The sequence below is a fragment of the Camelus ferus genome, chromosome 5, assembly GCF_009834535.1.
Source record: "Camelus ferus isolate YT-003-E chromosome 5, BCGSAC_Cfer_1.0, whole genome shotgun sequence".
Classification (NCBI taxonomy): Eukaryota; Metazoa; Chordata; class Mammalia; order Artiodactyla; family Camelidae; genus Camelus; species Camelus ferus.
The window spans coordinates 32,691,489-32,979,846 of NC_045700.1; the positions used below are offsets into that span (position 1 = coordinate 32,691,489).

The following is a 288,358-nucleotide window of genomic DNA, read 5'->3' on the forward strand; positions in this document are numbered from 1 at the left end:
AGCCTCCTACATTTCATCCCTGGAACTGTGTGAGCTTTGATGAGATACCAATCAGAGTTACTGCTAATTTATAACTAATTTACCACATTTAGGGAAAGAAAAATAAAAACAAAGTCAATCAGTTGTATTGACTGTAATCTTAGTGTCCCTAAAATCATATAGATCACTTGAAATTTCAATAGAAATTGAATTGAATTGAACTGGTCACCCTAATCAATATCTGGTATGGTGGGCAGAGACACAGTGTATTATTCCCTGAGCATCTTGGTTGGGTTAGACAAATGTCGACTTCCATTCAGTCTCACCATATAACTCTAGTTTAATTTATATCTAGTGGAAGATATTAAATAAACATGGCAGATATTTTTTGCCTGACTAGCATAGGTTTAATTTTAATTAAGGGTTTGATTTTAATTTTCTCTCAGAATAATTCCTTGATTTAGTATGCTCCCTTGGAAGAAATTCATTCCTGAACTATCTGAGTATTCAGTACACTTACTGGCAGATGACTTGGCAAAAACCAAGAGGAAAACAATACTGATGATAAGAAAGCAAGTTAGCCAAGCTCCATCTCAAAGTAGTTTAAAAAAATTCTGAGCTGCCAGATCACTATTCCAAGTACTTGCTTTAATTAGTGTTAGAATTCATGCCTATTCAGTGCAGTACAAATAACTAGATCAGAGTTTGAAAATAATAAATGACCTAATGCATTTTGGTGTACGTATATTCATACACATTCCCAGAAAGTTTGAGATGTGAAAATTATGCTCTTTGAGAGGGAATAAAGAGACTACAATAATTATTTTAGATGTTCTCATTCTCATTTATAAATGATTTAAAAATAAATACACAAGTGATAACAGGATACAGAAAATAGATAAAATACTCAGGTAATTTTTAATGCATTAGGAGGACCACTTCTGTATTTATCTACAAATGAGGCACTCAGGTCATAGAGTAATTTCAGTTGAGTCTAGAAGAGGAAACTAATTATAATGGAGAAAATTCAGTGACTCTAGTCTGCACCAGGCCTCCATCTGGATGGTTTGAACAGTTGGTTTCATGCTGTGGTTTGACTGTTGTTAATTCTTTTCAGGAAAACAGGTAACTCCTTATTTGCGAAACTGTAGAAGCATTTTTGTCCATATTCATCTTTCAGATAGAAGTGACACCTATGCCAGTGAAGACATATTTGTTATTGAAGACATCAGATTCTCTTCCAGAACTATGATACAGGGAAACACATTCCTCAGGTAATAATGGGCAGTTACATCCTACAGAAAGTTTTAGATACACGCCCACTGACTCCTTACTTAATCTGCATCCCTTTTACATCCAATACAATGGCAGCCTCTAATATAAAATATGCAGTACAGTTGCTGAGTGCTATTTGCCTGATAAAGTCTAATTAAACTGACTCTTTTGATCTCCCAGTGTTGAGTGAGAAATACATGGGCTTGCTTATCTTTGAATAATAATTAAGTTGTGCATTCTAATAACCCTACTAGTCAGAAGTAATATGAGCAAGAGAAGTAAGAAATATTCCTTTGCTCATGGCTGTGGGATTCATGGACGCGTGCTTCTTCAAAGCCAGCAGTGCAGAGGGAGATAGGTGCTACATTTTTCTGTATCACATATATGCAACGGTCCAAATCCCATCGTTCCCACATTCTTTCAATTTAAGCAAGCCACAGGTCCTGTCCACATGCAAGGGTAGGGATCACATAAAGGCATTCATAGCAGGGTTTCATATAAGGGACTTTTTTTTCCCATCTGCCTTGAAGACTATGACAATTTGGAATAGATTTCAACAAGCTGAACAGATAAATCACCCAAATTTTACATCAGCAGGAAATTGTCAGAATCGGTCCTCTGCTGCTCTCTCCATCTTTAAAAAAATTTTCAAATGTGTAGGACTCCACACAAACCTCTAAGTAGCTCATCGGTTACCCTTTTATTGAGTCCTACAAGTTTCAAGATTTCTAAAATGACCTGAAGAAAAGATGTGTACCTCTGAGTCAGATGTTACCCATGATGTTAAGTGAAACTTTTATGGGGGAAAAAAATCTATGTAGCAGTAACTGGAAGGGGTAATTTTCTATTTATCCTTAAATTACTATTTCTTTTCCTGATGTTAATTATGAATAGGTACCTCTTCTGTCTACTTACTTATATACTCAATTTTTATTCTACCCTTTTTTTTTTCTGTTTTTAGAATCCTTATCCCCAAATAATCTAACTTAGCCTTTAAAATACATTAAATTGTAATATTTGAACAAAATTATTTTTAAAAAGTAAAACATAAAAGCCTGCCCAAAATGAAACAGACAAATTAATCAGAAATATTACTTAAAAGGTCATACATTGTGTTTCAGTTGGGCTGGGAATTTGGGTTGACTTTCTAAGCAAAATATATGAGGGAAATTTATTTCATTTTTATACAGAAAAACTGACTGGAAAACATGGCTTTATGTATTAAAATTGAAGCTATCTATATCCATAGTCAGTATTTCTATTCCTCTATATAAACACTAGAGAAACTCAGGCACATTTAAACCAGGATACACGTAAAAGAATATTTACAATACCCCTGTCCATAATACTGAAAAAATAATAAGACCCAAATGTCCTTCAATAGTAGAAAGGAAAAATAAAGTGTGGAAAATCTATACAATCCACATCCTATAAAGTAATGAAAATAAAGATCTAGACTACAGGTAATACTGTGGGTTAACCTTGCAAGCGTAATAATATAAAAGAGAAAAATTTTCAAAAATTAACTTCTCATTTGCATTTTTGCAAAGGAAAACTTAACAGCTACCTTAAATGATGTCACCAGTCAAATCGTAGCTGCTACGAAGTCCTGTAATAATGAGGCCTGTGCAGCTTTATTCCGTAGCGCCTCTAGATGTAGTAAGACGGAGCAACCATCACCACCATTACAAAAAAACCTTCCAAGATAAAATTTGAAAATTTCAACACACTTATTTGGGTAACCATTTATAAAACTCAGCAAGAAACGTGATATAGCATTACCTATGAAAATGGTCAATTAAGAAGATGGCAATTTTTTTTTTAGTTTTTTTTGGGGGGAGGTAATTAAGTGTATTTATTTATTTTTAGAGGAGGTACTGGGGATTGAACCCAGGATCTCCTGCATGCTAAGTGTCCCCTCTAACACTGTCAGCTATACCCTCCCCCCTTGAAGATGGCACTTTTTGTACACATTCATAGACTAAATAATATCCAGTTTCCCAAAAGCAAAGTGTCACTAATTTACTATGATTTTATTTTTTATTTTCTAAGTGAGGGAATAATTTATCAAAGAATTATTATTTTGGATAATTTGGGCTTTTCATTTCCCCTTAAAATCTCTTCCTACAGAAGTAACTCCAGTATGAGGGTTAGCCTAAGCAGACAGGTGCACTCAATCATTGAATTCACCAACTATTTTCAAACAGCAAGCACTTTTAAAATTGACTTTACAAATATATCTACTTGTGGTAAGGTCAAAGCACAATGAAGTTTTGAGAGTACATATAACAGCAATGTTTATTTCACTAGCTTTTTTTTTTTAAAGCAAAACAATCTTTGACTTTGGCCTTGAAAAATCTTCATTTTTCTGGGTTATAAACAAGGTAACTTCTTTTTTGGTGTGTATATTCAAACTATGTTGACTAGAATTGTTGAAAAAATAGGCCATATCCATATTTCAGCTTCTGAGATCAGTTTTTAATTCAATTATAGAAAAGTTAATTTGCGAAGTTCAATAAAAAACCAACTCCTATGGAATATATTTAAGATGGTGTACTTTATGCTGCACCTCAAAATCAGTAAGATTTTTAGACAAACCTGATTGCAGACTAGTAATAATCCTTAACAATTTTGACATTTGCATTTGTAAACCTATTTGATGAAATGATAATAGTATCACTAAATTGCTGGTACAGTTGTACCCAGTTCTCCAGGGAATGAAGTTTTCAGCAGTACAGCAGAGTCAAAGCACAGAACTGAAGATGACAAAAATGAGTGGGTATATGTAAGCAACATTCCAATAATGTGGGAGGGAAAGTGGTTTGTTATTCAGCTGAAATGGAAAACATGTGAAAAGAAGTCATATTAAGAAGTGAAGTGATGTGGTCACAGGGACCAGAGGCTGCAATTGCCTCTGAGAATTAAAGCCTTGGGAGGATCCAGCGTTTGCCTGTATGTTTTGGACTCATAGCTTGAATAATGAAACAGGTGAAAGGATAATCCTTTTTTTCAAAAGATGATTTTTTTGATTTCACAGTATTACATAGAAAAGAGAATTATAATAAAGTGAAGCAGTAAGACAGAGAAAGAGACAGATTACATATTTGAAATGGACTTCCCTGGTGACTGCAGGATGGCAGGCAAATACTAATAAACTTCTGAAATTATGAGTCTTCTCTGGCTCATTAGCTTCTGTTGAAGCTTTTTAAAGAACAGGTAGTAAGTTTTTTGTTCTGGTTTCAAGAAACCAAATGCCACCAAGTATTCTCTGAATCTGTAGTAAATCATCACCATTTACGATAGTCATCTTTCTTACTATTTTTTTTATTGAGTCCTTACTATGTGCCTGGCAAAGTGACAACTCTTTTATGTTCATTTTATTCTTTTTTAACCGTCATAAGCACTCAGTGGGATAAATGTAATTATTAATTTCATATTAAAGATAATAATATTGGCACACAGAGGCATTAAGTAAATTGACCGATGCTCTTCTAATGCAGGAAAGTTCATGCTCAATGAATGAAATAACTATATTTCCAAAACAACTATATATTTTAGCAGACAAAACATCAAAAACAAACAAAACTATTTTACAGAGTCTATATTGTATTGTTGTAAATATAAGAGCTAAATAAAACGAATAGCTAAAGGGTAAGATTTGTAGATGTGGTAATTGCTATACAGAAGAAGGTAGGAAGGATGACAGGAAGGTGGGGCACAGGAAGGACTTACTAAGGTAGCAACATTTGAATGAAGACCTGAAGGAGGTCCCAGAAGTTCTATGAGAAGAAAACACCCAGAACGTGGGCATATTCTCAAAAAGACTAATTCAAAAAATAAATCACATGTATACATTGCTTATAGGCATTTCATGGGACTTAATGTGGTTCAAGGGAGTCGTTCATTCTTCTTTCAAATGTATTAGCAGTGTTATTAAGAAGCTGGAAGTCTTTATGGTTATCATAAGATTGAGAAGTTGTTCTGTTTAGTTTGGACATTTGCACTGAAGATAGGCTTCATTTAGCAGATATTCATCAGCGTTTAACAGTTATCTCAGACCTGTGGAGTGGGTTTTCTCCCCCCACTGAAAAATATTTGAATGTGTCAAAATATTAGTTATTCCACAACTTTGAATGAGTGCATTTTTAAAAAAAAGTTAGCAATAATAAAGACTCAAGGAGAAAACCAAAGACACAGTATTAGAAACAGATATGACTGAGAAACTGATTAAAATATGCGACTATTTACCAAGAAAAATTATTCTGCTTACATTATTTAAAATTATGAGCTAATCAAAATAAAAACATCTTTATTTTACTGTAATGTATACAGGAGTATGTAATTTTGTTTTTGAAGTATTTATTTTAAATAGTCCACCCATTTTTAAAGTTTACCAAAATAATACATCATACTGATTGTATAGTAGATAATTATTTAAAATAATATAATTTTAATTATTTAAATGACAACATTCACTAAAAATATGTTCCAGACTTGCTAATGACATTACAGGCTATAAAGATCTGATTTCAGTAGCCACTTGCACCTGTATTATATCCAAGCTAAACTTGACAACTTCCTAATCTTGTGAAGGCTCTGCAGGCTTCCAGTTTCTTAAGGATATTGTTAATAGAGCTAGAAAAAGAATGTATAACCCATTTTTGCACAGAATGGTTATACCTGACTGTATTTTAGATAGATTTATTTGTATATGTATTGCAATAAAATATATTTAAATGGGGTTTTGCAAAAATTGCCTGTAAATTGAATGGAGTACAAGCCAACTAAATAAAAAAGAAAGACCTAGCAATTTCTAGAATTATCACAATATGTAGTCAGTGAAAGGGATTATTGGTTGGAGTAGAGAACTAGAACAAGAACAATTGGAAAAGATATGTGATTGGTTAAAAATTAAAAAAAATAAAACTTGGTTTCAAAAGTATTTCTATATACACCAATTTTGGATTGTCATTTTTTCCCTTCAGTTAATTAAATCAAAATTGATTATTCTCACTCACCAATATTCATACAGTGCAAATAAAAATGCAATGGAATGTCACAGCTAGAGGGAACAAGACTGTAAAATTGATTAAATTCTGAAGGCAGACCTTAAAAATAGCTTTAGTGAATAATGTATTACATTTTGTTACAGAGGGCAATTTAAACACATTCTGGCATAATTAATACCTTCATAGCGCAGGAATTGCTTGGCAGGTCTCCTAACTTCATTGTGGTTAAAACTGCAAACCCTAAAATAATGGACCTTGCCAACCAATTCTATTGTATGACTGCACAGTAAATAAAATTCAATTCTATGTTTTTACTAAGAGATTTGGGTCAAGGATGCAAGTAGATTTATGATGAAAATGCTACTCCAAATAAACCTGGGGTAGCTAAATTATTAACAGGCAAAACAGACTTTAAGGAACATGACTTTTCCAAAGATGATGAAAGGCATTAATCGTGGAAATATAAAACACTTTTCAGCCACAATGACCTAAAGACACAAACATATGTTACATAAAGAAAAATTAATAAATTAAAAGAAGATATCAACAAATTCACAATTATAATGGGATAGTTTGATGCACTTCTTTGATTAAAAAAATTGACAAAATTTATTCAGGATATTGGAAAAGTAAGATTTATAACAAATGCAATGACTTTATATAGGACACTGCTGCAAAAAAAAAAGAAGAAAAAGAAAAGAAAGCATGATATTCATACTAAGTACAGCTGGACTGTTCACAAAAACTTATCATATACTGAGTCATGAAACAAGTCAACAGTCAACAGATTTCAAATTACTAAAATCAAAGAATTTGCAGTCTGATCATAGGACAAATTAGCTGTTAATCTATACGACAAAAATAACTAGAATTTTTTATATATTTAAAAATTATGAAAGTACTTTCATTTGTCCATGGTTCAAAAAAGAAATTATAATGAGGTTCAGATAACATTTGAAAGAAATGGCAACAGAAATATTATGCATCAAAAGTTGTAGAATGCAGTTAAAGCAAAGGGAATTTAATATCTTAAATGCAAGGAAACAGTGGAAAAGAAAAGTAAACAAAATTAATGAGCTAAGAATATCTCTCAAGAAGTTAGCCAGTAAAGAAGAGCAAAATAAACCTAAAGAAAATAAGATGAATAAAATAAGAGATAATAGCAAGAATTACTGAATCACAAAGCAAATTAAAAAATAGTGATGTTAGCAAATTTAAAAGTCTGATCAAGAAAAAAAAAGCCACCAGAAAAACATCAGGAATAAAAAGGCAAGTATCACCACAGCTGCTGCAGTTAATAAAAAGATAAGAAAAGGATATTATACAACATTTTGTTGATACCTTTGAAGATTTAGATTAAATGGAAAGTTTTTCCTAGGAAATATTCCAGTTACCAAAGCTGACATAGGAATGTATAGAAGATGTGAATCTACCATTATTATAGAAAATGAATCGGTAAATGAAAATCTTACGACAAATAAATCACCATGCATGGATAATTTCTCTAGTAAACTCTATCACAGCCATGAAACAAATTATTTAAACGTTAAACAATTTCAGAGAATAGAGAATGAGACCCTCCAAATTATTTTATGTAATCAGCACAATCTTAATAACTTCATCTAAAAAACACATTTTCAACTTTGCCACTATTTTAATGAAAGAAAATTTCCATCTGTCCCCAGAAGTGACATCCTTATGATTAGGAGAGAGCAGGCAAAAATCTTGTGTTTCATTTTTAGTTGTCCCTTTCAATTGACCAGAGCAACAGCTTTTACAGACAGTCTCTGTTGCAACTTAGAAACAGACTGGGTTCATAAGCGTATTTCCACTCTGGACACCACAAAAGGAAGGTAGGGACCTGTCAAATTGTGGTCACTGAGCTGATGCTGGTTTTAAGGTTACCTTCTCTCTATATCTTTAACTATGGGCCCCTGATAAATAAATACACTACCTAGTGGTAAAGAGTGATTAGTTGCCAAAGACCAAATGCTACCTAACACATTTCCTTTTTAGTAGGATAACCCAAAGCAATGAAAATAGTAATTTAAAAACCATTACTGTATGTGGGTAGACCTCTCGATATTACATGGAGATACAGCTTAAGAAATATATTAAATTGCATAAACAGAACTGAAAATAAAACAGAAATAGTGATTAGAGCATTTTACTACATTGCTTTGGATAAATGGCAAAAATCAGATGTAAATTTATTGTAATTAAATAGCTTTAATAACCGCATGTTTGTCTTTATAAATTTATGTAACTTTCATTAGATGTATTTATTCTGTATAATTGCTTACGGTCATAATTATTACATACAAATATATGCTATAAACTAGTAACATGACTTTATAAAAAATTCTCATCCTTTTCTCTGTGTGTATGTTTGTGTGAGTCTGTGTGTGGCAAATAACAGTAACATGTGAGCAATGGAAACAGTAAAGAGAATACTTCTTAGTCATTTTGGGTACCAGACTTGCAGACCTCAGCATTTGTGGGACAAGAGTTTGGGGACAGGAGTATGGGTTTCAGGTGATAGACTTGTTGAGTCAAGAAGACAAATCAACAGCCACATGGCTCACAAATGCCCACCAATGAGGAGGCCAAAGAACTTAATTAGAGGCCAGAACTGGTAGCTCAAAACAGCCATGAAAATATCAACCATCAGAATTTTGTTTATGTTTTAAGGAGAACTTCTCTCTGCTTCTGAATAACACAGAAAATCTAAATCAAATCAAAGACTCAAGCAGATAATTTGGGGTTTTTATGTGGTTTTGCACATTCCTTTGCGGATAACCTTCCCTGAATGGTAAGAGTGCCACAGGTGTATCCTATGCTGGCTGAAGTTTTAGAAGCTCAGCCCTCTAGTACTGACAGGCCAAATCCAGGCTGTGCTCAATGCAGAAGTGAGATAAATGCTAATCCCCTCACGATTTCGCATCTGGTGATCTGAGAGCTGTTTATGCCTTGTGCCTGGTGTAAAAACAGCTTTTTATTTTCAGCCTGGAGTCTCTCTCTCCTTAAGCCTCAGGCACAAGTTTATTGTTCCTGCTGGGGAATTACTATCCAAGGCAGGCACCAAGCTATCTTCAGCACAGAAGTCTTTCTGCTAATTTTTTTTTCAGGTTTAAAAAAAATACCTTTTTCAAATAACTCCTGGTGGACTCACCAAATGTTCATCAGACAAGCCTAGAAACAAGCTGAGTCAAAATCCTGTGACACTACATTCAATTATAAAGTGAAATAGTGGAGTGGTTGGGAAAGATCTCTGAAGCAACACTGCCTGGCCTTGAAGGCTTGCTTCTTCATTACTTTCTCTAAGATCCTGAGCAAGTTATAAAACATCTCTGTCTCAATTTCCTCATCTATAAAATAGAGATTAATCATAGCACCTATCATTTAATTGAGTTAACCTATGTAAACGTAAAGTTCTTAGCAATTTTCCAAGAATACAAAGTGTTAGATAATATTAAGTATTATAAATATTATGTATTAAATAATGTTAAGTGGTGAATACTAGAAAATACTGTTTCTTTAGCGCAGTAATATAATTTAGTCACTAATGGTGACTGTGTTTCTCTTCTTCTGCTTTAACTCTCTGTGGATATTTCACACTAATGGAGTAGAAGTTAAGGGCATCTATAGAAAAAAATGGAATATATGTATTGAGCTTTTCCCTCAGATCCCTGGATATTGAAAACAATCACGTGGGTTGAATAAGCAACGAGCTAGCCATTAGTACGTGTAGTTAGGATGTGAGTGGTAGCTCAGGGCTTTTATGCACTCAGATACTCAACAAATATTTATTGAGCTCCTAATATGTGCTATGACTAAGCTAGTATCTAGGAACACAGTGATAACCATAACTAATCCCAATTCTCAAAAAAGTACATTGTTTATTAGATAGGCATGCAAATTAAAAATTATAAAGGTACTACAAATAATGAGTATAATGTACCAGATGAGGTGGGAAAATAATCAAAGGTGACGTTAGGTTGATTTATAAGAGTAAAATAGAAAGTCACAGAACAGGTAACATTAATCTAAGAACGCAAAGAAGAGTAAGATTTTTCTGGTAAATGAATTGGGTTGAGTATTTCCGAGAAAAGAACAGCAAACACAACGAAGGTGCTGCAAATGTGAATTGTGCTTTGGAGACTGCAAATAATTATAAAATCCCTCAGCATAAAGTTTGGGGATGGTGGTGTGGGCACGTGGGCAGATTGACAAAGGCCGTTCACGCCATGTAGTAAACATGAAAATGTCTCTTTCAGGTGATGACAACCATTAAAGAATTTTGAACAAGGACATAATAATGTGAGGTACAGGATGAGTCTCCCTGACAGAGGTGATGACTAGAAGGATGCAGGTACCAGGATCCAGGGAAGCACTATTGGGTGTTCAGGCAAAGTATGAGGATGAGCTCCTTGGCTAGATGGAAGCTAGTGGGATAGAAGAGGAGGGATTTAAGAGGGATCATGATTGTCTGGATGCTATGAATGTGGGAAAATGAGGAAAGAACCACTTCTGTGTTTCTAGCTAGATGTGTTGAGCAGATGGTAAAACTGACATAAAGTTCTAACTTTACTTCCCTTTTAGCCAGCAATACGGATGACCTTTACTCTAAAAGGTCACCTCAAAAATGCATATGAATGACCTACACAAGGAGGCCTGTTACCCACCATTTCTATGTCAGAACACATTGATACAGTTTATCATGTTTATTATCACATTGGAATATATCTTGATAGCAGAACCTTGGAAATTTAAACCATATGGGCACATTTAGGATTTAGGTCTGGAAGACGGAAGTGTGAGAGCCCTGCTTCATTTAGTGGCAGACTTTACTGGGGGAGTGGAAGGTCAGACAGGCTAGAGACTATATGAATAGACACACACACACACACTGAAAAGTTAGAAAACAAGTGATAGAAGGGATAAGTAAACTAAAACTCGTAAAAAACCAAATGAGTCAAAATGACGGAAAATTTTCATCCTTTGTGGGTCTGTGCTGATTATTTACGCATGTGAATAGTAGACAATACACACTAGTAGTAAGAAAATGTATACTTAAAAAGCATTATATAGTTTAATATTACATAATATTAATACAAAAATAATGCATTATAACATATACTATACATAATGTAAGAAATATATGGTAAATAATAGTAAGCAAAGAGACTCATAGCATTTAGACATGTTCATATGAATTAGCTACAACTGGCATCAACGTATTAACCAACAGCATCGCATCTACACTAGGTCATCATCAAAGAGAAATACAAGAAGGTTAAGGCTGATTTCTCTCCTGTGAATCTCAATGCACAATCTTTTTTTTCCATTCACTTGTCGTATATACGGTTTTAAATATTTTCCTTTTGCTGTTTTTAATATACAGTTCAGCTTTTTTCTCGATACCTTAAAAGTAGTTCAGGAAATTATTAACATGTTGGTGTAAATTTGGCTACACACATGAAATTCAATTCAGAAACATTTATCAAACCCTGGTTTGTAAGGATCTAGGATATTAATAATTATATACAAGAATGGGTGATAAAAATCAAACTTTGGTTTTTTGGACACATTGATTGATCTTATAAAAATATTATACAAGTAGGGAGTTGAATTGTATAAAATTTATATGAGCTATTTTACTCTTATAAACATGATTATGGTAATTCCTGCACCTGACTTAAAGTGGTTTTAGGAACTTGAGGCATTTATTTTGTTATTGGTTCCAGCAAACATTTGCAGAGAAACAGTTGTGTGTTAGATAATAGGGCACAGAGTTAAGACATGGTTTCTGTGCTAAGGGGATCTACAGTTTAGTGGGCAGATATAGGTAATGCACTACACAATAATAATTCAGCTTTTTAGGTGAAATTATCTGTAAGGACCAACTTTATGACAGTCACTCTAAATAATGGTTATTTATTAGCTATTTTGTGTCAGGTACTATATATGACATTATCACTAATTATCACAAAAACCCTGTAAGGCAGGTTTTCTTTTGTCTGTCATGGATAAAGTAAAGGAAGATTAAAGAGGTAATGGCTTGTTAATGTCATAGCTTGTAAAAGGATTGTTTGACTCAGGACTACAACTGCAGGGCCAGCCAACTGTGTTTACAGCTTCATAAGCTACTTGCCACTCTTTATTCCATGAAACTGTTTTTTGAAGCATAGTAGTATAAAGGCAACTTATATGTTTTAAATTACTTTTCTAGGATTATCTAAGTATTAATACAAACACAATCATAATCTAAATAATTTATATGTAATTGATTCACTAAAACAGCTATGTCCATTCAAAATAAAGAATAACAAACTCTAAATTTTTTATCAATAAAATGTCTACTACATTTGAGGAACCAAAGGCTTTGTCGCGATATTTTCTGAAGCTAGTGTGCTTCTTTTGGTGCCTTTCTGTCCTCACTGGGATTTGCTGAGCTACAGTAAATCTGTCCCTTCCAAAATCTCTTGGCTTTCATAAAATACCTCCTGTGTAATGTGGAGCAAAGCAGGACATAAGCCCTACAGCTACATGTAGGCAGTTCTAGGAGGAATGAATTGGGACATGGCCAATGTAAACTGGCAGCTGAATCATTTGGCACTAAAATTAAACTCATCAGAATTATGTTCCCAAAACTATAGGCTGAAAATATGTAACACATTGCTAATTTGAGACAGTAACACACAGATGATTTTTGTTATATTAATTTATCTGAAGCAATGCAATCATTTGTTGTTTGCAGAATGCAACCTTACCATAAACTACATTGACTACCCCATTTTTGGCTTGGATTCCTTCTTAGGTGTTTAAACAGTGCAAATTCCTTCATTCCATCTTTCTGCTTCTCTCTGTTATTCAAACTTGAAAACAAAATTTTCACCACTTGAATACTTGTGGTCTCTATCATGATAATAGCTAGCAGTTTTGCACTGGGCTTGTCAAAGTGAGTTTTCTGGCCAGTGACTGTTCCTCAGGGTCAGCTAATATTGGATACAAGGAAACATTCACATACTTTTAATCGGAAGGTTCAATAACATACTGGATAGCAATTTTACAATATATTTTAAAAAATTAAAACATACTTATCCCCTAAGCAACTTTCTCTTAGGAATACACTTCACAAAAAAATATGGAAGAAAACATGAATAAATGTGGAGAAGAATATTCATCAAATAAATATTGATATTAGTAATAGTAGTTGGGAAAAATAAATATTTATTAAAAATAGAGTGGTTTTTGTTAATATAAATGATACTGTTAATACTTTTAATAATGCCTCATACAAATTAGCCCTTTAAGCATAACATCTAAGTCTTACAATAACATCATAAAGGATCCAGGTGGCACATATCTTGGCAGTTCAATAAAATGTACACTTGTTCCATTTATACGTGAAATATGCACATATTTCTTCAATGAACAATGTTACTAGTGTGTTTTCAAGTGCGTAAGATAGAGTTTATTCACACAGTCAAGATGCAGAACATTTCCATCACCACGAGGATCCCTCAGGTTGCCCTTTTGGAGCTACCCCACATCCCTCTCTGTCCCCTTGGTCCCTGACTCCTGGTGACTACTAATCTGTTCTCCATTTCTAAAATTTTGTCATCACAAAAATGTTACATAAATAAAAATATTGAATATATAACCTTTGGGGATTAGATTCTTTCATTCAGAATTCTCAAGATTTATTCAAGTTGTTGCATGTATCGAAAGTTTCTTCCTTAATTGACACAACATTGTAAACTGACTATAACTCAATTAAAAAAATGCAAAAAAAAAAGTTTCCTCCTTTTTATCGTTAAATGGTACTCCATGTGTGAATGTAACACAGTTACATTAGTTACATGTTTAGTTTTTAAGAAGATGCTAAACTATGTTCCAGAGTGTTTGTATTCTTTTACCTTTCTATCAGTAGTGTATGAGTTATCTAGAATTTCTCACCAGCATTTGTCTTTGTCACTGTTTTTTTATTTTAGTCATCCTGATAGATTTGTAGTGATATCTCATCAAGGGTTTCATTTGCATTCTCCTAATGGCTAATGATGTCAAACATCTTTTTATGTTCTTTTTTGCCATCTTATATTCTCTTCAGTGAAATGTCTGTTCATGTTTCTTTCATAATTTTGTCTATTTTCTTTATGACATTTAGATTTACAACTTGAACATCTCATTTCCTCAATCAAAACAAAAGTATTAATCCAAACACAATCATATCTTAGTTTTCAGAACAGTTTAGGTCATTTTCCCATTTACTTGAAAATAGGTTGGAATCATAAAGATGGCAGAGGGATAATATGGGCTAGGAAATAAATGATAATACCCCCAGACCCAAGAAATACAGATTAGCTGAAATTTTTATTTAGATAGACAAAAAATTTACACCGTAGGGGATCAAATACCTAATTTTTGACACTAATATATAGTAGGATATTTCCACTGAACTCAGTCTTTATGATGCATTATTTTTGTAACTGTTAAATAATGTTTAATCAACTTAACCTTATTTCATACCTAGACTGATGAGAATTTTATCTGAAGGTACTGATAGATTATTGCATAATTTTTACATTAATTTTATTTTTAAGGTGTTTCACTATCAATTTCCAAATATGAAAGCTGATTCTTCAAAAACTTCTATTACTTGTTAAAATGCCAGAATTAGTTAACACGTGATATTCACATGTTAAGGCTGCTTTTGAATGAAAGATAATGCAGATCTTTTTTTTGGGGGGGGGGTATCTGCAGACCATTTTTGACCTTTTGTCACAGAAGTATAAATAAGACCAGTATGTAAACTGTTATATTTTTCATCTTGAATTCACTATTAAGGAGATTTCTAAAGGATCAGAGGCAATAATAATGGGCTTTGCATAGTATGAGTTTTTAATTTTGCATTTATAAAGTCTCTACAAACTTAGCTCAGTCCCTCCTGTCGTGCATTAACCTCCATGCCTCACCTACTCAGGGACATCACACTTGGACAAGAAGATATACAATTTTTTATTTGAAGTCTACAATGAAACATTAGGAACTAAATTAAATGAAACTTCTTATAATAATACAAAAACATGGAAGATTCAGCAATTTCTACCCTAAAATCTACAAAACGTTGTGGAGATAAATTAAAGAAGACCTAAGTAAATGCAAATATATGCCATGTTTGGGAACTGGAAGAAAAAAATATGTTTAGATATTGAATTCTCTCCAAAATGATCTATAGAATCAATTTAGTCTCAACCAATTTCCTGAATTATTTTGAGAAATTTGCCACTCAGTTATACAATTTATATGGAAAACCACCAGAATAGCCAAAGCAAAGTTAAAAACTAACAAATAAATTGGAGAACACACAGTATGATATTTCAAGACTTGCTGTAAATGAAGATATTTCAGAAAAGCAAAAGCTAAGAGAATTCAAGACAGTGTTGTTTTAGAAAAGGAAAGACATATATATCAGTCAAATACAACAGAGTCCAGAAATAGACCCACATATATAAATTTGTTGATTTTTGACAATGGGGTCAAATTAATTCAAAAGGGAAAAGAATTGCATTTTGAACAAACGATATTCTACTAAATGGACCACTATATGTGAATGTAAATAAATTTTTGCCTTTACTTCCCATTATGTACAAAATTAACTTGAATTAATAGATCTAAAGGTAAAACATAAAACTGTAATTATTTTAGATACAGCATAAGAGAAAATTTTTGTACTTTGAGTTGGGTAAATATTTTTTAAAGCAAAAAGAATATGAACCATAAAGAAAAAATAATATAATAAACTTTATCAAAATTTAAAATGTCTGCTCTTCAGAAGACACTATAAAAATAAAAATGTAAGCAATGATTTGGCATAATATACTTCAAAATACATATCTGATAAAGGACTTAGTCCAAACTATGTGAAGAACTCTTACAACTCAATAATAAAATTGAAAACACCCAAACAAATTATAGGGCTAAAGATGTGAACAAAACAGCATGTATGAATAGCAAGTGGACTCATGAGAAGATGCTCAGCATTGTATTAGAAGGAAATGCAAATGAAACTCATAATAAGATACTTCTACACACTTGCTGTATGTTTAAATTTAGAAAAACTAATAATTCCAAATCCTGGTGAGGGTGCAGAGTAACTGGAACTCTCCTACATTGTTTTGGGAACACAATATGGTACAGCACTTTGGAAAACAGTCTGGCAGTTTCTTGTATAGTTAACTATACACTTATCATATGAACCAACAATTCCACTGTTAAGTATTTACCCAAGAGAAATAAAAACATATACCTACATAAAGACCTGTACACAAATAGTTATGGCAGTTTTATTCATAATTATCCAAACTGGTAACAATCCAAATAACTATCAACATGCAAATGGATCAACAAATGTGATTTTTCTATACAATGAAATACTTCTCAGTAATCAAAAGGAATGAACTACTGATGGATGCAACAATATGGATTAGTCACTAAAGCATTATTCTAAAGGAAGAAAAACATTTATAAGGCTACATATTTTATGATGGCATTTATGTGACATTATGGAAAAGACAGAACTATAAAGTTAGAAACTAGATCAGTGATCTCCAGGGGCTTGGGATGGGTGGAGGGAATTGAGTACAAAGTACATAATGGAACTTTCAAGGTGATGAAAATGTATCTCGACTATGATGTGGTTTCAATACTATATTCATTTGGCAAAACGCATTGAACTACATGCTTAAAAAGAGGTGATATTTACCGTATGTAAATTATAATCCAAGAAATATGAATTAAAATGCATGAAATTAAAATAACCATTGTCCTTATAATATTTGGAAAGGTGTTTCTGATTACTACATTGGTATAGCCTTCCTTGTTGCTTATTTATGATTATGGCCACTCACCGGTGGTATTTCAGAGGGCAGAGATTTCTAAAATTAGATAGTGTATTTTCTACCCTCTGGGAGCTCACAGTATAACAGATGTTATTATGCCTGAAGACAGTTGATTATCGTCAAGGCTTAAAATAATATCATGAACAATCAGTGGTATAATAAATGTTGGGTGTGGTAATGCTATACATTTTTTTGTTATTTAAATCAATATTTGCATTTCATTGTTAGAACTCTTAAAATTAATTGTTCAATGCTTCCTAATTTTAGATTTCCGTTTCAATTTGTGCCATAAAAGAAGTAGAAAGCTTTCTAACAACCCTTACTCTAAAATTCAAAGAACAAAATGCTTATTTAAGAAATGGATATTCTGAAACCAAATTTACTTTAAAATTATTTTTCCATTTTGCATTAACCGACAGGCATACTATACAATAACATTCAGATCAGGTTGAGCAAATAAACAAGAGTGAACTACTTTTATTATAAAAGGGGAAGGTGAGATGTGCCTCTTCATTGAAAGACCTTATGAAGGCCTGGGGAATGTCCAAATCAGAAATAGACTCTACAAAAGCCCAAGAAAAAGGAAAGATCAGGAGATAAAACACACTTTGTGACTGTGCTTTATCAACTCAACCACACTGTACTGTTTTGGAATGATCTCCTCTCCTTTAATCAGGAAATTATTAAATTTCTATTGAGATACAGACTTTCTAATGAGATACAGGTTTGGGGAGTAGAAATTTTGGCAGGATTTATATCATTAAAGGTAGAAGCATCATCCTCATCCTCAGACTGGACTAGTCTATTTCTGGTGATGAAGCTACTGGAGAACAGTAAGCTGACACCAGGATTCATCCTCCCCGGGAGATAATTAGACATACCCATTGTGAGACTAATCAAATAAACTCTGAAGATTAAATCTGTTCAATCTAGGAAATATATACAAGTTTCAAGGCTTATGACAATTGAATACCATCTTCTAAACCCCTGGTTATCTCTCACTTTGCCCCAGAATACAAAATCTGCTCCATTTAAATTAAGCTGCTCATTAAATAGGCCCCAGTAATGTTCACTTTGCTGACTTACCTTGTTTCCTTTTTTTGTACTGCACTTGGCTTGTTCTTTCCAAATGCTTTGATTTTTGAAGCTTATTTGAGATTACAAATTCTCTCACATTTACATTGCCTTCACTTGAATCAGTTTCTTCTGTCCTATTACATTTGTATTTCATTTATATTTTATGTTTCATATTCATATTTCATTGCATTTCACCTCATATACTTATATTTCATAGTTCATGACATTTACCACTTATAATGATGTGTTATTGCTTGAGAATAGAGCTAATATTTTACATGCAATATTTATTCCTTGCAAATAAAGTTGCATATAATAGACCTTTTATATATCATTGTAGATTAAAGTAGAAACTATAAAACTTAATAGGTAAAGAGACATCAGTTATGAGATGCAGCATGACACTCAGAATATTTTTATTTTGATACTTTGAAAATTAATATTAACAATAATAATAAAATACAGAATAAAAAGTAACTGAATCCATGTATGCCCCATTAATATTTGTCAAATGTTAATATGTAACTTTGTTTCAGCTTTTTCATGAAAGTAGAACATTATGCATAAGTTTGAAATCTATTTTTTTCTCTCCACAATTCTATTGCCTTTTTGCTATTTATTTAGTAAGTATCCTTTTATATCACGAGTATTATAAAAATCAGTTAATTAATTCATAGAGTATTGTTTTTGGCTTTAGTATAAGTATACATAAATGAATATAAATGTGTGTATATATGTGTGTTTGTTTATCCTATCTGTACCTCAAGAAGTAGAATACACACACACACACATATGTGTATATATATACACACATGTATATATGTAAGAACAAGAAAGACATTGAGGGTATGTATGGTCCAGGAAATGGAGAAGTAGCAAAGTAAAAGATTAGAAGCAGCAGGAAAAAATGTTTTCCAAGAATTCCCTTGAATCATATGCATTCAACATGAAAGCAGCTGTTGAAGATGAAAAACTTCAAAACAAGATCAACAACGAGGACAAATAAAATTCTTGATAAGTGTAATGAAAGCATCAACTGGCTTGAAAAGAATCAGACCTCAGAGAAGGAAGAATGTGAACATTTGCAGAGCGAGAAAATCTGCAGTTTCATCATTACCAAACCCCCATAGTACAGGGAGCATAACAGGGGACCTCCCTGCTGGTGGAGCACTTCCACTAAAGAGATTGCCTCAACCTTAGCATAGATTTAACATTGTTCCACACAATTAAACATTGAAGGACCAAATTTGTAGCAAATCTGTAAGAAATAACATTGCATTTTTGAGCACTGTTTTCTAAGGGAAAAAAAACAATGTTTTAAATGAAACTGTATTTAAACTCGGCACCACAAAAATGTATACGTATATGTATATGTATGTGTGCATATTTTCTCCATGTTTCACTTTTTTTCACTATTTCAAAAATGCTGCACCTAACATCCTTTACAGCTCTCCTTGTGTACATGTTGTGTTTCCAAAAGGAGAATGACTACCAAAATTCCATTAGGTACATGCATTGCAAATATTTATCTCAGACTGTGGATTTCCTCTTAACTTTATGGGGTTAATTTTGTCCCATTTAAAAAAAAAAATCTTTCTGAATTGATGTCACAAAGATGCTTTCACATATTTTCTTATAAATGTCGCAATATTTTGCTTTTTATGTATAGGTATTTAACCCATCTGGAACTTATTTTTGAGTATGGTATGAGGTAGGTATCTAATTTATCATTCTCCATATGGAGAACCAGTTGTCCTAGCATCATTTATAGGAAGAGTGTGTCTTTTCCTTGCTGATGCATAGCACTTCTTCTGCCAAAACCACCTTCCAAAATATTCAGAGGTGTGTTTATGCCACACTGCCATGATGTTTTTTGTGTGTGTCTTTTACTAGTCTCTCTAATTTCTAGAATAACTATGTATTTGGCTAACACTACTCTGAAACCACATTGCTTTAATTAGTTAATACATTTTTAAATCTCATGGACAAATTCCTGTTATTTATTACTTTTCAAAATGGTCCTGGCTACTCTTGTATTTCTTTACATGCTTTTTAGATAGCTTGGTAAGTTCCATGTAAAATCCTGCTGGTATTTTTTTTTTTTTGGAGCTATGCTAAATTTATGAGTTTCTTTGGGGAGAATTATTATCTCCAAAATGTTGAATTTTTTGATAAAGTGTTTTATTTCTCATCCTTTACTGAAACTTTTTGCATGCCTTTTAATAATAATTAATTTATACTTTTAGATGTTGGACAATATTTGATTTCCTTATTTATAGATATGTTATAGTAGGACTTCTAAAATTATGTTAACTTGTTCCTGTTATGTGAAATACATAAATTTTTATATACATTTCATAGTTGATGACTTTGCTGAAGTTCCTCATGAATTTTCATGATTTTTTTGTTTTTAGATTTTCTGTTTAAAAATCTATCATCTATGAATAATTACAGTTTTGTTTTTTTTCCCCAATGCTTAAACCTCATTTCTTTCATGAATTAATTGCATTGACAAAAATATCCTCTTGATTCAGTTTTTAAAATGTACAATTCTTTGGATTAAGGAAGTAATTATTTATTTTTTCAAATTTATTTTTATAATGTAGTTTATAGTACTTTCGTATAACTATTGTCATTAGCTATGTCTTTTTTATCTCTGGCATTACTTTTTTAACTCTTTTTTTTTTTTTTGAAGAATGACATATAAACTAGTCATAAGTGTATGACTTGATAAATTTTTACATTTAGATACACCCAATTTTCTAAGTGGTTAAATCAATTTAAACTTATGCCAGAAATGCATGAGTCTTCTTGATGTTCTTCCTTGGCACACATCTGGTATCATTAGCCCGTTTAATTATAGCTTTTGTGGTAGAGTATAATTATTTCCTGGTTTTACTTTACATTTCCTTGATGACTAATGATTTTTTGTTGCACGTATTTTCACATGCATGTTGGGTAATTTTATGGATATATTTTATTTAAGTACATTTATTGTAAATCTGTGATTTTCCTTCTCATTCTCTTATTATCATTTGATGAACAGAGGTTATTTTAAAAATTTTTCTTTTATGGTTAATACTTCCTGTGTCTTGTTTAAAAAATCATTACTGTCCCAAGTAATGGGATAAATAAATGGATTTACTGCCCTAGGTTCTCTTCTTGCAGCTACTTGTTTTATCTTGAACATTTAGGTCTAAGATCCAACTCTAATTAACTTTTATGCATGATTTGAGATAACGGTCAAAGTTTTTTTTTTTTTTTCTTTTTCCAGTAATACAGTATTTATTATCTTCCCTCTGTCAGACCCTGAGCCAACCGCTTTCCCCAGGCTGCCTGGGGAGGTACAGGACAAGGAACAAACAGGGGAGACAAGACACAGGAGAAAGAACTATGGGAGGTGGAGATGGCTCCTTCACATGGCGAAGAGGTTGAGGAAGGCCACCATCAGGCAAAAGAGCCCCATGGCCTCTGAGAGGGCAAAGCCCAGAATGGCGTAGGAGAAGAAGCTGTTGCTTCAGAGAAGGGTTCCTGGCATAATCAATGATGAGGCTCCCAAATACAGTCCCAATTCCAGCCCCAGAGCCAGCCACCCCGACTGTAGCAGCTCCAGCTCCAATTAACTTGGCCGCTGTGTCGATGTCCCTTGAAACTGCACTGGTTTGGAAGCCACGGATAGGAATAAGTGAAGTGGTCAGAGGACGTGCGGCTGCCGAGCTGCTGTGGCTCTCATCTGTTAGTGTCTCTGGTTGCTTCAGCACCACTGCAGACAGTGATCAGCTCAATAGTGGAGAGGTTCTCCTGATCAAGGAGAGGGTAGAGACGAACTTGGCGCAAGTGTACATTTTTAGGGGATGAGGGGCTGTGGCAGAAGAGCTGTTCCCAGAGCACAGAAGACCTTCCCAGAGCACAGAAGGCCAAAGTTTTTTTTTAATAGATATTTAATTGGCTGAGTACCACTTTTTGGTAAAGACTATTGTTTCTCTACTAAATTATGGTACTGTTTTTGGTGATAAAACAAGTCACTGTATATGTTTGTGTCTATCTATAAACTATTGTGTTCCAATGATTTGTTTTTCTAAACTTAGGCCAAAAGCACCCTGTTTTAAATAAGAAATACTGAATAAATCTAGATGTTTATAAGCCTAAATTTTTATCATTGTTATTCTTATGTTTCTAAAATCATGTAGGGTTCTTGTTTTCTTAATCAGTCTTGCGGTAAGTTTTTCTCTTTCATGACTGTTTTCAAAGAAGTTTGTTTTTTCCATTTTGGGCTATTTCTTTTTTTTTGGTCTTCTTCTATGTTAATTACTTCTGTAATTATCATTATTTCTTTTCTTTTTGCTTTACATGTTGTACTTGTTTTCTACTGTTGCTATAACAAATTAGCACAAACTTAGTGGCTTAAACATTCACATTAACTTAGAGATGTGTAGGTCAGAAGCCTGGGTGAGCTTTACTGATTTCTCTGCTCCTGATCCCATAAGGCAAAAATCAAGGTGTTGGCTCCCTGTCTTCTTGTCTGAGGGAGAATCTTCTTCCAAGCTCATTCATGTCATTGGCACAATTCACTTCCTCGTGGCTGTAGAGCTGACATCCTTATTTCCTTGTTGTCTGACGAGGACCCTCTCTCAGCTCTCTAAAGCCATCTGCATTGATGTCATGTTGAGCCCCTCCATCCTCAAACCAGCAAGTCAAGTTGTTCCGGTGCTTCAAATATCCCTGACTTCCCCTTCTGACACATCTCTTTTTCTTTCAGAAAGTTCTCTACTTTTAGGAGCTTAGACACAAAAGAGCACATGTTGTACAATTTTGTACATGAAACATTCAAAAACCTAAATTTATGGCTATAAAAAAGAGATCAGTGGTTGCCAGGCCACAGGAGGGGGTTAGAATTAATTGGGCAAAGTGGAGAAAACATATTGAGGGTGATAGAAATCTCCTATATCTTGATTATGCTAGTGATTAAAAGGTGTATACATTTGACAAAGCTATTGAACTGTCCACTCAAAATGGGTTCGATTTGTATGACTCAATTTATACCTCAATAAAGTTAATTTCACAAAAATATGGTTCATTGTTGTTTAGGTGAGCAAGGTTAAGTCTGACCATTTGTTTCAGGAGAAGTCATAATATAATAGAAAAGAAAGCTAGCAGATCATTGTGTTCTAATTTTCTTTTATTCAGATGTAAGTCAGAAAACTTTTAAAATAAATGCTATGTAGCAGAATAAATTTTTTTTTCAGATTATAAAACAGAGGAACGTTCAGAAAAGAAATATTTAATGTCCTTCAGGGCCTTTGGCTGAGTCCTGGCAGAGTAAAGATACAAACATTCATTCTAGAAATTTGGAGCTCTGAGTTATAAATGTCTTTACTGGATTATGCAATTACTATGGCTTTCTACCTAAAGTTTATTCTTGGACTGTGTATTTGGAGTATGTCTTCTTCAGTTGTAATGACTTACATGTCAATAAATGCAAAACATTTAAAAATAATAATAGCCTCTGAGAAAGTCAATTTCAACTCCTTTTTGCATGTTCTGCAACATATTTTACATTTTGTGCTAACTGCAGTGTTGATTATCATGACCAACAGCAAATCCTCTCCCTGCAATAACTGAAATGTCATGTTCTAAGAAATAATCCTTAGAAAATTTTCTTTGATTTGATGCTTATAATGTTTAGATACCCTCTAAAATTTTTTTTCAATTTTTAATTTTAATTTAATTTTTAAAATTATGGTAGATTAATTATGCATAACTATATATAACATAAAGTATACCATTTAGAACATTTAAGTGTATACTTCAGTGACATTAAGTACATTCACATTGTTGTGCAACCATCACTAGCATCCATCTCCAGAACTTTTCATCTTCCCAAACTAAAACTTCACACCAAAAACAATAAAGCATCTATCTCCCTCCCCCAGCCCCTGGCCACCTCTGTTCTACTTATATCATCTCAGTGAATTTGGCTATTCTAGGAACCTTATACAGTGGAATCACACAATATTTATCCTTTTGTGACTGACATATCACACGGTATAATGTCTTAGTATTTAATGTCAACAGGATTTATTCATGTTGTAGAATGTATCAGAATGTCCATCCTTTTTCAGGCTGAAAATTTTCCATTATATGTATATATGTAGGCACCTTCGTGTGTGACCCAGACACTTCATTAACTGCTGCTCCTCTACTGGGTCTTGGAGCACGTGAATCTTTGCATGTGAACTTTGAGAGCAAGTCCTTCATTTCCTACAGCCCTCTGGCTCTCCCAGATGTAAGCTCTGCTGGTTTTCAAAGTCAGGCATCTCGGTTTCATCATCTTCCTGGGCTGGGAAGCCTGATGTAGGGTTCAGAGCCCTCACTCTTCAGGGAGGACCTCTGAGGCTATGCTGTTCCTCCCACCTGTGGCTCACAGCGCCAGGGGTGTGGGTCCCAGCCAGACCATGTTTTCACTGCTCCTAAGCATCTCAAAGTGGCTTTTTCATTTTATCCTTAGTTTTAAAAAATCTTTTCTGCTAGTCTTCAGGTTATTCTCAGAGATAGTCGCTCTCCATGTAGTTGTAATTTTGGTGTGTCTGTGGGAGGAGGCAAGCCTAGGGTTTTCCTACTCCACCATCTTTTAGCATAAATTTCTTTTTCCTTCTTCACAATTTCAGATAGAAGGTTTGTTCTTATTATAGATCTTAGCAACTTCAGTATATGATTATTTTCCTTTCCTTTTTTTAAGTAGAGAACTTTCACCTTTTCACTTTAACTGCTTTCTTTGGCATATCTGAATTGCCAGCAACACGAATCTTGTGGTTTGGGGTCATTAAGTAAAATAAGGGTTACTTGAACACAAGCACTGATACAGCAGAAGAGCTGATCTGATAACCTAGATGACTACTAAGTGACTAACGGGCAGGATACACTGGATGAAGGGATGATTCAGGTCCTGGGCTGGGGCAGCAGGACAGCACGAAACTTCATCATGATACTCAGAATGGACTGCAATTTAAAACTTATGGATTGCTTATTTCTGGAATTTTCCAATTAATATTTTCAGACCATAGTTGACTGTGGGTAATTGAAAACATGAAAGTAAAACCACAGATAAGGGAGGTGTACTGTATAACTCACATTTATCATATATATATATACACACACACAACACATACACACATACATACTACCTAATAAAGATAATGGTATTCTAAATCTGATTGTTTAAAATATTCGATACATAACCTACAAATGACCAGTGAATAATCATTATCTTTCTCCTCTAAGTGTGTATTTTTCTCTCAGTTGGTGATTCAGTGTATCTCATTTTCATCCATCTGTTAAATTACCCTTACTTATAATTAATGTCATCTCCAATCAAAGCCTCCTACACTTAAATAGAATAATGTATTTAAAAAGAAAACAGTTCTTTTTTAATAAATGGAAAACACTTCAAGTTAAAATTTGAAACAGTATACAAAACATCATTTCCTGGTAGCAGGTTGCATACAAATTATATGAAATGAATCAGAAGGGCTTGAGTCCTCTCCATGCTTAACAGGTTAGACAGTAACAGAGGTGCAGTAACCCTTTACAACCACGGTGTTAATGCTTGCTTCCAGCTCATATCTCTGCCTGGGGCAACTCAAAACTCTGTGATGGTGTGTAAGGTAGGGAGAGAAGTCCAAGAACAGGCTGCTTACATTCTTACACAAGATAGCAGGAATGTGACTTTCCTGCTGTTAGGTTTCCAATTTCTGGGATTTACTGTCTAGAAGTGATTTCCAGTTTACTAGTTATGAATGTGAATATATAACCACATCAGTTGTTATTTATTTCCTTCCTCTCTGCCAATCATGCTGCCACCCAAGACAAGGAAAATGATGTTATAAAGGGAAGAATCATTAGGGAAGAGGCATCATGCTAAGCAGTTTACCTTTATGATCTCATTCTGACCTGAGAAAACTGTGGCTTAAAAAGAATAAATGTTAGCATCATATCTAAATTAGGAGTTAAACAAATTTTGTTAGTTTGTCATAAAAAATCTAGTAAATATCAACCAAATATTCTAGGAAAGATTGTGATTAAGATCATGTATTTAAGACCACATTTTCCAACCCCAGTGTTCCTATCCTAAGGCAACATTCTAACAGTCTTTGTGTTTTACTTTCTTCTAGAGATTTCCTTCATGTTGTTTTATGTTAATTTTTTATTTTGTCAACTTCAGGCAATAGTTATTGACTGCATTTTATAAAGCTAATGATTTATCTCATTTTACCTCTTCTTATACTCTCATATTCTCAGTGTTTGACAGTTGTATTATTATCTTATTGGTACTGATTGCTTAAGCAACTTTAAATATTATAATTGCATTTTTATGTGTTTCAGTCATTTCACAGTATTTATTGGCACCCTAATTTTGAATATGAGAATAATAGTGTCTTTAAAATCTTTCTCTTTTCTTCTCCCTTTGCATATACTATATTCTTTTAAAATTTGCACTGTCAAGGTAATTAACATTATGTTGCATTCTTGATCACAATTAAATCTTTGTCTATATCTTAGCTCTGAAATTTGAGGATAATTTTAATCTTTTGATTAGGCAAATACTGTTCACCACAGAATGCTAGAGTTCAAATTCATTCTCAGGTCACTGTCCCTGGTTAGTGCAGTTAACCCGCATACAGACCTCAATTTACTGCCTATACCTGCTAATTATGGAACCTTGGTCCTCTCCTGCCTTCTCAAAGTTACTTGCCCCCCCACCTCTTTAGCATCCATGCAGCAGCTTCTGGTTTCTATCTTCGAGAAGTTTTCAAAATCTTATCCTATAGTAATTACTCTTTTCCATTCTGTTTGCGTTTATGAATTTATTCCTTTTGTGTTACACTTTTAGGAAGGTTTTGTGGCTGAAAGGAGGGCAGTGCATTTGCACAGTCCATCACCTTCAAAAGGAAGTCATGAAAATTGTAACCCTGCTTAGCTGTCTCCATGGTCCCAGCTTTTGCTCCCTAAATGAATATGGCAGTGCTGGATTCAACATCTCGACTCATTTTCAACTATATCTGGATGGCAGTGGATATTTTCCAGTACAACTCATAGGAAAACCAAAGAGGCTGGGTCAGGCCCCAAGGTGTCATGTAAACAGGTAAGATAGGTACTATGGTAAGTCTTCCTGGGATGCTGAACCAATCATTATACAGTATTCTTTCCCTCTGTTTCTTCTTAGTGCTCACCCTAGGGATGGGGCTTAATTCCCATTATCATTTTACACTTAACAGTAGTGTTGGGGATCCAATTATTGTTACCTTCCTACTTTATCTTGCTTAGGGAGACTAAGAACAAAAAACACGTACTATTTTACTCTTCAGATATGACTGACCAGTAGAGGCCTGTTACTTTTGTCTTGATTACAAGGCAAAATGTAAGCTCCCTATCCTTTATTAGCCTCCCAGGAAAAGAAAATAATCACAATCAGATTCCATAATTACTGTTTCTCAATGTAGGTAAACACTGAGGTGTCAGCTGCACAGGGTACTGCAATCCAAGAGGGGATGGTGTCTTGAAAGAAAAGTAAGCAGAAGGGAATGGAGAAACACCAGAGCAGGGCAGCTGACCTCTTCTGTTCTTGAAGGAAACTCAGATCCAAAAGGATAAGAGAAACTAAAAACAAAATAAAACTAGAGCTCCAAACAGGCTGGCTTTAGGCATTTAGAGGAGCCACTTCGATAGGTAAGAGTTCAGAGCTGGCAAAAGGAAATGGTGCCTTTCAACATTTGGGCAGCATTACCTAGAATCAAATTTAAGTTTGTGCTGATTACAAGGATGTCCCAATAAAGATGAAAACAAAAATCAGAATATGGTCCAGCACTAGGAAATAAGGTAAAGGAGAGAAGAAAAGAAATGGAAGTGCTCTTGCTCTTTGACTAGCAAACAGACTGAGATATCTGAACTAAGGAAGAAGAGAAACTTTGGGCAGAATCTAGTAACCCAAGGCAAATGTTCCCACCCTATCTTGGTTCTGTTAAGCTGTGGTGCTTTGTTCTAGTGCACAGGATGACAGACAGCTTCCAGACCCCACTGGCTCATGGCAACAGATTTTCTAGTACTCTGTAGTCCTAACTTCCCCTGGTTTATCCGGTTAGGCTGGGAGAGATGTGGACAGGTGATTTACCTTTTAGATTTACAAAGTCAAAAACTTACTTAAATGTGATTGTAAAATTCTTCTTTAAATTTTGTCTAAGTGCCTCATGCTACCATTTTACTTCAGTTCTTCCTTTTAACTTCTTTACTGAAAATTCAAAAATCAATCCTTGACTACACAGTGTTTCCCAGTGGGTATCCACAAGGACGAATCAGACAGCTCCCCCCTTCATGCTCCATGAACACTATATAAAGGTAGACGTCAAGGTGAATTTGGCACAACAATCCTCTTTCCTTGATCTTCTATTTTCTTACTTTTTTTCACATATCACATTAAGCACCACTCAAAAGCATTACCAGCAAATTTATGACATTAAAGAACAACTTGCTTCTTTAATGCTGTGAGAATCTATAAAATATAGAAAGCTAAAGCTAGAAATTCAGGATAATTTCAGTCTGATGAACATGCAAGACTCAGTCTTTAAGAACCAGATCAGTCTTAAAGTTTATCAAAAATCACTTGGATCCAATTCTTTTATTATCTGGTGTTATCATCCAACTTTTTAAGCATCTCCTAAAAGTGGACTTAATTATTGTAAGATGGGTTTATGAAATGTGAAGTGCCAGATGTAAGCTAAAACTGAAAAATTACATGAAGTCTGAATAGAACACATGCTATAGAACAAAAGCACATAATGTGATAACATATTTTTAAAAATATAACTTGTTTTCATTTAAATGTAGCAACATATGTTTATGAAAAATGGAAAATACAGAGAGAAAGAATATCAGAATGTTTAGAGCCAATAAGAGAGGTTTTTTGGTTGTTATTGTTCTATTTTTCTTGTTTGTTTGTTTTAAATCCATGGACATGCCCGGGGCAAGAACTTGCATTGTGAAATTTTGCAAAGGATTTCTCTTCTAGAAAGCAACCTACATCAGGACTAATGTTTAAGAACAGCTTGAGTTTTATAGGCAAAGGGTGGCAGAACTACTTTAATAAAGCTCACCCCTGCTGTTCTTGCTGATGGTACCTCCTGCAACGCATTAAACCTTCTCTGTGTGCCAAATAGCTGTAGTTTTAATCCATGACCATTAAAATATCAAGTTTTAAAAATCCTGGAGGCACGGAGCTTAAAACTAAGGAATACAACAAATGAATAACCATATTCCAAGGAGGAATCCAGTCATCTCTAAGATCGTCATATAATTACGTCTAATTGGTTGGCTTATGGACAAAAGCAAAAACCTGATTTCTGTCAAAGAGCATCTAAAAAACACATTTTTTTTCTGAACTGAGTTTTAATTTTTTGTTTTTATAAATATTCATGGTATGTACTTAAATTAGCATGAAATTCTCATATTTGTCCTATAGAAAACTGTCAGGAATTTATTTAAAAAGCAATAGAAACTACATTTTCCCAGTTAGAGAAAAAGTCAAAATTAGGGATAATGTGGGTTGACCTATGTGGATAGAGAATTCACATTTCAAAGCCACCCCAATATTTTAAATTTAATCATTCTAAACAGCATAGGATTTTTTTTTCTTAGATTTCAACTAATATGAATTTATTATCCATCACAAGTGACACTTTTTCTATTTGCACAGTCTCATTATAGACCAATAAACACTATCAGTTTGAACACTACATGTGTATGACTGCCCTTTTTTTTTTTTAAGAATTAGACAGACATTGCATTTCAATATAATAAAAATACTATTGATTATTTAACACTTAAAACGTTTGGTAACTAGACTTGTGGTAATCACTTTGTGGTGAATATAGATGTTGAATTTTAATGCTATAAACCTGAAGTTAATACAGCAAAAAAAAAAAAAAAAAAAAAAAGGTTTTAAATGATGATGGATCACACGTAATTCCGTGCCCTTTGATGGCTCCAAGTATAAATAGGCAATGAATCTTTACTTGAGTCAATATTCACAGTTACTTAGCACAAAAGGCTCTCGAGTACAAAATGTAATTCTTTGGTAATTTTAACTAAGAAATGGCAAATTCACAATTTATTGGTCATTTGGAATTGTTTCTAGTTCTGCTTTCTGAGGTATAGACAGGTTACGATATTGTGTTATAGTGTATGCTTTTATTTACCTGGAATACAATTCCTTCTAGCCTAAAGCTAATTCACTTTAATTCCTCATCCTGGGGTCCCATACTAATCAGAGATCAAAAAACAGCTTGAGCTGTTCTATCACCAGCTGCTCAAGGTGCTCTTGGCTCTCACTGTAACTCTGTGTTATGCAGGGGGGAGAAAGCAAATATGGATGAACTAAGCAAAAAATAAAAATATTAAATATAAAATAAAGATATGAACTCAGGTATTGCCTATAAATCTTGAATGATTATATTCTGACAGGTATGAGGAAGCACTGCATTTTCACAATCAGTTTTCACTGCTTAAATATCTAATTACACACATAATTGGGCACTTAATTGAGAAGTAGAAGAGATAGTATTACATAAATAATTTGCTTTGCTGAAATATCTGTATCAGAATCTTGTGCTTTATTTTTCTCTCCTTGATATTATAATTTGAAATTAAGCTACTATTTGCCTACAACTGGTTTTATAAAATTAAAGATAATTTGATATTTAACAAGAAGATATATGATAATACAGATGTATGTTTTATTAAGTTTAAGTAGATCTGTTTTTTGAACATAGGTGGCAGCCTACATCTTAATGATTTTATTTGTGATATCAAGTTCTACTTAAGGAACACAAGTCTCAGAGATCATGTTTTGGTTCTGTTACTGAGTCCCTAAGAAAAATTTGATGAGTCAGACATAAAGAAAATTCTATTTAAGAGTTTTTAACAAAAGGCAACTCTCACTAATTATTTGAAGGGAAAATTAATATAAAGTCAAGTGAATGAGTACAGGTCAATGTAAACAGAACTGAATCCTTGAATCAGGCTGCATGGGTTCTAATCCTGACTATACTACTTAACAGCGATGTGGGTTGGGACCAGTTACTTGCTCTGTGCTCATCTCTAAAACAGGGATAGAACAGTATCAGCTTTGTGGGTTATTTTGTGGATTAAATTTATCAATGTATATAAAAGATCTTAGAGTAATATTTGACATAAATTAGTATTATATGAGTGTTCCTTCTGGTTATTATTATTTATTTAAATAAACTATGTTTTCCATATTGCTATATGGGATGACCCCCTAGTTTATGTTCAGTGGGCTGACAATGGGTCTAACTGCAGATAATAGATCTGAACGTCTTTATTCAATGGATTAGTACGCCTACAATTTAATACCTAGCCTGACCCAAATGTTTTTGACACCTGTATGGCCCTTGCAGTTATTTAATTTTTATGATGCAATGCCAGGGAGAGAAACTTCTACCCAACTCAATCTTCTAAAGTATTAGGATCAGAGCTCTAATGTCTTTACAAAAAATGAGAAGTTTCAAATCTCATTCCTCCTTTCCTGCATGCCCTCTAATTTACCTATGCCTCTCCTTGTCGGTAAATACTGAGAATCTGTTATACTGATAACAGGCTTTCGCACACCTCTCTATTCTTTGATTGAACCCTCTGTGTTCTCTGTGCCATAATGAACTAAAAAATACACTTGTCATTGGAGTTATTATTTTATAACATATACATTTTATTCCCAAAAGAGGTATTTCAATGTATAAGAAGTTAGTATCTCTCTTGGGTAGACTGCCTATTTCTAATTCACTTAGCTCTTCCTCTGGGGTTTGATGTTGTTCCTTCATCTGGACCATATTCCTCTGCTGCCTCATTTTGTCTGTTGCTATTTGCATTTTTAGGTATATGGTAGGTTAGTTACCTTTCTGGAACTTCAGAAGCGGCCTTCTGTAGGAGACTCCTGTGTGTTCCAGCAGTGCACTTCCCTCTCGTCGCCCAAGCTCCAGGGATTCCTCCTAAGAGGGCTGCATGCGTCCCTCTGTTGTGATCAGCTGACTGTTGGGCCATCTGGCAGGCCTGGTTGCCAGGCCCTGCCTTGTGCGGATGCTGCTGATTGCCAGTTGGTGGGCTGGTCACAAGATGGCAGGCAGCAGCACCCCATGGGGCCCCAGGGCTAGTGCTGACTCACTGGTGGACAGAGTTAGGGTCCAGAAGACTCCAGAAGACTGCAGGACTATTGCTTCCTTACTGGTGGGTGAAGCCAGGTCCTGGGGTTAGTGGTGGACTATTGGCAGGCAGAGCCGCGTCCTGGAGTCTGGCTGCAGGGCCCAGGGATCCTCAAGCTGGTATCAGATCTCTGGTGGAGGGGAGCAATTCTTGACACAGTTGAGTATGGGGGTCCCGCTTGTCCCCAAGCTTGTGTTGTCCTGCCAGTGGGAAAGGCCCGGGCCGGCTGGTCCTGGGGCAGGGTCTGGCCTGCTGTGCCTGGGACCGCAGGCTGTGGAATCGTGGTGGGTGTCTTGCATCTGGTGTCCGCCCTGGTGAGTGAGGCTGTTCTACAGACCAGTGCAGGCTTCCTGGAGGGCAGAGCTGGGTCATGCCCACTGGAGGACAGAGCTGGGTCTTTGGCTCTCTGGTGGGCAGGGCCGAATGTTGAGGCGTGTCCAGAGGCAGCTGTGGGCTCCAGGAGACTTTAGACAGCCTGTCTGCTGATGGGTGGGGCTCGTGCCCAGCCCTGAGGTGTCCCGGCACTGGCGCCAAAGGCTGCTGGGCGGGGCCGGGTCTTGGCGCATGTCAGCTAGAGGGAGGGCGCCAAGACTGCAGCCGCCGAGTCGGCGCCGCCCAGAGACGCGCCGGAGGAATTCCGAAATGTGACTTTCGCCAGTTACTCTGTCCCCAGGGTGAGCCGCAGCCGCCTCCAGCCTCTGCGGGAGATTCTCCGAGACCACCAGGTAGTCTGGCCCAGGCTCCTAGCAAATGACTGCTTTAGCCCTGGGTTCCCCGTGCAAGTGAGATTTTGTGCGCGGCTGAGTGAAGTCTCCATTTCCCCCATTCCTGTGGGGCCCCTGCAGTTAAGCCCCAGGGGCCTTCAAAGCCAAGTGCCCTGAGGGCTCGTTTTCCTGTGCAGGACTCCCTGGGCTGGGGAGCCCAAATTCTCTCCCAGGAACCTATCCTGTGAGGGAACCTTTGCAGTATGAAAAAGTGCATAGCATCCCTAATCATCAGGGAAGTGCGAGTCAAAGCCACAGCATCACCTAACCCCTGTCAGAATGGCCATCATCAAAAAGAGCACGAATAACAAACGTTGGTGAGGATGTGAAGAAAAGGAAACCCTCCTACACTATTGGTGGGAATGTAAATTGGTGCAGCCCCTGTGGAAACTGGAGGTTACTCAAAAACCTAAAAATAGAACTATTATATGACCCAGCAATTCCACTTCTGGGTATTTATCCAAAAACAAAAACAAAAACATTAATTAAAAAAATACATACACCCTGATTTTCATAGCACAACTATTTACAATTGCTAAGATACGGAGGCAATCTAAGTGTCCATCAACAGATGAATGGATAAAGAAGATGATATATTTATACACAATGGAATACTATAGCCATAAAAAAAGAACAAAATTGTGCCATTTGCAGCAACATGGATGGACTTGGAGGGTGTTATGCTAAGTGCAGTAAGTCAGATAGAGAAAAACAAATACTGTATGGTATCACTTATATGTGGGATCTAAAAAATACAACAAACTAGTGAATATAACAAAAAAGAAGCAGATTGGCAAATATAGAGAACAAACTAGTGGTTTTCAACAGGGAGAGGGAGGAGGAGGAGAAACATATGGGCCAGGGAGCAAGAGGCACAAACTATTAGGTATAAAATAAGCTACAAGGATATATTGTACAACACAGGGAATATAGCCAATATTTTTAAATACATATAAATGGAGTATAGTCTTTAAAAACATTGTGCACCTGTAACTTATATTGTACAGCAACTATACTTCAGTAAAAAAGGAACTTAAAAAAGGCTGGCAATATTTTATACTATCATTATTTAGGAACATGAAAATTATTAAAAGGATTACTTTATATAAAACATAATCACTTATTTAAGTGCATTATTCCAAAGAGCAGTCTTAAGGAACAGCAATAATTTTCTTATAATGTCATAGTAATAACCATAACAATAAATAATTTAAAATATAGTATTGATAGAGAAAAGAGTTTGTACTCTAAAAATTATAATTTTGTAAGTGAATTGAAATGACCTTTATGTGGTTGAAAACAACATTGGATGGAATCATGAAAATTACAAGCCTTAAGGAAATTGAATGTCCCCTCACCCTGGCCAGTATTTCTTGGTTTGTTTTGTCTAGCTCTTCTGTTTCTATTCAATGAAGAAGCAAGTGGTAACAGTGTACCTTGAGACCCTGTTCTCTATTTGTCTGGGACCCAAGGTTTGAGAACTATTGACTTAGAGGTGAAAATTTTATCAGGTTCCAATTGCGTATGGACTAGGACCCCTATGGAAGTTTAGTTATAAAACAACAAATTCCAATGGCATCACAGTCTCTCTGCTCTTCCCATTATTGTTTCCCCTTTCAGTAAAATGCCTCTGTGTACTGTGAGAGTAAACCACTCCTCTCAAATTCAGGGTTTATTTAGTCATCAGAGTAACTAGCACCTCTATGATACTGGACGTATTATTGCTTCAAAAATTTGTCGAACTATTTTCTTATGGAATAATATTAAGGTAGAATTTTTTAAAGTATTTGTCATTATGGAGGCATTAAAAAAATCATTTTGAGACCTCAGTATAAGTTAGAAAAAACCTAAATTTCATTAGCCACAATATTGATAGACTTCACCCAGAGTCTGCACCTATGCATTTTGTCTTAAATTTTTAGTATTTACTTAACACTTTTCTGCATAATGGAGAAACCAAGGGCCAGAAGACATTTATAAGCAGGCAAGCAAGCTCATCCACAGCAAGGACAGGAAAACTTAAGAGTGTAGGCAACAGTGGGAAAGGCATGAAAATTATGCCACGAATGGGACACACTTTAATATAAGGCTTATTATAACTAGAAGACAGCAGTTCACATATTTATAACCTCCAGTGCATAGACTTGAGAACAAAAATATATGGAGATACGCAATATTCCTTTTGCTGGTTAGTTTATGAAAATTCAAATCAAGGAAGTTATTTAGAGGAAACATAGTCAATCACAAAATCATGTCACAGGGGAAAAAATCACAATTCATAAATTAGTGGCCCAGCAGGTGGAATCCACATCAGAGTATGTGGGTTTGAATCCTCGATCTGCTACCTGCTAGTTGGAAACCTCTGGGAAAATCATTTCACACCTCTGTGCCTCATTTTTCTTGTCTATGCAATGGTGATGATAATAGTAACAGTACTTTCCTCATAGGATCATTTGAAGATCAAATGAATTAAGATCTGTGAAGTGCTAAGATATCTGATTCTTGTAAGCATTCAATGGTTTGTTGTTATTAATGGGTGAAGAAAAAAATGAAAACTAGCTAATGAGAAGAGGAATGAATATATATAAGGCACTGGCACATTTTAAGTGACAATTAACATAATCAGAGCATATCCATTGTTTTGCTTCATTTAAAAATTGCCTTTAAAATAATAGATTCAGAATAATTTTAAAAATCCATGTATGATAGATTAAAGGTGAGGTTTTTGTTAATCGAGAAGACTACTTAGTTCAATTCTTAATGTATGTGCAGATAAGTTACTGAGAAATTTCTTATAAACGTATTTCAAGGTTTCTCAAATTTTAGAAAGTTTAGAAATATACCTTTCTTCTCCTGTATCCCTTAACCTTCTTACTAATTTTGTTTTCTTTGTTTCTCAGTTTATTTTTTGATTTTGAGCACACTTTAATCTCCTCCAAATTATTTCAACATCTCACACTAAGAAAAGTTATTTTTCCTACAGATTGCCCTCAAGATGTATTTTATATTATTTAATTATTGCCCAGGTACTTGCTTTTATTTTGTTTCAATCATAGGTGATATGAAAGTTAACTTTAGGTTATTATATAGTCCTTTCCAAAAGTATCAGGTAGATTGGACCTGCTGGGTTATGGCTCCTTGGTTTTTTGGTGGGAGCTCTATTTGCATCAATATTCATTAGTTTTCATACAGAATTACAAATTCCCTGAACAATTTTAATAAAAATTTTCCCTATTTTCTTTTATGATTTCACATTATGATCTGCATCATTTAAACCAAGTATAAATAAAGCCACTGTTCTGAACAAAGCAGACAAAGGAAGCAGTTGCCTAGCAACAGAAATCGCAGAACAGATCCTGAACTCCTACTCAGATGGAAGCTTCCTACCCCAGCTCGATGGTGAAAGCATTTCTTAGTACCCTTCTCTCACCGTGCATGCCCTTCACCCTGGGAGAAGAGGCACCTTTTGATCCTGCTGTTAAATCGAATTGGAAATTAACAGGCTTCACTAGAGTTTGTACCATTTTCTTTGAACTCCCTGAATTATTATGTTAAAGATGATGAATACGTTACATGCCTGACACACTCTTACTTTTGTTTTAGAGCTGAGTGACTGTGTACCTGAGAATTATTCTGAATGCTCATGGGATGACCATATGGGCTGAGATAGAGATTAAAAATGCATCTGAATCTGTGTGTGAACAAATCCAGAACAAGCACTGGGACAGCCTAGAAACCAAATCAGCTTGATACACCCTTATTGGAAGCGCTGTTGTATACAGCTCTGGGAATTGTATATGAGGATTTGTGAACCCATGCAAATTACAACTAATTTAGATTTTAATTCATATCACAATTCCCTGTGTTTGAGCATTGGAATCTTCGAAAATAATGACTGATTTCATTGTCTTGCCTTTTGTATGTGTTTTAAATTTCTCTGAAATTAATATATTAAGGAAGACCAGTATATTTTAAAATTATTTTAAAATTATTTTGAGGTTGTAGGTTAAGCTTTTTTTTTTCTTTATAGATGTAAGGTGTACAGAACTGGCTCAATCTTAATTTCTGTCTCTCTGTATATCATCTTTGGCCCTTGCCAGGCCTTCTGCAATTAAAATATTTACTTAGCTAGCAATATTTTTGAACAGTATATCTGGCTGTCTTTCATGAGTGTGAATCCTGGTCATTGATGTTCAATCCATGGGCCAATTCATGTATATTTTCAGAATGGATGAAGCTGGAATGCCCTCCTAAGTGAACAAACTAAATTAATTCAAGATCTGAGTACCAACCTGAGTGGAATATAATTGAAAAAGATCATTATAGATGTGGCATGAAGTGTCATGTGTAAGGGGAGAACATGTGAGACTACAGACAAAATAGAGAGACAACAAAACAGGAGCCAAGGTGCTCATGGAAACATGAGAGTATAAAGTGAAATGAAGGATGTGGTTGAGGACCTAGTCCATGGACCAAGTCTGTAATTTTTAGTGGGGGCCATCTACACAGGTATTGGGGGTAAATTGGTAGCTGAAGGTACTATGTTCCGGTTGTGCCAGGCATTGTGTTCCAGGCTTTGAGGATCAAATAAATAAATAAAACATGGTCATTGCTCTCAAGAGTTCATAATTAAATGGGGGAAGATGAGCATATAAATGAGTGATTCCTATAAAGTATGGCAAGCTCAAGAACAGAGATGTTCCCAAGGTGCATTGCAGAATGAAAGGGAGTGGGGCGGGATAACTGCAGAGGGGAGATGTACTCAGAGTGTAATTTGCTTAAATAGACAGCACTTTCTATCAGTTCCAGAATAGTTCAATTCAGCACGCAGGTAAGGGATTTCCAGGCATCTGTATACAGAGATTCAAAATTCCCTGCACAGCAGTGTCTATTTCCCAAAGACATGGCTTCCCACAGTTCCTGGAGTCCTATCAGTTTCCATCAGTTACGTACCCTTTCTCACCTCTCCATATCAGGAGTCCTTTAAGGCTTGCTTTCTCAGAGCAGTTGCCTTTCTTCCTCTTTAACATAAATGCCTATATTCTTTTCTCAAAGTTCTCTTTCATTTCCATAAAGTAGATTCTTTCTTTAAAGACCTACAGCAAGTGCACAAAAGTGACGCAGAATGTGAACCACATAGGGCCCTCCACTGAGTGCTTTTTCATTCTGTGATTGTTTTCGCAGTCTCAGACTTGCTGTGAAATGAAAACATGCATAAAGCTAGAGAGAAAAACCTAATAGGAACGGGCCAAAGTGCTAATTATCTATTTCCCTCTCACTTCTCTAATTTGTTGTGGTGAAACGCATGTGATCTGCATGGGGGTTCATGCAGGTAGCTGGCTCCTCTGGTAGATTGTTCCAAACTGCCTACATCAGTAAAATTCTCTGCTTATTTCATAGACTCATCCTGCTTGTACCTCCACTTTCTACATTGTCTAGGAATGCAGAATTTATTGGGATTGAATGTTTTCCTATTTTTAATTATTTCTTCTTTCCGTATGGCACATAACATTAGAAGGCACCAGGGGCTCCCTGAGTTGGATGGAGATTAAACTAAGACCAGTGACACCAGGAATTACTCATTTAGTCCTGAAGCAATATTCTTCCTTGAGGGCTAGCATGGCCAGAAGAAAAGGCACAGGAGACTGCAGACTTAAGATGGGTGTTTTGGCTCCATCATTTACTTACCATATGGCTTTGTTAGGTAGCTGAGGATCTCAGAACTCAAGTTCCTTTGCTGAAAAATTAGAGTAATACCTAGCTCTCAGTGTTGGTTTCAGGATTAGTTGAGATAAGCAGAACAGAAGTGTCTTGCACAGAAGCACTCGACACACACTGGACCCCTCTCTTTCATTTCCCTATTTCCCTGATGTTATCAGTCTTACTCCTTGACAGGACTTCGGTGGCATATCTATTAATTAACGTTACTGTGTGAATTTAAGCCCTGAATATTGTCACACTTCTGGCTGTAGTGAAAAACTACCTGCTGAAAGGTTTGCATCCCGTCCTTTTAAATTTTGTGTCGCCTAGTGCTGTTTTTGTATTGTGAACCTGAAGTTCCGAGTGCGTTCTCATTTCTCAGGCCCCACTTGCATAGCTGACATGTGGAGCTTTTTCAGGAATTTACAAATATCTTCGGCTTTTGCTATAAATTTACACGTAGTGACGTCTATGACAATTAAACTTGGCCTTCAGAATTCTCTCTGCTACATAGGGAGAGGTTGTTGATACCTGAGACGAAATACTTCATATACACTGATGAGAGAGCATCTATAGTTAGGGAATCAGTCCTCTCTAAAATTTTGACAGAGTCATTTCACTACATTTGTATTTATTCACTTGTTTATTCATTAACGCATTTATTACTTACTTATTCATCTGTTGTTCAATGAATGCTTATATTCCAAATGGCTTTGTGTTTGCCAGGTTTTATGTTGCTAGGCACAGACTGGAACTTTAGCTTTCCAGTCAGTAATAGTGTACTTAGTAAGATGCCTTACACATTATGATCACTCGGTTCTCCTGGAAATGATTCTCGAAAAAGAATTGCTATAATACATTTACTTTAGCATTTTCTGGCTCCCTGTGATCTGATGGATAAACCAGGAAAGAAGATGGGTTAGTGGATTTTATTAATATAAAGGCAATAGCTTTTACTTTTTTCTGTTGTATGTGCTGATCTTTTATTATTAGAGATTGGTCGGGTATATCACATCATACTCATGCCACATCTTTACCGACTCAGTATTCCTCTGACATTTTTCAGTAAATATCAAAGTTCAGTAATTGACTATAGAATGCAAAGGTCAGATTGCTTTGGGATCTGGAAGTACCCTCATACGAATTTTGCAGATGGTATCAGTAAATGCCAAAGGACAAAAAAGTCAGTAATTGACCATCTTAGGGCCAATATAATGTAATATAATATAACGACTCTCTCTCTCTCTCAAGAGAGGAAGCTTTTCACTGTTAAGTGAAACATTTTCAAAATATCAATTCCATTTCATTTTTTGAAAGGTGTCCTTATATATAGTCAGAATATAGTCAGAGAATAAATATCAGAATGCTGATGGATTTCTAACTTAGGCTGCATTTTTTTTCTTCAAGCTAGAGTGAAAGTTATATGCTGGACTTACCAGATAATCATCTAATTAAAATATCATTGGTATATTAAAGTTTAAATAATTAATAACAAATTTTACACACTTAATAGTGATGCTAGTAATTTGATTTCATTTTATAGAGGATGAAATTGAAATTTATGGAATTATAAAAGACTTTTCCTTTACAAACCCAGGGCTTGGAAACCTATGAATCCACAGTCACTTCATATTTGATTAGTTTCTATCTCCTTACGTGACTGATCTTTGTTGGGTCTACATAAATCTGTAGGTGGTCTTATAAACAATACATGAAAATAAGACCTGAATTCTGCTGATTGGCATCAACACCATTCATTGAGACATTTATGTTCTTGCTTTCAAATGCACACACAGCCCTTTCTCTACAGAATTGCTTCCCAAAGGGTGGTCTACAGGCTGTATCCATCAGAATCACCTAGGAAGTCTGACAAAATGAACCCAAACTACCTGGATAAAGCTCAGTGTGAGTAGCAACCTGGGACTCTATCGTTTTAACAAGCTTCCGTCACCGCTGTTATGTACACTAAAGTGTGGGAACAGCCACTAAATGATCGTGCCATTCCCCCAAGATGAGAATGTAATTCCAGGCGCTTTCAATTATTTGGAGAAGTTGTCTGGGCACGCAGAGCATCCAGCTGTGGAGAGTTGTGCAGCACGAATAATCCTCACAAGAACAGATGACACTTGATAGTAGGACACAGTACGGTCCTTTCAGAGAAAAAAGAAATCCACATAGAGCACAAAATGTGATGTCTCCCCAGGTTGAAACTGGGAAGCACATTCTTGGGAGAAGTGAATTTCTTTCCAGTGTGATCAGCCTTATTGTATGTAAAAAGGAGTATATATGTAAGTTTGAATCTAAAATCACAATCTGCTTTTTTAAAATGTGTTTTACTTCTCTTAAAAAGCCAGTAGTTAATGAATTGAGAAATCGTCCGTATGGTCTATATAATACAGCACTGTCCAATACAAAGATAGCATGAGGCGAAATGCGAGCCACGCATGAAATTTCCAATTTTTCTAGTAGCCACGTTAGAAAGAAGGAAAAATAAACAGGTGGTATAAATTTTAATGCTATATTTAGCCAGTATATAAAAATATAATTTCAACATACAATCAATATGCAAATCATTAATGGGATAGTTTACATCTTCTATATCATCTCAGGTTTTCAAAACCCGATGCATATTTTGCACTTGTCACATCTCAATTCGAACTAGCAGTACATCAGGTATTCCATAGTCTCATGTGGCTAGTGGCGATCACATTAGACAGTGCAAGTCCGATAGAAAGAGAAGGGTTTTGTTCAAGTCTTGTGATGACCACTTCTGGGCCTGGTGATGTCTGCCAAGTTATATAATTATTTAGAGCGGTGGTTGTCTCATCTGAACAAATGTAAATCGGGAATAATATATAATATATAATATATACCTTGCAAGACCACTATGTCAATTAGTCTACAAACACAAAGTACCAGTTATCTGTATCCATATATATATTGGTGTGCTGGTATTAGGAATGACTGAAAAAGGAAATTTCCATCATCTTCAAGTTTAATAAAAAGAGGAAGTTATGTTAAGATTGTCCAAGTCTTTAAGGGCAAAGAAATGTACTTTGCAGGGCACAGAGATAAAGGTTATGAGCCTAATAAGAGAATTACAAGTTTGGTTTTCTGTGCACGAAGGTCCTTTATTCTCACAGAGCATGGGGTATAAATGACACAACCGCTGTCTCTGCTGCACACCTTACACCCTCAACCTGGGCTTCTGCTCACGGAGGAACGTAAGAACAGCTAAGAAGAACTTGACTTTAGCAATTTGTTAGGCAGTTTAGTAATCCATCAGCACCCCAGATCTGTAAATGGAAACAGTTATATCTTAACAGATCACTTCACCTAGAAAAAACATTACCGAAAATGTCTTATATTTTGCCTACATAACACTGAGGAAGCTCACCAAATTACTTTAGAGTTCTAGAACAGTACGGGGAAGTGTTGGCATTCTAGAAGACGTATCTAGGAGGATTCCATTTCTTGACTTTAAAAGATGAGGCTGTTTCTGCGTACAGAGGTGTTGCTGTGCTTCAGTTTGTTCTAGGAATGTATGATTTATGGCACGGTTTGTGTCACAAAACGAAATGACAAAGGGATAAAAGGGATACTTGCCTTTTATTCAGATTTTTCATGTACGGAGAGAAGAATGGATTCTAATGTGTTTTATCTACATTTTTGTAGGGAATATATACAGCAAAGCAAAAACTCTTCAAAATGAAATAGTAAAGCAGGTTGAATAACTACTCATTTATTTATTTGTAAATTGTAAAGGGACAGATGAGTGGGGAGATACTGAGGGGTTTGGGTTTTCTTACTTTGATTAGGGGGAAAGTTTGCGAAGCTAAAGCTATAAATGACAAGTTTTCTTATGCTCCATCTACTGAAGTTCATGGCATTTATGTCTGAAAAATTTTCCTTATTGTTTTATTAATAATAAATAATAGTGCCGGCTAGTGTTTCTGTTTTTATTCAGAGACAGTCCAGGAGTTTGCATCTCTAATCCTTTCTTTCTAGGGTCTGAGCACACAGATGGCTAATAATTGAAATTATGTGTTCATGGCTTACAGTGTTTTTGCTTGTTTATTCAGTCTGCAGTGTTCCTTTTGGAGCTTTGCATGTCCAAAATAGTAAAGCAAATTAATGTGTCTTTTGTTTTCAGCAGAACAGTCTCCAGAGGTAATTGCCTTTAAGTTAATGATTGAGGTTATTCCTCCCACGCATGTCATATGCCATGGCTTGGCATGATTTTGTTTGCGCTTCTCAGAATATGAGACCCAGACAGCATGTACAATATTCACAGCAAGGGTTAGAGACACCTTGTTGAAAGCAAAACAAAAAGATGAAAATAGCAAAGCCCACATCCCACTTTTTCTTCACTTCTTTTTCTCATTAGCACAGATTATTTTCCAGAAATGGCTTCTTACCAGATGATTCTCTGGCAAACATCTTTTTAAAGTTCACTTTCTCTCTCTTGCGCTAGTTCTAATTTAGGGTGGTTGGAAGTGTTAATTATTAACACTGCCCTGTTCAGATACCTCAGCAAGCATCTTCTGAGAGTCAACAAAAATCTGATGCTACAGTGGGGTTTGTGTAAACAAAACAGTTCACCTTAAGGGACTGTCATCCTTAAGAAGCTTATAAAAATAAGAAATTAAAATTTAGGGGTTCATAAGAGCGATCCAAAAAGTATTTGAAGCAACATATATGATAAAGAGAAGAGAATGTAGCTTTAAAAGCCATAATATAGAGTTGTCGCTTGGTGTCTGTGGGGGATTTTTTCCAGGACCCCCGCAGATACTGAAATCCACAGATGCTTAAATCCCTTCTATAAAATAGCATAGTATTTGCATATAACCTATGCACATCCTTCCATATCATTTAAATCATCTTAAGATTATTTATAATACTGAATACGATATAAATGCTATGTAAATCATTGTAAATAAAATGTAAATGCTATGTAAATAGTTGCCATTATGTGGCAAATTCAAATTATGTTCTTTGGAACTTTCTGGAATTTTACTTTTCAAATATTTTTGATCAGCGGTTGGTTGAATCTGGTGATGTGGAACCCAAGGATAAGAAGGCTGGCTGTATCTGTAAAAATACCTTAAGTTTGCACAGAACCCAGACATTATTGTTAACAAATAGTAATGGCATTCTTACTATCCATGAAGCAGGGTGTTAAAATCTAAGAGCAGTAAGATATAGTCCCTAAATTCGTATAGCTCGAATCTGGTGGAGAGATGTTCACATGTGAATAATTTTAGTACAGTAGTCCCTCCTGTTCCACGTGGGATACTTTCCAAGACCCCCAGCAGATGCCTGAAACCACAGACAATACCACACCTTAAATTTACTATTTTTTTCTGTATATACCTACCCATAATAAAGCTTAATTTATAAATTAGGCACACTAGGAGATTAATAACAATAACTAATAATAAAATAGAATTATAACAATATTCTGTAATGTAAGTTATGTGAATGTGGTCTCTCTCTTTCTAAATACCTTATTGTGCTGTATTCACACTTGTGATTAATAGAAGATGGTAAAAATGCCTGTGTGGTAAGATGGAGTGAGATGAATGACATAGGCATTGTGATAGAGCATTAAACTGTTTTGACCTTCTGACAATACGTCATAAGGAGGAACATCTTGTTTAGGTAATCCTGGCTCATTGAGCCATGATAATGTCAGTGGTTGGATGTCAGGAGCTGACAGTGTTGATGGGTGGGGATCCCAGGTGAGATGGAGTCAGATGGTGCAAGATTTCATCACATTACTCAGAATGGCAGGCAATTTAAAACTGATTCATTGTTTATTTCTGGAATCTTCCATTTCATATTTTCAGACCTAGGCTGACTGTGGGTAAATGAAACTGAGAAAATCAAAACCATGGATAAGGGCTAAGGGGGTGGGGGTAGTACAATATGTAACAACTATTTAATAGAATCATATTTGTGATTCTTGGGAAGTCTAGAGGTGGGGTCATTTTTCCCTGACTGAGGAAAAGGGTTCAGGAAGAAGTGATACCTGAAATGAATCTGTAAGAATGAGTAAATGTTTGCTAAGTTGACAAAAGGAAGAAAAATATTCCAGGCAGAAGAGCCAGCAAAAGAGAACATGACTCACTCAGTGAAACGTGGGATGTTAAGGCATATATGGGAATATGTAAGGATGTTTATAGGAAATAGGTACAAGCCAGATCCTGAAAAGACTAGGTTTGCTTGGTATATTTAAAATTGTTTCTTTGTGGCTCATTTAAAATAGGAGATTGTTACAATTAACTTCCTTCTTTGAAAAAAACATGGTACCTGAAGGTTATATAGGCATGGAATGAGACTTGGATGGGGGTGTCCAGCTATAAAGCTATTGTAATAATCTAAGTAAGAGATGAGGTGAACACAAACTAATGAAGTGGAAGTAAAAATAGAAAAGAGATGGATTTTAGAGATACGTAGGAGTCAGAATTGACAAAATGATATCTGAATGGATATGGAAATGGAAAGAAACTAAGAAATTAGAGATAATTCCTATATTTGAAGATTGGGCAACTAGATTGATGGTCATTCCCCAAACCAAAAACCTAGTGTATAGGAACAGAGGCAGGTTAAAGATACAGGGTGGTTGCTATAGTTTATATCCTACTTGGTGTCTAAGTCTTATTGCATGAGGAAACAGGCATGCACTCGTAAGAATTCATAAGGGATCTTAGAACTAAAAACTTCTTAGGTCTAGGATTCATTCCTTTTATTCTCCTGTGTTATTCTATGGCATTGCTGAGCATACGTCTAAAGTAGTCTTGGTTCAAGGCTGCAGGTCTTTTCTTCCCCTGCTGATCTCCAGTGATTTATTGCAGGTTCAAGCTCTTTTTGATGGAATTGCAAAACAGTTGGACTGAGGTCAGATATTTCACTGAAGTAGTGAGAAAAATTGAATAATAGAAAATTAGAATCCAGCAGGTGATTTGACAGAATTATATAAGGTTGGTGGGACAATGAACATGGCAGTAATTTATTCCAGAGACCTTCTATAGGCTGCCAGAATCTATTACACTGTAGGGGTCAAGAATTAACTAGATTTTAATCTGCAAAACTCAAAGACTCAATTAGAGATTGGTAAAACCATTGGAACAGTGGATAGCCTAGTCATTGGGTCCAGTTGACTTGGAGGATGTTTTCCATAGCTCTTTCGCCCTTCTGGGTTGGGAATGAATTGCTGCCGGTGCATTATGTCTCTCTGAGTAGGAGAGTAAATTTTTTGAACTTACAATAATGGTGGAATCTCCAAATCTCTACAGAGAGTCAAGGTCAGAGAATTTTTGTAATTAAATTGTAACCCCGGAAGCATGCTATATAATATGCATTTTTTTCAAACAGAGCCTAGTGACAGTTGAATTAAGGATCCCATGGTTTTCTAGGATAAAGAGAAATAAACAAGTGTAGAATGATAGAAATGCTTTTCTAACACTGTTTAATGCATAAATCCATGTGCCTTTTTAAGGCAGTTTCTCGTCTCAAGGTGATCAGATGTTGCATGTGCTCAGGACAGATTTTTTTTGTCACTTTAGGCAAAATTAGGTATAAGCCAAGTTTATCTTTGGCATCCAAATTTGGATTTTCCCTGACTTTCTCCCCAGTCACACTGGCTGCCCTCCAACTCCAACCCCTCCAGACTCTCTGTATTATACTCCTTTCTTATTTTCTCCATCCTCAGTCTGCCAAAAATTTCTTTCAAGAAGGCACTGGATAAATTCTTTCACACTAGGGTTTATATTTTTGATGAGGCTTAAAATGTTAATTCTTTTTTGGGGGGATAGGGGAATAGTGATTAGCTTTTCCTTTAGCCATAGGAACAAAATGTTCCTAAGAGTGGAACTGCAAGGTGCCAACAAACAAAGCGATGGGGAGACCTCTGTCATCATCTTTCCTGGATCTGCCTGCCATCACCAAGCTCTTATTAACCGGCAGCTTTAAAAGACAGATGCTCTCTTTGCCTCTCTGCTTTTGCACCTAGAAAAAAAGTAAAGTATGCTAAAAACGACTCATATATCCAAACTGACATCCTCACTCCCTGCTCTTTATCGGTGACCTATGGGGATATGCCAGGAGATTGTCTACTGTTAGATTACTTCTCTCTCCTGTCATTTTGTTTTGTTTTGTTTTGCATTTCTTTTTTGCAGCAAGCCTAATGGCTAAACATGTTCTCCTTTCTGCTTTATATGTTCTACCACGTCCTATCACTTGGAATTCTTTTCCATTCTAAATCTGTTTTCTCGTCTCTCTGGGGCAGCATGCAACTCATAAGAATAACAATAACTAACAAGTGTGAGTTCTGAATAATAATCCCTTTGAAGCCTCATAGAGGGCCTTCCCAACCCTGTATATACCCATCTACAAAACCATAGAATTGTCTTTTTCTCTGGTTCAGTAAAAAGATCTTAGAGATGCTGAAAGCCATATTTAGAAAATGCAAAATTATTATTATATTTTTAAACTAAGATTTAGAACAGTTAAAAAAATAAAATAGAAACATTCTAAATGGTAAATTTTTAAAGGAGGAAGTAATTAAAACCTCCCTAAATAATAAAAATTAAAACATATATTCTTTTATTCCTACCTTTAAGAAATACATCAATCTAGGTTTAATGATTAAGTATCTATACACAGAAGTCTAAAATTTTTATGAAGACATCACCAGAGGAACATGAATATGAATAAGTATATATATTACTTAACCAAAAATAATACAAGCAATCATTAAACAGATGGATACTTCTATGCACTTTTTAGTTTCTAAAGATTTTTCATTACAAACTCATGTCACATGGATATTTTAAAAATACAGAAATATTTATTCAGAGTACATGAACTATCAGTGACAAAGGTTTTATTCTTCTCTAGCTATTTCTCCTTAGAGTCATTTTTTTTTCTTCAAAAAATCAGGTATGCAAGGAAGACAATGCACATGGTGAGTAGGAGGGACAGGACCAGTTCAGTCCAAACACAAAGTGTCCTCATTTAGCCCTCTTAGAAGTTGAAGTTAGCTTAGTTAGAGTAGTTATTTTCATCTTTAAATTGCATGCCCAAGAGACCTAACATAATTTGGCTAGAGGAATTTTAGAACCTTTTTATGCCAAGTTATTTTTCCTCTGTGATTGTCAATCCCAAATTCTCATTCAAAAATTCCAAAGAAATGACCCCTGAGAATTTAGCAAAACCTAATTTCTTTCCAAAGATCATTAGCAGCACATTTTGTGGACTTAATCAGGGAGATACCTCATTTGTAAAATGGCCCAGTGGGAATGGCCATCTTCCATCCTCCCTCATTCCCCTTACAATAACTGATTATGAGAAACCTCAGGACATGGAGGAGGGAGAAACCCCAACAAATAAAGATGACTGTGGATTTAACAGCAGAAACTGAATAGCTTTCTCCACTAGAGGGTCACTACCTTTGTGCAGTGAGGGTTGATGGTGGACACATCTAAACCTCTGGATTTGGATTTTGGATGCTCCAGACATTTCATAAAACAACATCTCATGCAACATAATCATGAAACAAAAACCTTTAACTGAATGTTCTCCATTACTTATGCAGTTTACTTTAAAAAAAAAAATGGATCGACGTTCTGTCTGCTGTGGTGGTTGTGTAAGGTATCAGCTGGAGATCTAATATCTTAAAAAAACAACTAATGGTTTGATTGTGCTGAAGAGTTTTTTTGTTGTTGTTGTTTTATTTTGCTCTGCTTGGATTTTAGGATCTGACTTTAATTTCAGATTGTGATTATTTTTCTTGGATCACTCTGGAAAGATCCATTTTACTAATTTTATCATAGCCTTCTCTTTCCTATACTAATTCTGTTCCTGTGGACTTAGTTTTTCAATTTGTCATTATTGATTAGTCTCTTTGATTTGGTTGCAACGTTTCTCAAAAGACAAGTGATTGCCTTTGTACATGTGGAGAGGGAAGTAAGTCATAAACTTTTGGAAAATGGAGTCTCTTTCTTAGGTTCTAAGGAGTCATGCTCTTTATCTGCCATAGCTTTTGATTATAGCAAAGCTCTCAGGTGATTATTTGAGAGAGGGTTTGGATGTGAGGCAGAGTACATTGGATGACTTGTCATGGGCGCTACTCTGAGTCTCAGGAGCTGGCTTCCATGCTTACTCTGGGAGCATCCTGTCAGAACTCCCACCTCAGAGAGCAGTGCTAACTCCTTTACCTGGATCCCTGTTCTTCAGTCTGCTGCTCCCAGAGCAGAGATGGTTATATTCAATTAATTTTATTTTTACCACATCTCCTGTTTGCTGGCCTTCATTTCCTCTATTCCTGGTTCTCTTGAGGGATCTGTTAGGACGGAAATGTGTTTTGTTATCGTTCATGTTTGCTTTCCTTCTTTTATTTTCTTTCTTCTTCTTTTATTTAAATGCCTCTGGCTCCTAGTTTCTGTTTAGGGTAGTATGTTCTGTTCTTTTGAGTAGATTTTGCTCTCAGTCTACAGTCATCTGCTGTGAGCCATCTAGAATATCCTCAACCCTCTTATTTTGATAGTGGTATTATGCACTCCTCCTGATTTTACTTTAAAAATATACTTACTGTGTAATTTCCCATGAATTTGAGGAGGAAGGATAGGTTACTGGAACTTTTCTCTTTCTCACTTTTAGATATATTCTTTTGAGGTGGGAAGCACCATGAAAAAGACCAGAATGACCCCTAGACAGGGCCAATACTCTCCCACCATCACCATCCAGTTCCCTGGCCCAGCGGCATTATCTCGCTTTTTGCCTCTGAAACAGCTTACTTCTAGGAAAGTGGAATTTACCCCTAAGATTCTATTGGTTCCCTGAGCTAACTCCTGATTGGTCCATTTCTACAAAGCCTGTTCCTAATTAGTCAACTTTTGTTATGCCTTATTTGCATATGATGTTGCTAAGTGTAGACTGGCAGCCCATAAAAGACTGTATAAACCTAAGATGGGGTCCAGAGCTCTATTGTTAACCCCTCTGGGCCCACTGGCATAATAAACCTGAGTTCACCAACCCTCCGAGTGCTGCTTTGTCTCTCGCCCAGATTCAGGTTGCTGTCACAACTGAACTGTAACACTGAGCTGTAACACACTTTGCTGCAACACTTTCTCCTTCTTTTTTAACCATCACTTATTCTACCTGCCATTTATCTCCACTGTGATTCTGAAGGTGTGTAAGATACAATGTTTGGTATTGTTTACCTTTCTGCCAAGTATTTGTTAATGTACCTTGAGAGTTGATATTTCAAACTTTTGTAACCAAATCACAGCTATTTCTATTACGTATCTTTTCTTCACATATAATTGTTTACCTTTGTTTTCCATTTAACCATATTTATGAATTTACTGCAAAAGACATATTTAACAACTTTTAGTAATCGTGGTTTGCATTTTTAACTTGTTTGAGAGTTCTTTTGCTTTGATGAAATGAAAATCCTGAGTTTCCTCTCTCCTCACCCTGAGAGATACATGTTCTTCTCTTAGTTAAGATATATTCTCTAAATCCTTGCATTTCTGCGAATGTCCAAGTATTATTTCCACACAAGAAAAACTAGTTGGGAGACGTGTTTCCGGGGGAGCGAATTCGGCGTCGGACTCGAAGCCGTCCGCGGGCTCGGGCGGCGGCTGCGGCGGCGCAGGGCAGCTTCGGGACATCCTGCCCGGGAGACGTCGGACCCTCCAGGCCCCGGGCAGCCCACAGGCAGCCCACGGGCAGTGACGCCGCCTCCAGGGCCAAGAGGCGTAAGAAGAAGAAGAAACACCGAAATGTGGCCTCGGTGGCGAATGGAGGCGGGAAGGCGTCAGAGGAGCCGGCCCCAGGGGAAGCCCCGTCAGCGCTGAGGCCTAGGCGGAGCAGCCGGAGTTGGGGCTGAAGGCGCGGAGCCCCAACCCTAAGCAGAAAGAGCAAGCTCTTGGGGCACTCCGAGCCCTGCGCAGCGGGAGAACCCCCCTACCCCGGAAGAGGCAACCTGATGCTCTCCTTGTTCAGAGACCTCAGGGCTCAGGTGGAAGCTGAGAGGTGCAAGGCCCCGCAGGCTCTCAGGACCGCAGACCGCTCAGCCCAGGTGAGGCCACCAGACGGAAGAGCTGGAAGGTCTGTAGGCCTCGTCCAGCGAGGGGAGCCGAGGACATCCTAGACACTCCTGATGAGTTCAGGTTCGATTTCTTTTAGCCTCTTCCCTATCCAGGACAGTCCCCCTCTGCAGGTGGTAGAGGGGTTTGTCTTGAGTGCAGAGCTTTTCCAGGGATGCTCTGTCAGACAGATGTGGGGTTGGTCTGTCCCTGGCCGGTCAGTGAGTCTTCTGTCATGGCTGTTGGGCAAATGTGAGACCTGCATGTTGGTACTGACTGTCAGATAAGCAAAAGAACCCACTTGTAGGTTTTCAGCTGAAATGACCCTCCTGCCAGAAAAGGGAGGTCCATTTAGAAAAGCTTCTGGAATAAAGTGAAGAGAGTGTTCAGCATGTAGAAAGACTTACCAGTCTTTCAGAGCAGACTAAGTAGGTGCTGGTAATGAGGATTAGTGGGGAAGCTACGTGCTTGTACGCTGGTGCTCACTCATGAAAGGACGTCCTGTGGGTGGTGTAGAGCTCTATCCCATTACATTATGTTGTCTTAATAAAACTATTTCTTATTTAAAAAATAAGAAAAACTAATTGGAAGGATATAAAATTGTATGTACATGGAACAAATATTTGAACTGATATTTCATTGTCTTCCAGCATTTCTTATTGACTGTGTGTGGCCTTACTCGCTATCTATCCATGCATGTGCTCTTTAAATTCCCTTCCTAGAAACATAGCTGAAAGTGGTAGAGGGAAGGTTGATGTGAGGTCTCCTAGCAAAATTTTCAAGTCTCAGTAGGCATTCATCTAATTTCCTTCTGTCCCTCTGAAGTGCTTTACCTGTACCTACTAGCTGGTACTTCATCACTCTGAAATCCTGGAGCACTTCAAGTTAATCAGGCTACCTCTCCATACACACCTACACACGCTTGCACACATACATGCCTTGTCATCCCTCACCGGCCCCCCACCCCACGCCACCTCAGGTATTAGAATAATTTAATCATCCTATACACAGAAATACTGACTTGGGTTTGGAATCTGGAAATCAATGCTCTGATCACCTAAGAGTTATAATCCTTAGCATCAAAGAATAGCCAGCCCTTCCTTGTCATATCTGTTGGATAACTTGTTTTTCTTAACTGAATCTGATATTTTGTACTTAGTGGAAAAACCTAGTACTTAGTATCAGTTCTAAATTTCAGTGAGTATTCTTTTTCCTTTTACCTTACAGGCTTTTCAAGGATAGGTATGAGATGTTTCATCATGGATGCTTGTGAGACACTACTTCCCTGTTCACTCCAATGACACCAGACTCTTAGCGGGTGAGCATTCCCCTTATACTGTTCTTCATACTATACTCTTGAATTGCCTCTGTATACTGTTAATGTCTCCTTAGGGCCAGCCCACAAGCAAAGCTAAAAGCTTGTCTTGAAGCTTATATTACTTTTTCAATTCTCTCAAAATCATCTGTTATTTTAAAAATATGTTTAAAGAAAAAAATTGCTGCCCTGGATGTCCAGACGAGCTCTCACAGTGGAACTGGGCAATCTTCAATGCCTTGGAGAAATGTAGTGGTCAGTTCCTGGTGCTAGGGGAAGCACAACATTTAAAAAATGATCCGCTGTATTTTTACTGACAGTAAGTCATCTAGTTCTGTTTGTACCAAAATTCAGCTTGATGCAAAGAACCCAGTCTCTAAGGACTAGTTTGCTTACCTCTTGTAAAGAACATTATGGCTTCTCTTATGTTACCTTAAATAAGTGATTAAAATGATAAAAATTATAAAACTCAAGTTTTTAAAATAACAACATAAAAAACAAGTAGTAGATGAAAGCATAGTCAAGTCAAACATAATATGTATATTTTACACTATATTTCTAAATTTATCAGAGAGCCTTATAAGAATTTCAATTTAAAAGAACAAATGTTAATGCAGTTAAATTAGTATAAATTATTGTGCTATTATTGCTTATGTAAGTATGGAAACTCAATTTTATTGAATAAAATATATAAATAATATAGAAAGAAATAATATCTAAGAATAGCCACACAAAAACATCACAATGACAGGGGCAACTAATTATAAAAATTTCAACAATCAGCAAACTATCTGAAACATAAACTCAATTCTTCCAAACATTATGCATTGTCTTTTTTTTCCCCTCATCAAGTAAATGTTTAAGCTTTTAAAAACCAGTTTCAGAGTGTGCAAGTCATCTTTTTATAGCATAACAGTCTGAATGGACATTAGTTTAAAAAAAATGGATAAGAACATCTTTCTCCAAGAAACACAGAGATAGATACCTCAAGCAAAACAATCCACTTAATCTTAGTTACTGGTGCCTTGTTACTACAAAAATACTAGAGAGTTCTGAGTGGTATAAAGGGAACTTGTGGACACAAAATTCTCTGAAGCCTCATTTAGTACCCAAGAATATTGTATTCAAGAAATATCCAAATACAAGAATATTGAGATCACTTAAATGGTTTGTAAAACATTCATAAGTATGCTGAAGGAGTCATTTTGGTAGCTAGAATGTAATATTATTTCAAAGCCCATGGTAGAGGCAATGATAAAGCAAATGCAGCTCAATCTAATATAGAAAGAAGTGGTTTTGAAATTGAATCGTGTTTAAGATATAATGGAGAGGTTAACAACTCAAGGTGGCATTTGAATCTGTCTTTATAAACTCAAATTCATATTCTGCACTAATCCTGTTTGGAAATATGTTGTTCACAGTGGACATTACCATGGTTAGTGCACTTCCAATGAACTGAGTTTTTAATTTTCTACGTATAAATTTTTAGTCATTAGGCATGCTGACTTTACATATTGCTTGCATATGAAAAGAAAACATGTCAAAACAGAATGGCTGGTCAATGTAAGAATTACGTTACTCTGTAAATTCATAAATGGGAATTTTATTTTTATATGTCAGCGTCAATCTCTAAAACAGTGCCTGGTATATAGTAGGTGTTCAATATATATTTTTAACTTTTCGTGTTTTTGTTTCTTTTTTTGTTGTTGTATAATATGCTATAGTTCTTCAGCTTAAGCTAAGAATCTTGAGTATCCTATGTTCAGGCCTTTGATATGACTCATTTTCTGAGTTGCAAAAGTAAAGGGGCTCATCTTAGGCAGTAATGAGTTCAAGTTAAATGCCATCTCGGGGAGCTATCTCTTGGTTGTTAGTGATCTTTTCTTAGCTGATACATCCCATTTTTTCATGGTAACAAGGACACCTGGACACAGTAAGTAGAGGGGGCATGGTTTAAAGGTGTTACATGAATATTCCTCTACAAGAAGTTTGTAACTCTTGCACAAATAGAAGATTCCTATCAATATGTTTATTAGATTAGCAAGAATTTTTTTAAAAAATTGAATATCCTTGCAACTTCTTAAATATCTTGAGATATAGAAACCCTCAAACTGCAAAAGTGAATCAAGCTTTTGACTAAAATAAACTAAATGCGCATAATTTACCCCTGCCCCCACCAATGTGAAAGAACACAGAAACGGACAAACTGCATGAGACAACAGTTCCCAGGGACTAAATATCAGACATGAAGGACAGTGGTCTGTAAGTGGTGGGAGCGGCCACTCTGAGCCCCTCGGTTGTGCTGGCTCCCCCTTTGAGTCACCAGACTGGAGCCCAGGGAGCAGTGACTCAGGCAAAACCCAGTAGCACCATTCACCATTTCTACCAAGCATTGCCTGTTCATACAAACCACAGATGATATCTCCTTTTCTTGGATTCAGTTATGTTTCCTTGCCTGAAATTATGCATTTAATTTTGACTTAAATATCTACATCTGCCAACATATAAATAGGAATAAGAATTTAAACACAACTTCCTGTGTGTTCCTCTAGGGATAGTGAATCGGACATGTGATCATAACAGAGGAAGTTACCCTAAAAGGGGGCAGTCTTTAATAACGTTATAGTCCTGAACCCAAAAGTTGTCCCCTGGCCTCCAAAAACCAGAGGAGTTTATATAATTTGTCATATTTCCCCTTTTCCTGCTGCTACATAATGTAAAATAGAGAAAAATCCAGTTCGGGTGCTAGCAGAGAGCAGCAGCAGCTAATTTGCAGAAGTGGAGGAGAGTTGAGGTTCCTGAACTTCCAGCATTAGTATCAAACTGTATGATAGTTAATGGGAAAAACAATACTATGTGATGTATTTTTGATGGACACTCAGTAACAAAGCCAAAGCCTTGAGCATTATACACAGATACTGAATTTTTCCCTTTTTTTTTCAATGTACTTGTGTAAAATACAGAAATGTGTCCAAAGCAGTCCACCAAGTAGGATGATCCAGACAAGATCAGAATGGAAGCATGAATGTTATTCATATCTGCATAAGAGTATTATAAGCCATTTCCAAACTAGGTGAGATTATTAGAAACCAGAATGAGTTTCATTTGTGTATAAATAGCTCAGATTAGCTGGCATTTGTATTCTGGGCATTTTTTTCCTCTCTGAGTCATGAGAGCTCAAGGAAGACAAGCAGTGGTGGCTACTGGTCTTTGATTCCATGTCTTGTCTCTCTTTCATCTCCCTACTCCTCATCTTAGGAAAGGTATGCTATACATGATCCTGGTATTCTCCCATGACTGCACACTGGAATTTTAAGCCAAAGAACAGAATGACAAAACTCATTCATTTATTTATCCAGGTCCTGTGTATATTTTGTGCTTCATCATGAGCGTGGTTAGTGGAGAACAGGGTGAAGATAACTAATATCTTAAACTTAATTCCTCAGAATATTCATCGCACCTTAAATGTGTCTATTTCTGTAAGTTTGCGAATCATTCTGACATAAATAGTCTCATTATAACAATGGTTAATGACAAATGTTCTGAGCCAGGTTTTGTGATTCGTACCAGGGATACAGTGGTGAGAAAATTGATGTGGTTCCCAGACTTGTGAACATGATAGTCCATAAGCAAACTGAAAAAATATGTACCTTCAAACTGTGATAAGGGATGTGAAGAAAAGGATAAGGTTCTAGGAGAGAGAATAATAAGAGGGAACTAACTGATCTTGAAGAATCATGGAAACCCACTCTTGAGGAGGTGGCAATAAAGATGAAACATGAAGGAACGAGACAAACCCGGACATATGAAAAGTTTGAAAAAGAGTTTCCAGATCAGAGTCATGTATCTAGTTAAGTAGCAAAGCTGAAATTTAGCAGAAAATTCTGAAAATGATAATTAGCATTTGTTTAGCTCTTTTCAAAGTGCTTTCATGTATATAATCTCATTTAGTAAGCACACTATGAGGCGGGAAACTTGGGATATGATTGATAGGTAGAAAATTTGCCATCCTCCTTTTGACTTAGATTCTATTATTAATTGTGAAAGAAAGAAATCTGAGGGTAGGTTAAAAACATTCTGAGTGACATATGAATTATTTGTAGGTAAAATATTCAATAAGATATTTCCCATTTGAACAATGCTGAGAATGAATGTGTCATCCAGATATTCAGAAGCATGTGATTATATGCTAATCATTTACCTTAATTGAGCCTACACTGTATTTAGAGCTCTGTGTGAGGTATTTTAAGAAGAAAAATGACTATGTGGAGAAATAAGCAAAGTTTTAAAACATTCTAAAAATCTTTCAGTAGGGACTTGGTATATACACAGAAGTGTATTTAAATATTTTTAAACAATGTATCTGTGTATACCAATGTGTATATATGTACATATATAATAGATAAAAATATATTTATGTATGTGTATATATATACATACACACACATATAGGCCATAAATATGTTTTAATTCATATAATCTGTACCAAATTACTATCCTTCTATTAAAAATGACAATACATGTTAGCTTACCTAAAGTATTGCTAATTAAGTTAACAGATCTTAGTTGAAACCATGACTAAAGAAACACCATTAAAATACATTAATATACTGGAACAACTGGATATCCACCTGCAAAAAATTATCTCAAAATGGATCAAAGACTTAAATGCAAAATTCAAAACTATAAACACTTAGACGATAACATAGGAGAAACCCTAGACAATCCTGAGTATGGTGATGCCTTTTTAGATACAACATCAAAGACATGATCCATGAAAAAAAAATAAGCTGATAAGCTGGACTTTATTAAAATTAAAAACTTCTGCTTTACCAAATACAGTGTCAAGAAAATGAGAAGACAAGCCATAGACTGGGAAAAATATTCATAAAAGATGTCTGATAAAGGATGGTTATCCAAAATACACAAAGAACTCTTAAAACTCAGTAATAAGAAAACAACCAACCTGATGGAAAAATGGGCTAAAGACTTTAAGAGACACTGCACCAAAGAAGATATACATATAGCAAATAAGCATATGAAAAGATGCTTCACATCATATGTCATCCGGGAATTGCAAACTAAAACAACAACAAGACACCACTACATGCCTATTAGAATAACTGAATCATGGAATGCTAAAAAAAGGAAAGGCTGGAAGGGATGTGAAACAACAGAAACTCTCATTCATTGTTGGTGGGAATGCAAAATGCTTCAACCCCTTTGGAAGATAGTTTGGCAGTTTCTTACAAAATTGAACATTTTCTTACCAGATGATTCAGCAAACTGATTCTTTGATATTTATTGAAATGAGTTGAAAACTTATGTCTACCCATAAACCTGCACATGGGTGTTTGTGGCATCTTTATTCATAATTTCCAGAACTTGAAAACAACCAGGATATCCTTCAATAGGTGAATGGATTAATATACCTTGGTATATCCAGACAATGGAATATTTATTATTCAGTGTTAGAAATATGCTACCAAACCATGCAAAGACATGGAGGAATTTTGAGTGTTTATTACTAAGTGACAGAAGTCAATCTGAAAAAGATATAAAAGACTACATGAGTCTAGCTGTATGACATTCTGGAAAAGGCAAAACAATAAAAAGATCAGGGGTTCCCAGGAGAGGTGGTGAAGAGATGAATAGCGGAGCACACAGAATTTTAGGGCAGTGAAAGTGCTCTGTGTAATATCATAATGATATATATGTCACCATCTAAACCCATAGAATGTTCAACACCAAGAGTGAGCCTTAAGGTAAACTATGGCCTTTGGGTCATTATGATGTGTCAATATAGATTCATCCTGGGTAAAAAATGTATCATGTTGGTCAATGAAGTTGATAATAAGGGAAGCTTTGCATGTGTGGGAAATCTTTGTGCCTTCCTCTTAATTTTTTGTAAACCCAAAACTTCTCTAAAAATAGATTATTGAATTTCAGAATCATCAGGCTGTGTACTTACCTAAAGTAAATTATTTATGTAATTAGATTTTCAAAATATTTATGAACATTCTGTGTGTTCTGTGTTCAAAGGTAGAAGGTTGCCTGAAACTATCCCTTATATTCCTTTTATTTCTCAGATGTCATCTGAATCTCCTTTCTATACTGATACGTGTATATTATGGTCTTTTCTCCACCCAGCAACCACAGTGGCACTTTTAAAACATACTGAACATGTGGATAAAATGGGTTTAAAGGATACCTGTACACAGACATGTAGAAATGCTAAGGACGATTGGTTAATTTCAGTTGTTGATATAATTTGTAATTTAAAAGCTCAAATTACTTTCCTGGCAGCCCCTTCCATGCAAAGCAAAAGCCAAACTATTTCAGGGACTGAAAACCACATATCTTGCTGCCTGACTACTCTTATTTCTTCTCCTGTCACTTCCCACTTGCACCATGCTGCTTACAGCCACACCGGCGTGCTGTTTGTGGGACACATGGAAAATGCTCCTATCTCAGGGTCTTTATATGTTCTGTTATCTCTGCCTTACTTGCTCCTTCATTTCCTTCAGCAATCTGGCCAAATAGCAACTTACCAGACAGAGTCTTCTTTCTTCAGCTCTTTAAAAATTGAGCCCTCACTCTCCCCACTTTCCTTATTCTCTTACTCAGTTTTACTCATCTTCATGATGTTCATCACCATCTGAGAAATACTTTTATTATTATTTTTACTCCTTCTATTATAGTATAAACCCACAAAGAATGTGTCTTTGTCTATTTTGTTTTGTGCTATAATCCTAGCCTAGGGGAAATTTGATGCTCAGTAAATATTTGCTGAATGATTGAATGAATGAAAATATTAAAACAGTGTGTTGTAAAGAGAAGTGTTTTTACTATCACAGTTGATACCTCTTTATATAAATAAGTTTTCTATGTAGGGGTAAAATTTTGCCAGCAGTTATTCCAATACTTTCCCCGTGAGGAACAGTGATAAGTCAGCATTCACAGGGCAGAAGCAAACTGATAATCAAGTAAAGAGGATTTTACCTGAAGTTTTCCTTTTGTGTAATTTGAGGTAATGGTGTTGAGTTTTGGAAATTTACTCAGTATTTTCCAGAGATGGGAATGGCTCAGCCTCTCTAATATGTGAAAATGAAATCTTAGTTGATACAAGTTAAATAGAAGACAAAGTGGACATGATGGATAATATTTCAAATGATACAGAATACACATAAGATACCAGCCTAGAGCAAAGATGAAACACTCATTTGGGAAGTTGGAGCTCTTTATTTAAACATCGTTCATCTCTTTTACCACGGAGAGGCAAACACTAAGGGATGCAGTAGGAAAAGCAACCTATTTTCAGAGACATACACACATTCATTTACTTTTTATCGTCTCAATAGGGGAAAAAAGTTCATAGATTATTAGATCAGTAAAAAACCTGCAAGGCATTAGCAGAAGAGGAAACTGATACCTAGAGGGAGAAGTAAGACCCGTGGCTGATGAGCGGAGGAGCCGGGGCAAACTGCTTCTGGTCACCAACTCCAGCTTCACTACTGTACCTTCATCTTCATCACGATGCAGAATAAAATCAGAAATCAATCAAAATAAATTTTTTAAGTGATAAAAAAGTAAAGGCAAGGACAAAGCAGTTTATTTCTAGCAGCAAACAGATAAACACAATAAATCACAGTAAACAGAATAATAAGAGTGGCTAGAAGGAATGGTGATAAATCCACATATTTAGAGATGCCAAAATGTTCTTGTTAGGGCAAGTATTTTGATCAAAATCATTTGGCATCAAGAGGTACTGCTTTTTAAGATTTCAGATGACCTCAGATCTTTCTTCTTATTTGGATAGGCTGGTTTGCTAAAAAAGGTTTGGGTTTTGTTTTCTTTTGTTCTGTTGTTTGTTTTCACTTTTATGCTTCACGTGTTTCTCCAAGCCATCCTGGCCATCAGAGTCCTATTTTTATATTATGTGTAAAATGCATACATGATAACTGATGTAAACATTCCCGTTAGAACTCACGTTTATGGAAATGCCTCCGGTTTTATTAGAGACAAAATTAAGAATTACAAGAATGTAAAGTCCACTTCTCAAAAGATCTTTTAACATTGGGGCAGATAATTGTCTTCTTGAGTGATTTTCATTGAATATTTACATTGATTCTAAGCAGAAAATTGTGGCTAGATGACCCTATAGGGCTAACCATCTCTTGTTTAAGAAGAGGGACCAGAGAACCAAATCCCTGTTTCTTCCTGTGCCAGCTGTTTGATCTCGGACGAGTTACTTAACCTCTTTGTAAATCAGTTTTCTTATTGGTGAAAATGGGGATAAAGATAACATCTACCTCCCAGGGTTTCTGTGAGGATTAACTGATTTAATAAACTGTAAAATGCTCAGAACATGCCTGGCACATGGTAAGTACCAAAACACTTCAGGGTGTTCCCAAGGACAAAGGCTTCCCTTGAGAACCCATCACATTACAGCTTCTCCTTCTGGCTGTCCTTTTCCCTTCCCTCTCCTTCCCTTCTGTAGGTGATGCTCCCCAGAATGCTCCTCATGAACCTCCTGCCTGCTAATCTCTGACTCAGTGTCTGCTTCTCAGGAAAGCCAACTGTGTCATCCTCTCTCAGTGATTTCTCTCTAGAGCCAAGAAGGATCGTTTACTTTTCAATTTTTTGACTATTAAACCAGGCTATAATTTCTAACATTGAAATTCAGTGATCTTCCCTCTCCCCTGCTCCACTTTCTGTTTCTTGATCAGCTCAAATTAGAGAGATACAGAGAATAAGAGAGGGACAATAGAAAAAAACCCAGGCAGAAGCCAGAGTTGTCCTGGAAAGACAAGATTTGGACATAGGACAAGTTTGTCTTTGCCACCTTATACCCTTTTCTTAGCTGTTTTCTCCCTGTTTCAACCCCTGCATCCCAGTTAAAATAAGTAAATAACCTGCTATAACTTGACTTCATGACTTCTCTTATAGTTTTGGAGTTTTTGTTTTAGAGATTCATGGGAATGGGCAGATGAGGCTTTGAGTATTACTCAAAAGTTTTGTCACTCCACTTTACCCCGAAACCTAGATTCTTTCTTACAACTAAGCAAGGGAACCAGAAAAGAGAGAGAAAATAGTCAGGGGTATAAGGAGAAGGAAGAGGAGGAGACAGACAGAGAGAGGGAAGATAGAAAAACTGGAAGAAGAATCTAGGCAAGAATTTGGAAGAAAAGATTCGGAGATATAACATGGAAGAGACAGGACAGGTGTTTGGAAGAGACACGGAAAGCACAGGAAATGTGTTCGGTGAGTAACCTTGTCTGTTTAATGTAAGAGGAGTTTGACTCTTTGGAGTCCTAGTTAATGGAAATTATTCAAAACAGATTCTCTGTTTTAACGTGCATGCAAGCCATGTGTGCTCACATTGGTATCTTTAAACAGTGGCCTGCAAAGTTCTCCAGCTTTTCATCCCTAGAGGAAGTGATGCTAAACGATCACTTCCCAGGACTGCAAATGAGGCTACAAGTGTGTCCCTTCTGATGTCTTATATGAATGTCAGCTTGGACCATAAAGGGTGTGTGTGTGTATAAATATATATATATATATATGTGAAACCAGTGGATCTAGCTGCATGGTTAAATGTTTTCCAAATCACTGTGCCAAATGAATATTGTTTTCTGGAAGTTATATCAAAATTTGCAAAATAATTCAGTAAGTGGGAAGAAAAGTGCATTATAGATTATACTATGGTTTAATACCTAGAGCCACAGTTCTAGGAACTACTTGTAAAATAAATCAAGATATTGGCTGGAGAAATATTTGAAGCATCATAGAATTTTTAAATAATTGCATTTAATCTGAATTATAAATATGAAATACTATAAAGTAAAGGAACATTCACGCACGTTTGAAAAAGAGAACGAAAACAGAAAAATTAAGTAGTTTAGGGGTAGGCACATTGATTATTGTTGGAGATAAACTACTGAACATAATTACATAGAAATCTAGAAAACACATAGACATTACCAGAAGCTGACATTTTGAAGTAGACATACATTTTAAAAGACTGACATCTATTAGAAGTTAGAATTATATATGATGAGTTAAATTTTATTTCAACAAAATTTTAGTGGCAAACAGGTTGAAAACTAAGGCCATAAATACTATGTTAAATTCAGAACAGGTCTTTTTTTAACTTTTTAATTTTTATTTTATTTTACTTTTTTACAGCTGAGAGTAGGAAGTAAAATTGTAGTTCACTCTTAATTATAGAGTTACAAAAGGAACACCGTAATTAGAGCTGTGAAAATTGTCTGGCAACAAATTTTCTTTGTAGTTTGAAGGAGTGAAAAATCCTATGGATGGTATTTGACATGGGTTTCATCAAAGTGCACCAAAGGGATACACTAACTTAATATTTCTCCAACACTCTGAATGTGACAACTACTAATTGTTATTTTAGTATGTGGTCACTGTTTGAAAATATTCAGGTTTGTATTATAAAAGGTTTACACTTTTCTTTCATGTCTAGAATTTTACACTTAGAAGATTAGAAGAATGGACAGGATATAAATACCAAAGTGAACACCAGAGTCAAAGCTTTTACCCCCTTTTTTTATATCACACCAAAAGTATTCTCTGCTTGTAGATGTTAAATGATTTGTAGCTTGTTATCATCCAGTTCAATTCCCTGAATTCAACAAAGATTTTATCTAAACTGTGAAAGACAGATGGCTATTTTGTGGTCTGAAAACCTTTAAGAACTTGCATGTTAGACTGTACCAGTGTTAATCATTTTTATAAGAAGATAGTTGATTCTCCCATCTTTTGTATTTACTGAGTCAACTAAGCAATGAGATAGCTTTAATTGATTTAAAATTTTTCATTTTAAAATTAAAATTTTTGATTCAGTCCCTCTAGTTTTGTTAATTGAAGCTTAAATATATGGGAGACATTTTTTTCAATATTTTCTCATAAAAAACTGACACAACTCATGGGAAGAAAGAATGAAAAAATAAGGAATTGACTAGATTGGTACGATGATAGTAAAATGGATTTCTTCTTTGATTTCTGTTGTTGTTTTATTTTGTAGTATGGGAGCAAATACTTTAAAGCAAAATTTAGAAAAAATACATTGAATACACAGACATGGAATATAAATGTATTTATGGGATCGTAGAGGGTATTTTATTCGATTCCCACTTCAAGTTCAGAATTCATTCCAGGTGCAATTTATGTCAGTCCTTAGAAGTAACCCTCTTCTACAAAGGAGGGCTGGAAGAATTATTGCTCAGAAGTTTATGATGCAATCAGGAGGATATAAATCCTGCTCTGGTTACTCACAATTCCTGAAAATGAACAGGCTTGCTTTTTTACTTTTTCATTGTTTAACAAGGAAAAATCAATTAAGATTCATTTGCTTCGTGTTAAATAAAATTAGCTCATGCTCCACTGGAAAGCATACATACCTATAAATTCTGTCTACCTGGTCTTATCCTAGTCAAAGGATATGTATGTATATTTTAAACGAAACATCATTGTTTTTATATACAAAAAGGCAAAGCAGAGAAGACTCTACCTATTAGAGGGAGGTGGCCAAGATGGTGGATGAGAAAGAAAATGAATGCAAAAGACAACAACTAACAAGTGCTGGCAAGGATGTGGCGAAAAGGGAACTGTCACGCACTGTCAGTGGGAATATAAACTGGTGCGGCCACTTTTTTCTTTTTAAAGATTTTGCTTTTATTTAAAATAAAATGCATTTATACAGTCTTTAAACCATAGATTATTGGACAATACTGATAACCTACCCTCCCTGGCACCCTTTTGGGCTATATGAGCTAGGAGTTTTCTATCACTGTGGAAAACAGTATGGCAATTCCTTAAAATATTAAAAATAGAACTGTCATATGATCTAGCAATTCCACTTCTGGGTATTTACCCAAAGAAAACAAAAACACTAATTCAAAAAGATACATGCATCCCCATGTTCATTGCAGCATTATTTAAAATAGCCAAGATATAAAGGCAACCTAAGTGTTCATTGATAGATGAATGAAGATATGATATGTGTGTGTGTGTGTGTGTGTGTGTGTGTGTGTGTGTGTGTGGACTATTACTCAGCCATAAAAAATGAAGTCTTATCATTTGCTACAACATGGACGAATCTGGAAGTATTATGCTAAACAAAATAAGACAGACAGAAACAAATACCATATGATCTCACTCAAATGTGAGATCTTAAAAAAAGAATACAAAAGAAAAACAGACACAGATAACAAATGGGTGGTTGTCAGGGGGGCAGTGCGAGATATAAGTGAAGGGGATTAAGAGGTACAAACCTCCACTTATAAAATAAATAAGCCATGGGAATGTAATACATAAATAGGGAATAAGGTCAATAATATTGTAATAACCTGTATGGGGACAGATAACTACTAAACTTATTGTGGTGATTATTTCACAGTGTATGCAGATGTCAAATCCCAGTGTGGTACAGCTGAAACTAACATTATAAGTCAACTGTATTTCAATACAAAAAGAAGGAAAAGATATCTATTAGAGAGTAACTATAAAAAGATGGATATACATATACACATATGTGTACAATACATAAACTATTCTATTGAAAATATGGCCCAAGATAGATTTTATAATTTATTTTATTTATATAGATACTTTATTTTATTTATATAAATATGGAGGCTTCTGGAGTAGAGAGAAACAAGATTCTGTTTCTCTGGGTGCTTGTTATACAGGAATTTTTAAAAACTTTTGACAAAACTTATCAAGCTTACAATTGTGACTTGTGCATTTTGCTGTACGTGTGTACATTTTAATAGTTCGTTTAAAAAATCTTAACAGTGTTCTACTTCTCTGCCTCTACATATTTCTATGTGATTGTAATGCAACCTCAAGTTATTTTCTAGAGTAGGTTCTTAAGCCTGCATGATTTCTTTGCTTATTTTGTGCCATTGCCTCTTTCTGCCTGTTTAATGGCAGCTACCTGGAAGCCATCTAAGAACATAGGATTGACTGGAAAAGCCACATTTTTAAATTTTTTTTCTTGCCACAAAGCTTTTCTATGACTGTTTCTTCAAGGGCTTTTGTTGCTCAAAGCTCCTTTTTTTTTTTTAGTCTCATTAGACTGTCCCATAAGAGCCTTTGTTCAAAAGCTTTTTCAGTCTTATTTTCAGCCACTTGGGCTGCAGGAACAGTTGGTTTTTCCAACCCTGGGAAATGCTTAAGGTCTGTATCCCCTCTGCTGTCCTCAATTTGTTTGCAGACCAGCTAGTTTATTCCCTCACCTCATTGCTTTCTGAAATACCTTGTTAAAAGCAAGGAGAAGCCAGCATTCTCCAACAGACTGACTCTTTTTCCATCCATTTCTCCTAGAACTACACACTCAGAAGGGACTTGGTAAGCCTAAGCTGCTGTTTTCCAAATGTTCTGCTATGATATAAAAAGGATTTTCAGCTTTCCTTTTGATTAAATGGGTTTCCTTCTTGCCCAGTAACTGATAGCTGAGTCAAAGTCATGACATATTTATCCATTTTCTCCCTATAACTTTAACATGGTCCTTTTAGATTTACATTTCTTATGTACGAGAGCACATCTTTTTCCTTTTATTTTTTTCCTAGTACTTAACATCAAAAGTTAAATAGAACATTTATTATTATAGTATTTTTGCATAATTATTTGAAGAATGGCATACAGAACCTTTACAGAGATATTTTTTTCCCTGTCTCAAGTCTTAATGTTAAATATTCCACCAGTCACAGTTTAGGTAGGAATGTGCAAAATGTTTAAAGAGAATTTATTCTACTTTTGGACAGTAGCAATAAAGAGCTTTTTGATATTTATTCTTAAAAACTTTTAGTTGTAAAAATACTCTATTTTTGTATTCAGCATTTAACAAAATAAATTAGTCACACATATTAGTTTATGTAAAAAGAGTTCAGATTTTTTTTAGATTTATCCACTTAGAAGACAAGGTGTATTTAGGCTGTGTTAGAAGAAAATCTATATAACATTTTAAGAGAAAATCGAATTAAGTCAATGGAGAAGATGATTTTGCAAAACTTATCCCACAGAAAAGTTTATCAAGCCTTTTTAAGTGAATGTCAGGATTAGTTGACAGAACAAAATATATAAAGGTGATTTTTTTTTTTCTCTTCCATTACTACAAATAGCCCCCCTACAATTACTGGGTAAAGTAAGCATGTACATAAAATTACATACATTTTATAATTGAGAAACCAAGATGGTTACTTTCTAAAGCTACTTTTGAAATGTTTCAAAATCAATTTTAATTCTCATTTTTCATGAAAAACAAATGAAATTAAAACTCATAAGGCAGCTTTAGTAATGTGTTTAATGCAGAGTTATTGAAATTCAGTGACTGTGGAATCTATTTAACTATTAATGACCTAGGCCTAGGGCATAGATAAGAAACAGAAATAATATAATGCTAAGAAAAGGGAACACATAAGAGAAATAGAAGTAAAACAAGGAGGAAAAAGAAGAGGGAGAACATTTTAAAAAGAAATTTAATGTTAGCTACCAAAAGTTTCAAACATTTCAGCAATATTTTGGATTAAAGATAACTTTTCAAAACCTGGCTTCCTCCTTCTGACTTGTGTTGGTCCCTTGGAAGCACCCTACTCTTCAGTGCCCAGAACTTCGCCTTTCACCCATGTGCTCATTTCCAGATCTGCTCTCAAGGAGGTATTTTATAGAAGTCAAGTGTACCTTGTGTGCATGAGGGCAAATGGGAATGCTCCAGGAATATCTGCATATCGTCTTTTGTCACTCATTCTGAACAAAAGCCTTCTACCAAAATAACCTTTCCAATTTAGAAAGGAGACCTAAAGAAACCTGAGGGCTTTGCCTGGTGACAAGACATTGCACTGTTAATGCCACTCTGACTACAAAATATCAGTGAGATTTTTAAGCTAAATATCATATGGGAATCACATACCTCTTAGATGTACATGATCTTTAATAAAAAGTATTTCATGGAAAGCTATAAATGAGGAGAAGCTCTTTTTAAAATACAAAGTTATATGTACTAAATAAAAGGGAAAGGTATTTCTAAAAATAAAACAAGTATAATTCACAAAGGTAACTTTTTTTAGTTTAAATAAGTTAATTTTTTTAAAAAGTCAACACTAAGTAAGTCTAAGTAGGCAAGAAGAAAGTATAATATCCCAAAGCTAATAACCATGGTTAAGGAAAGAAATACACAAGAAAAAAAATTTAATTTTTATTTATTTTTATTTCTAAAATTTTCAACTAGATTTCGAAAAAGTCATCATTTTTATACATGCAAGGCTGAAAGAAAAGGATTTTTAGGTGAGAGCAGTAGTTTCGAGTTTATTAAGGATCTCCAGTCCAAATAGGCTTAAATAATTAATTAATTTTGTTGTTTTATGAGGAGTAGATAATTAGGTTTATTTATTTATATTTGGAGGAGGTACTGAGGATTGAACCCAAGACCTCAAGCACACCCTCATGCATGCTAAACATGTGCTCTACCACTTGAGCTATACTCTCCCCTCCAATAGGTTTAATTTAAACAAGAGGCCATCCCACTATCTGTCGTCTCCCCCTGTAATGCTCAGAGAGGATATGCCAGGAGTCACAGCTAATGAGCAGTCCTGCTACATGACTCAAAAGGGCACTCTTGGACTGTGCCCTCATTAACTTCTAACTATAGCACTTGGGCCATTAAATCCCCCAGACTTCAGTTTTTCTCATGAAGATTTTAATAGCTACATTATTGGGTGTTTCTGAGAACCAAATAAATGACATCACTATACGTAGAATGTACTGGCTATAACCAAGCTCATAAACAAGTGAGACTCATAAGATGAACAGAAAACAACTTTGTTTTCTGTCTGTATCAACACAATATATCCTGATCCTTGAGTGAAATCTAGGAAAGGCTCCTGTCTTTTTTGGTCACTCTCAGATAATGGAAAAAAAAAATCCCCTTCAGAACTTCAAGATGAAAAGCTATTCTCATTTCCATAATTAAAATATGTGTTCCACATAATAGTCAAACTTTCAAAGCTTATTTTAATTTAGACTTTTCTTTCTCTCCTAGCTGAGACTTGCTAAAGGCAGGAACTTGAAATGGAAACATGGAAACAGGGGTGGGAGGTGGAGAAAGAACACAATAGGCTTCCTTTGTCTTTAATCTGCTTTAAAATCCTCTCTCACCTTCCATTAACTATTATTCTTCACTCTTCCATGGCCAAAGTGAAGGAACGGGCCAGGGTAAAGGGACATAAAAGGTCTTCCTTGCTGTGGTTAGCTGAGACATGCTCTGGGCATGGCAGGAATTTAGGGGCCATGGTTCATCCTTTGCTTGAGTCTCTCACTTTGTCCCTCTCTCTTCCTCCAGGTATTCAGACACCTAGTCCATATGACACACACATGTTTCACTTTCTGTTGATGGGAGAGCAGTCACCTCCCTTCCCAAGACTTCTTATAAAGTCTTCATGGCCTCTTGGAAACCCCCTTTATTAGGCCTTACCTTAGGAGGAAACACACTGACAACTCTCTCTGCTCAAACTCCCTCTTTTGTCTTCTTGATTTTTCCAAGATCTTTTATAGGCCAAAGCAGGGTAGTTAGCTGCAGCTCACCCCATTAGTTGTATAGCTTTGTAGAGATAATCTAGTCTCCCTTTGGAGGAAGGGAGCATGTTCTAGTTCCCTAATAAAGTTTAACAAAACTTAGTGACAGCAACAATTTATTATGATCTCTTAGGGTTTTGTGGTTTATTTGACTTAGCTAGAGGATTCTTGTTTAGGGTCTCTCATGGGTTTGTGTCAAGTAGAAGCTCAGGCTAGAGTTATCTGCAGGCTCCACTGGAAGGGACACGGAAGCTGCCAGGGCTGTTAGGGACCGTATCTGGGACTGGCACAGAATCTTGGGTGGTATTTTATTGGTTATAGCAATAACAGGGCCTGTTCAGACTTGGATCAAGGTCCTGGAGAGATGAACACCTTCTTTTAATGTGGGAGTGGCAAGGTAACCGTAGGAAAGAGCAAATGACACAGGAAATACTATAGCCAGTTTTTTAAAAATACAATCTGCCACAGAGTGCTTGCTGCCGGTATTCTTGGAGCAGTACTTGAAACTGAGAAATTTTTCATTTTAAATTCCTGATATGTAGGCATTCAGAGGAGGTTACCTCTTCTTCCTCACCATCCGCCCTTCCAATTATTCCTTTCATGGTGCTAAAATGATGTTTTTTTATCCTCTTAGTTACAAACCTTACGAGCATATCAAACAATGGAAGTCAAACTGTTTACAATATTTGAAACAAGTGTCTCATGAAACCTTATGCTGGAGGAAATCTTTCGGAATTGAAGAAAAGAGAATTTCATTTTCCTTTCCCCTCAGAGTTTATTGTAATTGAATTTAATTTCTAAAATTAACATATATTTTGGGGTCAGAGTTTTATAAATTCTGATACCTGCATAGGTCCATGTGGCCATGGCTCCCACACTCAGAATTCAGAGACTTCTGCAGCTTCTCCAAAAACTCTCTCAGGCTATCGCTTTGCAGTCATTTCCTCCCTCAACCCCTCAACGTTTGCAACCCCTAATTTTTTCTTCACCACTATAGTTTTCTCTTTCTCAGGATGTCAAATAAATGGAAACACATGGTGTACAAACTTTTGAGACTGACCTTTTTCCACTCAGCACAGTCCTGTTAAGATCTATCCAAGTTACTGCTCTACCTATATTCCATTACCTTTTATTACAGGAAAATAGTCCATCATATGAATGTACCATGGTTTATCCACTTGCTTGTAAAAGACATGTGTATGGTTTCCAGTTTTTGACGATTGTGAATAAAGCTGTTGTAAGCATGAATATACAGGTTTTGGTAAGAATTTAATTTTTCATTCCTTCTGAGTAAATTCCTATGACCTAGATCACTGGGTCGTGAAGTTTATATACCTTTAATTCTTAAAACACTGCCAATCTCCTTTCCAGGGTCCCTGTATCATTTTCATCCCCACTGGCAATAAATGAAAGTTCTTACTGCTTCTGCACCCGCACCAGCACTTGGCAATATGTATTTTAAATAATTCTATTGGGTAAATAGTAGTTTCTCATCATGGTTTGAATTTGCACTTCTTGAGTATCTAATGGTGATGAATATAATTTTAAATGCTGTAATACATTCACTTATGCTCCTGGTCAAGTGTGTGTTCAAGGATTTTATCCATTTTTTAATTGAATTGTTTATTCCCTTACTGTGGAGTTTTGAGTGTTTTTTATACATATGAGATACATATTCTTTGTCAGATGTGAAATTTGCAAATATTTTCTCCCAGTCTGTTGCTTACTCTTTTTATTCTATTGACAGCATATTTAGCAGAGCAATTTTTTTTTAACTTTGACCTTGTCTAAGAAATCCTCCCCTAAGCCCAAGGTATAAAGATATTACATTTTAATTTAAGATTTATGATTTATTTTGAGTTAATTTTTATTTAAAGTTTAAGTTGAGGTTCTTTTTGGGGGGCATTTATGCAGCTATTCAACTGTTCTAACATTATGTGTTGAAAAGACATCCTTTTTTCCGTTTATTTGCATTTGTACTTAAAAAAAGTATTGGCTATATTTGTTTAGGTCTGTTTCTGGACTCTATTCTGCTCTATTCATCTGCGTATCTAACCCTTTACCAATTCCACACTTTCATCTTTGCTATAGCTTTACAAGTAGTCCTAAATTCAGTTAGCAGGATACCTCTAACCGGAGCTTCCTTTATTAAAATTATTTTGGCCAGTCAATATCTTGTTCTAGTTCATTTGTCTTCCCATATAAATTTTCAAATGAGCTTGTCTACATCTGTCAAAATCCTGCTGGTAGGGAATTGATTATAATTGTGATAATCAGTGTGGAGAGAATTGACAGCTTTAACATGCTGAGTCGTTTGGTCCATTTCCAATTTTTCATTGTCAGCATAAGGAAATATAATTGATGTGTTGATGTGTGTGGACCTGTATCCTGCAACCTTGAATAACTTACTTATTAATTCTAGTTGCTTTTTTTAAAAGCTATCTTTAAAGCAGATTCAACAATTGGGGAAATTGGTTGGTTTCAAAATCAACAAAAATAAAAAAATCATCTTACTCACCAGCAAAATGTAAGTCAAAATTTATAGGAGAAAAAAAATCACTTTTATAAACTCACAAAAAAAATAAATATATAAGAATAAATGAAATATATGCAAAAATTTGGTGAAAAAAATTAAAATGTGATTGAAAAACATAGTGTCTGAATGACAAACATCAACATAGGAGAACACTCAGATCTTTAATGTAACCTAAAGATGTAATACCAAGCAAAACTCCAAAATTCATCTTCAGGAATAAAAATGTAACAATAACTACTATAAATTTGAAAAAAATAACAAAAGAAGATTTTCTCATCTATATATTAAAACATGGAAGAAATATACAGAAACCTAAGATTTTTTCTATTAATGCATAAATATGCATAGGGAACATTCAACTAAAAGAGAAAATGAGAAAAAAGGCTTACGTATAAATGGGAATTTTCTGTGTTATTTAAGCAAGTGGGGAAACATCTTTTGACTGTGTGTGTATTTTGTGTATACACACTCGTGTTTATTCACCATATACCTCTGTATCTGTATCTGTTTCTATATGTGTGTGTATATATATATATATAAAATTTTCTTTCCAGACTTGTTTATGATAGTGAATAATTAAAAACAAAGTTATTCAGTAAAGTAATAGTTAAATTAATGCTCTCATCTCTTTCATAAGAAATGCTTTACAGAATTTTAAAAATATAAATCTTTATGTGCTTATATTGAATAAAAAGAGCAAGTCAAAAATAAGTATATATAATACAAAATCATTTATATAAATACAAAATTATGTTTGTGTCTATAAATGCGCATTCAAAATACAATTCCACTTTTGTGGGGAAAATACATGTGAACTTAAGTAAAAGCATATATACACTATGTATTTTTATATATACATAGGTTACTTAAGGAGAGAGGTGAGGCTTGGGTTTATGTCATGTGAAAGGGAAAGAAAACAGACATTTACTTTTTCTCTCTGTAAATTTTTGCATTATTACAATGTTTTTTTACAATAAGCATGAATTCATAGAATAAAAGTTTAAGAAAAATGAAAAGGAATATCCTAAATTAAGCAACTAACAAGAAATTGTTAGTCCTCTTTTCCAGTTGTTTTAGTCTTAAATATAGATAGCTACGTAGATAGATAGGTAAGAGATAAGATAAATGGACATGCTTTCTTTTTTTAGAGTCTTCCTTTCAAGAAGGATTATACGAGCATTGTGTTTATTCATGTACATTATGATGGTAATTCCCATGAGATTTTTGTTAAAATTAATGCACTGTCATCTTGTCACAGCCAGATGATCAGTGTGAACCTGTGGCCTCTGTAACCACTGCATCACTAATAATTGTAGCCAGTAGAGTTGAGTCAGGATTAGCTGTCTTCATTTTAATTTTGCTTCTGAACTTTTATCATTATCTCTCATCATGTCAAGCAGGTGGAATGAATAACAGCTTCCATCTGTGAGATTCAGTGGCTTATGAAATTCTAAGACTGATTTAGAGTGATGCTATTGGCCTACATCCCATATGTTATTGTGTGGTTCATAATAATAACACTGGCTTATCATTTTTCATCCCCATACAAGATTTAATCTGATAAAATCATACTGCAGCTGTGCCATATGGACAATATAATTATACACACTTCCATTTTTAATTCCAATTTGCAACTGTGAATATTCTAAATTATGTACCCTTTTAATCTGCATGTATATCCCTCCCAAATATTAGTAAAGCTATGTTTAAGGTGCTTTTAATAGTGATAATGGATTCATAGCTTTAGTGATGTTTCACATGGGACTATCTGAATAAAGCTGGCATGATTTTGCTTTAGAGAGACTAACAACAGTTAGTAAGTTGATTGATCAAATTCTGGTTCCTGACATTTCGATCCATGATGTGAGCATGGGATGCTTATCATGTGAATCTCCTGGGGACTAAAAACAATACTCAACAATGCATCATTCTGGTGGAAAGGAAAATGAAGCATCAGAGGAATAGAAAAAAATCAATTAATTTTGGGCCCTTGGAGAGGATTAAACCCTAAATTCTTGGCAGGGAACTAATAAAGAGGAAAAGAACCATGCATTTTTGTCCCTGAATAACCATGTTCTGTTTATTTTTATTCAAATAATACGTAACTATGGATTTCTTCTTTTTCTCTTACTTCCATACTAACATGTTTGCACATACATGTAAAATGATGCATCTGCAAATGTAATTCATATGGACTTTTGGTGTACTCAGTCATGTCTACTAACATATTGATTTAAGTAGGTCATAGTAGAGTGAATATCACAAGACCCAAGTTTCTTCTTTTAGAATTTTAAAAATTAATTCCATCTTTGATCCTTACAGGTCATAAAGCCTATGAAAATTCTTTGGTTCTTACAGAGCTTGAGAAACTGGTTTCTTGTGCTTTTCCACTAGAGTTTTCTTTGAGGCTTTCATGTCTGGGTTCACAAAGTGTTCTGCCCAATTTCTTGCTTAAACAAGAATTTCTCAGATTTATTATGCAGCTGCATTGGTACTATACTTTAGAAAGAAAACAAAAGAGTAAAAAGTTGCAGTGGAAACATTTGTGTTTAAAAGTCTTTTGAAGTATTTCTTTCTAATAAAATGTGTGTAGTTTAAAGCTTCCTAATGATCACTTTTTCTCTTATGAATTGATCCATATTTTATTGCCGTAATACCACTGTCCTGACCAGTGCAGTGAAATTAATTTTCATATTATCCAGCCATTACCTTGGTCATATAGTTTCCGTATGTATGATAACCTACCTGAAATTTAATTTTTAGCTAATGATACTCTTTTATGTGTGAAAGAGATATGGCTTCCCTTTTTCTAACTTAAAAAAGTATGTATCAGTTTCAGTTAAAGGCACTATGATCTATAGCCTGTGCTTTAATTTCTTAAGTACTTGTGTATGTGGTTTACGTATGATTCATTTCCAAGGAGATTTTGAGAAAGCAATATGTTAAAATACATTGTGAGAAAAAAGACAAATTAAGAGGTTAACCAACATGGAATACATTTATAGAAAACAGGAGGAGTAAATGTTTCTAAACACTTGTAATAAATTGATAGCTACAACATGGCACTGAAATTTATTCTTACTTTTCTTGAAACAAAGGAAAAGAGAAAACATCTTGGATTGTAACCTTTCATCTGAAAGCATATGTCTACATCCAAAAAGACAAAATGTATCTGGATCAAAATTGAAAAAACAACGTACATTTAACAAGCATGTGATGAGACTCTGTTTTTAAGAGTTATGTGTGACCAAAGTATAGATCTGCCCCTCAAAATTAAGGCACATGAGGGAAGGCCAACATGAATGACAAAAACATAGACTTATTTGAAGGTCCTACATTCCCCTGAGTGGGGTGGGGTGGGTGAAGAATTTTGGAAATTACTGATCAGACCTACAGTACACCGATATTAAGTTTGAAAAGAAGAATAAAAACAAAACGTAATACTTCAAAAACTATTACAAGAATATAGATAAAAGTTATTCCAAACCCTGAGAACTCACACCAGGTGAAATGAAAAAGTACCCAACTATGGTAGTCAGACACAAGTTTTAAGGGCATTGAAGATTACTAAGAGAACAAAACACAGTAGTACCATTTAAAGACTATTTGGACCAGCCCCAAGGACATTCTTTAAATTCTCCAAACAAGAGAAACATTTTACTTTATAAGTTTAGTTGAAAAGGAGAATACAATTAGGAAGGATCTGTCTACAAAGTTTCTGAGCCATGTGGAATTGCATGAGTTGAGTAAAGGCAGAAAAGTGGCTGCAGATGTGGATCCAAGTGGTCAAACAGAGGTCTAGAATGTCTCCACAGCAGAGCCTGCTATGGTGTCAGTAGCTATTGGACTGCCATGCAGGTGACGCTTACAGAAGCTCCAGTATTAGAGGGTAGCAGCAGCATGTGCTGGAGAGTTTCTCTTTCCTGAACGTACTATATAAAGGGAGGTGGGCTTCTGGTACACATGTGTGTGATGAGAGTCCTAGGAATAAAATTCAAGGTCCCTGTGACTATGAAGTGTGGGAATAGGGAGATGAGAGAGAAACTTGAACCATATATGGCCATGATTTGCAGCATTTTGATTGTTCTCAGTGCATCTGCAGCCTGTAGGAAAAAAGTTAAACCAACTGTATAGAAGGCATTACACTGTGGAAGAAATAAATATTTACTTTAGTTAAGAAATATTTATTGAACAACTTATATGTACCAAGAACTGTGCTAGAAAAAACTTTTGTGCAAGTGAATAGAAGTTCTACACTTACAAGTCTCCATTTTGGAATATGAGACAGATAGGCAGATTTAAAAGAAAGTATAATTGCATGATTTAAAAATGTGATAAAGGAAATTAAGACAAAATGATTAGAAAAAAGGTGCAGTGATAAAAAATAATGATGTGGGAGATTATATTGGTTTGTCAGGTAGGAATGACAAAAAGGAATCATACGTATACAAGGAAAACATGTACATGTTTATGCAGGCAAGGTTCAGAAGAGGGGGACTGAGAAGAAAAGACAATACAATTTATTGAGACAACAGAATGTGTGAAGGCCTTAAAGCAGGCTGTATTGTGTATGAGGATCAGAAAGAAGACAAGTGGGGAAAGGACAGAAATGGAGTGGTGCAAAATGAAGTTGGATTATGAAAAAATGGCATCACAAAGTTCACTGTAAACAGGATCATTATCAATTTGTTCAACTGCAAAAGATATTGAAGAATTATTAGCATAAAAGTGACATAATCTGATTTATGTTTTAAAAATATGAGATTTGCAGAAAACAACAGCTAAGGCAGTGTAGTTCTCTTTCTTTTTTCAATCAATTAAATTCCACAATTAAAATAATACAGAGTAAATAAAAAAGCAAAAGCAAAGCACATGTACAGCATCAATTCTAAAACTAGATGGCCGATTATACCTAGAAACTCCAAAATACCAGCATGTGGGCATCAGATACTTACAACTCTGAGGTCCTCATAGTATCATCACCTGCCTGGGAAGATGAGAGACAAGAGGGAAAAGAGAGAGAAGGAGGAGGCACTGGACTTGTAAGAATGTTGAGAAAAGGAGCTCCCCCAATGACCAAGAGGTATACAATGAGCAGCTTGACACCTAAATCTGGGAGAGACTCAATTCAAGGTTGAATGCAAAGAACTGAGATGCCAAGACTGGAATCTGTTATTTCAAAGGAAATAATAGAAACTAAGAAAATGACAGAAGCTATGAAAGAATAGCATTCACTGGAATTTTTTATAACTTCAAAATGAAGATCTGGCGAGAAGAACATTTAAAAGGAGTGTTGATAGAACTAAAAGTTATAAATAAAACAAGAAACGTTTTAGAAAAGAAGACTAAACTAGAAGGAAGACAGATGTAATAAACATGATGGATCATACTACAGGAGAAACAGAAGGTGGAAAAGAGGAAACAGAAGGTGGAAAAGAAGAAGAAGAGGAAAGATTAAAACATCACTGAAACTTTAAGGTAGTTCTTGCTGTCTGATGGTGTAAGTTCTGTAATTTTCTTGTTCTTAGTCAAGAGTGCCATGAGTACTCTTGGTGCTCTCTATTTTCGTAGTAAATTTTCGAAAACTCTTGTTAATTTACGCAAAAACTGATGCTATAATGGATTTGCATTAAATCAGTAGATCAATTTAGGGAAAATAGCATCTTTACTCAATACATAAGGATTTAATTTAGATCTTTTTTGATTTTTCTCAAAAATATTTTATAATTTTCAGGATAGATATCTTATACATTTTTATTACATTTGTTTCCATTTATTTGAAATTTATAAATACTAATGTAAGTGGTGTCAAATTAAAAGCAACATTTCTATTTACTTGTTACTGCTGTATAAATATATACATAATATATATAATTTCAAAATAATGATGGATGTATGCTCAAACATATTGATTATATCAATTAATTCAGATATGCTTAATACCATCTAAATTCCCTATGTTAAAGTTTATTTGGAATGATCCAAGGCTAACTAATTTTTATTAAAAGCATTTTGATAACATTATGAAGATGCTTTATAAATAAATTTTGCTACGGACCTTGGAAGATTTTTACATCAAAAATTGTTAGCTCTTTGAATTTCACAGTCTAAGTTAGTTTTGTAGAGGTAATTTAAGTACATCATCTAAAAATACTTTAACAAGACTTTAGAGACTAATATGGACAGATTTGAAGGCATCATAGGAGGAAATCTTGTCAGTCAAAAGACTGTATATTAATCAGTAACATTCTAACATGTTCACTTTGTACTTTGAGCATAAAACTTTTATGCCTAGTACATTTATTATGAGGCAATATGGTGATTTAGCTCTTGACTGCAAGAGAGCCATTAAAATAATGTAATTAATTGAATGTTGGGAGAAAGGATAAGTCTCCAATTTTAATGAGATTATAATAATGTACTTCATGCTAGAATATCTATTTTTCATTTTTAATAAATATTTGAAAAGTTTCCAACATGGACAGTTCTTGATCTGTGTTGAATTAAAAGTTTTGAAAATAAATGAGATAAATTTCAGATATACATGAGCAGTTTCTTACTTTTTTTTGGTATTTGGAGTACCTAATAATTAGTGAGCATCGATTTACATTTAATGGATGGGACTAGTCAATTTACTGAATGAAAAGGATATCCCTTAAAGTTTTTGTTGATGAATATAACAAAATCCAGACTATTTTCTCAGATATCCAATTCCATTCATCACGTACACTTATTTAGATCACTGTCTAAATGTACAAATACATCACAATTAGCTATTAGTACCCATTAACAAACCTTTTATATCATATTAACTATCTACAAAAATAAAGATCATTTGGAAATAAAATTGCTAAGCACCTATTTTTTGCTCCATATAATACTGATTGATTAATGATTCATTGTTAACAATGTAATATCACAACTTCTTACTAATATTTCAAGAAGTATAATGATATAACCCATAATGAAGTGTATTAATAAAAATAGATTTGGAAATGATACTGTGTGGAAATTAGCATAAAATAATATTGAAACAGCTATTATTAACATTATTTAAAGGAAATAATGTACATAATGAGTGAGCACATGGAGACTACAAGACCAGAGATATAAATATTAAAAAATGGAATTATCAAATTCAAAATAGAGTTTTTATGGTAAAAGTTCCAATGAGCTTAACAGCATATGGGGGCATCAAAATGAAATCAAGTCAGTGAACCTGACATTTCCTAGTCATTATCAAATGAATATAGTTTTCAGTTTTATAAATTAAGGTTTACAAATCAATCAACCAATAAAAAAAATTAGGTCTATTATTTTTCTAGCACTAGGCCAATTTTAGTATACATATACATAAAAGAAAGTTTATCTCCTTAAAGTGCTAATAATTTCTTTGCATAAATAGTGATGAAATGTAGGAAGCAATTAGCAAATCACTAAGTACATGCATGTGATATTGTCAAAGTGCTTTAGAAAATCAGAAGAAGTCAACATCTGAATGGACTGTAGTTGTTAGACAAAAGTGTTTGGTAATCGGTACTTAGAAGATGGAAATTTTGAACTAATAATTAAACAAACACTCATAGCACTTACAGTATGCCAGGTCTTACTTTTAAATTTTCTCATGTATTATGTGATTTAATTTTCACACCAAACTTATGAGAAGGTAATATTATCTCCACTTTGCAGACGTGGAAAAATTCTCAAAACAGGTGACAGCCAAGGTGAGGAGAGTGGCAGCCTTAGGGTTCGAATGCAGACTGTCTGGATTGTGGGTGAATGCTCTGAAGTACTTGATTACACTGCTTCATTAGACTGAGTGTCAGAAAAAGATAATGGACACTTTGAGCGAAAGTATAGGAATGGGGATTTATCTGACACATTTGGAGGACAGCAGGGAGGTCACTCTGACTGTAATAAATGACTGAAGTTTGGACTTGCTGGGAAATGTTGGCTAGCCAGGATAAGATCAGACTATTGAAGGCCTTCTCTATTGTTTGGCAAAACTGCTGAGAGGCTTCTGTAGGCACAAATAGTTTCCAGTTCCTTCAATCACTTTCAATTGATTTCTAGGCTAAGATAGAAAATGGAAACTGCATTGCTTTAAGAGATGAATGATCCTTCTTAAGTGATGGACTCAGAGCTAAAAATATCAGCAGGCAAATTCAATTCACAATGTGCTGCTTCACATGACACAGAGCAGGCTATTAGCCCAATTGGTATTTTTAATGGAGTTGCCTCCTGTGACTCCAGTATTGCTTTTCAGAGGTCATTGCCTGAAGAATCTAAATTATTTGTTTTAAAGCTAGACTGAAAAAAATCTGCCTTTGAAAACCTAAACTTTTCGTAGAAAAGAGATGCTGTTATTGTGGTTGCTCTCCAGTCGCAGTAACTTAAGAGCTTTAATTTTGCTTCTGTGCCCTGAAACCAGCATGGGGAAAGCACTGCTAATACACATGACATTGATTTATTTCTAATAGGTATATTCCCTACTAGAGCCTAGCTTTTTGTCTGCTACCAATTACCTTTGATACACTGAAAACTTCACCTTCTATACAAGTATTATGTTTTTTGTGTATATGTGCATAGCCACAATAGTATATGTATGTGGCTTTACTACTAAAAAAAATAATCATCATCAACACTATTGATTTCTCAAGGAAATAATCATCTGATTTCATTTTTGAGAAGTTATAGTATGTAGCTTTGATTCACTAATTTGCCCAGAAACGCACTGTACTCAGCAGTAAACATTTGTATCAATGCCAATTATTTGAAATGTTGTGAGGAAAAAAAATCCAAGATTCTGGGGTTTTCTAATGGCTTCCGAATGCTATTTTGGACAAATTAGAAGGTAAATAATCTTTCAATAGACTGAGCTTTAAACTGATGAGAATAGTTAACAATAGTATCAGATAAAAATCTTGGTAAGAATTCACCTCCTCTTTCTAAGGTCAGAAAGGCTTCCTGCTCTATACTGTGAAACTAGGGTGATTTTAAGTTCTTAGCATAATGTCAGTCTTGGAATAGGAACAGAACAAATAATTATTGAATAAGTCTTTTGACAGGTAAAGAATATATGAAAAAGTAGATGGGTCTTCAGTTATACATACTCACATTGCTAATATGAAATCTTACCGGGTCTCAGGATCAGTAAAATTGTTTGTCTTACTATACTTAGGGACATAATGCTCTAGCTGCATCCAGTTATTGCTCAAAGCAACATTCATGATTTTACTCAAGGCCTTTGTGTAATTATTGCATAACCAAATTTCTTAAACACTTTATTTCAGGAAAATATCTTTTAATAAAACAGATACTTTTTTTAATTATAGCATAAGAATTGTATGCCCTCCTGTTTCCCTTTTTTGCTTTGACTCATAGCAATCATATTAACTTAAATAGTTGATACATTCGTTTTCCTGTGTCTATTTGTACATTTGCCATATAATTTATTATTTATATGTGTTTCTTTTATTATAGAATGATTTAGCCAGTGCTCACTGTGTTATATTATTTTAGGTCTAAGTTATTCAGTGTTTTATTCAAAAGCTCCTTGGGGCCATAGGTGGAAACTTGATCTACAAGAGATTCTGTATTATATAAGCAATTAATTTCAGTTATTTTATGATTAATTTTTTCCTACCTTATTCTGATTATACCTAAAATCTGGAGAAAAAGCAAGTCTATAATTATAAAACTTCTAGGGAGTGTTATGGTCATATTTTAAGTCATTTGTTTTAGTCATAAAATGTTTTGTATGATGACAATTAAATTCAGTAGTTAGTAGTAGTTAGTTGTCTTTTGAGAACCTAAATTTTGGTGGGTACTAGGAGAAAGCCCTTCTGATTCCAAAATAATTATGGTATTCTTTTAACAATAATAAGTAAACAAATGCACCCAATTCAATTAGACATCTTGGTTCACCTTTTTGAGTTATTTTGCAGGTATATGATGGCTACTCTTTGGTATGTATGCTGATGAAACTTCCCAGTCTTTCAGAAATACACCTTTGCTTACTTTTCTCAGTATTTCCAAGTCCTATATGAAAAAGTCTCTATGTCTTTGCCTTCAAACCTTTAGGAATTTCATTTATACTTGTGAAATGAATGCTGGGTTTCTACAGACAAGGATTTTTCCTTATATTTAAACTAGATTTTTTTTGAAGGTCCTAAAATTTGGCAATTCATAATAGGTGGCATAATAGGAGAATGACCCAGATTAAACAAAGACCTGTGTAACATGTTACTTTACTTCTCTTCATTCATTTTACTTTTAGTGAAAAGGTATGATATATCACACCAATGATTGAACTTGATAATTCGTAGATAATGCTGCTACATATGATTGTGATTTAAGGGGGATTTGAAAAGATTAATGAAGAGGAACCAAAATGGCTAGGAGTACTGTCTGACCCATAAATGATGCCAAATACATTTTTACCTACTGGCTAGTAGGCAGAGTAAATGAATCTAATTGATAATTATACTTATCCCATTATAATAAGGGCAACAATTACCAGAAATTCAACAGAGTTCCTTTTGCAAATGCCATTTCCTTTCAGAAGTTCATTGCTTCTTATTGCTGAGTAGTATTCCATTGCAAAGATGTATTTAGTTTGTATATCCACTCACGTGTTGGAGAACAACTGGATTGTTTCTAGGTTTTGGAAATTATGAATAAAATTAGTAAACATGTACATAAAATGTTTAATATGAACATGCATGTGTAGAATGCAAAAATAGAACTTCATTAAAGTGTTAATACATTTCTATATATTAATCACAAAATGCAAGGTGCTGGTTGATACTATTTTTTTCACAGTTTCTTCATATACAGGTTCTCTAAAAGGACCCTCTTTCACTTACATTTCCTTTACTCTTTACAACCGACTCCACTCCCAGCATCCCATTCCAGGGACAACTGGAAAACAAGGAGATCACATTTAGACTATTGACGACCACTGAAATGTTTTACCATCATATTTATATTCCTCACAATTCAGGAAATAACCAACATTGCCTCTGTGGATACTTGTGTGTGATGTGGAGAGCGTAGGGTGAAGATGAAGAAGGGAACAAGGTTGAGAAATAAATCTTTGCTAAAGTACATTGGAACAGATTCAGACCTCTGTTCTTCTAATTACTGATCATTCCAGATTTCTAAACCAAACAGAGGGAGCCATGACCTCACTCTGATTTCTCACTTTCCATAATGTTCTAGTTTTTAGGTTTGCTGCTATATAAATCCATGGTAATAATAATAATAAAAAAAAGACGAGGAGTAAATTCTCTAAGTACATTAGGGAAAAATTCCTTACATAAACCTTTTCCTTAAATAGTTCATCAAAATTAAAATTATTTTCCTCTGATTTCATTACACTAAGTTGATATATCATTTTTTAATGGGCTCCCACAAACATTTTCAGTTCCCAGAAAATCATTTTATCCCCTGTCCCTTTGACAGTATATACACCCAGGCACACATAACCACACACACAGAGTTGTTTGGGAGAAAATTGATGCCCGGAGCCTGAAGAGCCTCTTGTTGCTATTCTGGGTATTTCCTTCTGTCCCAGTATTAGTGCCAACTCAAATCCACTAGCAAATAATGCACTCTTTTGAGGCAGAGATTCTATTTTTGTTTTGATTTTTCTCAGTACATCTTTCACTAGTAATTGTGAAATATTTATAGCAGTACTTTGATTCAAATTAGCTGAGGGGGAAATACTTCTGCTAGGAACATTTCTGTATAGGCAACATCACTTTTCACCAAAAACCTTCCTGGAAGCTAAGTCATTATGTGAATTGCCATGAAAAGCACAGTGTGTTCTCTGAAGATTAATATGGTCATATTTCTGACTAAGGAGTTTATTATATTCAATAAAGAAACTTTGTTATTAATTAAAAAATAATATATACCAATTCTATTAAATTAACCATGCAACTTAATACAGACTTCAATATACTATAGACAACATATCATTCCCAAACATAAGCTTCTATTACATACTGTATGTAACTAAAATAATGTTATTTTATTACTCTGAGCTTAATAACTACTCAATAAATATCTATTAATAACATTAGAGAGGTTTAAAAATATTTTTTCCATCTGAAGATTTAGATAGAATTCCAAGGTGGTTTTGGTGAGATAAATTCTTCCTAGAATTCTGCCCAATTAAGTTAGAACTTAGACTTCATTTTCTGTAAGTACATTTACTTATGTACTTTGAATTTACATCTTAACAGCTCATTGATCTACTCACAGATTATACAGTCTTCACTCAGTGAATGTCAGCACTTAGCAAAAGATCATTTTTAATCCATTCTGACAGCTTTACTTTAAATTGGTATGTTTAAATAATTTACATTTGATATATTACTGATAAGATTTAAGTTTTATAATTTTATTTTTGTTTCCTTCTTCTCTTTCTCCTTTTGAGTTATTTTAACAATTCTGAACATTCCATTTTTATTTTACCTATTGCAGTTTTGACTATATCTTTGTGTATTTTTAATGGTATCTCTATGGATTAAATTGTAAATACTTAATTTTTTACATTCCAGTTAGAGTCAGTATTTATCTCTTCAAGTATAATGTAGAAATCTGAACCACCACACATGTACCTTTACCTTCTGATTATGTTATAGTTTCTTAGTTACTACATCTACAAGCATTGAAAAACTGATCAGACAGTATTTTACATTTCTCCTTTTAGCACTCAAGCGTATTTTAAATAACTCAAGAGAAGAACAATCCATTATATTTACCCAGATATATATCATTTGGATTATTTTTCTTTGTTCTTAATTTCCAAGTTTCTTTCTGGAATCATTTCCATTCTGTATGCAAAACTTTCTCTGGCAACTTAGAGTAGATCCACTGGCAAAAATGTTCCCTTAGTTTTCTTTTTTCAGAGCATGTCTTTATATCATTTCATTCATGAGGTTTAATTTCACTGGATATAGAGTTTTGCATTGGAAGTTCTTTTCTTTTTAGCACTTTATAAATATTATACCACTTCTTTCAGGCCTCCATAGTTTTGGATAAGAAATCTGCAATCATTCAAATTACTGTTTCTATAAAGCAGGTTTCTCAGTTTTGCACTTTTGACATTTTGTACCAGTAATTCTTTTTTATGTATGTATTTGTGTGTGTGTGTGTGTGTGTGTGTGTGTGTGTGTGTGGAGGGGAATGGGGGTGTGTGCATTGTATGATGTTAAATACCATCTCTACTCTCTACCAAATAGATGTTAGTGACTCTCCCCGACTCATCAAAATAACAAACAAATGTGTCTCCCAATACTGACACGTATGCCCCAGAGAGCAAGATTGATCCCTGTTGAAAAGTATGACTCCAGAGTGTCATTTCCTTTGGCGTTTTCAGGTTTTCTTTGTGTTAAGTATTTGCAAGTTTGATTATGTTGTATTTGGGCAAAGATTTCTGTTAGTTTTTCCTGTTTAGATAGAGCTGAGAGCTTAAATAATGTTTTCAGGTATTATTTCTTTAAGTGTATTTCAGAGCTACAGTCTTTTCCCTCTCCTTCTAGTGACGCGATGACACAAATGTTGGATCTTACATTTTTCTCTGTTGTCACTTGTGAATGAAAATATTACCTGCCGTATCAGTGAACAAGGATGTTGCAGCCTTCAAGCCATCACATTGCAGCCACCCCCAACAGTGAGCCAGTGAGCCCTAAGGGAAGTCAGGATGGAAAAAGGATACCCACTATCAAGCAGTCAGTCACTGCAGCCACCCCAACAGTGCACCTTGAGGAGACTCAGGAAGGGAAAGACTCAGCACCTAGGATGTTGGCCCTAGGTAGCTAAGGTGCATATCAAAGGAATGATTTTAAAGAATTCAGACTTCTGCATGTTCCCATACATGAAAAGCACTAAATTTCTTAAATTGAGATATCTGATTTTCTGTAATTAATGGTAACCTTTTGATGTTCTGACTACCTGGTCTTTGTTGCAAAAACTCCTATGTATCCTGGCTCCTCCCTGACCTCTTCAGAACAGTCCCTTAGAACTATCTGAGAGGCTGTCTCCTGGGCTTGAAGTCCTCAGAATTTCACCAAATAAAACATGATTCTCAACTTTCAGTTTGTGCACTTTTTTTCAGTCAACACCCTGAAACCCTGTTCATTTTGTTTTCAATAATTTTTTACTCTGATGTTGGTTCAGTTTGGATAATTTCTGTTGCTCAGTCGTCAACTTCACTGATCCCTTTCTCTGCCATCTCAATTTGACTACTGAGCCCGTCCTGTGAGGTTTTTACTTTGCTTTAGTTTTTATTGTAAATTCTAAAATTTTCATTTGGCTTTTCTTCACATGTTATATTTTTTGCTAAGTGATTTTAATCTTTTTTTTTCATTTCAAGGGTGCATCTTCTTTTTATAATTACTACTTTCAAATATTTTTCAGATAATTCCTGCATCTGTGTCATCTCTGCATTTATTGCCTTTTTCGCATAAAATTGAAAATTTCTTGGTTCTTTCTATGCAAAGAATTTTTGGATTCTATTCTGGAGAGCTTTAAATATTATTTTTAAGGAAATGTAAATCTTGATTAAATCTTAAGGAAAGTATTTATATTTTTATTAGATAAAGGCCGAGCGTTTTAACTTACCTTCTGTGGGCTAGGGTACCAAGGCCAGTTCAGTTTTCAAAGTCTTTGCTGTGTTATTAGGATCTGTCCCCATGGGTGCCTCTCAGTGACATTGATAGGCTGAGTGATGGCCCTCAAAGACATGAATGTCCTGTTCCCCAGGTATGTTATGTATGTTACCTTGTATGGCAAAAGGGATTTTGTGGATGTGTTAACATAAGGATCTAGAGAAGGGGGAAATATTCTTGATTTTCCAAATTGTCACTAAACACAAGCACAGGTGTCTTCCTAAGTGGGGGACAGAAGTAGATATGACTACAGAAATAAAAGATGTGATGATAAAAGCAAATGATTGGAATGATGTGTCCACCAGCCAGGGAATGCCAAGGAATGCATATACTCTCTAGAAGTTGCAAGGGTCAAGGAACAAATCTCCCCTGGAGTCTCTAGAGGAAACCAGCTCTACCAACACATTAATTTCAGTCCTATAAAATTCATTTTAGACTCTGACCATAAGAACCATAGAGAAAAATATTATGTTGTTGTAAACCACTAATTTTGTTATAGATTTGTTAAAATACAATAGGAAATTTGTACAATTACTGTACTGGAAACTGGTATTTGTTTATCTTCTAGCTCAACTTTTGAAATGCTTTGATTCGTTGACTATGGTCAGATCCATGCATGTTTAACTCAGAAGTGAGCCAGGACATTCACAGACAGCTTTACAGTGTTACTTTCAGATCTCTGAAATCTCTGGAATCTCCCTTATATTTGCTATTGCCTTTTAGTCTTCTGGTCCAAAAGGGTATGCTGAAGTTATCTTGTTACTCTGTTTGGTTCCAAAAGTGCATACATACCTCAGGCCAAGTAGCAAGTGGACAGAGAGAGAAAAAAGCAAATGGGTAAGGGGTGTTGCTCCTTACTCTCCGACTACAGCTCTACCACTTGGAGAGGAAGATTACCTTCCCTGGAATTTTGGCTGCTGTAGGCTCCCTTTGCTGCTGAGGCCATGGCCTCCACGGAATTATTTGGGAACCAGGACTGAAGAAAGTGAAGAAAAAAAGAAATGAGAAATTTTCACATTTTCTGAGTATTGTCTTCTTCTTAAACCAGAGGGGTGATTTTGGAACTATGTTTTTGCCCTGGTGATCACTTATAGATTTTAGAGTTTGTTGAGATAAGGTGGGGGTGGGGGTGGGGGTGGGGGTGGGGAGCCAAGGGATATAGTGGGAAAACAAATTGTAAACTCATCACCAGGTGAGTGATTCTTCAAATTGTGGTCTTCTTCCCTCATCTACCTCTTACTGTTTCTTTTTTAGAGTCCTCAGATTTGCTATTTAATGCATTCTATCCAGGTTTAACAGCTGCATTCAGTGAAAGAAACAGAGCAGAGTGTGCTCTTTCTGTGTCTGTGTACTTTTTCTCAATCCTAATATACATTTTTCTCTATATTCCATTTTTTGTAAGTTTTATGAGGAGCTTATATATTGATTTTGATTAATTTCATAACTTTACATACTGCCTTTTCTTTATATCTTTTATTTTGATTCTTTTCCTGTTTTACAAGTTTTTAGGTAAATGTAAACTTCCCTACTTTCATCATTTAATTTATATATTTCTTCCAGTTTCAGTGAGGTATAATTGGCATACAGCTCTGTATAAGTTTAAGGTGTACAGCATAATGATTTGCCTTACATATTATAAAATGATTGCCATAGTTAAGTTTAGTGAACATCCATCACTTCATATAGGTACAAAATTAATGAAGTTAAAAAAAGATTTTCCTTATGATAAGAATTCCTAGGATTTACTATATTAACAACTTTCCTGTATAGCATACAGCAGTGCCAATTATATTTATTGTGATGTACATTTTAATAAGAGATAACATAGTTTCTTCTAAATACAAATATTTTGGTGCTCATAATCTTTTAATTACCTTCTACATATTATTCTACTTTGATTTCTTCTTGGATTAAATGGTTATCTGTGTGTATTATCTAATGCCACATAGCTAAGAAACCTTGTTTATCTTAAAAATATTTATTTCTAATTGTATTTGTAATCAAGAGACAAGAATTACATTATATAGAATGTTTCTTGAGACCCAATGGATCTTAAACTTGTGATCTAAACAGGTGATTGTGAATTGTGGGAGGTGAATGATATCTATTTTGCTTTACTGTGAAGAGGTTGGATTGTGTTTAAAATTGGAATCTAAAGAATCCCAGTTAAATATATATCCCATTTCCTCTCTTGGAACAAGTCGAGTCCACAAAAGGCTGCAGTCACCATTGATGTACCTTTAATCTATCACAAGGTGCCTAAAAATAATTCACAGTTTTTTGAGAGAGGATGAGGAATTGATAAGACTTTCCAAATGCTTTATTGGAGCCATAAAAAAGCCCACATGAAGGTATCTGACTCTCTGAATGTTAGGAGTTCTGTTGCCTTCTTAAGACAAACCCATGGGAATTTTCCTGGAATTGTCTCTGTCTCCAACCTGGTTCTGGGTTTGGGGGCAATGGGAACCCTTCAGTGTCTCAGTCTACAAAGTCAAATCCAAGGTAGAATAATAAAAGCATTTCAAAAATCAACCATTTCAAAAAAATATTTACAAAAAAAGTATCTGTTAAATTCTCTATGTTGTTTATTCAATTAACTTTGTTTAGGGAAACACACCTGTATTATTAGGTTGCAGTTTATTTAAACAAATGTCATTTTAAACATGCCTGACGTTTTCTAAGTATAGACAACATATGAGATGGACTTTCAGTCACATTTGCATTTTACAATTTCCCAGTTACTAAACTAGATTTGATTCTAATTAGATCATATTTTAAAGCAAAGAAATTTTCTCAAAGACAATGTGCTCCTTTTCTGTACTTTTTTTCTGTTTATCTTACTCTAAATGGAAAATAAAAAGAACAGAATCCCAAAGTCATTATGAGCATATTTTACAGTATGAATAATAATTTCAAAATCAGCATTGTTATACTAAGGCTAAATATAATCCAGAAAGTGTACTAATGTTCATGTTTCTAGCTATTGGAGAATATTCATTATCAATGTGTTCTAGAATTTTTTCAAAGTTTGCTACTATTAATACATAGTGAGATTTTAATTTCATACCATGCCCCCTAGGAATCATCAGTTAAGGATTAAGAGCAAGTAGCACCATGCCTGACATATAGTAGAGGCATTAAGTAAATGTCAAACATACGTGAATCTGGATCAGTTAAATGGGGGGTTATATTGACATTAGCAAAAATAAGTTTAGAAATAACAGCTCATAAGCATATATGAAAACATCCTCTCCTCCCTATTTCTGTGTCACAATAGCCTTGATGGATACTGAGAGGAAAATTTGAGGTTATTTGCACTACAGCTGAGTTGTTATGTGAATTATTCTGCAGTTTCTCTGCTGATTTAAAAACAGATAAAAATAAACTTTGATAAAAATCAAGTTTATTTCCAGATAAGGACAGTTAGAATTACTTGTGCCCAGTTCAGGTGGAGAATCTGGCAAAAACAAATATGATATAGTGAGTTAGCAGGAAGGCCTGTTAAATTTTTAATTAACAGATATTTTATGTCACAGAACGATGATTTTAAAAAGTGAGCAAGAGATTTTTCAATATTTAGGTTTTCTGTAGGTTTTGATTTTCATGAAGCCACATAATTATTTATTTTGTATAAATTATAAGTATAAATTTTCCTTTTGATTAGTGTATTATTGCTAATGCTTTTAAGTTAGCATAAGTAAGGAATATTTTGTACCATGGAATAGTCCTGAAAAATTAGATTTAATTTACTTTACATAATTGCTATATTTATGAAATCTTTACAGCTAATTAAAATTCGATTAAATCATATTATGAATAGATTTGGATTGGTACTACAATACTTACGAGTGGGTCCACTTATTAAACAACTCCATTTAAAATGTCAATAGTCAATCCTTACTTTATAAGTTTAATTAGTTTGAATTAATTAGTTAATTAGAGTATAGTTACTACATGGACTTCAAAAGGATTCTTTTTAGAAGATTTCTACCTATTTTATGTAAGAATTAAGCGATTTGACTTTTAGTAGTGTAATTATCTTACTAATGTACAAAAAAGTAGTAACACTCCCAGAAAGAACTGGTATTCATAATGTACCTACTAAATTATTTCACTGTTACCTTAAATTAATTTTCAAAATGACTCTAGGGGATTTTTTCTAATTTCCAAAGGACAAAATCAGGGTTTAGAGAAAGCAAGTAATTGACCCAATATTAAACAACAGAGCCTGTGTTTCCATATTGGTCTGACTTAATGTTTTCCAAATATCATTTGGTAGAATATTTCATTGGTAGAGATAGGATTTTGTGCCCTTAAAAAGAAACATACTTTTTAAATGTCATGATTTTAAAAATTCTTTTGAAAGTGTTTATCTTCCATCTGACTTATTTATGATAGAGTTAAACTCTGTTGAATCTGAAATGCTGAACTGATATCTTAACTAGACACAGTTATAGTATTCTGTGGCATCTAAGAATAGTAGGTATAATAACTACTAATATTACTAAAAATAGGTTAAAAGTAACACACAGCTGACTTTAAGGCAATGTTGCTCAACTCCGGCTATGTTCTATATTTATGGTGGTGACTTTAAAAAATATACTCTTGACTTGGCCCAATCCAGAGCATTTACATTTGAAATCACTGAAAAAATAATCCAGCCATCAGAATTTTTAAAGTTGTCTTGATAATTCAATATGTTAGCCAAAATTGAGAACCACTACTTTTAAATTTGAGTCTAAGTAATATTGCCAGAATCTTACATGATTTGATAATATAAGCAACGAGTAATTTCTTCTTTTTATTTTGTTGGTAGCTTATTGCAACTTGATGCAGTTGTCATTTGTTTAATCTATTGGGTTAATAGAGTTCCCTGATGGGGAAAATGTTTCAAACTATGTTACTAATCCATCCAGTATATGACTTTCCAAATAAAAAATGGAATTTTCTTTTTTTAAAGCTACTTAAGTGACAATTCATTTCATTATGATTAAAGACAAATTTTTCAATTGTTTATTTCTAGATTTTTGTTTTAATAAATTTATAATATATATGTGACATAATGCAAATGTTTTATGTCATTTGCTATTTAAAAAACATAAATTTTAATGGGTAAGTTAGTGATCTATTGTTAAAAGTGAATATGTACTTACAAACAGAATTAAAAAAAAAATGTACGGGGAAGCAATCTCATTCTCCCTGCAGGGAAAATAATATTCTTTATGTGGAAAATACACAAATGAATTAGGAAAAACAAACATAATTGAAACAGAAAAAAATGATCAGATCAGATCTATGATAAATGGAGCTATATGATATTTGAAATGAGAATGTGAGTGGGAAAAAAAAAAAAACACACCGAAATCTTGAAATCTTATTAGCTTGCATGCACAATTTCCACAAATGCAGATAAAGCATATTTGGAATTCACATAATAAACCAATTTTATTTTTAATCTGTGCATTTAAAAAATTTCTAAATAGAGTTTAACTGCAGCTTTATAATACACTACGTAATATCTGTTCAGCTTACCACTAATAATATCTCAAGATGCAGTAAGAAATAAAATTTAAAACTTAATGATTTATAACTTCTGTTATTCTAATAATAGAACAGGATCCACAGATTCAATATTTATAATTATTTCAATGTATAAAATTCAATATCAACCTTAGTACTTCTGATTAACTGAATAAATTTTATAAATATAATTATTAAATGCTACATATTACTTAATCATCACACATTGCTAACATATTACTCCTGAGTTATTTCCTATATGTTAATTGCTGTTCATTATAATTGATTTATATATTTTTAATTTTCATGAATCTTCAAAAAAATGGGAAAAAAGTCAAATAAACTTATTTTCTTTATTAAAATAGTGACATTTAAGAGACATGAACTAAATATTCTATAAGAAATTGACTTTTAAAGAATTGACTGTTAAAGGGAGATTGACGTCATCATGGCAGAGTAAGAGTTTTCTATCATCTTCATCCAAAGAACACCCATTTAGACAATCCCCCATGGACAAGAGAGCATTTGGGGAGGTCCAGAAGTCTAGCAGAGAAGTTCTAGAATACAATTTTATTAAAACAAAAATACAGGACACTGGTAAAATCAAGTATATAATCAAATTCAGAATATTCTAATACTGTAGTATTAGATGTGTTAGTATGTGTTAGTATGGTGATGTGTTCACCATGTAACTATATTACAAAGGTTAAAGGATGAAAGTATTAAACATAACTACAGTTACAATAACTTGTTAATGGATACACGATATTAAAAGATATAAACGTAAAATGTTGAGGGGAGAGTAAACAGGTAAAGTGTTGTATGTGACTGAAGTTGTTATCAGTATAAAAGACTTGTATCTATAAGATGTTTTATGTAAACCACAAAGCAACCACTACAGAAGATACACAAAAGAAAAAGGGAAGTGAAACAAATCATGCACTTTAGAAAATTATCATTTCACAAAAGGCAGTAAGAGGAAGAAAGGAACAAAGGAACTACAAAGCAGCCAGTAATCAAATAATAAGATGACATTAGAAAGTCCTTTTGTATCAATAATTGCTTTGAATGTAAATGGATTAAAATCTCCAAAGGCAAAGAATGACTGGATGGATTAAGAAAATACCTGATGTTATACAGGTAGATGAAGATGATTTTTTTTTAACCACTAGATTCAGAGTAACCTGAGAGCCACTGGAAGCTTTGAATCAAGACTGCAAGTGAATTTTATAATACTAAATTTAAATATTATTAATTCTAGACCAATTTAAGACAGACCTGCATTTAATTAAGTCATGTAAACAAGTAGAGTTTACCAACATAAATAATTCTCTTGTTACAAATATTTTAAATGCAAAAAAAAAAAATTATGGGTCATTTTTTCTTTTTACCCAGAATGCCTGGTGTAGAAATAAATTTAACTGTAAATCTCACCAAAATGGAATATTGCTCAGTAAAGTTAGTCAATAAACTATCAAATAAATAGAAACTTCTATGTATGTCAGTGCCCATCAGCAAAATTTCACATGAACACACTTGAAGTTAAGCAAGTTAAGTTTATTACTTGTTGCAATGAGAGACAATACAACCATGGGGAAACATGGATATCTCAGTAAAGAGTGTTAGCCAAAAATTTTCACAGGCTTTAGAAATTGTTAGGTGACTTGGGAGTGTCTGAGGAGACAGGGGTTTGTTCTAGATTGAATACTGTGATAAATCAGAGGAAATTCCGTGAGTCAGCATCTCAAAAATTTTTTTCTGTAAGAAAGGGAGACCAGAATGAAGATAAAGTTGTAATTGGTACAGAAGTAAGCAATCACTCCTTTTATCCAAGAGAGGGGATTGTTTGGCATTTTGAGGGTAGTACAGCGACCTTGATTCTGTCTGTTCTTAGACAACATTGTGAAACCACCTAGTTTTGTCTCCTTAGGTCATAGTTTCTGAGTATCCTTTTCTGAGTTGGGTATATTGCAAGATTGCTTATGTCCAAATGGAGACCAAAATGGCCAGCTTGAACATCAGATCAGTTCCAGATACTAGATACTAATTTTACCTCTCATTAATAACAAGTCTTCTTTTCCTTTTCTTTTTTGTTGGTGGGGAGGTAATTAGGTTTATTTATTTATTTAATGGTGGTACTGGGGATTGAACCCAGGACCTGGTGCATGCTAAGCATGCCCTCTACCACTGAGCTATACCCTCCCAGTCAAGTCTTCATTTTCTTAACCCCATGGGGTGAGAACAACTAAGAAGGGTCATGTCACCTGCTGTCACAAATTACCCTTACAATTGCTGTCCATTAGACTCAAGTCACCAGTAACAGGCAGTAGTATCCATTGGTTTCTATCATTATGTATGTTACAGTGTATTGTTACGTGCTTTCTGTTTATTGGTAATTATTTTTCTTTAAAAAAGTAATTTTCATTTTGATTGTTAAACTTCTGAAAAATATAAGCAATGACTAATAAAACCAGCTCTTAATTCCACCAGGCAGAGAATTGTTAATATTTTCATGTGCATAGTGACTCAGAAATTAGTGGTGCCCAACTACAGAGTTTTTAACTTAGTTTGAAAGGGGATCCTCTAGAAAAAACTCCTGCTCATGATGAAGTGGTAGACTTATTGCTTTCTCCCATGTGTGTGTATATATATATACACACATACACATGCACACATAGTACAGAAATTTTCATCAAACTATATAGAGCTGAATAAATTTTCACCAAGTGAACATGCGCATGTAATCGCCGTTTAGATCAAGACATAATACAGCACATCCCAGGAGTCCTCCTCATGCCTCTTCTCAATCCCTCCATCACAACCTTCTAGCTCTTCGACAAATGTAACCCTAATCTGACTTCTAATGCTATAGACTTGTCTTCCTGATTTAATTTCACATAAATGTATTGTCTGTGAATAATGACTGTTTAATTTCTCATGAGCCAATCATTAAACTTTCATTTTTTTTTCCTCTTTGTCTTTTGTACTGAATGGGACCTCTGGTACAATGCAGAAGAGAACTGATGGCAGGCAGCCTGGTTTTGTTCTTAATTTCAGGGGAGGAAAGGATGTTTTTAATTGTTCACCACTAATTACAATGTTAATTGTGTTTCTATCTGTCGTCGTTTCCTTTCTGACTTAATAACTTTCTTCAATATTTACATTCCTGTCTATCTTCTAGTGATCATTTCTCTCAGGCGTTATTTGTCTGTCTTTTGCCTTCAGTTTTGAAGGATATTTTGATGAATATAGAAGTCTACTTTGCCAGTCATCGCTTTGAAGATGTTATTCCTCTGTCTTCTTTTTATCTGGCTGTTTAATTTTTTTCTTCTTCTTTTTCCTTTTGGCTGATTTCTTTTTCCTTTCTTTTCTTTTGGCTGCAGACTTGATTTTCTTCATGTTTACCCTGCTTCAAGTGCATAGCAAATCTTGAAACTATGGCTTGATATCTTTTATGAGTTTTTTAAAAATGCCCAAATATTGTTTCTTAATATATTTTTTGTGCCTCATGTGCTCTCTGCTCACCTTGGAGTCTAAGTTTGTGTATTTTATATGTTCATGCCTTGCTTTTTATATATTTTATATTTTTGATATTTTGTTTCATTTTGGTTACTTTATTCCTCAGTGTGTATAGTTTTCCATGACCTATTTTTTTCTTTGTGTAATATAATTTTAGTACTGAAGGATTTTCAGTTAAATCTATTGTGTTCTTAATTTTAATTTCTGTATTTTTAAGATCAGAGTTTCCATTTGATCTTTATAATTTTCATTTTTCTGCTGATAGTCTTCATATGTAATTTCTTGAATATTAATCACAACTATTTTAATGCTTATTTCTGTTAACTCCATTAATTGAGTCTCCAGTTAGGTCTCTGTTGTCTGGTTATTCTCCAAGGCATTGACCCATTCTTGTATTTTTGAATGCTTGGCTATTTTTTAATCACATATATTATGTATTTAAAAGCATGTAGAGACAATTTGAAGCTTTGCTGAAGTTAATTGTCCTCCGGAGGCTACTTACCTTTATTTTGTCAGACTTTAGTGTAGGGGCTGATTAATCCATTATGAAATCAGCTATCTGGTAAACCCATGACTCAGGGAAAGGGTCCCTCTTTCTTTGTGGGTTTTGAGTCCCAATTTTGCCCTTCAGTCCCATCAACTGCCAGTTCAGCTGTTGCTTTTTCCTTTGGATTCCTAGCATCTTAGTCACAGTTTGAATCAGCACATGTTTGAAGAGACAGCAAGACCAATGTAAGGCTCACCCTTATGGCTATCTTTGTCTTTTGGAATTATGGCCTGATAGTTCCTTCATAATTCTGTAACTGCAGTGGCTTGAATTTTTTTTTTTTTTTAATTTGCCATCTTTCATAGTCAGTTTCAATTAGAAAGTGCTCTGAAGCAAACTCTTCTACCATTGCTTCAAGCAATAATCTTTTGGACTCATACTTACTTTCTTCCTTCAGGGTCTTTAGTTTCAATAGATTCCACATTTAGTAAAATTTGATATGATAGTTAGCATTATAATAACAATAATAGAAGCCAGTCCCTTCTTAGAAATTCCACAAAAAAGCCCACACCTAAAATTAGTACATTAATATACAGTGCTCAGTGGGGTCCAAAGCTATAGAAATGGTGAGACAGAGGAGCAAAATCATCTGTTGCTTACATCTGAGTTATTATTGAACATCCAAGTGTCCGTGCCATAAGCCCAAAGATCTCTATAAAAACAAGGATATCAAGGAAAATTCTTTCCTGGAAAGGAGAAGATTAAAAAATACAGCTAGCATTTGTAAGCTAGTAAAGCCAAAGCCTTAAGTAAGATATAATTTTGCACTTATGTGTGTATGGAGAAGGCTGTTAGATAATAAAGATTAATATAAATATATATCTCTTCCCTCTAGAAGCTTATAATTTACATGGTGGATATAGAATAAAAGAAATGTTAATTACAAATATGGAACATTAAAAGAGAAAATCACTACGAAAATATAAGAGCAAGAATGATTCCTTAGTAGAGATGGATTTATAAGAGAAGGCTTTAAGGATTTGGTAGGATTTAAGTTCAATTTAAAACATTGGTAGGATTTAGTTTGAGATGAATAAGTTGTCATTTAACCATTGCTGGCACTTTAATACCAGAGTCTATAAGATAGTGGAAGTAAATTCATATTCTGAAGCTTTAATTTAGTCTCAAGTTGGTCTAATTTTAACTAAAAAGAGATGATGGGCATTAAGGACTTCTGCCCCAGAAAATGTGTTATATGTTCACTTCTCTCGCTCCTGCCCACTAAGTGCAAATAGACTCTCTGGAAATAATTCAAGAGCCAAACCAAGAGGAACTGTGAAAGGTGAAAGGAGGAGGCCAAAATATGTAAGGCACCTAAGAATAGAGGAATAATGTAGATGTAGGACATCTAATGAACCCCGCCCAGCAGAAAAATACAAATGACCCAGTCCCACATTATCTCAACCCCCAACCTAGTACAAGAAGGTGGCCAAGATAGACTCATTGTGTTTCTCTAGACTGAAAAAAATCCTCACCAACACCGAGTGATTCCAGCTTTACTAACTGGAGTAAGTCAGGAGTCCACTGATAAACATCCAGAGATAGAGCTGTCCTTTCCTCCTGAACTTGAGACATCCCTCACACAATGAGAGATAATGAGTGTCTGGGGATGAGACACTATCAAGGAGTAATCCCACCAAACACGCACATACTGGGAGGCTGAGCCCCACCACCAAGAATGATTTCACCACAGCAAGTAGCACAGCACAGGAAGCCTCGTGGTCCCCTGTGGTCTGAAGGACCAGGAAGCTCAGCCTGGGGCAACTCCTTCAGCTTGTTCAGGCAGCACCAGCAGATGGCAGAGGGATCCCCAGAGGCACCAGATAAACTAAGAAGACCAAAAAAGTGCTGCATGTATTTTTAAGATTAAATCATCATAGGGACAGCAACCCACAAAAGTAGATAAAGACCTGCATGCTAACCCTAAATGATATGGTTGCCTGCTAAAATAAAAGATTTAAATAGGACCCAGAATCTTCTATTAGCAAGCATGTCCAGGATACAATCAAAACTAACTCACTACATCAGGGAAACATAAATTGGACCAGAAAAGGCAATCAAATGATGCCAACACAAAATACTTTAATGTTGGGATTATCGGTAACTGTTTCTAAACAGTTATCATAAAACTGCTTCAATGAGTAACTATAAACTTTTTTAAAACAAAAAAGTTAGAAATCTCAGTGAAGAAATATGTTTTAAGGAAGAATCAAATGGAAATTATAGCACTGAAAAATACAGTAACCAAAATAAAAAACTTGATGGATGAACTCAGTAGTACAATGGAGTTGACAGAAGATAGAATGAGTAATGTTGGGGAGGGACTAATAGAATTTACCCAATCTGAGCAACAGGAAAAAACAGATTATCAAGGATCTGTGGAACAACAACAAAACATTCGATATTCATATCAGAGTCCTAGAATCAGAAGAGAAAAACAGGCTGAAAGAGTAATCAGAGAAATAATTGCTGAATACTTCCCCAAATTGATGAACAACATAAACATACTGATTCAAGAAGATGTGATAACTCCAAATATGATAAACCCAAAGAAATCCATGCCAAGACATATAATTAGACTTCTGAAAAATTAAAGATAAAGAAAAAAAATCTCGAAGCCAGCAATAAATGACAGTTACCTACAGAGGATCACCAATTCAAATGACAGATTTCTCATCTGAAATTATATATATCAGAAGAAAGTAGTACATCATATTACAAGTGTTGAAGGAAAAGGACTCTATGTATGTGTCTCAAATTCTGCATCTGGTGAAACTATCCCTCAGAAATAAAGGAGAAATAAAGGCATTCTCAGATTAAGGAAAACACAAATAATTTGTCTCCAGCAGATCTACCCTTAAAGAATAACTAAAAGAATTTCCGCAAACAGAAATGAGATTGATTAAAAAAAAAAAAAAAGAAATCTTGCAACATCAAAATGAGGAACAATAATAAGAGCAAAAATATAAATATGTACTGTAGACCATCTTTATCCTCAGGAGTTTTATAAGACATATTTCATGATTGAAACAAAAATAATAGTACCATGTAATAGCCAAGACAATGATGCTGAAAAGAGGAGAGGAAAGAACCTCAATGGCAGTCAGATTTCCAAACTTCACTTAAAGTTGTAGAAAAGTTGACACCAGTAGACTGTGATGGATCACATTTGTATTTTGTAATACTCAGAGAGACCATCAATAAAAATATAGAAAGAAACAATGAATTATTTAAGATGAAGTCCTTTTAAATTTTCATACAATCACAGGAAGGTAAGAGAGTAATGGAGGAATGAGAACCAGGAGAAATGAACAGAATCCAAATAATAAAATGGCAGACTTTGTAATAGCCAAAAACTGAAAATAACCCATATGTCTTTCAATGGGTGAATGATGGATTAATCAAACTTTGGTACACCCATGATATTTAATACTTCTTAGCAATCAAAAAAACAATAATAAATGGAAGAACTTAAGTTAAGACTTAAGAATCTCAAGGGAAATGTATTGAATCAAAAAAAGTCTATATCTAAGGATTACATCCTGTGTGATTCCATTTATATAGAGTTATTGAAATGACAAAATGATAGAAAAAGAGAACAGATTAGTGCTTGCTATGGGTTAGGACTGGAGAGGATGTGGAGGGAGATGGGTGTGGTTATAAAAACGCAAAGGATCCTTGTAGTAGAATTCTTCCGTATCTTAACTGTAATGCTGAATACATGATTTTACACATGTGGGAAAACTGCATGGAAGTAAATGCACACAAATACAAATGAATACAAGTAGAACTGAAGAAATCAGAATCAGATTGGTGAATTATATCAATGTCAATATCCTGGTTATGATATTGTTCTGTGGTTTTGAAAGATGTTACCATTAGGGGAAACTGATTAAAAGGTACACAGCATTCATTTGTAATATTTGTTACAACTGCATGTGAATATACAGTTATCTCAGAATAAAAAGTTTTAAAAATGATGAAAAATATGAGCAATTTATTTTTATCTTTAAAGAATGCAAACTTCATAAATGATTACTTTTGCTCCATACTTAAATGGGCACTTATACCTTATATTATTTTTTCCTTTTGATTAGCAAAGAATTGTGCTGTTATGCAAACTCAATGAGTCATTTCAAATGGGTATCAAATACAGTAAACACAGAAAAGTCAGATTTTCTGCATAATAGATCCATGGCACCTTGATCTTATTTATTGGCATCAAAATGATTAAAAGTTGGGTGTGTGGCTAAACTTATTGATTATAATGCCCTACATAAAAAACCCTTGGACAATAATTCTAGAAAAGACTGAGAGAATAATAAAATCTAAACTTTGGGGTTGATCATATTTCTCAAAATATTCACTGTCTCTTTATGAATCCTCTTGCTGCAGAAATATTATACACACACACACACACACACACACACAAATTGTAGAATTGAGACTTGGTCATCTGAATTGCTTTGCCAAATGGAATGTGAGTATAAAGAACATGTAACATGTACCGCTTAGGAATATTAAGAGCCATCTCATGGTCTGCTGCCTTTGTCATTTCCTAGTACCATCCTTCTAAGTTCCAAATGAAAAAGACATGCAACTGATTTATGATGGAATTGCCATAGTAGAGAGAGATAAATCTTTGTTGTTTTAATATTGCATCTTGTCATTTTTCTTAACCTAACATAACCTAGGGTGACTTCCTCATCTTAAGTACTGAGTTCATCATGGTGGTTATTTGGAAACTAAGGGCGGATTCAGGCTCATGAATTTAAGCACATCTCTGGAAGATATTTGTTACAAAAAATACATTTTCCAAGTATATTCAACTTGCAGTTGCAATAAATAAAATGTTTTAATTTAAATTGTATTTATTCTGAAAATAATTATAGCCATATTCATGGCTACCTCTTAATATTGAATATGTGTTAAAATTTTGGATATGGCAGTGGCAATTGGAATTTATTTACTAATATGAATTGAATGAACATACTTACATGTCTACTTTACAGTTTTTCATTTTCTCCTCTGTTGGATCTTTTTTTCCTATCTTTATGTTCTGTCTCTGACAGCTTCTCCATTTCTTCTTTTTGTTGTTTTAAACTACTATGGGCTGGGAAACCAATTGAATATAAAAGGCAATAATTTATGCCAATAATTATTTTGTCTGTGGAAACTCGTAACAGTCAACATCTCTTACACTTCAGTTCTTGGTTATGTTCCAGAACTTTGAAATTACTCCAAATATCTGCAACTTTATCATATATGTTAGGAATTTACATGCAAGCAATTGACTTTCTGTACATGTAATTATAGTAAGTTTTCTGATTAGCATCATTTATTTGAATATTTTCAGATGTGGAAAATTCTGAATCTACATATACAACCAAGGGACGTGTTCAAATCTTAGAATTTGAGATCAATTCCTTGAGGATTGGGATCCTTAAAAATTTTTTTTCATGTAAAAATGTTCATGCTTCAGTATAAATTATCAACATTTAACTTATGAATCTAATCTAATAGAGGAAATCATACTAAGTATCACATTAGCGGAGAAATGTATGTTAGGCTAAGCAAATTTAGATCTTTTGGTGTGAACTTTTAAACTAAAAGAATAAATGAACTATGGACAAGTAATCATTAAGATTTGATCAGAAAAGTTAACTAAAAATCCTATTGACATCCTTCTTTATTTCTTTGTCTTAAATTCATTTATTTTCAATAAGCATTATATGCATTTCTTTTTCAGTTACTTTATCTCCAATTCATATCTTTCTTTCTCATTCTGACACACTTTACACAATGCCATATATAAAGTCAATTCACCAACAGTACCTTCCTGCAAAGCTCTGGTGTCCAGTCTTTCCTTAGTAACAATATTTGCTTTGCTGTATATTTATGTGCACATCATTCAGCAAAGCTAAGCAGTGAATTTGGGAATTGACACTGTCATGATGACATCAATAAGAGAAGATGAGATGCTGAAAATTAATTTCAACTACTGCAGGCTTTGAAAGCATGATGTCTCTTTCATCCATTCGACAAGACTTAACTTAATAGCATTTTAATGTTTTTAAACCTAAGGTGAATGATAAAACTAAAGCTTGGATAAAATTTTAGGAGGAAAAATGGCAAGCACATTGAGTCACTTGTGTGACAGTATTCTGTGAAGTATAAATGTGCAAATGGAAAGTATTATTTGAATCCATATATAAATCTCTTGCCAAAAAATATACTTTCTTAATGAAAGAAGATGAGGGGAATTAAATACCATTTTAAACTGCTGAATTCATTGAATTCTCTTTATTATAATAAATTCAGATTCACAACTTGAACTTTCTAATCCTTCCCCTATGATTTTCCTGCTCAGAAGTCCCTTTGCAATAATCAACCAGAATTACCCAATTTTCCCCCCAAGATCTCTTCATCCATGTTTGCTCATCCTTAAGATACAGAATAATAAAGAAGTTCTGAGGGGTTAGAAATAGACTGTGTTAGGCTGTAAATAATAGATAAAATACTTTTACTGTGGCTTAATTCATGGAGAAGAAATTTTGAGATTTGTGAAAACATATTTTCTTTTCAGTGCATTGAATTTTAAACTTGACACACTTGTGTTGTTTCGTCTCCTTTTTTCCTCTCTCTACTGATTTTTAAATAAATCCTTTCCACTTTTTCAATTTTTTGATTTGTCTTTTAGGAAAACATCATATCATTATCAAAACTGTAATAAGTATGTATGATGCTGGAGCGAAAAGGTACATTTTTCCACAATAGGAATAATACGATTTGATTTCCTTTTCATTATGGATTATACTGATCAGTTCCCCTTCTCTACTCTTACTAGCTGTACTTGGGGTTAGAAATGGACATCCTATGCCTCTAGTTTTAATGATCATCAGAAACCTGACCTTTCAGACTAATTACATTAAAGCTTTACTTTAGTGAGAAGAGGACAAAACATAGGCTGCCATGGTGAGATTATGGGAACATTAATATTTAGTAAAACATGCTTCTTTATATAAAGTGTAATTTTCCCAAGTAAGAAAAATTGCTACCTAAGCAATCATTTTTTCTATTTTATTTAATGCATACATACTATTTATCTCTTTTAAGGAACAAATTTAAAGGCAAACATAAAGGGCAATTTCTACATACTTCCCAAGGAAGCATAAAATTATACTTCTAATTGTTTTACATATTCCTTGCATAATGATTATTTATAACTTAACTAAAGCATTATTCTTTTTCAAAATACTTTATGAAAGTGTAATCCACTGACTCTCAAAAAATCCATAGAAAAATTCAAAGATTTTCTCAAATGTCTCCTTTTAAACTGGCAACAATGCATGTCTATAGGGAGGGAAATTGGATGTCCCAGAGGTAGTGGGGGGGGGGGGACGACTTTCTTTTCATTATGTATCCTTTGATGCCTTTCTAATTTTGTACCAGGCACACACTGCCTATAAAATTTAAAAAAATAGTAAATAGTAATAATTAGGCTGGCCAACCCTGCAAAAGAAATTCCACTTTATGTAGTTTATAATAAACTAAGCAAAATGTTTAATTTTACTAATGAGTCAGAGAAGAAGGGGGAGAAGGATTCCTGGAGAGAAGTAGAACATGATGAATTGTGGTAGAAGAACCAGCGAGATGGTGAGAAGCTGGAATGGAGTTTAAAAGATGATCTCTGAAGTAGTCGGAGTGGTGGTGACATGATATTTTATAAACAAGGCTATTTAAGGTAAGTTGTTCCCAGTATCCTCCTCCCCGTCTGCCTGCCTTGTATCAGATAGTCTTTTTCTAACTGCAGATACTGTGACTTTACTAAGAAATAAAGTCCACTTCTGCTCTCAGATAGTGCCTCCAACATCTCCCTTTCTGCTCTGTTACCTTTGACTTGATTGGTTTGACCTGTATCAGGAATGTTAAGCTTGGTTAGCTGAGGCCACGTGATTATCCTTGAATCTAGGCTGGAGAGAGTTTACTGAAGTCTATGGCTTGAATATTGAAGATGCTACATCTAGATACTGGTCCCCCAAAACAGGAAGTGAAATGCTGTGCAAACAAAAATAGTGAAAATTTATTTTATTTAATAAATTTATATTATAAATAGCTGACTTGTCTAAAATGTATTTGGGGAAACTGTAGGGAATATGAGTTTGTTCCACTTGAGCTAATTGGCAGAAAAGAGAAGGGATACTTATATGTAAAATGAGAGAGGCTACCAATTTAGCAACCATTAGAACTCAGAACAACAACAAAAAAATCCAGAGGAAGTCTAACCCCATAAGAAAAAACCTGAGGATTTGGGCCACAAATTTGTCCCATGAACACAAAGTTTTTCTGTAGGACGGTGTGTAATATCACAGGACTGTATATCCTCGATAATCCAGGAGACATAATTAAAAAATTCATGAAACCCACAACTATAATAAAATTATGCTTAAGGATTCTACAGTAAGTTTAACATTCTTGGGGATGAATATTTGGGTTTAACTCTGTTAGATGTAGTTTTTCTTTTTTTTTTTTAATAGGTGGGTATGTACAAACAGCCTCAGGCAAATACATCACAGACCTGAGGGAAAAAACAAAAGAAAACAAACAAACAAAAAAACCTAGATCAAAGTGTAATCTTTTCCCAGAACACTCTCTACCTAGGTGAATATCTTGATGAGTAACTTTCTTTTCATGTAAGGAGAACAGGTATATTAGGTCTAGAGTCTAAGAAATGGACTTTAAATGTAGGATAATCTTCATAGCCTTTTCTGTCCTTCTCAAAATGCTCTTAAATAGCTTGTATTGCCCTTTTTTTTCTTTATAAAATGAATTAACTGTAGTGGAACTACTTCAAATAGGAAAAATTATTTTCTGATCAAGAAAGCAAGAGTAGTGAAGAAAGTTATAGTCATTTTAGTTAATCCTGAAAACTAGAAGTAGGGAAGGATAATTAAACCCTGTCCGTAATTGGAATCCTAGCATTTTATATTTGCTGTCTACAGTGGGTGGTCAGACTGCCATTGTGTGGATTCAGTTTCTACAGATTTGCAGTCAGTATGCAAGATGGGAAGCGATCAGGCCTCAAGAGTGACTTCTGGGTCTAAGATCACCGGCATATACCAGCTCTGTGACCTTTGGGAACTTCTTCTAATGTATTTTGAGTCTGTCTCTTTTCCTGTCAAATGGTGATTGCTCTAACTTTAACTGTTACGTAGGATGTGTGGTAGTATTATGTAGTCCTTTAAATTTTTTTCTTTTTATTTTAGAACAACTTAAGATTTACAAAAAAACTACGAAGTTATTACAAAGTCCCATATATAGCATGGAGGGGTGGTGGTAAATTTTCCTTTCCAATTGGATCCTCTGGGCTGGAAACAGTTTAACAAGTATCTTTGGCTGAGTCTACATTTCCATGGTAGATCACCCTGTACAAATGGTTTTGTAGACCCGATTTATAGCGATTTATGCACATTATGTCTTCAACAGCTGAGACTATCACTTCTACCTTCTCTGTCACTGGAAGAATCATGCAGGCTCTTTTTAGCAAATTGGATTCACGAAAACCTATAGATCATTTTGATTCAGCTGCATACATACAGGCTCAGCCTGAATCTGAAAGCTTTATTTCTTTAATTGGGCCTAAATCCCTTTTTTGTCACTTTTGCACCAGGAGAAATGCAGTGGAAATTCTAAGAGTCCAGAGAGAATGAGACTCTAATTAAAAATGATTTGAGAACCAAGCAAATCTATTAATTAAGTTGCCATAGATCAGATCCAACTGAATATCTGAAAAAGATTTTTATATTCACATCTTGTTAGTTGAGCTTTGGGGCAAACTGTATTCCCTAAAGATTTTGATGCAAGAATGTTTTCTTAACACTTTAATATTATTCTGTTTGTGGATGTAGTTATGTGAATAATATTTGTGGCATAGAATAATAATTTTGTGTATATTAGGAATTTATTTCCAGCAACTGAAAATTCTGGGCAAACCCAATTTTGATGCATAATTCATCTATATCAAGTCCACATAATGTGCAAATCAAAGTAGAGATACAGATAACCAGAAGTAGAGTGTAGAATGGCATAAATCCTATGAAGAGGGAAAAGAAAAACTGTTCAAAGTGAGTAACAGTTTTTCACTAGCTGGAGCATTAAGATAAGGTATCATGGCCGAGATAAATTGAGCTGGATTTGGGGCCGGATGATGGAGAATACTGGATGCCAGACTAAGGGGTCTGGAGGCTAACTTTTGTAAGTTTTAAGCAGAGTAGTGACGTGATCAGTACGATGCTTTTAGGAAGCACACAGGATAGGTTAAGAGGCCAATGGTCTATAGTAGTAAAGTCTCATCTAGGCAGGTGCAACTTCAAAGGACAGTATCTGAATTTGGGAATCCTTTTTGTTTCATTGATAGGATGATGATTCTAGCATTTGTGGGTAAGGGCCATAGATACAAGACATTCTGTCATGGGTAAGACAACTTCAAACAAGAAATGATGGTTTCATATTCCACACAACTTTCAAATGCTTTGATGGATAGTGTACATTAAAAACCTATTTAAAACCTATTTTTTTAAATGTAAATCCAAATAAAAATACTTCTGCCTGGCTTTAATGGCATTGAATTTTCTACAAATAAATATAATAAGGAAATTTAGGAGTGATTAGTAACCTGACTCATATGACTTTGTATTAATATTTGAAAATATTTATTTCTTATGGATTTAGTATTTATTCCAGTATATTGACTACAAATGATATATATCAACATTTCTTAGTTGTATATTTCAGGCTGAGTTTTAAAGATATGTTATAAATAAGTTATCAGCATAGCTAACCTGCCAACACTTTTTATTTTATGAAACAATGAAATGTTAAGTTGAACAGAATATTTCACAATGAAATATGCTGATAAAGTTAGCAAAATATACTTCCAAAATTTAGAGAAACTTTTGAAAACTCTATATTTTTATTTTAATGTTAAAAGAAAAATAACCTCATCATTAAATAAGGGAAAAGAGATTGTTTAAGATTAGGACAAATGAGTATAGCATATGCTAAGCTACATATTACTAAACAATTAAACTTATCAGCTATGAGAGGTTATAAGAATGAGAGAAGTCCAAATAATACATTTTCTCTTACCCCATTAAGAAATAATTCTGTTTCAAGAAAGACTGATGCAATAGCAAAATATGTGAAAAATCAATTGTATGATGAACTGCAATTAAGCGCATTTTCATTACAATCACGAGAACATCATGTGTCAGTATGATGCTTTCCTGCTCACATATCTTGTCTCCATAAAGTGAAAAGTATTAAAATTTATTTTCAAAAATATTGAGAATGGTCACCAAATGTCTGACAATACTTATGACTTACGTTATGGACAACGTATTTGACTTTCCAAATGTCACTGCGTGTACAAACTGATGGAGCACCAGCTGTGGCTGGTAAGCAGAATGGTAGCAGTCATAAAGGAGTCACAACTGGTTACCATTTATTGACATATCTTAGAAACCTGGATTCTTACATCAAGACCACAAATTGCAAATGTTCTTATTGTTATTGTTAATAAAATTAAGAGTAGCATATTAACAAAAGACGAATTCGTAAGTGGTAAAATGGCATGTGAAAAATATGTATGAACATTTTTCTCACACAAAAGGCAAATGACTATCCAAAGGAATTGCTTAAAAAAATAATTTTGCTATTTGAGATGATTGTAAGACATATAATAATACAAAATCAAAGATCAAAATTAGTATATTTTGATCTGATGTGACATGCCTTTCAGATACATTTTAAAATATGATTCTAAAACTGCAAAATGATGAAATCAGTATTAGAGAAGGGAATTAGTATAGAATTAGTATCATAACATTTAAAATTAACATTGCTTTCTTAGAATTATCACAATGTATTATTTTTACAGCAATTAAATAAAGATAGGATTAAAAATACTGCTTTTCCTTACATACTATTAAAGTATATGATGATTGATTTTTAAAATGTGTATGAAATTTCAGTACCTGATTACATGATCACAACATTTGAAGTATTGTATAACATGCTAATGAACATTTTTAGGAAGATATAATTAAGTTGTAAAAACAGTAAAGATTTTAAAGCTGAAGCCAGTTGGATTCATCAAATTACAAAATGTTTTAGGATCCATTAAGAGAAGAACACTCAGAAACATTTCCTAGGCAAAAAAAGAAAAAAACCATTATAAATAAAAAAAACACGTGCAATGAATTCATGTTACTGTAATATTTATGTAAATTCACATGCATATTTTCAGCATGTAGTAATAAGTATGATACTTTGAGAAAATTCTTTATGCAAACAATACCAGTATCTTATTTTATCTGTACCATGGGGTTTTGAGATGGCAACAAATAGTTAAGAATATCACTTTTTGTGACATTATTAGAAAGCTTTCTTTAACAATTCCAAGTATAGCTAGCAATCAGTTTGATTTTTGCTACTCAAGGGGAGGAAAACATGATGAAGTTCAGTTTAAAATGCTTTATTTTATAATGTGATAAAGCTTTCTTCCTGTAAATCCATCAAATGATCTTATATAATCCTTTAAGCAGCAACCTCTAGTATGAGTCTATTACTTACAATTCTTTCCTGAACACTAGGGAAATAAATTTGAAAGATCCTTATTCAGTGTATGAAACCTTATGAATTTATTTGGACTACTGCATTTGGACCACCTCATCCTTCAAGCAATTTACAGTACTAATTCTTGGATTAATAAATAAAAAGTGACTTTTCTAGTCTCAAAAAGCCTATCACCAGTAATAGCTCTCAATATTTTATTATAAATTTAAAAATACTTGATATATATGAGCATTAGAGGATATGGTTATAATATTACAGCAAGAATTAGGGTAAGTATTTAAATAGTAAAGGATTCATTGTTGTTATAATAGTTGAATAGCAAGTGCTCATTCATAATAAAATATGCTAAAAATTTAGAACATGCCATATGTTCTTTTTGTTAATTTTCTATGTACAAAAAGAATAAAGGTGGATTTTCAGCATCTTGTTATTTTTATATTTTTTCTTAATTATTTTCTAATTTAGAAATGTAACTTTAGTAACAAAGTAAATTGAAGCTAGCAGGAGATTCATGTTGTAGTATTTGTTCTGCTACTAACCCCATGTAGGATATATATGTGTGACTTTACTTCTGTAAGCTATAATTTTTTCATTGTAAAAAATGAGCTCTTAGACTGGATCATATCTACCATTCCTTCCATCTCTATTTTATGCTTCTGTAGCTGCATACTGGTTTGCTAAGCGAATCAGAGAATTATATAATATTCAGCAAGTAGGGTGTGCTAGTATACTACTGCTTTTTCTTATTTTGCAGTTATTCTACTATTATGATGATTTTCATACTCCATGATCATAATATTCATCTCCAGACCATTCTTAAAAACAGAACCTTAGTAAAACAGAATCCCTAGGGGAATGATCTGAGACTCTGCATTTTTAAAACTACCAAATGATTCTTATAATTATGCATGTTTGAAAAATACCGAGTTATGATATTGGACACCAGGAGGAATTATATGATACATTAGAAAATTTTTGCTTGTAAATGATGGAAAATCCAACTTAAATTGGTTTAAGCATCCTAAGAAAAGAAGCATTTATTGAATTACTTAATAGAAAAGCCCTGGAATAAAGTATTGTTTAGTCTCTAGAAAATCCAGGGCTCATATGATGTCACCAGGGTCTGATTTCTGTTTCTATGTGTGTACACTAGTGTGTTGCTTATGATTCTGCTTTCCTCTGTGTTTATTCATTCTCATACATGCACTGCACTTGAGAGCCCTAGTTGCAGTCTCCTGAATTTCCAGGCTTGTTTTCATACTGCTTTAGGGAACTGGAATAAACAAACATCTTTACTAGTCACTCCACAAAATCCCTAGATCAGTGCTGATTGCTTTTGATTGATGCACATTCCTGTCTGGGCAGAATGGAATGCAATGCTCTGTTGGCCAGGTCTGCATCACATACTCATCCCTGAAACATCTGCTTCACAGAAATATAACAGGATTAGATTGGAGTAGAGAATATTTCCTGAGGGAATATCAGGTGTTAACAGAAGAACTGATCTTGGGCAAGAAGACATTAACTATTCACTACATGTGGATAGATTGCTCAGAGACGTCTCCACTGTCCAGGGAAAGTCATGGATCAAAGTTTCTTCAGCCAGCTAAATAGGAATATGCCCTGTCCTATACTAGATGTCATCACCACTTCTCATCAATACATTTTTATTCAGTTAGGTCCAAGTTCAGTGAAAATCGTTCCCATCTCCTGTTTCTCCCCAGTGCTGCAGCTCTGATCCAAAAAGGAGGAGAAAGCGGGGGGGGGGGGGGGGGGGGGCGCGGAGGAAGGAGGAGGAGGAAGAAGAGAAGTGAAAGCACTTTGCTCAGTAAATCACTGGGAAAAATTTATATTATGCTGTCAAAGTTTTGCAAGTAAAAGGTAAAATGTAAAAACACATGCCTTTGTTGTTACACCCTAGAGTCCAGGAGCTTTAACTTCATTTTCCAAATTTATTTCAAAGGGTAAAAACCGTAAACTTTTTTATTTAAAATTTCAGTCATGTTTAATAATGGAAATTGAAAAAGGTAATATATTAAGATATTTACATTTCTGGACATCATTCTGCACACTAGTCTCTTCCTAACATTGAAAATATTCCTTTCTTTTGATTTCTAAATATAATCCATTTTCTAGGTAGAAACATTTAAAAGTGTTAATACTTTGAAGCACATAAAGACAACTTATTTATTATGTTAACCTGGCAAATAATCCATCCACCTCTTATTTTAACTAAGTTCATCATATATTGATAGCATTTTAATTTCTAGCTTGAAGAGGACCTGTGCAAGCAATTCTCTAAGTGACACGATAACAATATGTTTGGAGACTTCTGGATGTGGCTAGGATGGAGTAAGCAGAGGCCACCCTACCTCTCCATAGACCACAACTTGAAATGCTGGGCACAACTCATGAAGCAAATACCTGAGAGCCCTGAAAAGAAAATAAGAGAGGGTGGGTTAGGGAGGGAAATCAAAACTCAAGGAATGACCAATGCAGTAATGTTTTCTCGGTTACTTTTCTCTCTCCTATACTCTAGCTTAAAATCTAAGAATAATTCAGTGTTTGCCAGGGACTGGGGAAAGGGGATTTGATTAAAGAGGACAGTAGTAGGAAACTTTTTGTGGTGAGGAACTTGTTCGGTTATCCTCATTATAATGGTGGTTACATGACAACTATGTATTTGTCAAAAAGTACAGAACTGCACACTACAAACTTTAATATATCTGTATATAAATTAAATGTAAAATAAATATATTACTTGACAAGTTTTCCCCTGCTTGTTACATCATAAAGTCAGTAGACATATAGCATAGAGAAAAAATAATATTATATATCTGGTGAAGATTGCTCATTTATTTGGGTAATATTACATCAGTTACAGTCAAATTATTTTGTTTTTAATTCTTATTGAAGTGTGGTTGATTTGCAATGTGATTTCAGCAAAGTGATTCAGTCAAACATACATATATATATATTTTTTCAGATTCTTTTCTATTATATGTTATTACATATAGTTCCTTGTGCTATACAGTAGGTCCTTGTTGTTTGTCTGTTTTATACATAGTAATATGTGTTCATCTCTTAACTCCTAATTTATCCCTCCCTACCCTTTCCCCTTTGGTAATTAACATAGTTTGTTTTCTATGTCCCTGAGTCTGTTTTTGGTTAATTACAGTCAAATTCTCATTCAAGAAACTACTCATTCACTCCACTCCATCGCCACATGCAGAAAGGCTGCTTTTACTGATCTTTTACATAACACCTCTCAGTAAATCACAATTTCAATGTTTAATACTATTTGATGACAGTGCAACAATTTTTAAAAATCAAAATTTATTTTATAGCCACTTATAACACTTTCATTTAATATTTTTATTGTTATTTTTCATATATTTTATTGAAGTATAGTCAGTTTACAATGTTGTATCACTTTCCGGGGAACAGCATAATGCTTCAGTCATACATGAACATACAAAAAGAATATGAAAACAAATATAACACTTTTAAAACTTATCATCTAGAATATTTCAGTAAAGTTGCCCTTGAAATTTGGTATGTTTGTGTGTGTTTGACTCATGCTAGAAACTGGTTAAGTTATTTTCCCAACTAGCCCAATTAACAAAGATTCTGAGTCAGCAGGGCACAGGCATGTATCTTTTATGAAGTGCACAAATGAATGATGCACACCACAGTTTGGAAATGTTGTTTTAGTTAAAACTTATTCCTTAATTATGCAGACTGTGTTGTCTAATATTGATTCATCATAATATAATTTATATACAGTATTTTTATGATGGAATTAAGACAATGCACTAAGCTTTAATTATCAAACAGACAATTAATTCCAAGAAGAAAGATGAGTATCTATTAAGAAAAACCACTCTACCACACTCTTGTCCCAACCACCTTCTCCCAAAATCTCATTTATCTTTATCATTGAAGAATACAATACCACAATGAGCAGATAATTTGTCTCTGAATTACCATCACTGGCAGCTTGTTAAACTTGGTTTTAGGAAAATCTTTACAATAAATCTTTACAATAACTCTTTACATGTTTGTGAGAATTCAGATATTCCAACCTTTTATATCTTTATAAGCTTTTGTCTTCAGTAGTCACAAGGTAAATCCTCAGGGAATCATAGATTTCATCATGGAAAACTTAGGCAAGGAGGCTTCAGAAATCTGTGCGATCCCTACACAGTCTCAAAAGGAAAATTCCTAAAAACAATGAACTGTGTGCTTTAAATTACACTTTATTTTATAATTAAAATACCAAATGTAATAATAAACAGATAATTTCAGGAGCAATGGTGTGTAAATAGGTTAAAAAGCAAGGAAAAATGAAGTTGCATTTGAAAAGTAACCTGAGAGCAATCTCAGCGCTGTCATCCCTCCCAACTCAGAGATCTGGCCTTGTGCTGAGAGCTAATGCAAGTCTCAGAAAAGCACTGAAATGTCTCAACAAGTGGTACAATTCTGATTACTTTTTTACTTTTCCTTCATACACACACCTTCCATGTATGTTACTTTATTTGCATCAGTTTCTTTTCAGGTTACAGCAATACAATAAAAATGTTTTAAGTTGAGAAATATCAGCAAAGCATCAGATACAAAATTTCTCTATAGAATTAAAGTTAACTTATTTTAATAGAAAAACATGTGTTTTGGGGTTATCAATTTGGATTGTTATGGTTTATTGATTCCATCTTCCCCTTCAACTTCCTCTCCCTCTCGCTTTCACACATGCGCGCGCGCACGCGCACACACACACAATCTAAACTAATTGTTAAGTAGATATTCTTGGAAGTCTAGTTAACCCACATGAGACTGAATTTTTTAGAGCAAAAATAATTTCACTTAAAGAGCTCAAATCTAAGCTTTTCATGTTGCGTGACATACACTCGTATTTTTGAGGATTTTTAAAGTGTTCTCTAAAATTGACATACCGCTCTGCCTAGCTTTGCACTCATCTTTCAAGCACAGTGTGCTCTGGATTATTTTCTTTTATTTTTTCCGTTTCCTTTATATTATAAGTACAAGTATGACAACTTTCCTATAGCAATGGAATAATTTATTTTATTCAGTTGAGATTTCATTAGCCATTTTAGATACTTTAATTCTAGGAATAAAATACTTCAAAACTCTATTGTGATTATCATACCAATTCATTGAGCAAATACACCTGGAATAGCTTGTGACAAGTTATCTTTTGTTGCTTTGTCTTTAATATAAATGTATTTTTAAAGTGAGAATATTTTTCACTTGATTTTAAATTTGAAAGGCTTGTGAGGTACAATCTCTATCATATTTTTCATGTCAAATTCATGAGTTTTACTTATTAAGCATTTGATAAACATTTGTAAATTACTAGGAAATAATTTACTTATACTTGATATAACCCTTCTAATTCATTTTACAAAATATTTTCATCTCATAAAACATTGATGTAATCACAGCAATGAATTGGTCTTCATTATTGAATCTATTTCTGTTTCTTAAGGCAGATATTATTTTAGCAATCTATAAAGTTGACTCTAGTGTGAATGAAAAGATAAAAATCATTTTAGATACAAATATCATGTTAGATACAAATATAATTTTAAATAAAATAACTTTTTCAATATTTCAGCATGGGATAGACAAAGGCATTTTTTTTCTCTCTCTCCTTCATACACACAGAGACACTTACTATAGCTCTTTAAACTTACTGCCCACGCAACACCTGTCATTTCAATATGTATTTTGCAGTGCACAGAATTATTTAGTCGTGGTTTCTTGAAAATTCTACACATTGCAACCATTTATTAGAAATTGTAATTTGTCATTACTGCTCCATAGGCCTGCATCAAAAATGGATAAATTAAACCTAAATATAGCTTCCTTCATTTTTCAATTTGCCTAATAATTCATTTTTCTATGGAAATATGTATCCATCTGCAATATGATTATTAAATGGCTTCTTCAAATTACTAACCATCGACATACTGACTTTTTTAAAAAGCTTTTGAAAAATTTAAAATGTTAAAACAAATACAGTCCTCAGATATGTTTTTCTCCACTATATAATTTCATGACCACATACCAAGATTTTTGCAGGGAAAAAAAAGTAAAAATGGAACCTTAAGAAAAATGTCTGGATACATTTTAGCCAGCAACTTTTTCAGGTGTATTCATAACAGACTTACAATTTTTTTCATTCAAGACAGATTTTGTGTCATAAAATATATGTGCCTTACCACGATGCATGTTTGTGACATAAAACAATACAAATTTATGAACTGAAATGGGTCTTACCTGACAAAAATAAAGGGGTTAGCAGGGCTGTATTCCTTTCTACAGGTTTCTAGGTAGGAGCGTTTCTCACTTTTTCTAGCTTCTCGAGGCGGCCCACATTTCTTTGTGGTCCCCTTTCATCTTCAAACCAGCCACGTCTGGTTACATCCTTCTCACTTAGTATCGTGCTGAGTCTAGGGCAGTATCCTTCAAATTTTTATTGTGGTTGTTACTCATAAGCACACGCTATAGATTCAAATGTTGATAAAAAGTTGCCTGATTCTTTAATGCTGCACTTGGCCTATACTTAGAGCATGAGCATAATCTAGAAGGTAAGGACTGTGTACTTTTTTAAACAACACCTGAAAAATAATGCTTTGTGATGATGAATGGCAACATTATAGATAATTATGGTATTACTACCTTCGGTCCAAGTTACCTATCAAGAAGATTGGAATTTTAAATCTACTACAGTTTATTGCCTCATAGCATAATAATATTTCCATAAAAATTACAACGGTGAATCCTTTTGAATACAAAAGACTTGAACATGCATATTATACCAGTGCACAAAATATTGTGAATAATTTAGTAGATCCATGAACTTCCTGAAGTAAATCTGTGGATACTCTAGGAGTCTAGAAAACTCAATTAAGACTCTTTGAATTAGGGTAAGCAAACCAGCATCACACTATACTCCCATCTGGAAGGGATGCTGGGATACAGCTTTTAGGCAGGGAGCTATTTTCTTGGCAGGGCAATGACCTAAGGGTTACTTAATGCCTGTATGAACAGGGTGGCAGATTCTGTTCAGTTCTAGGTAAGGCATAGAGGTCTAAAGCCAGTGAGATTCAGGGAGAGTTAGAGTACTTGATTAAACTGCTGAAACAAAGAAGTTGGGCAGAACCAAAGCAGATCTAGGAATTTTGTTTGACAAAAGACAGTAGGCAATGAGAAGGATTACATTTTCAGAAAATAGAACTGGCAAGAATAAGCTGGGAAGAAATGAATTCTCCCTCCCATGACACCATTACTAAAGAAGTCCTACTCAAAACAAAGGCTGCAAACCAGTGCTTGTAGGTAAGTTATCAGCAGCAAAGAGATGAATACCATAATGAGGGTTTGGAAATTTTATAGTATAATGTTATGTCTGCTGAGTCCAATCATGGAAAATTTGCTTGTGTTTGTGTGCATCTTTTCAATTTTCAAGTTATATATTTTATTTTACAAAAATCTTGTTACACAAAACCAATACATTAGAAATTAATAATAATAAAAAAGAATTTCCACCAGATAGCTTGAGTAACGGCCATTCAAAAGGAACTGAGCAATTCTAGCCAGTAAATGTAGTCAAGGGAGTAGGACATGTTTTCTCTGTTGAAATTTCTCATAGGAGATTATTGGAAAAGTGAGAAATGCCTAGTAACTTCTACTTCAGGTGCAGAACAACAGAATTAATGTCCATTTAAATCCTCTGCCATACAGACCAAATGTTTCATTGACACTCCATTTGATTCTGAGTAGTAGGTTACATGCCTGCAATACTTCATCACTAGAAACAACTTGAAAAAACTATTTGGAGCATTAATTGACAGAAAATTATCTTCTCACATTTTTTTGCTTGGTATTTTACCCTAAATTTAAGAAGATTTCATTCTTATAGTATGGTTCACAATATTTTCCAAACAGAAGATCACCAGACAAAATACAGATATATTTTTCCAGGCTCAACTCCTGTGAATTCGCAAAGCAAATGGAAAAAGTTGCCAATTCATAGAAAATTGGATATTAATTCAATATGTTCAGCTTTGCTTCCCTAATTTTTGAACACTACCAGATTTTCAAATAGAAATTTTTAGGTATTTCTATTAATAAGTGAGACCATCAAATTGTTATCTCTCAAAAAAAAAAAACACATAATTTTAATCAGGAGCTTCATCATCAGAATTATTTTAGGTGACACATATTTTGTAAAGATAGAATGAAAATTTATTGAGAAGTTCTTGAAAGGCTGAGATCATTTGCAGTAGAGTAATTGGATTAAACTATAATCATCTTTCAGTTTTGAGTTTAAAATGGCATTGCTAACTTACTCCTAATTATAGCCCTTTAAACACATCGTTATGGCATTACAATAACTTTGACAAGAAATGATCCTCAAGTAGTTTTTCAGCTAAAAGTATATGGGTGAAATTAATGTGCACATGAATGATAAACTGACAAAATTAGCTGAAGCCACATATATTGAAGACAGTGGCTTTAAATGAGCACTATTAATTCAATGGTTGAAAATCACACATACACACACTTTAAAATGATAATATTGGATATTTAAGATTTCAAACCATTTTATTAGGTATTCAAATTCTGACTCTTTGTCCCCACCAAACATCATTTACCAGTGGAATCCAGAAAGATGTATAAAACTGAACACAGGCCAAAATAAAACTGAGAGACTGAATGTCTAATCAAAAGAGAAATGAATAGTAATTCAGAAAGTTTTCTTTTCCAGATTCTTGCTACTAATACTCCACATGATCTTAAGAACTCCAAGTCTTCATTCTTCCATCCTTTAAAGGGATGTTGAATCAGATAAAGTTTATTTTCTATTTCAGCTCTAAGGCTAAAGTTAGCTAACAGTAAGACCATATTTGTGATTATAAGATTTTCAAATGGTGCCACATTTTCAATAATTTGTTAATAGTTGATTAAGTTTATAGTATATTCTTTTTGTCTTCAGCATGCCAGGCAATGTTGTTGTGATGAGTGTGGATTTAATAATTTATCTATTAGCAATAAAAAATAAATATAAGAGCAAAAAAAAATTCACTCTGAAAACTCACATTCTTATTTGGTATCCAAATTACATAGGCTAACTAGCCATTACATTTAGAACTTTGTGTAAGTATTTGATCAATTGTTCTCAACTATTTTTTATTATAAATTAGTGTATTTACATGTTGTCATGCATTTGTAAAAATATAATAAGGGAAAAGATCTGCCAATTCCATTCATTTTTGCTTTTACATCTCTCCTAATTTACTCTAAATTTAGAACAGCTCTGTGAGCAATTTGCTGTCTGATTGAAGAATATCTTTTCAAAGTATAGCTGACTTTCTCTGCTTATTTCTACATATAAATCTCTATGTGAAGTATTCTTGAATTATCTCAGTTGCATTAGTTTTACAATTAACTAAAATTACTCCATTTAGTTTTTAATAGATTTTTTCCTCTGAAGACAATTACATAGAAATGCATGTAGACTTCAGAATTATTCAATGCATCTCTATATTGTGCCATTGTGCATTATCCATTTTTTCATTTGATCTTTACCATAATTTCACTATTTGGTCTCCCCTGCTGTAGTATCAAGAAGCTGTATTATCTCTCTTTGAAATATGAGTATGTACAAAAATGATATATAAAAAAAGCTAAAACTGAGATTAATTTGTTAATATAGTTTATATATAAATACATAAATGAATATATATACATACTTATATTCATAACCATATCAGAATTTAGAGTTTTCTTAATTCACTGTGAGCCAAACCATTGATCTTTAGAACATCTGAGGTGGGGAGAACTTGGAATCATTTTTGTGGCTAATATCTTTTGTTCATTTAGGGAATTCACACTGGCAAATATTTCAGGCTAGGCTAGAAGAATGCATTTTAATAAAATTGATAGCTTAAAAAATTTAAACACAGTATTATATTTTCTAAAATAAAAATTTTAAATGCCATTTAAGTGTCAGTTAATGCCTAGTTTTTAAGACACATTTCTAGAAACTGCATGTAATACTTAACATGACCTTCATTTTTCTTCATTTTCTACTCGTGTATATAGAATCCTTTGTTCCTCAAAAGGCCAGCTTCAATCAATTTGGTACAAAGTATAGTTTTGCCACGCTTTAAGAAGCAACTCAGTATATTATTCCATATAGGTTGTTAGCCAAAGGAACTATTTTCTTCAATGCTTGCCATTATTTTATGTTTTTCTCTAACTCCTCTGACTTCATTTAAATATTTTAAAGATTTTTCTTAACCTTTTTAATCATCTGCATGTCTAATTTAATGTATGTGCATGTCTAGTTTAATGTAATGTGTGAATTTTTAAAACAAGAAAGCTGACAATAAACCCTCTGAGGAAGATTTTATGTTTTGAACAAATTTCTCTCTTTCAAGAACTCGTGACTTGCTGGGGAATACTTTCCCCTAAGCAACATTTATAACTGCATTTGAATATATCATGTCACACAACATGAGCAGAAGTCTTCTTAGATGAATATAGTATCTCCTTTTGCCACTGATTTTTTTCTTCAATTTACCTATTGGTCATCACTCTTTGGAATAGCTATGAAATTACCAACAAAGAGAAGTTTTGCTGCCACTGTAGGAAGGAGAAACCAATACAACTTATTCTGCAGCATGAAGACTCGAAATCCAGCTCAGTCCACGATCTAAAGTCACTGTCCTCTAGCGGCTGCTTTTTAGCTATCTCCAGAGACCAGAGGCAGAAAGTGACATGACAAAGCTGGGGACTGGAGCTATAAATAATTAGAAAGCAACAGAAGTGTAAGCAAAATTCCTCAATGTAATTATTTAACTGTTGAAACAGAAAACAGCACCCAATACCTACCCTCCTCACAGTCCAATCCTCAATAAAGCTGTTGTATGTATATGTATGTATATAGACATCTCTCTCTTTCTCTTTCTATCGTGACTTTCAAAATCAGTGTAATGATCTAATAGGCCTCTGCATTTGACATCCATCTGTTTTTAGTTTTCTAACTGAAACAGACATTGTGTAGCAAAAGATTTTAAAGGTTTTATTAGCAAAGGGAAAGTACACCTCCAAGAACAGGAGGTGGGCTGATCCAAGGGCAGAAAAGCAGCAGTCTTTGTTTGCCCCTTCCTCTTATGCCCTCGCTTAGAAGTGGTTTCTTGATTATTGATGGCTCTTGTTCCTGGAGTACTTAGTCATGCTCATCTCCTTTTGCACAAGTCCTTTCCCATGATGCACGCAGAAGAACCCATGGTGGGAGGTCTAAACCACAATGCTAATTATATTACGATGAGCACTGGGTCACGTCCGGTTAAGTCCTTACTACCATGCGTCGTAGCTGTCGAGTTCTACTTGGTTCCTTGCTGGCACTCATTTAGAGGAAGTAAAGCCCCTTTATGCTGAAGGCGGGCATAACGTCATCTTCTGGACCATCCTCCCTTTCCTCTACCTTATCTGTCTGGTGCCCCCACTTATGTAACTACTTATCAGAAAATGATGTAACCAAAGGCATTTGGAGAGAATAGTTTTATGCTCTGAAGACGGACATGAGCAGTGTTGTTGGCAACAGCCCTAATAGAGCTTCATGGCTTCTCACTCTCAGGCCCCCTCCAGGTACCAGTGTTGCTTCTCCAGGCCCCTTGGGACCCGGCTGCACTTTATTTCTGCTGTTCTGCTTGATAGCAACACTGATGCCTGGTACAAAAGCAGGGGGATATTTGTGGGACTCAGGGAGGATACTTTTGTGAACCTTATAGTACTCTCTTTTAACAGTGTCTTTAATGTCTTAAATCAGTAATATTTGTGGTTTAATGTTTCATATATTTCAGATTTTACTTACTTATAGTTCCTCCCACCGTGGGGCTGGGTAAGAAGAAAAATCTGACAGATAGATACCAAGGTTTGTTCAGAATTAGTGTTTCTACCTGTAATTTTGTTGGTGTTACTGTTAAAGGGCTAAGTCTGTTGGGTCCAGGTCTTAATTGTCTTAGGTGGATTTTTTTTTTTTTTTTCCAGGAGAGACCTCAGTACTTCCTTCTATATGCAAGTAGACTATTGTCTGTCTACATAACTAATCCAATTGATGGCATGTTTATATACAGTTTTTCCTTGGTATTCTCAGGTTTCCCTTCTCAGATTCAACCAACTGTGAATGGAAAATATTTGGAAAAAAACTCCAGAAAGTTCCAAAAAGTAATTTGAATTTGCTGTGCACTGATAACTATTTACATAGCATTTCCATTGTATTAGACGCTCTAAGTAATCTAGAGATGATTTAAAGTCTATGTGGATTGCTTAGGTTATATGCAAACTCTTTGGCATTTAGTGTAAGGGACTTGAGCACCCACAGATTTTGGAATCCAAGAGGGATCTGGAGCTAATCCCTTGCAGATACCTACGGATGACTGTATGTTTAAAACTCTCCTATGCCCAGGATGAACTTTGTCTACTTGCAAATTAATCCCTTGAATCTTAGTTTACAAGTCATGCTCAAGCAAATCTAGATCTTAATTAATCTTAGAGAACACATATATGTGTGTGTATACATGCACTTGTATGTATATGTGTACATATAGTAGCTGATAATTTCCTCCTTGATTTATATGTTGTTATTTTAGGTTATACACTTGAATAGAACTATTTAGCCCTGAAAGTAAAAAATATGACTTCTAAAGCTTGGTTTCCTATTTTATGAGTAATTTTTATATATAGCACCAAAACACATATTACTATGTATTACAAAATACAGTTTCAAAATTTAAAATGTTTTGGTTCTGTTAGAATAATGATGAAGTCACTAAAAATAAAATAAGTTCTAAGTGTCATGTATCCTAAGGAATTTCAGATAATAAATACTCATTTTATAGGATTATTAAATATAGTCTGTATATCTTAACAAACAATAGAATAATTTATAAACCTCTAAAGAAATATGATCATAACACAGGGCATACTTAGAGATTATAATTAGAATTATCTTCGTTAATTAATCATTTTTCAATTTGGAAATATGGTCAGATGGGTGTTTTAGAAATAGCATTGTGACATTTTCTGCTTAATTGCATGGATCTGTGTGGTATTTAATTGGATTTTCAGGCATGACTTAAAAATTATAATGTCTACTATTTAAAATAATTGTTCTAACATTCCTTTAAGTATTTTTATTTAGTAGTTCAAATAATGATTAACTGCAGTTTGTATAAGGGAGAAAAAAACTCTAGGAAGAAAATATGAAATTAAATCATACATTTGATTCATAAGTTGTTTTGTTTTATAACACATCTCTACATGCTCATTTACTCAGAAATGGCCACACCGCACCCCCTTCATTTCTGTTTTGTCATTTCTTCTTCTAATCACACATTATGATTTTTTCTCCTGAGGAAGTAGTTGCCTTCTTTCAAAGACACTTCCCAATCAAATATCACCTCCTCCAAGAGCATTTCTGATGCAACTGGATGTCCAAATCCATACAAGATTGTACTTGTAAAACATTGTCACCTAACACAAAACTTTCCCACAGGCCTTTACATGTGATAAATTCAGGAGGGAATATGGTGTAATTGCTTGGGAATGTCAGTGTGGTTGCTGATCTCTTCATGTGGTAGCATGTTTTACTCCAAAACTTGTCATCAGGATGTTTATTTCTTCAACTTTGAAAAAACTTTTTTTTAACTACCAAAAAACTCTATAACTCGGGATATGTTTTATTAATCAATGAAAGGCCAATTGACAAAATCCTAATGATTTCAAGTGTTTTGCAAGATTCATAACCTTAGATCAACACTGTGTATTGAAAACTTGTTATTAGTCCTCGTAATTATGCCCTGAGGATATCAAAATTCTTTTAATGTGGGGAAAATAGGGCAGGTAAGCTTCACTCAGTCATAAGATAGTGTATATTTATATCCACTCAACACCCAATTCAACAAGACTACAGATGGATAGATGTTTAGTTAAATAAGGACAATTCGTTATTGTACCTTTGTTATTCTTTATGGCAACAAATGTTACAAATCTAATTTCATAAATGTATGAACTGTTTGTCTTATAAGTTAGCAATGAAACTTCTTTGCTATCAATTTCCATACAAAAGATACCTTCTTACAATCCTAGATCTATCTCTTCCCCTGAAAGAGAAAATGAAAACTCTTAACTCTTGATTCTGCCTCTGGTTAGATTTGCCTTCTGCTCATAGACTGGACCCCTCCGTGTGGTGCTAACTGTAGACGAGATTACAGAAGCAAAAGTTTCTGCCTAGGTTTTCCTCGAGCCTGTGCTCATTGGCACTGCGTAATGACGTACATAACTTTACAGGTTCATGACTCCAGCTTGCCTGTTTTTATCTGTGTCATCTGACTCTAGATTCCCAGAGTTTGCTTTTGACTACCAATACTCTGTCTCTGTCTATATCTACCCCTCTCTGTCTGTCTGTCTATCTATCTATCTATCTATCTATCTATCTATCTATCTATCTATCTATCTATTAGCTGTCCATCTATATCTAGCATTTTTCCTAAACCTTGGTTTTCAGTCTCTGATTAACATCTCCCTAGAACAGGTTGAAACTAAACCTGTCAATCTCAGTTTAGGACATTTTCTGGCTCATGCATATGCTTGGCTAGTCCCTTAGTAGTTGCTCAGCCTGTCAGAATGTTCATGAGGCCTCTGATTGGCTTCAGGCATTTCCAATATAATTTAATGTAAACTGCTATCATATATCATATGGTGTCTTATTTATGGTGTTATAATCTTTATACGTAGGTTCCAATTCGTTCATCCATTGTTAGTCACTGTGTTAGTAAAAAAAAAAATTGCATTGGTAAAAAAATAAATGAATAATTTTGTGCCTTAGGTTGCCTAGAGTTTGGAAGGGAGAAAAGATATATGCAATAATATTATGACGTGAAATGCTACACGGTAGTACCCAAGGACTACCTAGGAAAAATCCTGCGTTATCCACTTACTAGTAAATGACTTGAAATGTGTTCATCTACACATATTTACTGACACGTGATAATAATCCAATTAATATCTATGGCTACCACAGTTGTAGAAAGTCTCAATGCACAGTGGAATCCCAAAATGTGCGGAAATAAGGGCATGTTAACATAATTTGTTAGACTGAGATATCTTTTTATTATCTTTGTAACTAAAAGTTGTATTCTCAGTATGAACTATCTAGACTTTGATTTGTGGATTGCACCTTTTACTGAAACTGTCGTCCCACCTAGATTTACAGCATTACCTCATCCTTCTAAATTGTTTCCTTCATATTTACGCTTGAGTTATTCTCTCTAGCAACTCTTATGAATAGGATCAGATACCATTTTCCAGAGTAAAACTTTAAAATACTAAGGTATAAAATATCTTCTCATAGTACTTATAATCAAATCCATAATTAATAACTTGAAATATTATCTAGAAATGTCACCAAAATGATTTTCAGTAAAAAAGAAGTTATAATTAATAGATTGCAGATGAAAATTTAATTGAAGACTGACTTGTAACAAAATCAGAAAATCGTCCTGACAGGACTCAAGGAAGGAGGGAACCCCTCTGCCTGGCCTCCTTCAGAGGGAGCGCAGGGCTGCCAGGAGGATCCAGGTTGTGCACCTGCATAGGAACAGGGAGCTGGCCGCTGCCAGGGGCTCGCTTGCCACCTTGGGCTGTGAGCCATCCCCTTTCTCCTGTGCCCCGGGACAGGAGGTCTGAACCCTGCACTGGCCTGGCTTACAAGGGGAGGGAACAGCTGGCCCAGGGAGGTGGCCTCATGGTGGCCACATGACACACCCAGAACCAAGGAAACAGCATTTCACTCCCTGGTGTTCACAGTCCCAGGATGTCAGAGAGCTGGGCCCAGCAGGACTCCTGCCCTTCTCTTTGTCCCTCACACAAAGCAGGCTCATTCTAGGGGTTTAGCCTAGAACTCAGGGGTCACCCTGGGATCCCCTCTTTCCCTCCACACCCTGCCACCATGCCCTGTCCCCTCACCTGAACATCTCACTGACCCCCATGGCCTGGGCTTCCAGTGCCCCCAGTGCCCCACTGCTGCTGTCATAGTGGCAGCTGTGAATGGTCCCTCTGGTCCCTCCCTGCCCTGACACCTCCCAGGGTCCTCGGATTCAGCCCATCAACCTCCATTGGCTTCTCTCCAGCTCCCTCTTGACCCCAGGGTGACCCTCTTCCTCCCCTTCCCCAACAAGACCAGCTGGACACCTCTGAGAACTGGCCCCAGCTAGTCATTCATTGTCCCCTCTGGTAAGAATGAGTCCTTCCCCACCCCTCTACCTGCAAGGTTCCCTGTCTGCGCTGAAGCCATTTCCTACAGAGAGGCTCCCAGGTCCTTCAGCTTAGACACAAATGCTTCTCTGGGCAAGCTGATGGGGTTCCTGCTCCGTGGTGCCCCATCAGGTGGGGGCCTCACACCCTCTCTGGGCCTCAGTCCTCTGTCAAGTGGGAACCAGGCCTTGGGAAAGAGAAAATGGAGAACTACTTAAGACAGAACACAGCCCTTCCCAGGGGAAAGCAGCTTAATAAAAATAAAATTTAAAAAATCATAAAATTAAAGACAGAAAATTACTTTGTTGAATGATCTGATTAAAACTACTGAATTTACTTCTGAGTTCTTGGGAAATGCAGTTCATATTTAAGATTTATGTAGCTATGGCTCTGTAGTTTATGTAGACATGGTACTATCAAGTTAGAACATGGCATGTGCTATTAGTAGAATAATGGTTTAATCTTTTCCTTTTCTCTGATGAGAAATGCAGGATTTGAAAGGCAGTCAGGATAAAATCTACTATTAAAATCTCTAGCAAAAAAGAAAAAAAAGTGAGAAAAACAGTGTACTTCAAGCTAACGCTTCATTTTAATCATAAATCATTTGAAAATTGTTTATGTAATACTGTTTAGATTTCTTCAGCTTTGAATAAAAGCTCAGCCTTTTATAGTTTTCTACCTGCAAATCTTGTGAAGATCAATAATGCTCTTCTCACACTGAAAACTCAAAGGTCAATTTTTGGTTTTGCTTCTCTTTGTGTTCCACATTTAGGACACTGCTGACTGGCTCTACTGTAAACTCTCCTTTCGTGGTTTCCATGCTGATGTTCATCCTATCTATCTATCTATCTATCTATCTATCTATCTATCTATCTATCTATCTATCTACCATCATTGTACCAACATCATTTATCTATAAGACCCATCTCAATGGTAGTAAACATTTCACTACTTCCCTAACTTTATTTCCTGGAATTCCCCAGCATTTGGAAATATTTCTGTAATAGCAGTTACAATGAGGTTATTAATATTAATGCTGTATTGCATCTTTTTTATCTAACATAATGCCTGTCACATAAAAAATGTTTGTTGAAGGGATCAGTGGATAGATTAATGATTCAATCAGCTTACCTTACTCTGTGGCCCATAGGTGCTCTCTCTCTCTCTTTTTTGTTAAGTATTTTCTTTCTTTCTTTTTATTGAAGTATAGGCAATTACAGTGTGTCAATTTCTGGTGTACAGCACAACGTCCCAATCATGCATATATATGCATATATTCATTTTCATATACTTTTTCATTAACGGTTATCACAAGATATTGAATATAGTTCCCTGTGCTATACAGAAGAAATTTGCTTTTTATCTAATTTTATAGACAGTGGTTTATTAGGCTCTCTTAACCTCTGACTTTCAGCTAGGTATTGGCAGGCGAATAAGGGAAGACAAGAGAACATGAGCAGGATGTTTATTCCACCAAACTCTGCCCCATCCTGGTTTCCTTCTGTCAGGGTTGCTATGGTCTGAAGGTGTTTCCCCATAATGAAGAAGACTAAGTCTGTCTCAGGTATCATTTCCATGTAGTTGGGGTAAGAGATCATAGGCCATCTATATTTGCTATTCACCCTTACCCAGAGGAAAAGTAAACTTTCTAGTATCTTCATAACACAAGGTAATATTACAACTTGGAGCAAGGCTCCCACTGAAGTACGGCTGCTGCCTCCACAGAGCCTGGAAGCTAGAAATGCTATCTTCCTTGGTGATTACATTTCCAAGAGATGGCTTCAAGGTCCTTGAGAAAAACTGTTCTGGAATGTAAAACTGGTAAAAGGCTTTTTGAAAGATTTACACCTCAAAGGGGCAAAGAAAGACTTGTCAATTACCAATTTTCTAAAGTAAATGCTTTAAGAAAAAGGAGGTAATAGGCTTCTGTAGTTAGGTCATATGGATTCTGTAAAGGACTTCGTGGGAGGGAGATCAGGGGCTTAGAGACAGGAAGTAGCCTGTTTAGTGTTTAGTCAAGCTGAGGGAAACCTTAAGATTATCGTGCTGAGTATAATTTAGGAAGAAAGTACAAAGGCCCCTTAGAGAATGACTCATACAAATGTGATGTACGGGCAAATAAAAGAACCTCAGTAAGTCTGAAGCATATAATGGGAGAGCAAGAATTTTGAGAGATGAGTCCATAGCAGTTAGAACATGAAAAGTCTTACAAGGACACTGAAATATAATCTGGTTCAGCTAATTAAAAGGTAATTTAAAAAGTAATGGAAGCACAAATGTATGACATAGAAGCAAAACTAGAAAAAAAAAAAGATATATCTGAGTCTAAGAGCAAACAGCATTCATTAATAAATGTGAGTAAAAAATGCCAAAGGTGATGACTTAGAAACAGTCTAAGATGTAGCTCTTAGGGTAGAAATCCTAATAAAGTAGTAGAGAAAGGAATTAGATGTAAAGAGTTGAAGACGTGGTAAATAGAATTTAATAATATGAAGGAAGGCCATTTTATAAAACTTTCAGGAAGTCTGGCAGTAAAGAGAAGGAAATTGTGATTCTTCATTTTGAGCAAAGGTTTTAGAAATATTTCTGTGTTGGTCTGTATTAGGATAACTTCAGTGGCTTAGCTCTCTGGGATTTTTCCTTGTTGTTTACTCAACCTGGCTGATCCAAAGTTTGCTTGGTAGGAAAGGCAAATGTCTCATCAGGCATATGTTCACTTCATATGGGTTTATCCCATTCTCAGCCTCAATTGTGTGGACTAACCATCTCCGACCCATTTGTTATATATCTTGATGTTTGGCCAGCTTCATACCACTGGTTTAACTGGTTATATTTTCAGTATCTGTTCAGGTGTCTGAACTGATTGGGAACTTCCCAATCAACATTATAACTCAATCCTATCCAGAGGCAAACTTTATTTAGATCCTTTTATATTGCTCAAAGCTGCAGAATTGGTAACACACGCTAAAATTCAAGTCCACCACAAGAAATCTGGAAATACCATTTCCACTAAATTAACACTCACTGTGGGATTAAGTCATTCTAACACCTTGAATGGAATGGTGATTGACATATAAAAGGATCAAATTAGAGGCACAAAGAAAGTATTGAGTAGTGGGATATTAGAAAGTTTTTCTTCTGTTTTTTTTTTGGAGGGGGTGTTTCTCTTTTTTTTCTTTTTTCCCTAGGATATTAGAAAGTTAGTGGACCAGGGACTAGCAGAAGGGGAAAAGAACAGAGCAGTTAGGTAGGAGGTGGATTACATAGCAATGCAGGTGTGTACCTTGGACATTAGGGTCTTTAATGTGTTGGTGCTGTTCTGGAACCTTTGAGGGAAAATATGTAAATAAAAAAATGTATTACTCATAGAGAGTCACTAAAATAAATCATTATCTTTTTGTCTTCAGAATGTATTTTCTATTCACTGTGGATCTATGTTAAGGAAAAACATTGTAGTAAACTTGTGTGAGAAATATTACTTTAAAAGTTTATCTCAGAAAGCTATTTTTTTTCCTAGTTCTGCATGTTGATTTGCAGTCATTTTTCAAGAAATCATTATATTATATAATGATCTTATATATATATATATATATATAAAACATTATATATAATTTTATTTTGTTCCCAATCCATTATTAAATAAACATGCTGATATATTATTCCATTATAATGTATTAAAATTGATCAGAATATAATAATATAATATAACTACAAGCAGTGCAATTGAGTTTTTAGTCTGAAAAATACTATATTATCTAAGAATAATAGAGCTACTATGCTACTTATTGATAACTAAATGCATGGCCTTAGTTACTCATTTATAAGCCATTATTTTTTTTAAAGAAAGATTTATATGTTTCTTTGTAGGTATCAATTAAAGTATAGCCTGAGTGCTCTACAAACTTCCACATAGAATAAAATTACCTCCTTAAAATTATTATGTTATATGATATATAGTTGGGATAAGATTTAAAAGTCTTAAAAGGATGATGAACTTTTTCTGGATGATCATGTACTGTATTTTAGTCCTTATATTTGAAGTTTCTCACCTCGACTCTCTACTTTAATAGCCTTTAAATTGTCTAGCTTCATTACCGAAAACAGTAACAGCAACAAAAGGAAACTTGCTAGGTTAAAAAAGTTAAAAATAGATTTTTTTTTTTAGAAATTTATGCATATCCTGCTTAAAAATAGTATTAGTCAGGGTAGGGTAACTGAGAAAGAAAAGATCCCCCCAAATCTCCTGGGGTAACACAAGAAAATTTTCTTTCTCATTTGTGTGAAGTCCAATGCATTTGGTCGTTGTTAGACAGCTCCTGTGAACAACTCTTCCAAACTCTGACTCGGGTCTACCCTCCTTGTATTATGTTTGCCATTTTGTAGAGCCTAGGAGAGCAGAGAGGGAGAGAGAGTGTATTGAAGATTGTGTTTTCATCAGTTTTGTGAGAAGTATCTAGTTTTAATCACATATACTCCACCTGCCAGAATTTTGTCTCCTGAACCCAGGCTCAATCAGAGAGGCTGGGGAATATATTTAGGAATGTCCAGTATGCAGAGAAGAACCAGATAAATTGGTAAATACAATCAACCTTTCCCATAGTTAGAAAATATTTTTTTATTAATATTTTGTAAATGTAAATTGTTCTATATTGAGATCTATGATTGATGTAAAAAATATTGAAGTTATTATTATCTCTGTTACCAAATGAAGACCTTAGAGTAAAATAATTTAGCTACACTAATATTGCCAGTTAACTTAGACTTAAATCCATCAAGGCTCATGCTCTATTCTAAAGCACAGTATTTAAGTTCTGAAAAAAATACAGTGGAGACTAAAATGCAAGTGTAGATATTTTGGTCACCAGGAAAAGTTACATAGTCTGTATTTATATATAATTTATTATAATTTAAAATTATGTGGCATAAGTCCAACATAAATAAATGTTTTATAATATAAGAGAACAAAGAACTCAAATATTTTTTAAGTTTCCTTAAAGACAAAATTGATACACATTACTATACAAATCTGTCTTTATTCTACTTGATTTTTAACAGACTAATAGAATATTAAATGATGCATTTATTTTAAAAAATTCTTAAGGATAACACGTTCAATATTATTCAGTTCATCAATAATAGCTTTAATATTACTGTTCTCCTGAAATAAATTTCTCTTTGATTACTGCCCACTATTTAATCAAACTTTCAATGTTAGTAATATGTCGGTCCAAATGTTTCATGTTGAGCTATTATTACAACCGTGCTGTCTTTTCTCTTGCCCACTAAGCCCGTCAAAATGTAAATTGCTTTCTCTGACCAAAGCTACAGCAGGAGCACAGCCTGGCTCCTTTCTTGCACAAAACCACCAACAATTTGTTAACAGCTGCTCTTAGGGTCTGTACACGTAATGGAAACTTCAGAACCTTGCAGGACCCACAGTTTCTCTGTCTGCCGCCCAGGAATCATTTAACAGTAGGTGACACTTTTGGTAATGTATAATTAAAGGGCTTGTTTTAGCAAAATTACACACTGTGAAACATAATAAAAGGAGGTGGGGAAGGTAACATGCATGAGTGTACAATTTCGATTGTGGATGAGAATGTGAGCACAGCTGGGAGCTTGACAATTTTGGCTGTGGTTCCTGAGATCAGATTTAGAAAAACAAATCACTGTATGTTTCAACACTATCCAGGTGACAATTGAATAAAGAAGATGATTAAAAATATCTTTCCTTCTTTATTCTGCTCATTGAGACTGGGGAAGATTATAAAAGGTCCACAACACGACAAACAAAGGTCGTCAGTTAATTTGGATATCAGCAGCACCTTTCCAAGGTATTGATATTTGGTTTATAGGGGAATAAAATAAGGAAAGTGACTCTGACTTGCATTTTTCTGAACACTTATGCTTTGATTCAGACTGATGGGATTTAATAGATCTTTAAAACAGGACAGCTTTGGATCAATGAGGCAAGCATATTGGGTTGTATTTCTTTCAGCATCTACTTGTTAAGTATTCTTCATCATTTGCTACTAAAAGGAAAAGCAATTCTGTACTTTAGAAACTGATTTAAAAAATAAATTAGAAACTAAAGAGAAGAAATGTAATCTGTTCCATTCCTAACAGTTGTACATCCCATTACTCATTAATACCTTAACATGATTAAATGTGTTTCACATCTTCCAAAGAAGATGACTTCCTTCTGCATGTCTATTACCTTTGGCTACTTTTGCCTACATCTGAAATGTACATAAATGAAATCATCCTGTATGTACATATTTTGATCTAGCTTTTTTACTTAACATTATGTTAATGAGATTTATCAAAGTTTAGTTTGAATAATTGTATAAATACAATTATTTGTATTACAAATACAATTGTATTATAAATACACTTATTACAAAATCTACAAATAATTGTAGTTCATTCATTTTCATTGATGCAAAGCTTTCCATAATAATTCATATTAGTCTATGCCATTCTATATCTGATTAATAATGATAGGCATTTTAGTTACTGTAAGTAATGCTGACCTAAAGATTGTTTTACATGTATTTTGGTGAACATGTATAAGCATCTTGATAGATATATGTATAGATACAGAATTGCTAGTTTACAAAATATATGTATATTCAGCTTCCCTAATACTGCCAAACAATTTTCCAAAGGGAATGTACCAAGTTACACCCCTACCATCAGTATACAAGAGCTCCAGATCCTCAGCAGCACTTAGAAATATCAATATTTTGTTTTATTTTAGAAATTCTCATGAGTATAGAGTGGTAATTCATTATTGTTTTAATTTTCATTTTCCTGATGATGAATGAGGTTGGGCATCTTTTCATGTTATAAATCATTTATTTGAAGTACCTGCCCAAGTCTTCAGCTTTATTTTTTATTGGGTTGTCTACCTTGATACTGTTGGTCTGAAAGGCTTTTTGTAGTCTCAGTATTTGTCATTCATACATATATGTGTATATAACACACACATATACATTTACATATAATCTCCTTATGACTTGCCTTTTCAAACTCTTAATAGTGTATGTTGAGAGAGAGACTGAATTTCTTAATTTTAATAAAGTCCAATTTTTCAGTTTTTCTTGTTTTGGGTTAATTTTTATTGTGTCATACATATATACTGACTGTATATATATACATATATACATACATATATACAGCTGACTGTATATATGTGGTATGTGTGCCTCTGTACTCTACATTCTGTTCCACTGATCAGTTTATACATGTGCCAGTACTTCACTGTTGACTCACAATGGAATTTTGAGTTAAGTATCTGGTGTTGTAAGTCCTCCAGTGCCACAGCTGTCTTGATTGTTATTGACCATTCTTATTTTCATGTATATTCTAGAATCAGTATGCAGTTTCTGTAAGACAACCTACTGGGGATTTGCTTTGAATTACATTAAATTTATGGGTCTGTTTGCCAAAAATTATCTTTACGATGCTGTATTCAAATCCATGAATATAGTATGATCCTAATTAGTCTATAATTTCTCTCAAACATGTTTTGTAGGTATTTTTGTTTTGTTTTGTTTTTAGAGATCTTATACAACTTTAGTTTTATTTCTAGGTATTTGATGTCTTTATAGTTTTATAATTTATATCATTTTAGAATTTTAATTTTCAATTTGTTGCTGATATTTCTGTTCTTTTCAGTTTGTTTTCTCCCTTTGATTAACTTGTAAGATTAATTGATTTTGTTAAACTTTATACTCAACTTTATAATTTGTGTGTTCCTCTATTTTATATTTGTTTTCTACTTCTTTGTTTACTCTTCTTTCTAATAGTTTCTAATCTCCACATTTATTATGATAGATTTTCCCCTTTTATTTCTAACTTCTTGAAATAGATATTTCAATAAATCAATGTTTTTCAGCATTTTTCTTTTATACTTATTTAATTCTATAATTTTTTCTGTTTCAAATTAGTGATTTTAACTTCTCATGCTTTGGAATAAAAGAGAATGGTATTTTTTTTTAGTGGATGAGAATTTACACACCTACCCCCCAATCACAATACATTTGTATTTTATATGAGGCTCTAAACAGATTTTGAGAGGCCAAAATAATAATATGACAGTTGAAAATCAGTTCTAGAATATATCATATTAATTAAATTCTAACTAGTGCTACACAATACTCAGATTAGATGAGTAAGAATTTCAAAATTATATAATTTACCATCTTAATAAGATGTACACAGCTCTATGGAGAAAAATGAGGATTGTAAAAATATTATTTATCATATTTACATATGTTTATTATTTATTAATTTAATTTATATATTATATAAATAAAATATAATGTTAATTTTCCAATTATTGATTTTGATAAACATAAAATTATTGGAAAAGTATTAGACTAAAGTAAAATTAATGATAAATTTCAATTATTGGAAGAGCTCAAATAAATAATTTTACAATTGGTGAACTGTTAATCTACCATGCAAACTCTGTACTAAAATCTTTGTGTATAAAATCTTATTAAATTCTTGTAACTATTCTGTGAGATGAGTACTTTATCTTCCCCTTTTGAGACAGTTGAATTTCTGACCTGCTAAGGGACTCTCCCAGGATCACAGAGTAAACAGAAGGAGCAGCTAGGATTTAATACAGTTCTATCAGACATGGGAACACAGGATCTACCAACTCAGCTAAGTTTTTTTAAGAAAAACTTCTTTTTTGAACACCATAAAAACAGCAGGAAACTTTATTTCTGTTAAAGAATGAAACTCATGCCAATTTTAAGCTGACAGCTGGGCTTCTCAGAGCCTTTTTTAAATGGCACAGACCCCCCTTTTTTTTTTAAAGTGATATTTTTGTTTTTCTTAGATATTGATGGATGCAGTGTAATGAACAGTGGTTGTGAGACCTTCTGTGCAAACTAAAAGGAGATATTAATGCTGCAAATCTTTTTTTGTCACATATTTTAGTTGTGTGTCCTTATTCTTCTTAGAATATAAGCACTTATTTTACTATGATCTTCATCTTCCTCTTTTTAGAATTCTTATCAGTTTATAGACAGTAGTGCATAGGTATCCAAATATAGAATCTGAGGTTGCTTTCAAATCATAGGGGAGTCTGAGCCTAAGAGGCTGCAAATAATTAGACCAAATCCTCAGAAAAAAATTTTAATGTTAGATTGTATGAAGTTACTCATGAGTTAAAGATGAGTCTGAATCTTTACTCTCAAGGTTTTGTTTCCATGTTAAACACTTGGCACTAAATCCACAATGCATACGGGCTTTTTTTCTCTATGTTTCATTTATGGGCTTTTGGGTTTTTTTCTTCAGGTAAATATTCAGGCTTAAACCTCTTTTAGGAGTAGAATTTATCTAGCTGATGTGCAGTTGAAATATCCCTTTATTCTCCTTGTCATTCTTTTCCCTTGTCAAACTTTCTTCTTCTGGTTTGTTGTCCAGGAACCAAATACAATTTGTTTTCCACTTCTAAAGTATCTCTATACTTTTTATTATCTAGTATATTGCTTTTAGTGTAATCAGTACTTACAAGTCATTGGTGTTGGTATTTAAATAAAGTGTTAATCCAAATCACCTCTTGACAATAAACTAATGAAAACTTTTGGACTACTATGCTTACTATGCTGGAGAGCATATTACAAAGAGTGACTTTGTGTGTGATTTCCAGGAATGATGACAGGATAACAGGGGGTGGTAGGCCTTCGTATATCAGTTTCACCTGAATAAATATGAAGAGACTTAATTGATTTAACTGTCTATACTTACTAACATTTAAAAATTGTTGGGAATAGTGCAGCTTTCAGATACATGCATCCTTATGGAAATGCATTACTTTACATGATTATCCTCAATGATTTCCACCATGAATCCTCCATTTTCTATTAGTACAGCTTTTTCTACCTCACTATTCACTTAAAAGAAAAAAAAAACAACACACAGAGCAATGACTTTGAGAAAATATTCAGAAACAGCTCTCAGCAACTGCTAGCATTTATTGAATTCTGCGTTCTAGGAACTGGGCTGTGTACTTCATGTATCTTATCTCATTTAATTCTCTGCAGGACAAGAAGGTAACTCCATTAAGTCTGTTTTCCAGATGAGAAATCTGAGACTCAGAGTTTAATGAGGTTGCCTAAGGCTACAAAGATAGCAAATAGAGAAATCAAGAAATAGATCTATCTTTATTTGGACCCAACACACAGACTCTTTCTGTATTACCAAGCTATGGGGTTCAACAAGAGTGGGAGTCACTGAGTTGGAAGTTGAATACAAAGCAGTATGAATAAGCAGTCAATGTTCTTGAAGCATAGTACTCAAAGCCTTTTTCTACCCATTCCTAAAATGAATGATAACATGGATAGGAAATGAAAATAGATCTAGGAATGATTGTTCCGAAATTTATTATGTACAGTGGTATAATAACTATTATACACTCCTACGAAAGAGAAGAACAGTGTACTTGCCTTCCAGAATCTCCCAAGTAAGTTTGAGAGATGATGGTTTAAACAAATATACATTTCTTTAAACTTCAGGATCTTAATAATGTGCATTGTAAACACCCTAAAAAGAGAATCTAGTATGAATCATAATTGCAGAGGCTTCTGGTTGAATAATCATTTTCTTTTTTTTTTAATCAGCCATCTCTCAGGACTCATTTCTTCAGGATACATGAATATGTAATACATGATATTATGTTAAACATAAATATCCACTTCAGAAGAACAAGTACACTAAAACTATAGCTGTAAGATGACCATATTGTCACTGTTTAGAACTACATAAACTAAAAGAATAAGATCAAACAAAAACTGTACAAAAAATTAGGAAGTTTGGCTGAATTTAATTTAGGAAATCTCCTTAATTTATAGTCGATAGAGTCTTAACTGGTGCTCTCTGAACAGATTCACACATCCTTGATGCTTTTTCATGCCAACCTTCCCAACAACTTAAATACTCTTCACTAAAGCAATCTGCAGATTCTCTCAAGCTGAGATTTGCAAGGCATCAGGACAGGACTGATAGGGATTTGAGGGACAGAAAGGGGGACCGAAGCCTAAGTTCAGCCACATAGAAGTGGGCAGAAGTTTCTCAAGATAAGGGAAGCAAGTGTGTGGGCAGCATAAAGGAGAGAAAAGGGGAGGAGTCGCATGCTGTTTCTACACAACTGGGCAAACAAGGGGCAAGTCTAAGAAGTCTGCTGGAATAGTGGTCAGTGGCACAAAATGTATGAATAAATACGCTCCTGGTACTTGGAGAAAAAATACGGTGAAGAAAGAACCAAAAAAGGAAAGAACCCAGGCTATTTGAGGTCAAGACTCAGGGGTAGGGCACTAGAAACAACTTGATACCAATTCAGTGACTTCCTGAGAGTGGTGGGTCTCTTAATTTCTTTCTGTCCCGAATCAGCTCTTCTGAAGTCCTATCCAAATGGAGAACATTAAACACAGTGAGGCTGAGGAAGTGAGATTGGGGGAATAAAAGCAAATGGTTACAACAGTTCTTACTGTACCTGGGAGGATATCTCAAAATATTAGGGGCATGGAAGATGGCTAAAATGAAGGACTAAGTGGAAGAGAGAAACTCACATTATTCAAAACAGTATTATTAAGCTGTTGCTGTAAGCACAAAGTCCAATTGCTTTATTTTTTTTTCTGTGAATTTCTGAAAACTGTTCCCAAATTATTTTATATTTTCCCAGTTCTGAGAAAAACCATCATTAGATTTACATTAAAGAAACTTTCATTGAAAGCATCTACTAGCATTTCTCAATGATACTGAATTACACACTGGGGAAGTTACTGTACTCAGCATTTCTCCATTATTCTATTCACTTTTCACCTAAGATCACTGGAAAAAGTATGTTAAGTAGTAGATATAGACACTCTGAAAAAAAAAGTGAAGTTCTTATAAGCAAATATTACTTACTACTTTTAGAAGCCTAGTTTTTCAACTTAAGTAGCCTCATTATAAGTCTTTTCTCTCAACACAAATATTTTTGAGCTTCAGAATATGGCCAATGTTGTATTACATATATCTAAAAACAGTAATTTTTTTAATAGGACAATATTTTGGTTAAAACTATGATTCCTAGGCATGTGCAGAGATTAAGGAAAATATAATTCACTAAATAGCTCCGGGGAACAAATTAATCTGGTGTGATATTTTAGATATATAAGCTATATAAACAAAAAAGAAAATCTTTGCCTAAATTAAAATAGAAGAGGTTGTGTGTGACTATGTACATATGCTTGTATTTACTAAGAGATTAGCTGAAATAATCTTATTTTGATTGGTGGTTTTAGCTTCAGTGTATTTGTTAAAAGACTAAACCCAGTGACAATGGGAGCAGTGATAATTTCAATGACATTGGGAAATTTGGTTATGATGGATTTTATAAAGTAAATGCAAGTTTTATGGAGTACTTACTTGTGAAAACACTTTTCAAGTTGTATTTGCTGTAATGCACAATTAGTTAAGAATTCAAGCCAAAGCACTGACCTTGTGTATACAGCATATGTTGTAAATGGCTCTTGGCTGACTTTGCTGAACAAATTTATAAAGTTGTTGCAGTATATTTTCTTTGCCAAAAGAGGAAATAAATAATGCTTCTGTAGTGTTATTTTAGGGACATCATTTTAAAGTTAGTACCATTCCTAATGGAAAACCTTTTGCAATTCAACAGTGGCGGCACTTAGATAAGGCTAAAAATACCGAGTGAAAAGAATGAAGATGACTTTGTGAAGCATTTAAAAACATGAAAAATATATTTTTGGAACTAGCTTTATAAAATTTACTCTGTAGGGAAATGACCAGATGGCAAGAAGACGAAGGGATATAATTAAGGAATGTCATAAATTATTATGTGATATAAATGTTAGAGGCAATTTGCATAAATCAAGGATGTATCACCCTCTGACTTAAGTCAAGCTTCAGGATTATAAATTAACACAAGTCAAAACTAGATTATCATTAAAAATGCACTGAAATGGGTAAAGAAGGCAAAGTCTTTTCCTCCTTTTTTTTTCTTTTCCTTTTGGCTATCACAAAGAAACTCTTTTGAATTCTCTTCTCACTTAGTAAATGAAGGTGAGTCATATGTACATTAGTAGATATAATAGGTTTGAGCTGAAAAAAAGAAGCCAAGTCTAGGCAAGTCAATCATGTTTCAAAATATACAAAAGAATGCAAAATAAAGTACTAATAGCTACTCTATTTAATACACAGAAGTTGGATGTAGAGGAGTAGTTATAAAATCAGTTGAGAATATGCATATGAAAATTATTTCAGGAAAGAGCTATTAAAGATAGAAGTAGTAGGATAAGACTGGGTGACGTAGACCTTGGGAAGATGTATTCGTTAGGTCTCACATCAATTTTATTGAGAAATAATTACCCTACAATAAAATTCACAGATTTAAGCAACCCCATCTCAGTCAAAATATAGGACATTTCCTACCTTGGCAATTGATTCCACCACCTCCACCCCGCCACCCAGGCTGTCATTGATCTGATTTACACCATAACTTCGTTTTGCCTGTTCAAGAATTTCACATAAATGGAGCCATCCATTACACATTCTCCTATGTTTAGTTTCTTTTGCTCAACATAATGCTGGAGAGATTCACCCATGTGGTTGCAATATCCAGAGTTTGTTCATTTTTATTTCTGAGTTGATGTCTACTGTATAAATGTACTACATTTTTTGAAATCCGTTCTCTTATGGAGAGATATTTGTGTTGTTTCTAGTAAAATTTTCTTTTTACTAAGATAAATAAAACTTTCATGAACATTCATATAGAAGTCTGTCTGCAAGCATATGTTTTCATTTCTCTTGAGTAAATACCTAGGAATAAAATTACTGAGTTGCCTACCTAGTATTTACTCATGAGAAATGAAAACATATGTCCACACACACAAAAAAAAAGACAAAAAAAGAAAACCGTGCAAATGTTTATAGCAACTAGTTTATTTATATTTTAAGAATCTCCTTTGGGCTAGAGGATAAGATTGAGTATTAATGGATAAGGCAGATATTCTTTTATCCTTGTTAAGGGGTTCAGCGATTCCATAGTCAAAAACTCTATGTGGACAAATTAATTCTGGGGAGAGCAACGAGACTAATATGATGGAGGGATATCTGCCTGTCTCTGGGTTTTTAAGGTATTAACCTCAGATTTGAGACATGAAAACCCTGAGTGTCCCTGGAGTGGGGCTGGCAGAAGAAGCAATACGCTATCGTTATATTGATGTGGAGCTAAACAAGGCGTAATCAGCAGTGTAATCACCCTTTACTTTTCACAGAGTGGCCGCAGTAGCTCAGATATCAGCTTCGAGTCCTGAAGCAAAAGTGGGAACATGGGTGGTGTTGATCACTTGAGGACAGATCTGCCCAGGAAGTGGACATGTGCTGAGGGTCAGCATTGGCATACACAGCAAAGAGGGCGGGAATAAAGGAATCCATTCCCAGATCTGTACCTTGAGAAAGTCCCAGGAATAACTTGAGAAATGACTCTTTTTACAGAATACTAATATTAGGCGAGTTGGCTTTGGAGGCTTGCCTTCTAATAATATGGATATAAAAATTATGTATGTTTTAATTTGTTTTCACTGATTCAGGACAGCAGTAGATAGGAGTTTTGTTTTTATTAAATCAAATAATTCAGATGTTTAGGGCATATAGTGCATGATCCAATAAGTATTAACTGACCAATTCAGGACGTATTCTTATTGAATAATTCTAAGTTCATTAAGCTTTGGGAATGCTCAGAAAATTAGTGCTCAGACTCAGTTGGAGGCTTGGATAATTTATGAGGCTTTACACGCCAGATTCAAAGATTATTTCCTTCTCTTTATATACTCCAAATAAATATATTGTGATTGACCACTGATTACTGGAATTAATGTTCCTTCTGGAAAAGTCCAGAATATTTCTCCTGTTTTTCCAGATCCCAGGGAACCTTCCCACATTTCTCAATTAAGAATTCGAACTATAATGATTACTTATTATTTCAGTAAAATTAAAGTCAAAGTATTGCAAGACAGACATTAGTTATAAATTCTGAGTAGGTCTTAACCATGCTATTACACCCACAAGGTAACTGAGAATAAGAACTCCATTGCTGAGCGTATCTGAACTTGCATGCTAAATTATAGATGTAGAATGTAAAAAGAACATGGTTCCATCTTTTTTCTTTAAGCAGGTATAATTTAATTTTAATTTTGGCTTTTCTTCTGTCATATAAAGAGCACCATGCCTTAAAATGGTAGTGTCTACTCTGTAATTACAATTGGTACGTTTGAAATCACAAAACTATAACAAAGAGCATCCTTCTAAAAGCCTTTGTAGAGTATAGGTTATCACTGGCCAGGCAGGCTTACCGCCCACTCTCATCATGTAGCCACGAATAACTAAAAATGATCCTCTAATATGCAGCTGCTATAACAATGTGCACACGTGGGTACTTTTCACTCCTTGGTTTAAGAACTGGCCAGAAATCATTCCAGACAAAGCACCTTGTTTCCAATTGCTGCTTGCCAGGTGCAATTGCCTGCAGCTCTTATCAAGGTCCCTCTCTGTTATACTTGAAATACCCTTAAAACTTCCTCTTTTATCCATACATGTTCCTCTTCCACTCATGTTATGTAAGTTTTCTGAACATCAATCTTTCACATGATAATAAGAAAAGGCATTATTAGGCCATGATTTTCATTAACTCCTCACTAGGCATCACAAAATTTCCTATATTTAGTATAAATTATTAGCTACTTTGCCTTCTAAATAAGGAAGTTTTCATTTTACATCTCCATTCCTATTGAAAGTAGATGCCATATCAACTCTATGTATCTGATTCATTAATTACATTTCTGAGATAATATTTGTTCCTTGTTGTCCCAATTTCTGTTTTATGGGAGAATTTGAAGTTTCTAATAATACGTTGAAGGTGAAGGAAAAAAAAAATCTTAGTGTTCCAGATGTTACATATGGATCACACAAAACATTTTCTAGGCATCTGGAAACTAAGAGGAATAATAAGTATCGATGTCAGAGAAAAAGTCAGGTCCCTGGAGAAGAGGAGGACATGAGGAATATGATACTCCGGGATTTTCCTATACAGAGAAGTTATATATGTATTTGTATAGCTGTCTATACAATAATAAATAAAGAAAATTAGCTACAATACATTAAATTACTTCAGATACACCACCAATAGTACCACCTTGACAAAAATTTAAAAGACCAGGCAACTGACTTACAATAAATTATTTCACATTGGAAATAAAATTGTTATGAATGCTAGTAAACTTCTGAAAACTTGAGGGAAAAAAAAGAGTCTCGTTAACCTTAGCGTGGTGTGGAAGACTCTGTTGCCCACTCCAGATTCTGCCTTCTGCTTCACCTCCAACATCACTGAAATGAGCTCTTTCCCTTCGTGGCAAACGGTGTACATCATGTGGACACCTGGTGTTTCTCATGTCCCCACAGACTGACAGATGAAGTTACACTGCCCTAGAATGATCTTACCAGTCTCATCTACCTCAGATATTCTCAGTCCTAACACCATCTCTGAAGATCCCTTCATACAAGGCAGAGTAAATGTGCTCCTTCCCTCCCTAGTTTTGCTCTTACAACTCCCGAGGCAATAGTCTACAATAGAACTTCTCACATAGTTGGGTGACTGTCCATTGAGCTGTCCCTTTTAATAGCCTGAAAGAATTTTTCATGCAAAGGTGGATCTTATATGCATATTAATCTTTAATATCTCACATATTCCTGACACACTGTACATAATCAATAATTGTTAAATAATAGAATTATACCACCAACTTGCACAGGCTATGGGCACAGAAATAGAATTTATTTTTTAAAAATGGATGTTGTCTTCAGGGCTAGCAGTTCAAATTTATATTATCACACCAACCTTAGTTCAGTCTGAAGAACTTTCTGGTGTTAGTAGGATTCAAATATTTCTAAGCTATGAGCCATTTATTTAATATTACATAGGAAGGGAGTGCTATGATCTGATCTGTGATTAAGAAATGTTATTTAGCGACACTGAGGGAATGAGAGAAGTGGGGAGATTAGATCCTTTACAGTGGTGTTAAACTATCACAAACCCACATTTCAAAGAACTTGTGACACTTGATAACACATGACAGAGCTTGGTGATACTTTGAGAATATCTGTTCCTTTAGGAACCTGATGAAATGCACTGCTTTTTGACTTATCTTAATGGGCCTCCATAGTGTACTATTTAAAAATCTATATTTTAAGAAAATCAATTCCAAGTATAAGGTTTAAAATAAAGCTACAATATTTTACCAGTACTAGAGAATAAATAATATCAAATGGAATCAATATCTTTAAACTTACTGTCTTTTACCCCAGGAAGAAACAGACCCTTATATAGCTGAAATTTCACTTGAATATTTTTTGGCATAATTTGACCAGCTATTATAAAACCAAAAAAGCATGATTTTCAGGATTAAGCATAAGAAAATTTTCATGAGTCAATGTTCATTCGTTCATAAAATACTTAAGAAAAATAAAGGCATACCTTTGATTATAGCTGAGAAATTAAAATCCAACTCAGAATAAAGCTGGGGAAGTATAAACCTCCCCCCAAAAAAATCAAGGGCATAATTTAAAGTAGTTGAAAATAGATAAATGTATATATATTTAGAACAATAATCTACAAAAGGAAGATTTTAATATAAAGTTTAAAAGTACTCTCATTTTCTCCATAATCAGTGTATTTATTTTGCTTTCCAATAAGTACAAATTTGTTTGGCATATATAATGATAAAAAAAATTAAGGCAAATAAAATATATAAGTAAACCAATAGATTTTTCTGTTGTTTAAAAACTTGGGAAAACACCTGGAATATTTATATAAGATACAATTAAAACCAATTACTGAATAGTTAAGTGAGACTAACCCCAAATCATTATCCTCTATATCAAAAAGAAAAAATTCCTTAAGAGTGGAGACACTGTGAGGAGGGTATAGCTCTGTGGTAGAGCACATGTCTAGCATGCATGAGGTCTTAGGTTCAGTCCCTAGTACCTCCCTTAAAAATAAATAAAAATAAAGAAATAAACCTAAAGTGAAATTGAGACTGGTAAAAGGTACTTAATAAAATTACTTTAAAAAAAAAAAGAATGGAGACACTAATAATAAAAGAATTGCCTTATGTCAGATTTATAAGAGGCAGCTGAATGAGATGATGCAATGTCCTGTGTGTTGAACGAGTTAGCCCCAATCTGAAATCTGAGAAAAAGAGAAACCGCAATGGTATTAAAGCATTCAGAGTATAAGCATGTTATGTTATAAGGAATATCTCAAACCTAAGATCAAAGACAAAATGCTAAAAAAAGCAAAGCACAAGGGAAATTTGCATTACTAAGGTAGGCATATCATGACCAAGCCTGGAGACAAGAAGAAAAGAGCAAAGACGAAGGCAGCAGCCGCAGTCCTGGTGATGGAATGGTTACATACCACTAGGATTGGCCTTTTTAACTCTACACATCATAAGAAGAAATCTTGTCTGCAGCGGATTCCACGGAAGGAGCAGGAATGCTAAAAAAGTTTGGGCTTTTGCTCTTTCAAGTATTGCCACAGCAGGAAGGAGTGAGAAACACACAAATACATGGAGAAAAATATAACAAACTCTGGCAAATGGGTGAAAACCGCCACTGTGTTATACTTTTGTCGTCAAGTATTTCTGACTCCTCATCAACACCAGTGACAAACTGAAATTGTGCTGAAGTAATCATAGTTCAGGTATGCAAAAACATTCAGGCAGCCGCCAAGGACCTGGGTTCAGACATGTCCCTGCGCCACTAAGAACTTGAACTTTCTGTGAACTATACCAAACCTAAGGATACCAGCTGTTTTTTAAAACAACATGTGCAGTCTCTTCAATAACTGGTGCTGAGAAAACTGGACAGCTACATGCAACAGAATGAAATTAGAACATTTTACAACACCATATACAAAAATAAACTCAAAATAGATTAAAGATCTAAATGTAGGACCAAAAACCATAAAGCTTCTAGAGAAATACATGGCAGAACATTCTTTGGCATAAATAATAGCAATTTTTTTTTGGATTTGTCTCCAAAAACAAAGGAAATAAAAGCAAAAATAAACAAATGGGACCTAATTAAACTTAAAAGCTTTTGCACAGCAAAGGAAACCGTTGACAAAACAAAAAAGTGAACATACTGAATGGGAGAAAATATTTGCAAATGATGTGACCAATAAGAGGTTAATATCCAATATATATAAACAGCTTATAGAACTCAACATCAAAATAACCTGATTAAAAAATAGACAGAAGACCTGAATAGACATTGTTTCAAAGAAGGCATACAGATGGTCAACAGGCACATGAAAAGATGCTCACCATTGTTAATCATCAGAGAAATGCAAATTAAGACCACAATGAGATTTCACTTCATATCTGTCAGAATGGCCATTGTCAAAAAGAATACAAATAACACATACTGGTGAGGATGTGGAGAAAAGGGAACCCTTATGCATTGTTAGTGGGAATGTAAATTAGTGCAGCCATTGTGGAAAACAGTGTGGAGATTTGTTCAAAAACTAAAAATAAAACTGCCTTATGACCCAGAACTTCCACTCCTGAGTATATATTTGAAAAAAATGAAAACACTAATTTGAAAAGATAAATGCACCTCCGTGTTCATAGCAGCATTATTTGCAGTTGCCAAGATACAAAAGCAGCCTGTGTCCATCAACAGATGAATGGATAAAAAAGATGTGGTATACACACACACATACACACATATCTATACAATGGAAGCCATAAAAAAGAATGAAATTTTTTCATTTGCAAAAACATGAATGAATTTGGGTGGTTTTATACTAAGTGAAATAAGTCAGAGAAAGACAAATACTGTAGGATATCACTTATATGTGGAATCTAAAAAAAAATACAACAAACTAGTGAATATAACAACAACAACAAAAAGCAGACGCACAGATACAGAGAACAAACTAGTGGTTACCAGTGGGAGAGGGAAGGGGGAAGGGGCAAGATAAAGGGAGGGGATTTGAGGTACATACTTTTATGTATAAAATAAGCTACAAGGATATATTGTACAACCCAGGAAATATAGCCAATATTTTATAATAAATATAAAATGGAGTATAACCTTTAAAAATTGTGAATTACTATGTTGTACACCTATAACATATAATGTTGTATGTCAACTATATATCAAAAAAAAAACCCCACAAAAAATTGCCAACTGCATCCTTGATAAATCTCCCTCATTTTGTAGACAGGTGAGATAATTCAAGAGCTTCTTAAATCTGTGTCTCCTGAGCTGCAGTCCCAACAAACCCCAAATAAACATCCCTTTATTTCAATCAGATCTCTGTTTCTGAAATTTAGTTAATAGTACAAAAGGACCTGACCTTAGATTGTGATTCAGAAGTTCTACACTTCCCTTAGATGCGGGTTTCATTTACGTGTTTCAGCAAAACCAAAACTTTCGGGAAAAAAAAAAAGAATTAAAAAAAAAAAAAGGAAGGAACAGAAACTGTTAAAATATAGGAAAGACTAATAGACTTTTCTTACTTTTCTGATATATAGCTTTTCTTGTATAAAAACAAAAACAACAAAATGAACAATTACATTTCAAGCCTGATATAGATGTGTGTGTGTGTGTGTGTGTGTGTGTATATTTTAGCTAAGGTTTGAAATGCTTACTTGGGTCTGCCAGGTAAGACAACCTAAGGAGAAATGTCAAAGTTTCTGCCCTCTTGACTTCTTACCAGAACTTGTGGGCTCACTTGCTGATCTAACCATTGGATATGCTGAGCTATCTTCATAATGCCATCCTGCCACTCTCTTCCTCAAAAACTCTCATTTCCTACAAAATCCCTCAAAAATACACTTTCAGTTTCATTTTATTGCTATTTCCCTAAATTCCACTACACTGCAAACTCCTTGAGAGGACGAGGTATGATTTGATTTTGTATCCACGGAGTCTAACTAATACAGTTACATTTTTAAAATTTTAATGCAAATTACATTTTATATAGATAACTTGATGTGCCCTCCCTGAATTAGTGGTATATATCAATACAGGCATAAGGATATATAGATAGGCCTGAGCTGTTTTCTCGACGTGCCTTGCGTTTTCAAGCATCTTGAGTATTTACTTGGATCTGGGATGACTTTACCATCTCTGTCACTACATCTTCCCTCTTCCCTCCATCACTGTATCCAGTGTGAACATTCTATTCAGATTTAAAGCAAGTTTAATAATAATAACTGGTACTTACTGAATGTGTCCTATACACCTGTCACTTGGCATAATTATAGGTAATTCTAAACGTGAGCTTGCTATAAAAATGGAGTCTTATTATTACAATCACGGTAATCTATCTTCTATAGCAGTGAATCTTAATCTGTCTGGGATTATGGGACTCTGAGATCTAGATCTCCACAGCAGGAAAAAACAGTTATACTTATTTTCAATGTAATTTCTTCAGGACTTCCTCTTAAACAGAATTAGATTCCCCTATATAAACAAATCTTGAGGACAGAAATTTTGCTCCAAAAATTGAGAAGAAAATAATTTTACATTTAGAGAAACAGTAAAGTGTAATAAGTAAGTACACTATGAATGTTTTTCCCATGAATAGCTACAATACTGGAAATTGTGTTGAACATGAAATGTGCATAATTTTCCCTTGTCAACCACTTAAAATTGTCTAAAATAGAAGCAAATAACTGTTTTCTTGGTTTTTTTTTGGTTTTACTTCATTCTATTTCATTTATTTGTGGGCAGTTAACTTCAAGGCCATTCTAACACTAATTTTGTATATGCATTTTGTGAAAAAAAATTCAGGTGCCCCAGTTTCTAGATCCCAATGTTCTTCAATATTTCAGAAGCAGCATTTCAAGTCTCAGAGTTCTGGTCTGTCACTTCTCTGAAACTACTCTGGCCAAAGTTATGTACAACACCTTTGTTACTAAAGACAAAGGACACATTATTATTATTTTTTTTCCCATACTGCAACTTTTGAAAGTATATTGCCTGGTGCCTACTTCTACTCTCCAGAGATTATAGCTTTTAGCTTAAGGGGAACAGCTACCTTAGATTTTCCCCTACATTGCTTTAACTTGCTTTCTGACCTCTTAAATATCCTTGTTCATTGGTATTCCTTGAGCGCTCTTCTCTCTCTTTACCTACTCACCATGGTTGGCTTCATCCAGACCAGGTTTTCTGCTTATTTAAATGTTTATGACTCTATCTGGCATTTATTTCAGAATGGAAATTGGCTCTCAATGTCAACATCTAAGTTTATGGAATACAATTCTTTTCAATACTTGGTAGCGCTTGTCATTAGAGGTCGTATGTTACGAAAATGGTAATGTAAACGTGTGGAAAATAGATTGCTCAATATATAGGACAATTAGCAATCTATTAAAATAAATATAGACTTCTATCTCAGGCCATACATAAACATAAATCTTATATGAATTGAACATTAAAATATTAGAAGTTATGAGTGAGTCATATAAAAATAGATAAAAGCTAAGGTCATTTTTATTTTACAGGTAGTGAAAGAAGGAAGTTTAGTTTTTAAAACCTCATTAATAACATTGTTTACTTTTAGATTAATTGATTTAAGTTAGTAATTTTTTTTTTATGGAAGTACAGTCAGTTACAATGTGTCAATTTCTGGTGTACAGCATTATGGCCCAGTCATCCATATATGTACATATATACATGTTCATATACTTTGTCATTAAAGGTTATTATAAGATATTGAATATAGTTCCCTGTGCTATACAGAAGAAATTTGTTTTTTATCTTCTTATCTATTTTTATATATAGTGTTTAACATTTTTAAAGCACTGACACAAATAGAAAACTACTATTTACAGTACTGAAACATATTTGTAAATTTAAAAATCTAAATCCTAACTGCCTTTTTGTCACACCATATATTCTACCTTGTCATTCTCTCTTCCTCTGAATATGCTCTTCTTTCAAAATTGCATCATAAAAATGGACTTCTAATGACAGAAAACATTATGTGAAGCTGGATGATGCGTTTCATTTGTTATAGAATATGTTTTCACAGATAAATGCAAGTATTTGTTTATCTTTGAGTGTTTTCTCTCAGACCTCAATAGTGTAAAATATTCATCTGTTGGATACAGCAATACAGTATTATTAACTATAGTCACCATGTTATACATTAGATTCCCAGAACTTAATTATTTATAACTGAATGCTATTGCCTTTGACCAACATCTCCCCAATTCCCCAGCCCCCAGCCCCTAGAACCCACATTTCTACTCTTCTATAAATTTGACTTGTTCAAATTTCACATATAAATGACATCACACAGTTTTGTTTTTATGAGAGACAAAAATAATTTTATAAACACAAGATTAGAAATCACCAAGAACAACCCTACAACCTTGCCAATAAGCTCAGGGGCTCAAATAACTTTGACATCTGCTCAAATCATAAAGGTAGAAACTGAGAAAGGCTGTTAATAACCAGCTATCTTCTTTTGTACTTAGAATCCTTAAAATGTTACCATTTGGCTACGTATCGAAAATATTGCTGCTACTATTTACAAAGTATTATCTTTAGAGTTTAAAAAGTCACTATTGCCATAAAACACTTTGTGAAAGTAACTTATAGCATCTAATCACCAAATACCCCAGTTTAACAATTTAACTTTAAATATAATAGTGTAAACTGGTATTTGAATCATGGGTTTACACTATGGAGAAATAACAGCAACTTGTTTCTATTCCATTGATTTGATTTCCTATCTGAAAAATGGTTTCCTTTTTTTCTTTAAGGCTGATAGTAGAAACTTACACTCTCTATTGCTACTTGTGATCAAAATCAAAATTTTTTTCTGGCTCAGAGCTTAAACCTACATATATGCCATGGATATGAAATGTATGTTTAGGTGATTTTATGGTGTCTCTTTTTTCATACGGTCTTTCCATCACATGGTGGTGATGTCAAAAATTCAGAAATACAAAAATAAATGCCACAGATCAATAAAATAGTATTCCATAGGGATTTATTGTGCAAATAGGTGAAGTCTGCAAACTGAGAGCTTTCAAATTCAGAACTGATGTGCAGTTCACGGACATGACGTTACAGGATGGCTTATGAGATGAAAATGAAGAGGTTTTTTTAACCATTACAATGATTGGTTTTTACAGTAGGGGTTTCCAGGTGGCAGGGGATTGGTTGAAAGGGATTATCTCAAGTCTAAATGAGTAATTTAATAAATGCTTATCACTCATATTAGGTACAAATATAAAATATTAAAGCAATTAGCAAACTGACAAATTATAATACTTACTGTCTAATTCCTAAGGCTAATTTTAAAACAAACTTTTTTTGTTGTAAAAGCATTGAATCAGTATGTTAGAGTAACTAAACATTTAGATTGAAAATGAACATAATTGCTAATATTAATTAATAGGCAAATCAAAAATGGATATTTATCAGGGCATATGACTGTAAAGAAATGAATTTAGACATTTATTTCAACCTTTAACCTGTATGATATGTAAAATTTCTAGCTATATTTTAATTATCTAAGCAGTGATTTGTAAAGAAAATTAGGAAATTGCATGAAAACAAAAAAACCAGCAGAAATCAGCTATAATTAAATTTTTTTATATGTAGAGAAACTTTCCCAGCTAAAAATGATTAGATTCTGAAAGACTGTTGATAAGCTGATTTCTTCATAAACACAAAGTAAAACTATATAGCAACAGCTGACATACTATGGATATCCAAATTGATTAAATTTGTCTCTTTTTGTTTTTGTTTTTGTTTTGTTTTTTGCTTAGTTGAAAGCTAGTGAATAGAGAAACTTGAATATATATAGATCTAGAAATTCATTCCTTGCACCACTAATCTATTTTAAAATCATATAAGATAGTTATATTCACTAAAAGTTTATAATATTTATATTTATATATTTTACATACACAACTATATGTTTATGCATATATTTAAATATATATAACTATGTTTCCAAATTTTACAATAGAAATATTTCAAAAAACTTTAAAAGGAATTTAGTGATCAGGAAATACAAATTAACTTTGCTATTGTTCAAATATAATAATTAATTTTTACCCTACTCTATCATTACCTGTAGCTGTTATATGTAATGGGAAAGCATTTCCATATTACTTCTTACTTCTAAAGCAATATTTTTCCAGTGGTGTATGTAGCAGCTATTACCTTTAAAATCTTAGAAATGAAGATGATTCATAACAATCGCTGTCAGTTAGATTTATGTAAATTAATTATTTTAAAGAAAATGAAATGACCATCAGAAATTCCATAATACACTTGTATATTAACCACACTATTCCGGAAGCTCTAAGAAACCATTTCTCTGACCAAGTCCTCTATTTTCTTTTCTTTTCTTCTTCTTTTTTAATCTTTTAAAGACTCTGCCTCAGACAATCTGTTTCTCCTTTTCATTGACTCTCTCAACCTAGAGGATATTCAGTGAGTCTTATTTGCTGGCTCTATGATTACCTGGTCAGCATGCTACCCAATTAAGAATTGGACATTATTAAATATCCACATATCCTAATTTCTCCATAAGAGAAAAAGCACATTTTACTTAATGTGCATTAAAACTGTATCCAGATCAACCTTAGTACAAAATTTGTTTTTGTATTTGGAGGTGTGGATTATAGGCCGGTGACTCACCTCTTTTAAACCTAAGTTTGCAGAGCTGACAATATCTACCTATCAGAATTATTGCAAAGTTTAAAGATGTCTATGTGAAACTTCATCATTATCTATGTGCTATACAAAATTAAAAATTTTTAACTATAAGTAAGATGAAATCAGACATCTGTGTTCTAAAGAAATTCAATACATGCAAATCCAAACATATAAAACGTAAACTAGCAACCAAAATTTTATAAGCACTGCATTTTTCATTTTTTAAAAACAGTTCATATTATGAGAATGATAGGGCGTATTTTTTTGTTTTGCTTTTTAAGTTTTCATTTTATAACTGTAGAAGTGACAGCCAGAGATCAAGTTACTTATCAAGTTACTCACAAGTGTACTAAGTACACGTCTACCCTAAGTACAGGGGCTAGGACTATGATTTAAGCATTTGTAGCATTTCACAATTTCCTTTCACTTCACAAGAATTTACACAAATGTTCAGGTACAGGGTAATACTTAAATAAGTCAAAAATAAGGTTAAAGTCAATAGAACTGTTACCCTACTTTCTTCTTTCCAATCCCACCCTATCTTAAAAAAGGTAAAGAGACTTCCATGTCCAAGGAAATAAGAAAATAAACCATAACTTCAAAGCACAATGAAGGACATCTGCCGTACACTGTAAAATCTATACACACAGCAGGAAAGCGAATTAGAGGCAACTCACAGCACCCTCATCTCTGAAAGTGGCCCAGAACTAACTCGAAGTTCCTTATTTGATCTTGTCCTTAAAATGACAGGATCTAAGGGCCTGAGGAAAACCACAGGGAGGAGTGAGAATGTCCCCAAAGGCCCTAGTTTCATAATGCAGAAGAAAGAAAGTAGAATTGAAAAAGGAAACATGTAACATCACCTACGTATTCTGGAATTTAACTTCCTAAGCCAGAGTGTGGTGAAAGCTGAGGGAAGATGAGGGAGAGATGATAACATATAGCACAGAAGGAAAGGGGCAGATCTGGCAAAGAGTAGGTGTGCAGAGCAGAGCAGCAAAGGGAAGAGAAAACCTCAAGAGGCAAGTTTTAAAAATGTTAAAACAATAAGCCACGCCTGGCTAAAAGTAGTGAAACAACAAAAGCGAGAGATAAAATACCCGAGCACTTCCGGTGTACCAAGAGTGATGTGGCAGAAGAAAATATTTCTACTGCCACTGAGGAAGCACAAATTATTCAGGGTCCAGAAAATTCAAAATTTAGGCAAGGCAGAGTTCTCTGAAGAGGGGACTTCAAAAGGGTTTTTCCTCACTACTGTCTTAGGTCCACAGGCTTCAGATGCTCCAAAAGCAGCTTCATTCAGCACCTGTGTAGAGTGATTATCTGGCCAAAAGAGATGTAGGGACTCAGCAGAAAAAAGAGATACAGTTCACACAACATGCAGCCCAGGAAGTTCAGAGCACAGATTTTAAAGGAAAATGTACGTATTTATAGTGTGACATGGAGATGAAAGTTGGCCTCAAGTGATGCCTGGTAACATTATATCAAATTTTAAAACTTCCATGTAGAAAGCACGTAAAGTCGCTTCCCTGAGCAAGGATGCTGCATGCAGAGGTAGATTGTTTTTTTTCCAGATCTGAAATATTTAGATGCGTTATTAACCCTAGATATGCCAGATTTCCAAAAGGACTGAATCTAAGTTTTCTTTTTTCTCTCATACTTTCTTTCTCTCTTTGTTTCAAGATGCCTCTGAGTCTCTGCTTTGTTCTTGGGAAACAGTAATATGAGCCTGATTGTACAAAAGTCAGTCCTAGGATCTAAGAGTGTACTTTTGCTTTTTAATACAACTACTTTAGGTACTGGGATGTTTGCATTTTCTCAATTTCATGTGCTTAATGCTGTGTTAATGTTTTGAGTGGGGCACTTGAGAAATTTGGGGTTGATTTGACTGAATTTCAAAGGACCTGAAGAAATTAACACTTGTTTTGGTATAAGGCAGCTGAGGCTGCAGTTGCTAAAGGAACCCGGACTCTCCCTGGGCCTCAGGGTAGAACTTCATTTGTTGGAGATAAAAAAGACTAACAAATTGGCTAGGAGAAGAGTTGGTTTGTGATTCCTCTGAACTAAACTTTAATGAATTCGAACCTCCCTATTTTTTAAGTTATAAAATTCAAGGAAAATACAATTATATCAGCCTTGATTGCTCATTGAGATTTGAATAGTCAGAAGAGAATCACATTATTCATATGCAGAACATGTTACATGCCTGATTTATTGTGTGAAGTGCCTTTGAGTTCACCACATAGGTTCAAGTGAATTATATTGGACATGATTTGTATATTTTGAATGGAGAATAGAATATAAAGTTTTGATTTACAGTGCAGCATGGTGTTGGAGTTAACTATTTGGACCCATTTCAGAGCCTCTTCTAGTAAAAGTTAAATTGCTTACTTTGGATTTGGAAAACTCAGAGGAGCCATGGATAGTTGGAGAGGGTCTCGTGAAGGTGATACAGTACTACCCTTTCTTTTTCCCTGAAGAGTTAGACTGTTGGGGAGACTGTTAAAACAAGTAAGAGAAGAAAAAGCTGGAAAATATAAGGCTTATCCATCATTTATATTTATGTGTTCATGAAGAAACTTCCATTCCACTGTGATTAGAAGGGAACACTAAAAGGAAGATTATTTCTGATCTCTCAAACTTCTTTCCTCACTCCAGCGTCCACTGAGTAGGAATCACTTCCTAGTGGTGAACTGGAGGAAGCAACCTGAGCATGAGTAGTCCAACTGTGTCCTCTCTAATTCTTTGAGTCCCAGTATCCCTGCAGCAGGTGTGCACCTACTGCTACTCCATGTCCCTTACTGGCAGATACCTATATCAATACTGACATCCATATATAGCCTACTGGGTCTTTCTCTGCTGGGTGTGAGCCTGCAGGTTAGGGTGGGAAAGTTTAATGAAGCCGATACATTATTCTGTATATGTCAGATTACCTTATTCTTTAATTGTACAGAAGCCACATAAGTGTATTTCTTCTATTTTCAATGCCCAATACCCATTCTTCAACTTGCAAAGTTTTAGTTAGCCACTCAGACCAACTTACATGGCATCAGTCCTATAAAGACTTTTTCTAATTGTCTAGCAGAACTGGTTGCTCTGTTTTTGCTTATGGTAACAAGCCTCTGTTGTGTATCTTTCCAATTCCCTTCATTTGATCTATCTGCACGTCTGTTTCCAAGGAGTCTATGCTAAGAAGCTCAAAGACAGTACTTATCTAATTTTGTGCCCCATCCACATAGCATTTAACAAATCCTGATTCAGTAGCCTGACCACACCCCACTTTCACTTTTGATATGGCATGCAAACTTTCTCAGGTACACAGATTTATAGATTAAAATTTTAACCAAATCATAAGAACAAAGCTTTGGAAGAAAAATTCATTCTGGATTAATAGCCTTGTTGAGCCTCATTCTCTATGTACAGGAAGATTCTGAAATTTTTGAGCCTCAGTTTCTTTATCTCCACAAAGGAAATAATAATCCTTAATTAGCAACTTGACTAGTAGTTTTTGGAAACAAAAGGACGAATGTATATAAGGTGCCCCCACAGTGCCTGGCATATAGTAGTCACTCAGTGGACAGGAAGCATTATAAACCAAAATAAAAAGACTCTTGCTTTTTAAAGGGGATATTTCCACCTCTTCACATCAATTTACTGATTCTTTATTTAAAGATACACTTTTTTTCATTAATTCCTAATAAATAGACAGGCTAGCTAAATTTTCCCATTTGACGAATACCTTCTCACTTTCCCCCATTTACACTGAGGTGATTTCAAGAATTAGAGAATGATGCCAAGGTCTGTCAGCTCTATTCAGAAAGAAAATACATTTTTATTTGATTACATGAAATTCACAGGAAACTTGAAAGAAATATTAATATTATCCTACCAAAAACTATACGTTTAAAACTACAAGGTGACTTTCCAAAGAATAAAGTCTTGTGGTTGATAGAGAGGCAGGCAAGTCATTAAAAATCGTGTAATTAGCAGTTGTGACAAAAGCTTTGAAGAAGTATGGAGACACACAGACACGTTACAGTGATGTCTCTTCTAGAATGGGCTTCTTTGAGAAGGTAACATGTGAACTGAGATCTGAAGAATGACGAGCAATTGTTAATTGGCATTGGGAGGTAGTCAGCTTTGAAGAAGAAACACCAGCTTGTATAATGGCACAGGGCAGAAAGGAAACATGCTTGCTTGAAATTGTAATCAGAAGGTGTTGAGAACACAAGAGCTTGATGCTGCAGCTTCTTACAAAAGTTAACTTCATTAAGAACACATTAAAGAGTTTGGGGGAGATAAATTATATGATCTATTTTTTTTAAATAAATGATTACTGCATCCACACCATGGAAAATCAATTGGGCTGTTGGAAATATAGTAGGAGTAACGGAGGCGATGTGAGTAAGGAATCTATGTAATAGACAGGTGAGAGACGATAATGTCTTAGAATCAGATGATGGTGATGGAGAAAAATATCACACATTCAAAGATATCTAGGAAAAAAGACCAGTTAGATGTAGTTAATTGATATAGCATAGCAAGTCCTGAAGTCTAAAGTCATTTGTACATATTCTGAATCAAAAATAGATAAGATACATAGATAAACAAGGTCCTACTATATAGCACAGGGAATTATATCCACTACCTTGTAATGGCATATAGTGAAAAAGAATATATATATGTAAAAATGAATCACTATGCTATATACTAGAAATTAACACAACATATAAATTGACTCTACTTCAATAAAAGATAAAGGCAACCTACAAAATGAGAGAAATATTTGCAAATCATACATATAAAAAGGGGATAATTTCCAAAATATTCAAGGAACCCCCTACAACTCAATAACCAAAAACAGAAGAAAACAAAACCATCAAAAAAAAAAGAAGAAAAGAAAAAGCGTTAACCAAAGCTCAGTTTTCTCTAACATTTCAGCTCTCACTTACTGAATACTTTTTGCATTGTCCAGAGAACTAGCTGAAACAATTTCATAAAATATGGAGTATGCACAAGTAGACTTGTACAATTCATAAATTTGAGTCACTACTGAATTCAGTCCTCTGAACATTCATTTAACTAAAATTTCTGGCTAAGAACTATCTCATGTTACATTAGTATGGTCTTTCTCAATTCCTGTCCACATGAATAGGCAGTGTCTAATCTAACAAAATTAGGATTTATCACTACAGAAGACATTTCCTACACACACACACAGAGAACATATACACCTTGCTGGGTGGTTAGTTGATCTCTCTTACAAGCCCGGTGGCTCAGTCCTGCAGATAAACTTCATAGCAGTAAACACAGAGTTCAGAATTGTGTCACAGCAGAATGCTAGATTACCACACGTCATGGACACAGAGTTACTCATGAATAATTGTCCTTGCTTTGGTGTACAAGGCTCTACCTTTTCTGATTCCTAGCTCAGTGGGCTCTGCCTTTGCTCGGTTTGCTCTCGGTGCTGATTCTTGCCCATGTGCCTGACTTAGGGCCCCTGTGGAGACCACTCCCTCCGCTGAAAGCCCTCCTGCCAGACCCTCTATTGCTTCTCTGCCTGCTTTATTCAAATTCCTGCTCCATATCCCCCTCCATGTCTCTGCTCATACTATCTTTACTGGTTGCTATTACTTGATGCCCTCTCACCTTGCCTATTTTTCATTCATAGCATTCATCAATACCTGATATTACTTTGCATCTCAAAAATTTTGCTTGCTTACTGTGGTAGATTAAATAATGGTACTCTCCTATTGTGGGACACAAGGCGGGCCAGCGTGAGCAGGTGGTGAAAGAATTTACCAAAAAACCAAAGACCATGAGGATTTAAGAAATCAAAGGAGAGGTTTATAGCTACGCTGCTACAGACAACAGTGGGCCACACAGGCGGGAAGTGCCTGAGTGAGCGCCGAGGAAGGGCATGCAGGGTCTTTTATTGGGGGGAGGGAGCTGTGCACACAAGGATTAGGGGCTGCATGATCAATTCGTACACAGGTACCTGACTGGCTGCAAGATCTGTCAGGGACTTCTCTGAACAATATAAGTTACAACTTGGATGAGAGCAGGATATGAAGCCTGTCCGCCTAGGGTATTGTGAAACAGACTGTTTTCCTGGGGCAGTTAGTTTTGTTCAAGGGAAGATTATTTATTTTAGAAATGCATGTACGCAGCAGGTCCTGCAGTGAGGAGTCGGGGTTAAGGTGTCTCCAGGCACACAGAGAGCCCAGGTGTGGGGGTTTTCTAAATTTAAAGTGGCTTCAGAGACCACCAGGGGACTCCCACCTCCCACATCCTGAAGATGTCCTTGTCCCAACTTCCAGAAACTATCATTTTACATCATAAAAGGGACTTTGCAAAATGATTAAATTGAGGATTTTGAGATGACAAGATTATCCTGGATTATCCAGGTGAGCATTAAGTAATCACAAGGGTCCTTATAAAATGGAGGCAGGAGGATTGGAGGAGAAGATATGATAATGGAAGCAAGAGGTTGGAGGAAGGCAGGGAGGAGGTCATGCACTGAGTAATGCATGCAGATGCTGGAAGCTGAAATAGGCAAGGAAATAGATTCTCTTCTGAAGCCTCCAGAAAGAACCCAGTTCTACCTTGATTTTAGACTTCTGACCTCTAAAACTGAATGAGAATAAATTTGAGTTCTTTGAAGCCACCAGATTTATGGTAACTTGTGACAGAAGCCATAGGAAACTAAAACAGTTCCTCTCTACCTTCCCCACCAGAACGTAAACTTGAAGAAAGTAGGGACCTAATCTTTTTTTATTATTATATAATTATGTATAGAACACTGTGTGCTCAAGTTAGGTAATTAATGACCATTTCTAAAATAAATAAATTACACTAGGAAATAAAATGTATAAATACACTGAGCCTAATATACACACGTACTACCACAAACACTACAAACGCATACTCTCACACATCTGAAAAATACTACTCTACTCTTAGTTAATTCAATATATGCCTATGCATATATTTCAAAAATAGTTGATTAAACATTTTTTAGTTCTCACAAATGTACAAAAAATTCAGGTAAGGTAAGAAATAATTTAAGTGTAATAACTATACCCTAGTGCATTGGATGAACCATTTTAATCAAGGAGATGAACTTCTATATCAACATTTGGTACCTCCTGTTGCAATGCAATTGAGATGAAGGTAGCATGGCTGTTACAGTTTAAAGTGCATATTCTTTCTTGAAACAAAAACGAAAGAAAGAAAAGCATTTTTGCTACTCGGCTAGGTCTTTAGCACCAGGTTTTCCAGCAATAGTAAGGGTTTGACTTTTAGGGAGAAACGGTAAATAAACATAATTCAGCGCTGAGCAAGAAAACACATTATCTCACTATTACTGAATTTAAAGGCTGATTTTCAGCCCTTTGGGTGAGCAGGATTACCACTGCAGCCAGCCAGGAGCTCAACAGACTACTGTAGACTGCCCTGGCAGCCACCCACAGTGGTATCCTGGCAACCCTGGGTGTTTCATTCAAGCCAGAAGCCTTATAATAGTTCTACTTTGGACTTAAGAGTGAGATTGTGATGCACAATTTGTTTGGAATTAAAATAAAAAGGCCATAATCAAATGTAATTCAGACGCTTATATCAATAAGTGGTTTTATCTGGTTAGTTACACACTGCAGCTCCCTTTGTGCACTTGTTATATAAGGAGGATAATCTTCAGCCTCTTCCTTTGCCAAACAAATTCCTTACCTACACCGATGATGCGATTTCCTAGTCCTGCAATGTATTCAGCTATTAAAATAGAATAGCGAATGTTGGAAATTTACATAGAAGCCGATCAGCAGTGTTCATTTTTAGAATAGCTAGGATTCCAAACAGAGATGCTGCGGCGCTGCAATCTGCCATTTTTATGTTTGAAAAAAAGGCCTATTCATCCAAAGAATAGAAATGAGAAATCACAGAGCAATCATTTTCTTTAAAATTCCTGGTCAATATAATATTGTAATGTGTGCTTTATTTCATTCAAACAATGAACAATTAACATCCCTTTGTTTGTATGTTTAGTTATAACATTTTAAGCAAAGCTGGTGCAGCTAGACCTCAGGACATTTATTTTAAATACCTACGATATAGCAAACTACAATTTATCCAGCCAATATTGGCAAGAAACTAGAATCGTAGTATAGTTAATAAGCATTTGGGGAAACATAACATAACAATTGGGTCTTAAGCCTGATTTAGCATTTGGCTTGATTGAGGATATTTCCAACTTTATTCAAAATTACTTCTAAAATTGAAACCTATCTCAATTTAGAAAGTATCACATAACAACCAAATTACTTATAATTCTAGTAACCATTTTTATATTTAGTTCTATTTATCTCTTTTGAATTAAATGCTGGATTTAAATTCCCATGTAGTAAATGCTTTTCCAAATTCAATTTAAATATACACTTAAGATGTGGATTCATTTTGATTTTGTGTTTTCCTATTTGATTTTTCATAAAGCACATAGCTGTTTATAAGTTAATTAAGCATTAACCTTTTTATAAATTATATTCAAAGACATTTAGTATACTTTATTAATTTAAATATGCAGGTTGATAGCCATTCCATTTTATAGTTTATTAATCTGATAAAGAGTGATATCAGCAGGGAAGGTGGAGGAAGGAGCTTTGAAAATTCCCTTTTGAAAAAGCAATGAGAATACTGCCAAAATTTTTCAAAGTCATTTTTTTTTTCAGAACTTTGGGAGTAAACCAAAAGCTTGCAACAATTGGGGGGTGGGCACTTAATTAAGGAAAAAACAGTAAGAACAGTGAGATTTGTGGTGTTTTAACTTGCCCTGTTCCCATCACTCTCTTCCCAACTCCATAGTAGCCTTGAAAACTAACAATTCCACAGTCAACAGTGAAAACCAGCAGTCCATCAGTTACTTGAGGTGGCAGTATGGGGTTGGAGCTCCCCCCATAACCTTATTCCCAGAAAACTACCCTTAATTTACCTGAATGATAGTTTTCCTTAAAAATTCCACTTGTAAGGCTTGTCTTTATTTGATCTGACTCGGAGTTTGCCCAGTGCAAACAGCCTCTCGCCTGAGGGTGTTTGTTGAAAACAATTGGTAACAATAGTGTATCATAACTCCATTAGGCAGCAAAATGAGGTGGGGCAAATAACAAGGTGATGAAAATACTTAAAAGGAAAACCTGGAGAATAGATGACCATACAGGGCTTTGAAAAATTCTGTCATATTCTTGGAAATCTAGAAGTGCGTATAAACATGACTATACAGATGTTCACAAAAGACTGGAGAAGCCTTCTAAGCTTTACTTCTGGCTGATCTCCATAAATTAAAAAGGAAGGCTCGGACATGGTTGTGAACTGCCTCCCTATGCATTGAAAACATGCCCAAGTATGCACATGGAGTCTCAGCAAAGATTAGAATGCTTACTGATTCCAGAAATTTAAGAAAATCTTGTTCAATCATTATTTGACCACTAAGCTGACAGACCAGAGACTTCAGTACCCACAGAATATGTAGTCCACAAAAATTGTCCAGGAAAGTCATTAAACAAACAGCTGCAACAGCAGTGAAAACAACAACAAAAAACTCTAGGAAATCTAGTTCCTAAAGTTGCCATTTTATACTATTAAAGATGTTCAGTTTTCAACCAAAAAGTTATGAGACATGTAAACAAAAACAAACAAACAGGAATGTAAGGCCGATTTTAAAAAAAAGTCAACTAAAACTGTCTCTGAGGAAACTTTACTTATTAGACAAAGACTTTAAATCTAGTATTTTAAATATCTTCAAAGAACTAAAGGAAACTGTGCCTAAAGAACTAAAGGAGAGTCTGACAACTATGTCCCACCAAATAGAGAATATCAATAAAAAGAACATAATAATAAAAAACTAATGGCAGTTCTGTAGGTAATAAGTACTGAACTGAAATGAAAAATTCACTTGAGGGGTTCAAGACTATGTTTTATCTGTCATAAGAAAGAATTAGTAAACTGGAAATTAGATCAATTTTGAAAATCTAGTCTGAGGAATAAAAAGAAAAAAATAAAGAAAAATTAACAGAACCTCAGAAACCTGTGCGATAATATAAAGAAATCCACATTTACATAATGGGATTCTCAGGAGAGAATGAAAGAAAGGGAAAGAAAGACTATTTAAAGATAACGATGATTTAAAAAAACCAAAAATTGTTGAAAATATTAATCTACATTTCCAAGAAAAATCAGCCAACTTAAAGTAGGATACGCTCAAAGAAATACATATCCAAACACATTAGAATCAATCAATTGAAAGCTGAAGCTAAGAGAAAATCTTAAAGGTAGCAAGAGAGAAATGACTCATTATGTATGTGATATGCTCAATAATATTGACAGTTAATTTTTAATCAGAAACCATAGAGTCTTGAAGACATGCAGATTATATATTCAATGTACAATGAAAGAAAAACACTGTCTCAACTAAGAATTCTATATCCAGCAAAATTATCGTTCAAAAAATGAAGAGTGCTAAATTATTCTGAGATAAACAAAACTGAGAAAATGCATTGCCAGTAAAACTGCCCTACAAGAAATATTATGTAAGTATTTCAGTCTGAAATGATAGGACATTAGAATTAACAGGAAGAAATAAAGAGCAGCAGTAAAGATAGTAGTAACATAGATAAATATAAAAAATAACATGAATGAATATAAATGTATTCCTTGTCTGTAACACTTTTTCCTCCTATCTGATTTAAAAGACAACAGTAACAAACATATAAAGCAATAATTATAAATCTGTCTTGTTAATTATACAACGTATAAAGGTTGACAATAACAGTATGAAGGAAGGGAAGAAAACAGAGCTAAATAGGAGCGAAGTTTTTGTAAACTATTGCAATTAAGTTTGTGTTAATCTGAACTAGATTGTTAAAAAGTAGAATGTAATTTGTAAAACTTGGGACAACCAGTAAAAAATAATCAAATATTGTAAAAGAAAAGACAATGAAATTAAAACAGTTTACTAGAGAATATCTATTTAATACAAAGGAAAGTAGTAGGGAATAATAGGTAAACAAACAAAAAGAAGAGTTAGGACAAACGGAAAACAAGTGGCAAAATGACAGACAAAATCCCAGTGTATCTGCAATTATATTAAATGTAAATAGATGAAGCATTTCAATCAAAAGGCAGAGATTTGCTAAATGGATAAGAAACATGAACCAACTATAAGTGGAGACAAACCTAAGTTTCACAGACAGAGTATGAAAGTAAAAAAATGGAAAAATATATACCATGCCAATAATAACTAAAATGACTAAATAGAGCAGGTGTAGATATGTTAATTTAGACAAAGTGTACATTAATGGAAAGACTGATGCCAGAGACAAAAACAGTTTATAATGATAAAAACATCAATTTATCATGAAACTGTAATTATAAACATATAATCACCTAACAATAGAATCCCAAAATATATGCAGCAAATATAAATAGACTTGAGAGAAATACACATTTCAACAATAACAAATGTACACTTCCATAACTGAGCTTCAGTAATGGATTAAAAAGCTAGGCTGAAGATAAACAAAGAAACAAAAGATTTTAGCAATACTGTAAAACAAGACCTCACAGATATTTAAAGAATACACCATTCCACACAGCACAATATATATTCTTCTGAAGTGCACATGAAATCTTATCCAGGGTAGACCATATGTTAGGCCATAAAAGAGGTCTTCATAAATTTTTTAAAAATGGAAATCATACAAAATATCTTCTTAAGCCACAGTGGAATGAAACTAGAAATCAGTAACAGAAGGAAATCTGGAAAATTCATAGATCTGTGGAAATTAAACAGCACACTCCTAATTAATCAGCAGGTCAAAGAAGAAATCACAAGGGAAATTAGAGCATATTTTGAGATAAATGGAATAAAGACATAACATACCAAAACTTATGGGATGCTTAGTAGATCTATAGCTGTAAATAACTCTGCTTTAAAAAAGGAAAGATGGTAAATCAGTAATATAACCTTACACCTTAAGACACTAGAATTAGAAGAGCAAGCTAAATTCAAACAAGATAGAAGTAAGGAAATAAGATGAGACTGGAAATTAGTGAAATAAAGAACAGAAAAGCAATAGTGAAAATCAACAAAAGATAATGGAATAAAATTAAGAGTTCAGAACTATACAGAAGCGTTCATGGTCAATCAATTTTTGAAAAGGGTGTCAAGACCATTGAATGTTGATATTGATACTTAAATAACTGCTACTGAGACAAGCATTTATCTACATGTAAAAGATTGAAGATTGACTGATATACCTCACACCATGTATAAAAAATATCACAAAATGGATCCAAGAACTAAATGTAAGACTGTAGAACTCCTAGAAAGAAACACAAGTGTAAATCTTCAAGACCTTGGACTAGGGAATAGCTTCTCAAGTATGACACCAAAAACAAAAGAAAAAGAAGAAAAAAATCACAGTTTGGTTATAAATTAAACATAGAATTATCAAAAGGTACAGCCAAATCCACACCTAGGTATATATGTAAAAGAAGTGAGAACATGGCTCCATCCAGAAAAAATACATATTTTAATGCTTGTAGCATCACTATTGACTGTAGTCAAAAAGTGAGAACAACTCAAATTTCCATCAACTGATGAATGGAAAAAAAGTGGTATATCTACACAAAGAAATATTATTTAGCCATAAAACATGTCAGAACATGGATGAATTTTTATGCTATTGAAAGAATTCGGACACAAAAGGCTATATGTTATATAATTCTATTTACAAAATTTCCAGAATAGCAAATCATTAGAGTGAGTAAGGAGATTAATGGTGGCCAAGGGATGAGGGAAGGTGGAATTTATACTATTAATAGGTACAACGTTTATTTTTGGATTAATGAAAATAATCTGTAAGTATATAGGATGTAGTTGCACAACCTTGTGAATATACTGCAAATCACTGACTTTTGTGCTTTGAAGATTGAATTTTATGATATGTGAGTTGTATGTAAATTCCAAATAAACTGAGAAACTAACTTTGATTAAATCTTAAAATAATTAATGTATTATTTCTATAATATTAAAATTTAGTTTCAAAATTGAATAAGGAAAAAAAATGAAATTTCAGCTCAAAATTACATCCGTTAACCAAAAGAAGATAAATTCAAGGCAATACAACACTGATCAAGTTTTTATTTATCTTTAGAGATGCCACATTGCATTTTAGAAAGATAAATTTTAGAACCAGATAAAATTTGCTAGGCGTTATGTTTTGACACCTGGAAAAGTCATCTGATGTTACTATTTCTCAATTTCCTCACCTTTACAATCGGAATCTATACTACTTTGCAGAGTTATTTTTAGATATGAAGACAATACATTTAATGAGCTTAACATAAGGTGCAGTATAGAGGAAGTTAAAGAATTAGTTTATTTTATTATTATTATGATCTGTTTTAGTTTTTTTATCTCAATCATTAAGTCTCCTTTGACGATTAGAAATCATATTATTTGACCTTAACCATTTGTGATAGGTAAGTTCTATAACACAGTTGTTTAATACTTAATAATCAAGGGGGAATATACCATGTTTTCAATTTCACTATCACAGAATAAAAATGAGTGAAATGAAAAGCAATAAAAGTGTTCTGCTTTATATTTTAATAAAGATACTTCACACTAATAAATGAAAGTGGTTTGGGGCTCAGGGTATTTATTTGAAATACCCTATTAAAATCTAGTAACACTGTCTTGCATGTCTATCCCTGAGTTTACAGAAGTGCAAAATCATAATAGTTATTTGGTTCTCTATGTTAGAAGTAAGGATTTGGGACTCCAAAATAGATGTTGTAATGTTTATCTAAATGGCAATATCTACACTGTAGCTTCAATTTATGAGCAGGGATATGTTTTTCTCAAATATCAATAATATTTCCCCCAAACAGGTTAGTCAATAAATAGAGAACATAAAGATTACAATGATAAGTTCCTCCTGATTAAATAACTTTGTTTGTACTAATAGTGCATGCAAGCTGAATTAAGATTTCATTGATATTTCTAGATTTTCATGTGAAAATATGAGATAATTGGTGCACGTATGTAATATCTTTACTTGAAGATCATAGGACCTAAACATTCCATGTCAAGACTGTAGACAGCTGATGAATCTATAAAATTGTGTGAAAAATGTGGGCTTGGGCATTCTTCAGAGGGATAATTTATAATTTAACCAGATTATTAAAAAACTTGACACAATCAGTTTAATCCTCACATTAGTGAAACACAGTTCCTGAGTCTACAGTACACATTCATGACTGTGTTTACCTATATATCAGAAACTTCCAACAAACAACGGACATAAATTTAAGTAAAATGGAAATTTTTCCTTTCTGCTTATGTAACTTGCATTTTAATTTTTAGAGACAATTAAATTCAATAACTGTTCAGATTTAACAAAAGTATGTAAAGGATACTAATATTGACCCTTAACTTGTCCATTTGCTAATTCACACAGTTTTGTTCATAAATGAGATTCATTTATTTGATAAGTATTGAGACTACTGTATTCATAATAAATACATTCATTACACTAAACAAAATATTTATAACTTTTTACAAAGTTATGCCTTTTCAAATTCACTGTCAGCCAAAAGCCGTCTAATGTACATTCCCAGAGGGATGGCGTTAAGCAAAGCTGTGTTGCTGGAAAGTTAAGCTTATTAACATCATCCATTTTTATTTCAAATTAAGCTACACTGACTGCATTTGTTGAAAGATTAACTCATTGCAACTCTGGCAGTACCCTGTGTCTGATGGGAAAACACCATGTAAAACAGAAATGATCAAAGTTCTGAAGATGTGGCGGATCCCACTCTAATAGGGACACCTCAGTCAAACGTTCCTCAACGACGCTGTGCTGCTAATGAGGCTGTGGAAGGAAAGGAAATCCAAACTGTTACAAAAAGCTGCAGACAACCCCCACTTGAGTGCTAAGTGCAAATATGGGCTGCTCTGCACTGCAGAGAGTATCCATCACCAACAGACATCAAAGGCAAGTCGGATGAAAAACAAAAAATGCGCTCTGAGCCACTTTTGACACATAAAGCAGCATGAATGTTAACAACTTTTTAAACAGAACAGCTGAAGTGACATCAACAAGATGGGTAAATAAGTGTCCTTGTCTGTATCCCCCCTCAAAAACAATGATTTGGCATCCATCGACAGACAGAAGTGCACTTGCGGGAGCTGGGGCTTCCATCTAGGAGATGGTGGGACTCCAGGGCCATTGGAAAAAGAGGAGAGCCATTTTGAGAAGTCAGGCCTGCACGCAGGTAGCTGACTCACTCACTGAGGTCCCAACAGCAGACCCAGAAACAACCCCATAACCCCGAGGACTCTGGGGAAGCCCCGATGTGCTTTGGTTCTATCATCAGCACCACACACAGAGGGACCCAGGGGGAGTCTTGCCCACTGATGTGCCAGGCACTAGGCACTCATGCCTTGGTCATGGCTCTGGACCCTGAAGTGCCCATGAACTGGCTTCAGTCTCTTGGCCACAGGCTGGGAGCTGCTGGAAAACACTGAATTAGACAATTACCCATCTTGTGGAAACCCAGGAGTTTGCCAAAGAAGTTTTTGCATACCACTGAAGCCAAAACCACAAGATTGGATGCACTGGGGAGGTTAAGAAGAATAATTTGACTTTCCCTGTGTTACCCTCTCTGAAGGGGACACAGCTCAGTGCCAAAAAAGCCTTTCTCAACCTGCAATTGTGAGTGAGCGCCCAGCAGAAGTCCTGCCCACAAGCCACCACTGACTTCCCCACCTGGCCCAGGACACCCCTGTGTGTACCTCACACATTCCTACCCCCGACTCCACGACTGCCTCCCTGTGCACTCTTAACAGTGGTAAGAGCAAGCCTTTGCAGAAAGCTGGTGAGAGTATGCAGAGCTGGCCTGAATCTTCGGGCCTGGGTAAGAATGCCACTGGGAAAGTAAAAGAAGTTGTCAGCACATGGCCTGGTTATGCAAGATTGAGCCAAAACCCACAAGCTTAAGGATTCTGCCACAGAGACAGCAAGAAGTGTGGAGAAGGCATATCCACAGAAGGTCTGAGGAAGCCTCAGAATCCTTTGTAGGGCCGAAGGTAGGTATTTCTCTCCCAAAGAGAAATTTCTACCAAAGAGGTATTTCTCTCAGTTAGTAAAGACTCAAGGAGGAACATGAAAATTCAAGGAAATAATGACATCACAGAAGCATCCCAGCAGTCTTCTAATAACCAACCCCAAATATATGGAGAGCTGCCACTTTCCTGATAAAGAATTCAAAATTGATGTATTAAGGAAACTCAATGAACTATGAGAAAATACAGAAAGATAGTTCAATGGAATCAGGAAAACAACACATGAGCAAAACGAGAAGCTTAACAAAGTGATAGAAATAAGAAAAAAAAAGAATCAAAAGGAAATTCTGGAGCTAAAATTACAATGAGTGATATTTTTGAAATGCCACACAGAGCATCAACAGCAGAATTCATCAAACAGAAGACTGACCTAGTTTGAATGATAGGAAAAATATTTCCTGGGAGTTTTCTGTAAACTGCAATGAATGTGGGAGTAAATTAGGCAAAGCCATGGGTAAGTCAGCTGGTGATATTGTCAGGGAGAGAATTCGAGGTATAGGAAATAGCTAGATGGTGGTTAAAAAAATATTTTTCTGGATAGGAGTGGCAACTTGTAAATTTCTTTTCTACATGAATTTGTACTCTTCCATCATAAAAGCCCAATCTCCACAAAAGATAATTATTTAGCATATGGTTAGTGTAATAAGGCAGGGTCTGTCAGCTGCACAGCTTTACTATTTTTATCTTAATCTTCCTTTACATATGCAATTTATTTTCCTTAAAGTAGACATGTGCATTAAACCTGAAAAATTTAAAACTGAACTTCCACCATAGCAAATTAGATTTAAAATGCAATAACTGTCTGCTTTCCTCACACTATGTATCTGTTATTTCTAATTCTTTAACTGTGTTCTGCTTTTCTCTATTACATGCCAAATGTAGATTCAATTACAGGATTAAAAAAATTTTTTTTGAAAATGATACATTATTTTACATAATACAAGTCACTCCATTTCATTAATCTGCTTTATTTTCTTCAGGAAATTAGCATACTAATTTCTGTTTGTTGCTGCCTCCTCGACACTGGTAAACCCCACTAAAGCAGGGACCCTCCAGTCTTGTTCACCAGTATGCCTGTAGTATCACTGTAGACAGTTCTGGCTCAATAAACATCTGTTAAAAAAAATGGATAAGTGAGTCATATGTTGGCAAATATGGACACTGCATAAAAGATCTATAGTTGTTATTACTCTGGCTATATGGAGAGGGACAAATTTCATAAATATATACAAGCAGAATACTTTTTCTGCCCTTATGGAAACATACAAATAATTGTATTTTAAAATCTTATCTTCGCATTTAAATAAATGTTCATTTCTTTAAAGTATTATTTGGAAACATTTAAAAGGGCAAAAGCAGAAAAGGATAAAAGTAGCAAAATGAAGTCTATGGGATGCAAATACAGATTATATGATTATAAGAGAAAAAGACAGAAAACGTCTCTTTCCAGTTTTATTTTCTCCACAGGAAGAAAGTTGTTAGTGAAGTGACTGTTAAATTTATTTGTCCATTCCAGTCTGTTACTTCAGAGAAGCCAAGAATACTTTGATGTTTAATATCATGTCAGAGGAAAGTCATTATACTAAGAGATTCATACAAGATAAAAATGGACAATTTCAGCTTGTGTTAGAAAATGACTTTTATTGCATTGACATGTTCCATTTATTTTTATATTTTAAAATGACATGAACTCAAATTTAAAGCAAATCCCATGAAATAACTAGAAAAGTATTTTACTAGAAGTAATGGGAACAGTAAAATTTGGTGAATCTCTTAAAACAAACTCCAATTATACACATAGTTGGATCACAACCTTGCAAACCATTTGAATTGAAAACTTTTATATATATTCTTTTGTGTTTGTCTGAATAACTCTGAGGTCAAGTAATATGGCATAACATCTGAGCAATATCTTATTTTCCACTAATCTAATCATGAATGTAAATATATGGAGGTTCTTACCTTAGTAAAGTATATGGAAAAGATGCTAAATTCTGAGGGCTCCTGGATCTTTTTTGTGTTTATTTTTCTAGAATTATTTTGTATTTTTTCTGTTTTTTTCTTCTTTTGAGATTTTCCTAGAACATAAATTGGTAAAATCAATTTGTGTATTAAAAAATGCAATATAAATTAAGTTTTATTCAATCACATATTATTCACAGAAAATGAGTAAATTCATGATTTCGAACAAAACTGCCAAATTCCAAATAAAGATGATGTATTAAAATTTTCCCACTTTAGTTTATAATTAAACCCAAGCAAAAATGCCCATTATATTTACCAAAATGGTATGGTATTTTACTATGTTTAAAAAAATAATCAACTTAAATTTTTTACTCATAATATTTAGGAAAAAAATACAATTTCTATAAAACTCCTTATCATAAAGAATTATCTATGGAATATAATTTCTACAACACTGAACACTAACAAGTTGTGAATAGTTATTTATTTGCCTTACCATCTTTTCCTTGACAAGTTATGAACCAAGGCTAAAGTTTCTAACAAAATATCATCAAATGAATAAACTATTATATTTAGTAATATTTCAAAATACTCCTGGAAAATAAATTTTGGAATTCCATCTCTTATTTCTGGGCTACCCTATTTCAATTTAATGAGTGAATATACAAATAGTTTAGACAGATCCATGACTTCCGGGCAAATGCATAACTGATCTTTGTTTCATATGCAGTTCCTTGCTCTTTGTATCCCCTGTACTGAGAGATCAAATTTACAAAAACAATGTTACCTAAGTTGATTCTATTTATGAAGATGGATATCTGTACCCCTGCTAGGTAAGTGATGGTACATATCTGATTATTTTTGCACAGGAAGACGATTAGTTATAAATTCTGCCCCCAAATAAAGTTAAGTTATGTATTATGCATTTTGTTAAGCAATGAGGCTTCCTTCTAACACTCATTTACTTTCTTAAATTAGGACCGGGATTAACAGTCTTGAAGCAAAAGGAAAAAAGAAGTAAGTATATCCAAACACCCCCTCACTATCAACTCCTTTACGCTATAATATTTTCATAAATAAAAATTTGAACCAAAGTTTCAATAAGATTGCTTAACCTTTAATATTGTGTTAATTATAAACCGCTCTAGAACTCACGACTTTGTAATCGTGCTGTTTAGTCACCTAGGTGGAAACACTAAAAATAACATCTAAGGCAGTCCTTCTCTCAGGGGCGAGGATGGTTCCTGGGGGGCATTTGGCAATATCTGGAGACATTTTTGGTCCCTACTGAAGTTATTACTGTTATCTACTGGGTAAAAGCAAAGGATGCTCATAAACATCCCAAATAGGATGCTCCCCATAACAAATAATTTTCTGACTCAAAATGTCAGTGACACCAAATTGAGAAAGCTTGATCTAAATGTCTTGATCTGATTTTAAAATACGTCATTTTAAATGGACTAAATGGCCTTTAGATCAAGACATTCAGATCAACTTCAAAATTAGAAACATGTAGAGAAAAGCTGTATATTTGCTTTTGTACTTGGCAAAACTCACACTCAGGTATAGGAACATTTTCAATGTCAGAAAACTAGTGAATTAAAGCGATGATTTCCAGGAACATATATGAGTAACTATTTTCCTAACATCGATCATAAGGAATAGCCAAGAAGATACCTGAAAAGAACAGCCTTTCTATGCTCTCTGAGAAAATAAACAGAAGAGCTGAAGTGAAACAAATTTCCATACTTTCATCAATGTACTGGGCATTAGCATCTCAAAAACTTGGAGTATCTGGAGCATGTAGTGCTGATTGAACTAAACTAAAGGAAGATATCAGACATTGACAGAAACTGCCCTTCCAGAGACCAGAAGAGAGTTATTGGAAGTGTGTTGTAGAAAATCTGGGAAACCATAACTGTCTCTGTTATTGTAGATTAATGCTGGAGAGCCAGAGCCAGAGGGTGTGACACATTCAATATTCTAGCTTATCCATCACCCATCCCAATCTCCTTCCTCTGTAACTTCCTGTACTGCAGAAATTAGAAAGCAAAGAAATGTATTCCCTGAGTTCACAGCAGCTAGGGTTCTATGTGTGATTTAGATTTCTAACATCAGATAGATTCATATGAGTCCTGAATTGAATACTGAATTAAAATAAAGGATAGAGAAGAAAAATCAGAGAGAGACAGAAATAGAGAAGAGGATACAAGATCAAGGCATCCACTTGGCAGGACAGTGTGTACTGACTTTGGAGCCAACAGTCCTGGTGGTTTCTTCCTGATCGTCAGATTGCAGAGAGCAGGTAAAGTGATGGGAAACTCTGGCTGCTAGTTGGTGCAACAGGCTTCTCAATCTCAATTTCTGGAGTTGGCCAAGTAAACTGTATGAAGGTTAATATCCTCTGTGTTATCATGGTGTTATTTAAAATAGGCAAAATATGGAAACAACATAATGTTCCTCAAAAGTGGGTCACTTAGATAAATAAATGTCCATTAGTAGCATGTATTTAAATTCACTTATTAAAATATTGTAGATCTGTGTTCAGTGTCAAGATGTGGTGATACAGATATTGAGGCATTCATTTTTTAGCAAATGTTTACTGATTGCATACTGTATACTTGGTAACGTAAAAGATACTAACAGTGACAAAATAGAAATATTTCCTAAGATAAATTAGTATTTTGAAGTTCATAAGATTTCTTTAAATAAAAAATGTTGTGAAACAGTATGAACAACAATAATCTATCATTTGTAACATGCCTGCATTTGCTTATTTGTAGAAAAATTCCTAGCAGGTCATTTAGTAAATATTAACAGTGACTATTTCCAAAATATATGGATAAAAGCTACTACCTGATTTCTTCATATACTGCTTGATTTTTTTTTTGGCATCGCAGTTTTATTGTTTGTATAAGCAGAGGAAATAAATTATTTTCATTTTGAAGTGGAAGGATTTAGACATTTGTGATATAAATCCCCTTTATCTATAGTACACTATTTCTTCTCGGGTCCAACTTGTCTGATGTGTGAATGTACAGTCTTACATATATGTATTTGTTTCCTTATATGTGTGTCATATTTTATACATCTGTTATTGATAACGTTAATATAGTATGTCTTCTTAAGTTACAATAGAAATAAAAAGAATCAGCCAAATACATTTCTAAGTATGCTGTAAAAATGCCAATATACATTTCTTCCAAATGGCTATGAATTATTGAGCATTTATAATGGGTAAACACTTCAGATGAATTCCCTTAATTCATCCTCACCACAACCCAATACACTAGATCCAAAACCTAGCACCCCTTTACGTAATAGGAAACTATCACCCAGAGGAGCTAAGTGTATATGGCCTTACTCAGTGTCTATGGCCAGTAAATGATGGAGCTGTTGACTTGAAAAAACCCACAACATAAGAACTATGAGTTGAGTTTATTTAGTGTTTTGCTGAGAACTATAGCCGAGGAGACAGCTTCCCAGATAGCTCTGAGGACTGTTCTGAAGAGGTAGGGGAGGAACCAGGATATACATGAACTTCTTTGCTGGGAAAAACATGTAGTCAAGCACAGAAAGATTACTGCTAATCACAAAGAACAGAAAACCCTAGTTAATGATTTTAGTGCTTTTCTACATATGAGAAGATTTAAGAATCTAGGGTCATTTAAAATTTTCCTTAGATATGGGTTTTAACTCTCTAGGGGTCAATATAACCAAGGCCCATGTGCTTCCTGTTTTCCTCCGTCCTGAACTCCCCGCAGGCAGCGCTGTTGGTGGGCGACCACAGTGGCGGATGGCTTGATCCTTGTAGAGCTGGAATGGGAGGCAGCATGTTTTTCTCTGTGGGACATAGATTTGATTGAGTTTTCTAGAGCCTCAGAGTCCATGTTTTAAAATACTATATCATTTTATTTACTTATTATTTTATTTTTGGTACTTCAAATTCATCTTCCAAAGGATTGTTCTTTCATCCAACAACAACAACAGAAAATAAGGATTCTAAGTTCCTTACATCATTTTCAATGCTGATTATCTTAACATGATTTCAGTTTCAGGCTATGTGATAGTCTAGTGTAAGCTAGACAGTTTGCTTTTCTTTTTGTAATGCAGGTGCATGACTTAAGCTTTGGTTGCCCAGGCATTCACTTCAAAGAAGCATCCACTTCAAAGACAGCCATCTCCAGCATAAACACAACACCAGCCACAGGACTAGGTAAAGAGCCAGGCTGCTTTGGTTTAAAGATCTTGGCTTTTGATAACTGACCTTTGAACCATTTTTTTCTCTTCCTGTGTTTTAAATTCCCACACTTATGTCTTAATTTTACCAATAGCAAGCCCTTGAAATCCTAGGCCCCCAGTCTCCACCCCAATAAAAGCAGAACCTCAGACCCATTCTCCCTCTGTACCGGTGACCTCCCCTTGTGGCCCCAGGTGTGCTGTACAATATCCAGGACTTGTAAGTAATAAAAATGTTCCTTTCTCAAGTTTTCTCATGGTTATTGCTGAGCACATCTTGCAGTTATAAGAACCACAGGGGAACGTCCAGCCACAACACTGGTTATCGATAGGATGAGACCAGCACAAAACAAATGCGCTTTGTGAACTTCTATGTTTGTTTTCTCACAGCATGATAAAGAGGCATAAGCTCACTGGCTACATCTTCACTTGTGTTGAGTTTAGTGTGTTGAGTTAATTCACGTTAACTCCATGATCCTCAGTGAAATTCTGCTGCTTGCCATTCACAAAGCTGTGTAAACATATCTATTTTGTTCACCATTACTTTCTTCTGCCATAAAAATATCCTTGTTTTGGAATCTCTATATCACCACTTTGGTGGTAAAAATTTAGAAACAAATAAAGGAGCATATCACATTAGCTGCAGAAGGTTATTATATAACTTTGTGGCAGTATCTCGGTGTCCTTCAAAAGAATCCTTGTTAAGAACAATATGTGTGATGTGAATCTGAGGGAGAAATTAACATACATCCAGAATTGGTGTGGTAAAGATTTGTCTGTCCTTTCTCTACAACTTTGAATCAGCCTTCTTGTTTCTAATTGTCTGTTCAATTCTTAGGAAGTCATATCCTTTCAAAGAAAAAGTTCGTGATTGAAAGTTACCATCCTATTAACCGAGTGACTGATGTTAGATAATGGCATTGTGAAAGATAGCACCTACAAATAAGAGCCTTCTTATTTTCACCAGCTTAGCACTCTTTCTTAATAAAGCACCAAACTGTTACCTCCCAAATGTTATTATTCACACTTGGTTTTATAACTAAACACTGTATAATAAAAGAACAAAGGTGACAGTGGGATATGAAGAATCCTAGTGTTAAATGTGAATGTGGTTGTATTTTTTTCTTTGACTTTGCAGTAACATTAAAAATACTTGTACAGATCTAAGGCAACCAGATGAACTTAAAGCATAATATACAGAAAAATCATCTTTATGAATTCTGCCACCAACCAGAATATGCTTAATATAATTAATTAAGGTTTGCTCTGATTTCTAGACAGTGCAATTCAAATAATTTAAAAATCCATGTTAAACTATGCATTGTACTAAGTATTTAGGGTTCAAAATTGAAAAGAAGAAATCTGTCCTGAAAGTAGGAAATGCCATCTAACAGATGAGAGAGTCAATGCAATGAGCTGTAACCCTGTCTGCAAATACTTTATACAAACTGTGAGTAAAGGAATATCATAGAAGGTGCTATGCTTTATGAAAATTTATGGATCAGTAGGATTTTGTCAAACCAAGAAGGAAAAAAAGAGATTAATTCCAGAGAGAGAAAATAGTATAAAAGAAGCCAACATGATGAGACTGCATGGGGCGGTCACATAATAATTTGTGGTCCAGTACAGCTAACATGGACAGTGCATGGCAGTAAATGGCGGCAGATCAAACTAAAGGTAGATTAGAGATACATAATATAATGTAAGTTATCAGCTCTGTTTTAGAAAGATAATTCCAGCAGCATCTGGGGGCATGGGGCCAGGGTAGGAACAAAGACCAAAGATCATTTCTGAGTCTATTGCAGGAATCTACAGGAGAGATGATGAGCAAGCCTGAGCAAGGACAGTGGAGGCTGAATGCAGGTGGGGACAGAGGAAGATCCAGAAAAGTATAGAGGGAAGGTCAACATCAAGGTGGTCAGCTTTATGGGGACATTTAGGAAGGAGACAGGAAAACTTCAGCTTTAAAAACTGTGTAGTGCTTTATGAGAACTTCCATTCATTTCATTTTATAACATCTGTATTGGACAGTCAGCACCATGGCTGATCTGTAGGTAAAACAACTGAAACCCTGACATCGTGTAGTTTACCTAGTTCACCAAGAAGATTCTAATCTAAAAACAGTACCTTTTCCTGACTATTATTCTGATACTCTTTCCACAGAACAACAAGTAAATTTTTATATAGTCACAAAAAATTTTAGAAAATATCAGTTTTCCATTTGAAAATATGTCTGTCTACATCCACATTTACATCTGTTCTCTCTATCATCCATCTATTTATCAATCTTTAGCATAATCCTCAAGAATAGGAGAAATTATGATATAAAGTTCTGCAATAAATTTCCTCCAAGTAACAGTTTTATTATCTTTATATATGATATACTCACATTGGATCTCCTGATTGCTTCTGTGTGCTTTCTTCCCCAGTCTGGACAACCATGTTCAGAGACTTCTGGGAAGTCCTGACAAACATTCTGTATATCCTAGTTCCAGCATGAACGTCAGCCACTCTAAACTAAAATTACCCCAAGTACACCTCTTCTTCCACTTCTCATAGATTGTTCTCAAGCCACAAGGGACAGCTTAGATCCAGCCCACTAAAAATATAACATTTATTTCAATTATATCATTGTTATGGTTTGGAAATGCTTATAGGCATCGATCAGTGTATCTAAAATAATTTTAAACCTGGAATATAAAATGCCACTTTTAAGCTATTATATCACTATTGCAATATTAATAAAAATAAACTAGAATTTGTTGAGTATGTTCTAGTTGTCAGTGTCCCAAGTGCTTTCCATGCATTATGCCATTTAACCCTCACAATAATATTATTATTATTTTTATTACCATTATTATTATTGTGCAACTAGAGCCATGGAGGTTTGGAAATATTAAACAAATATGTCAAGGTCACAGAACTATTAGCTGTCAAAACTAGAACTCAAACCCAGTTCTGTTTGACCCTAAAGTTAATTGTCATGTTGTAATATTATTGTATAGCGAATATCCTCACTCAAAGTCCCTAGCATAGTGCTTAGTAAAACATAGGCACTAAAACTAGCCTTGATTGAATGTCAGAGTTGCTTAAGTAAGAAAATAAATAGATTGAAATAAACACAAAGATATTGAAAACAACAATGCAAGAAGTTTAATACAAGTGTGTTATTAATTGGGAGATGCATGTACAATAATTGATGTTTTAAATTAAAATCCTATGGGCATCCAAATGGGCATAATTTCTTCCTTCTCTCCTTTTCTTTACCCAAGAGCTCCTTGAAATGATATACTGGATTTTACACAGTTTTGAAGAGTAAGCTCATAATCATGATGGAAAACCAGACAATATGCAAGCAGTGGATTGCATATTTTAAGAAATTCTTGGGAAATAGAAGGTAGATATCGAAGGGAGGGGTTTTATTTACTGATAAGGAGCAGAGAACACTACAAGCAAAGCTACATCGTGAAAGAGTCTAGAGAAACTCTCAAATGATGGTGACTCATCAAAAGCAGGAGGGGAACTACAAAGGCACAGGGCCTTCTTTAGCATTTTTGAGAGCTTTTTGCTGAGATGCTGCCTGTGAGCAGTGTGGGCAGTCTTCACTTTCAACTTACCTCAAGCATATTCTGAAGAGAATGTGCTAAGAGCGAGCTCCCATTGCAACCATTAAGGACTGGAGATTTGCAGGAGCACAACTCCAGATCACCACTAGGACCACTGAGGAAGAAGCAGAAAGAGAAGAAACAGGTTGATTCTGGCTTCCATCCTGAAGCAGTGACTCTCTGAAGGAAGACTTCTGACATGCTGGGCTCTAGCTAGAGAAAGAAAATAGAGAAGCCCTGAAACTCTTGAGCCTACAGAGGATGGTCAGTTGCTGTAGCTGGAGTACATACTAACTATACACTCACCTGTCTTCAAATTCCTGCAGCTTTTTAAGCCACAATAACACAGTTTCACTGACAAGGAAATATCAATAATCAAATTCAATTAAAAAACAACACTGAAATGACAGATATTTGAGAAAATCAAAGGTTTCATGTAAAGGCAGGAATCCTTACAAAAGCACTACACCAAAGTATTCGATTTTAAGCAAAATATATATTCAGTATCTTCAATAAAAATGCACAGATAACACAAATAGAAAGTGTTTTAATTTCTAAAAAGAAATTTAAACAATATATTTAAAAAGAAACGAAGTAAACAAGACTGACTATTGAGTTAGTTAACTGGAAAGCACAGTCGAGTTTCTACCTGAATGCTGAACCAAGGGCAAAGTGGTAAAACTTGTAAGAAACTTAGGAAGATGTATCCACATCTTCCAAGATGCATCTAAGAGAAGTAGTAAAAGGAGAATATTGAAAGAATTAACAAAAGGAAATAATGACATGGCTGAATTAATTTCCCAGAGCTGTGGAAAGATAGTCTTCTTCAGATTGAAAGGGCTCACAGGGCTCTAATTAGAAAAGAAGGGCCTGTATTTTAGCGAGACAAATTTAGGCATATCCTTGTCAAGTTTCAGAGCTCCAGAAATAAATAGAAATAAAAACAACAACAGAAAATCTTTGGCATTAAGATTTTTTTTATCACTGCTAAAGACAATGACAACCTGAGAGGAAATTATTTTAAACTTATCATCTTATGCCAGGAAAAACTAGAATTTCAATATAAAAACTAAATAAAGATATTCTCTGAAAATCTCTGGTACAATTCAGGGATGATAAATTGAAGAAAATAGAAAACAAATCCAAAAAAAAAATGGGATATAAAACATAGTGTTGAGCAAAACATAATTATATATAAATAACTATCAAAATATACACTAATCAAATTGTGAAATAATATTGTAATACTATCTTGGGGACTAGACATGGGGAGAGAATAACATATAATGAGAAATTTATTAAAGCATTCTGATCTATCAGTTAAAATAGAATTTAAGACTTATGGGCAGAGCTATTAGGATTTACATTTACCAGAAATTAATGAATTAATGAGCTATTTTTCCACTTTGGCCCAAACAGTGAAGAGTTTGTCACTAGAGTTATTCAATTAAGTGTCTCTTATGTGCATAATAACATGCAAGGCTCACATTTTTTGGCCAAAACTTATAATTGACTTTCCTTTGGTTGGAATTGCAAACTGAAATAAATACTTCCTTGATGTTAACATGCACTAATAAATTTCTTGATTGCTTTGCCTCATGAGCTCCTAATAACCTTTTAATGTAGCAGTCAGATGTTTTGACTATCTTCTGAGACAAAAAAGAAAACAAATGATGAAAAATTTTTGCTTAAAGTGTTTTTATTTCTCTTCATCCAGTTTGTTAAAAGACATTCACATTTTCTCGGGAATAAAATTCTGCAGAAAACATTTCTTCTTTTATAATGTATATTAGATAATTATATATATATTTTATAATGATAAAACAAGGTACATAAAGTATCTGCCTATTTGATGCTACCATAATTTAAAAATATATTCTATATACTGGTTTATATTTAGGTAAGTTCTTGTTCTAGCAGGGATTTTAGGTAGAGATGGAGAGGTCAGAGCAAAAAGTCAGGGAAATACACACGTATTGGACTTGAAAAAAAATCTAGGAAAGTTATTGATAGCAAGATACACGTTCAATAGCTCTTTCTCCTCTGAGTGTCTCTGCAAGATACCAAGAATCTTCAAGCCCATGACTCTGTGAAAATGTGGCTGTCTTGCACCCAATCTGTCCTTATCATCCAGAGCATATAGAAATGTTCAAATGTATTTAAATGAATAAAGAAATAAATGTTTGCCTAAATGAGTAATGAATAAATTGATTGCCTGGAACACAGGAGAAAACATAACTTACGTTTAATCACATATGTGTATGTATATATACACACAATGAAACAATTATTTACAAGAGTCATTACATTTAATATACTAGTGTACTAAATATTGGAAGAGAACATTGAATAAGGCAGAAATCATCCTTGCCTTCAAGATGTAAACATATGAGAAAAAAATGAAAATGAAAAAAAGAATTAAAAATAAGCTAAATATTAGCATAAGTGAAGGCAGTTTAGCTACAAAGAGGGAATACAAAACCTGGAGAAATCTGAAGGATAAATAGAAGGATGGGGAAGGAGTAGAGTGTATAAATAATAGCTTAGAGAAATATAGCTGACCCTTGAGAAACATGGGTTTGAACTATGTGTGTACACTTATACGTGGATTTTTTTTCAACAGTCAATACTGCAGTACTGCACAATCCAAGGATGTTTGAATCAGTGGATGTGGAGCCACGGATTTGGGAGAAGTGCAGATACCGAGGGCCAATTCGGCATAAGTTATGCACAAATTTTTCACTGCACAGAGGGTCATCGCCCGTAAGCTCCATGTTGTTCAAGGGTAAACTGTATTTCAAATCATCATGATTTTCTCAGATGCACAAGGTAAGTTTTTGGACATCTTTTTTCTTAATGCCACAACTAAAAAGTCAAGCAGGAAGTTTAATTTGTATTGTTATAATGTGAATTGCATGTAACACAAATTTTAAAAAATTTCTTCTGACACTGCCCTAATTTTGACAATTTGCCTTATGTCTTGGATTATTGCAATGCTTTCTAATCTTACCTTTAACATAGAACTCTAACATAGAATTTTTTTAGCACATTGTTTTCATCAGTGATTGTTATTTTCTACAAGATCATGCTGATCACATAACACCTGTCTTTCAGATAGTGTTAGGGCTCCACACATTAACATCCTTACCATGGCAACCACAAGTGCTATTATGTGACACTGACTGATCTTTCTACTGTGTTTTTAAACCAACCTCTCCATGAAATCTCCATTACAATTACAGTAGAAAGAGAAACTATTGGTACTGACATAAAAACAGACACATGGATCAGTACAATAGAATAGAGAGAATGGAAATAGACTCATGCTTATATGGTCAATTCATCTATAACAAAGGAGGCAAGAATATACAAGGGGAAAATACAGCCTCTCAACAAACGTTACTGGGAAAACTGGACAGCTATATGCAAAAGAATCACCCTGGACCACCTGTAAGGCCTGAAATCATAAAACTCCTAAAAGAAAACATAATCTATACCCTCTTTGCCATAGGTCTTAGCAATATTTTTTGGATGTATCTCCTTAGGCAATAGAATCAAAAGCAGAAATAAACAAATGAGACTGCCTCAAACTGAAATCTTTTGTACAGAAAAGGAAGCAATCAACAAAAATGAATGGGAAAAGATATTTGCAAACGATATATACAACAAAGGGTTAATATCCAAAATATATGAAGAACTCTTACAACTCAACATCAGAAAAACAAACAAGCTGATTAAAAACTCAGCAGAGGATCTGAGTAGGTATTTTTCTAAATAAGGCATATAAATGGCTAACAGGCACATGAAAATGTGCTCAACATCACTGATCATTGGGAAAATGCAAATCAAAACCACAGTGAGATGCCACCTCACTCTTGTCACAATGTCAATTATCAAAAAGACAAAAAAAGACAACAAATGTGTTGGTAAGGCTGTGGAAAATGAGCAACCCTTGTGCACTGTTGGTGGGAATGTAAATTGGTACAGTCACTATGGAAAGCAATATGGAGGTTTCTCAAGAAATTAAAACTAGAACTGCCATATGATCCATTAATTTTACTTCAGACATTTACCTGAAGAAAAAAAAAATTGCTAATTCGAAAAGATAAGTGCACTTCAGTGTTCTCTGCAATGCTATTTGCAAAAGCCAACTAATGGAAACAATCTGAGTGTCCTGTCAATAGACAAATGAGTAAAGACGATGTGATGTATATATACTATGGAATAATACTCAGCCATCAAAAACCAATGAAGTCTTTCCATTTGCATCAACATGGATGGATCTAGAGAGTATTATGCTAAGTGAAATAAGTCGGACAAAGAAAGACAAAGACTGTATAATGTTACTTATATATGGAATCTGAAAAAACCAAAACATTCAAACAAAACAAAATGAAAAGCCTCATAGATACCGAGAATAAATGAGTGTTTGCCAGAAGTCCTGGGGAAATGAGAGGGTGGGCAAAATAGGTGAAGAGGATTAAGAGGTACAAACCTACAGTTATAATAAGTAAGTCATGGGGAATCAATATACAGCATAAGCAGTATGGTCAGTAATATTGTAATAACTTTGTATAGGGATAGATGGTTACTAGACTTATCATGGTGATCATTTCATAACGTGTGCAATGTCAAATCATTATGTAATGCACCTGAAATTAACATAATAGTATAAATCAACTATATATCAATAAAATCTCCTTTCCTTTTTATGCTATAACATCATGTTAATATCATTAGGATATTTATTTAGTTCTTCTTTACATTAAAATTATTTCATTCATTTGTTCAGTAAATATTGCTCTGTCTAGTGTGTTAGATGTTTCCTGTGTGCCCCCTACTGGCATATAAATTCTTTGAGAATAAGTTGTATGTTCTTTTATTATTTCATCAGTGTATAGAAAGGTATTTTGTGAGGCATATATGTAATATTCTATTTTATAATTTAAAAGTACAGCACCAGGAGATAATCTTTTAAAGAAGATTAGATAAGAAAATTATGTGTCTGTTATAAGAACAAATCCTAGGTTAAGTCACCTTTTTAAAAATATTCAGAAAAGCTCAGTGATGTTCACACATTGCTCTTTCTTAACCAGAGTCATCTAATGCATTATATTTAATTTTGTGTTTTGCAATTGAAAAGTCCTATTGGAAAAAAATAAAGTGTATGCAAAGACACGTAAACAGAATGATGAAGTTCTGAAACATTAGGTTATGGGAAAAGGGTTGGAAAATTAGAACAATGGAAAATATCTGTATCAGAGTGGGGAGAGGGGAAGGAGAGGATTATTATCATGAAATTTTGCATATCCATCCAGATAGCAGATCTAGAACTAACGCAAAATCTAAAATGGGAGATGTAGAGTCAGATTTTGATTTTAAAAAAATAGGGAGTTACTTGTGAAGAGAGAGAGAGTTCTGTGGGAGTGTTCCTGCAGAGACTGGATAAACGCTGAATGGGAACTCCTTAATTGGAATGCTGTAGTACAAGCAGGGCATTGAACTAGACGATTTCTAAGGCTCCTTTTCAAGTTATAAGCCAAGAAGACTTCACATATCTAGTCATATTCCAGTTTTCCATTTTTTTCTTCATTTTAGGATTTCATTGTTTTCACTGTAGCTAGAAAGAGTGGCATGTAAGTGAACATATTAAAGTATTAAACATTTGTACTAAGTAATGGTTTAGAAAGTAAAAGTATTTCTGAAGCATAGATTTTTCAGAGATTTCAAATATTATTTACAAATGTGTATACATTAACAAGTCGTCAGAAATTTCAGTGCCTACCCAACTTTCAAAAATTGTATAATCACTCATAATTGAAAGTCCACTTTGGTCTCACATAAAATTTTCTTAACATAAGTACAATTCTATTTGTGGAGAGTAAATATATTCAACACAATTAAATAATAAGTCTATGCATGAGCTCAAATACTTTATATATTTGATGTGTTTTGGGTATTTTTTCTACTCTTAGCCAAAACACTTATAACATTTATAAAATGCCAAGACAAGCTGTATTTTAAAAACACCATTATAAAACTATAAAGTTATTTTCATATGACATGTGACATTAATATGTTTAGTAAAGAAAACAAACATATGGCTCAAAGAGCAAAGAAAAATATAAGTAATATGAGAAAATGTGTAATAAAAGAAGAGTTAGTGGCACACGTTTGAAAAATCTATAGGAGGAGCAATTCACGCAGTCACTCTGCTAATTATCTTGGTTGTAATAGGGCCACATGACCACCTTGAGTCTCAATTTTCTCATCTCTGTAGAGAGGATATTGGTGCAGATCATCTAAAAGGTCCCTTTGAACTCTAAACATATAACGTTGTAAAATTCCTTATGTATTCACTATCGAATAAAGTGCTTTTCAGATGCTTTGGGAAGCAAGCAAGTTTTCTTGTAATGAAAAGAAAGGCTTTGGGATTATTTGTCAACTCCCAAATATCTAGCTTTGGAATTACCCATTTTCTTTATTTATCACTTGTCTTTTCATTGCACACTTTTCAGTCATTTTGCTGCTTATTAACACCAGAGGGTTTGTAGGGAATTGACCATGTGGGAAACTTAAAGCAGCAAATGTTGCTATTATATGATCCTTTTAAAAACATAAGAGAGAAAATGGATTAAAATGAAGCCTTTGAATTAACTATGCACTGAAGGAGTCTTCTCTTTACAGCAGATCATCAAGACTTTGCTACTAAGACTATGGAACATTTTGGTGAGAACTTTGTCCTTACATCTAATGATAATGTCAACAAAAAACACAGCTACATAACAATAATTACATAATTATTGAGATAGATTAAATTGTTAGAACCTTATCTAATAAGAATATTAGTATTGGTGCCTAAAGATGGTTGCGTACTTAAAGATTAATTGTAATTGAATCATTGAGGCTGCAACCAGGTATTCAAATTACAAAAGAATTCATTTTAAGAAAATTTGATTTAATCTGAATGTATGATAGTATTAAAAAATAGAGATATGCCACATAAATAACCAAGTTAATTAATGATTAATGTATTCATGAACTCAGTTAATATGTATAACACAGTTATATTTGGGTAGAGTAGTAATGAAACAACAATTAAAATATAATATTCTAATTTATATACATATATGTAGAAGAAGCTATAATATACACTTAAATAAATCCTTTCCTTTTATAAAGTAAAATTTGCAATGGCAAAACATTTTATGTTCATATAATTTGAATGACTGTTAGTTAATCACAATTAAAGAAATATAAAAATAACTACTGATTTTCCAAATGGACAGTCAAAAAAATGTTTACTCATTTTTGTGTGGCATATTAGCATATAAAATATGTGTAAAAATAGAAGACAGTCTTAAGAGTTCTTCCTTTGTTGTACAATGAGCATATAAACCGATGTCTAAAATAACATCTACATAGGTCTATTTGCTCTTTTTTTTTTACTATTTAACTGTAAATTTTCTTCATGAATGGACACTGATTTTTGTCAGGTACTTTTTCTTTATTGTGGTTTTGCAAAATTTCTTTTGCATTTTCTAAAAATAGCTACAAAAACATTTCACATCCAACATGCTTTCACTTTGACCTTACCAATTGGAAACTATTTCTCTAGTCCCTTGAATGTCAGCAGACTTCAGTACCACTTTGTTTAATGAAATATGGTGGTCATGATGCTATGGTGGCTGATTCAGGATGTAGCCATTTACTGGTCAACCAGTTTCTTCTACCTGACACTTGGAAGACAACCACCATATAATAAGTACAGCAACTCTAAACCTGCCATGCTGTGAGAAGTCAAACAACAAGGAGATGCCCTAGAGAATGAAAGGAACTATGCAGAGAGACAGGGCAAGGGCATCTGGGCATCAGACATGTGAGTGATGATGCCATCATGGCAGTGGATTTTCTAGCCAAGGCCACCTCAGCTGAATGTGCACTATTATTCTGCTTCTGTTGATAGCTTTCACTTTTAACATTTTTCAGAGTAGCAGCTAAACATTGAAGAGTATATTTAATGCTATAGTCTTTCTTTTCCTGAAAAATATATTAACATCACAACACATTATAAATGAATATATTGTTAGAATTAAGAAAATATGGTACCTATCCAGTTTCATAAGCTTCTCATCCTCCATTGACATGTGAAATAACCCTAAGAAATTAGAAAGCTTATCACTTTACATAACAAGTTGATATTTCACTATTCAACAAAATGATCTTTTAAATAAGTCCAAGGTCAAATTATTTCTTCAAGTGTAAGTAGTTAAGAATACTGTTTTTAGAGTCATAAAGACCAAGTTTGAAGTCCTGCATCTGACAAGTGTCTCGAAAGACATGTAAATAACCATCTTAGAAAAATTCCTCAACCATTCTTAGTATCATACATAAAATAAAGATAATAATATGTACTTTATACATTTGTGATGAAATTAAACGATCCCCCCCACCAAAATCAGCACAGTATGTAGTTGATACTAAAATTCAGTATATGTTAAATTATTAAGATCAAACTTTGATGGGATTTTTTGACAATTTTAAAATATATGTCCTGAAACTTCAAAAGGATCATTGTAATATAGAAGTTAATGGCTTCATTATTGTATCATGGGAAAAAAACAATAAAGAGATAATATAATCTGAACCCAGTAGACTATACGGACAGAATGATTAAACCTTGAAAGACTAACTCATCAACTCTTCCTCCAGAAATGATTTACAGTGAAAGGTATTCCTCTGTGTAGAAAAATTTCTGCCTATGTGTTTTTGGATGGATGCCTTGAGCAGCACTTTGCATTTTCTTTCTGCTAAGTGTGCAGTGTATCTGGTATCCTTTTCTGAGTGAGGATGAGTGGGGGTGAAGTGGAGGATGGGTCTGGTCTGTAGTGTGCTGTACTGCAGACGCAGAGGTTGGCTAGGAAATAAAGGAGCACACGAAAAATAAATCAATCCGAAAGAGTAAAGGCAAGTTCAGCAACCAGCAACTGGAAATAAGTTCTAAAAAAAGGAAGAGCTGGAAAAATCCCCTGAGGCAATGTTACAAGATCTAGATTTGGAGTAGAGAGCCTTTTCTAAAATGCCAGGGGAGGAGCTCTGGGTCAGAAAGAGGGCTGATAAGGGCCCTAAGCTAGTCAGACAAATTAAACATGTGTTAGTGTGAGTAAAAGGGTGTAAGAATTAGAACTTCAAGATATTGAGCAATGTTTCACTCATCACTTGACAAAAGAGAGACTTTAAAGAACAGGGAACAGTTGTAAAGCTAAACTTTGTGAGTCTAGTAAGGAACAGTCAAGGAGTCATATTTGTATCTTAAGGACAAACTTAAGAGAGAAAAAGTTGCCTGTTATTAGCTGAAAAGACCAAAAATAAGAAGAAAACATTGACCTTGCTTAGGTGTATTTACAATTTATAATAATTTATAGTAAGTTTGTGGTTTAAAAGAAGAGAGATTACTTTTGTGTAGGTTTTAAAATTTTAACTGTGTACCTCAATCTCCCCAAGCCTGTACTTATTCTCAGTTTCTAAATTAGAAAAGTCAACGAATGGGCTTCCTACTTTAACTCTACCTCTACTGCTCTTGTTAATGTAGATTCCAAACTTGCAACTTACATTGATTTAATTTAATTTAATTTTAGACAGCTCTATGAAAGTATAATTCATATACAAAAAAATGGACATGTTTAATGTATACAATTTGATGAGTTTGGAGATATGCAAACACACATGAAACCATCACCAAAACATATCCACCACCTCCAAAGGTATCCTTCTGTCTCTTTGGATTTTTGGTTTATGTTGTTGTTGTTGTGTGGTAAGACCTCTTAACATGAGATCTACCCTTTTAACAAATTTTCAGGTGTACAACACTGAGTTGTTAAGGATGGTCGTACCTTGGAGATTCTGCGGGTTCAGTTCCAGACCACCGCAGCAAAAATATCACAATAAAGTGAGTCAAATGAATATTTTGGTTTCCCAGTGCCTATAAAGTATGTTTACACTCTCCTGTAGGCTATTAAGTGTGTAATAGTCTATATTATATTATGTCTAAAAATACAATGTACAGTACCTTTGTTGAAAAAAATTTATTACCAAAAAATGCTAGCCATCCTCTGAGCCTTCAGTGAGTCATAATCTTCTTGCAGCAGTAACATCACTATCACTATCACAGATCCCCAAGACAAATATAATAATGAAAAAGTTTGAAATGTTGCAGGAATTACCAAAATGTGACACAGAGACATGAAGTGAGCAAGTGTTGTTGGGAAAATGGAGCCGATAGCCTTGCTTGAGGCAGGGTTGTTACCACCCTTCAATTTAAAAAGGGAAAACAAACACACAGTGCAAAGTGCAATAAAGTGGAGTGCAATAAAACAACGCAGTGCCTGTGTGACATTGTTGTACAATAGATCCCTGGAATTTATTCATCTTGAATAACTGAAATTTCATACCCATTAAACAACTCCCCATTTCCCTCTACTCCCAGGCCCCAGCAGCCATCATTCTACTCTTTATTTCTAAGACTTTGACAGTTTTTTGATACCTCATACGCTGAATCATGCAGAATTTGTCCTTTTGTGAGTGACATTTCACTTAGCATAATGTCCTTCAGTTTGATTCATGTTGTCCCATATGGCAGGAATTCCTTCTTTTTCGTTGCCAAATGATATTCCATTTTATGTAAATACCATATTTTGTTCATCAAGCAATGGAAATTTTCATTGTTTCCCTATCTTGGCTATTGTAAATAATACTGCAATGTACATGGGAGTGCAAATATTTATTCAAAATTCTGATATAAATTCTTTTGGTTAAATACCTAGGAGTAGAATTGCTGGATCATGTGGTGGTTCTATTTTTAATTTTTTTTAATTACTGTTTTCCACAGTGGTCACACTACTTAACTTTCGCACCTACAGTGTACAAGGGTTCCAGTGTCTCTGCATCCTGTTTATTGTTTGTTCATTTGTCTATAACAGCCATCCTGACAGGTGTAAGGTTATGTCTCATTGTGGTTTTGATTTGCATTTTTCTGATGATTAGTGATGTTGAGCATCTCTTCACATGCCAGTTGTCCATTTGTATATCTATTCAAGTTCCTTGTCCATTTTTAAGTCAAGCTGTTTGATTTTTTGTTATTGAGTTGTAGAAGTTTATGACATGTGGTTGATATTAACTCCTTCTCAGATATATTAATTATAGTAGCTACATATATCATGCCTCCCATTATGCCCTCCAGTGACTCCATTTTCCAGTCCACCCCTCACAGTCACTAGACTATTTTCCTTCCTCTTATAGGACTCCCAAAGATAATTTTTCCAATCAATTATGTTTTTAAAAGCCAAAGTAAGTTTCATTCTTGTTTGCTTCTATGTCATGTTTTGTTTATTTTGTTTTGATTTTCCCCAGACAATTTCTGCTGCAGGCATGATTGCACAGACCAGCCTGGGGCAAAGATAAATAATTTCTTGTGATAAAGGAGAAGGGAAATGCATTAAAACAGAATATAAATCAGTATCTCAGTAGTATCCGGCCTACATATTTGCTTTAGTTGCCTTTAAAGCAGGGGGACAACTTTGACTCAAATTAGCAGACTTTTCTTAGTCCCTAGTAGACTCTTGTGATCTAAGAACCCAGATCTTTCTTAACTTTTCATTTAATTGTTTATGTTTCTTCTCTAGGTCCATTTTTCACCTGCATTTGTATTACAAGTATTGTTAGATCAATGGTGAATTACCTCTGCATTTTCTGTACCTTTTTTTTTATCGTAAATCCTATTGGCTCTTTTTCTTTTAGTTTTTAGTAAATTCCTCAAGCTGAACTCCTACTTCACTGATTCAGTTTTGCTCCTTCCTCTATTTACAATCTTTTCCTAAATGTTTTTTTAAAAAATTTCAGCAACTGTAACTTTTAAAAAATTAATATTTTCTACAGGGTTTTTAAAAATAGATCCATTGACATCTTGAACCTTGTTAAGACTGTAAAAAGTATTTTCAAAGGCTTTCTCCTGTTTATCAGAATGTTTCTTTAAGAGGTGAACATTTATTTCTTTATCTTCATGTAAATTTCCTTCTTTAGAATGTTTATATATGCCTGACATTTTTCTCTTTTGGAAGAGAGTGTGCATTTTTTCCTTCATTATAATTAAGATTGTCCTGTTAGACTTTTTAATGGGTCCAGTTTAAAAATTTAGTCTTAGAGAAAGAGAGAAGAGGAAGAATTGTATTGTCTGCATTCTCGCATTGTTAATTGGGAACTCTGTTTCTCTGTGAAGCACAGACAGAAAATTCCTCCCAGAAGAGTGTGGCAGTGGAAGAACAGTTACTGCGGTGGGGATTAATTGTGATAGCTGGGAGTTAGCTAGGAGCAACACTGCTCTTTCCAGCTGGCATTTGTGATCTCGTAGAGAGCCTGTCCCAGCAACAACCTCTTTCACAGGTCTCTCTGTGTCTCTGCTAAGGTTTGATGAGAACTCATTGCAGCATTCCCCCTGGTGTTGACATTTACTCAACATCCTTCTGTCCTTGGAGTTGGTACGGGTCTCAGCACCTCCCTCCTGACCTTGTCACGGCCACCCTCACTTTCAGCAGCTGACTCTCTAACTTGAGGTATTTTTGTGTTTCCCGAGAAGAGTCTATTCAACTTATTCCCAGGTGAACTTTTCCATTGAACTGATCATCCCACAGACTTGGTGATATGTCCCTTTATCCAATCCTTTCTACATCATATTTTGCAAAACAATTTCATATATTGTGGCATTTCAGTGAGAATTTTAAAGGAGTGAAATAACTCAAATGTGTTGGTTCAAGTCATCAACCTGAAGTAGAGGACTTTTCTTCTATTCTAGAATAGCATGGCACCCATGAAAAGTAGAAAATTAGAGTTTGACAGCACTTTTGAATTTCTTTAGTGTGTTCTGTGAAATAATGAAGTGTCTGCACAGGCCTTTGAACCTTTGTAGGAAAATTCAACATAAATGCAAAGACCAGAGCTCTTCCTCAGATGGAAATGTTCTCTTACATAGTTTCATAATGATTTGGAGTTTTCAATAAACGGCAACATAGTCCAAAAAAGAAAAAAAGAAAAGAAAAGAAATTTATTCTTCCTTAGAATCCTGCCTCTGATTTACCTCTTTTTAGATTCAAATATAAAATAGAGGGCATATTTTAATTATTTATAAAATAATTTATGTATAGTTATTAAATTCAGCTCCATAAAGGAGTATACTTAAATGTAATATTTAATGTTCTTCATTCACAGCATAATTATTAATTATACTTAATTAAAATCCACATTTTAGCATACTAATTGGAAAGAAAATAACTATATACAACGTGTCATGTGCTTGAATGTCTTGTTCAAACCTTTAGTTGGATTGAATTGTCTGACTACCTAATATGCTTGTGTGGTCACCTTTGATAGTATATTTTTTTGAAGTTAGGACTTGGATTCTTTTTTAAAATGAGCAAGTTATTTGGTTACTCAAATATTAAATATCACCTGGCTTTTTAGATGGCATTTATACCTTTTTAAAACAAATCGTCTGTTGTTCTTGCTTTAGTGAGTTTATGCTGCAGCATCTTAAAATCTTTATTTCTCCCTCCTCCGCTCCTATCTCCTCCCTTTCTTCTCTCTCTTCTCTTTCTTTTGTCTTCTCTCCCTCTTTCTCTCCCTTTTTGTTGCTAGTGTCTAAGTCCATTGACAAATATCCTTCCTTGACTCTAATTCTCTTATCAGTACCCTTATGAAAACTGTATTTTCCACCAGGGTAATACAGAATAATCTTCCCATCTCATGACCCTTAATGTAATCACATCTGCATTGTCCCTTTTGCCATGAACGATAACACAGTCACAGGCTTCAGGAAGCTAGTAGGTGGACATCTTTGGGAGGCCATTATTCTGTCTGCCACAGAGATGCTTTATGAAACACCTGGTTGTACCTTAAATGTGTCATAAAACAAATAAAATTTGACGCATCACTACAATTAAAGGAGACTAAAGAGAGATAAAAACTAAATGTAGTGCCTGATTGTGGATTGCAGTTTGGATTAGAAAAATTTGCTCTAAGATCCTGTTGAGATGATGGACAGAATTTGAATAATTGAACTATGATTATGTAAGTGAATGTCTTTGTTCTGAGGAAATACACATTGAAATATTTAGGAGTAAAGAAGTATACTGCTGCAACTTATTCTCCAATGGAATAATAATAATAATAAAGAAAAATAGAGAAGATATGGCAAAATATCAGCATTTGGCTAATCTGTTAAAGGGATACAAGAGTTCTTTCTTTGTAAGAGTCTTGCTAATTTTTCTGTACACTTTTAAGTTATTTCTAAATAAAGCAATATTAAAGTATACTTCAAGAAGATCTCTTTGAATATGATCTTCTCAGCTAAGTTCTTCATCATCAGCACTTACATTAACAGAGTTACCGAGGAATGGTCTTCATGCTGTGTCAAATGAGGATAATAGGAAAACATAGTTGAGGCTCAGGTGAGAAGACGCTGGAGGCAAATGTTCAGTGTTGATCCCTAAATGAGCCTGCATTCAAGTACAATGGGATGGTAATACACAGAAGTTTAAAGTCAGTGGTAAATTAAAACTCCTTTTTGAGCTACAGAGTATTTCAGAAGATATTTTAGTTTGGGGATAACATGATGCAAGCAATAATTAAGACAGAAATGTTTGAGATGATTGGAAGCAAATAACCTTGGGATTTAGCAGCAAAATGAATTTACAACAAAACGTTATATGACTTCTCTGGCATTGTAATTTTGAGATGTTAGGGATTAAAACTGGGATATTAGCAGGTGGCCTGAAGAGGAAGAGATACAGAGTTATTGCAAAAAAGAAATCAATAGAACTTGATAACAAGTGAGATAGAGCAAGATAAAGATGAAACTAATATTATATTTGATTTTTTTTTTTTTTTAGTTTAGATGACTAAGCAAAGAAAGGAAACTTTTCAGGAAAATTGGCATGTGAAAATGATTAATCCAATATTTGGTATAAACAGTCTGGTTACACAGCAAATTAAACATTAAGAAATAACCAATAAGAAATTGTAGTTTTAGGAGTAGATCTCAGTAGACACAAAAAGAAGTTCAGTTGTAAAATTTAGTTATGGAAAGATGTCTGCTGATTCTAACATCCTACATTAACATTGGAGCTAGAGTTATTTGATGTTATGGAAACATGGAAAATCTAATATAGTAAGAAATCTATTTTAACTTCGTCTAGTTCCATACTCAGATAGCAATAAGCTGTCAGTTTATGCACTTGCAAATTTTCATTTCCTTTCAAGATAAAATGAATTTTGTATGTATAATTTATCTCTAATTTTATCACATTCTGTTATTTTAAGGCAATGCAACAGATTTATTTTTGTCAAGATATCATCATAATTTTAGAACCTGAGTGAAAATTAACTTCAAAATCTATAAAATCACATTGAAATTGTCTTGATTAATTCCTCCTCATACTTTTCAAAAATAGTCATTCACTCCCTCAAAATATGCAATATAAATTCTATGCTAATTGATTCTGCAAAACTGATAATTATCACTCAGTACTTAAATAGTCTGCAGATTTTTTTTTTCCTTTTTCACATTCCCAGGTGCTATAACCTTTTGAAGAATTCCCAATTGAAAACTCTTTCCCCTTTTTGATAGCCCCTCTATCTGTACTTCTATCTACTGCCAGTGGGCTGCATCCCATTGGATCCTATATTTGTGTATCATCCTTTAGGAAAATAGCCCTCATTATCATAGATAGTATTTATTGAGCATTTGCAATGCCCTCAATGTAGCATGAAGTAAGTGATCATTTAAACATATGAGGAAGCACAATAGATTAGTTTCCTATTACTCCTGGAACAAACCATTACAAATTAGTGCCTTGAAAAGTGCAAATTTATTTTCTTACAGATCTGGAAGTCAGAAGTCTTCTTAAAAACAAAAGGTGTTGGCAGGGCTGTGTTCCTTCCAGAGGCTTCATGGGAGAATATGCTTCCTCCCTTGTCTTTTGCAGCTTCCGAAGGCTGGCCGCCTTCCTTGCCCCTTCCTCCATCTTCAAAGCTCATTATTACAACCACTGCTTCCCTTGTCCCAACTCCTTCTTCTACCTTCTTACCCCCTCCCATAAGAGTTTTCTGATTATATTGGGCCCATCCAAATCCAGGATAATTTCCTCATCTTAAAATTCTTACTTAATCACACCTTCAAAGACGCTTTTGCCACGTAAGGTGATACACTTATAGGTTCTGGGGATTAGGAGATGGACATTTTGGGGAGGTAGTTATTCTGTTTACCACTCCTGATTCAAAGAGATAAATAACCTTCCGAGGTCACTCAGTGTGTTAGGTAGCAGAGGTCAGAATAGACCCAGAATTTTAGGACTCCAAAGGCAATCACTAAACCACTACACTGCATTGCTGTCCCAGATAGCCCTTGCATCCTCCATCCTTCTTAAGGCTCCTACCTACTTTAAATCCTAATTGAGTGCTAGGAAATACACATACTGCACATAGTAAAAACTGTGGAAATGAATCACCAGAAGGATATCCATGTCACTCCCTCAAAAATAACGTGGACACATATTACTTCTCTTTAAGCCTTGGTAAATTTTTTATAGTTTAAATTTTTCACTGTGATTGGTATCCACTTTGAAGTGATTGAATGAGAAGCCTTGAAGAATTGATGTAAGTACCAAAACAAACACAACAGACAACTCTAGAACTCCAGTCCAAAGGAGATCATATCTCATAATCATTGTTTATCTAATTATCATTTTGTCTATATATTTTCTTTGGGGGCCGTGAAAATTTTCATATGCTTAGCAGAATTTCAGATCTAGAAAACAAAAGCAAAAAAATAATATCAATTCAGAAAACAATGAAAAGTGCTACTTTGAAATGGGGATTTCCAAATAGCTTTTAAAACATATTCCTAGCCTCATAAAGTCTGGAAATAACATTTACTGGGCACTTACATTAGGAAGTAATCTGTGTATAGATAAAATACCTCATTTTATTCAGAAGTTTATAAAACCCAGATTCTTATTTCTCAGTTTCTAAGAGTTTATCCTTTTCCATATTTTGAATATTTCCACCTTTAATATGTCTTTCTGTAATTAAAAAAAAAAAATCAGTCCCTAAAATGAGTCTATGCAATCACATTGCATTTGACAAACATGAACTTACCGTTAATCAAAATGTTATCTAAGACTTCTGATTTGTTTTAGCTTATCCTCCTCTACCACCTTCCATTTTCACACCAGTTGTCAAAAGAGAACTTTAGTGTGGTGATGGCAAATCATTCCTTATGAGTAACTTATGCATGTAGGTGTAGTCTGGTATTCTGTGTCCTAATAATATCATTTCTCAACATGTTTTGTAAGCCCAGACCATATTTTTTGGCATAGCACTTAATTCAGATGGTTCCAGTTCTTCTTCCTTTTGCATAATTTTTTCATGGTAACTTAGAATAACAAATTCTTGGTACTCTTTTCCATTTTCTAATTATACTGCTAAGGTAGGTCATCGTAAACTGACATAGAAGGAAATGGAAGTTTCTTCATGGCTTCTCTTTTAAAAGATAAGAAATAAAAATCTCCTACAATTTCCTTTTAATATAATGCTATTTATCATTTTATCTGCAAGAGTAGGAAATAAGTTTAAAATATTATGTCAGGGGTTTGGCACAAATAATCTTGGATGCCCTTCATGTCATAGTAGCTCAACTCTGTTGCATTAGTAACAGTATAGAATTTGGTATATTTTCTCAATTAGGCTTATTGTATCAACACATCGGATGTAACATGCTGCTTTTCCTGCATATAACAGAAAAGGGAAACAATATGATATTCAGTTGGCTCACACTGAGCTCTTAGATCACACCTTCTAGAGTTAGATAAGCACATTTATTATTATGCTAGTGTCAGAAAGAGGACAAACAAGAAAACTGATTCTTCTATTGAAGAGACACTTCCAGGCTATTGTACAAGGCTTTTTATTAATCATACTTATTTTCTAGAGGAAGTTTGGAATAAGATAAGAAACACATGTTCAAATGCAGTGTAGTGACTTATTTGTCTGTTTCCTGATCTGGTTTTTAAAGGAAACAATATTAATCATTAGCAGAAGTTCTTACATTGCATTTAAGAGCGTTATCAGGACTAAGTAAATTGTATAATAGGCTTATGTGTTGCTAAAAAGAGTCCAATTAATTTTTCTAGCACATAATTTTCCCCTACATAGTATTTATTTATAAATTTCTTGTTTCTATTTAAATAATTGAAGTTTGTTTGAGCCACCATGTAATAGCTCTTGCCAAAAGATCAGTTGATAATTAAGTGGGAGGAATGTTTTATAAAGGTGTTTTATAAAAATTGTATGCTTAAATATAATATAGACAGTTATCATTTGGTGGCAGTTTGTATGTATCCAGCATTGTAATAAATGCTGATACTGACAATTACCTTTCAAAGTAGTGGTTTCTTCATTTCATAAATTCATAAACTGAAGCTCAAGAAATTTAACCTGAGTGGTCAAACTACAGAGGTTTACTTCATTGTGTCAATTTTTTTTGAGTAATATTTAAGAACCTAGCATTACTAAAGAGTGGTTATCATGATGAAAAAAATGGGCTCAAACTTTCATCATATAAAGACTAGTCAAAGGCTTCATAATATTTAGGGTGCCTAATAATGCCTGTCTTTCAATATTTTAAAGGCAGGTATATTTTAAAAGATCCTGATCTGTTCTGAATATGCCTAGGAGAAATTCACATTTTCAACAGATATTTACTGAATATTTTGTTTGCCACTATGCTAGATGCTGAGAAATACTACAGTGAACCATGAAGTTATGGTGCCCATCATGATCATTCCTGCAGTTCTGTTAGAGGAGAAAGACATTAAAGAGAGAAATTTACAAGTCGTTCTTAACTGTGGCATTGATTAATGGAGAAAACTTCCCATCAGTTGAAGCTACAGAGAAAGACAACATTTGTCCAAAAATAAGTAGTAGTGTTTAAAAAATAAAAGATTCCAAACATCTGTGATAGGTGTTGAGAGAACTCTGTCACCTGAGGTGTTCATGTACTGGTTAGATGCCATATATTCAAGGTTTGCAGATGTGACTTGAACACTAAACAGTTCCTTAGAATCTTGGGATCATTTGAGATTTTCTGTAGAATTGGTCTTACCTTTCTATGCAAAAATTTGCCATGTGTATTAAGGATACTCAAACCATGATAATGATTAAATATAGTAAGTAGTAGGACTGAATGAATAAGGTTATACATGTATTTATTAATGGTGTTTTTAGTTTGTAGTTGTTCAGTCACATATGCGATCTGGATAGTCTGGATATTCTCATTACAGCATTATCATCTCAAGGCTGTATTTTGGGGGCAGCTTCTGGGTACCGGGGAGGCAAGCAGAATGCACATTTCAGGACAGGAGAGAGAGTGAGGAGCCTCCAGTTGCCTGGTCCTGCTTGTGGGTCCAACCTGCAGCCCCATCTCTTGATGACCTCCTCCAATACTGCTCATCAAATGTATTCTACACGTTCACCTGCCTTGTTTAACAAAAGTCTGATCTCTGTCCTTGAACATATGTTTGATGATTTGTTTTGTAATGTAATGTTTTGGTACTTCTAGAGCGCTGAAGACATTGGTGACAGCATAGCTCTCTACTCCCAGTATTTCCTCCCCATATAATAAAAGTACAAGAAGTGAAAATTAAATTCTACCCCAAACCACATCCTCAACATAAATTAAAGGCAGATATTACCAAAACTTCAAAATACCTATGAATAAAAATATAAAAACCACTAAACCTGCATACGAAGTTTCACTTTTCCATTCTGGTCTTAACCTACCCTAATTCTTCATGACGAGCAAAGGCAAAGTGACAAAACCTGCAAGGAAGACAAAAGAAGGAAGTTAACAACTCTGTCCAAGTTCATCTTCAACCACTCCCAGCAACCTTGTTTGTCCTAAGTCTAAAATTACTAAAGATGACACCAACAAAAACAGGTCTGGTCAGAAAATTGCATGGACTACAGAGAGGAGACTCCAAAGGGCATGTGATTTAAAGAGAGAGATGAGATTGAAATGGGCATTCCTTGAAACAAATGCATAACTTCTGGGAAAGTTAAAAGTCAAAAAGAAAAACAGAAAAAGAAGCACCCATTGATAACTGACAGAAGGGAAAGAGAAACAAGAGCACTGTTATGGGTTGAATGTGTCCCACCAAAATTCATATGTTCAAATCCTAACCCTCAATGAGATAGTAAGAAGTGGGGCTTTGGGGAAGTAATTAGGTCATGAGTGTGGGGCCCTCATGAATGGAATTAGTGTCCTTGTAAAAGAGATCCTAGGGAGTGCTCTCTCTACCATGTAAGGTTACAAGGAGAATTTGGCTGTTTGCAACCTGTGAGAGGACCCTCACCACAACTCATCCATGCTCGCATCCTGATCTCATACTTCCAGCCTCCAGAACTATGAGCAATAAATATTTGTTGTTTAAGCCACCCATGCTCTGGTGTTTGTTATAGCAGCCTAAACTGGCTAAGACAGGGATAATTTAGGCAATCAAAAACTAGAGGAATAAAAAACTCACCACCTACCACAAAAACAAAAAGACAATTCTATTCCTCTTAATTACTTCCCAAAGGCTCTACTTTCTAATACTATCAACTGGGCATTAGGACTTCAACATCTAATATGAAAAACAAACATACAGACTGTCTAGCTATAAATATAGATATAGATATAGATATAGATATAGATATAGATATATATCATACATACATGCATTGGTGCAAAAAAAATTAGGAAAGTTTAACTAGAAACTAAAAAGTTTAGTTATAGGAGCTGGATGGGAAAAGCGTGGAAAGAAAAATTAGGACCTGAATGACAGGGATAAGGAGGAGGGGACACTACCATGACTACACATTGTATAGCTTTTACTCTTAGAGCCATATTAATGTTCATGTGTCCCTAATAAGTAAATAATTAAACCAGGATATGGTGATATGGTGAGAACCCCAAAATGGAATAGAAATGGTAAAAAATGAACCCAACTATATTACAAATGAAAAATGTAACATACTGGATAAAATGAGGAATGTTTAAGGTTAAAAAAGTTTGGATAAGTCTTTGACCCTGAAAGATTTATACATTCAAATTAGGCTTATCAGGTGCCTATGGTCAACAAAAGCAGTGATAATCTCTGGTATTCAAAAAAGCATTATACCATGTTTGTTACAGAGTAAATGCTCAACAAATGGAAGAATCAATGATGAATTTGAAATGTAAATGGTTATTCAATCCTCAATTTTAGACTGGCTTTCAAATGGGTATGATTTTACCCCCAAGGGACATTTGGCAGTGTCTGGAACGGTAGTTTTATAACAACTGCAGAGAGGGGACTTGCTGCTGCCATCTAGTGGATAAAAGCAAGGACTACTGCCAGTCATCCCTCAATGCATAGAGTAGTCCCTGTCTACAAAGAGTTATCCAGCCCAAGATACCAAAACTGCCGAGGCTGAGAAACTCTGTTTCAGAGCAGTGCAGTTGTAATAAATAATGATGAATTAATGAGAATCTGTACCTTGTGAATATGTAAATGAAACAAAATTAGTGTTCAAGATACTCCATAAATTAATATAAACAAATGCACATGTTATCACAAAAACTATTTATATAACATCTAGAGAGCAGTGGTAATTGCACTGATCTTGAATAAAGTGGAAAACAATTCCCTTTCTGTTGTCTCAGTCTTGTGGAGAAAATCACAGATATTAAGTCAGGTTTGCCCAACATTTGATCAGAGAACTATATGTTCTCCTTTTGGAAGTGAAAATATCTTTAAAAAACTCATCAAACACTGTAATTACTCTATTCTTTCTTTGTTCTGCACAAAAATTAGCCACAGCTTCCTGCAGAAGACAAGGATGCAGATGTTGCTTTTACACTCAGCCAGATGATTTCATTAAAACCAAATTGTAAACTCAAATATATGTTTCAATCTCTTCTCTCCCTTATGGCTGCAGCATTTTAAGGCCAGATTTTAAACTTTGTATAAAATATAGGCTAAGAGGAAATGTGCTTGAGATATCACATTAAAATCAATTCAAGGAAAATATTAGAATTTTAATTTTTTTAATCTTTTTTTTTTACATATTATACTATCAAGTATAATTCTCAAGTGGACTTTCTGGAGGTTCTAAGGACTTTATTGAATTTAGAGAGTTCAGCCTGCCACACTGTTTAAATCTCTTTCTCTACCAACAATGCTCAGTTCTTTTCCAGGCAGAAATATTTACCTCTCACCATCTTATTGTCTTAGTCAACCATGTGTATTGAGGGAATCACTGAATTCTTTACACTTAACAGTTCAATTTCAGTCTCTAATATCACATGTGATCTAGTACAGTTTATTTTGTCTCCCTTTCTAAGTGACATACAAGTCACTTACTGTTACAATTCATTTTTAAACATAAGTTCTGTTGCGAACTGCGAATTTCCAAATTTCTAAAGTAGTTTAATTGTGAGTGGGATAGTTTGAGAAACATTTAACTAGGCAATGGGTATGATTTGACTCAAATAGATTATTTAATTATTAATAAGCAAATATCCTGTGAGATAAGACAGGTGACTTTCAAAAAATCAACATTCAAAGAAAGTTTTTGCTTAACATAATTCCTAAAAGTCTGCCCAAGATCAATATACTTAAGCTAAGATTATATCTTATAGCATTTTAATTCTAAATAGGATTTTTAAAAAAGCATAGAAAAAATGGCCATTTTGACATGAGACTCTTAATCATAAAACCAGCAATAGAGCAATAGATTTTATTCATTTTTAAGGCAAAATTATATTTCATATTATGGATATACTACATTTTCTTTATACATTCTTCCATCAATAGACATTTAGCTTATTTCTATCTTAGCTATTGTGAACAGTGCGAACATGGAAGTACAGATATCTTTTTGAGATTCTGATTTCATATCTATTGGATATGTTCCCAGGAGTGGGATTATTGGATTATATGGTAGATGTACTTTTAATTTTTCAAGAAACTTTCATATTGTTTTCCAAAGATGCTGCATTTTATATCCCCACTAAGAATTCCAATTATTCCGTGTCCTTGCCAAAATGTAACAGCTTTTGTTTTTGTGACAATAATCAGTTTAAGAGGTATGAAGTTATATCTTACTGTGGATTTGATTTGCATTTCCCTGATAATTAGTGATTTTGAGCATCTCTTCATATATCTTTTTATATATTGTTATCCGTTTGAATATCTTCTTTAGAGAAATGTCTATTCAAGTCTTTTGTGCATTTCTAATGACCTAAGGAAATTCCTACACTCTTTATAGGCAACTAAGACATTCACAGTTAATTTCTAAAAATTGTTTTGCTCTACAATGGCATTTCTTCCGACCTTTTCACTATAATATTTCCTGATTCACAGAGTAAAAAATTTCTCCCTATGATGAAAAAATTAGTAAACTCAAGACTGACAATAAATTACTCAAGTTTCTCATTTCTTGGATCACATTACTTCTGTTCAGTAGGTATTTATTTAGTAAATACTATTTGCCCAGCATAGTCTTAAGGCTGAGGGAAAAAAGAATAAGGCACCTGGATTTATGCACAAATAAATAACACTGTAACATGATCTTTGCAATAGTAAAAGTAAATGTGTGTCACAGAACTAATACAGAACTTAAACTAAGGCATTCAGGCAGCTGTAATCATTAGGGAAGCATCAGAAAGGAAGAGATTCCTAAGCAGAATTTTGAAAGATCAGTGGGAGTGCCCAGATTTGCATTAATTAGGAATCCCAGGAAAACAAATTGCATGTGTCAGTTATCAGCATGTGGGTGACTCTGTTTTTGCCTCATTTAGTATCCACTGAGTAAAATGGACTTGGGAAGTACAACATTCTTCATAGATCAATATTCTATCAATCACCAAATCAGTTTTTCACCGGGACATAAGATCATTCTACTCCCAATTATCATCAATATCAACTTCTTCACTGGAAACAGAAATGATCTCTCAACTTTTTTTCTGTTCTCTGTGGGATCATTCTAGGACCCTATATAAGATATTAGAACTTTGTGATAAGAGGTGTTAAAAACCCTCAAACTACAGATCAAATATCCTCTTCCCAGTAGGTTCGGAAAATACCTGCTCTAATAGGAAATAAAGTGAACAGATACCTGAATACCATATTTGCTTCTTATTCTATAGTAAAGAATGTAGTTGAGATAAATACTGCCAATGACCTTTATATGTGCCTCTTCATAAGCCATCCAGATACTGGTTAGCTATGTACTTAATCAGTTAAGAATAGGTACCAAACAACAGATAGAAACTTTGAACAGGATTTATGCAAGGCCCTCTTTATTTGAATTTTTTGAGTTGATGTTAGAAGTAGGTAAAAATAAAATGATATAATTGTTCTTTTATAGATAAGAAATTATCAGACTGGGTCAAGAAATATCAGACTGGGTCCTTAGAAATCATAACCAGCTAATACACTGAAAAATATAGAGAAAGAGCTAGAAGAAGAGAAAAAAAGTTATATGGTATAAATTCTCAAAGTCACATCCAAGATTAATTTAGAGTAGGAGAGTTCTAAAATAAATATTGGTGAGCACACATACAAATCTTCAAAGCTGTCTTGGTTCAAAGCATATTTTCATGAAACTGTAAATTGTCTTACATAAAAGTGATTCTTGAAATGAGTGTAACCAATACATTCATGATTGAAAGGAAATAGGAGAGCAAGAAAGTTGAAAAAGAAGCTTATTAAAGTGTGCTTATTTTAGATTCATAACATTGAATAGTTACCACATTATTTATAATCATAAAATAGTTTATTGAAATCATACAATACAATAAAAATCACTTTGATTGAATAATGAGGCTAATGGAATAAAAGTACTAAAGTATAACCATAAATGACAAAATAAGGATAACGGTAGACAAGGAATACAAAATAAAAGTTCACAGATGATTATTTTGGATTGTTTTTCAGAAAAATTCCAACACTCTTTCCCTATCACTTTGAGTGAAGTTTAATTCCTCCTTGCATTCATGTTGGGCTTGGCCATGTAACTTTCTTTGGCTAATGGAAGATAACGATGTTGTTGTAACCAAAGTCTTGGCTTAGATCTGATGGTCTGTCATGGGAGTACTACGCTCCAGGTAGTCTGGGCCTCAGGAGGGGCCAGTAAAACAGACCATAAGCCCTGGAGCTGCTGGTTCAAGTAAGAGGCGATAAATATGAAACTTACCTGAATTTAGATCTACAGCCTGGAGCCCGAGGTCCAGAAACTAGAACCTAGAATCTAGTCTAACCCAACTGATTTGCAGCCTACCCTCACACCTAGGAGCATAAGAATAAATGATTGTTCTTCCAAATGAAAATAACCGGTCTCTTAAGAGCTAGATAGAAAAAGAACAAAGCTAGAAAGAAAGTAACGTATTGGGATGTCATGTACGAAATCATTTTGTTATGATTTATTATGTTTGTGTTATGCTCACCTTGACTGTACTACACTTGGTTGGTGAAAAGTCATACCTGAGTATAGTTGTTCATCCGTGTGCTATTTCCAGGAATCTTGAGTTGACCTGAACATAAAGAGAAGACCTGTAGGATACAAAGAGTTATGCAGAATAACTTACTGCTCTTCACCAATGAGCTCGAAGTTCGTAGACAGCAAGTCATCCTGACATTTTAAAGATCTTTAGGCCTGGTACTAATGTTTATGAACAACCAAGTTAAGAAAATACAAGCGTTTAGGGATGAGTGACAAAGAGAATAATAGCATGTCAGAAAGGAAAGTGTCAGTGGTTGATTTAGACTTGTACAACTGACTAAAAAATTCTACCGTTGGTCTGTGGTTTCCTTGCAATTCTGCTTTTTTCAGGCTTTGTGCTCTCACATAACACTGTTGGATGTGATGGTTAGTGAGGTGCCATATAAAATCCACTTTGTCAAGAAACAGTGTACTTTCTTCCTAAATTAATGAAAGATTTCCAGGTTACCTATGAAAAGGGAAATGTTGCATGGCAATCTTGCATTCAAGTCCAGAGAGACTTGCTTGTCTTCCACACATGTTGCCTTGTATTTTGAGTTACGTTCTATAATTAAATCCAGAGGGAATGAATTGTAATTCTTTCTGATAGCCCATCTTTCAATGTTTCCACGTAAAATCGGATGATGTCTTGGTATTATGAAGCTAATTGGTCTCTGTGGGAAACACAAAAGAGCGTTTTGAAGCAGTTGGGTTTCATTTGCCTATGAGTTCTGCTTGGTATATTATTAATATATGAAATAAAAATGTAGACGTCGAAGCATATGTAAAATCATGCCTAAAATCTAAGTAACAGATTCTGTTACATGAGGCCTGTTTAAGTCGGTTCTTTGGAACACAGATTGAACTTTGTCAGAAAAATAATGGTCTCTCTAAAGATTAGGATTCCAAAGACTGAAAAATAAAATAACTACACTCTAAAATGAATTTCAATTCTCTTTGGAATACGGCAGAGTGCATTAAACAAATTACAGAAAACAAATAAATCTTAATGTAGTTTATTTATAGATTATATGTTAACCGTATCAGCATGGAAAAAACAATCCAGAACTTCATACTGGCTTCCAGAAAATGAATTACCTGTACTCTAGTCCAGGCATAAAGAAAATGGACTCTAGTTTTGAGAAGAGCTAAATAACATAAACATGGTATAAATTTAAAATATATTCAAGAAAATGAAGTGTTCCACAGGGTAAAGTTGTGTGTGTTGAGGAATAAGAGTGAGATTTATGTTTAGGGTGGTCCGGTTCTAAGGCAGAATGTCATAAACCAGAGCGGCTGACAGTGGTGGTAAAATATATGTGTGTGTGTATGTAATTTATGATATATATATATAATATTTTACATAATACCTATATACTTGGCGGCAGTACAAGCTGATCACCAGTGCTGACAGCAAAACAGTGGTTGCAAAATGGAGCTCAAGAGCACATTTAAGCAAGGAAAAAACTATTGGGAGCCATGGAGTAGGCATTAAGTTGAGAGGCTATAAGAGTCAGGAAAGATGGCGTACCTCCAGGAGTATAAGATGGGGAAAAAACATCTGCTGAGAATTTTCTGTATGTAATGCCCTCTAATAAAGAGAGAATTAAGCTGGAATTTTTTCTTGTGTAAATTAATGGCTTACTCTTTGTAATTGAACATAGGTTAATCATCTTTGTAAAATCAGCCTGAAGATAATCTTAAATATATCTTTTTGTTTGTTTGTTTGTTCATTTGTTTTGATAGACTTTATTCTTTTAGAGCAGTTTCAGGTTCACAACAGAATTGAGCAGAAAATACAGAGTTCCCACATAGCCCTCCCCACCCACACATATACACTCCCCTATCCTCAACATCCCTCATCAGTGTGGCATATTTGGTATAATCGATGAACCAACATGGACACATTATTATCAACCAAAGTCCATAGTTTACATTAGGGTTCACTCTTGACGTTGTACATTCTATGGGTTTTGACAAATGCTAAATGATATGTAGCCACCACTATAGTATCATACAGAATAATTTCATTGCCCTAAAAATCCCTTGTGCTCCATCTATTCATTTCTCCCTCCCTCCATCTCCCCAAATCCCTGGAAACCATGATTGTTTTATTGTTTCTGTAGCTGTGCCTTTTCCAGAATGTCATTTGATTGGAATCATACAGTTTGTAGCCTTTTCAGACTGGCTTCTTTCACTTAGTAATATGTCTTTTAAGTTTCTTCCACGTCTTTCATGGCTTGATAGATATTTTTTTTTTACTACACACATATTTTTTAATTTACATATATATACTGTTCATTGTTTCTAAGAATGTTTAGAGCTTTAGCTTTTTAAACTTACACAGTTATCAAAGGAATAAAAGCAAGCACAAAATAAGAATTAACTCAAAAAGATACATACACTCTGCTATTAACAGCAACATTATTTGTAACTGCCAAGATATGGAAGCATCCTAAATGTACATCAATAGTTAAACAGATAATGAAGATGCAGCATATACATATATATATATATATATATATATATATATATATATATATATATATATATGTATAAATATAATGGAATACAACTCACGCATAAGAAAGAAAGCTATTTTTTTTTTGCCACTTCAAAAACCAGAATTTGATAACTGGCAGAGACATTTCCATTACATCAAAAACAACAAAATACCTAGAAATAAACTTAACCAAGGAGGTTACCTATACTCTGAAAGCTGAAATGACACAAAGAAATGGAAAGATTTCTTGTGGTCTTGGATTGGAAGAATCAATACTATCAAAATGGCCTCACTACCCAAAGCAATCCACAGATCCAACGCAACCCGCATCAAAATACTCATGACATTCCTCACAGAACTAGAACAAACAATTCCAAAATTTATAAGGACCTATAAAAAGACCCCAAATAACAAAGCAATCTTTTGTAGGTCTCTCTCTTTTTTTTTTTTCTCTTTCTTCTTTTCTCTTTCCTTATGGTTTGATGACTAGAGACGGTCCTTTAACATTTGTTGTAAAGCTGGTTTGGTGATGCTGAGATCTTTTAGCTTTTATCTATGTGTGAAGCTTTTGATTTCTCCATCAAGTCTGAATGAGAGCCTTGCTGGATAGAGTGTTCTTGGTTGTAAGTTTCCCCCTTGCATCACTTTCAATATAGCGCACCCCTCCCTTCTGGTGGGTAGAGTTTCTGCTGAAAAATCGGCTGATAACCTTATGGGAGTTCCCTTGTAAGTTATTTGTTGCTTTTCTCTGGCTAATTTTAATATTTTCTCCTTATCCTTAATTGTTCTTAATTTGATGATTATGTGCCTTGGTGTGTTCCTCTTTGGGTTGATTCTGTGCGGAACTCTCTGCACTTCGAGGACTTGGGTGACTGTTTCCTTTCCCAAGTTGGGGACATTTTCAGTTATTATCTCTCCAAAAATTTTCTCAGGTCCTTCCTCTCTCTCTTCTCTTTCTGGGACCCCTATAATGAGAATATTAGAGTGCTTCATGTTGTCTCAGAGTTCTCTTCAACTATCCTCATTCCTTTTCATTCTTTTTTCTTTTTCTGTTCTGAAGTAGTGATTTCCACTAATTTGTCTTTTAGCTCACTTGTCTGTTCTTCTGCCTCATTTAGTCTATTCTTGGTTCCTTCTAGTGTATTGTTCATTTCAGTGATTTTATTCTTCAACTCTGTTTGGGTATTCTTTATATTTTCCAAATCTTTGCTAAAAACTTCACTCTGTGCACCTATACTCCTCTTGAGTTCTCTGAAAATCTTGGCCATAATTACTTTAATCTCTTTCTCAGATAAATTACCTATCTCCTCATCACTTATTCCTTCTTCTGGGATTTTATCTTGTGCCTTGGCCTGGGAGATATTCCTTTGCTGCCTCATATTGTCTATCTTTCTATGTGTTTGTGGATTCCTTCCACATGTTTTGGGATTATTGTTTTCTTATTTCTAGTGTCTGCCCCTGGTGGATGAAGCTGGACTAGAGGCTTATGCAGGTTTCCTGGCAGGAGGAGCCAGTGCCTCCTCACTGCTAGGGGAAGCTTGGTCCTGGACCTCTGGTGGGTAGGGCTGTGTCTAGAGGCCTTTGTGGCTTAGGAAGTCTGCTGATGGGTGTGGCTGTGTTCCCACCCTGTATGTTGTTTGGCCTGAGGCTTCCCTACAGGCTGCTGGGTGGGGCTAGGTCTTGGTGCTAATGATCAAATCAAGGTGTCAGCCTCCAGGAAAGCTCATGTAGATTAACACCCCTGGAATGTCCACCACCAGCTTTTATGTCCCCTGGGTGAGCCACAGCCACCCCCCACATCCCCAGGAGACCCTCCACATCCAGCAGGCAGGTGTGGCCTACGTTCCTATGAAATCACTGCCTCTGCCTTTGAACCTGGTGCACGTGAGTTTCCGTGTATGCTTCTCAAGCAAATAGAGTCTCCATTTCCCCCAGTCCCGTGAGGCTCCCAGAGCCAAGCCCCAGCCTTCAAAATCAGATGTTCTGGGGTCTCCTTCTCATCCCAATGCCAGGACCTGGGCTGGGGAGCCTGACGTGGGGCTTAGAGCTCTCACTCCTCTGGGAGGGCCTCTGCAACTTAACAAATCTTCAGCTTGTGGGTCGCCCACCTGGGGGGTATGGGGCCCAATTATATCATGAACACGCCCTCCTACCATCCTGCTGTGGTTCCCTCTTTATGTTTCCAGTTGCAGAAGATCTTTTTTGCTAGGTTCCAGTCTTTTTTCAATGGCTGTTTAGCAGTCAGTTGTGGTTTCATTGTAGTCGTGAGGAGGAGCGAGCTTGTGGTCCTGCCACTCCACCGTCTTGACAGGAACTCTCCCAGAACTCAATCTTAAATATATCTTAAGGCCAATAGTTCAGCTGAATGAATTGACTAGCAGAAGTGTTTCCAATGTTTAATGCAGTGGTCAATCTAGTATGTCAAAAAGATTATACAGATCATCAATAAATATAAGATGAAAATTAATCTAATCATGAAAGAAAAGTGAACAGATTAAAAAACAAGCCAGTGTTCACCCCAGAATAAAATCAGCAAATATTCCTTGAGCCCGAGGTGTGGGTTGAATATACGTCAACTCTGCTACTTTGGTAAGCCATCCAACCAACCATGCTCTATGCACTCTGCACTCTTCCCTTTCTAGGGATGTTTGAAGTGGCCCTGCTTAGATATGCATCAGATAAGGAGAGCAGAGATCTCAGAGACTGGTGTTTGGCCAAGAAGAATTTTCAGCTGAAGACAGGGGTCTCAGTCCAGTGCTGAGAATGCACTGAATCCTGAGGGGATATCAAGTGTTTACTGGGAAAAGTTGAGTTCAGTTTTCACATCCAGGGTGCCATCTGAAAGCCTTGATGACAGCATCTAGAGTCAAAAAGTAATGAGTAACCTAAGAGCAGGACTTTATTAATCTATCTTATTCATCACTGTTTACCAAGAGACTGGCCCACAGCAGGTCCCCCACCAATCCTTGTTGACTGAATGATTAAATCCCAGGGGGCCACAAATAGGGAAAACGTTTTCAGATGTTTAAGACACAACTGGTATATATGTACATGTATGTGGGTATCATGTTATCATATATCATCTATTATATATTATACAAAGAACTTCTATAAATCAGCAAGCAAAAGACAAGCAACTCTATTAAAAATCTGCAAAATCTTGCAGACATAGTATATGGGAAGGAACAGTAATAAGTATATGAAGTTTTGCCTTACCTCTTTCAAAATAAGAGGAATGCAAAATAAAATCACAGTAAGACACCATTTCACATGTACACAGGCTAGGTAAGAATTTTAACATCGGAAAATGTCAAGTATTAGAAAAGAGGCAGAACAACCAGAGGCTGATGAACTGCCTGTGACAATGCAATATGGCCTAATAAGCCTAGAAAGCAATTTGGCGTTATCTAATAAACTTGAAGCTATGCAAAACACTTAGAAATCCTACTCCTGGGAATAGACTCTAGATAAGTTCTCGCTATTTATAAGCTGCAGGAGACCTCTTCAAAAATATCAATGGCCTTACATTAGCAGACACCTGGGAAGAGCATTATCATCCATTAAAAGAAGCATGGATTAAAGGTCTCTCTCATATTCATAGGCTAGAGTATGACACAGTGTTGAAAATGAGTACATTATGACAACATGAACTGATTTTAAAAACTTAATTATGATTGAGAAATACAATAGACAGTGTAATTTCATCGTAAACATATAAAATGAAACTATAGTTCAGGAATGAAAACATGTACAATTATGATGAAAAAGATTATAAGCACAAAGTTAAGATAGTGGTTTTCTTTTTTGGGAGGGGGAGGGAGGCAATTAGGTATTTATTTATTTATTTATTTATTATTTATTTGATGGAAGTACTGGGGATTGAACCCAGGACCTCGTGCATGCTAAGCACATGCTCTACCACTGAGCTATACCCTTCTCTCCAGGATAGTGGTTTTCAATCTGACAGAAAAAAAGGATTGACAAGGTAAAGAACACATGGGGACTTCAGAATTCTGATAGGTAATATATTATTTCTTAGCTTGGGTGATATTAACCAAATCACTACTCTATACTACTTACATTTGATAATCTTTTATGCCTACAAATAATTTTTAAAAAAAAGAACTTCTAATACTTTGGTCTCACACCTCAAAGGACTGTCTGTCATACACCCACATGGAGGCTGCCTACTACAGAATAAAGAGGAAAGATAAGTACCCATCTTTACCAGAATTCCTTACGGCTCCCTAGAGACATACTTTTAATGTTTTCTAAGGTTTTATAGGGATTGGAACCTTTCTTTCTCCATTTCTTAGTATAATTAATTCATCCGGATTAATCCTCCTTCAAAGGTATTTTTTAAATTTCTTTTCCTTCTTTTTGTTCTCCTAAGCACACAGGCTGGCATGACAAACAAACGTTCTCCTGGCCCTGGTCCATTCCCTTTATTTCTCTCTGATAACTCCTTGATGTTTTATTTTTCTTAGTTCCATGTTCATTCTGGTAATTACCACTCTCTTTAAATGTGGTTTATAAAAAAATTCATGCTCAAAGCAATTCAGTAGGTTTTCAGTAGAGGATAGCCTTTTCAACACATTCCCAGAGCAATTGACATCTATAGGCAAAAAGAAAGAAGGGGGGGGGGAGAAAAGAAAAGAAAAAAGAAAAGATTTCTATATAGAGCATAAACTATGAAAGTTTCAGGGAAAAAAATAGAAGGGAAGATATTTAAGATTTGGGGCTAGGCAAAAGGTTCTTAAACTTGGCACTACACACATGATCCATAAAAAGAAAAATTGATAAATGAAGCTTCATCAAACTTAAAAATTTTTGCTTTATGGAAGATCCTGTTCAGAAAACAAAAAGATAAGCTACAGTGTGAGAGAAAGCATTTACAACCTCATACTCAACCTAAGACTAGTGTGTAAAATATATAGAGTATTCTCAAAACTCAACAGTGAAAAGCAGATAATCCAGTTAAATGAAGAGCAAAGATCTGGAGAGCATCACTAAAGTAGATATTCAGGGGGCAAATCAACACATCAAAAAGTGAGCAACATTGTGAACCATTAGGAAAAAGAAAGCTAAAACCATACGATACCACACAACTATGAAAAGGACAGAAGTTTTTTTCAATGTAATAAAAATGACAAGACCAAATGTTGACAAGCTTGCCAAGAAACTCAATTGTTCATACATTCCAGTGGGAATGCGAATGGTTTAGTCACTTTGTTAAAGAGTCTGGTAGTTCCTTAGAAAGGAACTAAACATGTAGTTACCATAGGACCCAGCACTCCTGGCCATTTATCACTGAGAAACGAAGACTGGTTCACACTAAAACATTCACATGAGCATTTAGCAGCCTTATTCCTAGCAGCCCCAAGCTGGAAACAAGATAGCTTTCAATGAGTGAATGATTTAAAAAACATTTAACCATGGATAAACACACTGTGGTGCTGCCTTATCACGTAATACCTCTTAGCAATAAAAAGGAACATGCTATTGATACACACAACAACCTGGATGAATTCTGTTGAGTGAAGAAAGCTGATCCGAAAAGGTTATGTATTGTCTGATTCCATTTACAGAACTGAACAATCTACCACTGACAAAATTATAGAAATGGAAAACAGATAATAGTTACCAGGATTTACGGAAATCACTGGGGACAGGAGGGAAGTGGATGTGGCTATAAAACGGCAACGAGAGGAATCGTGGTGGTGCTAGAAATGTTCTGTGTCTTGACTCCATCAATGTCAGTATCCCGGTTATGATATTGTATTACAGTTTTGTGAGATGTTACCATTGGGGGAAATGGGATAAAGGAAACATGAAATTGCTCTGTACTATTTCTTACAACTGTATGTGAATCTGTATTTATCTAAGAAAGAAAAAAAAGCTTATTTTAAAAGTAAAAATTAATTTAAAAATAAAAGCACAAGTTTTTTAATTTAAAAAGTTTAATTAGAAAAAGCACATTAATGAGAGTCACTAAATTAACCCTAACAAAGTATAAACATGTGATATTAGAACACCTTATTGAAGTAATAGTTTCAACTCTTTATGCCTCTGAAGTATTAAAATATAACTTAATCAGCAAGTTACAAGGTAAAATTAGATTCACTTAATTTTATGTACTCATCATTACTTATCAATTATTCACTTATAATTAACAAGCTATTTAACTTAACTATTTAACTTAAGCTATTGAATTTAAGTGCCTTTGGTCAGTAATGTAATCTAACTTCTCATTTTCAGTGGGAAATCTAAGGCAGAGCTTCCTAAACTTTAGTAGGTGTAGGAGTGATTGGAGAGTTTTTTGACTCTCGGACTGCTGGGTCCCACCTACGGAAAATCTGATTCAGAAGCTTTGCCTGGGACTCTGCATTTCTAACAAGTCTGCAGGGCTTGCCGGTGCTGCTGGTGCAGGTGGTCCGGGTGTTGAGCTTCGGGCCATATCTGAGTAGTACTTTCCTTAAGGCCAAAGGAATTGTTTTCCTAAAAGCCACCCAATTCTCAATAGCCAAGCACTATTTCCAGTCAAATTACATTCGGTACCACCTCTCTATAATGGAATTTAGTGGTTGTTTCACTGTTATTTTTAAAATACTTATAATAAAAGATTTTTCATTTCCACTGGACGGTCTAATAAGCCATAAAATAGAATTCCTACTTCTATTGCTCATATCTTTCCATGAGCTCAACAGATTTCATTGAAAAATTACCGAAGTTGAATGCACCATTTTAATTTTAGTTTAAAAAGATAAAAGCATCTGAGGCTTTGTATAAGAAGTGTAAACTTGTCACAAGATGACTTTCAAACACAGCACATACATAACCACACAGAAGTGATCTCTTGCACAAAATCACCTTTAAACTGCACAGTAGCATTGCGTTATAGGTCTTACGTTTTTGAACTGTAAAAATAAAAAAGCAGCAGTATTTTTGCAGTATTGCTTAGAGGTAGATTTAAAACTTTAGATATACATGATAACATGGCCATCTAATGTGCGGTGCCAAGGAAGTTATATAGTTCATATTTAACACACCGTTGTTGCCCAGATTCTGCTATAAATCCAGAGGATAATCTTAGGTTACTGTATCCAAATATTGCTAAAAATAATAGGATAGTTTTTTTCTGAAGTGGAATAGTTTTTTGTGACATAATGAATCACAAACTACTGAGTCTGTTAAAACATAAGCTTTCTTTTTCTGATAGATCTAATTTTTCCTATTTCCCAGGAAACAAAGGGGGACAAAATTCATAATTTTTTTGGTGTGTTTCTTAAAACTAAAAGTTCATTCTCAATCAAAATATTTTAACACTAAACGCATTTTGTGATAGAATAAAGTGCATTTAAATTTTTTTTTCTTTTTAAAAAATAAACTAGAAAAATCATCAGAAAGAGAAGCAGATGGTTTGCAAAGATTGCTGCATTAAAATAAGAAAGGAATGGAGATCAAGGTTAAGTACCCAGAGGTATGCTAAAGAGCGCAAGACCAGCCGACAGTTAACAGTCATGGTCTGACTTAACACAAATAGATCAGAGTTTTATTGTTCACAAAATAAAAAATTCGAGATCTTTTAGGCGCCTTCCTGATTTAATCAATGTTTTTCTGAGGTGCAGTTCCTTTCCTCACGGAGGAGAAAAATTGTTTCCAGTTAAGAAAGTTCTTTCCAAGTAATGCTGAGCCCATAATCACATCTCTTTTCTCTGGGATTTCCCAAATGCATTACAAGGCACCCAGTTTAAAGCATTCTTTTCACTCTTCACAACCCCAAGTTTTACCAGTGCCTCAAGAGATGCAGGAAAAGCGAATGTGGGGTAGGAGGAGGGCCGTGTCCCAGGCTTCAGTACAGCCCCTGGGACGTGCCCCACCAAGTGTGGGTCCTTGGCTTCGCACAGGGAAGAATTCAAGAATGAGCCACAGTTGAGTAAAGGTAGATTTATTTAGAGAGATACATCGAAAAGGCAAGAGAAGGGCCACGAGGTGTGGGAGTTGGGTACACACTCCGTAGACAGAGCGCAGGCCGACTCCAAAGAGGGAGAGAGAGAGGGCAGCGGTGGCCCCGAGGCACCGTGTTGCCAGTTTTTATGGGCTCAGTGGCTTCATATGCTAATAAGTGGAAGGACCAGTGTAACTAGTCTGGGGAAGGAGCTGGGATTACCAGCAAGTTGGCCATTTCCCACTCTTTGACCTTTTGTGGCTAGCCTTGGGACGGTCATGGCGCCTGTGGGCATGTTATTCACCATGCTAATATATTACAATGGGCGTATAATGAAACTCTACTGGAAGTCAAATCTCCCTCCATCTTGAGCCTCAGGGCCTACTGGGGGTTGAATCTTCCACCATTTTGATGTTAATTGCTGTAGCATTTTTTGAATGGCTGTGCCCTGCCCCTTTCGTGTCTCACAAGTATCATAAAAACACATTTTCCCCACAATATTCAATCCCCGAAAGAGTCACCGCAATCTTAGGAAATAAAGTCTTCCAAGTACTCATCTTTCTTAGTATATATGTTCAGTAACATACGTAAAGATAAAAGCAGAGTATCTAAAATCGTATTGTATTTAAGGTTGCCTCAGTCACATAATAGATTTCCTGATTTTTGTAAGTAACTTTGTATAATAGAATGTCCTTATTCTTAAGATGCAAGTGGACGTATGTAGAAGTAAATTATCAGGGTATCTACAACTTACTCTCAATGGTTAAAAAAAATCTGATATAAAAATATTGGGCAAATGTTAACAATTGATGCACTGGAGTAAATGTTTTATAGGAGTCCTTTTTATTATTTTTGTCTTTCTTTTGATAAGTTTGAAGTTATGATAAATTTACAAAAAAAAAAGAAATATCATTATGTCCATAAAATAAATTATATTAATTTTAGATAAATATAGAGATTTAGTTTATTTACATTTTAGTGTATGTTTCAGGACCCCTAGTCTATATGTCTGTGTGGTGAGTAAACGGGTCCACTCCCACTTCAGAACTCTCAAACATCAGAAAATGTGTGACATAACAGTGAAACAATAATGACAATTCTTGTAAATTTAAGGCAAACCATATTTTTCAGCTTTCTAAAGGATAAAACTCAAGATTAATGTTTCAAAATAAATTCTGGTTAACTTCATCAAACTAAAAGGGATGTGGAGCAGAGCCTACAAATTGTATCATCTTGATTAGAGCTCCCCTTGGTGGCTTTATTTAGAATTTCACATGATACACACACACGTTTGTGGCTCCACAAATGCTTAACTTTACAAATAAAGTAGGAAGAAGACTTATTTCAGTACTTTGAAAGATACTGAAGTTCAGCTCCGTAAGTTTCTTTTCCAAAAATGCTAAAACCAGGCAGCTTAGTGTGAAATAATCAGATTCTTCCATTTAACCCAACCTGATCACAGTCTTTCACGTAAGATACAAAAACAAAACTTCTAATTGTTTTAAAGAGAGAACTGTCATTAAAAAAGTGTCTCTAAAAGCAAATGAACAAATATGGTAACACATTATAACTTATATTTCCTGCCTGTGTTTTCATAAAAAATATGCATTTGAGGGGCTGAAGTGAAAGTAGGACTCTTAACAACAGTATGTTTGCTTCCTCTTATTTCAGTAATTGATGTGAAACTAAATTTCTTATGTGTTAGCCACGCAAAAACACACAAGATAACAATGCCAATAAAAATGTATGGGAAAATGCTGAGTTTATATTTTGAATATACAAATCTTACATTTGAGTCAGAGAGTTTTTGACTATTTGATTTGTAAGCCAGAAGAAGGTGAAGCAGAAGCAGAAAAAGAAATGAAAAGATGGCACAGAATTAAATAGGATTTGAATTTGACATTGTGTGGAGTGTGTGTGTGTAGGGGTGAGAGGAGGGGGCAGTGGGTGAGGATTGACCCAGCTCTATTTTCTTACCCTGGAAACAGTTCTTCCCTTCTTAGGGGGAATTATTTGAAAACCCAGCTTCCAGATGTGTTTCAAATGAAAGATGGCATTGTCCCGCTTTCCTGGCCCCAGTGAACGGTGTGGGACCATTCACTATCGACCCAGTGGGATAGACACCAACAATTTGTCCCTCACAGTTCCCTCCTCCCCTCCTGGTTTCCACAGCCTAACATATTATGCCAGAGTTGGTCTGCATGTCCAACAGAACATGCAGAAGTCATTGCAGGCTGCATCGGAGATGAGGTTGTAAAAGTCACTGTGAGTCTCATCTTGGTCCCTCCCCTATCTGCTCTGTCTCTCTTGTCCTCTCACCACTCGCTCAAACAGAAGTCAGTTGCCATGTTGGGAGCAGCCCTATGGCAAGGTAGCATGGTAAGAAACGGAAGATTCATTTTTGTAATATCATTCCTGGGTGTACCTCCATATAGTATCAGTGTGAGGCATACTTTGACTTTCTTTGCCTCATGAAATCACACCTGTTGAAATCCTACTCATTTTTTCCAAGCTCAGATTAAAAGTCACCTCTGTATTGAAGCCTGCTTGAATCTGTGGACATATGTGACCTAAGAATTGTTCTGATCAATTTGATATTCTAACTGCTACAGTGGACTTGTGGCAGGACTGGGGTATTAGCTGAACACCTTCTTACCCTTCACATCATGCTCAGATGCCAAACAGAACCTAAAAGGGGAAGGGAGGTAACAAAAAAGAGTATTATTAAATCGTTTTCACATTCCCTATTTTTATTTCATCTTTTCTATCCATTCATACAAATATATTTAAGTCTATTTCAATGCATAAACCTACTAATACAGTTATTTTGACAATAGCAACTCATTATTTGGTCAAAAAAACAAGGAAAATGAAGTCTTATTTACAATGCCATTTCTGGGTACTGGGAATATGCTATCAGTTTGGGTGGCCATTCCTGTCCATTTTCACCTGCAGGAATCTCATATGTTGAAAACTACCTCTTTTCCAGCCTCAGACTAAGTGCCACCTATACTGTGAAGTCCCGCTGGATCCATAAAAATAAAACAGATTACTTTGCTGCAAGTTCGAACCTTTGTTTTGTGTTATAATGAGTTGTATACCTGTATGCCTTCCCTACTGTATACTGTGCTCCTGGAAGGCAGGAACAATCATTGCCCCCTTTATGAATTGTATTAGCAGATGGCTAAATTAGAGTGTCTTTTAATAAAAAAAAGTTCTAATGTCAGTAAAGAAATGATAGAATTAAAATATCACCATTTTATAACTCCATTCACAGTGAATTAATAAATCTTGGTGTTAAGCATCAACATTATAAATGGAGAAATTTCCAGTTTATTTCTCCTCTAATCTTGCCCAACAGGACCTATAATGATGACAAAAGGCCAAAACTTCTGTTTCATTAAACCTCTGGATCTAGTTGCTAATTTTCAGAAAATACAAAGGATGGAGAATCATACTGAAAACCACTCTAAGTGTGTAGCCAGCAAAATCCTGACTGTGGAAAACTCTCTAGGTCAAATAGCAGAGTCCTTTAAAAATAAATTGTTAAGACAAAGAAAAACATAGATGAGGGATACATAGAATAAGAATTTTTTTAAAATATTAATTTTAAATGGACATGATTAAGCTATATTTTCTAGGAATTCATATTTGTATAATAAAACACTTTTTTAAAACAAGGAAACAATTGTTACAATTGTCTATGGAAAGAAGGAAGGATTCATTATGGAACTGGATATTTAGAGGTGCTTCTGGGATGACTGGTAATAATCTGTTTCATGAGCTCATAGTTATTTGTCTTACAATAGTTCTTTAAGCTGTACATTTGTTTTGTGAATTTTTCTGTCTGGGATTTATTTTATAATAATGCAATTTTTACAAAAAAGAAAAAAGAACATCTATATATAAGAGACTCATGGATACAGAACCCATCTCTTTCATCAAACGTTAATTTAAAATTAAACTGTAGTATTACAAATTAAATTATTGAACTGTCTACAAATGAAGGACTAAAGGTGAATTTTAAAATTGCTTTGCTTGCTTCATTTTGGAGAAAAATGAAAACTAATCTGAAGTTAATAAAGTTAAAGTCTCTTCTTCTAGTTCTAACAACATATTTCTCTGAGGCTGGTTTCTCTATTCTTCTATGAAAATAAACTGCAAAAACTATTTATGTATATTTGCAGTGCATGTAGTATCGTCATCAATCTTACTTAGATTTGATAAGTTAACCAAAAAAGCAATCTCACTTGATACATGAAAAACGTTAAATATTGCTACAAGTGGTATTTATTCAAATTGTTTTATATAGATATTTAATTTGAGCAATTGCTATATCACTTTTATTTAGTTATATTCATAGAACAACAAAATTTAACATACAATATTCAGTATCAATCACCAGTACACAAGTTTTTGGAGAACAATAGGTATAGTTTTATAATTCTCTTGTATTTGCTCATGTAATAGATATTTCAATTATATTTCTTGAAATAAAATTTTATGTCTGTTGCATCTAATAACAAAAAGTTAGACTTGCACTTCATACCACCTGATTTTTTAAATTTTACCGTTAATGTATTTACTATATTTTAAGAGAATATTGCTCTGCAATGAGTTGGAAATTAGAAAGCCTAGTTTTTCATCATGGATAATTTAAGAAGTGTTGCCTTTCAACACTAATCAGAACACCATTCACTTAATCCATAATGAATGTATTTATAATTCAACTCACCAGATCTCATTGCTCAATGTTGCTTCCAAAATCTCCAAGTCTCCTTCTACTATATTTTAATTTTTATCATGTAACAGTACTTTACTTCAGAGTATATTTATCTAATACAAGTCAGTGGAATTTAGTTTAGTTCTACCAAATTCCTGCCATGTGAAACGTACTGAACTAGGCAATGAAGGGCAAAATGAATTATTAATAAATTGTCCCAGACTTTAAGTAGCTTAACACTCCAGTACAGAGAATAAGAAAACTATACAAACTGCTGTTATATAAATGCAAATAAGGTATATGAAAAGCACTTTACCACGTAGGGAGAAATCATATTTTGTTCAAGAGATCAGGAAAAAAAAATATTTTAACTGAAGAGAATTTTGAAAGACCTTGATGGAGAAAAAGTTGTAGAAAGAATATGAAGAAAAGATTTTCATATTTAATGGAGCACCTGGATGAATAGAAACAGAGACTTAATAGAAAATAATATTTGAAAGATACATTATGGAGGACTTTAAATCCTAGGGCTAAATAACTTATTTATACTTTCAAAAAACAATTTTATTGTTACACAAGTCCATGTCACAGGCTATGTGCCAGAAAACTATGGTAGACAGAGGGAGGAAGGGGAGGTGAGATTAAAATTACAAAGATAAATGAACCAAAAAATAGTGTTGAAAGATAATTGCAGTCATGGTAATAAATTCTGTGATATAGGGAATCATAAGTGTATGAGTATAAAGATGAAAAAAACTATTTTGCTGGAAGCTTTGATTTGGGTGTAGAAAAACTGTATTATAGGCCAAGGGGAGATCATTCATTTATTCCACCACATAGTTACCATTTACTAAACTCCTACTGCATTTTAGATATTTGACACAACTTTACATATAGATGGAAATATACAGAATATAATGTTTTGTGCCTGCCTTCCTTTACTTAATATCTTGTTTATGAGACTCGTCTATGCTATGGTGTATAGATGCAGTTTGCTTCCATTGGTGGATGGTATGTCTATACCATAATGTATTTATCCATTCTTTTTAATGAAGGGTGAGTTAAAGGGGCCTTGCACAGAGACCAGTTAAAAAAAAAAAAAAGCCAAAACCTCAGAATTAAGAGCTATGTCTAAATAAGCCCTTTCACGCTGATGTTAGTACGTGAAAAGGAGTGGAAGTGTATCAGTCGTACACAAAGCCCAGTAATATTTCGGAAACGTTCTGTTGCTAAAGAAATCACACAACTGACCTGTCGAAGTCTATGTCTGCGTGACCCCTGAAGCCACTCCTGGTTACCCAAACCGGCGCCAGCAGGAAGAGAGTCGGCACAGTGCTGGAGACACAAGAGCGTACTCCGTGGTGTGCTACAGATACAGCCACACAGAATGACGTACAAAGAGGTTTCTTCCTGAGAGTGAACTGGGGACTGTGAGACATAAATTTAAAGGTTTTTTTTCCCTATCCCTCTAAGGAACTTATTCTACTCTCAGGGCTGAGATTTCAGCCTGAGTTTCTGCACAGCAGGATTTTAATATGGATATGTAACAGTGACAACTATTTGTACCTTATTTTTTCCCTTTTTAAACTAGAACTTATAAAACATAGGCATACCTTGGAGATGCTATGAGTTTGGTTCTAGACCACTGCAACAAAGTGAATATTGCAATAAAATGAGTCACAGAATATTGCAATAAAATGGTTTCCCAGTGCATGCAAATACTATGTTTATACTATAATGTAGTCTATTAAGTGTGCAATAACGTATGTCTGAAATATGTATACACTTTAAGTAAAAAACACCCTATAGTTAAAAAAAAATGCTAACCATCATCTGAGCCTTCCACGAGTCATGATCTTCTTGCTGGTGGAGGGTATTGCTTCGATGTTGATGGCTGCTGACTGGTCAGCCTGGTGGTTGCTGAAGGCGGGGGTGGTTGTGCCAGTCTCTTAAAATAAGACAGCAATGGAGCTTGCATTGACAATCAGTTGACTGTTATTTTTATGAATGATTTCTCTGTTGCATGCAATTCCATTTGACAGGGCTTTACCCACAGTAGAACTTCTTTAGAAATCGAAGGAAATTCTCTCAAACCCTGCTGCTGCTTCATTAATTGAGTTCAAGTAGTATTCTAAATTCTTTGTTGTTATTTCAATAATCATCACAGCATTTTCATGAGAAACAGATTCCATCTCAAGAAACAATTTTCTTTGTTCATCCATAAGAAGCAACTCCTCCTCTGTTAAAGTTTTATCATGAGATTACAGGCACAGTCACATCTTCAGGTTCCATTTCTAATTCTGGTTCTCTTGCTTTTTCTGCCACATAAATTACTTGCTCCACTGAAGTCTTGAAACTTTCAGAGTCATCCATGAGGGTTAAAATCAACTGCTTTCGAATTCCTGTTAATTGTGTTATTTTTACCTCTTCCCATGAATCACAAATGTTCTTAATGGCATCTAGAATGGTGAATTCTTTCCAGAACATTTTCGATTTACATTGTCCAGATCCATCAGAGGAATCATTATCTATGGCAGCTGTAGTCTTATAAATGTATTTCTTAAATAATAAGACTTGAAATTCAGGCTTACTCTTTGGTCCATGGGCTGTAGAATGAATGTTGTATTAACAGGCATGAAAATAATGCTAATCACATAGTACTTCTCTATGAGAACTCTTGGCTGATGAGGAACATTGTCAATGAGCAGTAATGTTTTGAAACGAATCTTTTTATATGAGCAGTAGGTTGCCACACTGGGCTTAAAATATTCAGTAAGCCATATTGTCAACAGATGTGCTGTATTCCAGGCTGTTGTTCCATGTACAGAGCATAAGCAAAGTAGATTGAGTATAATTCTTAAGGGCCCTGGGATTATCAAAATGGTAAATGAGCATTGGCTTCAACTTAAAATCTCCAGCTGCATTGGGCCCTAATGAGAGAGTCAGCCTGTCCTTTGAAGCTCTGAACCAGACATTGACTTCTCCTCTCTATTTATGAAAGTCTAAGTCAGCATTTTCTTCCAGTTTAATGCTGCGTTGTCTACACTGAAAATCTATTGTTTAGAGTAGACACCTTTATTAATAATCAGAGCTAGAACTTCTGGAAAACTTACTGCCACTTGTACATCAGCACTTCCTGCTTCACTTTGCACTTTAATCTTATGTAGATGGCCTCTTTCCTGACACCTCATGAACCTACCTCTGCTAGCTTCAGACTTTTCTTCTGCAGCTTCCTTACCTCTCTCAGCCTTCACAGAACTGAATAGAGTTAGGGCCTGGCTCTGGACTAGGCATTGTCTTAATGGTGTGTTGTGGCTGGTTAGATCTTCTGTCCAGACCACTGAAACTTTCTGTATATAAGCAATAAAGCTATTTCCTTTTCTGTTATTTCTGTTTTCACTGAAGCAGCACTTTTAATTTCCTTCCGGTAATTTTCCTTTATCTTCACAACTCGGCTGTTTGGTGCAAGCGGACTAACTTGGGCCTCTCTTGGCCTTCAACAAGCTATCTTCATTAAGCTTAATTACTCTAGCTTTTGACTTAAAGTAAGATGCGTGTAACTCTTTCTTTTATTTGAACACTTAGGGACATTGTAGGATTATTAACCGGTCTATTTCAATATTGTGTCTTAGGGAATAGGGGGCCTAAAGAGAGGGAGAGAGACGAGGAAATGGCTGGATGGTGGAGCAGTCAGAAACACTTAGCAATTAAGTTTGTGGTCTTACGTGGGTTTGGTTTGTGGCATCTCAAAACAATTATGAAAAGAGCATCAAAGATTGCTGATCGCAGATCACCATAACAAATACAATAATAATGAAAACGTTTGAAATGTGAGAATCACCAAAATGTGACACAGAGAAACAAATCGAGCAAACGCTGTTGAAAAATGGTGCCGATAAGCTTGCTCAGAGTTGCCATAAACCTTCAATTTGTAAAAAACACAGTATCTGCAAAGTGCAATAAATGGAAAAGCAATGAAAGGGATATTCCTGCCCCTTTGTCACGCTTCTACTCCATCATTATAAATTCAGTTGGCTCAATATCGCATACAATTTTATTTGAGTTTATTGGTCACCAGACTATCAGAAATTGTGCTTTGGAGATGGAACTGAATGTAATTACTATATGGAAAACTGATACTCCCCTTTGGTTACTTGTGAATACTTTTTATGTACAGGCAAAGGGTGAGTATGGATAGTAAGTCAACGGAAGGGACATCATTTTGGTGACTGATAAGTTGTCCCATTTACATCCATTCTCTCTTTCACTGGAATTAGGCCTCCAGGGTTCATGGATTTCCAGTTTAAAAATATAATTCCCGGTAACTTTTGCAGCTAAGTATGAAATATTTACACTAACTGAAAAAAAAAACTTCCTAAAATCTACTATAATTGATACAGTGTGGTGCTGGTGTAAAGACTGCTGTGGATAACTAGGGAAAAACAGGGAATCCCAAAATAGATACACACATACATATTCTGTTGCTTTCCAAAAACAATGCAAAGAAAATTTAATGGTGAAAGAGTGCTTTTTTCAACAAATGATGCTGAAAAATTAAATACCTAAATGCCAAAATTAAAATTATCCATATATCACATCATATTAAAAAATATACTCAAATTGAATCATAAATCTAAACGTAAAATATAAAACTATAAAATATCTAAAAGAAGAGCAATGGAGAAAACCTTTGTGAGCTTGTGTTAGACAAAAAAATTCCTTAATGTAATTCTAAAAGCAAAACTTATTAAAGAAATATTTTATAAACTGTACCTCATCAAAATTTAAAAAAAAATTCATTGCATCACATATAATGTAGAAAATTTAGTACCTCTTCAAATATTTGAAGTCCTTCAAATAATCTTACATTTATTATAAATATCTTGTGTCCACTTCCTGCCACTGTAGAATTCCTAGTGACTGTTTTGAGTTACACCTGTTGCCAATCTTGTGTTCATTATTCACTTCACATGATCCCAGTATTTCTCTTAAAAATATGATATATTTTATAGGCAGGATATTTTGCTAAAGACTTGTTATAATATGTACAAATTGTAACTTTGTACAATTAAGCAACTATTATGAAATGAAATGGTACTTATTGTGCCTATTAAAGTTCATTGTCCATTTTTTCACCACAGAAAATTATTTATGAAACATAATTAAACCCATGCTCTGTCTATTGCCATATTCTTGATCCTCTTTCCCCCCACCTGGAACTTACTTCTCTTTACAAATTCATAATCATCAATTTTTTTTCTATTCAGAACAACTTGGATTTTAGCGATCACTTTCAAAAGTCTCATATTTCATTTTTTAAAGAACACAGAAAGCTTCCACATTAATTATGCCAATCTACTAATATGCACAAGACAGATTTTTTCCCCTTGCAAATCTCTTCCCAGTGTCCTTTAGCAAGGCATACATAGCACCAATAGAAGGAAAGGAAAATGAGTACTACGTATTAAGGCAGATTGTGTTCAGAAATATTATAATTAATATTAATTAATTAATATTAATAAATATAACAAATATATAACAGATGTATATATACTACCTTATATATATACACACTGATATATTATGTGTGTGTGTATATATATACTTGTCAGTAGAGGGCAGTATATAATCATATAGCTCTACTTTTTGGTAATTCAAGGACAAATACATGGAGAACATAAATTCCAAAGAAATAGATTAAAAATTCCATTCAGTTGTTAATTCATTCACCTGACACAACAAAGTAAAATACTGCAACTTAAGCAAGTGGAATAGAAGTGTACAGAAAGTAAGGCAGCGACACTTCTAATTGCATCTTACCCCAACACTTTTGCTATCTCTTGGCCTAAGTTTGTAATGTTTACTCTCCAGTTCCATAATCATCACCGTACACTTTGCCTTCCAATTTTTATTTTTTATTTAAAAATGCACATATATAAAATTCAAAAAGCATTAAGGGAACAGTCAGTGAATTATGGCAAAATTTTCACACCTATGTAACCCTTCCTGGATGTAAAGGATGCTATATATGTCACTGAAATTGTCTGTTTGGGAGTGAGCTATTCATTTCTTCTGTTGCTAAGAGTGTTGTCTCCTCACAACTCACAACTAAGTATGCCTTGGCCAAAAGTTGCTGCTTTTTTTAGGTTACACCGCCCCCCTGGGGCAGAAATTATCCAGTGATGGGTTGACAAGTGAGGACGATGGCTCAACACACTTGCCATGAACAAGATGAGCTCCAGCGCTCACCACTGGGTCAGCTGAGGCTCCTACATCTGTTTTGCAAAAATAGAAAGAAAAAAAAAAAAAGCTCTTTTCCTGTCCAACTCCACTTCTTTCACTCTTTTCTAAATATATTTCCCAGGAGTCCATGAATGCAAATTTCTACATCAGAACCTATTTCCAAAATAATCTGACCTAAGAAAGCTGGTAACAGACTTGATCCTAGAAAGCAGGACCTAAAATGGGGTTTTAGAGGTGGATCTTTCACTGGTCCCCTCACACTGGGGGCTCTAATCACTGGTGGTAGGTAGAATGCTGGCAGCTTGTGGGATATACCCTGGCAGCGGAATTTTTAAAACTTATACTGGTTATGAACTGGACTGGAATCCCAATCAAAATGAATGCATTGGTGGGTACACCAACACAAGTATTTGAGACATTAGGGGAAAATAGTAATTACAAAGACTATGAAATTGGCTGGGACTCGCCTAGCATTGAAAAAAACCAATGCAAGACTTCCGGTGATTAATCACCAATTTAAGGTGAAGTATGAAAGCCAGACGGTCTCTTTGGCAGCATATAAAGAGACTCATTTACTGCAGCAGGAGTGTAAAAAAAAAAGGTGATCATCAGGTCCAGTACTTAATTACAGTGTCAGCAGAGCTCGAGAGAAGGCTGATGGTCAGTGCCAGCAAGTCTGCTATGATAAGACCAGTGCCTTAACTGGGAAGGTGTGGAACTCTAGACTCAGGATAAAAAATCAGAGTCAATGTACTTGAAAAGTTAAACTGTCAAATTTCGCTGGACTCTCTGGGCTTGAAGAACTGACCCATTCCTTGTTAAAGGCCAGTGACCCTCCTTGCATGAGTATGGTGCAGAAGCTCAGTGTTAAAAGGATGAATGTAGACAAACTTCAGGATCCATCACCTTCTCCCATTCTGGACGTCAGACCAATCACTACAGTTAGGCTGACATAACCTAGCTGGAGGGAGGCTGGAATTGTTCAAGGGCCAAAGGAAGTTGCATACTTGCTGCAGAACCTAGTCACCTGCACCGGAAAGACACATGGGAATATGGAGCTGGAGTCTGATGGTGGTGTATGTGTGTGGGTGCGGGTTTGGGACATGAATTTGGAAAAGGAAAAAAATGATTAATATGGAAGGTGTATCTCATGATAAAACACTGATTTGTTAGTTTTTTATTTAAATATAATTGTCCTACAATATTATATTAGTTTCAGGTGTGCTACATAGTGATTTGACATTTGTATGCATTGTGAAATCATCACCATGGTAAGTCTAGTAACCATCCGTCCCCGTCTTACAATATTATTGCCCATATCCCTTATGCTTTATATTACATCCCTGTGGCATATTTATTTTGTAACTGAAGGTTTGTATCTCTTAATTCCTTTCATCTATTTCACCCCAACGCCCATCCACTACCCTTCTGGCAACCATCTGTTTGTTCTCTGTGTCTACGAGTCTGTTTTCATTTTGTTTGTTTGGTTTGGTTTGATTTTTAGATTCCACATATAAGTGAGATCATACAGAATTTTTCTTTCTCTGTCTGACTTATTTCACTTTGCATAATACTTTTTATATAAAAGATTTAATACCCTGACATGGATCACAGGAAATATTACTAACAAGTTGCTAAGATAGATGGTTCTTGGAAGCTTGGAAAAAAATAATTTCTGTGGGATAAAGAAATTCCAAAATTGTCATGAAAAACAGTGGAGAAACAAACAAAGGCTCAAATATATGGGCCAAGCTAGAAAATTAAACTGCCCCAGATAGTTTATTAACAAAGCAATAAAAATTTCACTGTTAGGAAGGACAGCAGAATTATTGAAAAGCTTACATTAAAGATTAAATTAAGTTTGTCTTTTCTCTGGGGCCAGGGCTGGCTGATGGCAAGAGACACTTTTGTGTGCTGATTTCTCTGACAACAATGGAAATAAAAGTAATTGGTGTCCAGTTCCAAGTGCTGTAAGCAAAGTCTGACCCACCAAGAGCTCTCTCTCCCCATCCCATTCCCTCTCTATATATAGTTGTTCAAACACTGTATTCCTAGGGTGAAAATAGAGGGGACACCAGCAATAGTACTGCTTAGTTATGACAAATAAAATAAATCAAGGATGAATATTAAGAAGTTTAAGGACATCTATCCCAATAAAATCATGCGTTCAGTATATGGAACTGAGCTAGTTCCCAGATGCAGGATGGCTGAATCTCTGGGAGGAAGGATCCTGCAAGACCACAGCAAATACTCCCACAGTAATGATGCCCACAGTCCTTCCCCCAAGAGGAACCTAAAGCCACTTAGGTTCAGGTACTGTATGCTGGGTAAAGGAGAGTACCCAGACTTTTCAAGGACTGTTGCACCAAGGTCCGAGATGATGCTGACAGTGGGCACTGAGTATCATCATATTCCCCCATGAGACTGAGTACCTCTGGGGGCCTTGGCTTAGTCAGGCTCACTGGATGTTCCTGTGGTGCATGGATCCACATGATGGTCATTTTCCCGGTTCATAAATATATCAAAATTAGACATACTCAATAGCTGGCAGAATACCCACATGGATCCTTTTGCCTGTGAGTTAAGAGCTATTGCGAGGAGGAGATCAACAGAGTGGAGTACGAGGATGCAAAGTTCACCTCCCTCCACGAACACACCAAAAATACATCTGGATGTGGAACAATTCTCACTGAAGACAATCCGGAGACTTTCAGAAAGACTCTTATACAATTAAGGCTGTATGAAAGACGCACATGGAGTCAGGTAGGACGGGGAGAGCAGTGGTCACATTGGGACCTATGCCCCTAGAAGGGGACACAGAAGAGGAGGGAGATTACACTGGTTTGAGGTCTTCCCTGGGGAGTGAGCAGTTCGAACCACATATTGGGCATCCCAGCCCTGGGGTCCAAAACTGAGAGGACAAAGGCCCTCAGTTAGTTTGCAAACAAGTGGGACTAACAGCAAGGCTGTAAGAAACCTAGATGATACTCTTAAAGAATGTGCACATACTCACTTCTGAAACAAGGCAGAGAAAGCAGATCGAAACTGGCAGCCTGTGCTCCAGACCACAGCTCTCCTGCTACAAGGTGCAGCTCCACGCTAGGGTGAAGGCGGCCATTGCCAAGGGGAGTGTGCAGTTGTGGAGGGTGGAGTCAGCTCAGACCCAGCACAGCATCCAAACAGGGTGAGCACAGCCACAACTGGCCTCTACGTGGGAGGCATTTCGGGAGTGGTCTTGATCTCCGACTAGTGCTGGGACCACCCCAGCACACACCCTGACCCATGGCAAGTGCCCACTCTGTCGCTTTTTCTCCATGAGGCAGCCACCCACAGGGGAAAGGCTGCCATTTCTGAGAGTGTGCATTTATTAGGGATGGAGCAGGCTGGGACCTGGCACTGCATCTGAGCTGGGCGAGGGCAGCCGCTACTGGCACTCGTGAAGGCGGCAGATTGGGAGCAATCTAGAGCTCCGACTGGTGACCAGAACTGCCCCAAATGCAAGTCAACATCACAATGAGATATCACCACACACCTGTCAGAGTGCCTATCACCAAAAAGACTATAAATAACAAATGCTGGCCAAGATGCAGAGAAAAGGGAACCGTAGTACACTGTTAGTCGGAATGTAAATTGCAGCAGCCACTGTGGATAACAGTATGGAGGTTCCTCAAAATACTAACAATAAAATTACCATATGATCCAGCAATCCCCTTCCTGGGTATATGTTTGAAAAAAATGAAAACACTAATTTGAAAAGGTACCTGCACCCTAGTGTTCATAGCAGCATTGTTTACAACAGCTCAGATATGAAAGCAGCCTGTCCATCAACAGATGAATGGATAAATGAGATGCAATATATATAATATACACAATGGAATATTACCCAGCCATAAAAAGAATGAAATTTTGCCATTTGCAGCAACATGGATGGACCTGGAGGGTGTTATGCTTAGTGAGATAAGTCAGACAGAGATAGACAAATACTGTCTGTTATCACCTGTATGTGGAATCTAAAAAATAAAATGAATGAATATAACAAAACAGAAACAGACTCAGATATGGAGAACAAACTAGTGGTTACCAGTGGGAAGGGGCACGACAGGGGTAGGAGATTAAGAGGTACAAACTATTATGTATGAAATAAATAAGCTACAAGGATACATTGTACAGCACAGGGAGGATAGCCAATATTCTCTGACAGATTTAAATGGAGTGTAGTCTATAAAAATATGTAATTGCTATGTTTTACATCTAAATCTAGTATTGTAATATTTATAACATTAGAGGAGAGAAAAGACAGTTTACTTCCAACTCTTATATCAATTTTCTATGTTCCTTTCGGACTGGAGATCTGACCACATCTATGGTATGAATGATACACACACACACACACACACACACATTTCTTACTGTCACTTTTCCTCTAAGGGTATTTCTTTATGTATGATTTTTAAATTTTATGTAATTTGATTTATCCGTTCTCTCATTTATGGTTTTTATATTTTGTGACATGAATAGCAAAGATTGTGCAACTCCAAGGATATACAAAAATCATAATTCAATTTCCTTCCTGGTTATTCTTTTATTTTCTTTTTACATTTAGAACTTTGACTCATAGATCATGATGTATGATGAATCATTCAAATGAAAAAAAAACAATATCCGATTTTACTCATAAAATTGAAAAAAAAAGTCTGACATTAAGAAGTATGGTGGCATTATAGAATAATAAAAATTCTTACAAATTTCTGGTCATACAGTCACTTTGGAAAACAGTTTGGTATTAACTATTAAAGTTAAAGAATATTTAACTCATAGATATATCACATAGAGGTCCTTACACATGTGTGATAGAGGATGCGTACCAGAATGCTAATAACAGCTTTGTTCATAATAGGAAGAGTTATTAACCAAAATTCTTGACAGGAAAGAAATAAATACTTGCATGTGTATACAGCAGAACAGTCATTTTATATACTTATTTATTTATTTAATAATATATATAGTTTAAAACAAGGGAAAACCGAATTATATACTGATTAAACGTGAGTATGTGTGTTTTAAAACCATAGAAAAAACAAGGGAATGAGTAACGCACCGTTCGGCACTGTGGTTACCTCACGGAGGGTGGGCGCTGTGCCCAGGCAGTGCGCCTGGGGGAGGCAGCTTTATCGTAGCGCTCTAGTTTGTAAACTGAATAATGCTGCCTCTTTTTCATTTTGTCCTATTATGTAACATGTACATATAGATAAACTGTACTTTTTGTATGTATGGTATCGTTCAAATAAGAAAGTTGGTAACATGAATAAAACCGAGACAAGAACTCCCTTAAATTTTTACACCATTCCATTAATTCTGACATTCTTATTTTATTTAAAATTCTAGCTATAAATATGCAATTCTACATCTTGAAAATGTTAAAAAGCCACTTGAAAATACGTACTTGTTCCTTTGTTGAAAATAAAATGCCTGCCAGATAAAATACATTTGATTTTCAGCTATATTGGTATTAAACATTTCCCTTTCGTACCAATATGTAAAGTTGTTCCAAATTTGCTTTCATGAACATGCCATTTGAGCTAATTACTTTATAGTAAATGCAGCTCTTAAATAATTGCTAAACCTTGGGAAATGCTTTCAATAATTGACTTGGTTTTCACAAGCAAAACTTGTGTTATTAAATTTAAATTAAATGCACATTTGAGACAACTTAAAGTGTTAACATATCAGCATTTTAATAGTGCAAATGAAATAACTTGTAGAATTAATACCAAAAATAATTCAAACATTGCATTCAGATTTTTTTACATATTTCCTTTCAACTGAAAAATTTGTAAATACTTTCCATATGCATTATGTCATCTGCAGTATCTGCCATGAATGTGTTTTCCTACCTATTGGCATAACCTAATTTTAAAATATTACATTTCCTAAGGTGCAGATTTCCAGTTTCTGTGACGTATAAAAAATGAGATGGAAAGATTATTTTATGGTGATATAAGTATAAATCAGTTAAGAAGTAGCAAAATACTGCAGACAGATTGATATATCTAAATGTTAAATTATTCATAATTAAAATTCGTTGGTAACTTTTCATAAAGTTTTTATTCAAGTTTATATAAATTTTATACAATCGGGAGGGAAAAATCACATTTCTCATCTCCTTTCAAATATTTTCTGTTGTTTTACCTCTTGTTTGTTCATCTATGAGAATTTTAAGCATTTAATTATTTTTTCTGCTTTCAAAAAGTATTTAAAAGATAGATTGGTGGATAAAATAAATAGATACACAGATAGAGGTAATTTCTTAAGCATGACACTTTCCCCTTGATCAATCTTTGTTCCTGCTACAGCTGAAAATCTTTATGAGTCTTGTATTCAGAATGGTTAAACTCTCTATTTTCAAGAAAATCTATATTTTACGAAAAATGCGGAAGGAGTAGTTACATTACATATCACACATCTAAATGCATACACATGTGGTGATTTTAAATATATTTTATTTTCTCCCACTGGAATCCTTCTTCCTTACCCAGTAAACTCAACCTGTCTTCTTTACTTAACCTCCAACAGGCCTCTAAGAAACCTACTCTTCTCAAAAATTAACCTAAAAATTACAATTATATAAGTATTTACGTATATAAAGAGAAATTCCACTCCTAAAATATTAGAGTACTCAGCCAACTCAGGAATCTATGGCAGGTATTTTAAGGCTGAAAAAAGTAAGATTTTTATCTAAATTGTAAGATTTGTGAGTGTGTGTATGTGTACACACATATATGCACATGCGTACGTGTATTCTCAGGTGCATACAGAGGTAAACATACTACACAGAACAATGGAGAAGTGCTGCGTGTTTCTGACCGTCAAAGAAGACAGAGGTTAAGATGCGGGTATTATTTAAGGACCCTGAGTTATGAAATCAAGACGCCCGATTCATATCCCATCTTGACCACTAGTTACTAGATTTTTGTTATCTGTAACTGTCCTCTCTTACACATGGGAGAGCACCCACCTCATAACTATATTAAGTCAACGCCAGTACATTGGACTTGGCAATATATTGATGCATGGAATAAATGTGAGAAAGACAAAAATGAGCGTCCAGCTGTGAGTCCTTTTCAGTGGTGTGACAAAAAGGAATGTGAATGATGTTTGACCTGCATATATGGGTAAATATGCTTGACTAGAACCAAGTCACTTCCAGGTAGGGAACTGTGCAAACATAAAGACATGCTCTCTTATTTGGACTCTTCCACTCTCTGACATTTTTACACCCTCCCCTATACTCAGTTATTTCTCCTTTCTCCCTACACTGAGTCATGATCACATCATTTCTCCCCAATGAGCTGCATCCATCTCTCTTCTCTCATCAAAACTTCCCTCTCCTGTTTTTGTAGGACTAGAACTTGGACGTCTTCAAACTTGAAAGAGGAGCCTCAGTTCAGAAATGTACACTAGATGGCTTCCTCAGTTCCTTCAATGAAGGGATGGCAATTCTGCCTAGACGGTTACATTGCAGGACAGTATAAATATAACCATAATATATTGATGAAGTGGCACGTATATTAATGGGCTAAATTATCAATGTAATGGTTATTTATTAATTTGCAGGATTATTTCTATTTTCATTTTCAAATGTAATTTTAAATCTACTTTGGAATCTCTCCACTTTCTCTCATCTCTGGTGCCTATGCATTCATTCAAATGAAAATAGTTGTGTCACAGATTCCCTGTTCTACAAAAAAAGGTGCTATTCTATGAAGATGTGTGCCTATTTTAAAGATTATTTTACAATTATATGTTTACAATTTTCCCATAGAAAATATAAGCTATTGATACACTGGATGAGTAAAGATAATCCAAAGAAAACAGAGGTACGCCATAGATTTTGAACTTTTTGGGGAACAAATTGACTGCTTGTGGACTATCAGGGTTTCCACGTGAAGTGGAAAATGGAAAGAAAATAAGCAGACAAGGCTTTGCTCTTCTCTTCTGCCTCTTCTTTATCCAGAAGCTTATCTGTCTGTTTTTGGCTCTTATAGAAAATTTTACTCGAGGAAAGTTTTTCAGCACTTTACTAATGTGAGAACACCGAGTTAGTGGGTTTTTAAAAAAATGCCTTTCAAGACTTAAATTTATTGTGCCTTGACCATCCTCTGGTCCCAGCTGCATCCCTGGTGCCTAGCACTACTCTTGGCCACAGGCAACAAGTGTTTGTGGACCACTAGCTCAGCAGTGGGACTCTGTTCCCCATCACTTGATCTGGTGCAGACTTTATCCTCCAAATCTTGTTGTGTTTTTATTGCTTTTTTAAAACATTTTTTCCTTTTGTTGTTATTTAGCACTCCCCCTTCAACCAGGATTTACATTTTTACCAGGTGACTCTTTTCTTTGGTTCTAATTGAATGCACTGTGAGTAAACACCTAAATCAAATAGGGTCAATGAGAGGCTCTTGCTTGGGTGAGAACTAAATCTGTAAGTGGGATTACATAACCTTGGTTATGGAAAATGTAGGAATACATTTACTACTAGGACACAGTGCTTATCATGACTGAAAGTGAAGGTTGTGTGAGTTCAGCAGGAAACAGCTCCAGGATGTTATTACCACCTTTGTCCAGCAGATGGCAGTAAAATATTTTATTTTTTAAAAGGCACCACATTTATTTTAAACATTTTTTATTGATTTATAATCATTTACAATGTTGTGTCAAATTCCAGTGTAGAGCACAATTTTTCAGTTATACATGAACATATATATATATTCATTGTCACATTTTTTTCTCTGTGAGCTACCATAAGATCTTGTATATATTTCCCTGTGCTATACAGTATAATCTTGTTTATCTATTCTACAATTTTGAAATCCCAGTCTATCCCTTCCCACCCTCTGCCCCCTTGGCAACCACAAGTTTGTATTCTATGTCTATGAGTCTATTTCTGTTTTGTATTTATTGTTTGTGTTTTCCTTTTTAGATTCCACGTATGAGCGATCTCATATGGTATTTTTCTTTCTCTTTCTGGCTTACTTCACTTAGAATGACATTCTCCAGGAGCATCCATGTTGCTGCAAATGGCGTTATGTTGTCAGTTTTTATGGCTGAGTAGTATTCCATTGTATAAATATACCACATCTTCTTTATCCAGTCATCTGTTGATGGACATATAGGCTGTTTCCATGTCTTGGCTATTGTAAATAATGCTGCTATGAGCATTGGGGTGCAGGTGTCATTTTGAAGTAGGGTTTAGGAGGGTTCCCTTTTCTCCACAGCCTCTCCAGCATTTGTCATTTGTGGATTTTTGAATAATGGAAAAAGGCACCACATTCTAATTAACCTAAGCTGTACAGGGCGGAACCCCACTGCCACACGCAGGATGGACCAGTTTTTTTTCAATACTGATAATTGTTTGCTAGGTGAATGGATGCGCTGCATGTCAATTAAAAACAACTGGAAAAAAATGTATAGGTGAAATAAAGTGAAGGATTCTAGATTTAGCATTAAGATGAGACTGTGGTGGCCTGAATGTTTAAAATCCTTGTTTCAGTCCATTTTCCACTGCCTGTGAAAATCTGAAATCATCCTACATCTATACCTTGGCAAAATCTGCTGAGAAGTGAGAAGCTGGCACATGTTGGCATGGATACCTAACATCCACACCATTTCCCTTTGACAAGTTATTAACAGAAATGTTTCACTGAATCTGATGGGCTTTGCTTTACTGAAGAAGTATTTCCTGCCAAAATATTTCTTTTCTGTCACAGGGCCAGTCGAAATGGTGGACTGGTGCTCTTACTTCAATCTCTCTTGCCTCCTCTATTCAATTAGATGGAAATTTCACACCCTGCACTTTTGAAAAAATTATTAAACGTTTACTAAGTGCTTATTTTGTTCTTTTCCTTCCCCATCCCCCCCACCCCTCTATCCCAATCCAACTCTTATTGTTTTAATCATCTCTCTTAAAGGATTCAGACCTGGCTTTTCTTTCTCTAGCGCTTCTGTTTTCCATCCATTTAGTCCACTGCAAATAAATTAATTTTTCTGATGTAGATCCTGTGACATTTGTGATTTGTCTCACCTGTTTATTTGGTGAGAGGGGGTTAGTTCTGGGGATATCATGACCCCCTAGTTTGCTGTAAATGTCCATAGGTTTTTAGCTTTTCTTTCTGTATACTCCTTTTTGCCCTCTGTGTGTGTGAGTGTGTCTGGATATGTCTCTGTGTGGGTGTATGTGTGTGGATGTGTCTGTGAATTCAGAAAATTTCCGGAACTATGCTATCACTGCTTCCATCCTCTCAGAATGCTCTCAATTATGTAGTATAATGTTTTTATAGCTACTGATATTTTATACCATCTATTGATATTTCTGTATCAATATCTACCTTTCATTATCAGTATATGCAATCAGAATATATAAACATTTGTATACAAAATAGCCATGTTAGTTATGATTGATAGTAATTGGAAATCGATAACTTTGTAGGTGATTTTTTACCTTCTCTCTTTATGAACCGAGTTTTTTTTAATAAATAGAGAGGTATAGCTACACACACACACACACACACATATATAAATTGGTGCCAATTTGAATTAAACTTTAGATAGACTCATCCAGAAGAAAACTTTGAGAAGTGGTTATCATTTCTGAGGTTAAGAAAATGACTTTCCTATGCTGAGTCAGTCACACAACAACAACAAAAAAGGAATAAGAAACTCAAGACAAAATGAAATGCTTTACAATAAAAGCGTGATACTATTACAAAACAAATAAAAACATAGTGCATAGTGCATTTCATTCAATTATTGATAGCTTAAGGATTCATTTGAACATAAGGCTTAGCATTTTCTCTTTTGAATGGCACACATTTAGTGACAAAGACCATGTTTCATTTTATTTTTTACAAGTCAGTGGTATTGCCGTATAAAATGATCAAATGATCTTTATATTATCTGTGCTTTATTCATTTTTAATTAGTATAATCAACCTATAAACACAAGTTATTGAAGGTTTGCACATACTTTTAGGCAAATAATAGATGCTGTAACTTTAAAGCCTAAAGTAATTGCGTGTCCAAAAATGGTCAAGAGGTGGAGTGAGTGGAAAAGGTGTGAGGCGTAGATGGACCAGTTCCTTGGCTAACATAGTGGCTGACATTCACGGACTAAAGATGCCAGTTCAGAAATGCATGTGTAAGTATTTTATGCATAGAGAAAAAGTAACAAATAGGGAAACGAAATGTCTGCAAAAGCAAAAGAGAGGAAGCAGTGCAAATATGCCTAATGCTACAGTCCTCTAAATAGGAAGCAATAAATCCTGTCTAACTTAGGTCTGTCCAGAAGTAGAGTTAAAAAATAGTATTTAGAATTTGATAAAAATCTACAGAAGAACTAAAAGCAGAAATAAATAAAATGTTAACCTTAGGGAATGAGAAAAGGTTTTTTTTCATTTTTTTATTTTACAGAATCCTGTATTATTATAATTTTTCAACACGGGCACATTATTTTTACAGTGAAAAAGAGAAATTTATTGAGGATTACCAGTTTTGAGTTCTAAAACATTATATGAAAGCATTTTATTATGAAGTATTTCATTTAAAATGTCCTTCCCATTCCATTCTGATACAGTTCAAAGGTATTTTTCACTTAGATTTTTTAAAAAAAACTATTTAAGGCAGCCTACTATAATTGTAAATGACTCATATGTTTTTATAGGTTATCTTGCCAAAATAAATCACTTCATAAATTACATCTTCTAGAAAACTGGGTGGTATCAAAACCTAAAAAGAATATGGAAAGGCTGAAAAGTAACAGGTAACACCGACGAAGAGTGGAAGAACAATTCCTGATAAAAATGCAAAGTGATGATTCAATAAAATTTTTAATCACAATTGAGCGAATGAAGGACAATTTGATGAATCTGTGTATGAGAGTATCTTACTAAAGTAATAGGAGAAATCGGGCATGGACTATGTGGGGCATCTGTACTTTCTTCAAATTTTTATGTAAATCTAAAACTTCTTAAATAAAAAGGTTATTTTTTAAAAGTCATTCAAAAACCAAATTGAGAGTGACATGACTTAACGTAGTTATTATATTTTTCAAAATGCTTTCCTTTCAAAAGAAATAACCTTCTCTCTACTCAGGAGACTGCATTGCAACTTTAAATAGTCAAGTCAGTTCACTAATCACATCTCTGAAATGCACTGAACTTCCCCTTGGTAAGCAAAGGATGGCCATATGTAAGGCACTAACCAGTTGAACCATTTTATGGCGATCCAACCAGTGTAGCCATCTTGAAATCAATGGCTGCTCCGGACACAACTGATTGGGTAGCAGTGATCAGGGTTGATGGTGAAAGTGTCAGCATTGATTGAATTGGCTGTGTTGCAGCTTAGTTTAGCTACCCTTGTGGTGAGTTTATTCCAGGTAGTAAATCTACAGAGGCTTTCTTATTGGCAACTAGATTTGAAGCACTACAACTAACATTGTCATTCCTATTAGCTACTTTAAATTATCCCTTTTTCTACACCCTTAAGGATGTTGTTTGCTAAACGCTACATGTTCTCCTGGAATAAAAAAATAATTTTCTGTTTAGACTGAATGGTCATTTTGATTAGAGCACTGGTGTTTACCTGTTTAAAGCAATTGTAGAAAACATGCACCCTGTTGTAGATCTTGCAGTCCTACCAGTCAAGGAACTAGTGTGACCTTCAAGAAAGAAAAAATGAAACGAAAAAGAAGGAAAAAATATTTTTATGAACATCTGAGGATTTTTAAGGTACTGGTGATTTTAAAATAATGTTCAAATTCTGTCACTTTCCTGTGCTTCCCCATCAATAAAATTTAGCCAATACCTGCCTCTCACCCAAAGTGACTTTTACAAGCTTTCCTGCCTCATATCTGCACATCTCAGCTAGTTCCATGTGAATTTGAAAAGCAGTGAAAGTACCTTTTTCCTTGAGTTTTGTGTCATGCTGATCCCACCCTGTTACAAAATCAGAACCTGGGAGGAGTAAGTAATGGTACAAGAATTAAAATTGTTTTCATCTCCCTAAAATTTAAGACAACAAAATCCTGAATTTTGCTAATGTCATAAAATTAACTAATCCTAGGAAAAGAGCATTCACAAAATAGTATAGTAGTTCTTAGTATCTAATAGTAACACACTGTAAAATATTAAATAAATCTTATTTGCTGTTCCTTTTTAAAAATTCTCCATTACCATGAAATGCAGCTCTAAGTCCCATGATACTGAAAGTCACACCTTCAAGTAATTTCTTCAGTCTCTACTAGATGGAGCCAAAGTATAAAAAATATGTCCATGTTAGACTGTGGTCTAAGGATTCTTAATCTGAAGCTAAAAACAGTTTTACTAGCATAATAAAGCAAAGGAAAATCCTGAGAAACTGAATGTTTAGTATTAAGGCCATTCACTCAGAATCATTTGGATTTGAATTGGATTTGAATTCATTCACATATTTTTTTCCTGAAAAATTCTGTACAGGTAAACCTTATGGAGCAGATTTTTTTCCTAGAATCTTTTATTGGCCAAATTTTGAACATTTTTCCATCTATAATGTATTTGAAAATTATTAGTACTGTATAACCTTTATTTGAAAATTATACAAACAATCCAGTTTACTCTTAATATTTTAAAATATATCATTTTCAGTTTTTTTGTAAAAAAATAAAAGAGGGAAAAGAAAATGACAGTGAAGGAAATAGTGACATGTGTTATAAAGCCAGAGTAGTTTGTAAGAGCATAAATAGTTAGAGACAAAGAAGAAATGTTAACATAATTAGTTGTAGCTATTCCTTGACATGTTTTTTTTAAATAAATCAATTGCCTATATCATGTCATTAAATTATTCCTGTCATGATTAGTTAACAATGTAGTCACCTTTTGCTTTTCAGACAATTATTTTTTGGTTTCTGAATGGCCAATTAAGTGAATCCAAAAAACAAAACCCAAAATATGAAATAAGTGTTTTCTGTTGCAATTTTTCTATTTAAGGAATAACCTTATCTCAACACAAGAAAGTCATAAATTTTTAATGTACAAAAACTGAAACTAACATACTTAAAAATTTTTTTTTCCTTAAAGGTAGAAGCCTAAGGGTTGAATCACAAAAAAATTTAATGTATTGGCACTTAGTTAATTAAATTTATTTATTTCATGTAAATGAAGAAACTTCCCTTGAGATATTCGGCAGATGACTGAGTCTCAGAATGATGATGGCAACGTACTTGCTTGATTAAGCATTTCACGTTTATGAAATGTATAAATGTATTGTGTCAGTTCTTTTAAGAAATCTTTTCCTCTGGTTATAGATTACCAACCTTTCAAGATGATGTAAAATAACAGGTGGTTGAATAATGAAAATTTTGTCCAGTAAACGCACTCCTTTTCCATCCTTGAAACCAAGTATGTTAGATGCATAATCCATTACTTCACTGGTTCTGCTGAATCCATTGAGTAGGTTGGTCATGTCTAGGCGCACCATTTACCGATAAGCTCCGCACATCACTTGAATCACATAAAGAGGGGAATGTTACATACAGGCTGTCTGTCTCACAAAATGCAACTAATCAGTATTACCACTCAAATAACAGTGGAGGTCAGCTTAAAAAAAAAAAAGCCCAGAAAGTTAAACATGTTTTGTAGCACTATGTTGAAAGAAATCTAGTTGTTTTATTGATTTTTCTACATTTTAATTGTTTAAATCAAGGTTGTGTTGTTGTAACCATAGATACATTTAGGTGAAGTAAATCATAAATGTCACAGTGATTAGTCACCACTTTAGTAAACAGGTAAAAGAGAGGCTGCGATTCTTCAAAATATTTCAATAAATAATTTGTATTGCGATTTTAGAAGGTGAACTTGATGGTAGTAAATATTTATAAAATATGCTAATAGACTAATAATCAGCCAATTTTTCAGTTTTTCATTCCTGTGAAATATTTGTAGACATAGATTGACATGTATCAAAGCAAAAAGAAATTCTAAGCTTAAAAAAAAGAAAGAAAATTAAGATTTATAAAAGCTGGAGGGTTTATTGGAATATCATTAATAATAACTTGATAACTTTTCTTCCAAGGAAACTAAAATTCTGTGCATAAATTATTTTATGATGTAAAAGTTGTAGGGATTTAAAGCTATCATTGTAGCTCACTAAAAATAAAGCCAGTAAGTTCGTAAGATTAATTTCCTAGTAAAATTATATATTTTTCCTAGAATCATTCAAGTTGAACCAGTATGGAAAAAAAGAGGGGAGGACAGGAGACAGCAGAAAGAAGGAAAAGAAAGAAAGAAAATTCGAGAAAGTAGCAGGCAGTATCTAAAGTATAAAAGCAGTCCCTTGGTTTTAATCAATGATTTAATGCAGATCTTTTTTAACAACACACAATTCGGTTTATAAATGTTTTCAAGAACAATATTCGTCCTGAAACAGAACAGGTATGCCCACAGCACTGCTTTTGTACCACACTGTAGATCTCCTTTTATAATAATTGATTTCATCTTTTTCTTTTTTAAATTGAAGTATAGTCAATTTACAATGTTGTCTGTAACACAGGGAATTGATTGTGTCTTTTAATTAGAATTGAGGACACTAATTTCCCCAGTTCTGCTCTCATTAGTGTTAAGTAGAGGTTACATGTGCTTTGTTTATTTTGTGTGTGTTGTTTTGTTTGTTGTTTTCATTTTTTTCGTACAACCTAGTGTGAAATTCTATACGTGATAAATACATTTGACTTACTGTCACCTGTTCTTTTACCAATACTGTTGATTCAGAATATGCACCTACGGGAATAAGCAGGTAAATAATCATAATATGCTAAAAATTATTTCTTTTTGTGATGTTTAAACAGAAGAAGAATTTACTGGTACTTTAACTCCCTATTTTATATTTCAGAAAGGAAGAGCAGTCAGTATCAGTTGAACTATTGTTATTGAAACATGACTTTTAATTTTTTTTACATACAAACTAGAGATATATGTAGGTTTCCATGGCAACAAGCAGCACCTTTTTGTGTTCTGTAAATCTTATGTATTACACAGTTGACAAAATTTTGGAATATCATCTGAAATTTAAGGGTTGGAATTTAAGATTGTTTTTTCTCCATGACAGGGAAAAACAAGTACAATATAATTACTCATTATTGAGTGGGGAGGAGGAGGGGTATGTACTGCATCTGTGTATCATAACCTGCTGCCTTTTTTGGTCATACGTCTGCATCCAGCACTTTAGGATGTAGTTGATATCAGAGTTTACAAGGAGCAATATTTTGAATGTTATACATTTTTATTCTCCATTGGGATATCTGAATACCTTTCCCTCCTCTCCCTCATGTCTATAGAAGATATGCTAAAGGATTCCAAATAATCTGTCAAAAAAAACCCAGTTTTTGTTGAATATCAAATAAAGAAGAGATCAAAGTCATTGAGTGCACCCCAAAGCTCAGTCAGTGGAGCAAGTTCACCTCTTCTTTTATTCCCAATCTTATAACCATCTTACCAGCGACTTAAGAATCCCAGAAGTCAGAAGTTGAAAAAGACATGACAGATAGGTTCATCCAACCTACCCATTTTTCAGATGAAATTGAGGCCCAAGAAGTCATCTTTTAAGTTCAAGCCTGTACAATTAACTAGTAGCCAAGATCCTAGAACCTATTCTTACTGATTTCAGTCCTTTCTCTCAAATAACTTTTATCCAAATTCCAGGTGAGCAATTACAATCAAAATACATATTACTGTAAATTCATATTTCTCCCTATAAAGTTGTAAGATGGTTTCAAGTTTTTTCAGGGTTGTGTGAGAAGTGATCATTGCTGTGGGCGACACGAATTATAATCTTGAAGAACTTCGACCTCCATTCTTCCGAAGACCTGGCTTTACCCTGGAAGCCAGGAGCTGAGAAGGGCAAAAGAGAAAAGAATTGCATTGCATGGTAGTTTGGTTAGCCATAGTTTTATGAAGACTAGTTTTGAAAAGCAAAGATTCAATAAAAGGGATGCTTTCAGTACAAATGACTGTAAAGATCTATCGGATGAGCAAATATCAGAGATTCTATAAACTCGGGTCACAGGCTGATGGAGACTCAGGATGCTTTACTCTTGAACATAACTCCCCCACGTAAAAAAAGGACGCTGTATAAAAAAGGCAAACATGAAAGTTAGTTTTGTTCTCTGTGTTACCTTGTATGGATAATTTATCGAACACTAAAATGGGTTCCGGGAGTGCTCCATTATTTCATAGAATATTAAGTTAAAGTACTATGTAATTAATAGCCGAACACTTGCTTTCTCACCGTACCCGGAATTTAGCTGCGGAAAGAGCAGTTCAAACTCTCACCGCTAGATGGCATTGTTACACTTGAATACAATTTAAATAATCCCATGACCAAATGAGCTGGTTAAATTAGTAGACAATTATCCCTGCTCTACTCCTCCTTTTATGTGATGAAACTGGTTACTTACAGCCTGCAGGATGAGTCCTATCGGATGCCCTGCTCAGTCAGGGCTGTTTTTTCACAAGCTCTCTCTTCCCAGCTTTCACCTCAATCTGTCATCCAGATTTGACACCGCATCGTTCCAACAGTACTCAGAAATGACATGTATATAATGTGGAATATTGTGCACATTTACAGCCGGGGCTCTTTCTCTTAAACATGGCTTGCTCTGTCTTGGCGTCGCTATTCTGCCCAGCTGGGTGTTTTTTACTTTCCACGTAAAAATGAGTTCCTAAACCAAAACTTGAATAATAGTAATTATTGTTACTGTTATGATGATGATTTTTTAAAAAGAAAAAACACAAAGAACAGCATAACTGATTTCTGTCGTTTTCTGTTAGCATTTCCAAGTTTCCGCTGAGCCGCCTTACAGGCTAATGAAGGCCACGAGACATGCAGGGCAATGCTAACACATGATATTTTTATGATTCAGTTCCATTAATGCTGCACATTATAAATCAAGTTAAGTGGCATTTCTATTCAAAGAGGTTCTTCTTTACTTATTTATTTATTTCCTTAAGATCAACAAGACCTATTCAATAAGCCTCGGAACCCATTTTCTTCCACGGAATAGACCCCAGCTTTGTTTTCCTGTTATCATAATCTAGCACTTTTCCTGTTCTAACTGAAAACCCACTAGGGAGGCGAATCATTCCATTATGCATGTGATCGCAAATCAATACCATACTATTTTTAAATGAATACAAATCTAAGATGTATTGTAAACGGTAACCAGCCCACACTTCGCTGATGCCACCCAAACATTCTGTGCATGATTACAGTACATCACATTTACATATTTCAGAAGAAGTAAGTACAATGCATTGTGGGTGGTGGTTTCTATTTACAAGAAGGGATGCTGGAAATACCTACCCACATCACAGAAGAATATTTTTGTTTTATTAAAGTAATAGGGAGCAGTTGTTCTGGCCGACTGCAATGCAGCTGTAGTATACTTCTTCAGATTAGGATTGCTACTTTGTTCTTTTTCTGGATACCCACCTGCCCCTCAGCTCACTTCCTTCTGGTGAATCTGGAACATTAACTCTTTACATCCCTACAGCAAAAACCTGAACACATACTTTCAGTTTCTACTAAGAGAACACAGAAATCAGAGAGTTGAGTGTACAAAAGATACAAGCCATCCAATTAATTCTATACTATAAACTATTAATTATCAAATACACATAAACATTAAAGCCGTTTTAAATTATAAACAAACTAGGATTACATATGAAAGCCCAATTTGGCTATGAATATATACCAAGCATTGAAGAAGTTCTGTTGGATTTACAATATGATGCAAACTTCCGTTAGACTGCTGTCACAACAAGCAAGAGGGAAGTGGGGAAAAATGACTGGCCTGGTCTAGGTCTTTAATCATCAGTTACCTGAAAGAAAGATAAATCCTATCCGTACAATTCTCAACAATCATAGTACTGAAATTTATAGTAATATGTTATGGAAATTTACAAGATTTTAGATAACCTTCTTGACAAAGTGCCTAGCATCAAGATCTTTAAGCTCAAACTTGAATATGTCTTTTTACATTATAAAGTGTTATTAATTTATTCAGAAAATCTGTTCATATGTTACACAGGCTCACTAAGATGTTAAAAGCAAGTCATTTTTATTCAAGCCAACATCTTTCAAAAATTCCTTTTTTTAAGCTTTCATTCATCTCAAATTCCTTTCAATGCATCTTAGAATCACAAAGGAAAATGCTTCTGATTCAGAATTTGTCTGTATTCAATTTATATTTCCTGAGAGAACGTATTTCACTAACAAAATTATGAATGAAAGAAGGAACTTTTTCAATATCATGTATTTTTATGGGTTCTTAACTTGAGTGTCACCTGATGAATTTTAATGTTGAAAACGAAACCTGGTTGTTATTCTACCAGTGTTCTGATGAACCCCTTCATTTAAATTGTACGTGCAGCAAATTAAAGTTTTTAGTTTTTTGACCAAAGTCAAAATGTCACTTCTTACTATGATTCATATAAACCATATTTTGATTACATTTTGTTTACAGAAAAAAAAGGCAATTTAGTCTCTGTAGAAAAAAATGGCTTGATCCACATTAAAACACTGGTCTGCTGAAGGACTGTTCTGTCCTGAATGTCCTGGAGCACTGATGCGGGTGTGATTTTAGCTCCTGCAATGTATATATTCAACAATGCATTTCTCACAAGAGTATCTCCCGAGCTCACTCACAGTATCCTCTCTCTCCACCACTGTTTCTGTCTTTTTCTCACAGAGACTGGCATCAGCTCTTTATTTCTTGAGCATCAGTTTTAAATTTATCCCTGAAGCTGCATCAAAACTTGTGAAAGAGCTGTTTATAACAGTCCCCTAAGGGAAAATAGAGCGCCTTCACGTGACATAGGACTTCATCTGAAAAAGTTTACATGTGAGATAATTTTCAGTATTGCTGTCAGTCAAACTTGGCTCCGCTCATTTTGTTCAGCACACTGACATGTTTTTAATCTTTTCAATGTGTTTCTACATAAGAAGCCAAAATAATTGAGAGACCAAACCACCACTTGAATTGTTTGATTATTAACTCCATGTTAACTTCTCATGCAGATTTTACAAATAAATCATTGACTATAAGTAATCCTATTAGAATCACAATAATAAACAGTGGTCATTTTGTTTGCAGTCAGTTGTTTACAATTCTGCTGTAAGATTGCCTTGATGTAAGACAGTATACTTAAAGACAAATTCAGAAGAAAGCAGATGGTTTTAGAAACTTAATTTTGTTAGCATGATTGTACATATTTTGAAAAGTATTATCTTATAAATAACAGGGGTTTAGGTACAAGCATTATTCAGTTTTATTTGTGCAAACTGCATTGATGTTTTTTCCATCAAAAAATGGGTTACAATGAAAATAGTCTTTAATTATTAGGCTTATAAATGCATTTCACTAAAAACCCTACAATGCATTAATAGTGTTATTGATTTTATAAAATGAGTTCATTTTGGGTTAACACAAGTCTCTCTCAAGGGGTAGATGATGAGAAGTGGTTCCTTTGTAGGCATAAATGTCAGCGGGCAGGATGGCATAGCAAAAGAAAAAGTGGGACACAAATCTGGTGACCTACCTCCTATCTCTGCCATTTTTATTAGCCATGTCACCTCTGCCAAGCTTTTAGCATCACGAATCCCCATTTTCCACCTCTGTAAATTGAGAATACCAAAACTTGCCTCGACTTTCCTATTGGGTAAGGGAATAATGAAAGTATTCAGATAACAAGAAATTATTATAAAATGCAAGGTGTTATTACACTGCACATCTTTCTGGTGGGATAAATACTTCTCATGAATATGGGAAGTTGAGTTTTGTCTGCTTTTAAAAGTTGGCAGTGTCTTAATAGTCAGGTGTACAATCTGCCAGTTCACAAGGGGTTCCTTCTCTTTTACACCAAAAATAATTTGACATTTTGGTGAAAATGGAAAGCACTTAGAATCTGAAGATCAAGTTGACAGTAATTAGAGAGATTTTACTAGCAGGGGACCTCACAAAGTTTCTTACAGAAATGTTTGTTAATATCATTGTATTTCTATATAAAGCTTGTATGTATCTTTATGAAGAAATAGATATTAATATGCAACATATAACACACATATATGGGTAAATGTCACATGTACACACACACACAAAATCATTCTGCCTCACTGAGATGGAGAAAACTGAAAATGACTGCTCTGGGATCAGATACTTAGTCTTCATTTTATTTAATTTTAAATATCAGATTTGAAATTAATCCAAAGACCACCATGGAACAGAAAAATGTGTGTGTCAACATCATCTTTGAAAACGAAACTTGCCAGGCACAAGCCCTATTTTAGTCCTCAATTCAATTTGATGCAGATAACGAGATTAATTTGCAGGCTTCATTTTAATATTGTCTTTATTTTTAAAAAGCCCATTGATGGTGTCAAAGATTTTGATTAGATAATTTGATCACATTTCTCAAGCCAGATACAAATTAAAGTTGGAGCTAAAACAGAAAATCTTACTGTTTACTATTCAGAACAATCTTCCTATTTCAGGAAATGGCAGAGCTCCAAAAGCCACATGTGTACAAATGAAAATTCATAACATGTTATTCAAACTCCTGTTGTATTTGTGCAATTTACTAATTAGATATGGTAAGTATCAGCACTGAAATATCATAGTAATAACATTAAAAAGGCCCCAAAAATCTACTTTTCTCAGTTTGCTTCTCTTTATGAATGATATAAAAGTCTTTTTTTGTAGCATAACTACTCTCTATATCAAATATAAAATAAAATCTTCTGAGTGTAGTGTATATTTTAACAGGATTCTCATTTTCTGTATGAGAAACAGAAAAACTCTGATGGAAGATACTTTAATTAAGATTGGTGATATCTGGAATAAAACAAGGTAATACCCACGTATACAAATTAATTTCTTCTTCAAATCATGTGTGTTATATTATAAAAATGCCAAGTCATTTGACTTCATTGGGCCCCAACATGGAAACTTAAAAAAGAATAATTTCTTCTCATAACTACCTCCTCATTTTTAAAAAAAAAAAGTCTTTTTCTCCCTTGTAGAATTCTTTGGAAAGTGATTCATCATACACATGTATTAGCTATACATAATTATATACTGATAAGATATTAAATTTCAGGTTAATGGTTTTAAAAATTAGAGAGGGTGTGTTTTTGTAATTTCTGACAGGTGAATAAACCCTGACTCTCCTATTACCACAATTACCTTCTTTAGGTACAATCCCCATTAATCCTCTGCTGGGTAGATAATTATGTTAATAAAAATAATATCTAATATTTACTGTGCCAGACATTGGAATAAACATTTCAGATAAACTTTATTATTTAACCTCTTCCTTTTGTCCAGAGGCCATAATTTCTGATAAGCCATTTTACAGACTTAGGAAACCAAGGCTAAGTGAAGTAAAATAACTTGCTCAAGCCTCGTATTCTAGTGGTGCTGAAATTTGAACCCACATACGTCTGATTTAGGAGCTTACCTTCTTACTCACCATGATGCATATACTGCCTGCTCATTTTAATCTCAGCTATTTCTCATTAACAGAAGAAATTGACTAGTGCTAGAGATCATACTTGTGCAAATATCTGTTAATGACGAAGATTTGCCAGTAAGGTTTTCAAGGTTGACACTGTTAGCAGTCACATATTTCTTGCTTTCCAATGCTAAATTAAGCATCTTGAATGTACAAATTTCAGGACACTGGAGTCAGAACACATTTTTCATGCCAACCTAAACAGAAAACACTTAATTCATTTTCAAAATGGATGAAAGGGAGTAAATGTAATGGGCGCCTACTGTCTCCCACAGGTTCCCATGGCAGCAGAGCAAGCTTGAGAGCCATCAGACAGTGAGAAAAAGGAGACACGAAGGGAGGTGCTGGATCTCTTACATGGAATCACATCAGAGAGAAAGCAGGGGCTCAGGCAGTATGATGTCTGGGAACTGAAGCAGAGGGATGGATTGGGGGAGAGCTGGGCTGGCTTCAGTAGCTCTTTCCAGCTTCCATAGTTCTCATTTCCTTGACCCTAGACTGATGATCTGGGGACATAGCTGTCCTCTGTCCTACAGTCTCTTCTCTCTTTCCTCAGCTTATTTCATTATCTTTTTTCTGGCTTCCTTCCCTACTAACTTCATACAGATGGAGACACTCTTGAAAGTGCCTGTGTATACGAGGGCACACATTCTTCTTTTCCATCTCACCATACCTTCTCATTGGACTCTGCTGCACAAACTGAGAAAATCTCCACCACACTGTTAGCATATCCTTATTTAAAAAAAAGAAAAACAGCTTTCAGAATTCTGAGAGACTATAGATTTATAGTAAGTATATGTAGACAAACTAAAGAAAAGGACATTATCTGTATTGATAAAAAATAAATGTTTTCTACAAATCTATTTGCAAACACACACAAATACACACCCATACACAAAGTCCTATAATTAAGATGCTAATCTTTATTCATCAGAATAATACAATCTCCTAACAGTTTTCAGCTTTGCTGAACCTTCCTCTGATTCCTCCAACAGCTTACTACTCAAAAGCCAAAGCTACTTAATGGCAGACAATTTTGCATCTTAGTTCTCATATCAGCTCAAAGGCTCACTGCCAACACAATGTCTTCAAACATGGACCTGCTTGGCTTGGCTTGGCTTTCCTTGATTTGTTAAACACAGCTCAGGAAGTCCAGGGCTAAGTAAACCAACTACATTAAGGGACAGGAATTTATTTCATACTTAGAGAATTGTGGGCTTATCAGTCTTTCCTTCTTTCATTCATCCACTCTTTCATACGTTTTTTGATTCTTTAATATTTTTCAGTTATATAGTAGTATATATCTAGTGTTGGACTCTAGGGTCATTCTCAGTCTTGAAGAAATTATACTTTTGTTCATTTTTCCCCTGAACAGCTTGTTTATAATAATGAGGGGTGCTAGCTAAAAATACTTTCTTGCCTCTCTCCCAGAGAGTCTAATACAATAGGGCTAAGATGGTACCAGCTAATCCTTATGAAAGGACGTGTTTGTAACACGATGGTGTCTTGGTAATAATGAGTTTTTGGCCAAGTTAATGCTGGCTGTAATGTTTTTAAAATAAATTTGTGAAAGAATTCCTGTATCAAAAATAGTCTGAATTACCATTTTTCTATTTCAAATAGAATGTATACAAAAGCAACACCATAATGCTGATCTAGGTGCTACATGGACAATCCCGACACCTGAGTTTGATACCTACACAATGACCTCAGGAAAATAAATACTTCTGTGTAGCAATGATTCCTTAACTACTAACTACTTGATTCGTGGCACAGAGTGTTTGGAGGAACATCCTGAATGCCAGGAGGAAAAGGTAGTAGACAAATATTCAATACATTTAAAATCATCAGTGAACTCATATTATCATTATTGTTTCTAGAATACCTGACATTGTTAGATTTTGCCTCAGTGACTCACAATGGTGGCAATGTACAAAAATCAACTTTTATCAAGAATGCACAATTCAAGACCCTTCCTAGGCCTGCCAAATCACATTCTCTAGTGGGTAAAGAGTAGAAATACTTTTTTTTTAAACAATGATTTTTGATGCTCTCATAACCCTGATCCCATTCCCAGTTAAAAACAATGTTCTCCTTGGGCAGGAAGCCATCGTGGTCCATGGTAGAGAAGTCCATGTTGACAAAATAAAACAGTTATGTTGAATGATGAGACAGTGAGAATAACTCTTACTTTCCATATGCATCATAATTCATAGTCATTTTCATAATATTGATGGAAAGAGAGCAAGTAAACGTGGTATGATCCACCCTCTGAGAGAAGAGCTCTGGTAGTGCAAAACAATGACTAATTAAAATATTGTGTAGTGTATTTTGAAATGTGTTAAGATACTTGTTTTTTAACAGATAACTTTTTGCTGAGTCATACACTAATAACTGTCATATTTAATATTATAATTAGTTTTGTCTCCCCCTGCCTTCTACCGTCTGGAAAGAAAAACAATTTTGGAGATGGTCCAATACGACCTTTTTTTTTTTTTTTTTTTAATGCTGTAGACCTATTACCACATTTTAGAATAAGAAAAATTCACCTTAAAAAAAGATCTGAATTATAATCACATTTTTATTTGTATGATCCACAGAAAGGAAAGTTTAGACTGGCAGTCTGGGATATCTTCCTTTTAATTGAATGCACATATAAACTAAAAGGGTATTTATATAGACTAATTTATGAAAACCTCATGTGAAATCTTATTCTTTCACATAATTTACAACCTGGATAATTCAGGGTTGATATAACCTTTATAAGGCTCAGCATTGTGGGGGCAATTAAATGTAGTATTCCATATATTTTCTAAGTGTGGGGCACAAAGTCTCTTTGTGTGTTAGCTCCCCCCACCAAAGGAGGGGGGAGGATAATATACTATCAAAAACTCTTCTGGTTTGGGAAAAGGAAAAACAGCCCTCTATAGCTATATGTTTGATGGTGGGGAAATGATACAGAGAGAGAGAGATGGGCTGTCCAACCAGATAGCTGGTCGTAGCCCAGGTAGCTTAACTTTAGAGCCATTAGCTAGAGCTGTTACACAAATGAAATTTGCTTTCCACATTCTTCTTCAGTGCCAGTCAGTTGGGTGTTTTTAATCATTGTGAATTTTCAGAATCTTTCTAAAACCATTACTCGGATGTGAGAGGTTAATCCCACCTCCTGACCTCACAGAGCTGTGGGCCAGACCCTGGAATTCTAAAAGGCAGTGAGGTCTCCTTCCTTCTGATTTAGTTTCACAGGCTCCTGGGACATCAATTTTTAAAGGCCTAGTCAACAGATCGCAGAAATCATTGAAGTTAAATTTTTACTGGGGAAAAACACATGACTTCACAAATACCTTTTCCTGTGAAAATATAAACTTAAATATCTTTAACTGGAGAGGAATGGCAAAGGGGGTGGAGCAGAACACTCGAAAGATTTTTGTACTGAGCATATGCAGCCCTAAGATTAAATAGTTTTCCTAATGGTTCTTTTGAATAATTGATATCAATTACTATTTCCAAGGGCATCCAAATTTATTAGAGGTAATTGGCCAGGGCTCTTACATGAAGAGCATCTGGGAGACGACTACGGACAACAGATGCAGGCACACTAAACTTCCAGAAAATCGTTCATTAGCTCCAGTTTTTGAGAATGAGTTCTGATGTATGGTAGGTTTCCAGCCTGTTTCTGAAGAGGCTACTAACCTTCTGTCAAGTTAGTCAGGATCTTTATCTTAGAAATTTAATATATGGGACTTATTTGGGGTTCAAAACTAAATTAGAGAAGATATACCTTGTCATAGGGGATAGAAGTTCTAGTTGTATTGGGTTTCTGGTCATTTATACAGAAATTGTTTTCAAGACAGTAGTTTGGGCTGCGTGTTCTCATTTCCTTCCCATTCCTGGGACCCTCTGGATTGCAAATCACAACATCTGAAAGAGTTCATGCCCTGAATGGTGGGTGCTGTCACGGTCTTGCCAGGATCAGAGTTGCAGGGTAGAGGAACAACACTTATAAATGCTATTCTTAGTAAAGCTTAAATTCTGTGTGTGTGTTTTGGATTTTCCTAGTTATGGTGAAATATTTGCTATACTCTGTTGGCATTTGTCAAGCAGCTGGTTGAGTTAGGGTTTCGGTCTGTGCTCCTGGACCAAAATAAAGCAAAATAACCTCCAGTGAGATCAAACACTCAACCTCAGCACCAGGCTCATCAGACTTGAAAACCAATTGAACTGACCCAGCGTTAGACCAAACCAGAGCCGGCTGAACCTGAAACTCCTGACAGTTCAGCTAATTAATCTAATCCTTGCTTACTCATTATAGTGGCTTGGGAATCTTCCAGAATTCGTGACAGTAGACTTCTCATCACTAAAACTAGGGGGCAAAAAAGTGATCCTCTTGAAATCTTACAAAATTTCAAGTTTACCTTGTACAAAACAATCACAGTACTGGAACCCTTCAAGGGATCTGAGCAGCCCGCTCATGAAGGTATGTTGAATTGATAACAGTGAATAACTGGTAAACCACTGAGGGTAGGCTGATTAATTTACCAAAATAATTACAGATGAGATACACAAATCGTAGGCAAAGGTATGAAGCTATAGATTGTAGTGACTAAGCAGGATTTAAAAAATAACTATAATTTCCAAGCGTAAACAGTAAATTTGACTCCATGGCCTTGCCCTCTTGCTCCTTGCTCCGAGTCTTCTCCACCAAATTCAATGGTAATGACATTCTTCCTCTGCACAGGCAAAAGGATTGGCATCATCTTTGACCCTTCTTTTTATCTCTTACACCAATCTGTTGGCAAATTGTGTCAGCTGTATTTTCAAAATACACCCCAAATCCAACCACTTCTAACCTTCTATCAACCATCTTTCTCCTAGAATATTCTACAATCTGCACCATATAGTCTGCACCATATAGCACAGCAACCAGAGTAACACCATTAACACATATGCCACATCAAATCACACATTTATTCAAAATTCTCCAAAAGCTTCTCATTTCCTTAAGAATAACACCCAAATTATTTGTCATGGACTGAAGGGGACTACCTTCACGATTTTTCCCTCCCACTGCCTACCACTGATGGTAGGCTAATTTTATCATTAGCCACCCCTTCCACCTATCACTCTTCTCATCCTCCTCACCGACTTCCTTGCTCTTCCTTGAGGAAGCCAATCATACTCTTTCCTCAGGAGTATGTATCTCATTTACACTGAAAGCTAGTTGTCTCCTTTGCAGTCGTATGCATTTGGAGGGGAGACCACGAGGAGGAGGTTCTCCTCACTATCTCCAGGGCAGAGGGCTATATGAAAGATAAGAGATGGGCTGTTGGGTTACCTGGGTGACAGCATACAGGAGAATTGTTGCTGCATTGAAACTGACCTGCATATCTACATCTTCAGGCAAAACATGAACAAAAGTTTCCCAGAGATGTGGGTCAGACAGGAAAGAGAGCTGAAGCAATAGTAAGCTTGGATCCTGTCCAATATGACTGCTCAGAGGAGCAAATGAGCTTCTGGAGAAAAACCGTAGATGGTTTCCAAATTCCAGGGGCAGAGGATAGAGAGATCTGCCATTAGAACAGAGTACATCCACCTCCAAGGCTATGAGGACTGTAAACAAAAGACTATTAGTCATTGAGAGAGGTCTCCATAAGAACCCTGCGTGGATAACCATGAAGTTACCCACAAAGGAAAATGTCATCTTCAAACATCTGCCAGGCCACCAGAGTGTACTTCCTCCCCTTTCCCTTCTCCCTTCTCTCCAGATGAATCATTTTATGGACATGGTGGGGAAAAGAGTGGGTGAAAAAAATGAGGGAAAAGTAAAGACTTTTCTCCTCACTCACTCATGTTATCAACTTCAACAGTCCCAAAATAGGAAATGGAGTTATGTTAACATTAATTTAGTTGAATATTTTATTGATTATATTGTTATAATTGACTGACTATTATTAATTACTAAACTGGAAATGTAAAGTGACCAAGCCATGAATTGCTAAAATTTTCTTGCAGGAAGGAGATAAATTTCCTCTTCAACAGAAGTTATAAAGAGACAGGAGACAAAACACTATGTCCAATAACAAGGTAATCCCATCTTCACAAGGCGGGCCAATAATCCCAATAAATTGGCTCTGCCTGTTAAATATTGCCCAAACATGCCCTCTTCCTAACACCCAATACAAGTGCTGGAGCCCTAGAACTTAACTTTGCTTATAGAACCTTACCATCCATATCAACCAAGTCTTCTGTAGAAGATAAGAAATTAACAGGCAGAAGGCAATCACAAATGTGTTTTTTCCAAATGTGCATTATCATGCAAATTTTCTAAATACATTAACATCACATTCTTAATTTTTACAGCTGGTCAGGATAGACAGTTTGTGTTCTTTACTCCTCAGTATGATTTAAGGAACCCCTGATGGTGCAGCTTTTGTAGGGTTTCCGTAGCTTTCCTGTAACTGATACCATTGTAATTGTTGCCATTATGACTCAAGTGACTCTAAGATCTCCCACTTCAGGCTTAGACTTACTCATTCACTATTATGAGCCTATGTCTTGTCTTGAACAACTTCAGCCAATGTGATAACTGCTCATTTTGCTTATTAACCCATTGGCATGAAAAATTGGAAATATCCTATTTGTAGAATTAGTTTCCTCTATAAAGAAACTTTCTTTGTATACCCAAAGCTTTTAACATGAAAAACCTAGTCATAAGCAAGAAACAAAACTTTCTGTGAGTCACTGGTCATCACAGTGGAAGATGCTTTCTCTGCTTACACTTCTTGCTTCCTTGAGTCGTTAATTTTGCATTGTAAAAATTATCACAGTATGTGGGTCACTGGTTCACAGCATATATTTCATACTTTAGGAGTTTACCTGTTGCTGAAACTGAATCTTTTATAGGTTGTAACAACATGAGTTTCTATTGCCAGCTACTTCTGAATGTTAAGTTAGGTTGTTGAGCCTGTGGAAAAATGCCAAGCACCCTACCACCACCTCTGCCTCGTTGATCCCACTGTTTTTGAAGATTGAGCAAGTTTCAGTGCACTTGCAGAAGGATGCTTATTAACCTCAACAGACAGGAGCAACTAATTACTAAGAGTTTCTGCCATGGTTGGGAATCTGTGATAAGTTTTCACAATTCTCTGGCCCTATTCCATGGGGTTCATTACAGTTTCTCCTTTGATTGCCGCTAATTATTAAATCTTGTTCTGCTCAAATCTTGGTTCTCCAGTCAAATCATTAGCCAATGTTCATGAAAAGGTTCCCTGCCTTTCCAGGAATGGCATTTAATTAACTGTCCCTCATATCATTTCAATTATGCATGGTGCCAAGCCTATAACATAGAGCCATCTCTATTTCCTTCCTCAATCTATGAGTTCTAGGAATCCTCATAAGGCCATGAGTGTATGTTGAGAAAAGCATGTGTCCAAGAGTACACATACTCAATTCATAAATTCACTTATATCTACAGGACCTGTTTGGGCCAGATGCCTTACAATCAAAATTCTACTTTATTATGGAGTGTTCCTGGACACATGAAAATCGTGGGTAAGTGGATCAGATAGAACCTTCTGCATGACAGAAGGCTCTATCCAGTCATATGGTTCCCTGGTATTTGATGATCAGAATTTTTGTTTGTTTGTTTGTTTGTTTCCTGGAGCCTGATAGCAAATCAAGAGCTAGTTTTGAAAGGAGAACCTATATTTGAAATTGAGGATATAGTTTTTATTCAGTATCTAAAGACCCCTGCTAGGAAGCTTTACCCAAGCTCCTTACCGTATCCTTATTTAAATGATGTGAAATGACAGAGCTACTTGTACTTCAGCCTTCAATAGCTGGAGAAACTTCCTCTTGGCCTCACTAAAAGCTAGGATTTTATTTTACCTGATAATTGTTAGGACATCATGTCCATATGGCTTTTGTCTCCAAAATCAAAGAGGAAGTATACTGTCTATTTCTTAGAACATGTAGATAAAAAAGGTAGCAAATTTCCCTTTTGTTATCTCAAATCATAGAACACTGTATTTTTGTTGGATTTATTTCCTATCTGTTGGCAGTTGTTTAAGGCATCTAAGGGTACCTGCTACTTCCTTCTGGGTTCTATAAGTGTGATTATAGAAATGTAAGAGTCTTATATTCTATGGAACATGGAGATGATTATGGTCACTGAGAACTTAATAGGTACACAGAAGCTGAGAACTGATATAACCCAGAGGAAAGTTGGTAATGGCATAACTTCCTTTACTGCCATGTAAAGTAAACTTTTTTTGATGTTCATTAGGTAATGAAATAAAAAAAAGAAAAAATTCATTTTTCCCCAAGTTAATACCTGTATACCAGGACAAAAATGCATTTACTCTTTAGTCCCCATAAGCAGAATAACAGTTATAGTTGGTACTATGACCTGATTAAGTTTCTAACGATGCATTGTCTAGGATCCATTCATCCTTTTCACTGCGGAAATAAATGTATCGGATTGGAATCACCAACCCTGAATCTTCCAGATTCTTGATGATGACAATAACTTCTACAACTCTGTGACTCCTCCTGGGAGATAATACTGCTATTGATCATGATTTTACTTTTTTAAAATTTATTATATTGGTAGAGAAGCAAATGTCTGAAAACTTCAGATTGTTGCTTCTAACTGTAAGAACCCTCATATCATGGGTTAGGGAACCAATGTAAAGATTCTGCCATTTGCTAAGGTTCTATATTCCGACTATTCACAAATAGTTAAGAAAAAATTAACGTGAAATTTGTGGACCCAATGAGCTTACCATAAGCAAATCTTGAGTAAAACTTCATTGACAGTTTACCACTAAAATCTTGATATACCACAGTTAACATCTGGCTTCCCAGAAATTAGAGTTAGCTCAAAGACAAAACTTTGAGTATTTCCCATCTTTAGTTCTAAGTTATCGATACTTTTTTAGGAAAATTAAGGGGAAGTTTGTAGAACATTATCATGTTATTTCAGAATCCTTTTTGAGGATACCCAACTGATCCATCATTTAAGATATTCTTGCTACTCAATTTGACTTAAGTCTTGAAACTGATCACTCTCTTTTGGATATAGTCATATTCCTACTGAAGTCAAGAAGTCCTTTTCTAGCCTACAGAAAGCATTCTAAAGTGGTTTTTTTTTTTTCAAAACTCATGTCTATCTAATCCCTGTTGTTGAAATATACAAGTTTTTTTTTAACACAGCCATAGAAAATACCTAGTTTTTAATCAGTGACATCTGAAAATTTAGATTTGAGCTTGCCTTTAACTTCTTTAAATTGTACAATGATGTGCATTCCTTGAATTTTAGAAGACTTTCATATGGTTCTAAGGCTTTGGAAACTTAAATCATTATCAGTCTAATAAGAACTTCTTTGTCTCACATATCTCTCCATCATTCCAACCTGGTAGGAGTCATAAAACACATTAGCTACTTGGAAAGAAAGACTGTTCTTCCACTTGGATTTTTTGTTTTATGTTCGGTTCCCTTAGTGCAGATAATGCATTCTTTTTCACTCCTCCCAAATTCTTCAAAAATTTGCTGATACTTTCAGTTCTCTCTATTACATTCTGTTTACCACTTTACGTGGACAGGACCTAACATATCCTTGTGTCCACTCTCATTCTCATGAAGCCAACATCTGGTCCATTGGAAACACACAAGTTTTTCTCCAATAAATCCTGGGAGTGTGGTCTACCACTTCTTTTTGGCTTGTCAGTCGTAAGTAGATAGCTCATCTTTTGCCTTTGACTTTTATTGTGAGGAATCATTTACCAGTCTACTCTGCAGCTTTCAATACCATAAGAGATTCCTTTTTGGCTATCTGAATAGTCTCATTGATTCTCTCTGATTATATTTGAGGAGATAGCTAGGCACATTCATCTTCTCCCCTTTGTGAGAGGGGAACTTAAGCTCACAGAAATTTCTTTTTAAAATTTTTCTTTACCAATTCTTCTTTAATATCCCCAGTGAAATTACAAAGCCTAAGAGCTTCTAACCCATGTCCCACACACTTCCTTTGAAACTCTTTCTGTCTAATATCTCACGTTGATGTCTTATTATTCCTGCCAAAGTTTCCACTTTAGCATCTTGTTACACTGTGAAGATAATTCAGATGCTGAGAAGCTAACAATGACAAATTTCTAACTTAATAACTTTAAATGTGCTCAGTTGACCATTTTTCTTTTAAAAAATGGCACAATGTGCTTGTGTTTTGAGCACGACAGATGAAAAGATGGCAATTGGAATTAACTGAGATTATGTCATGTGGAACATATTCTGCTAGGAGCCTTCACCTAAGAGAAGTGATGGATTTAGAAAGAAAAACAAAGTGTGTGTGTGTGTTGTGTGTGTGTGTGTGTGTGTGTGTGTGTGTGTGTGGCAGGGGTGAGGAGTAGTGTACTATTATTAGGGAAATTTTTTAAATGTCCTTCATTTAGTGAAAGAGAGTGCTTGCAGAGTGAAGAAATCTCCCATCACCACAAAATTTTTTATTTTTGCACTATCTTTTCCTCTGTCAGCTTTGTGTTATCACTACAATTGAATTAAACATTAAATGAGTGTTATGCATCAACCTGGTCAGTCTCTAAAATAATTCCTGAATATTCAACTTCAAGTCCTCTATTCAGCTGTCATTTTTAGCTTGTTTTCAGTATACTACCAATCTTTAGTAACTGCACTGATTTGAAGAAATTCCATGAGAGTGACTACAAAATCACTAGAAAAATTCCAGACGTATGGACTCCTCCAAACTCTAAGAATTCACCTCTCTTCATGTGTAAAACAAATACCTCAAATTGGGTAAATTCAAATTTCATTGACAGAAGAAAGAAATTCTGATAAATATACTTTTTTTTTGGTAGCAGATTCTACTGTTGAACAAGTGGGTTTTCATTTTATGTATGAAATGTTGTTTGCCACAAATATACCTCAGATCATATCTTGGATAAGCATAAGAACAGACTATTTTTAAGGCTCTATACTTTTTACATATTTATATCACAGATAAATTTTACTCAATAATTTAAGAACTTTTATTTATGCATCCCTCCCTATCTTTGGTTAGCTCTAATATGAAAGAATAGGTTCTTTATCTACATCTGCCTTGGCCTTGATTTTCAACCAGAAAATGAGTTACAACTGAATTCCAAAAAAGGTGTTGTCCTGTATTCTACTAATTTTAGAAAGTACACAGGACTAGTCTCAGAATGGAGTATGTGCAAACACCATATTATTTACAGCAAACTAAATATAATGCCTTGATTTGGCACTGCCTGCTTGATATTTCTCTTGAAAACTGTTACATATGTTTGTTTTGAGTTACTGCCAAAATAGCAAGATTGTTAAATATCTTTCATGTGCTTCTTGTTAAATTCAAGGAAAGAATTACAGATTACCTTAGTTTAAATTTTATACAATAGTCCCTTGGACACTAAGTCATTTGGAAGAATAAAATAATATTCAATTTATACAGAAAAAAAGTTACTCTTGTAAGCACAAAGGTATTACAATTGTAACATGCCAATATTCATTTTTATACCTAAACCAACTCTATGTGTAATAATCTGAGTCCTTGGTAAATGAATGTAGAATATAGTGAGATTATAATTATGTGAGGGCTGATTATCCAGGTTGTCAATTATTCAAGGCTTTTGCTTCCCTTTCTTCTTCGTCCTGCTGTCCACCTCTTGGACAGTTATTGCCTTGTTAGTATTTTTACTCTCTGCTTGTTAGTGAGATTGGCAGGGAAAGGAAAAGGTGTGAAAACTTAAATCAGTAGATATTATTACTTGCAAGAATTTCTCATAAAAATTGGTGGTGGAAGAGTTTGAAGCTAATTGCTAAAATTATGTTGGGGATATGTGTGTTTCACTTATGCTTGTTTATCTAGTTCTCCATATATCAGAGAGAGTTAAAAGTAAAATGCAAGCCTTTCAAAAGAGAGAAAATTATTTTTGACAGAGACTTTCTGAGAAAATTATTTTAGATGGAGGCTTTCTGAAGAACCTCACATAAAATAGCCAATCTAACAATTCAGATTTTTACACTCAGGCAATTATATTAGAAAACATTACAATTTGCTCCCTAATGAACTGGTCAAATGTATAATTAAACATTTACAAAATATGCCTGATGAATCTCTTTATTGGGAAAAAATATGTATCTGAAAGTCAGTATTTCATATTTTTATATTTTGCAAGCTTTACAGTATATAGCATACAAGTTTAGATCTAATTTATTTTATTTAAAAGTTTTATATTTCTCCTTTCAGCAAATCTGAGTTTATTTGAAAACATTATTCTATATCTATTTTTTAATTTTAATATTTTTGGGGGGTAATTAGGTTTATTTGTTCATTTTTAATGGAGGTACTGGGGATTGAACCCAGCACCTTGTGCATGCTAAGCACGTACTCTACCACTGAGCTATACCCTCCCCCATACTTATTTTTAAAAGATATAAAATTCACCTGATTTGAAACATGTTCCATTTGTTCACTCCAAGTTTTAAAACTTCATGTAAACATTCATTTTAAAATTATTTAGTCAAAGAAGATTTATTGAGCATTAACTCCATGCCCAACACACAGTTGACACTGGAGATAAAATGATGAGCAATTTATATATTATTTTGACCTCACAATACTCACAGTCCAACAGCAAAAGTAGTCATTCATCAAGAAGTCCCACAATCTCTTTTGTACTTCCCCCACCCTTCCCATTCAGGGTGAGGCTAACACAGAATCATGTAAAGGGCAGAAGGAATAATCAAAGCACTTAAACTTACTAGCCCTCTGCAATTTCAGACCAACTCCGAAATAGGGCTTCATGAGTGAGATTTTCCACCTTTTCCCACAGTCCATCATTTTTACCCTGGGGCTGATTTATTAGAATACATAAGACAATGTGGTGTTACAATAACATGATTTATAAAGCATCCATTTCAGAGACAGGGAAGGAAACAATAGATCAATAATAACCCAGAAAATCACCAAAATATATGCTTGATTTTTCCTATATTTATTTATAACCTGACCCCGTTCTCTTGTTTCTCTCTTCTGACTCTGCTGATGATCCCAATCATCACTACTACTTCCAAAGTTCTGATTTCTCTTCTGGAAGTTCCCAAAATACTGTCTCTTGCAATGCCCAGATTTGGTGTGAACACCGTGTCATTATACTACAGGAGACCTTTATTGTTTTTAGCTTCCACATCTTGCACTGCATAGCTTTTTTGTAGTGATGCCTTGTGAGAAAAATTCATCTTAGAAATCTCTGGTTCAAAGAGGTAAAGAACAACATTTTGCTTTCTGTTGTATCTCATAGCACCAGTTGACTGTTGATGATAAGCAAATCTTTTTTTTTTCTTTCCTTTTGTTTTACACAACCTCTTATGATAGGTGACCAGTGATCCAAACGGTGTTGTTCAAAACGATGAGACTTTGTCATGTTGTGTACCTGATGATGGTATCTTTGTATTGACCTTTGAACATGTTCTCTTAACTTTGTATGTATTAAGCCACTGAGAATCTGCATTGATTATAATACAACAAAATCTAGCCTATGCAACTTTTACATTTTCTTAAATGCCAGATTTTCTCCTCAAATATGTCTACTTATTTCGAAAGTAGAGTTAAAAAAAACCTCCCAAGTATAATGATAATCAGCAGGCAAGTAGCTCTAAGAAGCTAAAAGTAGGAAAAACAAGACTTTATCCTGTATATTATCTTCATCTAAGCTGTTTATGGAAGAAAAGCAAAATAGATTATTAATAATAACATTAATTAAACATGATATGCTGTGCAGAAAGAATTCTATGCCAAATGTATAGACATAGTTGGAAAAAAATTTGAAGGTTTTAATGAAGGGAACAGTTTTTTTTTTTTAAAAATTGCTATAATTATGCCCCCCTATTATACTGCTAAGGAGAGGTAAGAAGATTCTAGTGGATCCAATAGACAGATGTGCTTTCACATGGTTTTTGTCAAAATTAGGGCCATTATTAAGGCCATTGGTTTATTAGTTGAAGGAATATTCTGGGACACTAAATATTTTTCTTATATATAATTTCTAATGCAATAAAATGGAAGAATTAATGTTCCCCTGAGAGGATGACTCAGACAAATGACAGCATGCAGGAGAAAGACTTACCCTGTTTTCAGTCAAAAGGCTATCTTTTATATGCTTCTTGGACATGAGCACCTATCTTCTTGAATCATGTTTATGACACATCTTTTCCATAGCTGGAGATTTTCAAGCCAAAATGTGTTCAATCTATACATTTGGAACTTGACCATTCTCTCTCTACCTTCAACAGGAATTCCCTAACTGCTGATTAGAAATACACAGAAATTTCGGTCTTGTATACTGACAATATCCTCTTCATTAGTGTGGTCCCCTGGAAGCCCATTTCCTCAGTTAGGACACTGAATATGCTGAGACTCTAAGCCCAAACGACAAAGAAAAAGCACCTCTAGTTTGATCTGTGCAGAAGTATGTAATCACTACACACAGCAAGTCAGCAGATCTATGGTTCTCACTTCCTGTGACTGACCGTTTATGCTTAGCAGAGATCACTTTTTCACCATAAATTCTATTGACATTAAGTTACATAAATAAGCTTTATAAAACACCATTCATATTTCAAAGAGTCATATAAGACAGTGAAAAATTTTGCCAACTACAAAGAAAAGTGGAAACAGTGTCCACAAGACTGCACATTCTCACTTCTGACACCAACTTGTGAGAGTTTTGGTCACTGTTTAGTTAGAGCGAAGAGTCCACATAAGACTACTCTCTCTTCTGACACAAACTACAAGTTTGGAAGGCTCCCCAAAATACCCTTAGTCGTGATAATTTGCTATAACTCCTAGAACTCACTGAAAGATATTTATTCATGCTTATTGTTTATTAAAGAGAAAGGTACAGAATAAAATCAGCCAGGGGAAAAGATGCATAGGGCAGAGGACAAGGACATAGGAAATATGGAGCTTACATTGTCTCATTCTCATGGAGACCGAACACATCACTTTCCCAAAATCAGTATGTGACAATACACATTATTGTCAACCATGGAAGCTCATCCAAGTCTCGTTGTATAGAATTTTTATTGAGACTTTATTACATAAGTATGATTAATTGATTGCCCGTGTGTTTGATCTCACTCCCCAGGTCAACTGTGGTCAAGGACTCTACCATAAATCACATTGTTTCTACTGGACCAGCCCAAGACCACCAAGGGAACAAAGATTACCAACCAAGAGCTGAGGGCAAAGGCCAGATCTCATGTGGCAAGATAAAATTCTTTACTAGGTACATACACAGGTTATTTCTGAAAAGTCACTTGAGATAGTATCAAATCTTTGAAAGATAGTTCTCTGCCTTCTGTTTGTTTGTTTTTACCTTGTGTTTCTACTTTTTTCATCCTAGAGAACTGTGTCTCTCTAAGATAGTCTAAGAATTCTTAATCCATCCTTAAATTCTCTATCATATTAAAGACACTAGCTTTTTCCACACAATTTGCATTATAACTCTACTTCTAAAATTAAAGAGCAGCCAATTATTATAGTTATCACCAGCAAATTGACAGTTACTCTGACTTAACCTGCAATTGTGTGTGTATGTGTGTGTTGTCTTTGCCTAGTGAACATAAGATATTTACTAACTGTATACTTATATGGAAGCCATTTGAGATCAAATAATAAGAACATTAAACAAGTTATTGGGTCAAGCCTCATAGATTCAACGGTGATAAGAGCCTTCATTTTTGCTTTCCTTAAACATAAGGTAAAATTTATACATTCTTATATAATCAAATGATTAAATAGAGAAATATAGGTTACCTAATTTAGCATGCAAGTCTATTGTACGTACTCTCTAATTAATAACTTTTTAAAACTAAATTCCTTATAAGAACTACTAGTAAGCATTTGAAAAACAACTTTTAACTTGAACATATATACAACTAGACTGCTAAAAACATTGGTTATAATTCATTTTTTTAATTTTACATTTATTTCTTGAATTAGTCCAAAATCATGATGTGGAGGACAACAAAAGGAGAAAATATGCAAAATGACTATACGAACATACAATTAAAATTTAGATGACAGAGCAAAGTAAAGAAATACTACCTACATATCCTTAAAGCATCAAGCTTCTTACTCTAAGCTAAAGAATTGGACATATAAGTAAGACAAATAACTAGAATCATTTTATTTATCTTAATTAAAATATTTTTTCCTGACACTGTGAATGCTATTTCAAAATCTATTTCTCTAGTGCTTGCGTATCATTCAAAGAAATAGGTGGGGAAATTATTATCAGTCTTACCACACAGGGAAGATGTGACCTTTGAATTTTTAATTGAATTTTAAGAAAATAAATGATTTTACAATTTTCATGTCATTAAACAAAATAAATATGGAGAATTCTTTACTATGCTAAGCTTTTGGCAGAAACAGACAACAGACCAGAACAAACGAAGTTCCTTTCTTTTTAAAGTGTGGCATGTGGACAGTTTCTCTGTCTCTGTCTCTCTGTATCTCTCTCTATTTCTATCTCTTTCTCTTCATGATATAGGAGTCACTTATACGTCTTGAAGTTCTTCCATATAGAAAGGTACATATGTCTTACTACTGTTCATCACCACTATCCCTATTTTATTTTTATTTCTTTTAGCCCCTTCATTTCTTTTCAAGTAAGTTATTACACTTTTTATCACTATTTTGTAATTGGAAAACTTATCTCTAAAGTTTGTTCAGATATCTTTGGTTATTGTTGTTTGAAAGCAGGGAGGGAAGGATTGCATGTGTTAATAGCATTCGCTTGATTAGTGCATATTAAGTTAGTAAGATGCCATCAGCAAAAAATATAAAATAGTGCTTAAATTATACTTCCACTTTATATTACTTAATAGAATTGTTGTATTCTATTGTCATGGAGGCCAGGCACCAAAATATTAGTTAGTAGTTAAACAAACAGCATTAATAATGTTGTTACAGAGTACTAATTTGTGTCAGGCCTTTGTAAAACATCAGAAATGTTCCAGAGTAGCTGTTCTTTACTTTTGCATTTTATACCTTCCCATCATGAGGATCATAGAGATACTTATAAAGGTATGAAGAAAATAGATTTAAAAATACTGCTACATTTCTTCACAGTTTTTGATTATGTTAATGTGCTTTGTGAAAAATGGATAGAACGATTCTGGGATTTAGGATGTAGTGTTTTTCTAAGCTTATTTGACTATAGAACTTATGTCCCCAGGGCATCTAAAATTACTTTGTGAACCTACCAAGTAATTTATCATTGATCTACCAAGTTATTTACCATTTTTTTATTCCAATGACCTACACAATATTTTATCATTCCATCAGAGACACATACAAAAAATATTTTAGGATTTGCCCTTGGAACCATAAGTGTCTTAGCACATATAAGAACAATTTTATAGTAATGAAAAAGTGTAAATATTACAGAAGATCATTTATCATTGAATTTATGTGCCAATGGTGGGGTGGTGATATAATTTAATTATGTTCTATGAGTGCCATCAATTGAAGACATAATTTGTTGAACACATGAATGAAGAAAAATCTTTTCTTCAGAAAGCTGCAGAATTAACAAAACTTAGGAACTAGTGTGCATGAAATTGTTAAAATGAAACTGGCAGTGAGCAAAAAGGAATGCAACAGAGAAACCAGGACCTCTTTTCGAATGAGTAATAAATAACTCCATATCACATTCTAAGTGTGAAAAAATCTGCAGCAACTTTCCTTTCTCAAGTCAAGCAAAATTATGAAAATAAGGTGGAAATTATAAAGAACACAGTAAGTGTGAACAATAAACTATGGCATAGTGTGATATTAAAAGCAAACTTATAGCATCATATTTAATGGTGCAAAAATTGGAGCTTTTACATTAAGATCAAGAACAAGGCAACAATATCCCCTCCCACCATGTCTTTCAACATCAATTTGGTAGTACAAGCTAACAACATCAGAAAAGGAAAGGAAATAAAAGGTATTCAACTTGAGAAGGAAGAAATAAAAATATCTTTGTTCAAAAATGACATGATTATCTATGTAGGAAATTCAAAAGAATTGACAAACAAATCTGGAACTAATAAGCAGATTATGGCAAAGTAGGAGGATACAGGTTAATATATAAAGGTTAATTGTTTTTCTGTATACTAGCAATGAACAAGTGGAATTTGAAATTAAAAACACAATATCATTTACATTAGCATCCCCAAAATGTAATAATTAGGTATGATGTAACAAAATGTGTACAAGATCTACATAAGAAAAACTATAAAACTCTGATGAATAAAATCAAATAAGGACTAAATATTCCATTTTCATGGATAGGGAGACACAATATTGTCAAGATGTCAGTTCTTCCCAACATGATCTACAGATTCAATGCAGTCTTAATCAAAATTTCAGCAAATTATTCTGTGAGGCGCCAATGAACTGATTCCAAAGTTTATATGGAGGCGCAAAAGACATAGAATAACCAGCACAATGATGAAGGAGAAGAACAAAATTGGAGGTTGAGACTACTGGGCTTTAAGACTTATTAGAAAGCTACAGTCATCAAAAGAGTGTGGTATGGGCAAAAGAATGGACAAATAGGTCAATAGCACAGAATACAGAGCCCAGAAATAGACCCATGTGATATAGTCAACTGATCTTGGACCAAGGAGCAAAGGCAATACAATGGAGCAAAGATAATCTTTACAAAAATGATATTGGAACAACTGGACATCCATGTAACCAAAAAATGAATCTAGATGTCAACCTTATACCCTTTTCAAAAATTAACTCAAAATGGATCATACACTTAATGTAAAACTCTTATAAGATAACTTTTACAAGAGAAAATCTGGGACATCTTAGGGATGACTTTGACTTTTTAGAGACAATATTCTGTGAAAGAAATAATTGATAATTTTTTATTTCATTAAAATTGAAAACGTTTGGTCTGTGAAAGACAATGTCAGGAGAGTGAGAAGATAAGTCACAGGCTAGAATAACATATTTTCAGAGGTCACATCTGATAAAGGACAGTTATCCAAAGTATAACAGCCCTCAAAACTCAATAATAAGAACATGTGCAACCCTACTGAAAAGTGAGCTAAGACCTTATCTGGCACTTCACCAGAAAAAAACTTTAAAATGGCAATATGCATATAAAAATATTTCACATCATACATCATCAGGGAAATACAAATTTTAAAAATGAGATATTACTACACAGCTATTAGAATTGCCAAAATGCAGAATACTGACAACACCAAATGCTGACAAAGATGTACAACAACAGAAACTCTCGTTCATCGCTGGTAGGAATGCAAAATGGTACAGCTACTTTGGAAGACAGTACGGCACTTTCTCACAAAACTAAACATATTCTTATCCAATGATCCAGCAATCACACTCCCTGGTATGTACCCAAACATGCACTCACTGGTATTTACCCAAAAAGAGTTTAATGCATTTGTTCACACGAGAACCTGCATATGTATTCTTACAGCAGCTTTATTCATAATTGCCAAAACATGGAAACAACCCAATATCCTTCAGTAGTTGAGCAGAAAAATAAACTGTGGTACATCCAGACAATGGAATATTATTCAGTGCTAAAACGAAATGAGCAATTAAGCCATGAAAATACTTAGAGGAAACTTAAATGCATCTTACCAAGTAAAAGAAACTAATCTACCAAGGCTACATACTATACGATTCCAAGTATATGAGGCTCTGGAAAAGGCAACATTTTGGAGACAGTAAAAAGATCAGTCATTGCCAGAGTTTGGTGGTGGTTAAAAATAAGGGATAAATAGGTGTAGCACAGAGGATTTTTATGGCAATGAAAATACTCTGTATGATACTATAATGATGGATACATGCTATTATATATTTGTTCAAACCCACAGAATGTATAACAAGAGTGAACCCTGATGTGAACTACAGACTTCAGGTGATTACGATGTGTCAGGTCTATTGCAACAATTGTACCACTCTGGTGGGATGTTCATAATAAGACAGGCTGTGAATGTAGGTGGACAGGTAATATATGGGAAATTTTAAAAAGTAAAAAAGTATAAAACATAAATGCATAACATTTTATTTATTGCCTTAAGTTAAAGCACTCTTGAATATTATAGTAAATTTAGGAAGTTGCTTTATGTTAAATTGGTATGTAATTTATAGCTGATAAAGATGAGGAGGTTTCTTTTTTTAAGCCTCAAACGTCGAACCTTAGCTTCTAATATTTATTTGTAACATATTAACATGATTTTTATCACTTTGGCTTATTTTTTTCTTCTAGCATCATAATCTACCATTAAATATGAGAACTCTAGTCAATCTGTGAAAAATTGACACTGATGAAATGAAAAGAAAAAATAAACATACAAAGAATTTGTTTCAATTTGGGCAGGACCTTATTTATAATGTTTGTCCTGGAAAGCATAATTTAAAAAATTAATGTTTCAAATGCCTTAATTTCGAGGGAATTAATTTTTTGGTAGAAATTCTTACCTTTGTGTGGGCTTCAACAATTAGGCATGGATTTTTGTTTGTTTTCTTCTGAAATTTCATTGCAGTTATCTCTTTTTTTTTTTTTTAATTTCAAAAGACAGATGTTAACTTAGCTTTAAAGAACTCACCCTGTTTCCAATTTCCTTTGTTACTAAGCATTCCTGAGTGATTATGAATAATTTTAAGTCATGTTTCAGTGTATTGAGGCTCTGGGACTCAAATGTCAAATTAGAAAAACAAATGTGGGGCAAGCATCTTATCTTCCCTCGTGTCTTCAATAAAGTGTCCTAAAATTGAGAATTCTCAAATGTCTGAGTCAAGATCCATAAAATCTCGCAAAGACACAGATTTTTTTCAATGCTGATTGACATTTTTCACATATTGAAGGCAATTCCAAAATTTCCCATTAAAAAATAAGTGTATAATTTGGACATTCAAAATATTAACATAAACATTCAACTAACATTATTACCTCAATAGACAGTTGGCATCAGTTAGCATAAATAGTGGGTGAGAATGTAGGCAAAGGAGCAAGGTGATTTAATTAACAACCTCTAGACTTGAGGCATTTTACTACTATGCATTTGGTGTTGTAATAACTTTCTGAAAGAAACAAACCCACAGGAAATCATTTAGATGGATTTTATAGTCTTAACATTTAGAGATTTAGTAAAAACTTTGAAAATGTAAATTTAAAAAATGTATTAAAATCCACTGAGTGTAATTCTAATTACTGGAATTTTGACGATTGAGATTTATACATATTAAATATATACATGTTATATATGTGTATATTACTTACAAATATATAGGTATATCTGTATGCATCTGTGTGCCTTTGTGCCTGTCTATGTTATGTATTTACGTGTCTGTCTATCCCCTGTGTATCCCTATATCTATACCTGTCTAATTGTCTGCTTCTCTTGCTGTTAGTTTTGGTCAGCTCACTATGTTTAGTGTGTGAAATGTAACAGAAATGTTCACTGTACTTCTGAGAAGTGTCCTCAAAAGGGAAGTGTTATACTCTTCTCCTTTTCCTCATCATCCAGTTTGGAACCCTAAACTCATGTTTAGGGTTTGTACCAGCCATTTTGGACCACGGGGAAAAGTCCTGTGTCTTAGAGAAAATATAGGTGGCACAGGGCACAGTCAGTTCTTAGAGAAATTGTATCATCCTCTAGTCTGGGTGGAAAAGAGGGAAAGACACTGACGAAGTCTTGGGTCCCTGATGATTTGTGAAGGTTCCAAGTGTTTCTGGAACCTATCTAACTTCAGATTTAATTTGCATAAAAGGGAAATACATTCTGATCTTATTTAAGGGATTAACTGATTGTGTAAATGGTAAATTGTTGGATCCTCAGACTCCTATCTTCTTTCCAGAAAAACAAAAAAGGAGAAAGAGTCCTTGTACTTGAGAAATACACACTAATGAATGAAGTGATAGAAAGACAATATTTTGCTCAAAAATAAATCAGTGTGGATGGTGGGTTCATAGTATTGAGGGAAATATGGAAGGGTGGAGTAAGACTGACCTTGTGTTGACAGTTGCTGGAGCTGGGAGAAGAGTATAGATGGAACATAAGGGTTCATTAGACTATTCTTTCTACTGTTGTATACGTTAGAAAATTTTAGTAACACAAATGAGAAGATATACTTGAAGTATTCAGAGGTGAGGGGAAGTAGAGGGGAAAAAAGGAGAAACTGACAAAAGAGACAAGCTGAATGAGAGAAAAAGAGAAAGAGAGAGAGAACCAGAGGTAACATGCACAGAAACGGAAATTAAAGACGAAAGAAAAATGGCATCAGATTTCTCAAAAGGAGCACTATAGCTAGTTTACTATAAAGAAATAGTTTTAATATGATGGAAGAATTTTAACTGAGATTTTAAACTTAGTTAAGTTATTAATCAAGCATAACGGTAGAATTAGGTGATTTTTGAAATTGCAAGTTGAGCTCTTGTTCTTGGTAAGTACTAGGGAAAGTGCTTTAAGAAAATGAGAAGTAAACAGAGAGAGACACCAGATTCAAGAAACAGAAAAGCCAACACAGAGCAACGAAAAGGGAAGTGTCAAGATGATAACTCTGGTCTGGATTTAGAATTTCACCTGGCTAGATTAGAGGGGTTATCGAATGAGATATAGTTAGGAGAAAACATCAACTGATTGATTAGCCAATATCCTTGAGCTTTCACAAATTATGCTGAAATCATTTGAAAAATCTGATGGAGCATTTAAAAAAACAGACCTATAGAAAATTAAGCAAAATTTTAAAATGCTATTCTTAATCTAATAGAAATAAAAGGTTTGGAAAAGTGTATAATTCTCCATTGACATTGATATAAACACGTAAACATTGGCTTTACAGAACCCCAAGCTGTAATAAGAAGAATAAGAAGGAAAAATAGAATAAAATGGTGTAACTGTGAAAAGATAAAGGCAACAGATTATTTTTAAAATTGATAAATCAAGAAATGAATTTTAAGGTTGTTATTTACTAGTATAGAAAGAGCTGAAGGAGCAGAACTGGGCATGAGAAAGACATGGGGCAAAGTGCTGCTGTTGTTTCAATATAAACGTTTAAGTGCTGCTTGAGTTATTTGATAAAATTGTTAAAATACACATGATTCAAGTTATTTTTATCGATGAATATATATCTGTATCCAAATATAGCTAGATACGTTTATGTACATATATAAAATATATGTATATATAATATTCATATACACACATAACACACACATACACACACGTATACACACACATATACATGTATGCCAAAAAGTGTATTTTTCACTGTTGTAATTGCTATGGTGTGTTTTTGTTTTTGTTTTTAAATTTCTGTATTACCCAGAGAGGCTGGCCAGCTGCTCTTTGAATCTGCAGAAATGGAAGGTCATTCTTGTGCAGATCTTCTTTGTCATGCTCTGGGTCATTTGTATGACCCTTTCAGTTATGCAAATATGGGGCAAGAAGAAACTCATAGCCCTGGGATTAGGGTGTAACAAGATTTTTTTCCTATGTGATTTAGCAAAATCCACCTCTATGCAGAGCTCAGGGTTAGAGGATGAACCTATTTGCATAATGACCCTGGGGACATTCTGGCCAAGGTACCAAGCATGAAATTACAATGAGTCTCTGATATGAAAATTTTGTTGATGAGCCCAAGAATCTAGACAGGTAGTTTATCCTCAATACAAGAAACAATATAAGAGTATTTCGGCTGGAACTGATTTTAGCCCAGTTTATGGCTAATGCATTCTCTCCCAGATCACCCACCCAAGAGGAACAGTGGCTAAACTTAAGCTGAATTTACACGTAAGGTAAAATAAATTATAACTTTGGTGTTTAGCTTGGAATCACAATTTGGGATTGTAAGAACATATTATGCCAGCATTGGTGACAAATGTCACCCATTGATCTATGCAGGATAAGTGTCCCAAAGCTCCCTTATATGACTAGAAAAAAATAACAGCAGTGGTAAACCAATCAAGATCCTACTTCCGTCTTATTTGCCAATCAGATAATTGTTTCCCTCTGCTATGAATAAGCTGATAGAGTCTTTGCCTAATGTGAGGTGGTGGGGTCTTGAGACAGATTGTGGAATTACTGCTCTTAGGGAATTGTGGGCTGTAGAAATTAACTGAAAAAAGATCAAAAAGACATAACTACATCTGTAGCCCAAATTAGTAACACAGATCCCACTATTTACATATGTGAAAACACATGTTTATACATCCCTATGTCCTTATATCAATTTACCCTATGCCAAGTCAGCAACTAAGACGTAGAGCCACACCATGGATAGCATTACCATTCCAAGACTCTGAATCATCTCCCTCAATACCACTAACTCTCCTCTTTCTTCTACTCACAGTAGTCAATCTCTGAGGCTCTTTCTAATCTTTAAACCAGCAAACATTTTATGTAAAGAGTCAGATAGTAAATATTTTATGCTTTCCTATTATAAGGTGTCTGTTGCAATACTCAGTCAGCCACTGTGGCATGAAAGCAACCACGAATATTTGTAAACAACTAGGCATAGCTGCGTTCTAAGAAAATTTTAACAACAAAATTTATTACCCACGATCCAGTCAGGTCAGATTTTTTGTAGGACTCAGAATATTGTTTGGAAATTTCTCTTCCAAGCCTATAAGGGGCATATATTACTTTCAATCATAATCCTCTGGCTAGAAACCTCTCAGATGGCCTCAGTCCAATTGCAGGAGAGTTTGAGAAATGCACTCCTGCTGCACGCCCGAGAGTAGCAAACAGGCTTAGACAACATCTAGCCATTCGCTAATAAAAATACTAAATGTAGTCCAAACTGTTTCTCTTCACTGCAATGTCATTATTTCTGACGATAATTTGGGGTGCTAATACTTATTTAGAATGTTTAATATTCTCTAGTGTTTTTATACTTTGCTTATTAGCTTAATAATTTCAGACCAATTTCTCCCTAAGAAATGAGCATGAGCTTAAAGCAAGTTTGATTTGAATCTACATACGGTAATATGAACTCAAGAATACGACAAAACCAAAACAAAATCATGAGAATCCTGAGGATCTAAAACTAGATTTACAAAAATACAGGAAGATTATTGATGACTAAGCGCTTTTAGAGGAAGATGGAAAGTGAGGGTACCGACCAACACTTCTATTACCCAGAACAAAGATTCCAAGGTCTAAGAAAAATAAATAAATAAATAAATTTAAAAATAGAGATGATCTATTCTCCTTGTTGTGACCATTATTTTAATATTTAAGAGTATTCATTAAGCCATTCCACCTGGGGACCAGATTATTACATGAATTGATAGGAAAGCTTATACACTGTAGAGGAAAAGCCCTAATCCTCAGGCCACCTCTAACTTTTCTGTGCATATCTGAATCCTGTGCAGGCTCATTTGGATCAAAAGATGTTGCTGCTTATAAGAATGTGTGTTACATCTTGCACAGGGGCCCTCGATGTCTGCAAGATATTCTAGTTAGGCAGCTTCCCTCAAAAATAAAACATTGGGTGAGAGCTTCTCACCAAGCCCTCATTAAAAGGTAAACTTCCTTGGGCTGGGAGTCATGTCAATCACCGTTTACTTGCAAACCCAAAGCTGCCTTTGTCTCTGTTAGAAGCTGTTATCATCTTCAAAGCTGTATCAAAACAGTGTTTGTTCTGTGCTTTGATTTCACCCACATGGTGAATTCAAAGACAGGTCTACTTCAGAGTGGAGAGAGACGATTTCAGATGTTGTCTGAACGTTTGTCTTTCCATGTTTGTAAACGTGATTTAAGTGCCTGACAGCTAACAAAAATCCTTTAAACGTAGTGGAATTTTTTTTTTCATCGAAACTATTCCACCGTCTGTGTTTCAAAATGCTTATGGCTGAGATCTCATAATCTTAAATATAAAACCCCAAAAGGCTTGTAGAAAGGCAATATAATCTTAATTCACCTCAAAGAATTCATTTTCCTTTTTTCACCCTGATGCAGTCTAGTGAAAACAAACAAAAAAGCTCTTTTTGAATGACAATTTCTAAATACCTGGCACAAATAGCCAATTTTTCACTGGGAAAAGAAAAGTCATTAGGAAGATAATGTTACTTAAGGTTCATTTTGCATTGAGGATATTTGACACTATTCACCGGAGATAAACAGATGCATGTAATTTACATATGAAAACCTATCAGATAATGCAAAAATTTGTATGTGAAATGCTTCATTCACTGAATTAGCCTATGGTAATCTCATTATGTGAAAAAGAAAATGATTACTAAAAATGTCTAAATAAATATTAATGTGCTTATATTGTTTTTAAATAAATAAAATATTTAGAGAGAACAATATGTGGAGAGAACCATTTAAAGGTACAGTTGTTATTTTAGGTTTTATTTATCTGAAAAGCCAAGAAAGAAAACTTACCGAATTAAATTTGGTGATAAGCTGAAAAATATGATTTTAAAGCTTCCTCTTTTGTGGCACCATTTTAAATGATGGAAGAGAAGGAAAAATGATTAAAAATGAATACGATAATCCTTTCATATCTTGACTGAGTCAAAGCAATCGTGAAAATGGCCAAATTTTGATTATCTTTTTCCCCCTCCACTGAAGTCAGAATGGTATCAAGGTTGCGATAAATCATGTTTCTCTCTCAAACACTTTTCCCCCTTTCCTCCTAACTAGAATATATTTTAAAATGTTTTTAAAAATCAGGCAGCATGAAAACTGACATCGTTTTGAACACGTTAGGATCACAAGACATGCCTCCAAAAGAAAAGTAAATTTTGCCAATATTTTATCACTGATCACGTTCTTAATGAAAAGAGGTCACTGCCCTGGGGCAATCGACAATCCACTTGGGTGACAGAGCAAAGACGTGGGAAGCAAACTAGAACAGTAAATGGAAATCATTTTATACTTCCACATAGTAACACAGTTTGTGATAAACTATCGATACTCTTTTTTAGAGATGCTTACCAAAAGATAATCTCTGAGATTGGTTTTCTATAACTCAGGAAAGAGAAAAGTAAGAGCAAGAGAGCCAGAGCTGGAGAAGAGGTTGGGTAATCAATAGCAAACTCTTGCTAACAATCGACTTTGGCAGTAGGTTACAAGGGATTCATTTACTCCTTTTGATGTTTTTGCAATGTTTGAAACTTTCACATGCCAAAATATATTTTTAAGGACCGTATTTGTCATCTGTCAAATGTACTAAAGCGTAGTGAAGATATTTCTTGGGTTAATTTAAAGAAAAATATTCTTCATTCTCCTTCCATAAACATATCGAAAGAAGCCAAGTACATAACGTTTAGTATGTCGTATTTTTTATGATGGCCAATAAATTAGTGATGCTGATTAGAAGTACTGTTTCTTTTTTCTTTTTTTTTTTTCAAATCAACACTATACTGTCCCTCCAGTCTCCACTCAACTCCGGAGTAAAAATGGGTTCTAATGATGTGTGAATTAGCTAGGTTCCCACTATGTTCTTATTTTAATGCTGCCTTATCAATGTATGTGGGTAAGAGAGGAGGAAGGAACTCTTCCTTGGACAATCTCTTTGTATAGTAAAAGTTGCTTTCTTTCAATGTTAGCTAACAAAGACATTATTACTAGGAATACATTTATATATTTCAAATTGTTAACAATTTTGGTATGGATTTGTCATATCTGTTATATTATTGTGTGTGGAAGTACTATTTAAATTGGAAGATAGTACCTATTCTATGATTACTTTTCCGATCTAAACCTCTTCTCTGACCATAACTAGGTTATAGAAGAGTCAGAAATACCTCTTTGTTCCTAAATATTGACTCCTGTGAAATGTCATTAATCTGTACTAATTGGAGGAAGCTTAGTCTCAATTAAAGGAAAAAAAGTCTGAAAATATATTATTTCAGAAAGGAATCGAGTTCTATTATTTCAAGTACCTACATTAACTCACATTAAATTAACAAAGTGTTATCCAATACACATCCTTGACTTGATTTAATGGTTTGTAATTAGCATATCAATTGTGTGGAAATGGATCCTTCTACAGTGCTTGAGGGTGCTTAGAAAGTTTGTTCTACTAAGTATTTTCAAGGATCCTCTTGTAATCTTATTTACATTATTAATTTACTTCTATAAAAAGAAATACATTCTTCAAGGCAAAAATAACATTCCTGTCAGCCTCTGATCAAATAATGAATTCTGAATTGGTGAAATACAATTATTAAAGGTTTTCACTACCATTAACACCTTAATTATAATCTCATAGTTTTGCTAAAGTTTGATGTATTTTCTCCATCTGTCAAGGTGATTCTATTGATTGGAAGAAGGCTATCTCCTTTTTGTATCATGTTCTTTCTCATTATAGAGAGAGAACAGTTTCCTTGCAACTAACAACACATTATTTGAGAGATATTTCATAGTCATATGTGACTATGTGTGATCTCAAAGAGAAAACCGTATTTGAATTGAGCACTTGCAATGGATTTGTATTAGTACCTAGTACAGTGCCTGGAATATTAAATACACACACACACACACACACACACACACTAAAAAATTCATTTTTAGCTTCTGGACCAGTAAAAAACACATTCATTTTCCATCCTGCTTGCACAAGCTAATCCAGCTTTCAAAGTAGTATTTATTCTTTTCACTTCATTTTTGGACTTCATTCTATTTTTATGTGAAAAACTCAGATATTTTTCAAATATGAGCTAGAAGGCTAAAGGGAACCAAATCTCAACAATAGAGAGAAAGAGAAAGTAAAATTAGGATTCAAATTTGGAAGGAAGATCTTGGTTTATATCCGTTCTCCTTTGTAGTAAGGCAGGATTAACTTAATTATTTATGAGCCTTTCTTAATAAGCATCTAACATCAATCTTGGTGTTTCAATAATGACAGATACTAGCACTATTCTCTTGGTTTACATCTTTCACTGTTGAGAGAGTGTCCTAATTTTTGCATGTCTTTCCTACTTCATATTTCCTATTCTGCCTTTGTCTTCTTTCTATCATTTCAATACATATTTGTAAATAACTATCATATTTCCTTTTCTCATGTTCATTTGACTGAACATGCCTTGTTCTTTTAACCTTTCCTCATTTCCCAAACCTTTCATCAAATCTTTCCTATGAACCCAATTTGTTTCTATTCTTTCCCAAATGTGTCACTACTGTATACACTTACGTGTGTGCACACAATAATGAATGTTGCCCTAAGGTATGTACTGTTTTATTTAAGCTTTCATTCTAGTGAATGTGATTATGTGTATTCACATATTTATTATTCCTTTTAATTTCCTGTATTTTCCCTTGGTTTATTCTGAATTTTTTTTCCTGTTTGAAACATTTACACTTAGGTTAACAAATTTACTTATGGAAATATTGATGAATAAATAAATGTGTGAAATGAAGTGGATCCAAAGTTTATGTCATGTTTGCTCTTATGACCGTCTTAAAAGTAGGAAACATTAATTTCGGACAAAATACCTATATGTGGACTTTTCCCCTATTTTTGAATTTATATGTTAATAACTGGTAGAATTAGATGATCCTTATTTAGCTCTTCATACCCATAAAGCAGTTCTCAGCACTTTTTAATAATTCATTGAATGTTTTGCTTCAGGGCTGCTGTGTTCTCAAAATTACATAAATCATATGATTGAGAGGAGAGATGCAAGAATTTACAGTTTTTCTAAAGGAATTTTATATGCATATTGTGTAACACAAAGGTGTCATGAAAATATGATAAGATCAACATTTTCACTGAGTATGTAGTTAAATCAGAGAAAGATAAAAAAAAAAAAAAACCTGTCTACTTATTTTGTACTTTTTGCATTTATTTTGACTGCACACATCTGAGAATCAAGTTTGAGACAAGAACTGTACTTTGACCAAAACAAAATGTTCTAATTAAGGTCAATGGAGGACAGTGGAGTTATTATTGACACTTACTTTTATTTTAACACCTCCTCCCATAAAGATGAAAAAAGGAAAAAAGAAAGCGTTGATTTTTCAGAGTATGTTGCTTTTTTTCCTGGGATATACTTCAAAAATCTGAAATATCTTTCTTTAAGAAATATTGACTTCTTGAAAATGAAGGCAACCTACAATCATCCTTCCAATTGATTTATCAGAGAGAATCCTGGAATTACAAACACAATGAATAGGCACCTTGTAAATCAGTTCATAATCTGGGGTCCCTATGCATGCTGATGGCTCTAACATTCGTGTGGGAAAGCAGAATTCTTCAAAAAATCAAGCTTTTTTCTATCTTTAAGTGTCTCCTTAAATTCAGATTTTAAAAACTAAATTCCCTAAAATGATCTTTTTATCCATCTGTATTGTAACAATTCATATATACCTAGCATCAGAATATTTTATCAAGCAAAAGCTGTATTCAAGTATATGTGTTCAATAAGACAAAAAAATCACGATTCTCATACAAATATAAAATTAAACAAGTAAACTAAAAGTAAATACTTCAACATAATAAACTAAACTGTTAAAGGCAATTCAAAGATGTTCAGGATGATGTCTCTCTCTCTATCATCTATCTATTATATATACCCACACACACTATATACTGCATATAATATACATAATATATTGTCCATACACACATATATATCCACACGTATATAATTGGAAATGCTTAAATGAATTTGCTAAAAATGTAACATTGATTAATGTTTTAAGGTTTATTAAATGCATTGTTTCAGGTAATAATTTCTGCAAGGTAGAAGTCAATTGTATGTCTACTAGACAAAATTTATTTGCATTTCGATACAAAAGTCACTTGATTTACTATCAATTTTCTCCATCTTAATTTGTGGAGACAGTCCCATTGAGTTATAAATTGACCTAGTCAACAGAAAGATGATCAAATGTGCTCACCTCTATAGAATAGTGTACTAACTAGAGAAGTCAGTAGCTAATGCTAAGTACTCGACTGAAAGGACATCCAGTACCTTGTTTGTTTTCTTAGTTTGCCTACTTTCCTGGCAGCTGTAATACACATAATTAGATTGTGCAAAAGGATCTAGAGTTTAATGATCCCTACCCACCTCACCCTCCATACGACAGTTTTTTCATTTGAACTATAATTAGTTTAGCTAAAAATCTCAGGGCCAGAAATATTTTATATAATTCTATCTCATTGCTTTTGTCAATTTCTTTCATTTTTTTCTTTGCTGGTCTCACAATATAACCATGTTGATCAAACTACTCCTTACAAATATACTGAGTTTCATCTTATATGTCTTAATACATTTACTCACTTCTCCACCTACTGAATGATATTTTTGAATTGTGTTTTGCTTTGTTGAACCAGTTGACAGCATCATTTTGGAAGTCCTGGCAAGTTGAAATAACAAACCTTCCCATCCATCATCTTAAACTATCAATTAAATATTCTCTGGGATCAGACATTAGACCAATGACCAAAAATGTATCCCATAAATTTAAATACCATTATTCTTTTTCTTTCTATATTGCTAACCACTTTTCTCCTTTCACCATCCTCACTGCATTTAACTCCCAGAATTGTGACCTTTGTTCATCTATCTTTACAATTGGGAAAATGATCCAAGGTAATAGCTTAAACTTGATTAAATCAAACCTATATCTCCTGCTCTGGCTTGGGCTCCAGTCCCATTTTCTTACTTTCTTTACATCAAAACAAGTTTCTTAGAAGCTTGGAATCTTAAAACTGAATAAAACTAGGTCGAAATTAGCCCAAACTCTTAACAAATGAAAATTATTGACAGTAGTTATGGTAGACAAAATAATGTTCCCTGCTCAGAAAAAAAAAAAAAAAAAAAAAGTCTACATCCTAATCTCCAGAACCTTTGAATACATGACCTTATGTGACTAAAGGGTCAGTATGGATGTGATTAAATTAAGGATCTTGAGATGGGTAGATTATTCTGGATTATTCTGGTGGTCCCAATGTAATCACAATGATCTTGATAAGAGAGAGGAAGGAAAATCAGAAAAGAGGACTGAAAGAGAGGTGTGTATACGTGGGATCTGGTGCGTGCGTGTGTGTGTGTGTGTGTGTGTGTGTGTATGTGATGGAGAGAGAGATTTAAAGATGCTGCCTGCTGATGTTGAAGATGGAAGAAGGACATAGTCTAGGGAATGTTGGGACCTCTAGAAAGTGCAAAAGGCAAGTCTCCTCCTCAAGTCTCCAGAAAGAAAGCAGCCCTGACCACAGCGGCTGGATAAGCCACCAGATTTGTGGGAATTTGCTAGAGCAGCAACAGGAAACTAATACTATGGCCAAAAATTAGAGCCGTTATAGAAACAGGGAAAGTATCATTTTCTAAATCAGCCTTTTCCACAACTGAACGTCTGTATCTTCAGGAAATTTAAATTGAGCTAAATTCTCGTCTGGATAGTTTCCTGTTAGCTCAGGTGGCAGTGCTCTGCTTGTTCTCACCCCTTCACCCCTGGGTACCCCTGTGCCATGTTTTCTCCCTCTTCCAGTTAAAAGCGAAATGGAACAAAAATTTATTACCATGTTTGTTATTTTTGGGGGGTAAAAATCTGTCATCATGTTATACATGCCAGGTTTTTCTTTTCTCTCTGTCTCCCTCTCCACCAGGCTGGTACAAGCTCCCGCCTCAGGCTACAGTGACTGCAGTCGGCTCTGAACTCTGAATTCTGAACTCTTCTTCACGCCCCTAGTCTGAGGTCTTCTTAATTCAGCCTATATGCTGCTGCAAGTGAAACCTTTTAAAAATAACTAGTTTCAAGTCATTCCAAGCTTACGAGCCTGTTTTCCCCTATTGCTTGTCAGGTAGCAAGATTTTCATTCCTACGTCACTGGTTCCTTTGTAATGTCCTGCAGCGGGGCTGGCTTCATGGGCAGGTGTCCTGTGCTGAGCTCAGGGCCACATGCTTGGAAAGGCTCCACGCTTGCTTAATGCCCTGCTGTCACTATCTCAAAATTCTTAAAAACTTTTGTACAGAGGCCCACCATTTTCATTTTACATTGGAAATTATGTATAATACAGCAAATTATGTGGCTTGTTCTGTCCCTGAGTTTATCCACATTTTATTTTGTGATCTCATTCTTTCTCAAGATAGCCTTGTTTCTGGAAGGCAGATATTATTTTTGTCCCTTGAATTTACCATCTTTAGGCCAACTCCTGTTTCTTAACAGTTGCTATTTCTTTTTCTTGGAATGCCCTTTCTCTTCCATTTCATGCTTCTAGGCCCAGCTCAGGCCCTGCGATTGTGCCAAGAATACTGCATTGGACAAAATCTGTGTTCCTTAAATGTCATTTCTCCTTCTCACTCCGTGCCTTCTTCCTTTCCTTACTGGCAAGTTTGTCAATGAAATCTCATTCACTTCTTCAATTCTCACTAATATCCTCTGAATTTAATTTGCACTTTACTCTTTCATAATTACTCCTAAGCATTTTCTCCCTAGCAGTGTCATAACTGTGTAAGGGCCATAAGCTTGCCTTACCCTATTGTGTGTCTGCCTTGGAATAAGGATAGTACTGGAGGTGTGCAAATAATGTATATTTGCTAATACATTAAATTATCCACCAGTAGATTGTTCCTGTCAACTGAATACCTTGAGAATAGGGGAAGCTGCTTAAAAACTCTTCTGCTTAAAAAGAAGGCGAGTTAGTTCCAGAAAGGTCACTTACATGGTTACTCCCAGGAAGTTAATATTACTTTCTAATTTCTCCCACACTAAAAAGACTAAGTGGAGATACATCTTTTTTGAGCCAGTGTCATTGAAACACTTTTATTTGAAGCCCTAATATCACCAAATTTTCTTTTAAGTGAATTATATATATATATATATATATATATATATATATATATATATATACACACACACATACATTTGAATATGAGGAATGACATCTATCTGATTGCTAAATATAACAAAGTGAATTATAAGTTTATATAAAAATTATATATCAGATATATGTGTGTGTGTGTGTGTGTGTGTGTGTGTGTGTGTGTGTGTGTGTATGCACATACTGTACTTCTGTGCCCTGGCAACAAAGTGAGGTTGGATAGTTTTGGTTTTTTCCCCACTAGAATTAGAATTTTCTATAAATTCTAACAACATTTCCCCTCATGGGGACCACTGTACGTGTGAAGTGGGAGATTTTCATCTGTAATTTGACCTCTACTGTAGTTCACAGTAGTGGAGGGTCACTGGTTCAAGGGAGAATCAAACTTGAGAAGTTCTGCTTTGGGCAGAACTTACCCTGTAAAATAAAGTCTATAGAAAAGGAAGGCTGAAGGGGGACACGATGGAGAACACTAAGGAATTTCCAATTTTCTTTGGTGAATAGATTTTTCTTCTGATGCTAACCATTCCTACTGTAAAAGACCCCATCACATAAGTGAGATAGAGTAAAAAGGCCAGACGAGGCCATTTGGAACCCAGAAAATGAATATAAAGGGGCACAAAAGCTCTGGATGGCAAAACTGAAACTAAAAAGTTGGTCTGATACTTAGAACACCTCTGTGCTTTAAAGAACTTTCTAATGTTATTGCTTGAAAGAAGCGCCATTAACTGACACAAATATGCTCTCGTATGCATTGAGTTTTCCTTATTTTGAAAGCATATAGTTAAACTGATGTTAGAGTCAACTTGTTTGATTTATTTGTGATGAGTTGAAACATTTTCTGTGTAGTTTGCTTACCTTTTAATTTTTAACCCAACCATTAAAAGTGGCCTTTTATTCGTTGTCATAGCGATTTATCAATAATCAACTGCTAAAGACTTCCTAGAGAAGTTTTCATGTCATTAAAAACCCAGCAGTCTCAAAAGTTGGAAGTTTGTCTAGATAGTCAGGCAGACTTATAACCTAAACAGATGAGATCAGGAACGGGCTCAAACAACTGTCGAGCCTTTCGAGAGCCTGTACAGGCACTCTTGCCTACCGTTCAATTATGCATTCCCCAAATAGGGGGCAAATTACTTAGGAAAATTTTGAATTTCTTCAAGTCTCAAATGAGTGACTGATCGTATTCTTAAATCCAGGTATGTTTGTATCCAAAGATCAATTTTTTTCTTTCTTCCTTTTTCTTGAATTAACTGCATCTCCTATTTTTAAGAAATTCAAGTACAGCACTGTTAAACGCAAGCTGTAATTCTGAGTGCTGTCATGAGAAGGTGCTGAAGAGGAAGGGTGGCGTTTTTACAAGGCTTTAGCAAGAAAGGTTAACCAAAGCTAGTTTCAGAAACAGTTGGTTATATATAGAATAAAAAATCCTTGGACTGGGAAAGAATGGTTCCTTCATAACGCAGCCATTAATTGGCTAATTTGGTTTTAGCAAGACGAGTTGAGGAAAGTAGAATCATGAGCAAGACAGGATAGGGGCAAACAGCTGACAGTGTAAGAACTCACAAAGGCCAAGTATGTGGGGGAGTGGAGTTAGCACAGGCACCTTGGTGAATTATCTTATTGTAAGTAGGGAAAGCAATCCCTGATTTTGGTTTGCAGCGAGAACCCTAAGAGTCTGTTCAAAAAGAAATTCTTTCAGTGTGGTCACAGAAAGGCTCTACATTTCATTCTGTGCTTTGAAATAAGAACTTTTAAATTTGAACTTCTCTCTCTTTGAACTACCCAATGCCATCCCAAGTAACTCCCTGAAAACACAGTGCCAACATTCCTCATCTATTTCAAATTATTTTGTGGTAGTGCTCCCTTGTTACCTAGAGTTTCATCCCAAGTGGGCACTTGGTCTAAATTAAGAATCATGAGCTCCATTATTATCTCTTTGACTACCAAGGACTCCTAAATTTTCCATATCTCAATTCCTTTTAGCTACTTCAGCTTTTAAACCAACATCAAAAACTACACATTTCCCTGAGGTTCTCTTTCTTAACCCAACTCCCTGGTACCTCTTTACTGAAACAAGGAGATTTGCCAGTTTAGAAAATCAGCTTAAGTAAGTGTAACTACTACTGCTACAATCAAGAGGTAAAACATTTCCATCACTCCATAAGCTTGCCTCTTGCACCATCATAGACATTAACCTCTCCCTACTCCTTGGCCACTGGCAAATGCTGATCTGCTTACCATCATTGTAGCTTTGCATTTGCTAAAAATGCGTATGAAAGGTGTAGGGGATGAAAAATAATTTTCCCTCTACTCTTTCAAGTTCTTAGCTGAGGTTCTTGCAATAAAACACAGATTAAAAAGAGAAAAACAAATAAAAGTTATTAACATATATACTTCATATATGCATGGGAGATACCTAGGGGAAAAGTGAGTAATTCAAAGAGGTAGTTTTAGAATTTAGACTTAACTACCACTTTATAGAGAAAGAGGAGGAGGAATGTAGGTCTCTTAGGGGAAAGTAAATGATTTTTAGGATAAATGAATTCACTTCACCCTTAGAAGAATTCACCAATAAAGACCTTTTGATCTAAAGTTTTTTTGATAGGAAAGTTAACTATAAACCCAATTTCTTAAATAAATACAGGACTAGTTCTGGTTATCTACATCCTCTTGAATAAGTTTTAGTAGTTGTAGTCAGTTAAGAAATTAGCCCATTTTGTCTAATTTTAAAAATTTATTAGTATAAAGTTTTTGACATTATTACTTTATTACCCTTTTAATATCTTTAGGATCTGTAGTGATGGTCCTTTTCCTATTCTTGTTAATGGTAAATTGTTTACTCTGTTTATACTTGATTATCCTAGTAAGTAGTTGATTAATTTTATTTACCTTCTCAGATAATCAGCTTTTGATTTCATTAATTTTCTCTGTTTTTTTTCTGTGTTCTATTTCTGTTATTTGTTATTGTCTTCCTTCTTCTCGTTTTGGGATTTAATTTGTTCTTATTCTAGTTTTTTTAGATGTAAGTTTATATAGTATGTAACTTCTGATATTCTAATTTTGATCTCTAATAGTTTGTTTTTGGGCTATTTATATACTTGTTACTTTCCTCATTATGTTAATGATTTCCTCTAGTTTTTTGAAAGCAACACTGTGGTACTCTGAACTAGATCTTGAAACAGAAAGAGGACATTAATAGAAAAACTGATGAAGCCCAAGTAAAGTCTGAATGTCAGTTAATGCTAATGTAAAAATGTCAGTTTCTTAGTTTTTACAAATGTGCCATGGTAATGTAACTGGTAACAATGGAGAAAATTGAATGGGAGATATATGAGAAACTCTGCACTATGCAATTTGTCTATAAATTTAAAACTATTCAAAATGAAAAATTTATGTAAAAAATCTTTGATTTACTTCAGTCTAGTTTTTGTTTGTTTGCTTTCACCCCATTTCTCTGCCCATATCCTCAGCACAAAACTCTCAGTGGATGAGCACTGACACCATCTCCCTCCTTTCTCTTAAAGACCCTCTAACATGGCTTTCATGCTCACTAATTCAACAAAATTCCCCTTTTCAAGATGACCAATGACATCACAATGCTAGTTTCGAGGTGAGTCTTCAGTCTTTATTTTACTTCACCCCTCAGCACTTCCTGACTATCCCATCCCTCAGACTCTCGTGACTTTCTTCCTCTATAATCGACTGCTCTTGCCCAGGTTCTGTCATTGGTTCTTTCTCTTCTTCCCAACACTAGATCACTGGAGTGTCCCTGCACTTACCCTTGTGTTGTCTCTCTTTTCCATCTCAACTCTTCCTTTCAGTGATCACCTCCAGTCTCACTGATTTAACATGACCTTTACTCTGAAGATACCCATGTTGATTTTTCCTGCTTAGACATTGCTCTAGAATGTCTAGAAACTCTAAAGCCTTCTGATTTGATTTCTCCATATGGACAATTCAAGCGCATGTAAACTTAACATGTCTAAAAGCAAACTCAAAATCCTCATCTTCTGTAAACCAGCTGTAACAGTCTTCCTGACCCAGTATGATGTGCCTCTTTCCATCCACTTGCTCCAGCCAAATATCTTGGAGACACCCTTCATTCGTTTATTTAACAACCCATATCAAGTTCAGACAGAAATCCTATAGCCTCTAACTTCAAAAGATAGCCTTAGTTCAATCATTTTTCACTCCATGCATTGCTAAACTTGAGTCTCAGTCCCCAAGCAATTTTCCTCCTGGATTATCCCAGTAGTCTACTACATAGTAGTCCATGCTCCTTCCCATCTCCCTCGAGTAAAGAATCTCTTTTTCACAGAGTGGCCAGCATGACTCTCATTTTACTCAGAATAAACTAATCATTTCAAAGACCCACAGGCTCTACATCACACAGTTTCCCAATAATTTCTAACTTCATCTATAGTTCTGTCTTTCACACTCGTTGCTTTGCTATTTTGCCAATAAGTACAGTCACCTCTCAGACACATTGCATTGAATATTTTCTCTTTCTGAAATGCTCTTTTTCTAAACATCTGTACAGCTGTATTAATGGCCTCTCTTAAAACTGTTTCTTCTCAGTGGGGACCTCACTGACCATCTTATTTGAAGTTGTAGCACCCACATCCTTATTACTTCCCATCATCCTTATTTTACTTACTTTATATAGAAATTATTACTTCACATTTTTGTATAATCTATTTATTTATTAAGTTTACTATTTGTCTCATGAAGACAGAAATTTTCTAATTTGTTTACAACACACAGAAGACAATAAATATTTGTTGAGTGGATGAATGGGTTGACTTATGATGACGGCATAACAACCCTGAGTATTTTGGAGGCATGTTATCTATTTCCATATTTAAACTGATATGACATCTATGTTGAGAATTGAGAATAATTCCTACAGGGAGCCTCTGCAGGAGGGTGAAATTCTGTGCCTTCTATTACAAAGCAATCGTTTTCTGGTAGCCTAGGCGCATGTATGTATTTTTCATCAGCTGAAAACATGAAATAGATTTACTGAGTACCCAACTGTGTAAAGCACTCTATTTCCTTCTACTCAAATATTATAAAATAAAAAATTTGTGCCCCAATTAATTTTATTGGAATGCGTTTTGAATGAAACTGAATTTGCCCCTTTTCAAGTTTAACCCAGTATAAGACAGTTCTATTTATCAAGGATATTTTTATAGTAGAGACCAATTAAACCTGACAGCTTATTCACAATGGTTTTTTGTGTGATAGCAGCTCAGACATATCACATTAAGAAGACAATATAATACAGACTGTGGTACTAAGAACTATTTGATTTTGGAATATTTGCTGCTTATCTGTATTTCCCTTTTCATTATTGTACTTTATATTGACAGGTCTTAAAGGACAAAAAGATGAGAAATGCTGCTTTATTTAATTTCAGGAAATATTTTAATAGCTTGCTACTACAATAACTGAGAAGTAAATGGTTGGATAGAGGTGTCAAGTCTTACCCTTAGTCTTTCAGGGGTTTTGGTAAAGAGGAAAAAGGGAAGTATAGCCGTCAGATATTATTAACCAGTACTTAAAAATACCTATCTATTTCAGCCATTGTTCCAATGATTTTTACAAATAATAACCCCTTTAATCACTTTAATAACCCTATGAGTTAGGTACTATTATCTTTATTTTGCAAATGAGGAATGTGAAGCAGAGGTTAGTAACTTGCCCATGGATATAAAGAAAGCAGATAGTGGAGCAAGGTTTGAACCGAGGCAATCTGGCTCTAGAGTTTGTGTCCTTAATTCTATACACTTTCCCCCTCCTACCTTGCTTAGCCTTGTTTAACATGTATCTCCTCATTTTCTCCTTTACCGAGGGCAATGTGAGTCCCCATAGCTCTTTTCAGAGGGTTTTGAGAATTGATGGTACACTTCCTAAGCTGGGACACTGCAGCAGACTGTGAGTGCATTACTATTTTATGAGGTTCTCTCTGGACTGCACATTCCTTGAGGGGGAGGAACTTGGGGTTGTTATCACTGTAACCACAGCATCTATTGTAGGTACTTGGTGTGCAGAAGAAGCTCAATAAACAGATTCTTGGTGTAATAAATAACATTTACATAAGATCCTATTCTACTTAAATAACTCTTGTAGTAGTCAGATAAGTTAGACTACATTATGGTAGCAAATAGGTCTTGAACCCTATGGATTTAAGATAATGAAGGCATAAATCATTTGTGGACTTTTTAATGATGGCTGGAAAGGGTGTGGAGAAAAGGGAACCCTCCTACACTGTAGGTGGGAATGTAGTTTGGTACAGCCATTATGGAAAACAGTATGGAGATTCCTCAAAAGACTAAAAATAGACTTACCTTATGATCCAGCAATCCCACTCCTGGGCATATATCCAGAGAGAACCTTAATTCAAAAAGACGCATGCACCCCAATGTTCATAGCAGCACTATTTACAATAGCCAAGACATGGAAACAACCTAAACGCCCATTGACAGATGACTGGATAAAGAAGTAGTGGTATATTTTTACAATAGAATACTACTCAGCCATAAAAAGAGAACAAAATAATACCATTTAAAGCAACATCAATCGACCTGGAGATTGTTATTCTGAGTGAACTAAGCCAGAAAGAGAAAGAAAAATACCATATGCTATCACTTACATGTGGAATCTAAAAAAAAAAAAGGACAAATGAAGTTATTTACAAAAGAGAAACCGACTCACAGACTTAGAAAACAAACTTACAGTTACCAGAGGGGAAAGGGAGTGGGAAGGGATAAATTGGGGGTCCGAGATTTTCAGATACTAACTAATATATATAATAAAGAAACAAGTTCATACTGTATACCACAGGGAACTATATTCAATATCTTGTAATAACTTATGAGGAAAAAGAATATGAAAACAAATATATGTATGTTCACATATGTCTGAGGCATTATGCTGTACACCAGAAATTGACACAACATTGTAAACTGACTATACTTCAATAAAAAAATATATATATACAAAAAAAAGAGATAATGGGGGCATATCTACTCTGGGTAAAGACTACATCATTAGCTTTCTTTGCAACTTAATGGGGTCCTATGGCCATCAGACTATAAAGGGAAATGCTCTGTACATCAACTGAGAAGTGACTTTAATAGGAGGTCATGTGTCTTTATTTGTTTCCTACTTACACTTGGCCATGATTTTAAATGATGGTCAAGTCTCTAGCAAATACACTGGGCCATTAGATGATACTGGGAAGGAAAGTCAAACATGGCAAAAGCATAAGAGATAAGAAGCCTAGTTCCTTGACAGCACATAGCATCTTTCCATCTCTAATATTTTCTCCCTTGACTCTCTGAATGTGGAAAAAATAAACTTCTATTTTATTTAGCCAGTTACATTTGTATTCTTCAGTTACTTTCAGACAACTTACTCATGAACAATACAGCAATCGATTTAAAAAGATCAGCCATACCTATGTATAGATTTATATGTTCTAACTTGTGATTTTGAGGCTTCTCATTCATTTACATTCACTGTCATTAAATTTTGCACCAGACCAGAGTCTGATCTCTGGATTCAAATTTAGTTAGATGCCAGGTCTGCTTACTTGCTATAAGACTGGCAATGGAAAAGTTTTATAATGTCTTTAAAGCTTATCTTATATTTCTCTAAATAGTAATATTTTAATCCACATAATAGGCTTTTATAATGATTAAATAAGTTGATACCTTTAAATTACTATCACATTTACTACTAGCATAGAGAAAGTGGTCCTCAAGTGTTATTTCTTTTATAACAAATGAAGCAACGACACTGTTTAGATTCCTTCACTGATTTAAACAAAGGTTCTATTCAGATAATAATATATTACTATGGGGTAATTAACAGAGTCTTTTTTGGCTTGTATAAATTTACTAATTTTACATGGTCTTTCGATATTACTAAGTTGGTGATATTTATGCTATTGTCTTTAGAAGTTTGAGTCACATATGGGCGTGCATTCCTTTATATCTCCAAATAAGAAAAGTCCGTAAGATTCCTAGCTTGACCCCTGAAAAATAGTTGTCTTGCTGTGTGTGTGTGTCTGTGTGTGATATCAAAGTAGGTAGGATCAGTTCTTCTCAAAGTCCCTAGACCAGCGGCATTAACAACATCTGGGAACTTGTTAGAAATACAAACTCTCTGGCACCATCCCAGACTTACTGAAAGAGAAATCTGTGTTTTAAAAATCCTAATGATTCTAGTGCTGGCTAAAGTTTGAGAACCACAAATGTCTACCTTTAGCTGAAAATACTAAGGTTAAGAAAAATTTTTTAGTTTGTGCGGAATCACCAAGCGAATTGGTGATT

At 34.6% G+C, this 288,358-nt stretch overlaps 1 long non-coding RNA gene and 3 pseudogenes across 1 annotated transcript; 1 reads left to right on the forward strand and 3 right to left on the reverse strand.

Moving 5' to 3' along the window:
- Positions 1–812: 812 nt before the first annotated feature.
- LOC116663627 lies at positions 813–33,166 on the reverse strand. The gene is made up of 3 exons (XR_004319863.1): positions 32,208–33,166; positions 2,822–2,951; positions 813–1,172 (listed from the first exon to the last, which is right to left on the reverse strand). It is a non-coding gene; the product is annotated as an uncharacterized LOC116663627 (long non-coding RNA).
- Positions 21,517–22,142, reverse strand: LOC102520662 (annotated as a pseudogene).
- A 17,353-nt stretch (positions 33,167–50,519) lies between the features above and the next one.
- On the forward strand, positions 50,520–51,171 carry LOC102521293 (annotated as a pseudogene).
- A 46,237-nt stretch (positions 51,172–97,408) lies between these two features.
- Positions 97,409–226,065, reverse strand: LOC106730834 (annotated as a pseudogene).
- Positions 226,066–288,358: the final 62,293 nt, after the last annotated feature.